Raw genomic sequence first — 278,144 nt, forward strand, 5'->3', positions numbered from 1 at the left:
GTTTTTAATGAAATCTAAGGAGATGACACAATCTTATAGTGATAACCCTCAGCTGTTACTGTAATAAGGAGATAGTTGATGAATTTGAAGCTGTGAGAAAGTAGATGCTACAATGGGCAGCAACCAGTAGGCTCTAGCTGCAGCCCCATGTGGATTGAGAGTGATGCATTCAATGTAAGCTAGAATTTTTCCCTGCATGCATTTCTAAAATGTCCTCATGTCCATTTCATTAACTAGTTGCAAGCAAAAGGCTCTCTTGAGATGCACAACTGAATGTGAATGTGTTAGTTTTAGCACCAGGGACAGCACCAGATTCAGAACATGGGGCAGAGCACCCTCTTCTCACAGTGATTGTGAGAATACAAAAAAATGTGCATAGGGTTTTTCATGTGACTGTGAAGGGTCAGCACCCACCCACCAACCCACACACACCCACCCACCCCCCACGCACACCCCTAACTACCACCACCATCACGTCCACTTGTTTTCCCTTCTGCCTGTTTAACAGGACTGAGTGAGAAACGGACGGCCCTTCTGATGCTCGGTCACGGGGAGAGAAGCTGCTGCGGATATCCGTCTCATACCTGCCTCACAACGGGCTCCTCTAGTCGCCGATTTTCCTCTTCCCCCACTGACCGTTTTTTGTGAAAGCGATATAAAAAAGATGCTGGTTTTGGTTTCGTAACAAGCTGCACCGGGAAGCAGCACGCGGAGGAAAATATATGTTTCCGAGGATGCGGATTTAACGGAAAGACGTTATGTGTGTTACCTGGGATTTGTCACCGTTAAAAACCGTTACATTCTGAATGAGCTTAGTCGCACGCATCGAGATATTGTACATGTCTGCTGAGATATCTCACACAGTGACGCGGTAGTAACAACATCGACAACAGAAGAAAAAATAAGAGGTAAGCTTTATTTTTAATTGTGTATATTTATTATCCACCACCGGGCTACCGACTAATAACAAAGCATATGACAGACTGTGATATTCAGGTGACTGCTGTTAGCTTCCCACGGCTACTAGCTGCACACACAACGCTATTGTATCTCAGCTAAAGCCATTTTTTGAAACTCTGAAAGAGATGATGGCTCAATTTAACTCATTTATAATTCTGGTTTTATCGCTGCCTGGTTGAGAAGTGTATGCTTTCTGAATGCAACGCTACGTTAGTTATTGGGAGCCATCCCTCTGAATGTGTGTCTTCTTGCCTTTGTCTAAACCGATGTCAAACGCAGCCACATTTTATCTGTAGAGCCAGCCTGTGGATCTCTGATTCAACATCTGCTGGTAAAACAAGCACGCCTTGTTGCCTGCCTGCTAGCCAGGTTATCATTGCTTTCTCACCATGGTGTGGTGTAGAGCTGGCGTTTTGTAAAGCTGCAGTTTTTGCTTTCGACATTGTGGGCTGGTTTATGTTATGATAGGACTGAGATTTATACTGCGTGCCCGGCCTATACTGTGAGTCATGGCAGGGATGCATCAGGTAAAAGTGTGTTTTAAAAAGGTTTGCTTTCAATGAAAACATCGTTGAAACTAAGGCCAGTGAACACGTTGTTTTGAGGAGTGTACTTTTGCTACATGCCCATCAAGCGTTTTAAGACTCCATCCTAATGTTGTGGGTATTGAGAGCTGACATTTGCCGGCTACCACGTGTAGAACCATGTTTCATTGCCCAGAGACCCCAGCCCATTGAAACACAAGTCATTGTGACAGAGAAGAAAACCACATGGGCGTACATACTAATGGGATTACATTTTAAGTGCCATTCTGGATGAGCTGTTTGACATATGATGTGAAGGTTTTACATACAATAGATGGCAGATATCACATGATTAATGGTAGGTGATGTTTGGTTATATTCTATGATGCTCAACTTGTTTTGGTCCTTTTCTGAAATGCATAGGAGAAATCTGAAAAAGACAGCTAAAGTTCTGTAGGACCAAACTTTACAGGTGTTATGGAGCAGTGGCATAATGTGAAAAGCCCCTTTTTACAAGGGTTGTCTGACTTTTATCAGTGAAAAATGTAAACATAGTATTCGACTACTCTTTTTGACCATACAACCTAATAGTGGGTCATGAAACGTTTAGGTGTTTAGTAGGAGGACATTTTAAAGGCTTTATCTGTTTTTTGGACCTAAACCTATTTCCTCTCCATTACAGGATGGCCCTTACTATCAGATGTCAGTGGTTCAATACGAGCATCTCATGCTTTTACCCCGCTTTATATTCAGTGACTGATTTACACTGATGAATGCAATGCATTGCTTTCATTTAGATTGTGGGATAAAACCAGGGATTCAGTCTGTCACATTTTAAAATACCTCCTCCTTCTTCCAATAACATCTCCTTTTCCTCCATGGCCAGGAAACTGCTTTATATGGAAGAGTATACTTCAAATCAAGGGAGATTGATATTGAAAATACATTAAATGGATTTACTCTGAAGACATGACTAATATAAACAGAAAACTAAATATTATTTCCAGAGTTACCTATTGCCTTTATTCATTTATATATATTCTCATTATGAGAGTACAGTAGGTCATGTAGTAGTAGATACCAATTTATATTGGACCGTTTTTTTTAAATCGGATAATACACATGTATTTAAAGTCAAATCAAAATAGTCAAATGCTCTTAAGACAAACGATAAAGGATTTTTTTAAAAAGACATTGCTAAAATATACACACAACTCCCCAAAGAGAAGCCAGGCCTGGTTTCATTGGGCTTGAATGGAGCCACCAGAGGGCGACATGATGACTTCCTCTTCCTGTTCACCTTGCTGAGAGATGCTCATGGAGCATTGTCTGCAGGCAGCATTAGGTGGGCGGTCAAAGCGGTCCACATACAGTATATTTAATAATTTATGTCCCTTAGGAGCTGTGACTGAAATCTAGCCGCCGAGGCCTGCTGGGATATAAATCGACTCCAAATAGGGAACCAAGAGGAAATAATTCAATTGTGCATCAAAACACACCGTGTTCTTGGAATAATTTATCAGACACATGTTTCTTTGTCTTTTTCATGGCTTACCCAATGTTCCTCTGACAACAAGGAGCCTTCCTCAGATTTGTATAGACAATCTAACACACACACACACACACACACACACACACACACACACACACACACACACACACACACACACACACACACACACACACACACACACACACACACACACACACACACACACACACACACACACACACACACACACACACACACACACACACACTTCATCTGCCTGTGACTGAGGAGGAGAAAACAATTTCATAGTATTTTATAAACTTGCGGTTGCCGATTTATCAAATGTATGAATTTTAGCAGCTCATGATGCCATCCATGGAACTGAGTATTGTTTTTGATGTTAATTAATTATACATGCTGGACAATAATCAAACGCATTATTTGTAAGAATATTTAGTGTTGATTTTAAAAGGTGTCTTTCATAACATTGAATGATGTGTCCAATGCAGCGTCAGAAGATGAGCACTTATTTGCAGGATGTCTGTTGTTTTGGTAGCCATTCTCTCTGTTATTGTACATAATGAGAAAACGCTTATTGATATAGTTAACGCTGCATAGTGGTCCCAGAGAAAAGCATGTACCAAAACAAACGAAATGGATGCACCCGCTTACTTTTTATTACACTATATATAGTGTGTTTGTTGTTTGTTGTTTGTTTGAGAGACAGACGGGTTGTGATGATAGATGGATGAGATATGGCTGTTAGCAGCCTGGCTACATGAGCAGCATTCAACAAAGGAATGGGGCTGTGAATGTGGGCCCCCCATAGTGCTGATTCTCAAAATCCCTCTTGAACAAGCTTTTTTTTCAGTTCCTGCCATTCACACTTTCTTTGTGCTGCAGTGAACCATATCACTAACCCAGCATACGCCTTGTGTAACTAGTGTTTCTCTCTGATGTGCCCAAATAGTACAGGATTATAACATTTATTCATTCAGTCTTTTACATGCAGTTGTGTCAAATCTAAACTCCCTGAAAACGATGTTGTTGGCATGTGCACCCTGTGTTGCGAAGCCAAGGATGGACAATGATGACTTTAAATGCGATCAAATAAACATTCAAAAGGCACTTTGCATTGGCAGGCCATTCTTAACTGTGAAGGCGTTAATGTGGTTTAACAGGAAAATATCCACAAAGCTTTAGAAGAATAGAAAAAGTCTGCTTTTGGTTAAGAGTATTTGCTATTCAAGGTGCCCAGAAAATCCTACAATCTGTGGGGTTTATCAAATATTTTTGATATGTTGGATCTATTCAGATCGGTTTGTCAAGATGAGATTTATAAAGTGTTCATTCTCAAGATACATTTGAGGTTTTCCATCACTAGACAATACAGATTTTCCAGTATTTTCCTAAGTAGGTCATCAGCATAAATATTACCGCATCTTTATGACAAACGGAGGCAGCGTGTATATCATCAAAAGTAACCCCATACAATTGGAGCTTATTTCGTGTGACATAAGATTTGTTTTATCTAAAACTAACTAACTAACTGAGGCCAAATATAAACAAAGATTGTCCTCACCAACTGTGTCATTTGCATAAAAAAATGCATGTAGTTTCTTTTGGATAGCTGTGTCATTAATATAAATGGCAAATTATCTTGCATCTATAATTAAACAGCAGCCAATTAGAAAAGTAGATCAACATTTGTTTTAGTGCTTTGAGAGTTTTTACATTTTATAGTAAAAGATAACTGGCATGTCGTTTTCTGTCCCGGCTTTAAATTATTTGTGTGCATCTTCTTTCATAATAATCATAACCGTAGTGAATTGTGTGTGAATCCACTTATTTCCACTATTATTAAGAATGTGAGAAATATAAAGCAGGAGAAGAAATAAGAGCATTACAGGGCAACATCACAGCGGCCTGTAGCTGGACATCATAAACAACCTTTGCAAACATGCTTGGTTTTCAAATTTGATGTATTAGTTAATCTATTTACTGTATGCCCCTGAGGAATTAATCTCTTCTATTTTTAAACATGAGGACATTGTAAGGCCTTTTTTGTTGTTGCATTCAGTGCCTCTTGTGTGGACAGATACAGTTTTGTGCAGAGGCAGAGATTCTGAGCAGTTGCTGCACTGCTGCTTTACAGGGTCACACAATGTTGCACACCCCCTCAGATATCTAAAAGTCGAATATATCACTGCCAATTTAATATTGAGCGATGCTAGGAAAATCTGACATTCTGATTTATTCATAAGACAGTTTTTCAATATTTTGATACCAAAAAAAGGAATCAACTATCTCCAAACGGAATAAATATCAATCATTGTTCGGCTTGTAAATCCTAGCTTTTTTGGGATTGACAGCATTACAAACTACTATTGACTACTACTACTACTACTACTACTACTACTACTACTACTACTACTACTACTACTACTACTACTACTACTACTACTACTCAATGCTGCAAGACTAACTTATTTTGTACCTGTCACAGCCAACATGTGGTCTCTATTTGGCAGGCGGCAGGTGCTAATTTACTCTCAGTCTCATCCAATATTTGCTGTTTTATTCTACTGTGAACTGGCAGCCACATTAACATATTCCTTCAAATTGTTAAAGTAGTCATTGTGTGGATTTGATAAATTGTAATACACACCATCAACACCGGCAATTTGACACTTAAGGCCATTAAAACTCTTTCATATTGCATTTTTTTTTATTTCTAAAAAAGGAATGCAGAACAAAAAAGAAAGCACCTCTGACATCAAGTAAAAAAAAACTCCCACACATAAACACTTTTAATGTTGGGTCATGATTATTTGTTGGCATCAACTGATTGTTAGGTCTATCAACAATGCATCAGCCGCATTACACAAACAGATCAGACCCGTAGGCATGCTGACAGCACTTACTCTTGCACTTCTTGTCCTGTGTGTTTTAAAATGGAAAGATCAATCCACAGTGGATTAGCCACCAGGATTTGCATGAATATTTAATTCACTAATGTTTTTTTTTATTTGGATTTCTGGCTGCCTTAGACATTGATGCAGCCACTGTTACATCCAACCCAATTTGCATCAAAGCAAAGGCTCAGAACTGTACTCATTGAGAAGGATAAGCAAGACTAGCAGCAACCTTTACTTTTCTCTTGCTATGACCCATACTGTAGCAGTTGCTAAAATTGCCACAATGGGAATAAGGTTATAAAGATGAGTCATGACTCATGTGTATTTAAAATTCCCCTGTAAAGTATTGTTACTTGTTCATGTTGTTTATTCATTCGTACCTTTCGTTGACAAAGACGTAGTGTAGCGTGAATGTAAGGTGCAAGACCAACATTGTTTACAAATCAGATGCTCCCTTATTGTCAATATCGGAGTAGCTACAGGAATACCTCTATGATATGATACAATATATATATTGAGGAGAATGGTATTGTCTTTGTGACAAAAGAGTACATTTGCCACCAATGTTGTTTTCTTGTGATTGATTTAAATATGGTGTTATTTGAGGTTCAATTTGTACCATTGTCCCAAACTGAAGTAACATGTCTATGTCCGTGCCTGGAAGGCGTGCTGACCGCTTGAGTGTTTGATGAATGTGATGCTACAGGTCAACAAAGGCCCTCTGCTGTCCTATTCAGCAGGGCATTCAGGCCGGGATCAGCAGGCTGTGTGTAGGGGCCTCTGATGCATATATGCCTCTGGCTGCCTCCTCTCTGCAAACAGGAAAGGCTCGCCGGCTGGCCTCTTCTCTCTGCTGACATTGTATGGGGCCAGTTTGGTGGAGCAAGCTTTGTGCGAAGCATTTTGGGATCTGACTCCCCCAGCATCCAGGCCCGTCTGAGTGTCACGTGCAGGCATCACAGAGGTGCCACCTCAGCTTGAACTGTTTACATTTGTTTACATAAAGCTAATAGAAATGGATATTGTTTATATTGGGATTTACATTGAACATCAATATAAAATTTGCATTAGATTGTTATTTGGACAACTGGTTATGTTCAGAGTATTGCATGTGTGAATTAGGGCTGAACGATTAATCGATTTTAAATCGAAATCGCGATTTTAAATGATGCGATTATCAAATCGCAAAGCCTGCGATTTTTTTGTTGTTGATTTTTTTCACATTTTTTTTTGTTTTGTTCTTGTGTGTCAGTCATCCACACCAATCAGAAGTGCTGTGCTCCACATGTACCAGCCATTAACTAACCAATCAGAAGTGGCCCATGATAGAAGGTGATAGACAGATTGATCCAATCACGCATCTTTTTAGAATAGCCTTTAACTAGATTTTTAAATCCCCCACATTATGCCATGCGGGCATGAATGTCACAGCTTTTAATTATGTTGTTTTAATTGTTTTTTTTATTGTTTTTACTGTTTTTGTTGTTTTGTTTCACCCTTTTTAATTTTAAATTTTGTAGCACTTTGAGTTTTGTTTACGCAAATGAAAAGTGCGCTTATAAATAAAATATATTATTATTATTATTATTAATCACCTGCCAAGTGCTTTTGAAAGTGCCTGCCCTTTCCAAATGGCTTCCAATGGAGCTTTCCTATATGCATCTGAGTCAGGTTAGTAATGCTCCTCCATCACATGTTTGACATCTATTACAGGCTGAATCTTAAACTGAAGCTTGACTTTAAAGCAACCCAACAGAAGTTTCATGTAAGTTTAGTTCTTTCACTCGTAGCTCGGGCTGCGGGGGTGCTAGAGACTGGAGCATGTTGATGCGACCTTCCTAGCCGGAGATATGGCCGCATTTTACAATAAACTTCCGTTGGGTCGCTTAAAAACAAATAACGCAAATCGCAATCGCAATATCTGTCCAAAAAAAAAATCGCAATTAGATTTTTTCCCCCAAAATCGCGCAGCCCTAATGACGTGTGTCAAAACAACAACAGCTTGTTCCTTGTACCATCTTCTGCAAAGTATTACATTTGCCACACGTTAGCCCCCAGTGCTCTTTTGCCATTAACTGGCACAATGTCTTTTTTGATTGGTTTGTGGCTTCTTAAATTGAAACATTATCTCTATTGTATGACATACAACGGTTAAAATATAAATAAGTTGATCTATGGAGAAGCCTACACAATCTATAACAATAATACTAGTTAAATGTGTTGATTGTTATGAATATTCAACACTATGGATGGCCTGACCAATCAGCATAGAAGATGTTTGCCATATCATTAAAAACTATTTTGAATACCAGTGCTGTGGCTTTTGGTAAGGCTTGGGCTGATGGCTTCTTTGTTTGGCCATACAGGGTGTGGTTGTGTGTGTTTGTGTGTCTCCCCTATTCCCCTGGTGCATGGTGGCCGTGTGGCTGGCTAATGTGCACAGGCCTAATTCCCTGCGGGCGATGGTGAGCTCTGATTCTTTTTTTCCTCTCTCCCTGATTAACGGGTGCACTGACAAACAGACCAGCTGGGTGAAGAGAAGCAGCCCTGTGAGGGGAGGAGGGGGGTGAGGCACAAAGAGTTGGCGGCTGTACCCATCATGCTGCTGGCTGCCCTGCTTTCTTCACCGGTGTCGCCCTGCTCTGAGCGATTGTCTGATGTGTGTCTGGCCAGTCAGAAGCTGGGTTTATTTGCCTTGAGGCATTCCCTTGTGTCCCATTTACTCTTCTTTTTTTGAGAAGCACCTTTCTTCCGAACAGACACACTTATTGTACATGTCCCGCTTTCCTATGTGAGTTCAAAGAAAGCGTAGTGATGTAATATTTGAAAAGGTTAGACTACATATAGGCCATGCTTTGTAACCCATCTTGAGGATATTTCATTACAATATTGCAGATTTGACTGAATCTGTGTTGCCTTTTAGTTTACTTACATTTTCTCTAGGTGTTCACACATCTCTGCAAAGTTGACCAGTTATTGCGATAATAGACTGATTGTAAAAACAGCACTCATTTTATTTGTATTAGTTTTTGATGGTTTTAATTTCAAGTAATCAGAATAATTGTTTCAAAGGCATATCTACATATGAAAGATATGTCCCATATCCAAATATTTCATTACATTAATGTGTGTCTTTGTTATTAGTGGATTAAACCACAAGGGAATTTTCTTTCATCAAAATGCCCGCCCTCTTTTGTGCCACATCTGTCTGACTGACTGTCTGTCTTTTCTCCTGATATGAGCAGTATAATGGTTGCCCTGGGGTTCATGTATGGAGGAAAATGAATGTCTGTTTAGCTTTGCAGAGCGAGGTTACAGTGGAGGGGCTCTTTTCTGTCTCTGATTTGGTTCTTCTCTACGAGGTATTTGAACGTATCTCAGGCTAATGTGATTGTAGGCGTTGAACCGACCCACTTTGTGTTCTGAATACTGATACACACATGGTGTGTGTGTGTGTGTGTGTGTGTGTGTGTGTGTGTGTGTGTGTGTGTGTGTGTGTGTGTGTGTGTGTGTGTGTGTGTGTGTGTGTGTGTGTGTGTGTGTGTGTGTGTGTGTGTGTGTGTGTGTGTGTGTGTGTGTGTGTGTGTGTGTGTGTGTGTGTGTGTGTGTGTGTGTGGCTTTTAGAAGCACTGTGGGCATGTGTGTGTGGGTGAGGTTTGGTGGTGATGGTTGGGGGTTTGATATGTCAGCTCAGTTTGCATGTGTAGTTTTATGCCTGTCGTGTGTGTGTATGGAGAACAATGACTACAGTAGGTCGTATCATAGTAGGTCACAGGATTGTTTATCTGATCCATTAAGGGGCGATTAGTGAAGACACTGAGCCGAGACCTTTTTTCCTACAGACAATAAGGGGAGGATTGCCCTCGATTTGCCACTGCCAGACTCTTGTGCCCCCACCCCGCTCTACTCCCACGGACAGATTGTCACGGACTTCTTTACTGCCAGGTCTGTCCTGGATAGTGTGTCCTCTTTGTGACTCTTGCTTGCATGCCGTGACGTTTTGGTTAGTCAAGCTGCACGTAAATCCTACCACACCACATTAGCGCATGGTGAAGGCCTGCCTGTGGGTTTTACAATTATTATTTCATGGTTTGACACGGTGATAAAAAAAAGGCTGAGAGTTGTCAAAATGTATGTCTGCCGACGTACTGTGCGATCATTTTATTTCAGAGAATATTCAACATTATAAATGAGGTTCAAACGAATGAGCATACTGACTGCACACACACACACACACACACACACACACACACACACACACACACACACACACACACACACACACACACACACACACACACACACACACACACACACACACACACACACACACACACACACACACACACACACACACACACACACACACACACACACACAGGCCAACTCCGGGGGGTCAAGACATTACCCGAGTCCTAGGGGTGCCTGTAAGTGGGGAGGAGACCGGTTGGGGGTAGTGCGGAGGCGTTGCTCTGCCTTCTCCTCTAATCCCTGCATTTAGTTTCTATTCACAGCCACTTCTTAATCTGCCTCTAATAGGATTTGCCAAGCTTTTTGTTTTATTTTTTATAGCTTGAATGTTTGTCACTTGTTTGACTTCTCTTAACAAGGTGTATCCTACTTTAGGATGTGGCTGTAGCACACATGGTCTGACGTCTATAAAAACTAAAGCCATCAGTGATGTTGGAGGAATATAATGCCACGGTTTGTAAATGTAAGTCTAGGGTAGTAGGCTGTGAATTCATTTTCACATAGCTGTATTGCAGGTTCAGCGGTGTTTGTTATCCACAAAATGTCAGCATCACTGGTTAATAAATACTGAGCACTAAACCAAATGGCCCAATGTATCTAAATTACCATGTTCTACACTATGCTCAATTACGTGATTGCCTGTCTATCTATTATGCATTTTTACGATGAAAGGCATTATACCGTATATGGGCCCAACACTGGCAGTGTACAGTACTGATGCCTATCGGTTCTGGCAGTTGTCTGTTATAGATTTCCAGGTCTGATTTAGTGGTTGCATTGACTTTCACAACATGATTGTTCCAAGAATGGTCCAAGCAGACACATTAGTAACAGTCCTACATTCAACCTGATCAATCTCTGTCCTTAGCTGTTATCGTGTCTTTCAATCACACCTTCTGGAAGAGGACAGAGAATGAATACAGAGCCTAATTAATGCGCAATGTGTTGAAGAGCTGGCCTACTTAGACCCCATTTACACGCAAACGCAAAACGAACCGAATACGATATCAAAAAAGTCTTCCGTTCACACGAGACCGCTCGAAAGCGCTGGAAACGCTGTAGTACATATGCCGGGCCTGTAAGTGGCGCTGTACTTCCGCACAAGACCGCTCGAAAGCGCTGGAGACGCTGTAGTACATATGCCGGGCCTGTAAGTGACGCCACAAAATACACCAAAAGCAGCGAAGAAGACCCCCGAGCATGGTTGCCCTTCTGTTTATGCCCCGCGGTGGATTTATCAACATGTCCACTTGTTGCTAATGGTTATGGCTTCATCGTTATCAGGACAATTATCGTATAGGGCGTACACACTGAGCCGTTCTATCCACCTTGGGACCCGTTATCGTTGGCGGGGTCCGTTTCTGCGTTTCCGTTACGGCCTCGTGTGGACGAACGGGCTATACGAAAGAGAAGAGTAGCGGATACAACCGTTTGCGTTCTCGTGTAAACGGCACCTTAGTCTCCTCTGTTTGTTGTTGTCTTCCTTTCAGGCTCTGACTGTAGTACAAGATAATCCAACCTAGACTAGACTAAAATAAGGACAATAACAATAATAATACATTTTTATTTTCAAGCGCTTTATCAGGTGCTCAAGGACACTTATCAGTGGTACAAATAAACTAGACCTGACATTCTTGATGAAGAAAGTTTATAATGAAAATGTGACAATTGTAGTTTGCCTGCATTTTTAGTTAGCAGTCCTCACAAAACACCAGATGTTTCTACCACCATCCTCTGTCTCACTCATCATCTCATACAAGTCAGCTAAAGCTACTAGACACAACAAAAGATAAACTAACAGGTATTAGCAAACAGACTATGCAACATTGTCTATTAATCTCTCTCAATGCTCTTAAACAAATGGCTCCAGTACATTTAATGGATGTCACTATTGGGGGGTTTAATCTTAATGTAGACCACCCATTGGGTGTCTTTTGAGGACATTTTATGAGGACAAAATAAGGACGGGATGCATTGTATATGTCATCAAAATACAGAGACTCAGGCCGTAAGAGAAAAGGGGTGGGACTGACCTCCATGTTTATGAAATATCGATTGTTGCCATATGAGGGTCCTGTTATTAAATCCTGATGCTGAGTAAGTACAAACAGCAGGAGAGGAGGGTCGTGCATGGCTAGCAGTGAGTGCAAGGACAGGGACTGAAGATTAAAGTGCAAGAATCTGAGAGTATTATACTCTAGTCTACACTATTTATCCAACATGTGCCGTGCACATTGATGAACATCTATGCCACAAGCAGTACATCATGTGAACCAAAGCACAGCTGGATGAAACCTTTACATAATATCGATATTATGGCAACTAAGCCATTGTCTGGGATTTTACCTTAGCTTACAGGAGCTGATATATTCAATTATTGGTTGGTTTACTGAAAAACTTCATGACAGCTGCTGAACTTATCTCAAAGACACACTGGCAGTTGCAGTGTCTAAGCTGTTATTTGCATATGACTCTCATTTGAGCACATACAAGCTGTGAGGCTTTGAGCAGAGTGTGGGTGATATATGTTCCATTGCATCATCTTGCCTTGGATGAAATAGAAACTGATTCTCAGAAACTTCTCATCTCACACAATGTCCGCTCATCTCTGTATACACTGACCTTGGATGCATTTGTGTCTCTGTGTCTGAATTGTAGGTTGAATGTGTTTTCCTCCAGCCTGGACACCATGAGCACCATCTCGCCGACGGATTTTGACAGCTTGGAGATCCAGCAGCAGTACAATGACATCAACAACCGCTGGGACCTGGCAGCAGAGACTGACTGGGATAATGAGAACAGTTCAGCACGACTCTTCGAGCGCTCACGCATCAAGGCTCTCGCAGGTATGCTACACTTCAGGCCCGACTAACGTAGACAAGGTGTCAACATGCACCTCTGTGTGTAGGTGTGTGAGGATGATTGACAAGTTCTGCTTTGGGGCATTTGTCATTTGTCAGAGTTGTGAACATTGGACGACATAAATGACAGAAGTTATCCTCATCAAATTATGTTTGAAAATTGATTTTATTTCATCATTTGAGTAATGAATAACAGTCTCTCCTGCAAAGTTACCATGAGCTGAACAATTAAAGTAGCTAATGAAATGTATTATCGAACTATGACTGAAGGACAAATTGCATTGCATGCTCTATTCAATCTTAATGAGCCAATCCGAATGATGTGAATGTTGTAATGACATTTCAAATACTGCCACCAAAAGGTACAATATCAAATGCAAAGAAACATTTAAACAAAAGTCAGTAATTATTTTTTAACAAATTAATATTACTATTAGACCATACAAATGAATCACCATAATTCTACGTTATAGGATGATGACTTGAAGGATGGACCCTTATTTTTAGAAATCTTTTAAATTGTACAATGTTTTATATTTAGGCCAGTATGCTTTTTTAAAGTTAAACTTTCAAATATGCAACAAGGGTTTGAGAAAAAATATAACATTTGCAATAATTACAAACTAACTGTTATGTGCACAGATCTAATAAAGCTTTGAAGACTGAGGACCCAACTCTATTATACTCTGTCCCAAAAGGCACAATTATGTCTTTGTAGGGCAAGACAGAAATAGTTCCAAAAGGAGGACAAATCCACGCAGCTGGATAGTCAATTCACCACAGAGGGACTAAGGTGATGAGAATAGACTTTAGGGCTATAATAGGTCTCTTTAAAATCCACAATTAAAGATAAATGCAAGATCTACAATGTTCCATATTTCAGTCTGTTATCTCATGCAGCCTATCCTATTGGAGGCTCCCACTGGTTTGATCCTGGTGAAACTCCTGATGGCTCCATGAGTGTTCATATGTGTGTATCTAACCACAGTGCACCTTCCTAGTTTCACATGTTACAGATACAATCTCTATTAATAGTCAAAACAAGTTGCAGTATCATACAGACCCCAGCAGAGGGGAGCAACAGGCAGACACACACACACACACACACACACACACACACACACACACACACACACACACACACACACACACACACACACACACACACACACACACACACACACACACACACACACCACATGCTCTGTTAGTTTTAGTCAAATATGACCTCACTCATTCCCTCATGCCAACAGGTAACACACTTGTTGCCTGGTTGTTTTGTGTACTGTATTTAATGATGTACTGTATCTTGCTACCACATAATTATGGAAAGCAACAGACGGCTCTAATACTGTGTGTGTGTGTGTGTGTGTGTGTGTGTGTGTGTGTGTGTGTGTGTGTGTGTGTGTGTGTGTGTGTGTGTGTGTGTGTGTGTGTGTGTGTGTGTGTGTGTGTGTGTGTGTGTGTGTGTGTGTGTGTGTGTGTGTGTGTGTGTGTGTGTGTGTGTGTGTGTGTGTGTGTGTGTGTGTGTGTGTGTGTGTGTGTGTGTGTGTGTGTGTGTGTGTGTGTGTGTGTGTGTGTGTGTGCGCGAATACCTGTGATACCATCTCCGTTTGACAAGTGTGGACTTGAAGTGCACATTCTCTGACATGCTGGAGCAGCTTTGTCCCCCAGGCATAACTTCTGCCTACCTTAAACAACTTCTCACAAATGTCAAGCCCTTCAGCAGTCTGTAAGCTGCTGCCTACTTGTGCTTCAATCTCTCACTGTATCTCACACATATTCCCTCTGTGAAATGACAGTCTGTTAGATTAATTTGACTCCTGGTGTGACAGCAGCGGCTGAAGCTCGCTTCACAGTAGAAAGAAAGCTTCTCCTGTGTTTAAAGATAATTGTAATTTGCATAAATAACCACCTATCTACTCTCCTATACTGTGTGTGGTAGCAGGGCAAGCGGTGAACATTTGCATTTTGTTAAGCAACGCCTAGCTTGTACTTACTTGTGAGAGCTTACACAGTAGCAGAGCAAGAGTACTTTGAAAGCATCCATGTTCCTTTTGTAACGCTACTCTTCATTACATATCCACATCATTATCATGGATAGGACAAGTCAGTTAAATCTGGAATCCAACCAGTTCTAATACACAGACTATGCTTATATACGATGCATGCAGTACATAATGGAGCAAAACCTCACAGAAGCATGAATAATAGATGTAGATAGTATTCACTGTCTCACATTGGGCCACATTTTTTATACATTTTGTAGGACTTCATCCTAAGAAATTAAGCCTTCTAGCTCCAGGGGGATCCCCCTTCAGATCAGATATTTAGTTGAGTATGGTCCAACCTTCCCCCCTCCCCTGTGTCCCTCCAGGGGTTAAGCTGTTGGATGGATAAAATGTGTACATGCTCAGCAATAGATCTCTGCCTACTCCCCTGCAGCTTCTATCTTTCCCTGTTCCTCATCTGCGTTCATTCACCACACCAGACCATCATTGATTATCATTCAATCCAGTTTGCTCAATGCATGAGCTGCTCCCACATCTCCATTTGGCAGACGTTCTCAATGTTTGTTGTCATATTTTACAAGATTAAGAAAATAACTATTAATATTAGTGTTTATTTAACAGTTTATCCACATGACTGATGAGTTGTATAGATAGGTCTGAACATAATATTTTCAGATGCTTTTGCCAGACACGCAAACCTGCCATCACATCTGCGTCTGGTGGTAATTGGGATTGTGTGTTTGAAATATTCCCAATGGGATCCTAAACGGCCATTTCCAGTTTCCCATGTCTCTGCTTCTCATTTCTCACTGCATGTGACCACTGCTTGTGATCCACAGAAGGAAGTGTGTTCGCTTTGGATCTCATTAGTCCAGTCCTCCCTCCATAAACACCCAGGCGCAGAAGGCCGGGGGCATTTGGTCCTTTAATGAGATCCATCCAGATGCTGCCGGCTCATCAGGACAAGCTCAGATAAAAAGAACCACACATTTTTACCCCTGACCAGACCAAAAGCCAACTTTTGCAAGAAAAGTGGTGACCTTAGCCCTCACAGTGTTTACAGTGTTGTGTAATTTTTTCACACACAGGCAATTATTGCATGTGTAACTTTTACTGTGGCACTTTTAAGGGCGTTAGCAGCAGCAACGAAGAGTAAACCTTCAACTAGTTATTCAACTTTCAAAATATATTTAGAAGTCTCTTTTAATGCATAGTTTCTAACATCATTTTTGGTGTGTATTGCACAGATTTTAAATGCATGCTGCTTTATTATCGGTGCTGCAGAGTGGAGCACAGCCACACACATATACAAAAGTGCATTTTCTTCCAGTGTTTGCATGCAAGACACACTTGAGTTGACAGTGGGAAATCAAATGAAATAAGAAACATTGTTTCCTTCCAAGTTAAGCCATTAATAATTGTAATAGTTATCCATAATCTAGTTTGACATCAAATGTGTTGATTAAGTGTAGTTTTATAATTGTTTTAGACAGGACTTATGACTCACTTCCACCCCCACTCCTGCCTAACCATCTGGTTGACAAACAGACACACAAGTTCATCATTTCAAATCTTGTTCAGGCAGGAAGGAGCTTGTCGTGTTGCTGAGATACTCTGAACAACTTCCTTCCTGTCTTAACGTCTTATCACAGGCAGAGCCCGCAAACAGAACAAGGCAAATGTAATCTTGTGTCAGAGAGTGATAGAAATGAGAACCACATACAGTAGCAAGACAGCAGGATAAGAGGATGTATCCTTTCGTGATGTACCTTCTTGGCAGGCCACACTCCGCTGCTCTCTGGAATTAAGGTGGCGTTACATAATCCGCTTCAAGCTACACTGGGCAAAGACTTCTAATGGTTTAGTCCACCTCCACACCGCCTCCCTCTCCACTTCAGCACTGTGTTCCTCCTCTGTGCTCCTCCCTCAAACACACCTTGTGCAAATGACACCGTTTTCAGACAGCACAGCAGGCTTTGTTTACACAGCTATCCGACCGCGGCCGGTTAGCCTGCTCTGCTCCAGCAAATGCATCTTCAGAGTTTGGAGGGAAGGGATAGCCAGCCTTGAACCACAAGGGAGTGTAACCAGACGTTTTTACTTTGCTTAGAGGCCACAAGTGTGGTGAAATTCTTCACAGGAGGAGGTGAAACAAGAGAACATTTTATTTGAAATGATTCTTTAGAAAAACCCCTCCACCGTTACACTGCTGTATTTTCATTGGACAAGGTGGGACCTACAGTAGAAGAAGAGAAGAACAGGCGGCAACATTTTCAAGCTTGAGTTGTGCTTGAGGCACAGCATTGAGGGAATCAGAAACAGGAGGACAAACCAAGGCATTTTGGATATACAAAACTTTTATTTTCTGGAAAACCCTCTTAAGGAGTTTATATTTTGTGGAGCGGGAAAGGTCGCTTTTGCTGTGCTATGCAGGCGAACTCCCATTCACTCTGTATCTGAGAGGAATACTTGGGAGAGAGATCCAGAAAAAAAGCCATGGAGTATGAACGCAGGGACAGAGAGCCCTGCTTGTCCCCAGCAGCATTTGTAAATCAGGTGCAATATTCCAACATCCTGGAAGGGAGGTTTAAACAACTGCAAGGTAAGAGTCATGCTTATCTGTCAATTTCAATTTACTATTAGGGAATGTATTTACCTTTTTATCCAATATTTGGTGTTTCTCTTATGGAAAAGTTGCTAATGTTAAGACTGTCCAAGACTGAAAGGTGTAACCCTTTAAAAACATCCTGCTGTGTGCTAACATCGGAAATATATTACATTTTGACAATTTTGCTAGTGGTAGTCCTACAGCAGGTGCTGTGGGTTGTAAATGAGTCTCCAGCAATAGCTCCACATTTTTCTCGCATAATTCATTACCTGTGAGAGGTTGACCCGACTCCTCTCTCAATTCTGCGTTACTGTAGTGAGAGAATCTAAGAGAGAGCCGTTGCAGACAAACACTAGGCTTCAGCTCAGCTCTAAAGCAGGCAGTCTGGCACCTGATCACTGGGCCACCTGTCCTTTCCTTATCTTATTACAATGAACCGCTCTGTCTCTGGCTAAAGCCTGTGAGGTCCTGCAAACAGGAATCACAGAGACCACTGGTTGTAACATAGGACTTAGGAAATGATGTGGTAACTAAAGTGCAACCCCGCGATTAATTGTAAGGGAATCTTGTAACTCACCCCTCTGTTTCTTGGCTAAAAAGCTGGTGTTCAAATTGAAAACCAATATGGAGAAAACCTTTTTTACTTGGTCAAGATTTTTGTTTGATCAACACATGTATCTGTTAGACTCTATTACCATGTGGCCTGTTCCTGTGAGCTTTAGACCCATTGGTCATTGCCCATGAGATAAGGTACTAGCAGTAGCTGAGTGTGTAGGGCAATAGTCTATTAAACTACCAGTTGGTGCTAGTCTGCATGAAGATCATAGTGTTTTGCTAGTTTCCGGTCCCTCCCTGGTTGCTGTCTGGAAAGGAGAGCTCATCTTAGGGTTTACTTGAGGGGCACATCTATTCTCTCTGCGTGTTTGACATTCTTATTTTACCTCCAATTTTAGTAATATCTTCATTGCCACGGAGGATTAGTCTGCTAAAGGACATGTATTCATATGTCTGAGTACATGTGAAGTGATGGATACAAATATGTCTACACCGCAGTGACAAGCTCTTGAGTGTAGATAATAACCATTTTGTATTACAAATAATATACAAGATTCACAACACTGTCACACTCAGCTGGGCAACCTCACACTCAAAGAAGCTGCGAGGACATACCTCCACGTCCTTTCCAACTTGTCAGGCAAGAAAACCTTTAACTCATTGTGTAATTATGGGGGTCAGAGATCAGTCACTAAATGTACGCTGACAAGAGATATTCCCACTTCCCTCAAACAAGAATATGATGAAATGAGGTTCATTCAAAAACAAAACTGTATTTATGAATACTATCTTAAAGATGGGGAATTTTCGATGAGTGATTACATACTTTGTGTTTCATCTGTGCATGGTTATGTTCTGGATGGAGTTTGCTGTAAATATACTCACGCGGACATACTCAGTCAGACACAAACACATTTTGGCAACACCCACTTGTATTTCTAGTTTGACTACACTTGAGGCTCATTCTTTGTGTCACTCCCGCTCTGCCTCACTATGTTAAACCATGATTTATGCTGATGCTACAGAAAATGCATGTTTGTTGTCCCATTCACACAGCAAAGCATTCACAAAATTGTTTTGTACACCAAACCATACATTGCTTACTTTCAGTTTAAATATGTTTCCACTTACAAGCTGTAAGTACAAGGTCAGCGGTTACCAACTTCTCAAACATACAATTGATTTCCATTCTAACATCTTAGAGGGACTTGAGGAGAAAATCTAAAAAACAATAACATATCTCATTTATGTTTCGTGCCTGGAACTTGGTACAGACTTATTTTACAGACTTCTACCATTAATGAATGCACTGAACACACTAGCATTGTCTGACTCAGTGGTGAATGATAGGTAACTAAATAACTAAGGCCAAGGGAGACAGGTTTAATGGAACACTGGTTATATTGAACTGAGAGGAGGAAAAGCCTTCATCTCTGGGAGATTCAAACAGTCTTTATTGACAGATGGAGGGACATTTGCTTTTTGTTTTTTTATAGCCTGTTTTTTTCAACCCATAATAACGTTATAGTTTAACCCTTAGAATAATATAAAGAGACGAAACATATTTTTCAAACCTTGGCTCTAGTTTCCCAAATCACACTATCCACACTATTATGTAATCTTATGGTGCCTCGTGAGTTAAAAAAACCGCCTTCCTATTGCCTAATACTTCCTAATAATTCCGTTGATCTTGGTGCCAAGATAAATACATTATCAGTTTTGTTTGATGTCCTAGTTAATAAATAAATACAGTGGGTTATGTTAGACTACAGGGTCACCATCCCCGATACACGCACCCTCTGAGTCAACTGCTTTGGACTCCATTTGTTTGCGTCACTCGGCTGGCATTAGCAGTATGCTTTATGCAAATAGAGCGCACTTTGACACATTCAGAAATGTCAAAGTCAACAGTCCTTCTTTCCTTCATGTCCATCTGAATTCTTGGTCTCTAAAGCCACAACTAAGAGGTGATGCTAGCTTTTTTTATTCTTTCTCATTGAATGCTCTGCTGTCTAGATCAGGAATGTTTTGTTGTTATTAGAGCCGGGACTTGATTAAAAAAATTAATCTAATTAATTAGAGGCTTTGTAATTAATTAATCGAATTTTTAATCAAATATACATATTTGACCTGAGAACAGTGAGAAGCAATTTTCACATGGATTTTACTCCAAGTGGTCCAAGTGCAAGTCCAAGTGCATGACATTAAGGATTTTGGGAGATGGCCCTGTGGGCCATCTAAGCTAATTTACAGATGGCCCTGAGCCCAATAGAGATTGCCCTGAAAAATGCACACGGACGAAATGGCACGAAGGGTTTGGGGGGCCTCCGTCCTCCTAGAAAATTTTGATTTTTGCAGGTCTTAGATGCTGTCTGGTGCATTCTCTAGACTGAATTATAAGATGAACCACCACAATATTATATTGTACAATTTCAATTTTATTCTTCATTTCACTTGTTTGTTTGTTCTTGTTTGCTCGCTTGCATGCCCTGCATAGCTATAAGAAATACTTAAGTTGTTGGTCAAAACACTTTCCATCTGATGAAGGCAAATGCCTTCCCAGATGGAAAAAAGTAGAAAACATTACATTCAGTTATAACTGCCAAAACAAATATTATTTACACTATTATGGCCCCTGTTAAAAATGTTTGTAATGTTAACTACTGTAAATTGGTCGAACGAATGCCTCCTCATCCGGAAGCTGACCGAGCAGACCCGAGCAGCAGTCGAGGAGCCGAGCGCATCCGCGAAGCACACGTCAGAGTTCCCGTTAGCCGGCAAATCTAAATATCTTCGGTCAAAATAATTTCCCTTTAGAGCAATACCGCTTCAGTTGCGCCATTTATGTGACAGACAAGAAGAGTATGTGACAGACAAGAATAGTCAACTCTAATGTCTAACACTTCATGTGGAGAAAGAGATGTCCTGTATGGGTTGATTGTGCGTTGATCTGTTGGTAATGCCTCGGGGTTCCGGTGGGCATGTAAACAAATGCATAATGCTGCGCTATACTTTGTGGCCTCATCCAGTTGCATAGGGACACTTATTGTGTAGTTGTCTTTTAATAAGCAGGTAGTCATATCATTAGCTAGAACTAGCTGGATCTGATCGATATGGACATAAACGCGAGTGAAGTCTAATCTGACGGGAGAGAGATCAGCTGCTGCTGACGAGTCGAGACTCGACACGCAGCTCTGCATAACCACATGCAGCGGTGAGCGGAACAAAACACACACTTCAGGTTAGAATATCACACGTAGCTATTTTAATTACCTCTCAAACTACCTAAACGAGTTATAGATATGTTTAGTTTTACTGTCGGGTCACTCATTACTGGATCCGCGAGCTGCATGATACTGGCATAATAGATTGCCAGATCGGGCAACCAGCAGGTGAGGCTTCATTGCCCGAGCTAAATACTAGATGGCCATCGGGCAGTCCTTAATGTCGAGCCCAGTGAGTTGGTTATTTTCTCAGACGTGGACTTACTTATCCTGGCCCTGAAACCAGTCATCTGGTTGAGTGTGGGTTGGGTCAGGGTGTGGTTCCTTGCACTCGGAGTCGGGCTAACGTCCACGCTAGCTGCTACATGCTTTGCATTTAGGTGATACTTTAGGCTTGATGTGCTGCGGTGATATGCAAATTATGTTTGCATAATTTGCACACAACCGTGCTCTTGTCGACGCTTCCATCCGTCCGTTTTTTAAAACAAAATTTCCCATCCACGGGGCCGACCAAAGCGGTCTCATCAGCTTGTTCGTTCATGTTTGACTATTGTTCACCGTGGTTTGTTGTTGTTTGAAGGCCCATGCTGAAGTCATGAACGTTAGTTGGTGCTCCATTATAATCGGTACGCCTGAAACTCATCAAGTGAGAAACGTTCCGCTGTGCAAAAATAAGTGCGATTAAAATGCGTTAATTTTTGTGTAATTAATTAATCTTAATTAACGCGTTAAAGTCCCGGCCCTAGTTTTTATACTAAATTAAAGAATTTGAATTGACATTGAAAGGGATCAATGTAGAATTTGGGTAAGGTTTCAAGGTCCAGTGGCCTACTATGAATTGAATGTTGTAACTTAATATTTACACTCCTAGTGAAAGCTCTGACTCTGGTGGCCCCCAGCTGTAACTCAGAGTCACATTACCCTGGTGAGGGTTCACTATACATACAAAGACACACACACACACACACACACACACACACACACACACACACACACACACACACACACACACACACACACACACACACACACACACACACACACACACACACACACACACACACACACACACAAAATGCCTTTTTTGTCTTTACAGTTTTACCAACATTGACAGTTTCCTTCTTGGAAGGGTAACTGGATAGTGCTGTTTTGGGGGCTGTAGGACATTTATTGTCCTGTTGACATTTCACACACTTTCTGTGTCCAGATGTTATGGCTGTGAGGTGAGGTGAGTGTCTCGTTTCTCATGGGATTGGCCTTGTCCCGTCCCCTCCTCCCCTATCTCTTCCATTATCAGCCACAGCTGCAGATGACACAGAGGAGCATGACCTGAAGGGTTCAGTACTTTCACTGCCAATATAGAAAAAAAAGATGACATATCTTTAAGAGAGGTCTCTATCAGATTCCTCCTGTCTGTTTTGTCATTTTAAGAACAAAGTTAGGCCAAACAGTGTCTTTCTATACTAGTGACCTCAAACTGTTAAATGTGTAAAAATAACTCATGCCACATGTGGCAAGGCGTCGGTTTTACCACAGGCCTACTTTCAAAGTCATAAGCAAAGGAAGGGCACTTCCGCTTTTCTTGAGAGAAATGTCAAAGCATGTGCATCTCTAAGTGCCATTGTTCTCACTTTGTTTTGCACACTTTGTCTAATGATATGCAGGCATGCCTGGTTAAATTCCATAGACATGTAATAGGTAGTACACTGAGGGTACATTTCCCATTTGCTGCAGAGATATGTGAAATAATATTTGTACTCAATGATTTGACATGCAGTCAGATGATATCCTGTGGCTATAGTTTTTTCTAAACTGCTTCTTACTTTATACCGTTTTTATATAACTAAGGCTGCTGTTGACTTTGAAGGAATAGTAGATATTGTAACCTTAAAGTTTAATTATATAATACACAAAGATAAACATGAGGGTTGATCATTAGGACTCTCTGAAATAGCTAAAGTTTTTTGTACATCAATCAATCAAATATACTCAAGCTTATGAATACAAGAAATCACATACAACAGGCGTAGAGCTTTTTTTCATTGTTTGATTTGCATAAGATATCCATTTTATGTCACGCTCAACAACCGTAGTTGACTCTTAACTAAACCACCTAATGGTGTCAATACAGAATAGTAACCACTTACCACAAAGCTTTTTTTCAAAGTATTTTCTCCCGACTGTACGATTGTTCATTAAAACAAATAACAGACTAAAATCCAAGATGTAAAGTTCGTTCTCTAATGAGTGCCTTGGCTTTACTCTGTAATCTCAGACAGCAAAACACTTGGTGGCTGATGGTTGGGGAATGGATTCTTGAGCTTTAGTTTCAGCTAAAACGTTAGAAATCTCATGATACTTAGTGATTGCAGAATTACACACAACGAATAGTCTTAGTAAGTACCCTGATCAAATCAAATGTATATCTCTGCATCTTATATGTATTTTCTACTGTACACCTACATATATATTCATACATACACATCTACCACAATGTGGTTATCTGATCACTGACATTATAATGAACACTTGAGTCATCCTTTAATTAGTCTTTGCTAACTGTAATTTAAAGCATGTTTTGCACTCAGTTTAGCAAACATTTAAAAGTAAATCATTTTTGACCTTGCTATTGTTGCAATTTAAATATATTGAACATGTTTTATATATTGTAAAATGTATAATACAAGTAAGAGCAGAGCTGAAAGCAAGACAAGTCAGACTCCCACTGAGTGGTGTTTTCTCTGTACCCTTTGGCATAAAACCATAATCTTGTCTGTGGGAATGTCCAAGATAAGGTCTTTTAAGCAGATTAAAGCAGACAGATTGATGGAAGCAGTTTGCTCATTCTTTCTGAGGACGGGGTGACCATAGGCACTTATTACACAAGCTCAGGCTGGCTGAGAGACCGGATGTCAAGAGTTTACGAAGTCAAGGGCATTTCGACCAGGCTAGAAAGGGAACCAGCAATGGCTAAGGAGGAAGGCATGACCTGGGCACGATATGAAATGAAATTAGAAGCAGTTAATGATTACCAGCATGTGCTCACATTTTCTATATCTTCTCTGAAAGCTTCTTACATGTTTGGTGGTCTTAAAATAATCATTAGACATTAGTCCCATGTGTTTGAGAATGAATGGTCAGGGAATTGAAAAGTGTATAAAATATGCGGTGTGCATTTGTTGCTACTTTGTGAAGTGCTTACCTTGGTAAGTTATTTATGGTCGGAGTCGCTATTTGTCCTCTGTGCTGAAATAACGCCACTGGGAGCCGAAGTGCAGTGTCATGCAAGCCTGCGAAGGGATGAAGGATTCAGTGAGCAACATAGGAGACCTCTAATAGGGTGAATCACAAGGAAGACTCTGACCCTCTGTCAGAACTTCTCCCCCACTCATGCATATGTTTGCCTCTATTATAGACAGACGGTGTCAGGGCACGGTCGTGGGTTAAGGAGCAGTGCGGACATCTTGTAGTGGGCTATTGTCTACTGTGCATAAAACAACACGGCACACTTTTCAATGAGATGTGCCTAAGCTTCATTCAAACAGTTACACTGCAGGTTAACAGTGAAACCTGGAACAATCCCTAACTAATGTTGATTAACCACCATTAGAGTTGTTATGAATTTATTAAGTGATTTAAATGTCTTTGTATTTAGTCCTACCCTCAACCCAACCGCTGGCACTTACTAATATTTGTTACCATTTTGTACATTTGAGCAGTATAGGGGCTATCAGTAAATAAGTGCTATGCATACTGGTAGCCAGAAAAACGCTGACAAATATGGGTAGGCGACAGCGTCTAGTTGCCCTCGTCTTAAACTAAATTACACTGTGCTAGCAGAACCCCTTCCTATCAAACAAGATTCTGTCTCAATGACGTTGCACACTGTCTGACATGTCAGAAATCAGTCTGTGTAGTGATTTTAAACAATATGTACAGGACAGGGTTCAAATGGGTTTGCATTTTTTCAATATGTACCAGAATGCAAACGTACACCTAATGTGGACTTGTTCTTTGTCCTTATCCATACACATGTTGTTCTGATGCATAGATATATTGTTTTCCTTTATAGATATGTGTGTTCCTCGGCTCAGCGACTCACTGTTGGTGTCTTCATTTTATCACCAGACAGGTGGCATTTTTGCTCAGATTACTTGCAGATCGGAGAGTAGCAGCGAACTAAACCTCACTACCTTCAACCCCCCCTCCCCCTCCCCTCCCCTCCCCTCCCACCCTGGCATATACTTAAAGCTTACTGCCAGAGACAAACATGTTCAAAGGGACTGGACATGCCCAAATATGCTTTTGAAACATATAATGATGCCTCTAACCACTAGTTCAGATCTGCCATTAGTAAACAATGGAGAGAAACACACACTTGTTTTTCCACCTCACACTCAAATAGGCAGAGGGAAGGTAGAGCTGAGAGAGAAGAGGTCGTTTTATTACGGTTTTGAATCCACATTAAACATAGTTTAGAAAATTCGTATAGTATTCGGAGAAGCCAATACATATTCTGAGCTGGATAAAAGGATTGTCCACATTTGTATTGTATCACAGCTTGTAGCCCTCATCTATCGCACAAATGTGTGTAAGGAAACTGTTGTGTTGAATTGTCCATGTTTCAAAGCTGGTGTAGAAAAGTCATTATTGTGGGTTTTTTGGCAAAAAAGCTAAGATTATGACAGATTTAGTAAGATTTACTGGTAATTACTAGGCTTGCTTTCCAAAGCTCATATTTTCCCACTGTTCTCTCTTGTCCTCTATTGTGTAATTGTGTAGAAATGTTGGCAGGCTCTGCAGGTATTTTGCATGGCGTTATACATCTGACATAAAGGAAGCATAGTCTCAGTTTCTTTTCTCACCTTCAGCCATGACCGTACTCTCTGTTAACAATAAACACGCTTTCTGTTGCTAAGCATTCTTACAGGTAAGTACAAACATAATGAACCATTAAGAGGCACATGTAAAAACATTACAGTTGACATATCTACAAAAAACATGATCCATAAATGTCACAGTGTTCTAGAAGACAGCTGCACCGTTTTTTTTTACCTTCTCCACTGTAGCCGCACTGATGACAAGTTTGTGTTTGCTAGCCATAATGAGCAAACAGCTCACAGACAGACGCAGTGTTTGTCTCTGCAGTGTTTGTCTCTCCAGTGTTCTCGTTCAGTTGCCTTATAATTAGCAGCGAAGCCCTAGCAGTGTTGCAGCATTTCTTCTTGAGGACCCCTGCCCCACTGCCTCCTCCTCAGTGCAGGGCTCTGTCACAACACGACCAAGTGTCAGGAGGAATGTAGGCTCCTCCACTGCCAGGGTAATCCACCTCTGCTGGCTCATTAACCAGCTTCAAATAACTTAGTGGTTCTTTTTTAATACAGAATAAAATAATGTGTTATAGTGGTGCTTTTGGAGAGCATAATCTGGAAAGTTTAAATAAAAATGTGATAAAATTGAATGATCCAAAAACAACCAGGACACCCACAGTAAGTAGAGGATCTACTGTACCAGGGCTGTTTGAGCAATACTAGAGTGTGATGCTATAACACTTTCATGTTTGTCCGATATCCTTGAGTTTAGGTGAACCATGAAAAAGCACAAATTCAATTGCCACCAGACTAAAGGGCTGATGGCAGGGATAGCAGAGAAAAAGACATGTCTCTGCCACAGTTGTAACCTTCCCGATATGCCTGTAGGCCATGATCATAGGCACACCTGCTCGACATTCATAAATCAACACTTTCCTTAAAGGTACACTGTGTTAGATTTAGATCTATTGGCTATCGGCAGAAATGGAATATAATGTAGAGGACATAACCAAATCCTTCACACAGCTCCTTCAATTGGTATAACTATATAATAAAAACGTGTGTGGAGATTTAGAAGCACACGACGACACTTTGTGGAGGGCTTTTTCATAAAGCGTGATGCAACACAACAAAAAGCCGTAACCCCAGTCCATTATGCCACGCGGAAAACATGACAAGACACCACAGAACAAAAGCAGTAGTAGCATTCCTGAAGTGCATTTTTTAAATGTGCAACTCAAGTCTGTTATTGCACCAGTTAACTGTTATCTCTCTCCATCTCATTGGGATAGTTCATGTGCTGTGTGTTCAACATGTGCTAGTATCTGCATGTGTCCTCAATTGTTACCAAGCTCTTATACAGGAAATGAGTGAGGGAGGAAAGAGTGAGGCATAATCCGAAAATGATACTTTACCTTTTGAACACAATTATCAAGCTTCCTTTGAAGTCTGGTGTAAGAAAGGGCATAATGAAAACAAGGTATTATTTCATTATTTCGATTTTAAGTTGTTGCTATACTCTGGTTCCTAAATCAAAGGTCAAATACAGAGGTCATGGCTGTATGGCATTAAGTATTTGAATAATATAAACCTGACAGTCCCAACACATTTGCTGTTTAATCATTACTAGGAGCTATCTGGATTACTTATTTCAAACTCTCGTACGGTATAGAAACAGGGGGGGTACCTTTAGCTTGCAACAGGTTCATCGTTATTTCACCCTTGAAGGCTTGCATGACATTTCAAAATCTGACAGTTGGCAGAGTGGTTATTTGCACAACATGCTTTCTTTAGGTCTTTCACATTGCTTGCACATTTTGGAGTGACTTAAATATATGAACACCGTGATAACTTTGTTATACTTCTTAAGCCACTTATGCTACTTCTTGTATGATACTGTACTCAATTTCCACAAGAGATGTGTGGGCATCCTAATGATTTTTATAGTTTTTCTAATAGAACTGTCATAATACAGCAACCTTGTAATTTAATCTCATGAATCTCTTTTTAAGATCGCAATATTAAAATGGCTGACCTTCACAATCTCCTTCTGTTACATGAACTGCCAAGATACTTGCACCTTGCCTCTGGGTTGAAAGTCTCAGCTTTGAATAGTGTGGCCTTTACACAGTAACTATTGTAGCACTAAGGTAGTTACTACATAGTTGAATAATGATGACATTTATATTAATACATCTTTTCCAGATACCTTAATGCTTCTTTCTGCAACATCAATTGCATTTGTACCTTCTGTTGTTCTTAACCACCATAGGTATTACATAAGATGGAGATGTCAGGTTTATGTTGTAACACTAAGCTGCTTTGAAGGAGACATCCTTATCATAAAGCTATATACATTGAACACTTAAAATACAGCTTTACTCAACGCTTGGCTATTTTAGGTTTGGTTTGTGAAGTAATATAAATGAAAATATGAAGGGTTTGCTATTTTGAATGTTTTGTTGTAGGCTTTGTTTGTTTGACCTAATTATTACAGAGCCGTTCCTCTGATCTATTTACTCTTTACTTCCGTTTTGTTTTTTTCTGCATGGGCTTGTGTGGACATTGCATTAATTACAATGCTAGAATAGTGTTTTCAAACGGCAGAAAGACCTTGTGTCCTAGAAAGGAGGTCACCTTGTTAGGTAGCAGAGCAGGATTAGCTTCTTACTCCCCTGGCCCATATGTCTGAGCTGCTGTTACAGCTTAATATATTGTGATTCTTTTTTTAAGTCCGGCCCAATAAAGAAACCACTCGTATAATTGCCTTTTCGGACAATTTAGAATTGTCACTTTTATCATCTAAACGCACATAATCAGGGTAATTAGCATAGCACACATGAGCGGAGCCATCAGTAAACATTGGTCTGAAGAGTGAACACCTCTCACTAAGCTGTCAATGCAGTGATCCCAGAGACGTAATGGTACAGCTTATCTGTAAAATGAACTACTCACGACACAGGCTGAAGTCCTTGTGATTTCCCGCTCAGGGCTAATCTTGGTTATTGACTGTGTTGGTGTTTGTTTAAAGCAAAATGTAATCCTTGTTAATATTTATTTCTAACAACAATGACACTCAAGCCAGTGGCGTCTCAGTTATCAGTGATGTAACTTCAGCATTTCTCCCTCTCTGTTGTGTCCTTTGCAGATGAGCGTGAAGCAGTGCAGAAGAAGACCTTCACCAAATGGGTAAACTCTCACTTGGGCCGGGTGACCAGTCGCATCGGGGACTTGTACACCGACCTCCGCGATGGCCGCATGCTCATCCGCCTTCTGGAAGTGCTCTCTGGAGAACAGCTGGTCAGTATCTCACAGACACACAGAACCCCCCCCCCCCCCCCCCCCCCCCTCTGTCCTAACCCTGACCCAAGCCCTGAGGGGCCATGACCCTCAGACAGCACCACGAGGAAGGAGAAATCATGCGCTCCAGTTCTTCTTTATTTTAGTGTGATTTACTTCTCCCCCTGTTTCTTGTTCTTCTCTTTTGAAATTGCTGATGTCCTAATGTATGTTTGGATCCCTTTTCGTCTATACATCTAACTTTTGTCTTCTTTGTTTTTCTTCTGCTCCCCACAGCCAAAGCCCACAAAGGGCCGCATGCGTATCCACTGCCTGGAGAATGTTGATAAAGCCCTGCAGTTTCTCAAGGAGCAAAAAGTCCATCTCGAAAACATGGGCTCACATGACATTGTGGATGGTAATCACCGTCTCACGCTGGGTCTCATCTGGACAATCATCCTTCGCTTCCAGGTAACACATAAAGCATATTAAGTGGAGCGCGTGCCACATTGCTTTACCTCTTTCAAAGAGAGAATTTAGCCTTTGGGACATCAGGTCTCTGCATGAAGCCCGTCCTTAGGCAAACTCACAAAATGTTTAAAAGGTTAAAACAGTATTCATGCTTTTCATGAACTCACAGTCATTGCCTGTCAATTTGTGGCCCCTGTTCTGAACGTTTTTATAATATACTAACAGAAAATAAATTACAGTTATAATATTGCGAGTTCTGCTCCGCTCACAGATCCAGGACATCAGTGTGGAGACGGGGGACAACAAGGAGAGAAAGTCAGCTAAAGAAGCCCTGCTGCTTTGGTGCCAAATGAAAACTGCTGGGTGAGAAGAGGGAGAGAGAGAGGACTCAATTACACATGTTTTACCATATTCCACCATGTATGCTTTACTTGGTTCTACTGCATTGGCCACTGACTTGTGCTGTGTTGAGTTAATGATTGATGACTTCTGCTCTGGCCTCTGCAGATACCCCAATGTCAACATCCACAACTTCACAACCAGCTGGAGAGACGGTCTGGCGTTCAGTGCCATCGTGCACAAACACAGGTCATTGACTTCTTCCTGTACTCAATGTTATCGGCTCCTACAGTAAAACTGGCCCCTGTTAGGCACACACGTATATATAATTAATAACAGGTCCTTTGTTTAAAGTGTGGATTTCAGATACTCATCCTGGAAATCAAAAAGGTGTCCGGTAACTCCCCCCCCGTCTTTTATCTCCCCTAACCTAATGCACCTGTCGCAGAAGCATCACACCTCTCAGGGGTGTTTTTATCCCCTTTTCCATTTAGGTCCCCTCATACTCCTCCCATCCTTCAATACGTCTGCAGTATGGCTTAAAGGCTGAAGATAAAATAGGGTGTAAGATGACCTAGATCACAGAAATAATAACCCACTTATTTCCAAAAATGAGCCATGTTTGATTACTCATGTGCACACCCTGCTGTTCAATACATTGAATGTCTGAGGTGATACTTGAACCATGAGTGCAAACATTGCTTTCGTTAGAGTTACTGAACCATGAGCTCTTCATGTAAATCTTGACGCTGCCATTTACATGATCAGGTTTCTTTGCAAACTTCAGAAGAGGCAACAAAGCAAACATTTACAGTATGCAAAGAGTTTTTTCCCTTACATTGTTAAAGTAACTGTAAGAAAATTCCTTAAAGGGGACATATCATGCAAAATGCACTTTTTGATGTCTTTCATACATAAAGATGTGTCCCCGGTGTGTCAGGGAACTCACGCAGCGTCAGAAAATAAAACCCTCTCTCTTTTCCTCCGTACCCACATCTCTAAAAACGGGGGTACAGCGGGGAGCTGATCCAGATTTGCGTCCAATATGACGTAATATCGGAGATGTGGACCCACGGCCATATCAGAAACGTTGCTATCAGAAACAATGCCCGACTGTTTTGGACGCAACATGGTCGGTGTTCACATTAGCATCGCTAACACTCAGAGCTAACCTGTACTGGATAGAGCATGTGTGTGAAGAAGCAGGAAATAAAAAGGAACTCACCTTGTGGTATAACCAGCAAGAGAGAAAGCCTTTGAGCTCCATACTGTTTCAGAGAGAATCCTTGATAATCCATGATATGGCGTTTCATCACCGCAGTATTTAGTTTAGACGGTAGCTGCCGGGTCCCGCATGAGCTCAGCCCCCTCTTTTTTTTTTATCCATTTTTTTTTTATAAAGCTTTATTCCCAAAATCAGCACTTTTGAAACATGAAGTGAAATATAGGGATATGAGGCATGGCTAGAATGGGTGATCTGTTTGGTATTTTGAGCAAAAACACTTCATAGACATGTTTTTTATATATTTGTATATGTATATATCTGAGACCTATGCTATTGCCTAAAAATAGCATGACAGGTGCACTTTAAGTCTATTGAATTAAGAACATGCTGGAGAACCATGATTATTGTACAATTCAAACTTTTGGATTTTGTGCTCATTCCCATTTCATTTTTCATTTCATTTTCATTTCAAACCTTTATTTAACGAGATTGGTCCCATTGAGATCATAGATCTCTTTTTCAAGGGAGACCTGCAGCATATAGGTTCCACATGAAACATAAAACAATAAAGGACATTATACATTATATTTACAGGATACATTTACATAGTTATAGACATTTACAAGTGCCCATAGTATCAACGAGCATTTCATTTAGCCTAGCTTTAAAAACATGCAGAGGAATGAGATTGCTCAGTTTCAATTGTTGCTGAAGATTGTTCCAAGCAAGTGGAGCTGCGCACATAAAAGCTGTCTTACCTAAGACAGTCCTTGCTCTTGGCACATCTAACAAGACTACATCATGCGTTCTCAGACAATAGCTGCTTGCAACTCTCTGTGTTATCAGAGAGCAGATATATAATACGGGAGTTTACCCAACAAAGCTTTATAACAAAACCCATATTTTGAGAACAACAGTTCTTGATTATTATTCAATGAAGTTTAATTATATATAAGCTCCCAAACCAATTGTTCACCCCTCTAATTCTTAAGAAGGCCCAACATAAAAACATGGCTCAGGCAACAATAAGCAATACTTGGCAGAAGCATCTCGTCTAATCCACAAATAAAAATCCTGTTTGCATGCATGTGACTATTCTTTCATCCAATGCTTTATCTAATGCACCCTGGTCTTTAAACAAACACATGCATTGGAGTTGAGTGCACAAGGTGTTTTCTCTTCATTAATAAAATGACTGTCTGTCAACCTGAGAAATATTGCAAATGGCTTGCACCCTACTTTACAATCCGTTAATATTAAAACCATAAATGTTCCCTGGTCATTGCAGACCTGACGTGATTGAGTTTGACAACCTGAAGAGGTCCAATGCTCACTACAATCTCCAGAATGCTTTCAATGTGGCTGAGAAGGATTTGGGACTCACTAAGCTGCTGGACCCAGAAGGTGAGTGGGTGAAGCCTCGACAAAAACATGAAGCATTTCTATCACAAGTCACACTGACGACACTGTCCACACAGGCACTGAACTGGGGCCTGTTGCCTGAACAGATAGATGGCTGTTCAGGATTACTGGAATTAATTCTAGTTTAGGCAACACAGCATCACATGTCAGCTACACTGACATCACAAAAAAATGGTGTTTCCATTTTAGCACCTAATCAACTTATTAAAACTTGACATTTAAAAGGTGAAGTGATGAAGTCATAATATGTCATTCAGCAATTACATTGTGATTTGCAGATTAGTTTTAAAGCAGAGCCTGCTGCGTAAAGTACCACATCATGATACACCTTATGTGTCGCTGATAAAAAAGGAACACTTTAAAAAAATCTGGTATTTGTCATTAATTTCACATTTTAAAAAAAATATCATGCAACCCTAGTTTAGGTTCTTTCACTTGCAAATGGATCATACTAGGGCTGTGCAATTAATTGTATTTTAATCTCGATTACGATTTTGGCTTGCAACGATTGCGAAAACAACGTAATCGAAATAAAACGCTTTTTTTATTTTTATATTGGTTTTTCAGTTTAATTATACTTAAAGTTCAGGGTAATCAACTGTTAAAAACATATTGTTAAAAAAAAAGTTATCAATAAATGGATGTTTTCAAAGTAAATGGATAATCGTTTTTAATAATCGTGATATCAATTATTGACCAAAATAATCGTGATTATGATTGTTGCCATAATCGCACGGCCCTAGACCATACTATCTTTTTTTAATTTCAGATGTTAATGTTGATCAGCCAGATGAAAAGTCCATCATTACCTATGTGGCGACCTACTACCATTACTTCTCCAAGATGAAAGCCCTGGCTGTGGAAGGCAAACGTGTTGGAAAGGTTTGCTTTGTTCTGTGTATCAGAATCAGAATACCTTTATTAGTCCCACGGAGGGGAAATGTGCGTAGTTACAGCAGGAAAAAGAGCCACAGACAGCTTAATGGTACATATGTTAAATATGTGACATGCATTTAAAAAAAAGTACTAAGTTATGATATAATAAAAAGTTACATAATTAAAAAAAAATACACATCCTGTAAAAGTTCTTAGGATTTAGCAGCCATGTATATAATACACAGTTATTAACGTCATCTATATGCACATCTAGCACATATTGCACGTATGTGGTTGGTATTTAACAGCAGCAAGTTACACAATTTACAAAATACACACCTTGTAACAGTTCTAAGGATTTAGCAGCAAAGTATATATGACACAGTTATTAACGGCATTTATATATTGCACATAGTTTGTTAGTATTTAGCAGCAAGGGGTGATGTAGTCTGTGTTGTGGTGTGTGTGGGAGGGGGGGGGGGTCAGCTAGGGGCTGTGCTGTTTGTATAGTCTGACCGCTACAGGAAGGAAACACCTGCGGTATCTCTCCATGAGACAGTGTATGCATGTTTAAAAACAGTGGGTACATGTACAGTTCATGGGAAGATGCCCACCAGTTGCCTTGATTCACAGATCCCTCTCTGTTGCAGGTACTGGACTATGCTATTGAGGCTGACCAGCTGATAGACAAGTATGAGTCCCTTGCCTCAGAGCTGCTGCAGTGGATTGAGCAGACCATAGGGACGCTGAACGATCGGCAGCTAGCAAACTCACTGAATGCTGTGCAGAACCAGCTCCAGGCGTTCAACTCATACCGGACTGTGGAGAAACCCCCCAAGTGAGTAACAGAAGGCTGGGTTAACATAAACACAATGAATGACAATCTGCTTGTTGTCCAATATAATCCATAGTGTGTTGTTCCAAAATGTTAAACCAAGGTGTCTGTCTCCCCAGATTTACAGAGAAAGGGAACTTGGAGGTTCTCCTTTTTACCATTCGGAGCAAGATGAGAGCCAACAATCAGAAAGTGTACATGCCAAGAGAGGGCAAACTCATCTCTGACATCAATAAGGTACGGGTTGCGGTATAACGTGCTACAAATGCTTTTCCCTCTAGAAATATGAAACTCATGTTTAATAATGTCATCAAATCAACACAAGTATGCTTCTGGGGAAATTGTTAAAGTTCCCATGTCGTGCTTTTCTGGTTATTACCCGTCCCCTTGTGTGTTATGAAGTTTTGTATGCATGTAAACGGTCTGCAGAGTCACAAACCCTCAAAGTACACCCCGTAGGGAGTAAAACTCTAACACCTGTCTATGCTGCCCCAGAACGCCTCGTTGGAGATTTCTCTTTTTCCATTGTTTACTTCTTGGGTACAGTGACATATTTAGTGATGTAACGTAACGTCCGTGGAGCCTTTACGTTTGGACCAATCCGCGGACTTCCTCACACACACACGCACGGCGGGACGTTGCGAGGCTCGCTGCTGCGAGGAGTGGGACACTGTGAGCTGGCTCACTGGTGTGGGGTCGGCAAGACACCGCGGAACTCAGCCTGAGCACACACACAAACTCCCAGCCAGGCTGCGGGTGTGTGTGTTCGGGCTGGGTCTCGCTGTCTCGTAGACAGCCACTGGGCTCACAGAGAGGGGGGGGGGCAGGAGCTCCAACAAGCCGTTAGGACAGAGAGTGAATACACATACTATACAGAGATGCTGTATGAGAAACCAATGTGAGTTTGAAAAATTGCACAGTATAAATCTATTTTAGTAGACCTCAACAATTATGTTCAGGAGAAATGGCCATGACATGGGACCTTTAATGTTCGACTGAATGTTTTCATAGCCCGCAGGATTATCATCTAAAAACTGGGTTTTACAATTCGGCCTCATCGTGTATGCAGTATATGTTTCCTAGTTGCAAGATGTAACCAACTGTTTCTCTATACATGTGGCAGGCATGGGAGCGATTGGAAAAGGCAGAACACGAACGAGAGCTGGCTCTGAGGAATGAGTTGATTCGCCAGGAGAAGCTGGAGATGCTCGCTGCACGTTTTGACCGCAAAGCAGCTATGCGGGAGACGTGGCTGAGTGAGAACCAGAGGCTGGTGTCTCAGGTAGTCAAACTAGATTTGATTCAATCAACAAAAACACAAATATATGGCTGGAGATGCTTTATTATTTCTGTCTGAATACATTGAATAGTTTTAATGTGATAAGCTCACTCATCTCTCTCACTAGGATAACTTTGGGACTGACTTGGGAGCCGTGGAAGCTGCCACCCGTAAACACGAAGCCATCGAGACAGACATCGGGGCTTATTGGGAACGCGTGGCTGCTGTGGAGTCCGTTGCCAAAGAGCTGGAAGCCGAGAGATACCATGATGTGCGGCGTGTGACTGCGAGAAGGGATAACGTGCTCCGACTCTGGGAATACCTGAAAGAGCTTCTGGCCGCACGTAGAGAGCGGCTGAACGCCCATCGTGACCTCCAGAGACTGTTTGAAGAGATGCGCTACATTATGGACTGGATGGCAGACATGAAGGTACTGACCCCCTGCTGTGCATTTCTTCTTTCTGTTGGCTTTGTTTTTAATCAACACAAAGGAATGTTCTAATCCTCTCAATGAAGTGAGTCGTTGTTCACATATGGCAGCTTTAGTGTCTGTGCTAATCAGTGCATCATTAACGGCAGTAATTAGCTTTACTGAATGTGGCTAGACTTCAACCACTAGGAGTGTTTATTTTTCTCCTTGCATGCTTAAATCTTGGTTAAAATGTGTGTTTTTATCAATAATTATTACATGTCTTAGTTGAATACTCGATTCTGATTGGTCAATTCAGAACACGTGACACGTTGTTAATCCAGTAGTACAGACCGCCGTCAAGCACGTATTGACCGTTGTTAAGGACGCTCACATCTGCACAAAGAAGTTCGGTCGATTTAACTGGATGCAGTTTTCGAACTGACAAGACAAGAGCGACAAGAAAACAGGGGAGAAGTAACGGGCAGAAACCCTCCTTTTTACGCAGCGGTCCAGACGTAGACATCAAACCGCAAAACATATTCAGTTGCCAGTTACTTTGGCATTAGGGCAGGGATATCTAGATACTTTCCAAGGTTTGACGTAATGAATTGTGCTACTTTTAAAGCAAGCAACGATGTTTTCAAATCTGTAATCAAAAAGCTCCGCCTTCCTGCCGTTGCTACGTATTTCAAACGGTAACAACGGACTATTTTTCTTAGCGGATGCATGTCAATTTAAATCAATACATACAACTATTTTGTAAATCAATAAAAACATTTTCTAAATCCATAAAAGCATTTCAATTCATATTGGGAGTCATGTCGTTACTTTGTTGAGAATGTGGCCATGTAATAAGCGGGATAATGTGCAGCGACTTGGTCATTATGGAGAAATTCTTCTTTTCCCCATAATGACCAAGTCGCTGCACATTATCCCTTACTTGTTTTCAAATTGTGAACATCCATATATAAGGCATCTGTTTAAAATACTAACATGCTTGCCTCTCAACACCTTTAACCAAATATAGCTTATATCTTATTTGGTACTCTTATCATTAATACTAACTAACAAAGAATTGTTTTAATTTAATGAGGAGAAGAAGAATTAGATGGATGGATTCATTGCTTCTGTAATTTTCAGTGGTTACTAGAATCATGTTGTTAATGTCTTGGTTTGTAATCAGCCATTACTATATAATGAGAATGCTTGTAGAGAGAATATGATGTCTTTGTTTTACTGTGGCTTTAGCACAGTGTGGTGTCGTGATATAATGGTCTTCTGCTCTAATGGCTCAGATAGAGGAATTCTCTCAGCTGTGGTTTGAGAACCAAGGCTCAGGCTCCCTGTGTGTTCAGGTTAATGGTCTGAGGATGCAGCTCGCTGAAATTCTATCCGCTGTTATAATAGTTTTTTTGGTCGGAGGATTAAAGGACCCATGTCATGCTTTTCCAGTTATTACCCGTCCCTTTGTGTGTTATGTAGCTTTTTATGCATGTAAACAGTCTGCAGAGTCACAAACCCTCGAAGTACACCCTGTAGCGAGTAAAACTCTAACACAGAAAATACCTGTCTGTGCTGCCCCAGAACGCCTCGTTGGAGATTTCTCTTTTTCCATTGTTTACTTCTTGGGTATAGTGACGTATTTGGGTATAGTGACGTAACGTAACGACTTCCTCACACACACACACACTCGGCGGGACGTTGCGAGGCTCGCTGCTGCGAGGAGCGGGACAGTGTGAGCTGGCTCACTGGTGTGGGGTCGGCGAGACACCGCAGAACTCAGCCTGAGCACACACACAAACTCCCAGCCAGGCTGCGGGTGTGTGTGTGTTTCTGGCTGGCTTTCGCTGTGTCTCGCAGACTGCCACTGGGCTGGGGGGGGGGGCAGGAGCTTCAACAAGCCGTTTAGGACAGAGAGTGAATACACATACTATACAGAGATCCTGTATGAGAAACCAATGTGAGTTTGGAAAATTGCACAGTATAAATCTATTCTAGTAGACCTCAACAATGGAATTATGATCAGTAGAAATGGCCATGACATGGGACCTTTAAATGTTTTGCTTTTAAAGATGAAATAACTAAATATTCCTTTCTTCTGTGTTCTTTTTCAGGGTCGTCTGCAGTCTCAGGACAGCGGCAAACATTTGCATGATGTTTTAGACCTCCTGCAGAAACACACTCTGGTAGAAGCGGACATATCCGCTCAGGCAGAGAGGATCAAGGTGGTCCAGGGATCTGCACAGCGCTTCACTTCCTATGAACAGGGTGAGTCCTTTAACAGGTTTTTAACATATTCCCTGTGCAGAACGTGCAGCTTAAGTCTTACCTATGTGGGCGCAATTTCATTACCTTTTTCAAATGCCAGCCTACAAACCGTGTGAGCCGGGGCTAGTTAGTGAGAAGGTCGACCAGCTGGGTCAAGCCTATGAAGAACTCGGTCAGCTTGCTGCAAACCGCAAAGTTTGCCTGGAGGAGTCGCGCCGTCTGTGGCAGTTTCTGTGGGATATTGGAGAGGAGGCAGCCTGGATCAGAGAGCAGGAGCAGATCCTGGCGAGTGGGGAGTGTGGCCGTGACCTCACCTCTGCCCTTCACCTGCTCAGCAAACATGAAGCCTTCACGGATGAGATGGCAGCCCGTTATGGTCCCCTGAGTAACAGCATCGCTGCCGGAGAAGCTTTGGTTGAGGAGGGACACTTTGGAGCCCCAGAGGTCACCGAGAGGATTCAAGACATCCATGCACAGTGGGCACATCTGGAGGAGGTGCGTGGATATCACAGTCTCTATACATAATAAAGCTATTCCAAATATTCTTTTTTTGTGTTTGTAATCTTTTCACTTTATCTACTCCCTAGACAACCAAGCTTAGAGAGCAGAGCCTCAAGGAAGCTGTGGCCCTGCAGCAGTTTCAAACAGATGCTAATGACATGGAGGTATGGATCATGGAGACACTTAGACAGGTGTCCAGTCAGGAGGTGGGCCACGATGAGTTCTCCACCACAACCATTGCCCGCAAGCAGAGGGAGATCGAGGAGGAGATCCAGAGTCACCGCCCCGGCATCGACTCCATGCATGAGCAGGTCCAAGCAATGCCAGAGGCCTATCTAACAATCCCTCAGGTATGTGTGCTTTGTTTTTCATACTTCTTCAGTGATGACATGCTGCTTGTAGTACTAAATTATTGTTTGTGGCTGATTGTAGGTGGAGGGTCGCCTTCCTGCTATTGAGCAGCGCTTTGAAGAACTGGAGTATCTGTCAGTAGCTCGCCGCCAGGCTCTGGAAGGCGCCCTGGCCCTCTACCGCATGTTCAGTGAAGCTGGTGCCTGCCAGCTGTGGGTGGAGGAGAAGGAGCAGTGGTTACACAGCATGGAGATCCCCACCAAACTAGAGGACTTAGAGGTGGTGCAGCAGAGGTCAGTCATGGGGTAAAGGAGGGGAAGAATGCTAATAGAGTGCCACAGTGACGCATCCTAAAACCCGGAAGTAAGTTAGCATTTGGCCACTTCCGATTGTCAAATCGGCAATTCGACAAAAAGCAACGCAATTTCTCCATAGGATTTTGGAAAATAGCTGGAAATCAGGTCTGTGGTTGAGACACATTTAAGAGACGGATCACGTTTTGTTCTACGACATTAAATCCATCAGCAGTGACCCCACTGGTGATTTCTGAAGAGTTTACGTGTCTGAAAAACAATGGTTTTTACCAAGTGGCTGAATAGGACTACAGAAGTTGTCGAGGCCGTTGTACGTCATTACACCGAACACGTGAACACTCCCGCTAAGTTTGTTTTCCCCCGGCAAGTACCTGCCTCCTGCAAACTGTTAAAACAAACGCTTCAACTTGTACAATTTAGAATCTGTAGTTTTGAATATGGATCTTAAGTTGGCGTGACGTTGAAGCAGCAACCCTGCTGTAGTTCGTTTATAGCATAACGTTAGCATTTTGCTTCTGGCGATTACATTTATGATTCGAAAATTATAAAAGTAGGATAGACACGTGGATATTATCCGGCTGAACAAAACGTGATCCGTCTCTTAAATGTGTGTCGACCACAACCTTATTTCCAACTATTTTCCAAAATACTATGGAGAAATTGCATTGCGTTTTTGTCGAAGGAACCGGAAGAAGTTTACTTCCGGATTTTAGGACGCTTCACTCTATAAAGAAAATATTACATTTATAAGACACAAGCTGAGTTCTTATCCCTAGGAAATGTGTGAAATAATAACTCAGAACACATAATAATAATTTCCTTTGTGAAATCAAACACATAAGTTAGTGTTATGACATTGCAAAGAAAATGTTAATTGAAAAAATGCTATAACCATTTAAACACACATTTGGTAGCTCTAATTTATTCCTAAAAGTATACAAAATGTCCCTGTTCCCTCTCACAAGAAGTTTTCATATCTGCTGAAATGTAACGTGAGAACACAGAAACTGCTCTCATTGCTGTCACTGATGAACTGCACACTGCCAAAGCAGCATCCCTCTCCTTTGTCATCATCCTGTTGGACCTGTCTGCTGCATTCAACACGGTGAACCATCAGATCCTCCTTCGCACTCTCCAAGAACTTTCCCTCCTCACCTCATACCTCAAAGACCGTACCTACAGGGTAACTTGGAGAGGGTCCGAGTCCGACCCTTGTCAATTAACTACAGGGGTCCCTCAGGGCTCTGTTCTTGGTCCCCTCCTCTTCTCCCTGTACACAAACTCGCTCGGATCTGTCATTAGCCCGCATGGTTTTTCATACCACTACTACGCTGACGACACCCAATTAATTCTGTCCTTTCCCCGCTCAGAGACCCAGGTCGTCGCACGCATCTCTGCTTGTTTAGCTGACATCTCTCAGTGGATGTCCGCTCATCATCTCAAGCTCAACCTTGACAAAACTGAACTGCTTTTCCTTCCGGGAAAAGATTGTCCCACTCTTGACCTGACTATCAACATCGGCACCTCTGCTGTCTCCCCGACCCAGACTGCAAGGAATCTGGTTGTGACCCTAGACCTGTCCTTCACTGCAAACATTGCTGCTACAACCCGCTGCTGCCGATACACGCTTTACAACATCAGGAAGATACGTCCCCAGCTGACCCAGAAAGCGACGCAGCTTCTGGTCCAGGCTTTCGTCACCTCACGCCTAGACTACTGCAACTCCCTCATGGCTGGTCTACCTGCATGTGCCATCCGACCTCTGCAGCTCATCCAGAATGCAGCGGCTCGTCTGGTCTTCAACCTTCCTAAATGTTCCCACACCACGCCGCTCCTCCGCTCCCTTCACTGGCTTCTGGTAACTGCTAGAATTCACTTCAAGACACTGGTACTTGCGTACCATGCTGCAAATGGATCTGGCCCTTCCTACATCCAGGGCATGGTTAAACTGTACACCCCAGCACGTGCTCTACGCTCTGCATCAGCCAAACGACTCGCTGCGAGGGAGACCCAAGTTCCCATCAGCAAAAACACGTGGGTTTGCTATCCTGGCTCCAAAATGGTGGAATGAGCTCCCCATTGACATCAGGACAGCAGAAAGCTTACACACCTTCCGGCGCAGACTGAAAACTCATCTCTTTCGAATCCACCTCGAGCAATAGAATTACTAACAAAGAACTGCTAACAGAGCACTTATATACTAATAAAGGACTGGCTTATCTATAGCCAGTTGAGTAGCACTTGAAATACTTGGCTCTATGAAACCTGATGTACTTATATGATTCTGTTTTCTTCAAGGTTGTGTCTTCCTGGTCGAATGTACTTATTGTATGTCGCTTTGGATAAAAGCGTCAGCTAAATGCAATGTAATGTAATGTAATGTAACGTCTAAATTAGATTATGTTTTCAGAATGATTGAATTGATGCTTGGTTTATATTTATGGCTGCAGATTTGAGACACTGGAACCTGAGATGAACAACCTAGGCACTCGTGTCACTGATGTGAACCAGGTGGCCGAGCAGCTGCTGAGCTCCGAAAACTGCAAAAAAGACCAAATCAACCAGACACGAGACCAACTGCACGACAGGTCAGAGCCAACATATTAGGCCTCATTAATCCACTCCTTTCACTTAAATATAATTGTACTGAGCAAGCTCTAGTTAGCATTTGAATCCTACATCTGGTGTCGTCCGTAGATGGAACGAGTTTGAAAAATTGGCTGGCCAGAAGAAAGTTGCCCTGGAATCGGCTCTCAACATCCAGAACTACCACTTGGAGTGTAACGAGATCCAGACATGGATGAAGGAAAAGACCAAAGTGATTGAATCCACCCAGAGCCTGGGCAACGACCTGGCTGGAGTGATGGCACTGCAACGCAAACTCACTGGCATGGAGAGGGACCTGGAGGCCATTCAGGTATGGAGAGGTTGCATGCTGTGACTTATTGGAACAGAACAGAAATGATCAGATATCAGACATTATTACAGCTTTATGACGAGGTATGTTGTCATCATAATAAAATACATTTCATTGGTATTATAGTGCTTTAAAATGTGAATTTTGACAGATTAAACAAGTGAAAAAATGGAAGTGAGGATGAGATCTGGGCGTTAGGTGGGGGGAAATCATCTTCAAATCTATGTTTAATATTTCTTTCATGTCCTATCAATCTATCTATCTCTCTATCAATCTATCTCTCTATCAATCTATCTCTCTCTCAATTTATCTCTCTCTCAATCTATCTCTATATCTATCAATCTATCTATCTCTCTCTCAATCTATCTCTCAATCAATCTATCTCTCTCAATCTATCTCTCTATATATCAATCTATCTATCGCTCTCTAAATCTATCTATCTCTCTATCTATCTATCTCTATCTATCAATCTATCTATCTATTTCAGGGCAAATTAGATGACATGAAAATTGAAGCTGAAAAGCTGGCCGAGGAACATCCAGATCAGGCCGGAGAGATCCAAGGGCACCTGGCAGGGATTCAAGAGGTGTGGGAGGAGCTGAACGCCACCATGAAGCGGCGCGAGGAGTCGCTGGGCGAAGCCAGCAAGCTGCAGGGCTTCCTCAGGGATCTGGATGACTTCCAGTCCTGGCTGTCCCGCACCCAGACAGCCGTGGCCTCAGAGGACATCCCCACCTCTGTGACGGAGGCTGAGAGTTTGCTAACCCAGCACGAGAATATCAAGAACGAGGTGGATAACTATAAGGAAGACTACGAGAAGATGAGGGATGTCGGTGAGGAGGTCACCCGAGGTCAGACGGATGCCCAGTACATGTTCCTGGCCCAGAGGCTCCAGGCTCTGGACACTGGATGGCATGAGCTGCGTCGTATGTGGGAGAACCGTCACAGCGTTTTGGCCCAAGCCTTTGACTTCCAGACGTTCTTGAGAGATGCAAAGCAGGCGGAGGCTTTCCTCAACAGCCAGGTGAGAAAATACATACAATGAAATGCTGTGCCACAAAACTTTATTGAAATAAATCATGTTTCAATTTTTTTTTAAACAACATTGTTCTCCTCTGTGTGTGTAGGAGTATGTGCTGTCCCACACAGAGATGCCTACCAGTCTTCAGGGAGCAGAGGAGGCCATTAAGAAGCATGAGGACTTCCTCACCACCACAGAGGCCAGTGAGGAGAAGATACATGGTGTGGGGGAGGCTGGACGGCGCCTCATTAATGACAGTAATGCAAACTCTGATAAGATCCAGGAAAAAGTGGATTCAATCCAGGAAAGGTTAGAGCAAAACCAAGTCTTTTTGTATTTCTTTTGAATAGAGTGCCACAGTGACGCGTCCTAAAACCCGGAAGTAAGTTAGCATTTCTACCACTTCCGGTTCCTTTGACAAAAAGCAACGCGATTTAGGAAAATAGCTGGAAATCAGGTCGGTGGTTGAGACACATTTAAGAGACGGATCACGTTTTGTTCTACGACATTAAATACATCAGCAGTGACCCCACTGGTGATTTCTGAGGAGTTTACGTGTCTGAAAAGCGATGGTTGTTAACATGTGGCTGAATAGGACTACAGAAGTTGTCGAGGCCGTTGTACGTCATTACACCGAACACTTAAACACTCCGCTAAGCTTGTTTTCCCCCTGTTCTGCTTGAAAGCAAGTCCCTGCCTCCTTCAAACTGTTGAAACAAACGCTTCAACTTGTACCATTTAGAATCTGTATTTTTTAATATGGATCTTAAGTTGGCGTGACGTTGAAGCAGCGACCCTGCTGTAGTTCGTTTATAGCATAATGTTAGCATTTTGCTTCTGGCGATTAGATTTATGATTAGAAAATTATAAAAGTAGGGTAGACATGTGGATATTATCCGACTGAACAAAACGTGATCCGTCTCTTAAATGTGTGTCGACCACAGACCTTATTTCCAAACTGCATTGGTTTTTGTCGAGGGAACCGGAAGGAGTTTACTTCCGGGTTTTAGGTCGCGTCACTGTGGCACTCTATTTCATGTTTGAAGAGTAGTTTGTTAAGCTTTCCCCTTATTTCCTCCAGGCATCTTAAGAATAAGGAGAATGCTAATGAATTGCTGACAAAGCTTAAGGATAACCGTGAACTGCAGCACTTCCTACAGGATGGACAGGAGGTAAACAAAAAAACACTGTTATGAATAAATATGGGATGTGATATGTGATGATTGTGAAAATTAGCTAGTATTGCCGAAAACTAACTATAGAGTTTGTTTCTATTGTTTGTTTTTATTTCAATTGTTATGCTATTCTCTTGTTTGTAGCTCACATTGTGGATCAATGAGAAGATGCTGACGGCACAGGATATGTCTTATGATGAGGCCAGAAATCTTCACAGCAAGTGGCAGAAACATCAGGCCTTCATGGCTGAGCTGGCCTCAAACAAAGACTGGCTGGACAAAATTGATAAGGTGTGGCCATTTTTATATTCATTGTCATCAAGTGTAATGTCATTTAACACTAGAACCGCCAGAGGTCGCTGTATACCTAAAACCGCCAACAGGTCAAATGTACCCGCTATTGATTTTCAAGGTACAATGTTCTTTTATTTATCATGTAGAACAGTGAGTTTTGATCGCACAGGGAAGAAACTTGTACCAATAGAATCTGTGGACTCTCAGATTTTCATGTGATATAGTTTGTGCAGATAGCATGAAGTATAAAATATCGCTACCAGTGCTGATTTAAACGCTTGGTGTTAGACTTGTGTTTTGTTTAGGTACAAATCTCTCTATCTCTCTCTCTATCCATCTTATAACTATCTATCGATCTATCTATAACTATCTGTCTATCTATCTATCTCTCTCTATCTGTCTACAGTATCTATCTATCTCTATCTATCTATCTATCTATCTATCTATCTATCTATCTATCTATCAATCTATCTCTCTCAATCTATCTCTCTATCTCTCTATCTACTGTACATAACACACTTTCAGTAAAAGTCACGGACTGGGAGACTTTAATATTTTATTGAAAAAAAGTGACATACAATCAAAAAACAGCTGCGGGTAAAATTGACCCGTTGGCGGTTCTAGTGTTAAAAAGCACTTGGAAATCTATTCATCTGCGCGTTGATCAGTAGGTTGATCCTCAAGGCTAGATAGCATATCAATAATATATTATATTTCAAAGCAAAACTGACGCTAATTCAAGCTTGTTCTTGTTTTGTGCCTCCAACAGGAAGGTCAGGCGCTGGTGGCAGAGAAGCCGGAGCTGAAGCCTGTTGTTCAGCAGACCCTGGAGGACCTCCAGCGGCAGTGGGAGGAGCTTGAGGGCACCACCCGCACCAAGGCCCAGTGCCTGTTCGATGCTAACCGGGCAGAGCTGTTCACACAGAGCTGCTCTTCTCTGGACGTCTGGCTGAAAAACCTTGAGGGTCAGCTGCATAGCGACGACTACGGCAAAGATTTGACTAGTGTCAACATCCTGCTCCAGAAGCACCAGGTAGACTGAACTGCTAGCAAAGCTCAATGTATGCCATCTATAACAATGTGCAATGAAACCTGGCAAAACCCTTAAATGGAGATTGCCAAATGTCATAACTTCTTGTCTAACATTGTTTTACTTTCCCCGTGTAGATGCTGGAGAACCAGATGGAGGTCAGAGAGAAGGAGGTTCAGTCCATCCAGTCTCAGGCTCTGGCTCTGTCCCAGGAGGACGCTGGCCTCACTGAGGTAGACGGACAGCAAAAGCATGTCACTGACAACTTCTCCAACCTTCAGGACCCTCTCAAACTGAGGAGACAGCGGCTGCTGGCCTCCAAAGAAGCACATCAGTTCAACAGAGATCTGGAAGATGAAATTGTGAGTCTGATTACCTGACTGAATGCATCAATTAAATATAGAAGTTTGGAGAAAATAAGTGTTTGTATTGCATCCTGTTTGGACCGATTGCTATATCAATTTGTCTGTTTTTCTCTCAGCTATGGGTGAAAGAGAGGATGCCCCTGGCAGACTCCACAGACCATGGAAAAGACCTGCCCACTGTGCAGCTGCTGATAAAGAAGAACCAGGTACACTGATACTTGCTTTTTTTTTGTATTACTTTGTCCAAAAAAAAGTAAAGGCTTAACCCTTAGATTCCCTTAGAGTGACTGGACCCTACACTCTTCCATAAGTGGGTCAAAAAGGACCCGTATTAGAATAATATGTGTTTTTATGTCATTTTTGTCATTTTGGTTAAGAAAAATTACTTGTATAATATTTAGTATTATATTTTGGTTCACACTAGAAATATTTTATATTTAATTTTTCACTATTTATAATTTTATAATTTCTTTTTTACATTTTGAAAAAAAACGTTTTGAACATATTCATGCAAAGCTCTCCGCTATTCTGAGACCCTCACAGTACCAGTCCCTTTTCAAAACTCATCTCTTCTCCTCTTGTCTACTCATAGCCCACCCCCCATCAATCCCTGCCAGTTGATCAAGCTTGTTAGTCCTATACCCCCCACCCTAACCTTCCCTTATATTGTAAGGTGATTTTTAGTCCTTGAAAAGCCCTATAAAAATATAATGTATTATTATTATTATACTGACAGGTATCAGATCTTGCTGTGTAAAATAATCTTCCTGAGAGGTGTCACTTGTGATGTAGTCTGTGTGGTCTACAGTGAATGTATTCCTGAGAGCCACAGGTGATAAGAATCAAAGGTTCCCATAGGATCCCATAGAAATACATGCGGGTCACTTTTGACCCACTTATTTAAGCTTGGGGTAGAAATACAAAAACTACAATTTCTTAAAATGTATGAAATTTAAATAAAAAATTTGAATGGCATGATATCCAAAACATGTTTTTTGAGGAATAGCTGGAATATGAAATGATAAAGAAATTTAATTACAAAGATACTTCAAGAAAACCACCTCACCAGGTCAAAAAAGACCCACTTATGCATCTAAGGGTTAAGAAAAATGACCCTTCTTCTCTGTTTCTGAATCAGACACTGCAGAAGGAGATCCAGGGTCACCAGCCGCGTATTGATGAAATCCAGAGACGAGGCCAGACTCAGAGCCAGGTGGACGGTGAGAGGCAGTCGGCCCTTGAGGAGCGCCTGGTTGAGCTGGGGGAACTCTGGGATCAGCTGAAAGCCGAGACAGACAAGCGCCATGATCGTCTAATAGAGGCCAACCGCGCCCAGCAGTTCTATGCTGATGCGGCGGAGGCAGAGGCCTGGATGGGAGAACAGGAGCTGCACATGATGTCAGAGGAAAAGGCCAAGGTAAGATGGGGGAAATAAAAGTGAACGCTCTTTCACAACCTTATGTCTGGAGAAAATGTGATCATTTCCTATTGGTTTCCCAGGATGAGCAAATAGCGCTAGTGATGGTCAAGAAGCACCAGACCCTGGAACAGGCCCTTGAGGACTACGCCCAAACCATCCACCAGCTGGCCAACAGCAGCCGCCTTATGGTCACCAGTGAACACCCAGAGAGGTGAGAGAGCGCAAATAGATATGAATGTTGGAATGACAGCGTGTCACAAAGATGTACAAACACTGATCTGTCTTGCTGTCTTTCTTCATTTACGCAGTGAGAGGATCAACCTACGGCAAGCACAAGTGGACAAACTGTATGCAGGGTTGAAAGACCTCGCTGAGGAGCGTCGCGGGCGTCTTCAGGAGAGGCTGCGGCTGACCCAGCTGAAGCGGGAGGTGGATGACCTGGAGCAGTGGATTGCTGAGAGGGAGGTGGTAGCTGGCTCCCACGAACTAGGACAGGACTATGAACATGTCACTGTGAGTGTTTTATCTCCATCTCATACTTTAGAGACACTGATGCTCAGGGACATTTAGCGGAATTAATTGCGCCCTGATTTTTCTCCTGGCAGATGCTGAGGGACAAGTTCCGGGAGTTTGCTCGTGACACCAGCACCATCGGCCAGGAGCGAGTAGATGGAGTCAACGAGCTGGCAGACGACCTGATTGAGTCGGGTCACCCTGAGAACGCCAGCGTGGCCGAGTGGAAGGACGGGTTGAATGAGGCCTGGGCCGACCTGCTGGAGCTGATCGACACACGCACACAGATGTTAGCAGCCTCTTACGAGCTGCACCGCTTCCACCAGGACGCCATGGAGGTGCTCGGACGCGTGAAGGAGAAGAAGGAGGGTCTGCCTTCAGACCTCGGCCGGGATCTGAACACCGTTCAGCATCTACACAGGCAGCACAACACATTTGAAAATGACATCCAGGCCCTCAGCGGACAGGTCAGAAGCCTGTTTATAAAGAGATCTCATGTGAGACTCCAAGAGAGACACGTTAATAGAAAGCTCAATGTCCTCTGTTCCTCTTTGAACTTGTAGGTGAACCAGGTGCAAGATGACGCTGCACGCCTCCAGAAGGCTTACGCTGGAGAGAAAGCTGATGACATTAACAGGAGTGAGAGTGCTGTGTCTATTGCCTGGGAGGCTCTGCTGAAGGCCGGTCAGGCCCGCAGGCTCCTCCTGCTGGACACTGTGGAGAAGTTCCGCTTCTTCAACATGGTGCGAGACCTCATGCTCTGGATGGACGGCGTCAACCTGCAGATAGACGCTCATGACAGCCCCAGGTGAATGTTATGTCATGCTTCATTCACAGATACTGTGATGAATGCTGTAAGAGATGCTCCAAGCTCCATTTTCTTGGCTGATTCTTTTATGACAAATAAACATTTAACTGTATTTTAATAATAAAACATTGACTATTTAAAAAACCTGGACAAAATCCAACTGAAAATGAATTGCAATATATTGCACTTCATCTGGCATATTTTACTATCATCGAAGAAACATGTGCAACCGGTCTAACAACACAGTAGTTCCAAATGTTTTGTAATGCTTTGTACGGTTGGCGTACAGTAGGGGTTAATGACGCTCGCACACAAAGTGGAGAGAAACATTGTTCATATCATCATCAACATTGCAACCATACAAAGCAGGTTGAAAATAATCAAAGTTTTCCTTTAGGTTGTTCCTTTATTGCTCACTTCATGATGGGGTTGATCAATCAGTGCATCTAAATGCTGTATTATGACAAATATGTTTAGATGTCATCTCCTTCTCCTTTCTTTTGTCGTAGGGACGTGTCCTCTGCAGGGCTGGTCATTGCCAATCATCAGGATATCAAGTCAGAGATTGAGACCAGGGCTGACAGCTTCACCGCCTGCGTTGATTTGGGAAAATCTCTCATCAACAATAATCACTATGCATCTGATGAGGTACTGTGCAGCGGGACATTCTCAATTTAATCTGCAGTCATTTCAATGCATATTCAGAATAAACTACTCTTGGGGAAATGGGAACACACTTAGTGTTTCATTTTGGGGTGATTACTTAATGTTTTCATGATTCCTTTCCTTACTGTAATTTCTTTGATTTATAGATCCGAGAGAAACTGGCTCAACTGCAAGAAAAGAGAGAAAGGATCAACAGAAACTGGCAAGACAAGATGGACCATTTACAAATTGGTATGCATCCTTAGCATGTTTTATAGTCTGTAAAAGGGCACATTCAATGTAATAGTGCCATTGCAAAAAAAAAACATGAGGGACACTTGAGATTGCTACAGGTAAAGGTCGCAGATAAAATACAAACATGTGTCTTTTTATGTTATGTTACGAATATTACCAAGATAGATTGTTGCTGCAGATGTGAAATTTCATCCGTCAAGACTTCGAGTTACACACTACGTGGTATTCTACAAGTCATGTGTGCAAGCTCCTTTTTTATTGGTACTACCGGTAATTGCACTATTGCCAAGGTAGAGCCAGGACTCTTTCTGTGTAGTTTATCCCTGAAATTATGACTTGCAGATCAATGCAAATAAGATGGATTATTGTCCCTTTTTCCTAGCAGCGTATTTTACTATAGAGAGGCGAAGTCCCTCCCTTTCCGGGGGACCTCCATGGGACCTTATTTCGGAAAAATTATGTATTGCAGTCAATGGCGAGAGAAACGTTATCTTTCGATCCCGTTTGAATTGTGCCACGAATTACACATATGATGTTTGTCCATTTAAAAGATAATTTTGCCAGTTAAAAAAAAGAAATTGCCGTAAAACTGTGAAGTAAGACTTTTTTTGTGTGAAACCGCTCAATGAACTACATCTCTGGTCTCACACAACAACACACGTCACCAAGATGGCCGTCACTACTGTCTTGCCAAACAAGGGATTGACCACCCTCACTATCACCACAATGAAACACGTCCAGAAGAATGTCATGCAAAGCTGCCTGCCTGCCTTCCTTCGATTCTCCCTGAACTGCCTGATCTTTTTAATGTGCAGATAGTAGTGATGGCGAGATGAAGCGTTGAAGCTTTCCAGCCAATTGGTTCGCAAAAGGGTTCATCTCATGAGGCTTCATCATGGGCTTCATTTGAACACAAACCCCCCTGTTGATCAAAGTGTGTAAAACAGGCAGGTTGGACATCTCAACAGTGTGCTCTATCTCATACCGAGTTCCCAATGAGTAAAGCCTTAGAATACCTCTAAACAACGAACATAAAATCATATTTTCATGTTAACAATATTGTATTTATTCCAGTTTAATGATTGTGATTGAAAAGCCTAAAGAGGCTGGTAAACATTGCAAAGAGGGATTTATATTCCTTAATAATATTCGTAAACTTAACCATGTTGGAGCCTGAGAAAGGCTAAACCATATCAAAGACTACATTTATTAACTACATTATCTCATTTAGCTGTAGCTTTTATAAACAAAAAAGACGTACTGAACAGGCGTTGAACCAGGGACCCTGCGGTCGAGAGCCATCTGCTTTCCAGCTGAGCCACAGCACACACCCTGAATTCATCTGAAAACACTTTATACAATTTATTCCTGTATTTATTTATGTTTTTATTCCTACATTTATTGATGCTTTTATTTATTTATACTTATGACATGTTCCGACCTCTATATAAGTGAGGGTCTGAGCTCTCTTAATTCCATCGTGTCACCGGGCTCGGGTACAGGAGGGGTAATATCATTCTTATTATACAATCATGGGTAATATGAGCGTTGTGGTTCAACCAATCTGAAGCACTTTCTGAAGCAGTCACGTGCAGTGGCATTTCTATATGTACAAAAGTGGTGGGGCACAACAAACTCAGATGTCTGAAGCTTCTGCAGTGAGGTTCATGGCTGGTGAGGCACTGGCACTGACTCTTCAGGTTTACAACTATTATATTTTGACCTAAATCAAAATATAATATTATTTTCAAAAGCTTTTTTAGTCTGATGCTTCAATTAATTTTAAACAGACAGTTCAACAGAAGGATACCCAAAAAATGTAATTTTATCATTTAAATATTGAATTGTTCTCTCTTAGTAAGATCCCATTTTCAATAAAATGGTGGTCTTACCTTGACTTGAAGATTAAGTCCATTTGCCTATCCTTCTGGACAAAAATCTCTATTACTTTTTTGTAAAAGTCCTCCTTATCTTCTTGTAGTTTCAAATGTCTATCATAAATCTAAATAATGGATTTATGATTCGAAAATGATAAAAGTAGGGTGGATATTATCTGGCGGAACAAAACGTGCATTTATCTAACAGCTACGTTTCCCACAGATCTTATTTTGAGCTATTTTCTAAAATCCTATGGAGAAATCTCATTGCTTTTTTGTGGAGGGAAGCCATGCGCAGCTTACTTCCTGGTTTTAGGACGCTTCTCTCTCCTCTTCTTCACACACCACACTTTTCGCAGCACACATACTTACAGCCAATCAGCTCTGAATTATGTGAGATGACGTATGGTGGGGATGGCAGCACTTTGCCCCTATGGTCATTATTTTTTGCCACACACATTAAATAGGAAAATACTCTGAGCATGCGCAGTGTAGTTTTTACAGTCACCGTTCACTTAGACAGTCAGAGGGAGGGGCAGGATCGGGTTTTGTCCCACATGGCTCTAAACAGCTCAATAGGCACACACTGTAGACACTAATTAGAAGAACACACACTAAAACAGCAATGCACAGACGAATCAGATGATTAAACATGATCTTAACATATATTTTATATATTTTTTAATTTATTTTTTGCATTTTGTTGTAATCATTATTTTAATACTTTCTGCTGACACTAGGTGGGGCTGCCCCTAATGACCAGTCGCCACTGGTCACGTGGTATCGACAGGCAGCGAGGCTTCGTTTGTCATCAATGACGTCACTGGCCCAAAATGATACAAGCCTCGATACAAGCTTCACAAAAAGCTTCGGGGATTACTCGACACACGCTCCGAAGCCTCGGCGCAATACGTAACATCACTAGCAGATAGCATGAGGTAGAAAAGATCGCCGATGCTAATGTAGCGTTAGCATGTCTCCCCCGGGGGCATCCGGGCTTAAACGGTGTATTATAGAATGATCACACTGGTTATGACATCCTTTACGTGACTGGGATTTGTAGTCTTTCTAGTTGCGTATTTTTCATTGACAAACATTATGTGGTATTCATGGCACAATTCAAATGGGATCGAAAGATAGGTTTTCTCTCCCAATTGACTTCAATACATAATTTTTCCGAAATAAGGTCCCATGGGTCGGAAGTGGAAAGGCGGTACTTCGCTTCTATATACCTCTAATATTAGAAAATGGTGTAACACTACTTTATCGTTTGAAAAGGTTTTTCATTCTCACATTTTGTGCCTGGCACCAATGCAGGGATCTTCCTGAAGTACATGAAGCATGTGTGTTGTCCCCTAAAGCTATTGTTGGTCTGAAAGGTCCCTATTGTGTACGCAACTCACTACTAATAGATGCTGGTAAACTGTATTTCTTAGCGTCTCATTATTTGTTTTTGTTTTCACTCTGTCTTTCACTCCCCTTATCCCATCTCAGTGCTGGAGGTGTTGCAGTTTGGTCGCGATGCCTATGTGGCAGAGTCATGGCTGGCAGGGCAAGAACCTCTGGTGCGAGCAGCAGAGCTGGGCTCTAACGTGGACGAGGTCGAGAGCCTCATAAAGCGCCATGAGGCCTTCGAGAAACTCGCTACAGCCTGGGAAGACCGCTTTGTGCTGCTGGAGAAACTCACCACGGTAAAAACTGTCTATTAATCTAGGCATTGATCTTACCTCACTCCTTAAATGTTAAGTTTAGATCAAATCCTGACTTCCAGGCTTATAATTAGGTATATTAGTAAACTGTTGTGAAAATAAGCATACAGTAATATGAATAACAATAACAAAAACATAAGTAATATAATATTGCCTGGTTTAAAAAATGAATAAAACTGACTGTAAATACATTTTGTTTTCCAGCTCGAGGAGCATGAGATGGAGAGGAGGCGAGAGGAAGAGGAGCGAGCGCGGCGACCCCCTACACCCCCCCCTGCAGAAGTGGCACAATCTGAGGCAGAAAGTCAAGCACATGATTCTGCAGCCAGGTAACCAGAGGACAGCTCCGGTAGAGCAGAACAGGGTTTGCTTGTACTTCTTTTAACAGAAATGTCATTATTAACATGCTCTCCCTCCTCTCAAACGCAGAACCAGTCTGGACCAGACCACACTCAATCAGACGGTGTCGGTGAATGGAGTGCACAGCGACAACGACACCTCGCAGGTTAGTGTTGGTGTCCAGATACTGTTCTGTGGTGTTACCTAATGGCGTACATTTTCTTTACCAGGTTTCTAATCTAACTGTTAGTGTTCGCCATGTGATTACATTCCTTCATATTCTACATTATTACATGTGTATAAGGATCATATTCACTGCTTCACTCAATGTGTTAGGAACATTGTGTGAAATGCTATGAGATAGATGAGAGTAACACCTACGTCATTTCTGGGCAAAAATGACGGCCCCGCCCACTTTTGGGGGAAAACAAAGCTGTTATTTGAATGACGGTCAATACAAATTCTGAAGTTTTTGCCAATCCGATCAGAAATGTAAGAAAACCGTGGATTTTTGGATCTTCAAAGAGCCCGATTACAATGGCCAGTCAGGCAAACAATTACATTAAATCATTGGAAATCAACGAGCGGGCTCGATTTATGGTTAAATATCGCAGTTGGCATCTAGGTCACTCTACGGCCCCGCCCACCTTTGGGGCATTTGAATGGTGATCGAGCCTGAAGCCACAGAGCTCTTCTTTTACTGTCCTTTTTTCTTAGAGGAAGTACAGAAACACTGAACTCTGGATTTGTTCTAGTGTTTGAGGTGCAATAAACGACACAGCAGCTTTTTGGCAAGATAAAACTATTATTTTCCGCCTCGCTCATGAGAGCAACAGCTGGCGAAATGACAGCCTCGCCTACTGATTTTAATTTAACCATATTTTGAGACCGATCGTCGATTTCAAATTATTGAATGTAATTGTTTGCCTGACTGGCCATCGTAATCGGGCTCTTTGAAGATCCAAAAATCCACGGTTTTCTTACATTTCTGATCGGATTGGCCAAAACTTCAGAATTTGTATTGACCGCCGTTCAAATGACAGCGTTGTTTTCCCCCTAAAGTGGGCGGGCTGTAATTTTCGCCCGGAAGTGACGTAGGTGTTACTCTCGTCTATGTCTACATTGATTCATATTACATTACTGACAAAAACACTGCAACATTTTGAGTCCTGTGAGTATCTCATAAATATAAATACATAGTGTAACCGTATGTCTTTGTCTGTTCTACTCTAATCAACCATGTTGTTTCCATACTTTTTCCCTGCTCATGTAATGATTTTAATTGCTTTTATCCAATTAAAAGGAACAACTTTTATTCCAGTAGCCTTTGAATGCATTTACATTGAAGCACAATACCTAGAAAGAATATATATAAACCAATATTTTATTTTTGTGACAAGCAGCTACATTTTGCTAATAGGTATTTGTTGATGTTTCTAGTGTAAAAGCATATTTTTTTTTTTAAAGAATCAGTGCCACTCAGATGAAGGAACTCACACACCACTTCAGGAGTCCTGATTCAATGTACAGGACACCTTTGAGGAGGGGGTTAGCCGGGTAGGATAACGAAGACACCTGGGCATGTTACACAAACCTATTAAAGTCTACACTGGCAGATGAAAATAAACACCTTGTGGAAAGTAAAGTCACAAGATTAATAAGGGAGCAATATCTGTATTATGACTTTCATCTATTGTATGGTTAGTCCACACAGTTGTTGACGACCTATATTAGAAGCCAATCAACATGCTGATGTTACCCACCCAGAACAAGACATCTTAACAATGTTCTCATTGCGTTTTCATCAGCAGTCATTATCGCAATCGTTGTCAGTGGGACAGAAAACTCAGCCTAAACGTGTGTGTAAGCCAAAGCAGCCGGAGCGTGTAAGTACCAAGCCGTGGTCAGCTGTGTAGCCCCCCCCCCCAGCTCCTGGTCAACTGCAGTGCCTCTTCTGTTGAGAAGTCATCGCTCTCTGTCACAGATGCAGAAAACATTGCTTTTTTATTCATGTTTATTTATTCATCAGCGAGTCCCATTGCAGTCCAACGGCATGACGCAGATCCATGAGCAGGTTGTTCTCATGGATCAGTCGGCTGCTGTTCATGTGCTCATTCTGACCAGGACAAGAGTGGCTTTAGATGTGAAGCCCGGAGTTGTAAACGTGGTGATAAATGTAGCTGATTTATATGTAGTTTGTTTAAGTCTTCCCCTATTTGTGTGCACTTCCTGTGGTGAGTGTGAAAGTCCTTTTGGTGAAGTAATGTGTAGAAAAAAATGCTATTTTAGGAAAAACAACTATAACAAAGTATCCTTAGCTGATAGCACAGTACTTATCAATTAAAATGGCATTTTAATGTCTGTGGATTTTTGTGCAGGACTTTAGGCTTTAGAGAGTTGAACTGTGGTTGAAAGTGTTCATGTAATTTGTGTCTGAGTTTGTATCTAAGTTTCATTTCCAGGTGCTTAATGGATCATTTAAATTTGACTAAAGAGAAACATTTTTATTTTAAGAATAGTTAAATGTACATTTCAGTAATGTGAGTAATTTCCTTACGTTTTTGGATATATTTTTCCTACCAACTATCCTTGTTAAGTGTAGCAGGCATGTGTGGTTATTTTAATTTGACGTCTTACCCACATGTAAGTACTGTAATTGTGCTGTTTAGCATCAGTGCAGTGTGTGATTATGTGGACCCGCTATGCTGTTATCTCAGCTAATCATACAGCGTCGTCACAGTGAGCGTCGTCATGGCTTCTTCATGTACGGCTGTGAATGGCTGCTTTGCTGCTCGCTGCTTCCATCCAGTCGTGTGCTGTTCCACCTGCTCATGTTCTGGTTTGACCCACAGGGCTCAGAGTCCGAGTCGAACGGACCCGGCAGAGACAGCGGGCTGGCGTCGTCTCACCTCGAGCCTTCGGCCACGTTACCCAGCAGGGGGGGGGCCGAGTCCGATCCAGACACCATGGAGGGCATGCTCTGTCGAAAACACGAGATGGAGTCCCACAGCAAAAAGGCAGCTACCAGGTATTTGCATTAAAACAAACAAAATTCTAAATGATGTATTGCCTGTTTGTAAAATGCACCGTAGAACTCATGTCTGTACCTTATTGTAACTGGTTTTGTATAATTGGTTGTATCTTTTAAAGTTGTGTATGCCTAGTTCCTACCTTTTTAACCCTTAGATTCCCTTAGAGTGACTGGACCCTACACTCTTCCATAAGTGGGTCAAAAAGGACCCGTATTAGAATAATATGTGTTTTTATGCCATTTTTGTCATTTTGGTTAAGAAAAATCACTTGTATAATATTTAGTATTATATTTTGGTTCACACTAGAAATAATTTATATTTAATTTAATTAATGGCATGACATCCAAAACACGTTTTTTGAGGAATAGCTGGAATATGAAATGATAAAAAAATTACAAAGATACTTCAAGAAAACCACCTCACCGGGTCAAAAAAGACCCACTTATGCATCGAAGGGTTAAGGAAGTCAAAGGCATTTTTTACTGACTTTCCTAATTCCTGTTTCTTTGCTCCTACAGATCCTGGCAGAACGTGTACTGTGTCTTAAGAAAAGGAAGCCTCGGTTTCTATAAAGATGGAAAGAGCGCTAGCAACGGCATCCCTTACCACGGAGAGGTTCCCATCAGCCTCGGGGACGCCGTGTGTGAGGTAGCCAACGGATATAAGAAGCGGAAATTTGTATTCAAGCTCAGGTGAGAATAGACTTGGCAAAGAAAAACGTCCCAACAAGGGTCCCTGATACAGTAACACTGTTGCTTAAATAAGTCAAATGAAAGGTAATGAAATGCTGAGATGTATCTGACTAATACTTGACATCTTCAACGCTGTGTCAGCAGGCTCGGGGATGGAAAAGAGTTCCTGTTCCAAGCAAAGGATGAGGTGAGATAAATTGAGTTATCTACTAAAAATGATTACTTTAGTACAATCGTGTTGTTGTGTTGTGGCTCTGTTTGATGATAGTGAAGTATAATATTGTAGCGACCCGGTATAGGGTGCTGTGTGGGTCACTCAAGCATCCCTCGTCTCTCTGCCAATCACAGAGCTGCACAGTAATGCTGGTCTGTGTGTGGTGGGCCTGTGGTTGGGGAGCAGAGGGGGAGGGCTGGAAATCCAAATTGGGATCAATAAAGTACTGTCTTGTCTTATCTTATCTTATCTCTTATAATGATGATTTGTTTTTGTTTAAAGGCGGAGATGAGCGCCTGGATCAGCTCCATCATCAGCTCCATGCCCACGGGGTCAGGTGACTCGCCGGTGGGTCCGCGGGCCCTCAGCCGCGCCATGACGATGCCCCCCATCTCCCCCGGCTCAGGGGAAGGGGGAGGAGTCACCATGCGCAACAAAGACGGGAAAGACAAGGATCGTGAAAAGAGGTTCAGCTTCTTCGGCAAGAAAAAATAGAAACACTTTTAAAAATCGATGGAAACAACATTTACAACTAAATTTCAGCAAACGGAAGCAGGCAGAAAGTAAACTGCTCTCAGATCAGCCCCGGGGGATTCTCAACGTGGCTTTCAGAGAACTTTGTTAAATTTTCCTTCTCTCTCATTCTCTCCCTCGCCAATTTTTTTTATCCGTCATTTCGTTTTTCGTTCACCAAAATCATATTTCACATTAAGCTGCACCCAACTATGAAAGCCTTCATCCAATTTCAGCCGACCCGCTGAGATTATATATCTAAGTCAGTGTCGGGGGGTTTGGCATTAACAGGTATTCAGTTTCAATCCACCAAAACGGCCTTCCTTCAGCATGAATAGTTTCTCTTCAGTGAGTCTTCACTAGCTGAGCCGTTTCCATGACGAGCCGCTAATAAAACAATGGATGGTGGCTTTCCACTCTGGTACACACCGGTTTCATTTCCTCGCTCTTAAGCGCTCAGTTTTTTTGGGAAGGATCACATCAGTCGCTTTTTCTGTTCTCGGTATTGATGTTATTAACCTCACCAATATTGTTGCTGTTATTATTATTATTTATCTTTTGCTATTGCTGGTTTGAGAAAACAAAGTAATTAAGTTTCCAGTAGATAATCTTGATTCATGTTGTGGAAAGAAACACTTTTGGTTAAACTAGTGGAGAATGTTGGGCTTGCCCTTGTATGTATTATTATTATTATTATTATTATTGATTTCCTTTAGGAATGACAGTTGATGAGGTGTTTTGAGAAAAAATAAAGCTCATTGAATTTTAGCAGTGTGCAGATCACAAGTTTCATTGGGAAAATGATATATATATATTTAATAAGTGGTTTTATTTTTTATTTTGTCTCTAATTTTGCCTGTATTTGATTTCCTTTGAGTGATCTTTTTCTGCTTGATTTTCACATTTCTTTATTTCTGTACAAAGCAGATGAGATTAGTTTTCTAGTGTGTGTGTGTGCGAGTGTGTGTGTGTGTGTGTGTGAGTTGTGGTGCCGTGGATTTTGCACGTTAATGTTATTCCTGCTCAAACGTGGCCAGATGAATGCTGCTTTTCGGCACCGCAGACAAACGTAATAATTACTGGAATTATTTCATAAAATCGGCTTTTCCTTTGCTTCTGGTTTTTAATTCTATGTAAGCTGACATTACCAATGAAGTTCCACCAGACGGTTTCATTATTTCTGTTTTTTTAAGTCTTCTAATATCTATTTCCGTTCTTAATTTACTGGTGTGAAGGCATGGGGGCAGTTTGTAGATAAAAAAAAAAAGCTGAAGCACATTTTCTGTGGCGGACGCAGCTGAGCAGGACAGATGGACAGGTCTCATTAAGTGAAGAGAGGGATGTGGAAGTGATTTTGGACTGGAAATATGCTTTATGTGCTAGCTGACAGAGAGAGGAGCCTTACTTGAACCCACAACAGAGTCACAGACCCCCTTTTTACAAACCCATCCTCCATTCGAACAGTCTTAAAGGAAGATAACGTAATACGGAGATAAGAATGTTGTCAGTGGATTTCAATGAAGGTACAGCAAAAATCACAGCAAAGAGGGGAAGAAAATCCTAAATTGTCTCTTAGATGAGATTGCATATGTGGCATGACTTCATGTAGGTTTATACGTGTATGTGTCTCATCATTGCCATCTCTTCTGTGTTGATGTACTCTTAAAAACGTGAGATCACTTCATTTCCAAGGTTGGAGATACACTAATTAAATGTAATTGGCATTTGCATTGATCCAGAACATGATAATGGCAATATAGTTAATGTAACATGTGTTTAATAGTGTCCTCAAATAGGGTACATGTTTGAAATGACAAGAGCATTTACAGTATATTGTGAGACTGTAGGCGGTAGTACAATTTTATATGAATTGGTTGTTAAGTATTATTATTGTAAGTCACTTCAATCCAAGTTCTAATTTGCCTTTTCTAACTGCCAAAAATGCAACAGGAAGTAACAGGATAACAATTCTGAATTCAGGAGTTTAATGGAATATTTGAGGTAGGTTGCTAGTTATAACCTATTTGTAATTTAGCACACCTTGAAAGCAACTCTTCAAAGCTGGTAATGGATGTACACGCCATGCCTTGGAGGCCACAGGAATGTCTCACCAAACTGTTGAGCTGAAAATAAACTGGATGCTGTTTGAACAGGTTGGCCTTATTTATCAACAGTCCCAATTGAATGTGGAACCAGTGATTTTATATTTTAAATCTAACACCCTCCAAGCCAGAAAATTACCTAAAGATGGACTTTGAGACTATTTGACAGCACTTGACTACCTTGTCTCTGTCAGTGGGATTTTGTATCTAGGGTGTGACGCAGCTCCCAGTGTAAGCAGCCTTAAACTTAAGCTGCTCTATTGGGGCTAAGTCATTGAGGTCGGTGCATACATAAGTGAGCCACCGCAGGAGTCAAGTGGATTAGCTGTTTCCAGTGTCTATAGCTACCTTGTTCTGGACATCAGATAAAGCATCCAGTTAAGGACTAAAGGTCACACAATGCATTTTCTTATCAGCTCATTTGAATGTGAATGATTCTAATTAGTTTGGCCAAATTGGTCATGTGAAGTAGAAATATTTCTCCTACTTGATATACTGTACACACACATTAAACCTGTACTGTATATTTAATGCAGAATGACCCTGGCGACCTAGTGTTTATAGGGAACGTCCTTAGCTGGCTGTGATTTCACGTTGCATACGGCATCCGTTCAAAAAAGGAGCGTTGTGCTACTGGTGAGCTTTGACCAGAACATTGGGAGTGATGTGTCGTTGTTAAAGAGAGGGGTTTTTGGTTAAGAGAGTACTTGAAACAATGGGTTACTTGATGAAGAAAAACAACCACTTTTACTTGTTTGGTATTAGATATTGGTGAAATTATGCTGGTGACAATTTGAGCTTCCTTTTTTAGAAGGCGGCAGGGTATTTGCTGTCTAGTGGGAGCTTGTATTTTTGCATCCAGTGGTCTGTCTTGCAGCATTTGATAAGCCTGTCCTCCTACCTTCATTACTTTTGACGAATGTCTGTTCCTTCCTCTGTAATTCAGAGTTGTTAATACCACAACTATTATTAATTGCTATTATTATCACTATTGCTACTGTTGTTACTATTACTACTACTGTTACTAATGCAACTTATTATTGCAAAAGTTATAACTGCTGTCCATTTTCAGGTACGTGTCTGTGATACCAGACCCTTCCACACGATGTCAGTGTGCTGTGGAGCATTTTCATTATGAATCGAAAAATAATGTATGTTGACTTGTGTATCTACATCTAATATTAGGAATAATAAAACATGGTTTAATGAAAATCATGATATTGTTTGTGGGTTTTTGATGATATAAAACATTCCAGCTTGTATTCTATTATGAGCATAAGAGAGAACAAGTGGGACATTTGGATTATGGTCAGTCGACAAACTCATTAAATGCCGATTTTCCATCCATAGCATAGTCTAATATATACAGAGCTGGATAACTGTCATCATCCTGTTTCACACAAAGAAGATTATCACAGTATTCATGTTTTTCATTTAGTCTGTTCTCGGAAAATAGTTTAATATGGTTCCAAGTAATTTAACTAAGGAACTTTATACAGTCAACCATCCAACAGCACCTTGCATAATTAAATATGCTACCAAGTAATACCATGAAGCAGCAAAAGGGAAGCCAACCGGCCACATCTGTGAGGTGAGGTGATCTACAGTATAAGGTATTATTTAAAGAGAGATATTGCAATTTGAATAGGGCTTTCATAAGGAAAGTGAGCTAAATCTGGGCCAAAAGTTTTGATTATTCGAAGAAGAAAAATGCATTTGAAAGCTCATGTTTTGATCCTGAACTTTGAAAAATACAATGTCATTTTCAAACTAAAAACACGTATTTGCAAAGTTTTTCAGGTTGAATATTATTTTGATTCAGTTATAGCAATATTTTTATACAATACAACTTTATTTATAAAGCACTTTAAACCTCCAGACCAAAGTGCTGTACAGGCAAATAGATAAAACACAGCTCAGCTCACACACCATAAAACAAGTACAAGTAAAAACAAAAAACAATTTAAATGCAAAAAAAGCAACACTCTAAAAGATGTTGAAACGCCAAATGTTAAAACGCTAAGGAGAAGAGGTGGGTTTTAAGAAGCGATTTAAAAGCAGGCAGTGTGGAGGCCTGTCTGATCTCCAGGGGCAGGGGTATTCTAAGGTGGTGTTAATTTGGAGCTTGTGATAGCATTGGTCCACCAGGACAACCTGCTGGCACCATGGCTGGCTTCGATATATAGCCTGGGGGGGGGGGGGGGGAAATAGGTGTGAATCTGAAGGCATGAAAACAAAGAATGAATCAAATATCAAAATGAAGTGTGAAAATAAAAAATTATAGTTAAAACACTTAAACATTAAAGACAATTATGTCATTTATGTGGGAGTTCTTGCAGTAGGGGTGTATGAATGTGGACACATTTCTGATGCATCTGCAGCATGAGGTCCAGGATGATGGAGTAATGACTGGTAAGTTAATGATTAATCAGTGGATGCTGGGAAGAAGGACGTCATCATCTAAAGAGCTGAGCAAACATTCAGTGAGAGGAGGTCAAATCAGACAGCATAATCCAGTGGTGGAGGGAAATTAAGTAGGCCTACATAATGTAGGCCTAATTGTACCTTATTTATGTTTTCCTACTTAATACTTCTACTTCACTACAATTCAGAGGCAACTATTGTACTTTTTACCCCAAAGGGGTGTAAAGTGGGGTTAAGGCCAATGGCCCTTCCACCCTCCTAGATAGGACCCCACAATCATTTTTGATCTCAACACAAATCAGATGTCCACCTACTGCAAATGTAAAAAGATGTAAAGAAGCCTAAATATAAACCATAACGAACAATTCAGTATGTATGTATCTTTATTTTAAAATGTATTGTAACACTGTCATTTTTTTCACTGTACGTTTTAGATGTTACAGTAATCTGATTACTTTTTTTTTTAATGTATTTTGAATCGAATACAGTTACCTTTTTTTATTTATCCAGACGTAATCTCGTTAAACCTTTACTCCCCAATCCTGAATATAACTGTCATATTTTTAAAAGGCCGCACTGATCTCTTCTACATGTGGTTCTTTAAACTACCAGTAGGTGGCGCTGTGTGTTCCTGCACACATTCCCCGCGGTCACTTCCCCGTGTATTAAAGCAAGATGGCAGCTGTTGTCGAGAATGTTGTCAAACTGTAAGTGTCGGACTTAATTACACACCTTTACACCTGGTTATTTGTCATTATGACGTGAAAGTATGTTCATATAGTTACTGAGTCGCTAGCTTAGCAACATTTACCACTGATTTAGTAAGGTTAGCCAACGTCAGAGCGTCGTGTGTGTTCATATCCTGTTAGTTAGCATACATGACGTTTCTGAAACACACGAGTCTGTCTAGTTAAAACTCATTTGATTTGACAGTTAGAGATATCAGAGTTACCTGTTGTGTGTTTCTCTGTCGTCAGTTGAGTCCAGCTAACGGTAGGTCTCGCGCTAACTGCGTTTATAGGAGTAAATACTTCAACATTAATTAAAGACTGGCCTTAAACAGTGGTGGGAGAAGTACTCAGGTCTTGTACTTAAGTAGAAGTACTCGGGTATTGTACTTAAGTAGAAGTACAAGAGTGTATAAATACTATGTTACAAGTAAAAGTACCGTATTCAAAATGTTTCTCAAGTACAAGTAGAAAAGTGTTGGCATCAAAACCAAAAATCTAAATACTCATTATGCAAATTAGCCATTTCAGAACTAATGTAAAGTATCTCAAAATTGTACTTAAGTACAGTACTTGAGTAAATGCACTTAGTTACTTTACGCCACTGATTCATCATCGATCCTCGTATGTGTAAACCTACTTTGTTATAAAACCGATTCTGATTATAAGTTATAAGTTAATACTTTTGATTGTATCTTTCTCATATTTTCATTGTAGTTGTTCATTATAAATAAATGTTTATATCTGCTATTATATTTGACATCAGCCTGTTAGTTTTTCTTGGAAGAGAAGCCGCCCTTAGCTTTCCTCAAAGGGAAAAGGCTCCAGGCACTCTTTGAGTATATTTACAGTATGTTGAGGACACTGCACCCTTGTGACTGCTGACTACCAGACTCTCTTTTGTTGATGTACCAACAAAAGAGCACCTGCTGTTGCTCTCACTAACGATTTAGCCTGAAGTACAAAGACACGGTAGTCCTGTGAGTGAGCAGCTTTTCTACAGTTGAAGGCAGCACAGCAGAACAAGACAACAGGCTTAACTAAACACACAGAGAGGTCCACAAGTTTGAAGTAAAACTGCACTGATTGTTGTGTTTTACCTATGAGTATCAAGCATCTGTCCCTGGTTTGTGGGGTTAGGATGGGGGAGCAGTACTACAGAGACGCCATGGAGCAATGTCACAACTACAACGCCAGGCTGTGCGCTGAGAGGAGCGTCCGGATGCCGTTCCTCGACTCTCAGACCGGCGTGGCGCAGAGCAACTGCTACATCTGGATGGAGAAGAGACACCGAGGACCAGGTGAGGCTAAAGGCCCTGACACACCAACCCGATTTTGGGAGTCAGAGGCCGTCAGAGGCTGTCGGGCACCGACAGTCAGGTTGGTGTGTCCCGCACCGTCGACCGTGACACGCCTTATTTGGACTGCCAGACCCGATGAATCGGCCATGCATCGGGTCTGGCAGTCGGACCAAATAATCACTCTGATTGGCTGTTCAGCTAGCAAATCAGTGCATGAGAAGCGAAGCGGAAGTGAGGGACGTAAACAAACGATTTAAGAAGGCACACACAGACTGCTATTCATTTTCATCTCATCATGGCGATCTGGAATGATGCAAACGAAGACCTGCTCATCACCTTGATCCAGGAGAGGCCAGCTCTGTATGATATTACGGAGAAAAGATACTCTTCTTCTTCTCTGTCTTCCGGTTGTTGCCTCTTTTGAATGACGAATACACACTACCGCCGCCTGCTGGTAAGGAGAGTTATTGCCACTCATGCACTGAAGTCGGTGCGGTGTGTTCCCGTGCGACACATGGCCAAAACGCAGGAGAACACGGCCAGGCAACAGCCGACTTCAGCGTCGGCTAGTCCTCTGGTGACTGCTTGGTGTGTCAGGGCCTTAACATGTAGCGCGCCACAAAATGTACCCTACGCATCCCTGCAGATTTTACATCTAGTTCATTGAGTTGGATTTCTTTAGTCCAATGTTGAGACTGAAGGATCTTTTTAGGAACATCAACAATCAAAGTATTTTTTTAGAGATTAACTGAATGGCTGAAAGTAGAGATGCATAATTTGGATTTTTATACCAGTTATTTTTCTGCTACTCGACAACCAATCATTACCAACCACAAGGGCAATGCTGCTATTGTTTTCACTTTGAAAACAATCAGCCTGATTTAATTAAACGTATGTTGTTAAAAATTGCCAAGATGGACAGTTTCATCTCAACTGAGCATAAAAATGACTTCTCTTAGCATTTTTTCATTTCACCTTCCTCCTCTTTCTTTAATATGTTTTAAATACTTTTAACAACTAGCTTAAAAACAACAGAAGGTTAAAAACCCAGACCAACCAAAAGAAGAAACGAATACTGAATAAAAGGAAAGTCAACACATTTTGATGGGAGAAAACGTTTAATATTGAACATAAAACATTGAATGTAATTAAATCAAGCTTCCTGCTCAACCCGGCTTCAAATGAGAATGCTAACCGCCGTCCACACTACAGCTTCAAAAAAAGCTTGGAGCTGGGCGTGTCTGAAGCTCGACCAACAACCAATCACATGAATCTCCCGCCCCTGACACACAAGCAGCGGTTTGATTGGCTAGAGCTTGTACTGGCATATGATTTGATTGGCTGACGCTTCCACCGAAAGCTTCAGAAGCTTCAAAAGTTGAACGTTGCTCAACTTTTGCAGCCTGAAACGCCAGGAAAGCTCCGCTCTGCTTCCCACAATGCAGTTCGGCGAAAAGTGACGTCACCCCATTCAAAGTGAATGGGCAGAAGCGTTGGAAACCGTTTTTGAAGCTGTCGAAGCTGTAGTGTGGACGGGCCCTAACTATCCAAACCAACTGTCTGTTTGCCAGAAAATGACCAGCTTCTGTACTGGAATAGGTTCAGTGTTATGAATGTGCTCTGATGTCCCTCAGGCGTGGCTCCAGGGCAGCTCTACACCTACCCGTCCAGGAGGTGGAGGAAGAAACGTCGATCTCATCCTCCAGAGGATCCCCGGCTTATCTTACCATCCGTCAAGTCAGGTACCACATCTCTCAGCTCCGCCCATCCTCACTTAATCATGTCAAACCTTAAGAAAATAATATATAAACGGCTATGTTTTCCAGGCATTTAGGAATAGCTGCAAGCTTTCACACTTTAAAAAAGGTTTAATCCTGCGATATACAGGTATTGACAATTAAAAAAACTATTGATATCATGTTATTGTTACACTTATAATATTATTGTGTAAATAATCCTGCGCCTCTTGGATAACTTCTAACTCCTCTAACAGTTATGGCTGGACACCACCTTCCTACACAAATGACTAATCTATTTGCCAAAATATATAATAAACACATTTTAAGATTTATTTGACTTCCACCAAAGCTCTAATATTGTGACTGCGTTATTGAAAGCTTTTTCTATATGAAATCACTTCCAGGTGATTAGATTATTTTTTGCTTGTGTGCTAGTGTTTTAACTCTTGTGTATTGTATTCATAGAGGTGGATGTAGGACTGAAGAAGGATGCTCTGCTGTCAGCGGACGGCAGCAGCCTGGAGGCGCTGCTGAAGGGCGAGTCCGTGGAGAAACGAGCGACCTCCGAGCTGCGAGGGTCCGAGGAGGACTCGAACCAGTCTGACTACACCGGAGGCCTGAACCCCTCGGCGCGCATCAGAAAGGTTGTTATTTTCAGCATGAAGAACATTTAGCTTGGATAAGGGTAGTTCAGTCAGACAACTCACGTGTTTCTTAATATGTTTATTAGAAGCAGCATATAGTTTGAGTTTGGCGTCTAGGCTCGGGCCTCATCACTCCTCAGATTTACAAAAAACATTGAGTGATGATTAGATAACTATCCCCCGAGCATACGGGTGGAGCTGGGGTGGAGCTGGGGTGGAGCTGGGGTGGTGGTGGGGCAGGCGAGCAGCAGCAACATGAAACACAGCAGCAGGAACATGAACACAGCAATAGCAAGTGAACACAGCAGTGGCAGCATAGCGAGGCGGAGGCAGGAAGACCTGGCAGCTAGTGTTAATTTGGTCAGCTATTTTTTTTATTTAGTTTTAGTTGTAGTCCTGTGTTAAATTTCCTATTTAGTCACCTTCATCCTGTTTTTATCAAGATTTAGTCGACTAAAAGTCTGAGCATTTTAGTCTTATTTTAGTCAAAGAAAACTAATTATTTTAGTCTACTTTTTGTGAATGAAAACTGTTGATTCTTTTTTAGTCATCAGATTATATAGAACATTTCAGTAAAGCTAGTCTAGCCAAAACCAACAATTTGTCATTTTAGTCAAACGTATTTCCCAATAAGATTATATCTTGTCCTTATTTGATGAAAAACACAGGTTGAATGATTAAGAAGCTTTGCAGAGTATCTGCTCAGGTTTGTGGTGTTTTTACCAGCTGTGTTATGGCCACATTGCTTCCCTTCTGATGAAACAATGCATTTGCTTTTTTTCTCCGCCTCATTGTAGCGAAAATGCCTGGGCCCAAATATCACATTGTTTCTTTCTCCTAAGCAGTGGTGGCGTTAGACTTTTTCGATTTCAGTCATTTTGACGGACAGGATCGTAACATTTCCGTCAAAATCCATTATTACCCGTCGAGTCTGTACACAACTCGTCACTCACTCTCGCTGACGGGGGGTATTCGGTTAACGCGACCACTGCTCCCAAGCCCTGTTGTTGCCATTTTATTTTCTGTTGAATAAGGTTAGTTAGACCATGAGTTAGACCCAAGTCTTCCTGACAGTTCAGTGTGCAGCTGCCCGGTGTAATTCAAATGTACCGCCGCGCGCAGCACAGACACACAGCTGCTGCCCAGCCGCAGCACCGGAAGTGGAACTGCTGGGAGAAAAACTGACTCAGAGATGTAACGTTATCTTTGATAATATTTCGTCTCGTCACTTTTCGTCAACGATATTGCATGTTGATTTCGTTAGTTATTGTTTACTGCCGTCGGTGCCGTCTCGTCATCGTCTCGTTTTAGTCATGGAAAAAAAAGGTCGTTGACGAACATATTTCGTCAACGAAATGAACACTACTGGCAGCTTAAATAGAGCGGCATGTTTAGGAGAATGTGTTTGGTTGGTTGTAAGAGGGACGAGGTGCGTCACGTGTGAATGTATCATTGGTGCTCGCGTTGACTGCCTGAACTAGCTTGCAGGCTTCGCCCCATTTGTGTTTAAGAATGAAAGGTGAAGCACAGACGAGAGGGATCAATCTGTTATCGGGTTTCTTTCTTATTGTTTGCTGGTTGATCCGGCAGGAAAGGGGATAACAAACACGCAGTAGTTTACACAAAAAAGTTAGGATTCAAATATTATTTTAGCCAGGGTAGTTATCTTCAAATGTAATCGGGCATAACAATGTCATTTCAACAGTATATAAACTACTTAATCTGTTGTTTAATTTTCTCATTTCCCCATTGCTTCAACATAGAAAGTCCTCGAGCCAGATGACTTCCTGGATGACCTGGAGGATGAAGACTATGAGGAAGACACGCCTAAAAGAAGAGGCAAAGGGAAGGGGAAGGTACAGAAGTGTGTGTGTGTGTGTGTGTGGGGGTGTGTGTGTGTATTTATTCCCCGACATGTTTTGCTATCTTTGGGACCTTGAATACCCTGTCAAATTAAAATAATGACCTCCAAGGTGATGATGATGATGATGATGATGATGAGGATGATGATGGGTCTTTTGCCTGTGTGTGTTCCTGACTCTAATGACGTGGTGTCCTCAGGGTCGAGGAGTGGGGGTGGGCAGGAAGAAGCTGGACACGGCGGCGCTGGAGGACCGGGACAAACCGTTCGCCTGTGACAGTGAGTCCTGACGGGGAGAGTAGAGACTGCAGATGTTTAATTTTATCAATCAAAACTTTTCTCTCGTTCTTAATCGCTCTTCTTTTAGTCCTCTGTCTTCTTGTATCTTATTCCTGCTAGCTGTTAGCCAAATCTGGTACATTGGAAACCGCTAATAATGGTTACAGTGATCGACTACTTAAAATCCTGCGACAGAATCTTTACCGTACAATAATATTGTAATATGTGTATATATAAATATTTTTATATTTGTTATTATAAGGCATTGAAAGTCTAACATTTATTTTCAGGCCTTTTATATAATGTAGTATATATTTATATAATGGCACTTACCGTTTCATCACTTTATATTTAATTTATTTTAACTAATCAATCAATAAGCCAATCAGGTCAAAATCTGCACGTGAAATAAAGGGGGGGAAATCTCTTCATAATCAACAAGTAATTTGATGTAGATTAGTAACTGAAGTTTATTTTAGAGCACATTTAAAAACAAATAAGTATATACCAAAGTGCGATACAAGAAACAGGCAGATAACAGAGTTCTTAGTAGAACGAGACGAGAGGGATTGATAGTGGTCAGATGACAGATATAGTCACTAAGAGGTGTTGCTGTGTTTAGAAAGCTAGTTTGTGCTCGGCTGTATTGTTCCGTTTGTCATTATTATATCAAACATTTCTAGTTTGATTTCTTAGCCAGGCTTTTCAAATGTCTCCACTTTCTGCGGGGAAATGTTCCTCTCAGTTGGTTGGCGTTGTCAGATGTACAGCTTGATGTGTTTTCCCCTTCCAGCTGCTGACTGTGACCCTCTGAGCGTCTGATCGTATTCCTCTGAGTCTCTGTCTGTGTCTATCCTCCTTCTCTTCTCTCTTTCAGACTCTATCAAACAAAAGCATATTTCAAAACCTTCTGAAAGAGGTATACTTCTCTCGTTCCTTTTACTCCTGTCTGCCTTGTCTTTTGTCCTCACTGCCTGTCCTTATTTGATGTCCATTTGACCAAGTCGATGTGTGGTTCAGTTCCTCGGCTAGATGTGTTGTTTTGCACAGTTAAATGAATGTGATCAAAATCATGTTGTTATGTAGCAACTGTAGTCTGGCCCTTTCACCTTACAAAAGATAAGCTGTGTCCCACAAAAAGTCATTTGTCCCTTTATTTAAATCTGGACCTGAATGCCCCACAGATTAAGATAAGAAGCTTTTGTTTTCATCTCTCTTTGTGACGTGTCTTTTGGTTTGTTCAATTTGACTGAATCTCAATCTTCTTGTTCCTTCATTCCTCTGCTCCACCTTTGCACCCGGCACAGTCTCATTCACGTTCCATGTGCTGCCTTTAGTTTTTAATCGAGTCTGTATGCACACAATAACTTGGCATGTGACTAACTATGCGTCTTGAGCAACTTCACTCAAATGCTCTGTAAAAAGAACGGAACATGAGCCTTTAAGGGAAGTGAACATTAGAGAAAGTATGGAAGTGAAAGCAGAAGTGCTTTGTCGTTGGGCGGCATCTTATGACAAGCCTCACACACACTCCCTGGGATGATGGCGGCACACGGTAGCATCTGTGTCCCTCATGATGTCAAAGACTAATCCTTAAACTATCGCACCGGCACCTCGTAGCCCACAGATTCATATCGGACTAAATTCAGATCTGAAACATTACACATACGTTCACATTAGCCCCACGTTGCTATGATTATTAATGTGAATTTCCAGATGTCATATACACTCGAATGTCCTTTTGAGAGGGCATAGAGTTGAATGAGTTTATTACACGGAGTCATTTGTTAAACGCTGCAGAGTTCTGCTCTTAAATCGAAGAAGTAAGAAACTGATTGCAGATGCGTGTTGCGTTCAGTGGCTCGGATGTTATCTCAATGATTTTATTAAGTACATGTCACAGCTCCAGACAAGAGGAGGTGGTGTCTGATGCCGTCATTGCATCAGATCATGTTCTTCAACCGCTTGACCTTTCCCTCTAATGCCGTTGCTTATTGATCCATTTATTGAACATAAAGTAGGATACAACCGAAACTCTGGGTTTTAAAGTGACCTCCCTCCTGTCCCAAACACTGTAAATAGAATTTGAAGTGTAAAATGAAACCTTTTGACGGTTATGGATATCCTACTTCTGAACAGTTGCTATTTAATCTACTACATTATCTAAAAAGGCCGCTCAAATCGTTGTATCATCGTAAAGGACGGCTACTAAAATACAACAATCTGGACAATAGAATTATACAATAGTGGAAAGTATTTATGTTACTCTCAACTGTCCTTTTAATATCTTCTGATCAGAAGTAATACCCCCTGAGTCCCCCCCGTTCACTACTGTCTTCGTACAGCATAGACTCGTGGACTTAACTCGTGTATTCTCTGTTTTCATACATGTGTTTTTTTCTGGTTTTGGTGGCAGTCTGTGGGAAGCGCTACAAGAACCGACCCGGCCTGAGCTACCACTACGCCCACTCCCACCTGGCCGAGGAGGAGGGTGAGGAGGAGATGGAGATCAGCGAGCCCATTCTGCCGCTGCCCAACGATCCCAAAAGTAAGAGATCATTCAGAGACTTCAGATTTCGTTCAAAGTAAAGCTGGACTTTTGAGGAGCTGAACGCTGATGCACTCTTTCACCCTATTTCTCAGCTGCCAAGAAGGGCCCAGATGGTATTGCATTGCCTAATAAATACTGTGATTTCTGCCTGGGAGACTCCAAAACCAACCACAAGACCGGCCAATCAGAGGAGCTGGTTTCCTGCTCCGACTGCGGACGCTCAGGTACGTTAGAGAACAAAACGTTTAATATATGCAGCTGAAAGAGTAGCAGTCTATGCATTAGAGCAATAGCTCACGACAGGCGGAGGGTTTCTGCCCCGTTACTTCTCCGCTGTGTTCTTCTCCCAGTTTAAAAAGCAAACTGCATGCAGTTAAATCGACCGGACCCCCCCCCCACCTTATCACCTGAATCTCCTCCTAGAGCACCATTGGGTTCTTTTTAACCATATATCTCCCAGAGGGTCGTGGGGAGGGGCTCCTTATTTTCATCTAAAGTAACAGACAGAGAATCAGTACTTTGGAAACAGGGCTGAAACAGAGGGGATTATGGGATGCTGCAATGATCTGTTTGGTGTTTGGAGCCAAACACTTCAGGGACATGTTTTGTATTGATCTGAGACCTGTAATATATTGATGAAAAACAGAATAATTGGGGACCTTTAATATTATGCCGCTGAAAGAGTCGCAGTCTTTGCATTAAAGTAACAAACCATCGTGTTCCCTCAGGCCACCCGTCCTGCCTGCAGTTCACCCCCGTCATGATGGCCGCTGTGAAGACGTACCGCTGGCAGTGCATCGAGTGCAAGTGCTGCAACGTGTGCGGCACCTCGGAGAACGACGTGGGTTTACTCTCATTCAGTTGGGGTGTGTGTTACACAGTGCTGAGGTCTGGTGTGTGTAATGTTCTCGTTTTGTTCCCAGGATCAGCTTCTGTTCTGTGACGACTGTGACAGAGGTTACCACATGTACTGCATCAACCCCCCCATGGCTGAGCCTCCAGAGGGTAAGTTCACCACACGGCAAAAACACAAAGTCATTACTGAGCCAGGGGCATCAATAAGATTAGATAAGATGCACCTCTATTAATCCCTGTGGGGAAATTCAGTAGTTTAACAGCAACAGGGTAAGATTTGAAAAACGGGACAGCACAGATTAATTAAAGGAAGGATAAAATCAAAGATAAAAAAATGGTAAATAACTATAAAATAAGAAATAAATACATATTTGGTCATGTGCACATATTATTTACATGTGTGTGAAAACAATGTGTATTTTATGTCCAGTATTTGTGTCACATTGTTGACTCCTTGTTGTGCAGCCTGATGGCTACAGGCACTAAGGATCCTATAAGGGTCCTTAGTGACAGGGTCCTTAGTGACAGGGATGTAGTTTGTAGTCATTTCGGTATAACACTACCTCTTTTGAAATACAATATACTGTGTTATGTCTTTAACGGTATTTAGTTAAATGTGTATGTAAATCCTCATAATGGTTCTTATTTCCTACCTGGCATTAAACCTGATTGTGTTTCTGAAGCACGTACGTCTGAGACACTCACAGATTTTCTCTGAACTGTGTGTCCCTCAGGGAGCTGGAGCTGTCATCTGTGTCTGGACCTTCTGAAAGACAAGGCGTCCATATACCAGAACGCGTGATGCCCCCCCCCCCTCGGAGCTCGGAGGGAGAGCTCAGAACAGACAATACGTTGTGAAAGGGGAAGTATCCCAAACAAACGGCCCTCCCTTAGCTTCAGATATGACTGTTACACAGTTCCAAGCTCAGATGAACCCCCACGGTTTTTATTTTCACCTCTTTGCCACATCGCCAATTTGAGCAGCACTGAATCTCACAGAAAACACATCAATCTGTTTTCTTACACATTCACCCACACACAGTTGCTAAAACAGCAAATATAGAGCTTGTTGGAATCAAGTAGCATGCCAGTGCTTGGTCATCGTAACGCAGAAGATTTTATAATATTTATATATTTCTATGGTATATAAAAATGTTAAGTATGTACTAATTGGGGAAAAAAGAATGGTTATGTAATGGTCTTTTTATTAGTGCCCATTTCATCATTATGGAAATATCCACGTTTTGTATGGCACTGCTGATATTTGGTGGTTCTCTCGATGGAGTCAAAGCGATCAGCTGTAAATGATTTTCCGTCTCCTGCCACACAGAAACAAATCAGGAAGTATAAACACAAACCCTGACATGTCAAAGTGTCTCCAAAGGCTCAGGGTCTCCAGGGACGTTAGAGGATGCATGAGGACATTTAGCATGTTTTATTCAGGCTTTGGGGCCTTTTTGACAAAACTGTAGGCTTTCCCTCTCGTCCTCTGATATTTGAATTATTACTCCGGTCAAATCAACAATCCTTCTTGCGTTATCAGCCAGATCAGGGGTTTAGAAAAAGCCTTTGTCGCTGTGTTTTAGCAGTTTGCTCGCCACGCAGCATATCTGTTGATGCTGTGACGCCACTGGATTCTTTCATTGTAATAGAAGACTTGTAGATGGCTGGAAATGTTAAAGCAATATAAAAGCTCCTGTAGGATGCTGGGATGAATGGCAGTCGGGTTATGTGATACTTCTTTCTCAGTCAAATGCTACAAATATGGAAGGCTCTATATTGTAAAAAAAAAAATAGATTATAATTTCTATAGAAGTTTAGAGAATTGGCTCTATTTGTTACTGCTTCCATAGTTTTATGATGCAATGGTCTGCTTACTTTACCTCAAACAGAAACAGTATTTAAAGGGGGGAAACACGCTGTTGAGATGGGTCAAAGGCAGAGGGATGTGTCTGCTTCTATAACTGTGTATTCTACAGGTAAACAAGGGCATGCTCAGCATCGTCTGCACTTCATATGCTGCATAGCGTTAGCTCTGCAAAGGTGTTGGTGAGCAGTGTAATATAAACTAACCACGCTATCATGTTGTTTCAATAGCCAACTAACAATACTTAAAACATTACATGCATATATCTTGGTTTATTTTTACTTATTTAGAGACAGTGGCTACTAGAATATTTGGCTGGTTGTTTTTGTATTAAAGGATTTTATTTGAGTACCTGATGGGGATATGTTGGGACTAAAGTGGAATTTGCTCTCTAGTTATTCCTGTGATCCTCAGCTCTCTTCCAAAACTCAAAACAAGAAGCGAAACCTGTAATGTGATTTAAGAGACATTGTGTTATAAAGGCTAAAATCACTTTGATCCCTCCAGACCTACAGACGGTGACTTTTTTGAACATTAAAGTTTGTAAACATGTCACAGTAGAGGAACCAAATACAAATATGCACCTGAAAATGTGCATAATAGAGCCCTTTAAGAAATGATGGACACAGTTACGCAGCGTCCACCCGACGGCGTGCGTTGAAGCTTGCCGGTGGGCGTGTCTGAAACTCGACCAACAACCAATCACATGAATCTCCCGACCCGGACACACAAGCACGCGGTTTGATTGGCTAGAGCTTGTACTGGCATATTATTTGATTGGCTGACGCTTCCGTCGAAGCTTCAAAAGTTGAACATTGCTCAACTTTTGAAGCGAGCGAAGCGACGGAACCGCAATGCAGTTCGTCACCCCATTCAAAGTGAATGGGCAGAAGCGTTGAAGCTTCAACGCACGCCGCCGTATGGACGGGCCGTTAGTATCCACCTTCTAGGCTGCACTCAGAGGAAAATCCCTAAACAAATCATATTTTAAAATATTATGGTTTCAAGTCTTGGAAGATAATTGTTTATGTTTTAACAAGGATCACAGGTTTACATGGCAGGTGCATTCTCTATTTGATGGACTTTCATTTGGATTGTTGTAGAATGTTTTATTGTACGAAATTTGTCTTCAGGAAATAAAAAAACTAGGCACTATAACCTGCTGAAATGTTGTCTTCCTCATTGAGCATTTTGAGAAAATAACGATATATTGTTATAAAGACCAATCTTACAATAACACCACAAGGACACGCTTTGTGTTCTGAATTTGAATCAACTGCATCATCACTTTTCTATTTTGTGTAAATAACACATCACTGCAGCAATTTACAGTGGGGCAAAAAAGTATTTAGTCAGCCACCAATTGTGCAAGTTCTCCCACTTGAAAAGATGAGAGGCCTGTAATTTGCATCCTAGGTACACTTCAACTATGAGAGACAAAATGAGAAAAAAATCCAGAAAATCACATTGTCTGATTTTTAAAGAATTTATTTGCAAATTATGGTGGAAAATAAGTATTTGGTCAATAACAAAAGTTCATCTCAATACTTTTTTATATACCCTTTGTTGGCAATGACAGAGGTCAAACGTTTTCTGTAAGTCTTCACAAGGTTTTCACACATTGTTGCTGGTATTTTTGGCCCATTCCTCCATGCAGATCTTCTCTAGAGCAGTGATGTCTTGGGGCTGTCGCTGGGCAACACAGACTTTCAACTCCCTCCAAAGATTTTCTATGGGGTTGAGATCTGGAGACTGGCTAGGCCACTCCAGGACCTTGAAATGCTTCTTACGAAGCCACTCCTTCGTTGCCCGGGCGGTGTGTTTGGGATCATTGTCATGCTGAAAGACCCAGCCACGTTTCATCTTCAATGCCCTTGCTGATGGAAGGAGGTTGTGACTCAAAATCTCACGATACATGGCCCCATTCATTCTTTCCTTTACACGGATCAGTCGTCCTGGTCCCTTTGCAGAAAAACAGCCCAAAGCATGATGTTTCCACCCCCATGTTTCACAGTAGGTATGGTGTTCTTTGGATGCAACTCAGCATTCTTTCTCCTCCAAACACGTCGAGTTGAGTTTTTACCAAAAAGTTCTATTTTGGTTTCATCTGACCATATGACATTCTCCCAATCCTCTTCTGGATCATCTTAATGCTCTCTAGCAAACTTCAGACGGGCCTGGACATGTACTGGCTTAAGCGTCTGGCACTGCAGGATTTGAGTCCCTGGCGGCGTAGTGTGTTACTGATGGTAGCCTTTGTTACTTTGGTCCCAGCTCTCTGCAGGTCATTGACTAGGTCCCCCCGTGTGGTTCTGGGATTTTTGCTCACCGTTCTTGTCATTTTGACCCCATGGGGTGAGATCTTGCGTGGTGCCCCAGATCGAGGGAGATTATCAGTGGTCTTGTATGTCTTCCATTTTCTAATAATTGCTCCCACAGTTGATTTCTTCACACCAAGCTGCTTACCTTGTGTTTCTGGTGTTCTTTGACAGCTCTTTGGTCTTGGCCATAGTGGAGTTTGGAGTGTGACTGTTTGAGGTTGTGGACAGGTGTCTTTTATACTGATAACGAGTTCAAACAGGTGCCATTAATACAGTTAACAAGTGGAGGACAGAGGAGGCTCTTAAAGAAGAAGTTACAGGTCTGTGAGAGCCAGAAATCTTGTTTGTTTGTAGGTGACCAAATACTTATTTTACCGAGGAATTTACCAATTAATTCATTAACAATCCTACAATGTGATTTCCTGGATTCTTTCCCCCCATTCTGTCTCTCATAGTTGAAGTGTACCTAGGATGATAATTACAGGCCTCATCTTTTTAAGTGGGAGAACTTGCACAATTGGTGGCTGACTAAATACTTGTTTGCCCCACTGTATGTGGGTGATGGGACACACCTGTTTATATTTCATTTTAGTGCCTTCTGTATTTTACGAGAATATCTGTATGAAAAAAACAGCTTTTTTAAATTGAGAAGTCTTGATTTATTTCAATAGATTCCATGTCTATGGACCCAGTGACTGCAAATAAAGCAGCATTAGACCGGGGGTCTTTGGTCACATGACATGGAAGCTAATGAAATGTCATCAATTTATTCGTATAAAATAGAAGTTCTAAAATCCAATAAAAACCGGTTTGTCCTACTTGGTTTGACAAATTAAAAGGAAATGTATGTTTTATGGAAGAGCTTATAATGGTTATAAGGGTTAGTGTAAGATACCATAAGTTAAATGGAGGCTTTCCTTAAGGTGCATTTCTTGATTAATTATAATAATATAACTGAAAAAAGATACAACACTTCATCGAAACTTGGAATGTTTATTTAAAAATATGTGCTGCTCTTCAGTCGATACAGTAATATTACTGGCCGTAAATAAAATCCATTATCCAGATGAAGCAAGAGTCCTTTGTTCAAGTTGCAGCATTCTTTCATTTCTGTGGTTGTTGAAAAATCAAACAAACGAGCGCTTCATCAGGGACGGAGTGTACCGTATCTCATTGTAAGACTCCTCCTCCTCCTCCTCCTCCTTCCTCTCCCTCCACCTCCCGTCCTGTCCGGTCTGATGGAGCCACAGAACCAGCACCATCAGCGCCAGCAGCACCAGGCTCATGGACAGGGTCAACAGCACCGCCTGCAGGATGCCCGAGGGACTGACCGGGGCTGAACACAGGGACAGAACCTCATCAAATCACTCAAATCCAAAGGTTTTATTGTCATATGCACAAAGCTACAGAGTAGAAATGGCATTCTTCTGACCTGAGCTCCTCCAACAATGCAACATATATCATAAAATACAAAATAAAAAGTAATGCAAAAAGTCTATATACATGTCAATATAATATGAGATATGCACAAGAACAGAATATGAAATTAAATAATCTAAATGAAGACTAAATTAAATATGGTTTATTGCGGTGATAACTATTTATTTAAATTAGTATATTGCAAGATGACAACAGGAAGGCTTCAGGAGAGACAGGCAGAGAGCATCATGGGGGAACAGAGAGGCTCTTACGGGTGTAGATGGACAGGTTGACGTAGCAGTTCTCTGTCCCCAGGTGGTTAGCGGCAGAGCAGCGATACAGGCCGGACGTCTGAGAGGACACGTTGATGATCTGGACGGAGCCGGACAGATCTCCTGAGAGAGGACACAGAGACACTCGCTTTAATAGTGTTGAACTTACAAGAGAAGAGGAAAGAAGGTATGTGTGTAATCAACGATGTTCTATAGGTAGGTCACACAAAATAAAAACCTTAAAAGCATTAAGATGCAGTGTAACAGAAACACAGAACACATTTTAAACAGTCATCAAAAAGCCTAGGGTATAATATATAATATAAAAGTATAATATAAAACAAGCTAAAATAGAATAAGACAGTAACACATCAGGATTCAAAGTTCCAGATGTTTGGAGCATAATAAGTGAACGCTGCTTCTCCATGTTTGGTTCAGACTCTGGGTCAGAAAGCAGACCAGAAGACCCGAGAGTTCTGGATGTAGCAGGAGATCAGAAAAGTATTTTGGCTCTGAACCATTCAGTGCTTTATAAACCAGCAGCAGCATTTTGAACTCAATTCTTTGACAGACAAGAAGACAGTATACAAACCTTAAAACTGGAGTGTTGTGATTCAGCAGAGGGTGTGCATTATTACAAATCACAAGCTCAAAGGAACTGTTCAGAAATTGAACATAAAGTTGGATTATTCTCAGCCATTTTTAACAGGTGTTCGTCTGAGGTTTCATAAAATAACCCTGATAATGTCATAGTGGGGTTATCTTGGCTTGAAAACAATGTTTTTAAATCCTGTGATAGAAATTGAAGATGTATGGTCTGAAAGGTGTTAGCCTTTAAGACACGGGAGGTCAAATTAACTACGCTATAACAGGGCTGAAGTACTGGAGTCCCATGTGGGTCTTTCTTGACTTCACTTTCTTTGGAAGACTTGTGACACACATTAGAATATATTATGGGCCAGTAATCTACTTTTTTTATTAGACATTTTCTATTTATATCTTGTATGCTATCAGACCAAACTGTAAGTGTTTGTGCAGGAGAGCAGAGGATTAGAAAATGTAGAATCAAGCTTTTCCATATATAAAAAAAAAAAAGATGAACCATTCTTCTTCTAATAAAGTCTTTTGTGAGTTCTCACGTGCAATATTAAATTGTATATATTGAATTCCCTGACCTTTTTAGCTATCTTTGGGATCTTGAATACCCTGTCAAATTAAAATAATGACCTCCAAGGTGATGATGATGATGATGATGATGATGATGATGATGATGATGATGATGATGGGTGTGTGTGTGTATCTTTGTCACTGACCGTCCATGTTGATTGGTAGTGCGATCTCCTCTGGATTCAGTTTGTCCCAGCGGATCTCTGGGGTGGGGATGCCCTCGGCCACGGAGCAGGACAGCGTGACACTTCCTCCCACATCGATGTCTCCGTCCCACTGGCACACAGGCAGCGAGGGGGGCGCTTCAAAACAAATCAGTACATGAGTTTCAAAGTATGAGATGCAGTGAAACGCTCACAGATAGATGTGAGTTCAGTGTTTCAATGCTTCACTGTGAGAATGACCTTAACACACATTTCAGGGTTTGCAGGTATTTAAATCAAAGCATTTGATTAAAGGAATATGTAAGTAGATCAAGCACACTAGAGAAGTGATAAGCAGGAGAAAAACATCCAACCCATTGCATCAACTTTTTTTATACTCTATATACAATCCATGGGTTTGATTAGAGTCAACAAATCACCAAAGTTATTAGGACTCATCCTCTGGAGACCATGAATGTGGGTATGAAATTTCATGGCAATCAATCATAATGTTAGAAGAGGAATTATATTTTTATAATACATTATATTTCAGTCCATGGCAGTGGTGGAGAAATGATCCACGCTGCAAGCACGACTAAAAACGACTTGCTTGTTGACCTGTTTAGCCCCAATGGTAATGGCAGATATGCAAATGTAAAAATACTCAATATTACATCAGAATAAAAAGGAAATACATGTGCATCCCTAGTACACAGTATAGTACATCAAAAAGTGGTGTTTTCTTCTAATATATGTGCCTTTTAACTGGACGATTTGTGACTCACTCACCCAGCACGCTGAGCTCCAGCTCTCCGATGCCGGGATCTGCCGTCTCTGGAGGGTTGTTGACCATGCAGCGGTAAATACCAGCATCTGATATCAGGGTGTCATTCAGGGAGATGTCTGCACTCCAAGGTATACCTGCAGTCGGTTGATGTGAATTATTTTTTATTTGATCATGTCTTAAATCCTTAAAACATTTCAAATGAACATGTGAAAATCCAAATAAGTATTTTGAGTATTATCCATGTGAAAACACAAACATCACAATTCAGATAAGAGAGGGTTTCAGTGGTCTTACCTGTAAAACCCACCCTGCCAATGAGTGAGGGGTCTTCGATCACCTGACCATGGTCGTACACAATCACCTGCAAGTGAGATCAGACACATTCAGTGTGAATCCGTATGTTCTGTATTTCATTCAACTAAAACTGAACATTTTCTGTTTCCTAAATATTATTAAAAACTGTAATATGTGGTCCGGTGTTTCAGTGTTGATCCACTGCCTGAGTTTGCTTAGTGAAAGGCAGGTTTCCCTAAAAGCAAAACACTGACGACACAGTTTTGATACTAAATATCTTGGTTTCTTATGTCCTAAAGGTACATTGTTCTGTTTTCTTACATAATACACGAGTATTGATATTTATTTTTCTGTATTTTCTTTATCTTTAATTATTTGCATTGCATTTGATATTAAGGTGATCCAAAAGTAACAGGAAAGTAATAATAATTACATTACTTTAATTATTTTGTACGAAGATTAGATCACCTTTTTTTGAACAGGTAACTTGATCTGAACACAGTTTTAAAGTAAGCCTCCTAACTCTTGATTTGTGCCTGTCAAAGGTGTGTGTGTGTGTGTGTGTGTGTGTGTGTGTGTGTGTGTGTGTGTGTGTGTGTGTGTGTGTGTGTGTGTGTGTGTGTGTGTGTGTGTGTGTGTGTGTGTGTGTGTGTGTGTGGCCTAGCATTACTATACTTGTGGGGACCTAAATCTGTTTACACAGTCACGTGTGGGGACTCGCCTCCCTTATGGGGACACATTGGAGGTCCCCATGAGGGGAATCATTAATTTTAGGGTGAAGACTTGGTTAGGTTTAGGATTAGGGTTAGGGTAAGGGTAAGGGTTAGGCATGTGTTGGTTATGGTTAAGGTTAGGATAAGTCTCTAGGAAATGCATGTAAGTCAATGTAATGTCCCCTGAAGTGATGTATACATGGTATGTGTGTGTGTGTGTGTGTGTGTGTGTGTGTGTGTGTGTGTGTGTGTGTGTGTGTGTGTGTGTGTGTGTGTGTGTGTGTGTGTGTGTGTGTGTGTGTGTGTGTGTGTGTGTGTGTGTGTGTGTGTTGATGTTAAGACACAGACCTGTTTGGGGGTCTCAGGACTGGAGAAGGGGGCCATAGTCCAGATGACGTTGAGTCTGGAGAGAGGGCTGGAGGTGAAGAAGGAGCAGGGCAGCAGCACTTCGTCACCCTGCACCGCCTCCAGGCTGGACTCCCTCATCGTCACCCTGAGAGCAGCTGAGGGCATCCACAGGTGTGAAGAGGACACAAAAACAACAACATACAAGTCAATTCAACTCTGGTGCACTGTATTCAGTACTTTTACTCTTATTCTACTTTACTTGAATATGTCCATTTCATACCAGAGCAAGATCGCTTACTTTTACTCCCCAATATTTATTAAATACTGACACATGATGTGCTTACATGCGGTATTGTACTCATAATCAACTGTGTATTTTATTAAGTATCTTAAATTGATAGACGTTAACATTAAAATGCTCTTACATGTATTTGTTAGTGGTAAAAAGAAGAAAATATAATAACCACAGTAATACCATAAAAGAGCCAAAACAACTTATTTCCCTTTTTGATAAGCTGATCATATCAGTACTCTATGTTTTCTGAAATATTTCACTGTGCTGCTGAACAAGTACTTTTGGTACTTCAGGTACATTTTGATGGTAATACTTTTTTACTTTTACTTAAGAATTCAGGACTATTACATGTAATGGAATATTTTAAGTCAATAGGTTTCTACTTTGACTTCAGTGATGATCTATTCTAAGTAGCCTACTGCATATCACTCAAATTGTACATTAGACATTTCATGTAAGGCGTTATTGCTTAAACTGCATTATAATTTGTTCAGCATTGAACTATCCTATCCCTGTTGACGTGCAGCCTGAGCTGCTCCTCCCCCTCACCTTCATTACTGAAATGACCCCCACCCCCTTCTCTCTGTCATCCCCAGGCCTTTTGTGTGTTTGTGTGCGTGTTAATTCAGCGTGCATATGAGGTTGTTAATTACACTTGACAGATTTGATGGAGAGCCAAACCAGTCTGAGTGGAACAACAGCCCACTTCAGCAGGTCGGTTCCTGAACGCACCGTCAGTTCAGGACATTGTCTGTTAGATCACCAGTTTACACAAACAGTACCTGTGAGCCTTTCAAACGAAAACACTCCATGTGACAAAGATCTATTTAAAAATAGAGCAATAGGGGTTTCATGGTCTAACGGTATTTCCCTGCTGGTGATTTTAAGTTAAAATTGTATTGATGGCAGAGATAAGGACTTTTTGCATGACCTCTTTTTGTGCACTTTTACACAGTTATGGTTACAAACTCTCTTCACCTCCGTTCATTTGTATTTTGTAATGTTTCGTTCACCGGAAAAGAGAAAAAATGCACAACAAACAAGGTTAAGTAAGAATTGGACTGATGGCATTATAATTATTCAGGTTTTTCTAATAGACATTGCAATCATTTTGTTATTGTGTATTCTTTCGGTAGTGCAAATCGAGTTGGGAAAATCTAATATTGTAACTTCCCTTAAGGGCAATATTAAAAATGCTCTGCTTCTCATTATTTGTTTTTTATTTGAAAATAAAGGAGTGCAATTATGTAACCATAACCATTAGATAATAAGGTTGATGGACGCATCAGTTTTAGTATGTATATCCCAAAATATCTGCAACTTCACAGTTAGGCATAGAAGTCTAAATGCTAAAAGGCTTAAACATGCTGGTCTACTTCCAACACCTTAGCCCCAGTAGCCTACTGAGGGTCTACTGTATAAAATGCACAAAATAAGAAGTACACAATTTAAAAAACTTCTTCCAAAATCCATGTGAAGAGTTACAGACTCACTCCTGTAACTTTGCACAACCCTCAAACACTTGAAGCTGCAGCAGTGTTTAGAAAATGGACCAATATATCTCATCTTGTCCTTCTGAATTAGTGTCAACACTAAAGAAAGTATGAATAAGTCAACACTCACCGTACTCCAGGGCGCTGAAACACACACACAGAGTCCAGAGCATCCATCTTCCAGAAGAGCCCATAGCTGAGAGCCAGCGCAGCGAGCCAGCCCTCTATCCCCGTGTGTGTGTGTGTGTGTGTGTGTGTGTGTGTGTGTGTGTGTGTGTGTGTGTGTGTGTGTGTGTGTGTGTGTGTGTGTGTGTGTGTGTGTGTGTGTGTGTGTGTACCAGCTGGCTGCCAAAGAACTAGGCATGCATGATGAATCTATTGAGCGCTGCAACAACCCCACCCTCCTCCGTCCCCCCACCCCCACCCACTTCATTCTCTGTCTCGTCAGTGTCTGCTTATCTAACTATTTTTATCTCAGAATTTCGCTGTTCTCTGTGTAGTGACAATAAAAGGAATCTAATCTAATCTAATTGAAGTTATTGGATAGGGACTTTTTATCACGTCCTACTGCACATTCCCAGACTGACTGCAGTGGGAGCTATAGTGGGTCAGCATGTAAGCTAATTGGTAAATGTAAATTAATTACAGCAGCTGTTTCATAGTAAATATTACCTATTAATAGGCCTAATGCCCATAATGCTGCAGGGGGACGTACAGTACGTGGTCCACATAAACGGCTTGACTGGCATTACCTTTCTGATACAATTATGATGAGGATAATCTGTGGCATGTTAACATGGTGATGACTCAAACGGCAGGAAAGGACATCGCGACAACCGGGCCGATATATTCAAATGACTGTTATTCTAAGTACATCATATTCTGTAATTTACTCTTTATACTAAGTTGCAAGTGTATGTATCTTTCTATTTTAATAATTCATTGCAATTCAGTACATTTACTTTTATTTTGATAAAAGTAATTGGCATGTTAAAATGGCGGAGTGATGACTAAAACAGCAGGAACGGGTATTGCGACAAATGGACCGATATATTCAATTAACTGTTAATATTCTATGTACATAATATTCTGGAATTCACTCTTTATACTGTTTTAAGATTGTTTTTACAAAGTTGCTAATGTATGATTTTTTATTTAAATCATTCATTGCAATTCAGTAAATGTGCCTCAATGTATTTATTTAGACGTTTTGTTTAACAAAGTAATTAAAGCAATTTTTAAGTCAAACCTAAAGTTACTTTTTACATAGCGATGAACCACAGCTCTTTATTTTTGGTAATGGATCATACCCTGTATTGCCCGACACCCAAAATCCAGATATCGATATAGGGAATGAAAAAGTGGGACCCCTAATCCATTTGATTTGCAGCCCCCATCAAAAAGGGGTGGCAGGTCAGGTGTGTTTTGGATTTTAATTTTAAGTATGTATTTATTTTAATCCAATATCTTGTTTGGAGACTGTTCACACTGTTTCTGCATTCATTTGGGCTCTTATAGTCAAATTATAAAAAAAAGAACCAAAGATCACAAGATTTACTTCTCCGAATTTATTCAAATGACATCCAGCACCAGCTTTGTGCGTTCCAGCAGTGAAATACAGAATATATCAATGGTAAGTGTTTTATTCTGAGACTAACAAATAAAACATCCCCACTGAATAAAAATTGGCAAAACCGTCAAGTTTTCTTTGAAGAGGGTCATCATTCAGGACTGTACAGATATTCACTTAGAGCTTGTTTATATATATACACAACACTGTGTTCTTTTCACAGTGAAGAATATACACTGTAGCATTAACCCACAGAAAACACACCAAACGTTTCAATTGTGTGCGTGTGTGTGTGTGTGTGTGTGTGGATCTAGACTTAGTGCATCTCAAAGTTAACCACCAAATCACAAACACACACAATCGTAATTTTTTGGGGATAAATAATCTCGCTGGTTGGACTTGTAACACTTCCCTTTGTAAAACATTTACAATGTTTTAGTGACATTGGACCAGTCTCTATTCTAGGATAAATTATACCTAATTCTGGTCTCTCGTGAGACAGGGCCTCAATAAATACATGTGAGTGAGACAGAGCGAGGGGAGAGAAAGACCGAAAGACAGACAGAGAGACAGACAGGTAAACGGAGTGAGTTCTGCTTCTTCCCCTTTAGGGTAACTGGGAGTGACCTGTTGGCCAATCACAGGAGGAAACAGACCGGTTCAGACCAATCAGATCACTTTAGTGAGAGGCTATGCATGTTGTTGCAGTTTAGCGGCAGTACAGTCCAATCACAACAGCATGGTGACCGGTTTCTCCAGGAACTTGCGGAACTCCGCGAGCCACTGCGCTCCGACGGCGCCGTCCACCACCCGGTGGTCGCAGCTCAGCGTCACCGACATCATGCTGGCCACGTCAAACCTGTGAAGACAAACGAACGCTGCATCAGGTTCAATCTAAAAGATGCAGTATGTGAAAAGCTTTTGTTGTATGGTAGTCATGATACTGACCCTTTCTCATTATCAGCAGGCATCAGCCGTTTCTCTGAGCCCCCGACGGCCAGGATACAGGACTGAGGGGGGTTGATGATGGCAGAGAAGTTCTTGACACCAAACATCCCTAAATTGGAGATCGTGAAGGTACCTCCCTGGGGGAACAAAACACACATGACGAAGACTGAAATCTGCACCAAAACTGATCTGCTAACAGAATGGGTCTAATCTTTGTACCTGGAACTCGTGTGGCTGCAGTTTTCCATCCCTGGCTTTGGCAGCGAGCGCAGACACGTCGGAGCTGATGCCAACGAGCCCTTTGGTGTGAGCGTTGAACACGATGGGCGTGATGAGACCGTTGGCTGTGCTCACTGCTACACTCACGTCCACCACATGGTTCCTGGAAACATTTGAAATAAGTCAATACTGCTGACAGCCGAGAAATGTGGTCTATGTCTAAACTGAGAGGAGAAAGGAACGTTTTGAGCGCCCCCTGTTGGTACGATAGTTCAACTACGCTTTAAGATACTAATATATAACCGGGTAGGAGTTTTATTATAATAAAAAAATACTAATGTCTCCTTTTTACTGGTGGTGTGTTTATCACTTTCTTTATATGACCTAGTGAACCATGTCAACAACGAGTTTAAAGTGCTTAAGGATATTAGAGCAAGAATTACAATTGAGATGTTGATGTTCTTATACCTGAGAACATATGAAGAAGATAGGTTGACAAGATCTGAAGACTTTAGCTGTAGGAATAGGAGTATAATGTAAGAATATTCCTTTACTCTTTTTCAAAAAGTTACTTAAATGAAAGCACAAAAGCATTAGAATCACACGTCAGTGGTAGAAAAGGTATTCATATCCTTTACTTTCGTAGAAGTACACACTGTGAAAAATACTCCACTACAAGTGAAAACCCAACTTTTCACAAAATACTCCATGTTTTTATCTTTTTGTAGATTTTCAATACAATTTCATCCTAATACAATTAGTCCTTCAATATCTCAGACACATTTACTGAACAGGAAGAGTATGAAAAGCTGTAATCTGTAAAGTAAGTTACATTGCAACAAGTACGGTTGGCAAGTTTGTGTACTATGACCATGTTCTAGCTGTAAGCCAAAGAGACATATACATACACAACATATTGTCTGTTCCCTGTATATACAGTATGTGTGTGGATACATGTGTTGTTTGTGTTTACTCACTGCCTGATGACCGTGTCCAACCAGGAGGAGTTGCACTCAGGAACCTTGAGGCAGGCCAGAGCGCTGGCTTTGATGATGAAGTCGTTCACACTGAGCTTGATATTCTGCGCTTTCACCTCCTGCAGAGAAAGCCAGGTTGTTTAAGCGACACAGGAAACATGTCATATTTATTTTAGTCTTTTTGTCAAACAGCTATCCAAACTCACAGCATTGAGTTCTTGCCGAAGCTCGATCACTTGGTCCATGTTGACGTCTACAGACAGATAATAATGGGGGATGGTTTGCTTGGACTGCATCAACCTCTGAGCGATGACCTGCAGGAGAGACAGACATATGAACTTCAGCTTTGATCCTGAACTCATGGACAGGAATAAGGTGAGTCAGTTGAACCTGTGTTTAGAAACAAACAAGTGTCTGTCTGTAGCTGTAACTAGCTCACTGACATTATATCCGTTAATCTGCAGTTCATTTTATAGAATTAATCGATTGTTTTTTCTGTTGATAAATTCGGGAAGAAGAGGAAGTCCTCATGGAACACAGGGGAGCACCAAGAGCCCCTCACCTTGCGGATGTTGCTGATGGGGACGTCTGTGAAGGTCCCAGCTGCAGCAGCAGGAGGCGCTGCAGCAGCAGGAGGCGCAGCAGGAGGCGCAGCAGCTGGAGCGGGGGCCGCAGCTACAGCCTGCCAACGGGGGGGATTTAACTTGCATTTAAAAATAAAATTACATCAAAACCTTGAGAAACATACGGTACCAACACTTTGAGAGGGTTCAAAGTACAGTCAAATATATAAATATGATTAATTAGCCAGCAATTTGAACACCAACATCTTCTAAGCTAATTATGATGTAACAATCTGTACAGAAAAAAATACATATGCCAAATGAAATTAAAACTTTTGATACGTCTGAAGTAAGCGGAAATGTCTTTTTATAAATTCCTCACGATTGTTGAATTCCTAATTTCAAACAATCTTAACACCAAATCAATTCAGCACAATGTTGCTAACATCCTTAAATTGAAATCCCTAAAAAATCCAACTATGGAAATTGAAGTTGTTACATATAATAACAAAGGATTAAATGTGCATTGCTTTTACTCACAGGTGCTGCCTTTGGTGGAACAAAGCTGTCGATATCTTTCCTGGTGATGCGCCCGTCAGGACCGGAGCCTGAACAGAAACAGTATATACAAGATTTTACCATTGCTCTCTCTAGCTTTGTATTTCAATACGTAACGCTCTACCAATACAGATCTGAGAAACTACCTGCATGTTTTCACTTACCGCTGACCTGTGCCAGATCAATCCCTTTGTCAGCGGCGAGCTTCTTGGCGAGCGGGCTGGCGAACACACGACCCTTCCTCAGGGCTGCGGGGGGGGCAGCGGCGGCTGGAGCAGGACTGGGAGCTGCAGCCTGGAACAGAAACATTACCGTTCAAACATCACAATCATACCTGTACAAGTTCTATTCATCTAAATAAAGGAACATTTCAGGATGTTGTTGAGTAAACGTTTTGCTTATATTTGAAAGTGAGAGCTGAGTCTCACCGGTGCCGGAGCTGGAGGTAGAGCGGCGACATCTGTCACTCCGGTCTCTACATAATCCTTGAAGGCAGCGATATCACTTTCTCTCTCCACAATGATGCAGAGCGGCACTCCCAGGGGAACGTCCCGGGTTCCCTCTGGCACCATGATCTTAGCCAAATACCCCTCCTCCTGCACCTCGAAGCCTACACACACACCACACACACACACACACACACACACACACACACACACACACACACACACACACACACACACACACACACACACACACACACACACACACACACACACACACACACACACACACACACACACACACACACACAAACACACACACACACACACACACACACACACACACACACACACACACACACACACACACACACACACACACACACACACACACACACACACACACACACACACACACACACACACACACACACACGTTGAGCAAGGTGAGCTCTGCCTGTCAGGCTGTACTACAGGATAACATAAATAGTGTAACAATGACGGTTCCTGATATGGGACACCCACATCACACATGGCATGGCAGAATAAAAATAACAGTTTGGTTTTACCGATGGTGGCCTTGTCAGTCTCGATCTCAGCCAGCAGATCTCCTTCACTCAGCTTCTCTCCCACTTTCTTCTCCCAGCGCTGCACTGTTCCCACCGTCATGGTGGGAGAGAGGGCAGGAAGTGTGACCTGTAACACACAGGAGTGTGAGCAACAGGAGAAATACATATAACTGCAACATCCCCAGGTCACGTGTGGATTTGGTCAATTGTTAAAAGCTGCCTCTAAATAAGTTAAAGCTGTTCTCAAGTTCCTGGTAACTCTCAGCCAAACATAGTATTGTGTTCAAGAGACAAAACGTTGCTTTTATTCTCACTAACAATGGTAGCCTTGACACTATGATGTCAACATGGGAGACCACGGGTAGACACATCAAGTGCAGCAGGAAAAAAGGTTGAACACAAAATATCTGTAAATATTTCTAACTTTTTCTCATTGTAGATGTGTCTTACTGCTGTTATCATCACTGACTCACACATTGTATAGCTACACACATTGACCAAGAAAAAACAACCTAAAACAGTTTAGTATAATATAAGTATTGGGATTCTCTGCTTGAAGGTCATGTTGTGCATCAAAAGAAAAAACCTTGAGACCATTCCTTGAGTAAGAAAAACATGTGGTCCTCCTTTATTTTCCTTAAAACTGACAAAAACTACAAGCAGGTCCATCTGGTTTCAAAAGTAAGCTACCATGTGAACATTTGCATTTGACTGTAACATATTTCATATTATTCTGATGGCATCCTTTTTCGTCTAATTTAATACGTTAAAATGGTGCCGTCTATGTTTTGCTTAAAGCCTGTTTATCTAAGGACACTAAAAATAGTGGTTATTCAATTTCAGCCCAAATAACTCCACCCTACTGCGCTGCTCCAACATGCAGCAGACACACTGACCCTGATGAACGTACAGCACACTGACTGTAAACACCCTCCACACCTGACTGAGCTGTTGAGCAGACCTACCTTCATGTGTGTGGGGTAGGAGCTGCCCAGGGCAGCAGGAGCAGCAGGAGGAGGAGGAGAGGAGGAGGCGACCGGTGAAGGGCTGGCTCCGGCTGCTTGAAGAGACTCCAGGGTAACATCCTTAAAAGCTGCGACGAGTTCAGGGCTGCAGCGGGAAATATACACACCAATATTAGACATATATTTACCCAAAGCATTACTACATCTAAACTTAAAGGCCATACATTGTTTGTGTTGTGTTAGGGTTTTTTTGTTTTTTTATTGACCTAAAAATTGCTTTCCTAACTATGTAAAACAACGTGTAACAAATAGATAAATACCTTCAGACCAGTGGCGACTGGTCATTAGGGGCAGGGCAGCAGCAAGTATTAAAATAATGATTACAATAAAATGCAAAAAATAAATAAAAATATATATAAAATATATTTTAAGATCATGTTTAATCATCTAATTCATCTGTACATTGCTGTTTTAGTCTTTGTTCTTCTAATTAGTGTCTACAGTGTGTGCCTATTGAGCTGTTTAGAGCCATGTGGGACAAAACCCGATCCTGCCCCTCCCTCTCAATGTCTAAGTGAACGGTGACTGTAAAAACGACACTGCGCATGCTCAGAGTATTTTCCTATTTAATGTGTGTTGCAAAAAATAATGCCCATAGGGGCAAAGTGCTGCCATCCCCACCATACGTCATCTCACATAATTCAGAGCTGATTGGCTGTAAGTACGTGTGCCGCGAAAAGTGTGGTGTGTGAAGAGCAGGTGAAGAGGAGGAGAGAGACGCGTCCTAAAACCAGGAAGTAAGCTGCGCATGGCTTCCCTCCACAAAAAAGCAATGAGATTTATCCATAGGATTTTAGAAAATAGCTCAAAATAAGATCTGTGGGAAACGTAGCTGTTAGATAAATGTACGTTTTGTTCAGCCGGATAATATCCACATGTCTACCCTACTTTTATCATTTTCGAATCATAAATCCATCATTTAGATTTATGATAGACTTTTGAAACTACAAGAAGATAAGGAGGACTTTTACAAAAAAGTAATAGAGATTTTTGTCCAGAAGGATAGGCAAATGGACTTCTTCTTCAAGTCAAGGTGAGAACGCAATTTTATTGAAAATGGGATCTTACTAAGAGAGAACAATTCAATATTTAAATGATAAAATTTAATTTTTTGGGTATCCTTTTGTTGAACTGTCTGTTTAAAATTAATTGAAGCATCAGAATAAAGAGGCTTTTGAAAATAATATTATATTTTGATTTAGGTCAAAATATAATGGTTGTAAACCTGAAGAGTGCCAGTGCCTCACCAGCCATGAACCTCACTGCAGAAGCTTATATATAGACATCTAAGTTTTTTGTGCCCCACCACTTTTATACATATAGAAACGCCACTGCTTCAGACTATTAGTATTAAAATAAGAAATGGTACTCCTATAACCCTTTTTAAATGCAGCAACAACTTGGTCAAAACTTCCAGTGTCTAATCATTTCAGTTTATAATGTGAATAAACCAAGAGTTAATAGAATATATCAAGCCCAGGGTCAATGATACAGCTACCATTTCGGGTCAATATAAATGATCACGAGAAATGTATCCCTATTTTGTTTGGAGCTACCAATTGATCATCGCTGCAGCCCAAGACAGTTGAGATTGCTTTAAAGAAACACTAACAAGCCAGAGCTTGTTTTCCCCTGAAGCAGAATGGAAAGGTGGAGCCAGATCTATTTTCACAGCACTGGTCCAGCCTTATGAGACTCAAGTAAAAGCAACAAAGATTAAAAAAAAAGATTTCCAGCGACTGAGAAAGAGTCGTGAATCCTATGGTTTCACATTATATATTGTGATTTTAAAAAGTGTCTATTATCATATGGCCAGGGATAACAGCTGGAAATTAGCCATGTTGGCTAAAGCTGCTCCATTTACTGTTTTTTGTGACAGTTGATTAATGGGGACTGTCCACGACACTATAAACAAAACTAAAAACATTATTGACCGCACAATTGCAGACTAATGAAGCTTAGCGCAAGTTCAGACAGGAAGACCTAACACTCCGTATTGCGCGTCATGGCAATACTTGCTCCCTGCATCTAAATGACAGGGAGCGCCTCTCCTCAGCTAAACCTATCACGCCCCTTCATTACAGGGCTAATCATCGCACCTGTTAACCCCTCTATATATGCTCTCCCCTGTTCTATCAGCTGTCTTCCAGGTGTCAACGCGCAAGCAGCAGCAGGGCTTCGTCCCAGCTCCAGGCATTATTCATCAGCTCCGCAGTCTGGCGGATTAAGCTACAGGCGGCATTCCCCAGTCGGCTAGCGGTTCCAGCCGGCCGCCCGCAAACCCGGACTTGGGAGGAAAAGACAAGGAAATCGGGCTCCACGGAAGTTCCTCCAGCTTAATGGAAACGGGCTACTTCACCCAAACAATTGACGTACGCCTTCAGTCTCTCAAGAGGGTATCACTGGTTTCATGGCCGCTCAAATGCGGCGCTTCCGGCTTCACGCGGAACGGGTCCTCATCGCATGCGAAGCTTTACCCATTCTGGCTTCAACCACAACCCCTCCTGCAGGCAGGCAGGGCTCAAGCTACATCCCATTGGAGCTACTTCCTCCTGCGCCTCACCTCTAAAGGCAGTTGCAGCAAATTCACGAGATGTTTCGTTATATTGTCATGACATTCGGGGCATGCAGAGCGAGATCACTACCCCTTTAAGAGAGGGGTGTGGCGCGTGCAGGTGTGCTGGGCATGGTATGGTAGAGCGAGCGGGATTCATGTTTTCTAGAAGTAAACAAGGCAGCAGAAAAAGGAATTTCTGTGATCTTACGAAACAGAAGAGCTAAATAAATGCAACGACCTCCCAAGAAGAGCTCGCCTCTCTCCAGTCTTTCCGAAAAAATGGGTTATTGAACCCGAAGCGTGTTGCTTCTGCCCTGGGAGACGACAGAGAGTCACCCCCCCACCCCCTTTCCTCGACTACGGTCTGGGAGCCGACAGGAAGTTCAATACGATGCATTGCTACCTTTAGTTCAGGGTAAGGTGAGTTTCCAGGCAGTGTTGGGTGTAACGTGTTACAGTATGGAGTTTCAGTAACGTATTACTTGCATTATTAATGCAGTCGGGTAATTACTACCCATTACAATGCTCAGTAACTAACGCAGTTTCAAGCTTCAACACAGCGTTACCTGAAATGAATGGCGCCAACTCATTTCTAATAAGCAAAAGACAAACAAATGCGTCTATGATGTATTTTCGATCAGACGAGATCTCTCTCCCCGGTCTGCGTGCGAGGGGGCGGGGCAGTTTACACACACGCAGCTGCTCCATGCAGCGGAGCACTCTGCGGAGGTGGCGGAGAGAACGCGCTCCGAGGTGTGGTTAAACTTTACCCGTCTCGACGTGGAGAATGCTCGTTGCCTAAGTGCAATAAGAGTTTAGCTTTTGTCTAAATATTTATCAAAAGTGCAGCACATTCAGACAAAGGAATGCACCGTTTTCGACTGTCTAGCAGCTCTGTAGCCCCATCCACGAGTAACGTTTTCACGTTAGGTGTCATGTATGCTAGCAGCAACACACAGAGTTCACTAAATTATACAACATGGGTTAATGATTAGAGGTAACTGAGTATTTTATTTTGTTGGGCTGTTTTCCGGGAATAATAGTCAAAGCCGTCAGGTGCAGCATAGGCAAGACGAGAGATTTATCATAACTTTAACGAAAACGTCTGCTACCACCCATATCGTACATTCCTCCACATCTGCAGTCCTGCAAGGACGCTCATCCAAGGTCTGTATGCCCCAGGCGCAACCGCAGCTTTGCCAGTACCTCGCGCCAGGAACCACATGGAAAATAATCTTTCAACCCCCCCCCCCCACCCGCATTAACGCCACACATTAGCAGTGGCCGTATCTACTCACTCAGACACTCAATGAGTCTTCGTTTTATTCACGGATGCTGCCCATCCGTGGGGTTTTTGGGGAGTTTCTTCAGGGAGAAAGAGAAGCTCACGTAATATGATAGAAGACAGTCTAATCACCCAATCAAGTGCATCTATGTCTCACCGTGGCGTAATTAAACTGCTAATTAAGCTAGTCCCATATCATGGGTCATGTTTCAGTATTTACCTAAGCATACATCATTTTATGCTGCGCATATTGGTCATGCTCACATGGTTTACGATAAGCCAGGATATAACATTCATGTCTCATTGTACTCAAGCTAACAGCTGCATTACATTGTCTACATCTCCCTCTTCCCCCGGACATCGACTCGTGCCGGCAATCCTAGATCTCTCAGTTTACCTATGGTAAACATGCATATAACTGGTGGTGGTGTCTTAATAGCATTCCAGGGCTTCATCCAGGATAGGTGCAGCAACCCTGCCGCAATCAAGGTAATTATTCCTCATCCCTACAACAACCAGACGGCCATCCAAGATCTCTCTTTCCTGGTATTTATACATTTAGTGGTAGTGTTCATCTGTGCATTTTAACCCTGCATCGCAGGTCATCGACCATCGTGTCGGCAAGGTTTAGTGGTAGTGTTCACGTAAGCCCAGCGCTGATTCCGGCCGTCGACTTCCGAGTCAGCATCCTATGATGTACAGTAAGCCCGGCAGTGATTCCGGCCGTTGTTTAGTGGTAGTACGTAAGCCCGGCCTGATTCCGGCCGGTGCCTCTCGGGTCAAGCATCTTATGATGTACAGTAAGCCCAGCAGAGAACAGTAAGCCTGGCAGCGATTCCGGCCGTTGTTTAGTGGTAGCGTTCTCGTAAGTCCGGCGCTGATTCCGGCCGTCGACCTTCGGGTCAGCATCTTATGATGTACAGTAAGCCCGGCAGTGATTCCGGCAGATCGTTTAATCCACATGTTAATCTCTCATTTCATCCATAGATTACCGCAGTCAGCCCACAAGACGTTCCGGAACCTCTGCCCAGGAGCCAGCACTCAACCCGTCAGGATTCCTCCCCTGCATCTCCTCTCTCTCTCTTAAATAGAAGCCCCCTAGAAAGGCACCTCGAATCAGCAGGTCTATGAGGAAGGGCTTAGCGCGTCCACCCTCAAAACATATGATTCACTTGGAGAATGTTTGCGACATTTTGCTTTTCCGTAGGCATCACACTTAAACCTGTTCTCATCTCCACCGTGTGTGCCTTCATGTGCTACTGCGCCACTGATCGCCACCTCAAACCCCAATACATCCGGGGCCTCTTAGCAGGAGTTCAGTTTAACGTTCGCGTTCCGATCTCGGCTTTCCCAGCCTGTTCGCAAACCAGTCAGTCAAACTCATCCTCAAAGGTCTCATTAAAATTTACCCCCCCGTTTCAGACCGGAGACGCCCTATTACACTCTCCACTTTACACCTCATGCTCTCCAAGCTTAGAAGCGGGGTATTCTCCCCTTACATCGATGCACTACTCGACGCTCTATTTCTCCTAGCTTTTTATGCCTTTCTTAGACCAGGCGAATTTACCACCGCTTCCCTCACTTTCAATTCCAATAGACGTCAGCTTTTCTGACTTATCCTTTCACGCCAGCCATCTTAGTTTATATCTTAAACACTCCAAATGCGGCGGCGCCTGCTCCGTCATCGCCGCCCGCATCGATTCTCAATTCTGCCCTTATAAAGCCATGATCAAGTTTCTACGGCTTAGACCTACCTCGAACCCCCTCTCGCCATTATTCCTCATCTCAGGGAATTTTCCTTTAACACAAAGACAGTTCAACATCTATTTAAAACAAGTCCTCATTAAATCCGGGTTATCACCCCTTCTACACACGGGGCACTCCTTCAGAATAGGCGCAGCTACTTCCGCTGCCAATCAAGGCGTCTCGTCCTCATCCCTGCAACAACTCGGACGGTGGTCCTCCTCCGCTTTCTCATCCTACATCCGCCCTGACCTCAATGCCGTGCTGGCTATCCAAAGGTCTCTCCAACCTTAAACAAATTGGTACGTATGCATATAACTGGTGGGGGTTCTTAGCATGTCAGCACGTATGTTGCCCTACGGCTCATGTTCAATTCTGTTATTTAAACCTGCATGTCCAGGCTGTAAAACCTTCGGGTTGTATAATGTGTCCCTGCTAAAGCAGGTTGCCCCGCAAAAAAATGTTCGGGAAGCCTCGCACGTTCCGGGCACCCGGGGCACTGGTCGGGTCGCTCGGTGCGTCCGGGTAGTCCCCGCTCACCCGGGATGCCCCGTACGTCCGGGACGCCCTGTACGGCCAGGATGCCCCCTCCGGGATGCCCCGTACGGCCAGGATGCCCCCTCCGGGATGCCCCGTACGTCCGGGAAGCCCTGTGTGGATGCCCTGTACGATCCAGGATGCCCTGTACGGCCAGGAAGCCCCGTATGTCCGGGTTGCCCTGTATGTCCAGGATGCCCCGTTCTTCCGGGAAGCCCCGTATGTCCGGGTCGTGAAACCTCCGGTCCGTATTATGTTTCCCTGCTAAAGTCAGGTTACCCCGCACATTCGGGAAGCCTCGCACGTTCCGGGCACCCGGGGCACTGGTCGGGTCGCTCGGTGCGTCCGGGTAGTCCCCGCTCACCCGGGATGCCCCGTACGTCCGGGACGCCCTGTACGGCCAGGATGCCCCCTCCGGGATGCCCCGTACTTCCGTGACGCCCTGTATGTCCAGGAAGCCCCATCCGGGTTGCCCCGTCTGTCCGGGATGCCCCGTACGGCCGGGAAGCCCTGTACGTCCAGGAAGGATGCCCGGGAGGCATCAGTCGCTTATATCCTCACATGTATTAACCTCCTTTTCATCCATAGATTTCCGCCGCATCCCGCAAGGTAAGATTCACATTCAGTACTTCATCCTGCATTCTTTTGGGGGTTCATCGGAAATGGTTCTTCCCTTCCCGATTGATATCCTACTAAAACTTGGGCCTAATCGCCAAAACAACATTCATTCATTTGTGATGAACTGTCATCATTATGTTCCATTGATATAATGTGACCGATAATAAATATGTATTCCATACATCATGTCTCTCCTGATTGAAATGAAGCTTAGCGCAAGTTCAGACAGGAAGACCTAACACTCCGTATTGCGCGTCATGGCAATACTTGCTCCCTGCATCTAAATGACAGGGAGCGCCTCTCCTCAGCTAAACCTATCACGCCCCTTCATTACAGGGCTAATCATCGCACCTGTTAACCCCTCTATATATGCTCTCCCCTGTTCTATCAGCTGTCTTCCAGGTGTCAACGCGCAACCCTCCTCCACCCCTTCGCCTCCTGCTTCCAACTCAGGGCCAAGCTTAACCTTCTCCCTTCCAACCGGACCTAACCACTTATAACCACCACCAGTGTCTAGACCCAGGGGGGTTCATCGGAAATGGTTCTTCCCTTCCCGATTGATATCCTACTAAAACTTGGGCCTAATCGCCAAAACAACATTCATTCATTTGTGATGAACTGTCATCATTATGTTCCATTGATATAATGTGACCGATAATAAATATGTATTCCATACATCATGTCTCTCCTGATTGAAATTAGAATAAGAGCTTTTTTTACACTAAGGTCACCTTGATTTTCAGCCTTTACTTTACAATGATATAAACGTACCTGTCGACTGTGATGCAGATTACAGCTCCAATAAGGACATCTCTGGTCCCTTCGGGCACCAGGATCTTTGCCAGGTAGCACTCCTCCATCATCTCAAACCCTACGGTGGCCTTGTCAGTCTCCACCTACAAAGATAGGACACATTTGATAAAGTGTATAGTGGTATATTAATTTCTTTCAATAATATAATAACAAACACACAGCTCCATACCTCAGCTATGAGTTCGCCCTCGCCAATTTTTTCTCCTTCCTTCTTCTCCCAGCGAGCGATGGTTCCTGTCTGCATGGTGGGGGACAGTGCAGGGAGCTCCACCTAGTGAACCAAAAATAAAAATATCAGGAATTTGAGCAATAAGAAATCAAGAATAAAGGAATCATGAGACATCAAAAACACAGACGGCCAGGTCCTAGGTGTTGTAACATACAGCTGCATTTCAAAGTGGTCACCTAAGATCTGATCTGATAGCAGATAGAAGTGGCAGTGGGGGGTCCTAAAGAGAATGACATTGATATTTGTTTCCAGCTGTGGGAAGTTCATTCGAATAATGTGTGCATCAACAGCAAACTCAAAAAGGTGTTTTTCATGACCAATAATGACTTTCCCAGAGTGACCACACTCCATACTTAAAACCTGCTGAAAACAAGTGTTGAGGTGTGTACATTGACAGCATACGACAAGCCACTGATAGAAATGCAGCTACATCATGACTTAAAAAGGAGACTCAGAGTAATCAAAAATACATTTAATTTAATTTATGTTCTGTTCTTTTTTTTGCTGGTGTGCAACCGGATGACAATTGAAGCCACATCTGTAATTAGGTCACATTTTCTAAAACGGATGAGTCTGGAATACATGCATGTTTTTTGTTTGTTTACATTTATTTTGGCTATCTTTTCCAATGTGTATGGACTGGGACCCCCAATGGTGGCCACACACAGCAATATTAACATTAACATCTCCACTGGCCCACAATAACGTACTTATAACAATAACAACGACTGTAAATGCTTATACCACCAAGCAAAGACACAGCCCATAGTGCTTTACAAAATTATATCAGATCCATATAAACAATAACAAGCAGAATCAATCGAACTGAGAGGAAAACAATCAGCAGTTTGATCATAATAATCTAAACTCCATTTTATCTGGCATATGGGGACACTTTGTAACTCAAGTCTGAATGTCATTTAATGAAAACATGTCAGGACTCAGATGCCTATGTTCCAACCTCCAGTGGTGTCACCTACCTACTGGCCTGCTAAATGCGTTTTGGTAAAGCTAAGAAACGCTGTTTTTGCAGATAGTGCCGTTTAAAACTCGTGCAGCTGCTGGGTGTAACCTTTACAGCAGTGACAGAGTGAGTGAGCTCTCCACAGCGCTGTCATCTCAAGCTAGCTCGGGAGGTCATGCTAACTGTAACCGTTGGTGCTATAGCAACCTGAGAGTCGTCAACGTTACCTTCTGGTGCGGCGGCAGGCAGTAGAACCGCACACTCTGACAGCTCAGCCCGGGACACCGCAGCAGAGCCGCCCTGTTGCTGAGGCCGGAGCTCCAGCACACGGTCCGGGACCCGCAGTGCAGCCGCCTCAGAGCACCGGTCCCGGGCACGGAACGGGAGCTGAGCGCAGCAGGCCCGGCCGGGAGGGCATGGGGACACCGGAGCCCGGAAGACGGCTTGAGCCGCAAGATCAGACGAAGCATTTCCCAGAGATTGAAACACTATACAGAGCTGTTGAATAATATATGTATCTTTAAACCAACATCAGATGGAGGAGTGTTGCTCTGACTGGAGGACTGGACCGGTTTTAGCTACTCCTCACTTTCTAATGACCTCCTCCAGTCCAAACACAACGCTTTACGGCTCCACTCCTTGTCCTGCCGTAGCTTGGAGATAAGTGTCGTAAACGATATCCGTTTAAAATGTAGACATAGGATTTCTTTTTTTTTTTAAATCCACCACAACATCAAAGTTGAATGAAAAACATTTGTAATCAAAAAACCTAAAACTTGAAATTAAAAATTGTAAGAGAAGGATTCGCAAGGTAGCTGCAATTATATCAATGTCCACACAATGGCAGTGAAATAATTCAATGGGTTTGGAGCCTGACATTTGCATTTGAAATGTGTTGCCAAATGAACAATGAACCACATGTATTACGATGTAAGAAAGAGAGAGATGATAAAATAACAAGATTAAAAAATAATGCTTATAATGAATATGTTAGTGAGGATAAAATGTCAATGTAACTTTACTTTTCAATGCAAGATAAACAAAAAGCAGTAATAATTGTTTTAAATGTATACTGGAAAAGTACAATGTTCAGTGAATGCAGCAGCTGGGTCATTCTACAGAAAAGATGGAAGTGCTGTCACTTACTTTTGCAGACACAAAAAAACATGACGTTGACCTAATACTCACATTCATTATATATGTTGAATAAATAGAGATTGTCTTTGCAATGGTACTAAATAAAAAATAAATAAAAAATGGTTTTATACGTAAATTGCCATTTATTTAAAATGTCAAGTTCAAGGAACTGCCTTGTCACTTTGATCATACATGGAAGTGTTTTCTCCAAATTGTCACTGGTGTTACCGTCACTGGTGTTACTCTTCTTCCTGGTAACACATAACACCAGTGACATTCCTATACAAATATTTTAAGCTCTACTTGTTGTGGATTCATCAAGTTAAGAGTTAGTTATTGCTATTTAACAGGTTTTAGATGTTTTTAGAAGGAATATATTTCAGCAGATTTGTATCACCCAGATTCCACCTTTTCTGTAGAATGACCCAGCTGTCAAACTATGCAGTTACTTTTATTCTGCATATCAATTCAACATGTAACACCGTTTTACTCTCACCTTATTCTTTAGTTCTCTCCTCTCTTTTTCTATTTATCTTTAAGGTTTTAAGCTCATATAATTCCATGACGACATAGATAAAATGACGTTTTGTTTAACATACAACATTAAGAGCTAAATTGCCAAGACCTGGTAATCTGAAGCTTTTATCAGTAAAAACCCCACCGTCTCCAGTATCAATAAAAAACGGAACATATTTATATAAACAAAACTTGGTTTATTTCAAAATATCTGTCTTTTCTAACATTCAACAAAGGTCCTTTTTATTTTCAACAGACAGTTTTCACACTTTGTGAAATATTTCCGTAAACAAATTCTGAATAACCATCTCTCCAACTAATTGTACATATTATAGTTCAGGCAGTTATGGCATTAAAACAGGTCAAAAGTAAATTGATGCATATTTCAGTTGGCTTGTTAGTAAAGGTAAACACATTGATCCCAAACGTGAAGATAAAGCAGAGTGAAGAAAAATTTGACAAAGGTCCATCCTGATCGCTTTTCTCACTCTCTCTCTCTCTCTCTCACTCACTCACTCACTCGCTCGCACGCGCACACACACACACACACACACACACACACACACACACACACACACACACACACACACACACACACACACACACACACACACACACACACACACACACACACACAGGGCAGGGTGAAGTTTGGATTACTAAAGTCATATGCTAAAGGTCTGTGTCTTAACATCAACACACACACACACACACACACACACACACACACACACACACACACACACACACACACACACACACACACACACACACACACACACACACACACACACACACACACACACACACACACACACACACACACACACACACACACACACACACACACACAATAAATAGTTGGGTGGTCCTTTGTTCTAGCAGTCTCCTTTAAATCTCTGACGTAGAATTCACATCTCACAGGAATCTCTCTTTGAACAAAAAATATTCACAAACTTAAAAAATGTAAGGACATAGACTCAATACGCAAATGTACAACATTTTTTTCATAAAGTAACAAAACTACAGTGCTGTTCGTCTGTATTTGTACATAAACACAAAAGTTCCAGCATCATTTATTTTTCACGAAATGCAGTTCAGTTTAAGCGTTTCGGTCTACATCAACCCAGATTAGAACTAAGGTCCTTTCTGCTGAAACTGATGATATCAATTCAGGAGTTTTTTCCTTTGAACTACATTTTATTCTCTGTTTGGACATCTCAAGATGACTGTCACCCTTTGTGTTATCTGCGGCCTGCCTAAAAGGGTTTTGTATTTACATATATAGACATATATGTTAATACAAAACGTATTAATAGTAGAAGAAGCTGGTTTCTGGGCAGATTATTTGTACGCATTAGGTCAGAATGTCACCAAACCTTGTGAACTACTAAAACAAAACGAAATTGTACAAAGTTTGCATGACTTTTTCGGTGCTTGTAACCTTTCTATTATAAAAGTGGTATTTTTTCCTCACCCAAAATAAGTTTTCTCTATTTTTATGCTATGGTAGATAATACTGTAATTTCACTTTACATTCACAAGTAAGATTGAAAAGTAGTCATACATATTTCTAATATGTAGTCTGGCTTGTTCCAAAGACCTTAGTAATACACAAGAATACAAAGTGATACTGAACTCTTCAACATGAGAATAAACATGTGTTTTCCTCTTAACAGTAAAAACCTCTTAACTAGAGAAGAAACAACACAACTGTGTGTTTAGAAAAAGGTCATTTAAATAAATTGTCCATCTACTTTCCAGTTTTGATACTACAGTACAGCATGGCAATAATAAGCAAATGATGGAAATAGCTTTTCTAAGGCACTGAGTTTGATGATATTCTAGTTAGATTGTTTAAGGCTATCAGTGTGACTTAGTACCAGCTTGTTGAAAATTCATACAGTATTTCACTAATAATGTTGGCTCTTAGAAGTGTCCACTGGTGCCTCCGGTGAACAGTTGTCTGGATGGGCCTCTTGGATCATCCTGACTAGGGGCAAAAACAGAGTGTCATGGCAGCTTAGCTTGCACCTACAATGGCCTAAAAAACAAAGATACTGCTTACTGCGGAGAGTCATGAAAACAGAGACAGAGATACAGAAATAATGCAGTACCTTTCTTCCCCATGGTCCTCTTCTACCCAAGCCACTATTTTCCCTTCCCAGCCTGGAATAATTGCTCCATCCAAAAATACCTGCACAAAGCAATAAATACAGCGTACACTCAAACAAATGTTAAGTGTCTATCATAAGATTGCTTCAGCCCTCATCCACTCCACTGCTTTTCTGCACACGTTCAAGTGTAAAAGGATCTTTAAAGTGCTAGATGGAAGTACTTAAATGGGACATATCATGCAAAATGCACTTTATGATGTCTTTCATACATAAAGATGTGTCCCCGGTGTGTCAGGGAACTCACGCAGCGTCAGAAAAAAAAACCCTCTCTCTTTTCCTCCGTACCCACATCTCTAAAAACAGGAGTACAACGGAGCTGATCCAGATTTGCGTCCGATATGACGCAATATCGGAAATGTGGACCCACGGCACTATCAGAAAGTTGCTATCAGAAACAATGCCCGACTGTTTTGGACATAACATGGTCGGTGTTTACATTAGCATCGCTAACACTCAGAGCTAACCTGTACTGGAGAGCATGTGTGTGAAGAAGCAGGAAATAAAAAGGAACTCACCTTGTGGCATAACCGGCAAGAGAGAAAGCCTTTGAGCTCCAGACTGTTTCAGAAATAATCCTTAATAATCCATGATATGGCGTTTCATCACGGCAGTATTTAGTTTAGACAGTAGCTGCCCCGCATGAGCTCAGCCCCCTCTTTTTTTTATTTTGGATCATCTTTTTTAAAGCTTTATCAGCACTTTTGAAACAGGAAGTGAAATAGAGAGATATGAGGCATGGCTAGAATGGGTGATCTGTTTGGTATTTTGTGCAAAACACATCATAGACATGTTTTTTATATATCTGAGACCTATGCTATTGCCTACAAATAGCATGATAGGTGACCTTTAATGTTTTAATTTGAGTTGATTCAGTTTCTATTCAGAGCAGGGTGCACCAAATGACTGTCCTGTTATCTATTTGTTTCTACGCCTTCTCTCACCTCTTCTTTCACAGTGCCAAACTCAGGGTCCAGGGCCTTGAAGTGATACCTGTAGTTTCCCTCTCGATCCACAGCTGCCTTTACGTCCTTTAAAGTCACCTCACCCAGCCTGTACAATGTGAACACAAAAACACACTCATCATGACCGCTTTATTTTATATTTGTGTACTTCTTTTCTTCCTATTGCTGACAAGTCTAAAGTCAGGTGTTATGATTGTCAGCATCGATTCTGTCTGTCAACCAAAACATTGCAACATATTTACATTTTTTTTTCTTTATACACACAAAAACTCACCTTTTCGGTATATTGATCATGGAAGGTGTTGGGGATTTTCCAGTAAAATAAAGAATTTTAGTGGAGGCAGAAGACCCACTATTGGTGTGACATACAGCTGTGATAACAGAAACATAGTCAGTAAGATTGTTAATGTTTGAGCATTTGAATTTGGGAGGTAAGATTTGGAATAACTTACTTGTGGAAGACCAGGTTTCAGAGTCAGTGAGTTGGCCTTTGCGTCTTGGAGACTTCCCCCTTCCCTGTTGTGTTTGAGAAAATGTTGAGTCCCCTCTATGATTTTAAATATCTACATTTTGCCAAAACAAACTAGAACAAATATGAATTCACAGTAGTAAGACAATTTCATATCCAAGGTTCAAGGTTCTTTATTTGTCAAACTAACAGTGTAGTTATGTCGATCGATGAAAATCTTGTGTCACAGGCTTCTCCAACAGTGCAACACAATAACACAGATAAACAGAAAAATATAGTGCAAGTAAATAGTAAAAGTAAATACAAAAAGAAAATAGTTTATGCAAGTCATTGAAATATGATATATTAGGTAAATAGATAAATAATTTGTAAGTAGCAGCCAGATGAATATAGTGGATGTAGTTTCAACAGTTCAGGTGTTTAACAGTCTTATTGCCTGTGGGATGAAACTGTCCCTGAGTCTGGTGGTTTTAGTGCGGATGCTACACTTTCATTTATGCTTACTCCATTAGGCAGTCAAATCAGATGTTAAAGTGGCAATCTATGTATAGTTTAGGAAGTCAGTGTGCTCGTACCCTGTGTGGGTGCACAACATGCAGTCTGTCAATGAGTGACACTATGCCCTGCTCCAGGGTGTCCAGAGTGTGGTGCTGCGGGTCGTGATCTCGGAAGTTGTTCCTCAAACTCCGAAGTGAATCTCTGAGCAGCTGAACCTCCTCTGCCTGCTAGCAAAACCATGTCAAAAACACAAACCCTCATTTTATCATCAGCCGCTGCGTAATTGTTTCAAGCCTTACAGTACTTGTTTATGCATGACATTTGAAATTGTTTTTTTGGAGTTCCCTGTGGTTGACTTATAGCATGTAGCCTCAAAAGAAGTCTGACTAACTTACCAGACTTTCAAAAGAAACAATACTTACATCTGACACGGAGGGAGCAGGATTTCCAGAGTAAGAATATCCATTGTGTTCTGTCTATGAAGAAAGAAGACAAAGTGTCAGTTGTGTAATGTATATCTGAATGTGTGACTGCCTGAAGCAGACCAAATATGTAACATAAAACTGGGCTGTAAAGATTTTGATGCAGAATGTTAGTTAAGAAAAGTACCTGCATGCTGCAATAAATGGACAATCAGACTTTAAAACACACTTAAACAAACCTGCCATAAAGTTTAAATATATCTATTCTAAATGACAGATTTATAGATTAAAGTGAGTATGTTTTATACTTTCCTCATGCATTTAAGTATGTTTTAGTATGCATTTGCTGAAGTAGAACAACTGCAAAGCAAGACTGTGAAGGGCACTTTCAAAAAAAGAGTAAATGAATACCTTTTGGTTCTCACACATGGCATTGAGCTGGACAGAAGCTGTTTATCCCACCATACTTCCCATTTGAGATCCCAGCACTGGCTCACATACCTGCTTTTTTTGACTTTCTTCAAGCTTGTGTTTGAGTTGCTGCAGTAGTCTGTCCTTTTGTCCTACCTCCTTCTGCAGCCAGTCAACGAAGGAGAAGAGAGGTTCATCATGTCATACAAACAAAATGTAACAGATGCTGTGTAACAGAAAGTCAGGAGAACTCATATAGGTTACAATAAAAGAGAGGCACTCCACCTTGCATTCACCCCACAGCCTGTTGCATTCCTCCATCTTCCACTGTAGCTCAGCCTATAACAGAGAGTACACAGTATGAATACACAGTAACATACATAGTTGTGTATGTTAAGTTGCTGTGTTGCTATGTGTATTTAGACAAATGGGATAGTAAATATAAGATAAGATAAGATTTACTTTATTGGTCCCATTTTGTGAAAACAATTTTGTGATCGTAGTTAAAAGTTTTACATTTTGACTTTTAAAAATGAAATAGAGTGTGTACATTCTGGTTGTTGAGTTCATCCTTGGTCATGCTGGCTCTGAGAAGTTCTTGCTTCATCTGCAGGATCGATGCCTCCTGAGTGCAGAGTCTCTGCTGCTGGGCATCCTGAACATTTACAAACCAACAGAGAGTCGACAGCTTAGCAAGCAGCCAGAGTTGTATTGAACTGAGCAATGAGATAATCAACTGCAGACCGGGATGTGTCTTACCTTGACTGCCTGCATGTTTCTCATTTCCTGCTTACAGCGCAACACTTCCCTCTGAAGCAAACAGCAAACAACACGCTCTGAATTTAATATTAATCACGGTGTGCATTACAGAAATGTGCTCACTCAGTATTCAAATGTGAGTGTCCTTTCAAGAAAAGAAAATGTTTTTTTTAAAAGACAACAAATGATGAAATAGTTTACTTTCAGCTGCTGGGCCTCGTCCATGCTCTGATCCAAACGGCTGCGAATGACTACCTGGAAAGAGGGAGAGAAGAAGTAATGTAATGTGCGAGAACCACAATGGACTGAGAAAGAAGTGACACCGATACCCGTGTCACCCTCTGACACACACACACACAAACACACACACACACACACACACACACACACACACACACACACACACACACACACACACACACACACACACACACACACACACACACACACACACACACACACACACACACACACACACACACACACACACACACACACACACACACACACACCAACCTGGCGTAAAGAAGAAGAAATATGATCTGTGCTCAACACAACGAGCTGGTGAGAGAGCCGAGAAGCACCGAGAGAAGTAAACAAAAACAAAAGGAGAAACTAGTGTATAACTACCAGTTGCTGCTCAGCAGTGCCTTGGTCCAAACTGAAGGACACATCCTGCTCGTCCTCAGGCAGCGAGCCATGCAGCAGCAGGGCCTAAAAACAACGAGAGTTCAACATGTGACTCGGTTTGTACTTTGGAGCGAGGCCGCTGTCTTCTGAAAGCTCCGACAAGTTAAGTTGAGTTGTCTGACGCATATTAAGCACAGAATTCAAATGGCCTGAAAGTATTGTAAGTATTGTGGTTGTATCCCACCAGATCCCAACCCCTCCGCAGGTGCTGCAACCAACCAATAGGATTAAAAAGAGGAGCAGCACAGACATGATCCAGTCAAGCCAGAACTATGCTTTTTCCCATTAAGTTATTTCATTTGTTTCATTTATTTATTCATTAAATCCACATCTTATTGACATTTGGATCTGTCTTTTAAAAGAAACCTGTGTATAAAACATATTTATAGATATGAATATACAGTTAAACTATGGACAGATTGACAGATAAATCACTGACATACGGTTTCAGAATTAACAAAAGCAAAACAAGTGTGATGCAAATACATTTAAAAGTATAACCTTTTGAATTAAATAAGAGAATATATCTTATTTGAACCCAGATAATGATCAAATGTCCTGTGAACCGACATTGTAAGTGCTATTGTTAAAGACCGATCTCAATTTTCTCAATCTCGATTATCAGTATATAATAATAATAATAATTAATTGCATTTATTTTAGCACTTTTTAACAAGTGCTCAAAGCGCTTTACATTACATATTACATATATCAGACATGTAATGCATCAATACTGTGGACAATACCCACAGGAGCGATTTAGGGTGAAGTGTCTTTACCAAGGACACAACGGCATCTTGACTCCTAATGTCAGTATTGGTTAGGGAACATTACCTAGGTAGGTTTAGCTTGGGAATTATGTTTTTTTGCACAACCTCAATGTAAAAATGTACATTAATAGTTACCTTATTTGGAGGAGTAAAAGCTATACTAGGTATTATGGCGTATGTTGGTTAAAAGCATGCCCATTGAATAGTGAACATGCATGTATAGAAATATGTAAGATCCCAATAATAAGGAGTTCAGGAAAATGAAAACCCTCTGAATGTGCAAACAGTGCATGCTCTCGTCACATGTGCTCCAGCACTGTCTGAGCCGAAGCATCAGATTCTTTCAAGTAATGTATAACTATATCTCTGGAGCTAATACATGTCTGTATTTTCTTTCAGTTTAAATAACATATATGATCCTGAAGCAAAGTACACAGTTTGACTTGTTTCCATGTGGGATGTGGACATTCATTTTACAGAATTTGTATTTATTGGCCAGCTTTAAATCCCAAATCTTCAAAGACAGGAGATGAGAAAATCTAAACTATGCCTTTAAAGTTACGAAACATGAAAGTCAAACAAAATATTCACGTTAAAAAACTAAAATATGTATTTATATGGACCGTAATCAAACCTCAGCATGCACGTACCTGTAGAGCAGAGACCAATTTCCGTGTCTCCTGCACCTCCTTCTCCAGAGTTTCACTGAGGGAATCCTCCAACGCCGTCTCCGTTATAACATGAGAGGAATCATCTACATGCACACACAAAACACAGTGTTTACTTAATGTTGTCCAATGATAGATGTTGATGTTTACGCATTAAACGACGTGACCCTCACCGCTGCTCTCCTGCTGCGGGCCGTCGTCCTGCTGACTGTCTGAGAGGCTGCTGGCCAGAGCTCTGGGAGAGGACAGAGGACTGAGGCTGGAGGACGACAAAATACCAGTTAGTTACTTCTATTCAAGAGAAGTGTGTGGCTGTTACATCCTACTTACACAACACGTACATATATTACACTATGTGCTACTACATACAACTTTGACATGGCTGCGTTTACATTTGTTGTAATATATCTGTGGTAATACAGTATAAATATCTGTAAGTAATAAACTCTCTAAATACATTTCCTGGTGAAGCCATGTCTAAGCTTTCAATGAAACAAAAACATTTGCCAAAATCAAAATGACATTATTCAAAACTGTTAATTAGCATATTACAAATATTGCAAACTTTTTGCAAATCAAACCACTGACAAACTGCATAGTGTATAGAGACGCTGCTATGAATTAACCTTCTGTTTCCACAATGCCTGGTTGCATTGTATAACTGTTAGATAAGCGTAAAAGAAGCATACACTCACACACACTTGCAAAGCCACACACACACACAGACACACACAGACACACACACACACACACACACACACACACACACACACACACACACACACACACACACACACACACACACACACACACACACACACACACACACACACACACACACACACACACACTCAGAGTATGTGTTCTTACCATTTAAACGGCTTCCCCCCCATAATGGGCAACGAGTGGACTCAACTGTCCATACTACTTCAGAGGAGCCTAGGTTCCTCCCTGCATCTCTACAAACTCATGACACTTTAAATTCTTGTCACCCTCACACACCCCGCCCCTCGCCCTACAGCTAGCTGTCATGGCAACCAAAGCAACAGTCACTGCTGAGCATCTCTCACTGATGTATCTGTCCTTCACTGCAAACATCGCTGCTACAACCCGCTGCTGCAGATACACGCTTTACAACATCAGGAGGATACGTCCCCAGCTGACCCAGAAAGCGACGCAGGTTCTGGTCCAGGCTCTCGTCATCTCACGCCTAGACTACTGCAACTCCCTCCTGGCTGGTCTACCTGCATGTGCCATCCGACCTCTGCAGCTCATTTGTATACTAATAAAGGACTGGCTTATCTAAAGCCAGTTGAGTAGCACTTGAAATGTTTGGCTCTATGAAACCTGATGGACTTATATGATTCTGTTTTCTTCAAGTTTGTATCTTCTTGGTCGAACGCACTTATTGGAAGTCACTTTGGATAAAAGCGTCAGCTAAATGCAATGTAATGTAATCTACATGTGTGACGGCAGCATCAGGTAGTTATTGCTCTGTCTGTCTCTCCAAACGGCATCTTCATTCTACGAACAAATCAATCAATGCATTTCTCTTTCCATCATGGAGAACACACACATGCCTACAATACAACACACATCTGATGGTTTAAAAAGAGCACAGCGGAGCATAACAGGACATGTGACTACAGAAGATAAAGACTGGTTGTTTCTTTTTTGCTATCATCTGCCTGTGGTTTGCACAAATCTTCATAAGCTAGCAGAGAAACACACACACACACACACACACACACACACACACGGGTCAGGGTGAAGTTTGGATTACTAAAGTCATATGCTCTGAGAAACACACACGCTCATGGGCACACACACACACACACACACACACACACACACACACACACACACACACACACACACACACACACACACACACACACACACACACACACACACACACCCACAAACCACTGAATAAGGCAACTGTTTCCAAAGAGTGGAAAAGCAGGTGATGAAAGATAAAGATAACAGAGAACTTTAACTAAACTGACACGGTGAACTGCACAGTGTAATTAGAAACACAGGGAAGTTTGTTTTCTACCAAACACTGAGGCTCAAAATCATAAATTGATTGTTTTAGTACAAAGAGCACATTTTATTCCACAATAAAAGCACTAACCTCCAGTAACCTCGTTAATGCATTTAGGCCAACAAATGTGAAGATGATTTTAGTAAAGTTTTAGAACTTCTTTAGTCTATCATCAAATGAAATCACTGCATTATTCAAAAGACTTAACAAGAAAACATGATGGGTGTATGAAGGATGAAACTACCTGTGTATTTCAGGAGACTTTGCGAATGCGTTTTGCCATTATTTTACCAATTATATATAATAGTGATTTCTATGTCAGGGTTGGCTAATGATATCCAAGGTTCAGCCACTTTTTTAATAATACTGCCAGAAGTGTGTCTTGTCTCAAGATTCTGGTTTTATATTAAGCACTTTTATACGATCTACTCACATCTGCCTTTAAAATGGAGACACAAAGAAAACAGAGTATATCATAGATTATGTGTGGATGTACAGGACAGGTATGTATGATGTTTGTGAAGTTCAGGTAATGTACAGTAAGCGCATTACCTGCTAGACTGAGGATTGTCAGAATCATCCGGAGCTGCTCTTTCGTACTGCTTAACCAGCGCACGAACACAAATACTCTTATCCGCATCCGACCCCCAGCTACTGACAGAAGACAAACAGAGCAGAGGTTATTTATCTATAAAAAAGTACTGGCATACAAATTGATCCCAAATATAGAGACTTAATATGTGAGCATTGGTGATCTGTTTGTCCACCAGAGGACAGCAAACACTACAGAAGTGTCTAACAAATGATTGCTGCTGTTCGAGAGAATATTTTGATATTACATAATTGGATATTAGAGAAAGACATTGAGGGTTTTGTGTCTATGTTAATTGTATTGCTGCCAGCATACCTGTGGAGACGTATGGCGCGTGCGGGCTGCGAGGCGTCATGTCGAGCTGATGCCAGAGCCGCGGCGGCCCCTTGAGCCAGCGCTACGGGGGAGAGAGGGTTGTGGCTGCTGGAGCTTCGAGTCAAACTCCTCCCGCCTCCAGAAGCAGCTCTGTGATTGGCTGAGGGTTTGAAGTGGGCCGCCAGCGCCAGAATTATCCTCATTACTGATTTGAGATTACCATCGACAATGTCTGCAGACAGAAAGGCAACATATGATCAGTAATGACCTACACATTCACAGTATTTGCAATATACGGTGTAACCTTGGAGTGCCGGGAAGCTTCATAACATAATATCATTAGGAAAATGCCTTTAAATATTGCAAAGAATATGCTGTACAAACATGCACATGATCTCTCTTCCCTGAGGCATATCTGTCACATGTAAACACATGATATACATTCGTATGTTTATAATATAGGGTCAGCAAGCAGGAAAGCATAGAAACACCTACTCTCGATAAGAGGGGAGAATGAAAACATAACAGATTGTTGTGTGATTTACCTCTTGCGGATATGTGTGGCATGCGTATGTGTCTGGAGGAAATGAACTGCAACACTTGCTCCACATTCTTCCTGCTCTCTTCTTTGTTTTGTGGAGCAACATACACTTCTTCCAGCACTTCCCCAGCTGCCAATTTGAATGAGATTTGATAGAGAAACAAAGTAGTAAATCATCACCACAAAATGAGCAAGAGTACAGTAGTTTAGCAAAATAATAAAAATGATTTCACTTGATCAGTTCAATGATTTTAAGCATCGACCAGTGGCTTTATAACTTGCTCTGTTGTTTGGTTCACAGAAATCACACCATCCTTTTTGTGGCCACAGTTTTAGTCTATATATAGGAGGCTATATGTGCTTTTGTGGTGGAAGATTTAGAAAATGTGTGCTTGTTTCTTTTTAACCAAGACTGATGGAACAACACAAAGATGTGTATTTCTCTTTTTAAAAAAAGGTGGTATGGACGGAGGATGATTGGTAGATGAATTTAAAAATATTGGGTTCACTGCAGCAATGAAGGGTTTAGGCTTTACTCAAAGGAACAGGGTTGAAATGCATAAACCAAACATATTTATCCTGCTGTAAATTGTTGTTGCTTTTTGTCTTAATAACATCTAAATTAAATGATTGTAAAAGCAGAGAGGTGACATTCTTTACGTTCACAGAATTAGATTTTTGTTTCCTCTTTCAGTTAATACAATGAAACATTACAGTGTCTTACCATCGAGTGTTATCTTCAAATAATCTGACAAACTGTGACCAGACAAGTCACAAATTGCAGTATCCTGTGTTGTGCTTCTGCAAATTCTTAGTATGTGATTATATTTAAATATGGAAAGTCATACCGGCCAGTTGTGAAAGTGCAAACTGGTGACAAATAAAAAATGTTTTAACTCATAGATAACAGAAATGATTACATTGGAGAAGTTTCATCTTCCAACTAGAGCATGTTTCACTTTTTCTTGGTGTTATGGTGCATGACATGTGTGTAATTACCAACTATCTCAATGAGTTGAGTGAGCACCACCCCATCCTGCAAATCATGTCTGAGGTTTGTGATGGGCTTCAGGCCGGGTTTCCTCTTCAGCTGACAGTTCACCCAGGAAACATAGGCTGTCAGCTGCTGCTGAAATACATCAATCAGATACACACAAATCCAATAAACCGCAACGGAACACAACACAAAACACAGCTTAGAGTAGGGGCCAAAAGAGGCTGAGACCCAGGCATGACAAATGAGTCCCTTTGTTTATTATGTTGGGACAGGAGGGGGGGGGGGGGAAGGGTCCGTCTATTGTCTCACTGCCTATTAAAATGTGCTTTTGTGTGAAGGTCAATCATAAAGTCTCGTGTTCCGTCCATGGTTACACGGTTTAGCATTCACACCCCGCGTTATTTCACATGATGACTCCACCTTTACCGGTGCTGTGCAGTCACGTGACAGCCCGTTGTCCGGGATACAATACAAAAAAACGCACCACATTTTCAACACAGAAAAAGGGACTTAATGTAAACTAAATAGGATGTTTCGTTTGTTTATGAAACTTTAAGACTTATACGAAAACTACTAAGTGTCCTACTCTTATTTCCTGATGAATGTTAAACTTGCCATTATTACTACCTTACTACCGTTAACTACAATGCTTTTTTTTCCTAAATAAGAAACAAATGACCGTTAAATACCTGATGTGAACAAACAACAGGAATAACTTATGTCTACATAAAGTTGTAGCACTTTAAGGTTAGGGTGTCTTGCTATAGGATGGTTAGCAAATTCAACTGGCTTCCGCTTGCTAAATTGTGGCTAGCCTTAAATAATTAACATCAAAATTAGTAACGTAAACGTTACCTCATTAAAGCCCCCATGAAGAACCTCATCCAGCAAACTTCCTCTAGAAAGTGAAGCTATCATCTTTCCCCTCGGAAACCCATCTACGTTAGCTAGCTTGTTAGCTCCATTGACTGAAACAACAGACCCCGTTACTAGCTGCTGCTGTACTCCAGAAAACGTCAACAAACAGACAATTGACTGACGGAGGCTGCACTCTGGCTTGGATGGAGACCGGCATCAAGTCACCAACACCCACATGCACGACTTCCGGTTGCAGGTTTAAAAATAAATGCGCTTTGATGAACACTTCCGGTAATGCAAGAGATCATGTTATCTTTGCCTAAAACATTATTTGAGCTTTAAGAAATAAGTCTATATCTACGGAAGAGGATTAGGGCCACATGAAAAACAAAAAATGTGGTATTACTGGTGCTCATAATGTGTATCACTTTTTACTTTTTTAAAGGTAGAGTGGGTAAGGTAAGAATGGAGAAACCAGCTCGAGTGCGCTAAAATTTGAAAGTACACAACCGGAAAAAATCTGCCCTTCCTTCAGACTTCCTCCCAGAGCCCCTCCTCCAACACACACGAACGCGCACATGACCAATGAGGGCACGAGATAAATGTGTGCACGAGATGGAAGGCTGACAGGCAGGACGCCATCCAGTTATTTTAGCCGGCCGGCTAAACAAAAATGATTTACAGCGCTACGGCTTCCACAGATGACATTTTTGTATGTATTTATTGTCAAAGCATTTAATATATTCATTGCTATCGGGATGTTAAGAATATAACAAAAAGTGTTTCTGAAGTGAATTACCCAGCGCCATATAGAGAGGCGAAGTCCCTCCCTTTCCGGGAGCCTCCATGGGACCCCGGAAGCGTAAAATTATACATTGAAGTCAATGGAGAGAGAAAGGTTATCTTTTGATCCCGTTTGAATGGTGCCACGAATGACACATATGATGTTTGTCAATTTAAAAGAATATTTTGCAAGTCAAAAAAATTAAAATGTGTCGTAAAACTGTGAAGTTACACATTTTTTTGTGTGAAACCGCTGAGTGAACTACAGGTCTCTTGGTCTCGCACAATACGCGTCACCATCACAAAGACGGCCGTCACGTTAGCAAATTTCACCTGTTTCTTTCAGAATGAGAATAAAAGTATAAAACGAGGTGAACATCACTACAAGTCTGGACACGTTGAGAGCTGTACATACACGAAAGGGGAGTTAGTCGGTTCTGTAAGAGCAGCGGGACCGGCTTTACAAGATGTTGGTGAGTAATATGAGTGCAATGTGTAACGTTAATGTCAGCTAGCTAACATTAGCTAACAAGGTACACTAACGTGTTTTGTTTCAGTAGCTAGTTTTCTCCTTAAGAACTTCGTGGTCTCTGTGTATGCTGTGGATAACATTAGTGTTCACAAGAACAAGGTACACTCCCGTGTTTTGTTTTAGTTGCTCTTCAGATTGAAGCGGCCAGTTTTATATCGACTATACTGTATGTGTGATCTCCTTTTACATCTCGTTGTGTCATTTGAGTTTATTTGCTGTGTGTAGATTCAAGGGTTTTGGTTATCTTGTCAATTTGTTTGGTTATCCAGGCACAGCTGTGTGTGACTCCCTCTGGTACACTGGTATGTGTTTTCCTAATGTAGAGAGCATTGATTAATTAATAAACTACACACTGAGTCTAGATCCTGACCAAATCCTTTTTTATTGTTGATCAAATGTTTTTCAAAAATGTATTCATACACATTTAGAAAAATACAATGTACAATCACAACCAGTACAACACACATTACAAAAAATACAGAAAAAACAAACAATAACAACAATCAGACAAAACTATGGAAAAAGGCTTTTGTCACCTGAGCCAGAGCCGCGGCCTCAACATCAGGCCATTGTCACCGTGCCGGAGCTGGTGAAGGGGCATGGGGGTCGGGGGCTTGAGGCAATTCTTGCCTCAATGCGACTGAGCAGAGACCAGCAAGCTGCCATCCAGACAGCCACCGGAGGACAGCGGACAAATCCTATGGCAGTTACACAGGCGGGGCAGGTTGACAGCCAGCAAGTTTGGTGCTGTGCTGCGGTCGGGACTTTCATCCACTCCATGCGCGTCCCTCATGAAGAGGGTGCTCGGGGGGTACAACTTGGACGGAGTCATGGCTGTCAACTGGGGGGTTGTAAACGAGGCCGAAGGGGTGAAGGCTTTTGTGCAGGCCTATCAGGAGACAGTGTTCGAGTCTGGTCTCTTTGTGAGTGAGTCGGTGTTTTGGGAGCATCCCCCGATGGACTTGTGCAGCCATCTTCCCTGCTGGAGGTGAAGTGTCCACCATCATTATATAGGATATATATATATATATATTTGTATACATATCTGTAAATTGTATAATTTTATTTGATTTAAAAGTCTTTTTGATCTCTCTGTCTATAAACACAAACTGAGTAAGATTGACAATAAAGTTGACTTCGAAAAATATATATATTCTTTATGAAAATAGTTGACTGTTGGAGAAATGAATCCAAATGAAACGTTGGACTGAACTACAACTACGCCTTTAAATCTCTACGGACTGTTTTTCAGTGGGATGGCAAGTTCCTATCTTTAAACATTTATTAGTTTTTTCTCAGAACAGATTTGATTTTCTGAAGTTAATTTAACTTAACCATGTAAGGTCATTATTAAAAAGGTACAATCAATTTGTTTAGGGTTGAATAAAATAATGATAAACATTTCATTTGGATAATTTACTGACAGAATAAGAAACTCAATGATGCTCTACTCACCTGTTCCTTTTTATAAAGTGAAACAGTTGAAACGATAGATTTTAGTAAACTTAAAAACAACCTTCTCCAAAAGCTATCAAGGAATATACCGAATACTTGTTTTAGAACTTTATTACATATTTTTATATAAATAGTTTGAGTGATCCATAATTGACAGAAGCTTGTGTTTACACTGACCTGTTACTCATATATTAATGTTTTTGTAACTTCTTTAAACCACTACCTCACTCATTTCTTTCATTCATCACGGTTCAGTAAACTAAGTGACACATTAACCAGTTTAATAATTATAATAACGTAGGATTGCAACTCTTTGAAACTGTAGGTGGCTCTTAAAAGAGCCGGTGTGCTGGTCTCGGGTCAGTCTAAGCCCTCTCTCCGCGGATGCAGCGGGCCAGCTGGATGTCCTTGGGCATGATGGCCACCCTCTTTGCTTGGTTCATCTTACTGGGGGGGCAGCTACATGGATGTCGGTGCAGTCCACAATCATTGTGCAGTTGAAGGCAGAATGAATGTATTATTGACTCCGAATGAAGCACAACTTCATGTCATACAATACATTGACTTTATTTGTAATTGTGTACAAAAATAAAGCATTGATTAGCAAGCAGGACCTGCAGGAACAGAGCATGGTGATGGATGGAGCTGAGAAGAGAGAAGAATAAAGAAAACAGATCAACTTTATTATCGGATATTAAAAATTCAATTTCAAAACAAGTTGCCGCTCCTACAGTTTTCTAGTGTGTAAAGATGATTTCACTTGACCTATGCACAATATCACACTCAATACATGTGTGTCTCTGGGGGGTGCATTGTGCCTTTGATGTATATAAATAATATACCATAACCAAATACTATTACGTACAGTGGAAATCAGGTTGCCAGAGCAGGTCAGTCCAGTGTGCATGTTCCTCAGGGTCTCAGCAGTTACAGGTGAGGGAAAGGAAATAAAAGAGAAAAAGGTCAGTAACAACACTTTAAAGTAACAACACTTTGAATAATTATCTCTTTTAATAATGTTCTATCAGTAATCACTCAACTACTGTCTTTCCAACAAACAGATTGACTCACTATCATCACAATGAAACACATCCAGAAGAATGGACCACAGATGGAAATTAGCTATTAGCTATAATCTGGCATATTGCATCTCTTCTCTTTGCTGAGATTAATGTTTTTGTATGCATGGTCCTTCTATAAATAAATAAATGTCATGCAAAGCTGCCTGCCTGCCTTCCTTCCTTCGACTCTCCCTGAACTGCCTGATCTTTTAATGTTCAATGTTAACCATTTGAGCAGATAGCATTAAGTAGAAAAGATCGCAGATGCTAATGTGCCGTTAGCCTACCTCCCGCCCCCTTAGCACCTGGTGGAGGGGGCGATAGGCTCCTCTTCAAATGTTTCACAACATACTTACCATCATGACTACTCTTACTGTTTAACATTTGGGGTTACTTCATGTTAAGGCTAATACAAATGACAAGGCTAAGTAATGTGATGCTAACTAATGTGCTCGCTACTAGCTATGTAGCTAACTTGACTATGTTCCATGCAAAACATGTGTATTACCTGATATGTCTGATCCAACGACTCCTGGTCCTTTCATCAGACGGGAAGCGATAGAACGAGCTATGATCTATAAGTATGATCACTTATGTGATTACAACCTGGTACAAAGCACACAGGCATCTTGTAAAAGTGAATTTATTTTTAGCAATCTCTTATTTATTGGAGGGAATAAATCAGTTATGAGATCTTCTTCTTCTTCTTCTTCGCTTTAATTACGAGTCGCAACCACTTGGAGCATTATCGCCTGTGACATCACTTACGCGAGCCAGAATGGGATTTGGGATTTGTAGTCTTTGTAGTCGCGTATTTTTCATAGTCTTATATTTCAACAGTTTTACGACAAAATGTGACTTTTTTGACATGGAACTTATTGTTTAAGATTGACAAACATCATATGTGTAGTTCGTGGCACAATTCAAACGGGATCAAAAGATACGTTTTCTCTCTCCATTGAATTCAATGTAAATGTTTCGCTTCCGGGGTCCCATGGGCCGGAAGTAGATGGGCGTGACTTCGCCTCTCTATAGAGAAAGAGTTACGACAGCGGAGGTCCAAAATGCTTGATCGTCACGTGGTCCAGAGAGACTCAGAAAGTTCCCAGAAGTTCGTGGCGGGCCATTTGAATCACGATTTGAATGCATTAATACCAGGATAGAAATGTAATTTTTGGTAATTAGTGGTCAATAAAGGTTAGTGGTCAATAAAGGTTTTGATTTGTAATATGTATACAACATATCGATATGTGTATGTAGTTACATCAATGTTTTTAGTTTTTTTTATTAAAATTTGCTAATATTTGAGGATTAAGATAAAATAAGAAGTACTTTATTGATACCAATTGGGGAAATGTTTCTATCTATATGGTGCTGGAATTACCTACTGAACCTTTAAAGCCTTTACATTTTGCAGCTTGTAGACTATAGAGCTCATGTTAAATATTTCATTATTTTTGTAAACTGCTGAGAAAATAAAGCTATAATCATAAGTTGATTTATATGTTTGTATTAATATTCAGAACTTCCAAAACTTTTAAAGTCAAATATGTGCAGTGGAGTGAAAAGTACAATATGTGTAGGAGCCATTTCCTTAGATTATAGTATTTTATCTTTTTAGAGTACATAACCTGAGATTCTGTGGTGTATATTATTTATTATTTAATTTGAGTGCGTTACTCTGCAGGTCGAGATGCTGCAGCCAGCGGCGTAGCTGTGGGTGGGCCTGGGCCCACCCACATGCACGTCTGGCCCACCCACAGCCAATCAGCGCTTCATAGCGCAGAACCGGGAAGCCCAGAAGGAAGTGCCACAAACTGCAGTTCATCTAGTGGCCGACAGGGGATGGATGCAAAAAGGAGCAATTCCCATAGACCCCCATGTTAAAATGCCCAACTTTACAGCAGAAATAAACATGTTTCTAGCCTGGATCCAATCAAACTTATTCTGGATATAGTTAGATTCCACCTTCATGACAATGGAATAGGGAGTGCATTTTTTTACCGTGAGTTTTTATAGTAAGTAAAGTAACTTTTGCCGTCAGTGAATGAAAGTATTATTTCTTCTTGAGGTCTGCAGTTTAGCGTGTACACATTTGCTGAATATGAAAACACTCAGTGTGTGCCCACTGTGCGACTGTCAAGGATAAACAACCTGTGCCCCCGATATATGTTGTATGTATTATTGCTACACAAACATTACATTGCAGTTTAAGTGTCGCCAACTCCGTTTAAGAGATCTATCCCCCGTCTGTGTGCGAGGGAGCGGGGCAGTTTACACACACGCAGCTGCTACATGCAGCAACACACACACACGGAGGAGATGGCGGAGAGAACGCGCTCCGAGGTGTGGTTAAACTATAGCCGTGTCGATGTGGACAATACTCGTTACCAAAAGTGGAATAAGAGTTTAGCATTTAAGGGCGGTAACACGAGCAATGTGTCTAACATTTAGCAAAAGTGCTCCACATCCAGACGGAGGAATGCACCGGGTTGGACTGTCTTTCTAGTAGCTCTGTAGCCCCATCCACGAGTAACGTTTCCACGTCAGGTGTTATGTATGCTAGCAGCAACACACCGAGTTAACTACATTATACAAACATGGGTTATGATTAGAGGTAACTGAGTTATTTAGTTTGTTAAAGTTTCAGCTATTCTGTTTGCAGTTCTGTCATCACATTATTTAATACGATTTGTTAAAACATTGTTGTTTCTTTTGATGTGAAATATTATGTATTTAATTTAAATAAAAAGCAATGTTAGTTTTGTTCGCAATTTGTTAAGTTAGTTTACCTTATTTTTTTCTCCAAAATAACCGATAAAAGTAATGTTAAAGGACCGGATCGATAAGACATAGACATAGACATACTTTATTGTCATTTCAACAAGACACAGAGTGTACTATTACAACGAAATTTCGTTGTACTGGCTGCAGGAACAGGACAATATAAAAACTTGCTAAAATTGTACATATAAATAAATAATAGTGACATGGTGCTGATAAAATTAAAGATAAAGTGTGCATTTAAAATATAAAGACTTACTATACATATAAATAAAATAGACATACTATAACAAATATGTGCTCTTTACATAATAATGTAATCTTTATGTTACTGGTCTACTTGCTGTTCAGCAGTCTGATGGCTTGGGGGAAAAAGCCATTGCAGAATCTGGCTGTTTTGCTCTTAATGCTGCGGAACCTCTTGCCGGAGTGCAGCAGGGAGAACAGAGCGGTGAGGATGAGTGGGGTCTTTAAAAATGTTCTGGGCTTTTGTCAGGCAGCGTTTCTGAGTCTCTGATGGAGGGAGAGAAACTCCGATGATCTTCTCTGCTGTCCTGACCACTCTCTGCAGAGACTTCCAGTCTTTGGCGTTGCAGTCTCTCGACCAGATGGAGATTCCGCTGGTCAGCACGCTCTCTATGGTTCCTCTGTAGAACGTGGCGAGGATGGGAGGGGGGAGCTGTGCAGGAAGTGTAGGCGCTGCTGTGCCTTCTTAAATAGTGATGTAGTGTGAGTGGACCAGGTCAGACTGCTTGTGATATGCAGCACCAGGAACTTGGTGCTGGCTGTAGTCTTCACTGCTGTGCCGTTGATGTGGAGTGGTGGGTGACAGTGCTTTTTGTTCCTGAAGTCGACAATGATCTCTTTTGTTTTATGGACATTCAGGATCAGTCAGATGTTTCACCTCCTCCCTGTAGGCCTGTTCCTTGTTGTCCCTGATGAGTCCCAACACTGTTGTATCGTCCGCATACTTTATGATGTGGTTGGTACTGAACCTGGAGCATAAGCATAAGCGCTATCGATAAAAGTAGTAGTACCGTTAAAGCCTTAACGATACCCATCCCTATGTGGATGTCAGTTTTACACACATTCTGAGGCCGCCGTGCCTATGTTTTTTGTTTTCACTGCTAATTTATGCTTATGTTCTATTAGTGCATTAAAAAATAATTAATGAAGTTTCAGCTCAGACCCCACGTTTAATATGTCTCCCCCTGGCCCACCTAAATTTCTCCAGGCCCACCCACACAATAATTCCTGGCTACGCCACTGGCTGCAGCATAAAAGGAGAGGTGCTGCAGCCTACTGGTGTGGCTGACTGAAGCAAACAGTTTTTAGACCTTGCTGGTTGGGAGCGTCACAGCTTGGTTCTATATTGTGCCTAGTCCCCAAGCCTGTTTTTCAGGTTTCAGGCTCGAAAATGACATTCCCAGAACAAATGACCATATCTTCCCTTCTAAAAGGGTTAAATTACACTGAACAAAAATATAAACGCAACACTTTTGTTTTTGCTCCCATTTTTCATGAGATGAACTCAAAGATCTAAAACATTTTCTATATAGAGAACCGCAGTGACGCGTCGTGGTCGTAAAACCTGGAAGTAAGTTAGCATTTTTAGCACTTCCGGTTCCTTCGTCAAAAAGCAATGCATTTTCTCCATAGGGTTTTGGAAAATAGCTCGAAATAAGGTCTGTGGTTGACACAAATTTAAGAGATAAATCACGTTTTGTTCTACGACATTAAATACATCAACAGTGACCCCACTGGTGATTTTTGAAGAGTTTACGTGTCTGAAAAACGATGGTTGTTACCGAGTGGCTGAATAGGACTACAGAAATTGTCGAGGCCGTTGTACGTCATTACGCCTAACACGTAAACACTCCCGCTAAATTTGTTTCCCCCTGTGTTCTGCTTAAAAGCAAGTACCTGCCTATATTTAGTATCTATATATCTATATCTGACCATTAGAATCTGTATTTTTGAAATTGTCGTTTTTAACACCGTAGTTTTACAAATTATAGAATAATTAATTACCAGTGTTTTCCAATTGTACTCGGTAGTTCGTTTCGTTAGCTAACGTTAGCTAAAGCTAGGGCTACTAGTTAGCTACGCAATGGTTTGTTGCTTTGCTCCGGGTTGCAGCCACAGGTCTTTGCATGAAACGTGCTCGTTCTATCGTTTCCCAGCCAATGTTTTCAAAATGAAAGTCTGGATTCGTGACATGAGGTAAGCTGACGTTACATTTTTGTCCATGTCACGGTGAAATGTAAATGATGGGTAGTGACTGTATCGCCGTTTTAGAGATGGCGCTGCTGAAAAGACCGCAACATAAGTAAAGATAATTAATACATCCTATTAAAAACCTGTGTGGCTTATATGATAAGTATAATTAGTACAAGCAGCATAACGTTTCACCATGTAACTAAAGATTGTAGTCAGGGAAATCAGTTTGACATATTGAACTAATAACAAATCACTTCTGGCTGGCAGAGAACTCTGCTCCATAGCGTAAAATCACATGTACATTTATATTCAATTTAATATTCCATCCCTCAAATACTTTTGTATATATAATAACTTATATTTTGTTTTTCTTGTTGTGCTGCTGCAACACAAACATTTCCCAAATTGGGATCAATACAGTAATATCTTATCTTAATTAATTAAGAAATATAACTATTATAATTAGTGTAGCAGCCGACACCTATTTTCAATATGGATTAATCTACCATTTATTTCTTTAGTTCAATTTTCATCTATAAAATTGTCAAAATAGTGAAAATGTTCACGAGACAAAGTGCAAGGTTATATCTTTAGATGTTTTGTTTTAGCCTATGTACTGTATGTCTTAATGCTCTTATATGTGACGGTGTGACTTCCATGAAACTAATAATTTATATCTTCCCAACAAACGAGCTGACAGAAAGCCTAACACTCGAACAACCACAACATTGCAAAGGCGAGTAAATGTAAATTAAAAACGATTCACAATATTTTAATTTCTTCTTCTTTCTTGCAGTGAGGTGAAGCTGACCTTGCACTTGGTGCCAGTAAGGATGTTCCTCACGCAGGCTGAATGTTTCTCCCTCCTTACTGACACAGAAGCCCTTGATTTGCAATGCTTCACTAATTGTCATTTCCCTGGCTCCGTAGGGACACTTTACCTCCAGCACAGCGGAAGACCCTACCAGACCATCTGGAGATGCCCCCAACACTCCTGATTGGGAGAGTCACAAACCTGACTCATGGACCTGCATCTGGGTTGCAGTGGTGAATGCCCTGACACCCTCACATTCATTCATAGTCCCCCACTGTACAGACAAAACACCATCAAGGGCCTGTTGTTGCCCTAGCACCCTGGCAATAAGGGAAGCAGTTACACGCTTTGACCTCAGGACAGCTCCAAAGTTGCTGGCAGTCAACCTTCCTTTCCTGAACAAATGCCAGTTTGGGTTGGTTCGCTGACCAGTGGTAACCACCTGAATTGCCCTCTGTTGCTCCTCAGACAATGCCATGCTTGCCACAATTGCCTCAGGTCCCTGATGCCCAACAGATTTGAGAATTTCAGGAATAGTAAGTGTTTCCAAGCTGTAGTGTTCCTCTTCTGGCTCGGGGGAGAGAAGCCATGAAATTCCTGAGAACCTGCCCCCGAGTCTGCCCCTCAGCCAGTCACGATCTTCGGAGGTGGGCTCTCTTGTCAGCGGGTTGAATGACTTATTGGTTGGAGGAAATAGCTCCTCCACTGAATGCGTACGTTTAGCTGCCTTTGGCTTCTTCCACTGATGGGGTGTCAGTGCAGCTGAAACTGTGGATGGCAAAGATGGCTAATGCAGCCGCATGACTGCATTTCCATTCTCCACATGGGCATTCACATTCTGTGGAGAGAAGTCCCTCTTCTCCTGTAGATACCTGTGATGGTGGGATTGTTTTATTATTTAAAAACATATTTACATTTGTAATGCCTTCCCAATTATCCCTTTAATTGTTTATAGCCTATGTATGTTTCTTTCATGGATATTTCTGTGTTTTCTGGTGTGTAATATTTGTAATCTTGGGGCCTCTTCTCTTTAACGTCTACATGCTACCACTGGCTCAGATAATGAAGAACAACAAAATAAGTTACCATAGCTATGCAGATGACACACATTTACGTAACCATTTCACCAGGAGACGATGCTCCAATTCAAACACTGAGTAAGTGCATTGAACAAATCAATGACTGGATGTGTCAGAACTTTCTCCAATTAAACAAAGATAAAACTGAGGTAATGGTTTTTGGAGCCAAGGCAGAACGTTTAAAAGTTAGCGCTGAGCTTCAGTCTGCAATGTTCCAAACAACAGATAAAGCCAGAAATCTAGGTGTAGTCATGGACTCTGACCTGAGTTTCAACAGTCACATTAAAACAGTTACTAAATCAGCCTACTATCACCTAAAGAACATATCTAGGATTAAAAGACTAATGTCACAGCAGGATTTGGAAAAACTTGTCCATGCCTTTATCTTCAGTAGACTCGACTACTGTAATGGTGTCTTCACAGGTCTCACTAAAAAATCTATTAGAAAGCTGCAGCTGATTCAGAACGCCGCTGCTCGAGTCCTCACTAACACTAAGTAAGTGGATCACATCACTCCTGTTCTGAAGTCTTTACACTGGCTTCCTGTGTGTCAAAGAATAGATTTCAAAATATTGCTGCTGGTTTATAAAGCACTGAATGGTTTAGGCCCAAAATACATTTCTGATCTTCTGCTAAATTATGAACCATCCAGATCTCTCAGGTCTTCAGGGACTGGTCAGCTTTCTGTCCCCAGAGTCAGAACTAAACATGGTAAAGCAGCGTTCAGTTATTATGCTCCAAATATCTGGAACAAACTCCCAGAAACCTGCAGGTCCGCTGCAACTCTTACTACTTTTAAATCCAGGCTGAAGACTTTTCTTTTTGCCACTGCTTTTAATTGAACTATTCATATCTTAGACTGCACTGTAACTTTTATCCATGTATTTTTTCTTTTAATGTTTATTTTATTAGCTTTTCTTTTTAATGACTAATTTTAAATGCCATTTTGTTAATGTCTTTCAAAACCAGCTGTTGACTTGTGGATGCAAGCAGCTAATCACAGACTCAACCAGAGAGAAAGTAGTAGGCCTACATCATCAGCTACCATGTCTGACAGAGAGGAAGACAGTGAGGAGAACAGTCAGGAGGGTAGTGATGACAGCTTGTAGGATTACTGGTCGTGCTAATGTTGTCTTGTGTTCACCTCTGCATGTGTGTTCTGTGTTCACCTCTGTGTGTTCAGTGCTGTGTGTCTGGCAAATAAAGTCAAGACCCCCTCAAAAGTTACGGTTTATTTCATTTTAAGGATGAGCAACAAGCAACATCTCCAGGTGCTCCTTTGAGAACCAGGGCAAAAAAAGTTATGTGCACCCCTGTCTATATACACAAAATAACTATTTCTCTCAAATATTGTTCACAAATCTGAAGGAAAAAAAATCCCACCTCACAGGTGTGGCATATCAAGATGCTGATTAGACAGCATGATTATTGCACAGGTGTGCCTTGGCTGGCCACAATCAAAGGCCACTCTGAAACGTGCATTTGTGCTTTATTGGGGGGGGGTCCGAAAACCAGTCAGTATCTGGTGTTAGGGTAATGTTGTGAATCGAGTGGCCCAATGTGGTGGTGGGGTTATGGTATGGGCAGGCGTATGTTATGGACGATGAACACAAGCCACTCGATTCACAACATTACCCTACCCCTCACACCAGATACTGACTGGTTTTCGGACCCCCCCAGACCCCGTCCCATATTACAGGATAAAGGAAATACAGTTTAAACTGCCGTATGCAGAGAAGACGCCGACGTGTCGCACTTATCATTCATATCAGATCATCGATCATATAATATCATAATATCATATATTTCCTTATCTGAGTCAGCTTCTCCAGACGTATCTGGCCGTGCAACACTTACCCCCTAATCCCACCAGGAGCGTCTGCGCTGCGGCTGCGGCGTTTTTAGCGATCTCTAGTCAATGGGTGCTATTCCACCAGACCCGCTGCGCCGCGGCTCGAAGCGTCCCAGAAGCTCCTCGCCGCAAGGAATTTCTAAAATATAGGATGAATCCTATTTTTGACGCGGCGCAGCGCTAGCAGGAAGTGATGAAAATCACCTTGTTGTCTGCTTTGCTGGTTGAGGGGGTGCACCGGGTGCACCCAAAACCGGCTCCTTCTCCTCCCCCCTACCACCGTCTTTCAAGTAGGAGAATACATGCCAGCGTTCTCCTCCGGTTTACAGGCACTGTAAATTATATATATATAGAATAATTATGATGATGAATGCATATTTTTTTACCACTAAAATACAGCAACACATCTTTGATTCATGTCGTTTATAACTGGAATATTACAATTATTATTAACTGTGTCTGTAGTCTACAACACAACAACATAGGAAATAACAACAATAAACACGATTTAAACAAACATAAACCATTTAACTACGTAGCCTACTACATGTAGAAGTACAAATGTCCAGGAAATATTCCAAAATCAACAACAACTGTGAGGCTGCACACACGACGCTCCGCTTCCGCAACGCTGGTGGGTTATGACGCAGGAGGAGGTCGCAGCGGCGCAGCGCTGCGCAGACGCTTCTGGTTTTCATCATGGAAGTGGAAAAACACTATTTTATATGATGTAACCAATGCTTACTACAAGGACAACATCAGAAAGGACAAGGCCTGGTTTTTAGTCGCTGCAGTTTGTGGAGTGGAAGGTAACAACTACATATTAATGTTTTAAAGTTAATTAATACTTGTAGGTACAGTACAGAGCCATTCAATAAACACAATTTAAACATACACAACAATAAAACATTTAACTACGTAGCCTACTTACTTTCTTGTAGAAGTAAAAATGTCCAGGATGCCCGAATCAATAACATTACATTACATTGCATTTAGCTGACGCTTTTATCCAAAGCGACTTACAATAAGTACATTCGACCAGGAAGACACAACCTTGAAGAAAACAGAAACATATAAGTACATCAGGTTTCATAGAGCCAAACATTTCAAGTGCTTCTCAACTGGCTATAGATAAGCCAGTCCTTTATTAGTATATAAGTGCTCTGTTAGCAGTTCTTTGTTAGTAATTCTATTGCTCGAAGTGGAGTCGAAAGAGATGAGTTTTCAGTCTGCGCCGGAAGATGTGCAGGCTTTCTGCTGTCCTGATGTCAATGGGGAGCTCATTCCACAATTTTTGAGTCAGGATAGCAAACCCACGTGTTTTTGCTGATGGGAACTTGGGTCCCCCTCGCAGCGAGGGTGCAGCGAGTCGTTTGGCTGATGCAGAGCGTAGTGCACGCGCTGGGGTGTACAGTTTAACCATGTCCTGGATGTAGGAAGGGCCAGATCCATTCGCAGCATGGTATGCAAGTACCAGTGTCTTGAAGTGGATTCTAGCAGTTACTGGAAGCCAGTGAAGTGATCGGAGGAGCGGAGTGGTGTGGGAACATTTAGGAAGGTTGAAGACCAAACGAGCCGCTGCATTCTGGATGAGCTGCAGAGGTCGGATGGCACATGCAGGTAGACCAGCCAGGAGGGAGTTGCAGTAGTATAGGCGTGAGGTGACGAGAGCCTGGACCAGAACCTGCGTGGCTTTCTGGGTCAGCTGGGGACGTATCCTCCTGTACAGAGGCGGCGCTAGGGGGTGGCTACTTGGGCTCAAGCCCCGGATGTTTTCTGAAAAGCCCCGGATATTTCACTTAAAAAAAAAAAAAAAACTTATTTTAAAAACGTCTCGGGAGTAATGTGCAGTACCGGAGTCCACCAGAGAGGCAGCCACTGTGGGACATTAGCCTGCGTACTGCGTAGCCTGCCCTGAAGAAGAAGTGATCCTTCCTAGTGCCTGACGAGTTTTAAGCTAATAGCCTATACAGTTATGGATTTAGAAAGTTATTTTCATCGAAGCAGGTGCCACAAGCTGCAGCAGCAGCAGCAGTATCAGCAGCTGACAACAATGTCATCACCAGCAGTGAAGAAATGGATGATGTTTCAGGTTTGTTAATCAAATGGTGATATCTGCCCTCTGGCTGATTGAGTAAGAAGTGAATGTTATAGCTAGTAAACATGGAGTAACCACACTAAGTATACCCTTATATGTTAGTATGTATACAGAACATGACTACAAATTATCCTAAGATGTAACGTTAACCCTTCATACCTCAGTCTACTTTTAAGACACTAAAATAACGTATTTAACTTGAGGAAGTCCATGATGTTTACAATTTTCATCATTGATTAAGTTGCTAATTTTTCTCGTGATTAAACGTTTGGCCTAACCATCTCAGGAAAGTGTGTCAAATGCCTGTGACATTTTCCCTGATCTTTAAAAACTGGAAAACAGTCTTAACCAAAAGAACATTAGAGAATCTGAAACTAATGAATCTTTGCATTATCTGGTCAAAGGACTTAATCGGTTATCAGAAATCTTTCCAAATAAAATTCTGTTAATAGACTATTCTATAAACTAACTAATTGTTTCAGCTCTACTCTTTTGTCAGAAGGTCAGCCCCGCAGTCAATTCTTGTTACATTACTCTGTTTTGCACTTTATGCAGGTCGTATTCTGGATCTTAATGCCATGCAAATACCAGACCCAGAGGCCCAGTCATCACAATCCACTTCCAGGCAGAGATCACACCACTTGTCGAGATGAAAGTCAATAGGCCTATGTAATAATATCTGTGAAAAACGGACTAATTAATAATTTTGGCAAAAATAAATAAACGTTTTTAAACAAACTATTTGTCATATAAACTAATATTTCAATGTTAAAGGTGGGGTAGGTAAGTTTGAGAAACCGGCTCGAGATCGCTAGAATTTGAAAATACACAACCGGAGAAAATCTGCCACTTCATTATAGAGCCCCTCCTCCAACACACACGAACGCGCACATGACTTAATAACCGATTAAGTCCTTTGACCAGATAATGCAAAGATTCATTAGTTTCAGATTCTCTAATGTTCTTTTGGTTAAGACTGTTTTCCAGTTTTTAAAGATCAGGGAAAATGTCACAGGCATTTGACACACTTTCCTGAGATGGTTAGGCCAAACGTTTAATCACGAGAAAAATTAGCAACTTAATCAATGATGAAAATTGTAAACATCATGGACTTCCTCAAGTTAAAGAGCCTGTGACAGCATCCCAACAACTGTTGTGCAATGAAATATTGGGCTACTAGTCATCTCGAACCGTCAGTTTAAAAAAGAAAAAGCGATACCGTTCCGTTAAATATCAATAATTTCGAACATCGCGGGAAAATTCCTTCGACTCATTTTGAAGTTTTGGGGGAAGCCGGAAGTGACGTCAATGCGGGAACGCTTCACTGTGCGGCGAGAGAGCCAAACACGGACAAAGTGTGTTGTCATGCGTAGAAATGGTGAATTACTGAGATTAGGCACGTTAATAACGTTTTAATGAAGTTGACTACAGTATATTCATATTTGTCAGTGCTTTCATTTCAATTCGGCGACATAAACATAAATGATCGTGGTGAAGATGATGATTACATTAGGATTAAAAATCGGTAGTGAGAGCTACTGAATTCCCTCCCGTAGGATGTGATATAAAAACAAATCGATTATTTTTGTAGTTGTAAACTCAAGTGGATGAAACTACATTTATTAGTGCTTTCATGTCAATGCGGCGAACATATGATACATTAAATGATCGTGAGGATGATGATTAAAAATCGTTTGTTTGTGCCGGTCTGCATTTCCTGATGAGAAAACAAACCGATGCTTTTTGTAGTTGTAGTACACCAACATGGATTAAACGTGTGGTTTTTTTACCACAATGTTGGGGAAATTAATGGATAAAATGCACGGGTTATTATTATTATTATTATTATTCCCACTCCGATCGGGACACTAGGTCCACCGTTTCCCCGCAGCGAGGCTCCCCCCGTTGACAGTTTACGTGGGCTGGGTGCAGTGGCGGACTGGTCATCGGGACGAATCCCGATGGGCCGGTACCGAAGTGGGCCGGTCGGATAAGTCACTAGCAGATCCCCCATAGGCGGCGCGTGAGGCTCAGGATTGGGAAGGCTAAATAACTTTTTTTACCTGACGCTGCCCGCCTCCGGCGTCTATAGAAAAGAGATCAACTCAGTGTGCGGAGTTTAAATCTCTCAAGTCATATTACAGGATAAAGGAAATACAGTTTAAACTGCCGTATGCAGCGAAGACGTACAACTGGCTTCGTAGTACAGGGCATAGGTGGCTAGCAGCGCTGAGGTCAAAGACACAGACATTATACATTATATTTGTATTTTACCAGGATGCAGTGACACAAATATTTACATATATACTATCTACAGCACCCGCCGCCCCTGACATCCCCCACTCCCCCCGTTGACAATTTACTAGCGGTACCGAAGTGGGCCGGTCGAGAGTCCCGGGATGATTTTTAGTCCCATTCCACCACTGGCTACATGACGGTATGATCGCCCATATTGACGCACCTCATTGCTAAACTTCTAACAGATATCATACAACATAAACCGATCCTTCAGCCTCATATGAGCTCTCAGATACGTTCAAAATTAAACTGTCATCGCTGTCTGAGCTTGCTGCTGTGTGCACCATCGTGCGTTTACATGCAGAAGCTGGGATCCTGAACCGTGCAGCTGGAGCGCTGTGCCCGCAATTACGTCACACATCATTTGGCGGGACTTGAAGAATCCCCGAGAAGATCCAGAAAATTGTCAACATTGAAGGGCAGATTAATGGTTATCAAAGTACAAATATCCAAAATCAGTTCAGTAACGGTTTTCAAGGGGACAATATTTACTCAAATTGATGGGTTTGGATGATGGGGGAAACTCGTGTCACAGGCTCTTTAAGTTTTAAAGAAGTTTTGAGACTGACAATTGTGTTGTGGCTCTATGGAGGGCAGATTCATTAGGACATTTGTATCCAGACTAAATTATCACCATCACATCTTGTACAGATACTCAAGGTACACCAGAGGATCCTGATGACTTTGGGGTTAAGTTGTCTTTTGTGGTATATATGCTGATTAGCGACCATTAACATGCTACACATTGGTGGTGTACAAGGTAAACAGCTTGCTAATGCAGCATTAGAGAGAACAAGTGGTGACTGTTTTGTCTTGAGTCCACAAAGGTGTAAAACAGTGTCATGTCCTTTATTTACCAATTTGCAATGTGGTTTGATCCAGCATGTAGAGGTAAGGGAGGTAGATGTTGCTTGGTCCAGGAGGAGGGAAGCACATTTTTCCATCATCCAACTCCACTCTCTGACCAAAAACACTTAGCTGAAGAAAATGGAGAAAAAGTGATTTTAAGCTTTTTGAATTCTGACTAGTAGAAGTATATAAATGCATGTTTGTGTATTTGTTTACCTGCTTTTTAAGTAGTTTCTGTGTCAGTTTGAGAAGTGTGATGCTCTGTACTCCTCTTAGGTCGCTGAGCAGCAGAGTGGCCCGAGCCAGAGTCAGGCTGGATCCTGGAGGCATCGATGTGTGTCCGGACAGCAGGGCCACTGCTTCCTACTCACATGCATTCAGAGAAACAACACAGGAGTACTTTAAATACTTAATATCAATACATTTGTGACACTTCATAGACACAGCAGCAGGCGACAGAAAAAGACAGCAACTTCAGAAGAAATTCTAAATATATACTAATCAATTAAAAATGCTTTCCTTTAAGTTTTATAATGGACGGCTTACTGAGCAGTGCTTGATAGAATCCTAAGTGTCAGTTGTCGCACATCACATAAAACAGGAGGCATTTGATATTCAGAGTTCCAAGAATGCTATCAAAATAACAAAATACTTAAACATGTGGTCGTGATCGTATAGTGGGTAGTACTCCAGGTTGTGGCTGCAGCAACCCCCGTTTGGAATGTGGGTCACGGCAGGGGTAAGCTGGCCCTTTGTTGTGGCTTTAACTCCCTTTGTCTCTATTAATATTTTGAAATTGATGTTGTGGCTCACAGGGCTAGTGGCGCAACGGATAACGCGTCTGACTACGGATCAGAAGATTCTAGGTTCAAATCCTGGCTAGCTCGTATGTTTTGGCAAGGAAATACGTCTCTCCAACATCGTCATGATTAGTCACCAACTGCATTAATAACTGTAGACTCTATAATGTCAAGCATTCACAGCTTTCTTGGAGTCTTGTAGGAATTGTTAGTGTTACTTGCTGCTCTTCGGTAGTTCAAAAACAAAGTTGGGCCCTGAAGGACAAAGTAAGCATTTGTTGTCACAATATTCAAAATCCCAACTCTGTTATAAGATCAATGAATGTGCAACTGAAAACTATTTAATACAGGGGGTATAGCTCAGTGGTAGAGCATTTGACTGCAGATCAAGAGGTCCCTAGTTCAAATCTGGGTGCCCCCTACATAGTTTTTACCCGTGTGTAATGTTATATGTATACAAGCAATGATGTGCAAATCAATTACAAAGCACTCAATGAACAGAGGGGCTGTTATAATAATAATAACTGATATTTCTATAGCGCCTTTCAAGGGACCCAAGGTCGCTTTACAGGAATAGGGCAAGCACAAACAAAACAAAACAAAGGTCAGACAGACAAAACAACAGATCGATTTAAGGGCCGAAAGCCTTGATAAACAGATGGGACTTGAGGACCTTTTTGAAGGCGTCCAGTGTGGGGATGTTGCGAATCTCCGCAGGGAGAGCGTTCCAGAGGGTGGGGGCTGCCACACTGAAGGCTCTGTCCCCGAAGGTTCTCAGTTTGGTGCGGGGGGTGGTGAGCAGGCCAGAGTCTGAAGACCGCAGGTTCCGGGGTGGGGCATGTGGGTGGAGGATGTCCGATAGGTACTGGGGGGCAAGGGCATGGAGGGACTTGTAGGTCAGGAGGAGGACTTTATAAGTTATGCGGAACTTGACCGGCAACCAGTGGAGGTGGATGGGGTTATCATATAGTTAACCGTACTGTCTGTGTTGCCGCAACAACACTATTTCGATGCCAGCTTTAATGTTGTTGCTTTACCGTCACTTATTTTTGCAATTTGTCAGAGTAACTTATGATATCACATAAGAAAACAATGTAGATTAAATGAGAGGAAATATAATATTCAGTCTTCCACCAATCTATCACAACACAAAACTCAGAAAAACATCTTGCCATACCGTTGACACAGAAGGCACAGGGAAATCACAGGGCTAGTGGCGCAACCTTAACGTGTCTCACTACGGATCAGAATATTCTAGATTCAAATCCTGGCTAGCTCGGATGTTTTAGCAAGGAAATCACTTCAACAATACGTCTCTCCAACATCGTCTTGATTAGTCACCAACTGCATTAATAACTCTAGACTCTATAATGTCCTATATCCTTTTGCCATTACTACACAGGAGGGTTGGAGAGCGATCCAGACGCAGACACAAAGAAATGAATTTCCGGGCCTTTGGTGCAGTTTATTACATTACATGTTACTTGTTAGACGCTTTTATCCAAAGCGACTTACATACTCAATACTGTGGACATCCCCAAAGGAGCAATTTTTATAGCAAGTTTATAATGATGTTTTATTTAGCGTTTACATACCAAGGTTTAATTACAGTCAATAGTTGTGGTGAGCATCTGCCGGGCTGGTGAAATCGGTATGCTCTCTTCCTCCTGTGTCCCGTCCTTTCCTGTCACCTATGACCCCTTTTATACACCCGGTGCAGCTAAACCCCGCCACCAAGTGTTTAAAATAGTATTGCACTATACATATAAATTAAATAAACTGACATGCCATCAACACCCATAAAATGGCTCCTACATATGTTGTCACACAATATCAAAGTTCCAACTCTGCTATAAGAATGAAGCGCTTGTGGCCGTTTCAGTATAGTGGGTAAATCTGGGTGCCCCCTACATAGTTTGAACCTGTGTTTAATGTTATATGTATACAAGCAATGATGTGCTGATCAATTACAAAGTACTCAATGAACAGAGGGGCCGTTATCATATAGTTAACCGTACTGTCTGTGTTGCCGCAACAACTCTATTTCGCTGCCAGCTTTAATGTTGTTGCTTTAAATCACTCTATCTTCACTTCTTTTTTTAATGTGTGAGTAGATAACAATGTAGATGAAATGAGCGGAAATATGATATGCAGTCTTCCACCAATCTATCACAACACAGAACTCAGAAAAGCATGTGGCCATACTGTTGACGCAGATACCAAAGGGAAATCACAGGGCTAGTGGCGCAACGGATAACGCGTCTGACTACGGATCAGAAGATTCTACGTTACAATATATAATAAGTACCCTGTATCAAGATTCATGCAAAACAAGTGATATTTGACCTTTTTAGACAGATTTAGCAACAAAAAAAAACTCTTCTGGGGCCATTTGGGTGGATTTTCCATATCTCTGGCCCCCCTTGTTCGATTTTGACATGCGACATCTCTTTCTGACCATGAGAGCCAATATAATCCAAGGGAAATCGTCCCGCACACACTCATGTTAAAAAAAATGGTGGCCTCTCTGCTCATGCTAGCTTGCAGGACAGGGGAGAAATATCGCTGCTCTGATATCAAGCAACGGAAAAGCTGTTTTATTGCTTATGGATTATCAGAACATTTCAAAGGGGACGCAGTCACATTGGATTAACCTATGGATTAACTACACCATCGTTTTTTATCGTTTTAATGTCATTGAAGATCAGTTTAGACCAGACAAAGATGAAGGTAAACCATGTTAGCGTTGTGGGCTACCTAGTGCCACTTGTTTTGATGTACGTTTTTGTTGATAACGTCACAAGATTATATCTTTCAGTGTTGAGGTGGGCATCGTTAGATTCTGTGTCTCCTTGCGATCATAAACGATGTGTTGGATGTGCACCTAGGATAAGTAATAAGGGAGCTAGGAGTGATTATCGGTGCAGTAATAGGTTAGCATTTTTCGCTCAGGGGTCATTTAGATGCTTCTTATGAGACTTGTGTTTTGTTTTGGTAAAAATGGTTTGTATCGTCAATTATCTGAGATTATTCCCTGGTATTAATCTGGTATAACACATTAATAGGTTCTTAATAATGCTGTCAAAATTATCGCGTTAAACGGCGGTAATTAAATTGCATTACAAATATTTAAAGCATTTAATGCATGTGCAGAATGGCCCGCCCCATACATCCCACCAGTGGCAGCGCCAGGGTATGGCTGGGGTAGGCTACACCCATACCAAGAAATGGCTTAGCCCCACCCTGAAAAATGATGTTAAAGTAAGCAAAATAAAGTCTGCCAACTCGCGCGGAGTAAATTGCACAGACAGCAGTTAGTAAGATTGATTTCAGCAGCCACTTGTCTAGAAATACCGAAGACCAGAAACGGTTTTAAAAACTTTTGTCACGTAGTGATCGTCTTCTCAATAGAACATCTTTGATAATGTCTTCTGGCCAATCAGAATCACGATAACGGCGTGGTGTTGTTGAAGGAAGTCCCGACGGAGAATACTTTTGTTGTAGTACAGGGGTGCACATAACTGGTACACAGGTTATGTGCGTAATCTGAAATGCGTACCGTCACTTGTGTCACAAAGCGCATTTGCGTACCGACGTACTTGTGAAGCTTTTCCAGAAGGCGGTTAGATCACTGGACGGCAGAGTCGGTCTCCGTGTGCACAGACAGGGCTGCTGTTCACGTCGGTCTGTACAACGGAATTGTGCCAAAACTACGCCAACCGGCTGCGGAGGGAGACTCCCCCCCTTCACTGGAGAACTGCGCTAAAACAGCTGATCACAAAGTTCACACTCTGTGGTCACGAAGTACTCCACCAGACCCCCTGTCGACTTTCCTGAAGTACTCCTCGTTGATAGAAATTAACACATAATGAATTAAGACCCCACGGTTTGATGATTGATAGGTCCTCTCTTTCATTTTGACACACAGCATTTTTTTATAATAAACATAGATACTGTGTTAAATGGATATATCCGCCTTCTTTCATTTATCTTTCCATTCCCACAACAATATACATAAAGAAATGGCATATTTTGGACATAGTTCGAATGGTGATTAATCATGATTAATTAATTTTTAAGCTTTGATTAATCTGATTAAAATTTGTAATCGTTTGACAGCCCTAGTTCTTAAATATTAAGATCCCCTGAGACACAGTGTCGTGAAAAAAAAAACTAAAGTATCAGCCGTCGGGGACCTTCGGGCTTAACAGGTTAACATTGAAATATCAGTTTATAAGACAAATAGTTTGTTTAAAAACGTTTATTTATTTTTGCCTTTTTTGGAATAAACTATCTTACTTTTCAATCGCATCTGGACATTTTTTTTTTTCTCTCAAACTACAAGCGTCTATTCGTCGGTCAGCCCCACGAGTGAATCAAATGATGTGTAAATCATACCATGCTATCCTTAGCTATCTCATAATCTGTCATTAACGACGAATCCACTATAATCCATAATCATTCATTCTAAAAAAGTGTAGCCCTAAAATCAAAATAAACCCGAAATTGAATTCCCAGATCTTTATAGATGGCAGCTCTTACCCAGCTAAAACCCAATACAGTTGTTTTTTTTCACCTTTTTGTTCCTTCTTTCAAGATCTATGTTCATTTTGTCTTATGGGTTGTTCTCTTTCACAGTTTAAAGTACATTTGTTGTTGTTGTGGAAAATTGTTTTTGACCCAGAGGTAAAAATATTAAAGAGGCAATGGTTTACAGACATAATGTTAAAAGGACACATTACACTTGCCTTCAAAATGGTTTATTCCCAACTCTAACAGCTCTTCTATCTATCTAATTGCATGTACTGCCAATTTACTAGTGAACATACCATAAGATTGGAGACCTAAATATAAATACACAGGATCAACATCATATTTTTTTATTCCAGACAATGACAAATTACTGTAGGTAAAATCATCCATAACAGAATAAACATTCCTTACATTTACATTGTTCAGCATTTTTAAGTGTAACCAGAGATTCCAGTTCAATTTATTATTTGCTTTTAATTACCGAGCGTACAGCCCTATATCCACGACATTATGGCTGTTAATATACTCTGGCTATCTGGCTGAGCATGGTGGGCTCGTAGGATTGGATGTGTTCAGGCTGTTTAGAGACGGGGATGTAACTGATGCAGGAGAGTCTCTCTCTATCCGGCTGGAGTGGTGTGATCTCTGCCTGGAAGTGGATTGTGATGACTGGGCCTCTGGGTCTGGTATTTGCATGGCATTAAGATCCAGAATACGACCTGCATAAAGTGCAAAACAGAGTAATGTAACAAGAATTGACTGCGGGGCTGACCTTCTGACAAAAGAGTAGAGCTGAAACAATTAGTTAGTTTATAGAATAATCTATTAACAGAATATTATTTGGAAATATTTCTGATAACCGATTAAGTCCTTTGACCAGATAATGCAAAGATTCATTAGTTTCAGATTCTCTAATGTTCTTTTGGTTAAGACTGTTTTCCAGTTTTTAAAGATCAGGGAAAATGTCACAGGCATTTGACACACTTTCCTGAGATGGTTAGGCCAAATGTCTAATCACGAGAAAAATTAGCAAATTAATCAATGATGAAAATTGTAAACATCATGGACTTCCTCAAGTTAAGTTTCAAAGAAGTTTTGAGACTGTGACAATTGTGTTGTGGCTCTATGGAGGGCAGATTCATTAGGACATTTGTATCCAGACTAAATTATCACCATCACATCTTGTACAGATACTCAAGGTACACCAGAGGATCCTGATGACTTTGGGGTTAAGTTGTCTTTTGTGGTATATATGCTGATTAGCGACCATTAACATGCTAAACATTGGTGGTGTACAAGGTAAACAGCTTGCTAATGCAGCATTAGAGAGAACAAGTGGTGACTGTTTTGTCTTGAGTCCACAAAGGTGTAAAACAGTGTCATGTCCTTTATTTACCAATTTGCAATGTGGTCTGATCCAGCATGTAGAGGTAAGGGAGGTAGATGTTGCTTGGTCCAGGAGGAGGGAAGCACATTTTTCCATCATCCAACTCCACTCTCTGACCAAAAACACTTAGCTGAAGAAAATGGAGAAAAAGTGATTTTAAGCTTTTTGAATTCTGACTAGTAGAAGTATATAAATGCATGTTTGTGTATTTGTTTACCTGCTTTTTAAGTAGTTTCTGTGTCAGTTTGAGAAGTGTGATGCTCTGTACTCCTCTTAGGTCGCTGAGCAGCAGAGTGGCCCGAGCCAGAGTCAGGCTGGATCCTGGAGGCATCGATGTGTGTCCGGACAGCAGGGCCACTGCTTCCTACTCACATGCATTCAGAGAAACAACACAGGAGTACTTTAAATACTTAATATCAATACATTTGTGACACTTCATAGACACAGCAGCAGGCGACAGAAAAAGACAGCAACTTCAGAAGAAATTCTAAATATATACTAATCAATTAAAAATGCTTTCTTTTAAGTTTTATAATGGACGGCTTACTGAGCAGTGCTTGATAGAATCCTAAGTGTCAGTTGTCGCACATCACATAAAACAGGAGGCATTTGATATTCAGAGTTCCAAGAATGCTATCAAAATAACAAAGTACTTAAACATGTGGTCGTGATCGTATAGTGGGTAGTACTCCAGGTTGTGGCTGCAGCAACCCCCGTTTGGAATGTGGGTCACGGCAGGGGTAAGCTGGCCCTTTGTTGTGGCTTTAACTCCCTTTGTCTCTATTAATATTTTGAAATGGATGTTGTGGCTCACAGGGCTAGTGGCGCAACGGATAACGCGTCTGACTACGGATCAGAAGATTCTAGGTTCAAATCCTGGCTAGCTCGTATGTTTTGGCAAGGAAATCACTTAAACAATACGTCTCTCCAACATCATGATGATTAGTCACCAACTGCATTAATAAATCTAGAGTCTATAATGTCAAGCATTCACAGCTTTCTTGGAGTCTTATAGGAATTGTTAGTGTTACTTGCTGATCTTCTGTAGTTCAAAAACAAAGTTGGGCCCTGAAGGACAAAGTAAGCATTTGTTGTCACAATATTCAAAATCCCAACTCTGTTATAAGATTAATGAATGTGCAACTGAAAACTATTTAATACAGGGGGTATAGCTCAGTGGTAGAGCATTTGACTGCAGATCAAGAGGTCCCTAGTTCAAATCTGGGTGCCCCCTACATAGTTTTTACCCGTGTGTAATGTTATATGTATACAAGCAATAATGTGCAAATCAATTACAAAGCACTCAATGAACAGAGGGGCTGTTATCATATAGTTAACCGTACTGTCTGTGTTGCCGCAACAACCCTATTTCGATGCCAGCTTTAATGTTGTTGCTTTACCTTCACTTATTTTTGCAATTTGTCAGAGTAACTTATGATCACATAAGAAAACAATGTAGATTAAATGAGAGGAAATATAATATTCAGTCTTCCACCAATCTATCACAACACAAAACTCAGAAAAACATCTTGCCATACCGTTGACACAGAAGGCACAGGGAAATCACAGGGTTAGTGGCGCAACCTTAAGGTGTCTCACTACGGATCAGAAGATTCTAGGTTCAAATCCTAGCTAGCTCGGATGTTTTAGCAAGGAAATCACAATACGTCTCTCCAACATCGTCATGATTAGTCACCAACTGCATTAATAACTCTAGACTCTATAATGTCCTATATCCCTTTGCCATTACTACACAGGAGGGTTGGAGAGTGATCCAGACGCAGACACAAAGAAATGAATTTCCGGTCCTTTGGTGCAGTTTATTACATTACATGTTACTTGTTAGACGCTTTTATCCAAAGCGACTTACATACTCAATACTGTGGACATCCCCACAGGAGCAATTTTTATTGCAAGTTTATAATGATGTTTTATTTAGCGTTTATATTAGGGCTGTCAAACGATTACAATTTGTAATCAGATTAATCACAGCTTAAAAATTAATTAATCATGATTAATCACCATTCGAACTATATCCAAAATATGCCATTTATTTATGTACATTGTTGGGAATGGAAAGATAAATGAAAGAAGGCGGATATATCCATTTAACATACAATATCTATGTTTATTATAACATTTTTCTGCGTGTCAAAATGAAAGACAACCCACACACCTATCAATCATCAAACCGTGGGGTCTTAATTCATTACGTGTTGATTTCTATCAACGGGGGAGTACTTCAGGAAAGTCGACAGGGGGGGGGCGGCGGCGGCTAGTGGAGTACTTCGTGACCACAGAGTGTGAACGTTGTGATCAGCTGTTTTAGCGCAGTTCTCCAGTGATGGGGGGAGTCTCCCTCCGCAGCCGGTCGGCGTAGTTTTGGCACAATTCCGTTGTACAGACCGACGTTAACAGCAGCCCTCTCTGTGCAAACGGAGACCGACTCTGTCGTCCGGTGATCTAACCGCCTTCTGGAAAAGCTTCACAAGTACGTCGGTATGCAAATGCACTTTGTGACACAAGTGACGTTACGCATTTCAGATTACGCACATAACCTGCGTACCAGTTATGTGCACCCCTGTACTACAGCAAAAGTATTCTCCGTCGGGACTTCCTGCAACAACACCACGCCGTTATCTTGATTCTGATTGGCCAGAAGACATTATCAAAGATGTTCTATTGAGAAGACGATCACTATGTGACAAAACATTTCAAAACCGTGGCTACTGAAATCAATCTTACTAACTGCTGTCTGTGCAATTTACTCCGCGCGTGTTGGCAGACTTTATTTTGCTTACTTTAACATAATTTTTCATGGTGGGGCTAAGCCATTTCTTGGTATGGGTGTAGCCTACCCCAGCCATACCCTGGTGCTGCCACTGTTGGCACGTATGGGGCGGGCCATTCTGCCCATGCGTTAAATGCATTAAATATTTTAACGCAATTAATTCAAAAAATTAATTACCGCCGTTAACGCGATAATTTTGACAGCACTAGTTTATATACCAAGGTTTAATTACAGTCAATAGTTGTGGTGAGCATCTGCCGGGCTGGTGAAATCGGTATGCTCTCTTCCTCCTGTGTCTCGTCCTTTCCTGTCACCTATGACCCCTTTTATACACCCGGTACAGCTAAACCCCGCCACCAAGTGTTTAAAATAGTATTGCACTATACATATAAATTAAATAAACTGACATGCCATCAACACCCATAAAATGGCTCCTACATATGTTGTCACACACTATCAAAGTTCCAACTCTGCTATAAGAATGAAGCGCTTGTGGCCGTTTCAGTATAGTGGGTAGTGCTCAGCGTTGTGGCCACACAGATAAACATGTTTTTCCCCTGCAGTAATGTCCCAGAGACTCTATAATCAACTGATAGCAGGTAACCAGAGGGGGTATAGCTCAGTGGTAGAGCATTTGACTGCAGATCAAGAGGTCCCCAGGCCAAATCTGGGTGCCCCCTACATAATTTGAACCTGATGCTAGCTTTATTGTTGTTGCTTTAAATCGCTCTATCTTCATTTCTTTTTTTAATGTGTGAGTAGATAACAATGTAGATGAAATGAGCGGAAATATGATATGCAGTCTTCCACCAATCTATCACAACACAAAACTCAAAAAAGCATGTGCCAATACTGTTGATGCAGATACCAGAGGGAAATCACAGGGCTAGTGGCGCAACGGATAACGCGTCTGACTACGGATCAGAAGATTCTAGGTTCAAATCATGGCTAGCTCGGATGTTTTAGCAAGGAAATCACTTCAACAATACGTCTCTCCAACATCGTCATGATTAGTCACCAACTGTCACACCCTATCCGTTTTTAAGAGTGCGCTTAAGACCTTCCTTTTTGATAAAGCTTATAGTTAGGGCTGATTAGATTCAGCCCCTAGTTTTACTGATATAGGCTTAGTTTGTCGGGGGACATCTTACTTCTTCCTTCTCTCTGTCTATACCCGTGTACACTCATGTTCCGATTAACCCAGCTTCCCCAAATGTCTTTCTTTTTGGTGTCTATATACGCTGGGATCCGGAGTCATGGATGATCCTGCGGTCCTGTGTCCTGGATCGCGAGCGCTGGATCTTGAGTCGTGGCTGTGGTCCTGGATCATAGGTCCTGGATGGATATCCTCGTGGATTCATCTTCCTATTATACACACATGCATTTCCAAACATTTGGACTACCTATGTTGCAAATGTATTATCTTTTCAATTTACACACGGCATCTTTTGCACGTCTGTCCGTCCTGGCGAGAGGGATCCCTCCTCTGTTGCTCTCCCTGAGGTTTCTCCCATTTTTCCCTTTAAACTGGGTTTTCTTTGGAAGTTTTTCCTTGTACGATGTGAGGGTCTAAGGACAGAGGGTGTCGTATTGTCATACTGATATTCTGTACACACTGTGAAGACCACTGAGACAAATGTAACATTTGTGATATTGGGCTATATAAATAAACATTGATTGATTGATTGATTGAAGTCACAGGGCTAGTGGCGCAAGGTTCAAATCCTGGCTAGCTCGGATGTTTTAGCAAGGAAATCACTTCAACAATACGTCTCTCCAACATTGTCATGATTAGTCACCAACTGCATGAATAACTCTGGACTCTATAATGTCCTATATCCCTTTGCCATTACTACACAGGAGGGTTGGAGAATGATCCAGACGCAGACACAAAGAAATGAATTTCCGGTCCTTTGGTGCAGTTTATTACATTACATGTTACTTGTTAGACGCTTTTATCCAAAGCGACTTACATACTCAATACTGTGGACATCCCCACAGGAGCAATTTTTATAGCAAGTTTATAATGATGTTTTATTTAGCGTTTATATACCAAGGTTTAATTACAGTCAATAGTTGTGGTGAGCATCTGCCGGGCTGGTGAAATCGGTATGCTCTCTTCCTCGTGTGTCCCTTCCTTTCCTGTCACCTATGACCCCTTTTATACACCCGGTGCAGCTAAACCCCGCCACCAAGTGTTTAAAATAGTATTGCACTATACATATAAATTAAATAAACTGACACGCCATCAACACCCATAAAATGGCTCCTACATATGTTGTCACACAATATCAAAGTTGCAACTCTGCTATAAGAATGAAGCGCTTGTGGCCGTTTCAGTATAGTGGGTAGTACTCAGCGTTGTGGCCACACAGATAAACATGTTTTTCCCCTGCAGTAATGTCCCAGAGACTCTATAATCAACTGATTGCAGCTTACCAGAGGGGGTATAGCTCAGTGGTAGAGTATTTGACTGCAGATCAAGAGGTCCCCAGTTCAAATCTGGGTGCCCCCTACATAATTTGAAACTGTGTTTAATGTTATATGTATACAAGCAATGATGTGTTGATCAATTACAAAGCACTCAATGAACAGAGGGACCGTTATCATATAGTTAACCGTACTGTCTGTGTTGCCGCAACAACTCTATTTCGATGCCAGCTTTAATGTTGTTGCTTTAAATCGCTCTATCTTCACTTCTTTTTTTAATGTGTGAGTAGATAACAATGTAGATGAAATGAGCGGAAATATGATATGCAGTCTTCCACCAATCTATCACAACACAGAACTCAGAAAAGCATGTGGCCATACTGTTGTCGCAGATACCAGAGGGAAATCACAGGGCTAGTGGCGCAACGGATAACGCGTCTGAGGAAATCACTTCAACAATACGTCTCTCCAACATCGTCATGATTAGTCACCAACTGCATGAATAAATCTAGACTCTATAATGTCAAGCATTCACCGCTTTCTTGGAGTCTTGTAGGAATTGTTAGTGTTACTTGCTGATCTTCTGTAGTTCAAAAACAAAATTGGGCCCTGAAGGACAAAGTAAGTATTTGTTGTCACAATATTCAAAATTCCAACTCTGCTATAAGATCAATGAAGTGCGCGGTGAATCAAGTGACGGTTAGGATCGTGGTTAATACAAAATATTGTCCTACAATAGTTTCACAGATACTGAATGTGCAACTGAAAACTATTCAATGCAGGGGGTATAGCTCAGTGGTAGAGCATTTGACTGCAGATCAAGAGGTCCCTAGTTCAAATCTGGGTGCCCCCTACATAGTTTGTACCCGCGTGTAATGTTATATGTATACAAGCAATGATGTGCTGATCAATTACAAAGCACTCAATGAACAAATGGGCCGTTATCATATAGTTAACCGTACTGTCTGTGTTGCCGCAACAACTCTATTTCGATGCCAGCTTTAATGTTGTTGCTTAAAATCGCTCTATGTTCACTTCTTTTTTTAATGTGTGAGTAGATAACAATGTAGATGAAATGAGCGGAAATATAATATTAAGTCTTCCACCAATCTATCACAACACAAAACTCAGAAAAACATCTAGCCATACCATTGACACAGACGGCACAGGGAATTCACAGGGCTAGTGGCGCAACGGATAACGCGTCTGACTACGGATCAGAAGATTCTAGGTTCAAATCCTGGCTAGCTCGGATCCCTTTAGACAAGAAATCACTTCAACAGTACATCTCTCCAATTTATAAATGAATAGTCATTGAACATCTGGTACTATGGGTTAATGGGCTTTCAACCAACTGCATAAATAACCCTGGCTGAACCCTATAATGTCAAGCATTCCCAGCATTCATGGAAGCTCGTAGGGCTTTTTAGAATTACTTGCTAATCATCTGTTTTTTCAAAAACAAAATTCGGCCCTGAATGACAAAATCCTTTAAAGTATGTTGTCACACAATATCAAAGTTCCAACTCTGCGATAAGAATGAAGCGCTTGTGGCCGTTTCAGTATAGTGGGTAGTACTCAGCGTTGTGGCCACACAGATAAACATGTTTTCCCCTGCAGTAATGTCCCAGAGACTCTATAATCAACTGATAAGAAAACAATGTAGATTAAATGAGAGGAAATATAATATCCAGTCTTCCACCAATATATCACAACACAGAACTCAGAAAAACATCTTGCCATACTGTTGACGCAGATACTAGCGGTAAATTACAGGGCTAGTGGCGCAACGGATAACGCGTCTGACTACGGATCAGAAGATTCTAGGTTCAAATCCTGGCTAGCTCGGATGTTTTAGCAAGGAAATCACTTCAACAATATGTCTCTCCAACATCGTCATGATTAGTCACCAACTGCATGAATAACTCTGGACTCTATAATGTCCTATATCCCTTTGCCATTACTACACAGGAGGGTTGGAGAGTGATCCAGACGCAGACACAAAGAAATGAATTTCCGGTCCTTTGGTGCAGTTTATTACATTACATGTTACTTGTTAGACGCTTTTATCCAAAGCGACTTACATACTCAATACTGTGGACATCCCCACAGGAGCAATTTTTATTGCAAGTTTATAATGATGTTTTATTTAGCGTTTATATACCAAGGTTTAATTACAGTCAATAGTTGTGGTGAGCATCTGCCGGGCTGGTGAAATCGGTATGCTCTCTTCCTCGTGTGTCCCTTCCTTTCCTGTCACCTATGACCCCTTTTATACACCCGGTGCAGCTAAACCCCGCCACCAAGTGTTTAAAATAGTATTGCACTATACATATAAATTAAATAAACTGATACGCCATCAACACCCATAAAATGGTCCTACATATGTTGTCACACAATATCAAAGTTCCAACTCTGCTATAAGAATGAAGCGCTTGTGGCCGTTTCAGTATAGTGGGTAGTACTCAGCGTTGTGGCCACACAGATAAACATGTTTTTCCCCTGCAGTAATGTCCCAGAGACTCTATAATCAACTGATTGCAGCTTACCAGAGGGGGTATAGCTCAGTGGTAGAGCATTTGACTGCAGATCAAGAGGTCCCTAGTTCAAATCTGGGTGCCCCCTACATAATTTGAACCTGTGTTTAATGTTATATGTATACAAGCAATGATGTGTTGATCAATTACAAAGCACTCAATGAACAGAGGGACTCTTATCATATAGTTAACCTGTGTTGCCGCAACAACTCTATTTCGATGCCAGCTTTAATGTTGTTGCTTAAAATCGCTCTATCTTCACTTCTTTTTTTAATGTGTGAGTAGATAACAATGTAGATGAAATGAGCGGAAATATGATATGTAGTCTTCCACCAATCTATCACAACACAGAACTCAGAAAAACACCTTGCCATACTGTTGACGCAGATACTAGTGGTAAATTACAGGGCTAGTGGCGCAACGGATAAAGCGTCTGACTACGGATCAGAAGATTCTAGGTTCAAAACCCACTAGCTCGGATGTTTTAGCAAGGAAATCACTTCAACAATACGTCTCTCCAACATCGTCATGATTGGTCACCAACTGCATGAATAAATCTAGACTCTATAATGTCAAGCATTCACAGCTTTCTTGGAGTCTTATAGGAATTGTTAGTGTTACTTGCTGATCTTCTGTAGTTCAAAAACAAAATTGGGCCCTGAAGGACAAAGTAAGTATTTGTTGTCACAATATTCAAAATCCCAACTCTGCTATAAGATCAATGAAGTGCGCGGTGAATCAAGTGACGGTTAGGATAGTGGTTAATAAAAAATATTGTCCTACAATAGTTTCACAGATACTGAATGTGCAACTGAAAACTATGTAATGCAGGGGGTATAGCTCAGTGGTAGAGCATTTGACTGCAGATCAAGAGGTCCCTAGTTCAAATCTGGGTGCCCCTACATAGTTTGTACCCGCGTGTAATGTTATATGTATACAAGCAATGATGTGCTGATCAATTACAAAGCACTCAATGAACAAATGGGCCGTTATCATATAGTTAACCGTACTGTCTGTGTTGCCGCAACAACTCTATTTCGATGCCAGCTTTAATGTTGTTGCTTAAAATCGCTCTATCTTCACTTCTTTTTTTAATGTGTGAGTAGATAACAATGTAGATGAAATGAGCGGAAATATGATATGTAGTCTTCCACCAATCTATCACAACACAGAACTCAGAAAAGCATGTGGCCATACTGTTGACGCAGATACCAGAGGGAAATCACAGGGCTAGTGGCGCAACGGATAACGCGTCTGACTACGGATCAGAAGATTCTAGGTTCAAATCCTGGCTAGCTCGGATCCCTTTAGACAAGAAATCACTTCAACAGTACATCTCTCCAATTTATAAATGAATAGTCATTGAACATCTGGTACTATGGGTTAATGGACTTTCAACCAACTGCATAAATAACCCTGGCTGAACCCTATAATGTCAAGCATTCCCAGCATTCATGGAAGCTCGTAGGGCTTTTTAGAATTACTTGCTAATCATCTGTTTTTTCAAAAACAAAAATTCGGCCCTGAATGACAAAATCCTTTAAAGTATGTTGTCACACAATATCAAAGTTCCAACTCTGCGATAAGAATGAAGCGCTTGTGGCCGTTTCAGTATAGTGGGTAGTACTCAGCGTTGTCGCCACACAGATAAACATGTTTTCCCCCTGCAGTAATGTCCCAGAGATTCTATAATCAACTGATAGCAGGTTACCAGAGGGGGTATAGCTCAGTGGTAGAGCATTTGACTGCAGATCAAGAGGTCCCCAGTTCAAATCTGGGTGCCCCCTACATAATTTGAACCTGTGTTTAATGTTATATGTATACAAGCAATGATGTGCTGATCAATTACAAAGCACTCAATGAACAGAGGGACCCTTATCATATAGTTAACCGTACTGTCTGTGTTGCCGCAACAACTCTATTTCGATGCCAGCTTTAACGTTGTTGCTTAAAATCGCTCTATCTTCACTTCTTTTTTTAATGTGTGAGTAGATAACAATGTAGATGAAATGAGCGGAAATATGATATGTAGTCTTCCACCAAGCTATCACAACACAGAACTCAGAAAAGCATGTGGCCATACTGTTGTCGCAGATACCAGAGGGAAATCACAGGGCTAGTGGCGCAACGGATAACGCGTCTGACTACGGATCAGAAGATTCTAGGTTCAAATCCTGGCTAGCTCGGATGTTTTAGCAAGGAAATCACTTCAACAATACGTCTCTCCAACATCGTCATGATTAGTCCCAGAGACTCTATAATCAACTGATAAGAAAACAATGTAGATTAAATGAGAGGAAATATAATATCCAGTCTTCCACCAATATATCACAACACAGAACTCAGAAAAACATCTTGCCATACTGTTGACGCAGATACTAGCGGTAAATTACAGGGCTAGTGGCGCAACGGATAACGCGTCTGACTACGGATCAGAAGATTCTAGGTTCAAATCCTGGCTAGCTCGGAAGTTTTAGCAAGGAAATCACTTCAACAATATGTCTCTCCAACATCGTCATGATTAGTCACCAACTGCATGAATAACTCTGGACTCTATAATATCCTATATCCCTTTGTCATTACTACACAGGAGGGTTGGAGAGTGATCCAGACGCAGACACAAAGAAATGAATTTCCGGTCCTTTGGTGCAGTTTATTACATTACATGTTACTTGTTAGACGCTTTTATCCAGAGCGACTTACATACTCAATACTGTGGACATCCCCACAGGAGCAATTTTTATTGCAAGTTTATAATGATGTTTTATTTAGCGTTATATACCAAGGTTTAATTACAGTCAATAGTTGTGGTGAGCATCTGCCGGGCTGGTGAAATCGGTATGCTCTCTTCCTCGTGTGTCCCTTCCTTTCCTGTCACCTATGACCCCTTTTATACACCCGGTGCAGCTAAACCCCGCCACCAAGTGTTTAAAATAGTATTGCACTATACATATAAATTAAATAAACTGACACGCCATCAACACCCATAAAATGGCTCCTACATATGTTGTCACACAATATCAAAGTTCCAACTCTGCGATAAGAATGAAGCGCTTGTGGCCGTTTCAGTATAGTGGGTAGTACTCAGCGTTGTGGCCACACAGATAAACATGTTTTCCCTGCAGTAATGTCCCAGAGACTCTATAATCAACTGATTGCAGCTTACCAGAGGGGGTATAGCTCAGTGGTAGAGCATTTGACTGCAGATCAAGAGGTCCCCAGTTCAAATCTGGGTGCCCCCTACATAATTTGAACCTGTGTTTAATGTTATATGTATACAAGCAATGATGTGTTGATCAATTACAAAGCACTCAATGAACAGAGGGACCCTTATCATATAGTTAACCGTACTGTCTGTGTTGCCGCAACAACTCTATTTCGATGCCAGCTTTAATGTTGTTGCTTAAAATCGCTCTATCTTCACTTCTTTTTTTAATGTGTGAGTAGATAACAATGTAGATGAAATGAGCGGAAATATGATATGCAGTCTTCCACCAATCTATCACAACACAGAATTCAGAAAAGTATGTGACCATACTGTTGTCGCAGATACCAGAGGGAAATCACAGGGCTAGTGGCGCAACGGATAACGCGTCTGACTACGGATCAGAAGATTCTAAGTTCAAATCCTGGCTAGCTCGGATGTTTTAGCAAGGAAATCACTTCAACAATACGTCTCTCCAACATCGTCATGATTAGTCCACCAACTGCATGAATACATCTAGACTCTATAATGTCAAGCATTCACAGCTTTCTTGGAGTCTTGTAGGAATTGTTAGTGTTACTTGCTGATCTTCTGTAGTTCAAAAACAAAATTGGGCCCTGAAGGACAAAGTAAGTATTTGTTGTCACAATATTCAAAATCCCAACTCTGCTATAAGATCAATGAAGTGCGCGGTGAATCAAGTGACGGTTAGGATCGTGGTTAATAAAAAATATTGTCCTACAATAGTTTCACAGATACTGAATGTGCAACTGAAAATTATTTAATGCAGGGGGTATAGCTCAGTGGTAGAGCATTTGACTGCAGATCAAGAGGTCCCTAGTTCAAATCTGGGTGCCCCTACATAGTTTGTACCCGCGTGTAATGTTATATGTATACAAGCAATGATGTGCTGATCAATTACAAAGCACTCAATGAACAATGGGGCCGTTATCATATAGTTAACCGTACTGTCTGTGTTGCCGCAACAACTCTATTTCGATGCCAGCTTTAATGTTGTTGCTTAAAATCGCTCTATCTTCACTTCTTTTTTTAATGTGTGAGTAGATAACAATGTAGATGAAATGAGCGGAAATATGATATGTAGTCTTCCACCAAGCTATCACAACACAGAACTCAGAAAAGCATGTGACCATACTGTTGTCGCAGATACCAGAGGGAAATCACAGGGCTAGTGGCGCAACGGATAACGCGTCTGACTACGGATCAGAAGATTCTAGGTTCAAATCCTGGCTAGCTCGGATGTTTTAGCAAGGAAATCACTTCAACAATACGTCTCTCCAACATCGTCATGATTAGTCACCAACTGCATGAATAACTCTGGACTCTATAATGTCCTATATCCCTTTGTCATTACTACACAGGAGGGTTGGAGAGTGATCCAGACGCAGACACAAAGAAATGAATTTCCGGTCCTTTGGTGCAGTTTATTACATTACATGTTACTTGTTAGACGCTTTTATCCAAAGCGACTTACATACTCATACTGTGGACATCCCCACAGGAGCAATTTTTATTGCAAGTTTATAATGATGTTTTATTTAGCGTTTATATACCAAGGTTTAATTACAGTCAATAGTTGTGGTGAGCATCTGCCGGGCTGGTGAAATCGGTATGCTCTCTTCCTCGTGTGTCCCTTCCTTTCCTGTCACCTATGACCCCTTTTATACACCCGGTGCAGCTAAACCCCGCCACCAAGTGTTTAAAATAGTATTGCACTATACATATAAATTAAATAAACTGACACGCCATCAACACCCATAAAATGGCTCCTACATATGTTGTCACACAATATCAAAGTTCCAACTCTGCGATAAGAATGAAGCGCTTGTGGCCGTTTCAGTATAGTGGGTAGTACTCAGCGTTGTGGCCACACAGATAAACATGTTTTTCCCCTGCAGTAATGTCCCAGAGACTCTATAATCAACTGATTGCAGCTTACCAGAGGGGGTATAGCTCAGTGGTAGAGCATTTGACTGCAGATCAAGAGGTCCCTAGTTCAAATCTGGGTGCCCCCTACATATTTACCCTGTGTAATGTTATATGTATACAAGCAATGATGTGATCAATTACAAAGCACTCAATGAACAGAGGGACCGTTATCATATAGTTAACCGTACTGTCTGTGTTGCCGCAACAACTCTATTTCGATGCCAGCTTTAATGTTGTTGCTTAAAATCGCTCTATCTTCACTTCTTTTTTTAATGTGTGAGTAGATAACAATGTAGATGAAATGAGCGGAAATATATTAAGTCTTCCACCAATCTATCACAACACAAAACTCAGAAAACATCTAGCCATACCATTGACACAGACGGCACAGAGACTTCACAGGGCTAGTGGCGCAACGGATAACGCGTCTGACTACGGATCAGAAGATTCTAGGTTCAAATCCTGGCTAGCTCGGATCCCTTTAGACAAATCACTTCAACAGTACATCTCTCCAATTTATAATGAATAGTCCATTGAACATCTGGTACTATGGGTTAAGGGCTTTCAACCAACTGCATAAATAACCCTGGCTGAACCCTATAATGTCAAGCATTCCCAGCATCAGAAGCTCGTAGGGCTTTTTAGAATTACTTGCTAATCATCTGTTTTTTCAAAACAAAATTCGGCCCTGAATGACAAAATCCTTTAAAGTATGTTGTCACACAATATCAAAGTTCCAACTCTGCGATAAGAATGAAGCGCTTGTGGCCGTTTCAGTATAGTGGGTAGTACTCAGCGTTGTGGCCACACAGATAAACATGTTTTTCCCCTGCAGTAATGTCCCAGAGACTCTATAATCAACTGATTGCAGCTTACCAGAGGGGGTATAGCTCAGTGGTAGAGCATTTGACTGCAGATCAAGAGGTCCCCAGTTCAAATCTGGGTGCCCCCTACATAATTTGAACCTGTGTTTAATGTTATATGTATACAAGCAATGATGTGTTGATCAATTACAAAGCACTCAATGAACAGAGGGACCCTTATCATATAGTTAACCGTACTGTCTGTGTTGCCGCAACAACTCTATTTCGATGCCAGCTTTAATGTTGTTGCTTAAAATCGCTCTATCTTCACTTCTTTTTTTAATGTGTGAGTAGATAACAATGTAGATGAAATGAGCGGAAATATGATATGTAGTCTTCCACCAATCTATCACAACACAGAACTCAGAAAAGCATGTGACCATACTGTTGTCGCAGATACCAGAGGGAAATCACAGGGCTAGTGGCGCAACGGATAACGCGTCTGACTACGGATCAGAAGATTCTAGGTTCAAATCCTGGCTAGCTCGGATGTTTTAGCAAGGAAATCACTTCAACAATACGTCTCTCCAACATCGTCATGATTAGTCACCAACTGCATGAATAAATCTAGACTCTATAATGTCAAGCATTCACAGCTTTCTTGGAGTCTTGTAGGAATTGTTAGTGTTACTTGCTGATCTTCTGTAGTTCAAAAAAAATTGGGCCCTGAAGGACAAAGTAAGTATTTGTTGTCACAATATTCAAAATCCCAACTCTGCTATAAGATCAATGAAGTGCGCGGTGAATCAAGTGACGGTTAGGATCGTGGTTAATAAAAAATATTGTCCTACAATAGTTTCACAGATACTGAATGTGCAACTGAAAACTATTTAATGCAGGGGGTATAGCTCAGTGGTAGAGCATTTGACTGCAGATCAAGAGGTCCCTAGTTCAAATCTGGGTGCCCCCTACATAGTTTGTACCCGCGTGTAATGTTATATGTATACAAGCAATGATGTGCTGATCAATTACAAAGCACTCAATGAACAAATGGGCCGTTATCATATAGTTAACCGTACTGTCTGTGTTGCCGCAACAACTCTATTTCGATGCCAGCTTTAATGTTGTTGCTTAAAATCGCTCTATCTTCACTTCTTTTTTAATGTGTGAGTAGATAACAATGTAGATGAAATGAGCGGAAATATATATGTAGTCTTCCACCAATCTATCACAACACAAAACTCAGAAAAACATCTAGCCATACCATTGACACAGACGGCACAGGGAATTCACAGGGCTAGTGGCGCAACGGATAACGCGTCTGACTACGGATCAGAAGATTCTAGGTTCAAATCCTGGCTAGCTCGGATCCCTTTAGACAAGAAATCACTTCAACAGTACATCTCTCCAATTTATAAATGAATAGTCATTGAACATCTGGTACTATGGGTTAATGGGCTTTCAACCAACTGCATAAATAACCCTGGCTGAACCCTATAATGTCAAGCATTCCCAGCATTCATGGAAGCTCGTAGGGCTTTTTAGAATTACTTGCTAATCATCTGTTTTTTCAAAAACAAAATTCGGCCCTGAATGACAAAATCCTTTAAAGTATGTTGTCACACAATATCAAAGTTCCAACTCTGCGATAAGAATGAAGCGCTTGTGGCCGTTTCAGTATAGTGGGTAGTACTCAGCGTTGTGGCCACACAGATAAACATGTTTTCCCCTGCAGTAATGTCCCAGAGACTCTATAATCAACTGATAAGAAAACAATGTAGATTAAATGAGAGGAAATATAATATCCAGTCTTCCACCAATATATCACAACACAGAACTCAGAAAAACATCTTGCCATACTGTTGACGCAGATACTAGCGGTAAATTACAGGGCTAGTGGCGCAACGGATAACGCGTCTGACTACGGATCAGAAGATTCTAGGTTCAAATCCTGGCTAGCTCGGATGTTTTAGCAAGGAAATCACTTCAACAATATGTCTCTCCAACATCGTCATGATTAGTCACCAACTGCATGAATAACTCTGGACTCTATAATGTCCTATATCCCTTTGCCATTACTACACAGGAGGGTTGGAGAGTGATCCAGACGCAGACGGCTGTCAAACGATTACAATTTGTAATCAGATTAATCACAGCTTAAAAATTAATTAATCATGATTAATCACCATTCGAACTATATCCAAAATATGCCATTTATTTATGTACATTGTTGGGAATGGAAAGATAAATGAAAGAAGGCGGATATATCCATTTAACATACAATATCTATGTTTATTATAACATTTTTCTGCGTGTCAAAATGAAAGACAACCCACACACCTATCAATCATCAAACCGTGGGGTCTTAATTCATTACGTGTTGATTTCTATCAACGGGGGAGTACTTCAGGAAAGTCGACAGGGGGGGGCGGCGGCGGCTAGTGGAGTACTTCGTGACCACAGAGTGTGAACGTTGTGATCAGCTGTTTTAGCGCAGTTCTCCAGTGATGGGGGGAGTCTCCCTCCGCAGCCGGTCGGCGTAGTTTTGGCACAATTCCGTTGTACAGACCGACGTTAACAGCAGCCCTCTCTGTGCAAACGGAGACCGACTCTGTCGTCCGGTGATCTAACCGCCTTCTGGAAAAGCTTCACAAGTACGTCGGTATGCAAATGCACTTTGTGACACAAGTGACGTTACGCATTTCAGATTACGCACATAACCTGCGTACCAGTTATGTGCACCCCTGTACTACAGCAAAAGTATTCTCCGTCGGGACTTCCTGCAACAACACCACGCCGTTATCTTGATTCTGATTGGCCAGAAGACATTATCAAAGATGTTCTATTGAGAAGACGATCACTATGTGACAAAACATTTCAAAACCGTGGCTACTGAAATCAATCTTACTAACTGCTGTCTGTGCAATTTACTCCGCGCGTGTTGGCAGACTTTATTTTGCTTACTTTAACATAATTTTTCATGGTGGGGCTAAGCCATTTCTTGGTATGGGTGTAGCCTACCCCAGCCATACCCTGGTGCTGCCACTGTTGGCACGTATGGGGCGGGCCATTCTGCCCATGCGTTAAATGCATTAAATATTTTAACGCAATTAATTCAAAAAATTAATTACCGCCGTTAACGCGATAATTTTGACAGCACTAGTTTATATACCAAGGTTTAATTACAGTCAATAGTTGTGGTGAGCATCTGCCGGGCTGGTGAAATCGGTATGCTCTCTTCCTCCTGTGTCTCGTCCTTTCCTGTCACCTATGACCCCTTTTATACACCCGGTACAGCTAAACCCCGCCACCAAGTGTTTAAAATAGTATTGCACTATACATATAAATTAAATAAACTGACATGCCATCAACACCCATAAAATGGCTCCTACATATGTTGTCACACACTATCAAAGTTCCAACTCTGCTATAAGAATGAAGCGCTTGTGGCCGTTTCAGTATAGTGGGTAGTGCTCAGCGTTGTGGCCACACAGATATAAACATGTTTTTTCCCCTGCAGTAATGTCCCAGAGACTCTAATAATCAACTGATAGCAGGTAACCAGAGGGGGGTATAGCTCAGTGGTAGAGCATTTGACTGCAGATCAAGAGGTCCCCAGGCCAAATCTGGGTGCCCCCCTACATAATTTGAACCTGATGCTAGCTTTATTGTTGTTGCTGCTTTAAATCGCTCTATCTTCATTTCTTTTTTTAATGTGTTGAGTAGATAACAATGTAGCATGAAATGAGCGGAAATATGATATGCAGTCTTCCACCAATCTATCACAAACACAAAACTCAAAAAAGCATGTTGCCAATACTGTTGATGCAGGATACCAGAGGTAAATCACCTATGGCTAGTGGCGCACGGATAACGCGTCTGACTACGGATAGAAGGCATTCCTAGGTTTCAAATCATGGGCTAGCTCGGATGTTTAGCAAGGAAATCACATTGCAACAATACGTCTCGTCCAACTCTCATGATTAGTCCACCAACTGTCACCACCCTATCCGTTTTTAAGAGTGCGCTTAAGACCTTCCTTTTTGATAAAGCTTATAGTTAGGGGCTGATTAGATTCAGCCCCTAGTTTTTACTGATATAGGCTTAGTTTGTCGGGGACATATTACTTTCTTCCTTCTCTCTGGTCTATACCCGTGTACACTCATGTTCCGATTAACCCAGCTTCCCCCAAATGTCTTTCTTTTGGTGTCTATATACGCTGGGATCCGGAGTCATGGATGATCCTGCGGTCCTGTGTCCTGGATCGCGAGCGCTGGATCTTGAGTCGTGGCTGTGGTCCTGGATCATAGTCCTGGATGGATATCCTCGTGGATTCATCTTCCTATTATACACACATGCATTTCCAAACATTTGGACTACCTATGTTGCAAATGTATTATCTTTTCAATTTACACACGGCATCTTTTGCACGTCTGTCCGTCCTGGCGAGAGGGATCCCTCCTCTGTTGCTCTCCCTGAGGTTTCTCCCATTTTTCCCTTAAACTGGGTTTTCTTTGGAAGTTTTTCCTTGTACGATGTGAGGGTCTAAGGACAGAGGGTGTCGTATTGTCATACTGATATTCTGTACACACTGTGAAGACCCACTGAGACAAATGTAACATTTGTGATATGGGCTATATAAATAAACATTGATTGATTGATTGATGAAGTCACAGGGCTAGTGGCGCAAGGTTCAAATCCTGGCTAGCTCGGATGTTTTAGCAAGGAAATCACTTCAACAATACGTCTCTCCAACATTGTCATGATTAGTCACCAACTGCATGAATAACTCTGGACTCTATAATGTCCTATATCCCTTTGCCATTACTACACAGGAGGGTTGGAGAATGATCCAGACGCAGACACAAAGAAAGAATTTCGGTCCTTTGGTGCAGTTTATTACATTACATGTTACTTGTTAGACGCTTTTATCCAAAGCGACTTACATACTCAATACTTGTGGACATCCCCACAGGAGCAATTTTTATAGCAAGTTTATAATGATGTTTTATTTAGCGTTATATACCAGGTTTAATACAGTCAATAGTTGTGGTGAGCATCTGCCGGGCTGGTGAAATCGGTATGCTCTCTTCCTCGTGTGTCCCTTCCTTTCCTGTCACCTATGACCCATTTTATACACCCGGTGCCAGCTAACCCCGCCACCAAGTGTTTAAAATAGTATTGGCACTATACATATAAATTAAATAAACTGACACGCCATCAACACCATAAAATGGCTCCTACATATGTGTCACACAATATCAAAGTTGCAACTCTGCTATAAGAATGAAGCGCTTGTGGCCGTTTTCAGTATAGTGGGTAGTACTCAGCGTTGTGGCCACACAGATAAACATGTTTTTCCCCTTGCAGATGTCCCAGAGACTCTATAATCAACTGATTGCAGCTTACCAGAGGGGGTATAGCTCAGTGGTAGAGTATTTGACTGCAGATCAAGAGGTCCCCAGTTCAAATCTGGGTGCCCCCTACATAATTTGAAACTGTGTTTAATGTTATATGTATACAAGCAATGATGTGTTGATCAATACAAAGCACTCAATGAACAGAGGGACCGTTATCATATAGTTAACCCGTACTGTCTGTGTTGCCGCAACAAACTCTATTTCGATGCCAGCTTTAATGTTGTTGCTTTAAATCAGCTTCTATCTTCACTTCTTTTTTTAATGTGTGAGTAGATAACAATGTAGATGAAATGAGCGGAAATATGATATGCAGGTCTTCCACCAATCTATCACAAACACAGAACTCAGAAAAGCATTTGGCCATACTGTTGTCGCAGATACCAGAGGGAAATCACAGGGCTAGTGGCGCAACGGATAACGCGTCTGAGGAAATCACTTCAAACATATACGTCCTCTCCAACATCGTCATGATTAGTCACCAACTGCATGAATAATCTAGACTCTATAATGTCAAGCATTCACCGCTTTCTTGGAGTCTTGTAGGAATTGTTAGTGTTACTTTGCTGATCTTCTGTAGTCAAAAACAAATGGGGCCCTGAAGGACAAAGTAAGTATTTGTTGTCACAATATTCAAATTCCAACTCTGCTATAAGATCAATGAAGTGCGCGGTGAATCAAGTGACGGTTAGGATCGTGTTAATACAAAATATTGTCCTACAATAGTTTCACAGATACTGAAGTGCAACTGAACAACTATTCAATGCAGGGGGTATAGCTCAGTGGTAGAGCATTTGACTGCAGATCAAGAGGTCCCTAGTTCAAATCTGGGATGCCCCCTACATAGTTTGTTACCCGCGTGTAATGTTATATGTATACAAGCAATGATGTGCTGATCATTACAAAGCACTCAATGAACAAATGGGCCGTTATCATATAGTTAACCGTACTGTCTGTGTTGGCCGCAACAACTCTATTTCGATGCCAGCTTTAATGTTGTTGCTTAAAAAAAAATCGCTCTAGTTCACTTCTTTTTTTAATGTGTGAGTAGATAACAATGTAGATGAAATGAGCGGAAATATAATATTAAGTCTTCCACCAATCTATCACAACACAAAACTCAGAAAAACATCTAGCCATACATTGACACAGACGGCACAGGGAATTCACAGGGCTAGTGGCGCAACGGATAACGCGTCTGACTACGGATCAGAAGATTCTAGGTTCAAATCCTGGCTAGCTCGGATCCCTTTAGACAAGAAATCACTTCAACAGTAACATCTCTCCAATTTATAAATGAATAGTCATTGAACATCTGGTACTATGGGTTAATGGGCTTTCAACCAACTGCATAAATAACCCTGGCTGAACCCTATAATGTCAAGCATTCCCAGCATTCATGAAGCTCGTAGGGCTTTTTAGAATTACTTGCTAATCATACTGTTTTTTCAAAAAACAAAATTCGGCCCTGAATGACAAAATCCTTTAAAGTATGTTGTCACACAATATCAAAGTTCCAACTCTGGCGATAAGAATGAAGCGCTTGTGGCCGTTTCAGTATAGTGGGTAGTACTCAGCGTTGTGGCCACACAGATAAACATGTTTTCCCCTGCAGTAATGTCCCAGAGACTCTATAATCAACTGATAAGAAAACAATGTAGATTAAATGAGAGGAAATATAATATCCAGTCTTCCACCAATATATCACAAACACAGAACTCAGAAAAAACATCTTGCCATACTGTTGACGCAGATACTAGCGGTAAATTACAGGGCTAGTGGCGCAACGGATAACGCGTCTGACTACGGATCAGAAGATTCTAGGTTCAAATCCTGGCTAGCTCGGATGTTTTAGCAAGGAAATCACTTCAACAATATGTCTCTCCAACATCGTCATGATTAGTCACCAACTGCATGAATAACTCTGGACTCTATAATGTCCTATATCCCTTTGCCATTACTACACAGGAGGGTGGAGAGTGATCCAGACGCAGGACACAAAGAAATGAATTTCCGGTCCTTTGGTGCAGTTTATTACATTACATGTTACTTGTTAGACGCTTTTATCCAAAGCGACTTACATACTCAATACTGTGGACATCCCCACAGGAGCAATTTTTATTGCAAGTTATAATGATGTTTTATTTAGCGTTTATATACCAAGGTTAATTACAGTCAATAGTTGTGGTGAGCATCTGCCGGGCTGGTGAAATCGGTATGCTCTCTTCCTCGTGTGTCCCTTCCTTTCCTGTCACCTATGACCCCTTTTATACACCCGGTGCAGCTAACCCCGCCACCAAGTGTTTAAAATAGTATTGCACTATACCATAGAAATTAAATAAACTGATACGCCATCAACACCCATAAAATGGTCCTACATATGTGTCACACAATATCAAGTTCCAACTTCTGCTATAAGAATGAAGCGCTTGTGGCCGTTTCAGTATAGTGGGTAGTACTCAGCGTTGTGGCCACACAGATAAACATGTTTTTCCCCTGCAGTAATGTCCCAGAGACTCTATAATCACTGATTGCAGCTTACCAGAGGGGGTATAGCTCAGTGGTAGAGCATTTGACTGCAGATCAAGAGGTCCCTAGTTCAAATCTGGGTGCCCCCTACATAATTTGAACCTGTGTTTAATGTTATATGTATACAAGCAATGATGTGTTGATCAATTACAAAGCACTCAATAACAGAGGGACTCTTATCATATAGTTAACCTGTGTTGCCGCAACAACTCTATTTCGATGCCAGCTTAATGTTGTTGCTTAAAATCGCTCTATCTTCACGTTCTTTTTTTAATGTGTGAGTAGATAACAATGTAGATGAAATGAGCGGAAATATGATATGTAGTCTTCCACCAATCTATCACAACACAGAACTCAGAAAAACACCTTGCCATACTGTTGACGCAGATACTAGTGTGTAAATTACAGGGCTAGTGGCGCAACGGATAAAGCGTCTGACTACGGATCAGAAGATTCTAGGTTCAAAACCCACTAGCTCGGATGTTTTAGCAAGGAATCACTTCAACAATACGTCTCTCCAACATCGTCATGATTGGTCACCAACTGCATGAATAAATCTAGACTCTATAATGTCAAGCATTCACAGCTTTCTTGGAGTCTTATAGGAATTGTTAGTGTTACTTGCTGATCTTCTGTAGTTCAAAACAAAATTGGGCCCTGAAGGACAAAGTAAGTATTTGTTGTCACAATATTCAAAATCCCAACTCTGCTATAAGATCAATGAAGTGCGCGGTGAATCAAGTGACGGTTAGGATAGTGGTTAATAAAAAATATTGTCCTACAATAGTTTCACAGATACTGAATGTGCAACTGAAAACTATGTAATGCAGGGGGTATAGCTCAGTGGTAGAGCATTTGACTGCAGATCAAGAGGTCCCTAGTTCAAATCTGGGTGCCCCTACATAGTTTGTACCCGCGTGTAATGTTATATGTATACAAGCAATGATGTGCTGATCAATTACAAAGCACTCAATGAACAAATGGGCCGTTATCATATAGTTAACCGTACTGTCTGTGTTGCCGCAACAACTCTATTTCGATGCCAGCTTTAATGTTGTTGCTTAAAATCGCTCTATCTTCACTTCTTTTTTTAATGTGTGAGTAGATAACAATGTAGATGAAATGAGCGGAAATATGATATGTAGTCTTCCACCAATCTATCACAACACAGAACTCAGAAAAGCATGTGGCCATACTGTTGACGCAGATACCAGAGGGAAATCACAGGGCTAGTGGCGCAACGGATAACGCGTCTGACTACGGATCAGAAGATTCTAGGTTCAAATCCTGGCTAGCTCGGATCCCTTTAGACAAGAAATCACTTCAACAGTACATCTCTCCAATTTATAAATGAATAGTCATTGAACATCTGGTACTATGGGTTAATGGACTTTCAACCAACTGCATAAATAACCCTGGCTGAACCCTATAATGTCAAGCATTCCCAGCATTCATGGAAGCTCGTAGGGCTTTTTAGAATTACTTGCTAATCATCTGTTTTTTCAAAAACAAAATTCGGCCCTGAATGACAAAATCCTTTAAAGTATGTTGTCACACAATATCAAAGTTCCAACTCTGCGATAAGAATGAAGCGCTTGTGGCCGTTTCAGTATAGTGGGTAGTACTCAGCGTTGTCGCCACACAGATAAACATGTTTTCCCCTGCAGTAATGTCCCAGAGATTCTATAATCAACTGATAGCAGGTTACCAGAGGGGGTATAGCTCAGTGGTAGAGCATTTGACTGCAGATCAAGAGGTCCCCAGTTCAAATCTGGGTGCCCCCTACATAATTTGAACCTGTGTTTAATGTTATATGTATACAAGCAATGATGTGCTGATCAATTACAAAGCACTCAATGAACAGAGGGACCCTTATCATATAGTTAACCGTACTGTCTGTGTTGCCGCAACAACTCTATTTCGATGCCAGCTTTAACGTTGTTGCTTAAAATCGCTCTATCTTCACTTCTTTTTTTAATGTGTGAGTAGATAACAATGTAGATGAAATGAGCGGAAATATGATATGTAGTCTTCCACCAAGCTATCACAACACAGAACTCAGAAAAGCATGTGGCCATACTGTTGTCGCAGATACCAGAGGGAAATCACAGGGCTAGTGGCGCAACGGATAACGCGTCTGACTACGGATCAGAAGATTCTAGGTTCAAATCCTGGCTAGCTCGGATGTTTTAGCAAGGAAATCACTTCAACAATACGTCTCTCCAACATCGTCATGATTAGTCCCAGAGACTCTATAATCAACTGATAAGAAAACAATGTAGATTAAATGAGAGGAAATATAATATCCAGTCTTCCACCAATATATCACAACACAGAACTCAGAAAAACATCTTGCCATACTGTTGACGCAGATACTAGCGGTAAATTACAGGGCTAGTGGCGCAACGGATAACGCGTCTGACTACGGATCAGAAGATTCTAGGTTCAAATCCTGGCTAGCTCGGAAAGTTTTAGCAAGGAAATCACTTCAACAATATGTCTCTCCAACATCGTCATGATTAGTCACCAACTGCATGAATAACTCTGGACTCTATAATATCCTATATCCCTTTGTCATTACTACACAGGAGGGTTGGAGAGTGATCCAGACGCAGACACAAAGAAATGAATTTCCGGTCCTTTGGTGCAGTTTATTACATTACATGTTACTTGTTAGACGCTTTTATCCAGAGCGACTTACATACTCAATACTGTGGACATCCCCACAGGAGCAATTTTATTGCAAGTTTATAATGATGTTTTATTTAGCGTTTATATACCAAGGTTTAATTACAGTCAATAGTTGTGGTGAGCATCTGCCGGGCTGGTGAAATCGGTATGCTCTCTTCCTCGTGTGTCCCTTCCTTTCCTGTCACCTATGACCCCTTTTATACACCCGGTGCAGCTAAACCCCGCCACCAAGTGTTTAAAATAGTATTGCACTATACATATAAATTAAATAAACTGACAACGCCATCAACACCCATAAAATGGCTCCTACATATGTTGTCACACAATATCAAAGTTCCAACTCTGCGATAAGAATGAAGCGCTTGTGGCCGTTTCAGTATAGTGGGTAGTACTCAGCGTTGTGGCCACACAGATAAACATGTTTTTCCCCTGCAGTAATGTCCCAGAGACTCTATAATCAACTGATTGCAGCTTACCAGAGGGGGTATAGCTCAGTGGTAGAGCATTTGACTGCAGATCAAGAGGTCCCCAGTTCAAATCTGGGTGCCCCCTACATAATTTGAACCTGTGTTTAATGTTATATGTATACAAGCAATGATGTGTTGATCAATTACAAAGCACTCAATGAACAGAGGGACCCTTATCATATAGTTAACCGTACTGTCTGTGTTGCCGCAACAACTCTATTTCGATGCCAGCTTTAATGTTGTTGCTTAAAATCGCTCTATCTTCACTTCTTTTTTTAATGTGTGAGTAGATAACAATGTAGATGAAATGAGCGGAAATATGATATGCAGTCTTCCACCAATCTATCACAACACAGAATTCAGAAAAGTATGTGACCATACTGTTGTCGCAGATACCAGAGGGAAATCACAGGGCTAGTGGCGCAACGGATAACGCGTCTGACTACGGATCAGAAGATTCTAAGTTCAAATCCTGGCTAGCTCGGATGTTTTAGCAAGGAAATCACTTCAACAATACGTCTCTCCAACATCGTCATGATTAGTCACCAACTGCATGAATACATCTAGACTCTATAATGTCAAGCATTCACAGCTTTCTTGGAGTCTTGTAGGAATTGTTAGTGTTACTTGCTGATCTTCTGTAGTTCAAAAACAAAATTGGGCCCTGAAGGACAAAGTAAGTATTTGTTGTCACAATATTCAAAATCCCAACTCTGCTATAAGATCAATGAAGTGCGCGGTGAATCAAGTGACGGTTAGGATCGTGGTTAATAAAAAATATTGTCCTACAATAGTTTCACAGATACTGAATGTGCAACTGAAAATTATTTAATGCAGGGGGTATAGCTCAGTGGTAGAGCATTTGACTGCAGATCAAGAGGTCCCTAGTTCAAATCTGGGTGCCCCCTACATAGTTTGTACCCGCGTGTAATGTTATATGTATACAAGCAATGATGTGCTGATCAATTACAAAGCACTCAATGAACAAATGGGCCGTTATCATATAGTTAACCGTACTGTCTGTGTTGCCGCAACAACTCTATTTCGATGCCAGCTTTAATGTTGTTTGCTTAAAATCGCTCTATCTTCACTTCTTTTTTAATGTGTGAGTAGATAACAATGTAGATGAAATGAGCGGAAATATGATATGTAGTCTTCCACCAAGCTATCACAACACAGAACTCAGAAAAGCATGTGACCATACTGTTGTCGCAGATACCAGAGGGAAATCACAGGGCTAGTGGCGCAACGGATAACGCGTCTGACTACGGATCAGAAGATTCTAGGTTCAAATCCTGGCTAGCTCGGATGTTTTAGCAAGGAAATCACTTCAACAATACGTCTCTCCAACATCGTCATGATTAGTCACCAACTGCATGAATAACTCTGGACTCTATAATGTCCTATATCCCTTTGTCATTACTACACAGGAGGGTTGGAGAGTGATCCAGACGCAGACACAAAGAAATGAATTTCCGGTCCTTTGGTGCAGTTTATTACATTACATGTTACTTGTTAGACGCTTTTATCCAAAGCGACTTACATACTCAATACTGTGGACATCCCCACAGGAGCAATTTTTATTGCAAGTTTATAATGATGTTTTATTTAGCGTTTATATACCAAGGTTTAATTACAGTCAATAGTTGTGGTGAGCATCTGCCGGGCTGGTGAAATCGGTATGCTCTCTTCCTCGTGTGTCCCTTCCTTTCCTGTCACCTATGACCCCTTTTATACACCCGGTGCAGCTAAACCCCGCCACCAAGTGTTTAAAATAGTATTGCACTATACATATAAATTAAATAAACTGACACGCCATCAACACCCATAAAATGGCTCCTACATATGTTGTCACACAATATCAAAGTTCCAACTCTGCGATAAGAATGAAGCGCTTGTGGCCGTTTCAGTATAGTGGGTAGTACTCAGCGTTGTGGCCACACAGATAAACATGTTTTTCCCCTGCAGTAATGTCCCAGAGACTCTATAATCAACTGATTGCAGCTTACCAGAGGGGGTATAGCTCAGTGGTAGAGCATTTGACTGCAGATCAAGAGGTCCCTAGTTCAAATCTGGGTGCCCCCTACATAGTTTTTACCCGTGTGTAATGTTATATGTATACAAGCAATGATGTGCTGATCAATTACAAAGCACTCAATGAACAGAGGGACCGTTATCATATAGTTAACCGTACTGTCTGTGTTGCCGCAACAACTCTATTTCGATGCCAGCTTTAATGTTGTTGCTTAAAATCGCTCTATCTTCACTTCTTTTTTTAATGTGTGAGTAGATAACAATGTAGATGAAATGAGCGGAAATATAATATTAAGTCTTCCACCAATCTATCACAACACAAAACTCAGAAAAACATCTAGCCATACCATTGACACAGACGGCACAGAGACTTCACAGGGCTAGTGGCGCAACGGGATAACGCGTCTGACTACGGATCAGAAGATTCTAGGTTCAAATCCTGGCTAGCTCGGATCCCTTTAGACAAGAAATCACTTCAACAGTACATCTCTCCAATTTATAAATGAATAGTCATTGAACATCTGGTACTATGGGTTAATGGGCTTTCAACCAACTGCATAAATAACCCTGGCTGAACCCTATAATGTCAAGCATTCCCAGCATTCATGGAAGCTCGTAGGGCTTTTTAGAATTACTTGCTAATCATCTGTTTTTTCAAAAACAAAATTCGGCCCTGAATGACAAAATCCTTTAAAGTATGTTGTCACACAATATCAAAGTTCCAACTCTGCGATAAGAATGAAGCGCTTGTGGCCGTTTCAGTATAGTGGGTAGTACTCAGCGTTGTGGCCACACAGATAAACATGTTTTTCCCCTGCAGTAATGTCCCAGAGACTCTATAATCAACTGATTGCAGCTTACCAGAGGGGGTATAGCTCAGTGGTAGAGCATTTGACTGCAGATCAAGAGGTCCCCAGTTCAAATCTGGGTGCCCCCTACATAATTTGAACCTGTGTTTAATGTTATATGTATACAAGCAATGATGTGTTGATCAATTACAAAGCACTCAATGAACAGAGGGACCCTTATCATATAGTTAACCGTACTGTCTGTGTTGCCGCAACAACTCTATTTCGATGCCAGCTTTAATGTTGTTGCTTAAAATCGCTCTATCTTCACTTCTTTTTTTAATGTGTGAGTAGATAACAATGTAGATGAAATGAGCGGAAATATGATATGCAGTCTTCCACCAATCTATCACAACACAGAACTCAGAAAAGCATGTGACCATACTGTTGTCGCAGATACCAGAGGGAAATCACAGGGCTAGTGGCGCAACGGATAACGCGTCTGACTACGGATCAGAAGATTCTAGGTTCAAATCCTGGCTAGCTCGGATGTTTTAGCAAGGAAATCACTTCAACAATACGTCTCTCCAACATCGTCATGATTAGTCACCAACTGCATGAATAAATCTAGACTCTATAATGTCAAGCATTCACAGCTTTCTTGGAGTCTTGTAGGAATTGTTAGTGTTACTTGCTGATCTTCTGTAGTTCAAAAACAAAATTGGGCCCTGAAGGACAAAGTAAGTATTTGTTGTCACAATATTCAAAATCCCAACTCTGCTATAAGATCAATGAAGTGCGCGGTGAATCAAGTGACGGTTAGGATCGTGGTTAATAAAAAATATTGTCCTACAATAGTTTCACAGATACTGAATGTGCAACTGAAAACTATTTAATGCAGGGGGTATAGCTCAGTGGTAGAGCATTTGACTGCAGATCAAGAGGTCCCTAGTTCAAATCTGGGTGCCCCCTACATAGTTTGTACCCGCGTGTAATGTTATATGTATACAAGCAATGATGTGCTGATCAATTACAAAGCACTCAATGAACAAATGGGCCGTTATCATATAGTTAACCGTACTGTCTGTGTTGCCGCAACAACTCTATTTCGATGCCAGCTTTAATGTTGTTGCTTAAAATCGCTCTATCTTCACTTCTTTTTTTAATGTGTGAGTAGATAACAATGTAGATGAAATGAGCGGAAATATGATATGTAGTCTTCCACCAATCTATCACAACACAAAACTCAGAAAAACATCTAGCCATACCATTGACACAGACGGCACAGGGAATTCACAGGGCTAGTGGCGCAACGGATAACGCGTGTGACTACGGATCAGAAGATTCTAGGTTCAAATCCTGGCTAGCTCGGATCCCTTTAGACAAGAAATCACTTCAACAGTACATCTCTCCAATTTATAAATGAATAGTCATTGAACATCTGGTACTATGGGTTAATGGGCTTTCAACCAACTGCATAAATAACCCTGGCTGAACCCTATAATGTCAAGCATTCCCAGCATTCATGGAAGCTCGTAGGGCTTTTTAGAATTACTTGCTAATCATCTGTTTTTTCAAAAACAAAATTCGGCCCTGAATGACAAAATCCTTTAAAGTATGTTGTCACACAATATCAAAGTTCCAACTCTGCGATAAGAATGAAGCGCTTGTGGCCGTTTCAGTATAGTGGGTAGTACTCAGCGTTGTGGCCACACAGATAAACATGTTTTCCCCTGCAGTAATGTCCCAGAGACTCTATAATCAACTGATAAGAAAACAATGTAGATTAAATGAGAGGAAATATAATATCCAGTCTTCCACCAATATATCACAACACAGAACTCAGAAAAACATCTTGCCATACTGTTGACGCAGATACTAGCGGTAAATTACAGGGCTAGTGGCGCAACGGATAACGCGTCTGACTACGGATCAGAAGATTCTAGGTTCAAATCCTGGCTAGCTCGGATGTTTTAGCAAGGAAATCACTTCAACAATATGTCTCTCCAACATCGTCATGATTAGTCACCAACTGCATGAATAACTCTGGACTCTATAATGTCCTATATCCCTTTGCCATTACTACACAGGAGGGTTGGAGAGTGATCCAGACGCAGACACAAAGAAATGAATTTCCGGTCCTTTGGTGCAGTTTATTACATTACATGTTACTTGTTAGACGCTTTTATCCAAAGCGACTTACATACTCAATACTGTGGACATCCCCACAGGAGCAATTTTTATTGCAAGTTTATAATGATGTTTTATTTAGCGTTTATATACCAAGGTTTAATTACAGTCAATAGTTGTGGTGAGCATCTGCCGGGCTGGTGAAATCGGTATGCTCTCTTCCTCGTGTGTCCCTTCCTTTCCTGTCACCTATGACCCCTTTTATACACCCGGTGCAGCTAAACCCCGCCACCAAGTGTTTAAAATAGTATTGCACTATACATATAAATTAAATAAACTGACACGCCATCAACACCCATAAAATGGCTCCTACATATGTTGTCACACAATATCAAAGTTCCAACTCTGCGATAAGAATGAAGCGCTTGTGGCCGTTTCAGTATAGTGGGTAGTACTCAGCGTTGTGGCCACACAGATAAACATGTTTTTCCCCTGCAGTAATGTCCCAGAGACTCTATAATCAACTGATTGCAGCTTACCAGAGGGGGTATAGCTCAGTGGTAGAGCATTTGACTGCAGATCAAGAGGTCCCCAGTTCAAATCTGGGTGCCCCCTACATAATTTGAACCTGTGTTTAATGTTATATGTATACAAGCAATGATGTGTTGATCAATTACAAAGCACTCAATGAACAGAGGGACCCTTATCATATAGTTAACCGTACTGTCTGTGTTGCCGCAACAACTCTATTTCGATGCCAGCTTTAATGTTGTTGCTTAAAATCGCTCTATCTTCACTTCTTTTTTTAATGTGTGAGTAGATAACAATGTAGATGAAATGAGCGGAAATATGATATGTAGTCTTCCACCAATCTATCACAACACAGAACTCAGAAAAGCATGTGGCCATACTGTTGTCGCAGATACCAGAGGGAAATCACAGGGCTAGTGGCGCAACGGATAACGCGTCTGACTACGGATCAGAAGATTCTAGGTTCAAATCCTGGCTAGCTCGGATGTTTTAGCAAGGAAATCACTTCAACAATACGTCTCTCCAACATCGTCATGATTAGTCACCAACTGCATGAATAAATCTAGACTCTATAATGTCAAGCATTCACAGCTTTCTTGGAGTCTTGTAGGAATTGTTAGTGTTACTTGCTGATCTTCTGTAGTTCAAAAACAAAATTGGGCCCTGAAGGACAAAGTAAGTATTTGTTGTCACAATATTCAAAATTCCAACTCTGCTATAAGATCAATGAAGTGCGCGGTGAATCAAGTGACGGTTAGGATAGTGGTTAATACAAAATATTGTCCTACAATAGTTTCACAGATACTGAATGTGCAACTGAAAACTATTCAATGCAGGGGGTATAGCTCAGTGGTAGAGCATTTGACTGCAGATCAAGAGGTCCCTAGTTCAAATCTGGGTGCCCCCTACATAGTTTTTACCCGTGTGTAATGTTATATGTATACAAGCAATGATGTGCTGATCAATTACAAAGCACTCAATGAACAGAGGGACCGTTATCATATAGTTAACCGTACTGTCTGTGTTGCCGCAACAACTCTATTTCGATGCCAGCTTTAATGTTGTTGCTTAAAATCGCTCTATCTTCACTTCTTTTTTTAATGTGTGAGTAGATAACAATGTAGATGAAATGAGCGGAAATATGATATGTAGTCTTCCACCAATCTATCACAACACAGAACTCAGAAAAGCATGTGGCCATACTGTTGTCGCAGATACCAGAGGGAAATCACAGGGCTAGTGGTGTAACGGATAACGCGTCTGACTACGGATCAGAAGATTCTAGGTTCAAATCCTGGCTAGCTCGGATGATTTAGCAAGGAAATCACTTCAACAATACGTCTCTCCAACATCGTCATGATTAGTCACCAACTGCATGAATAAATCTAGACTCTATAATGTCAAGCTTTCTTGGAGTCTTGTAGGAATTGTTAGTGTTACTTGCTGATCTTCTGTAGTTCAAAAACAAAATTGGGCCCTGAAGGACAAAGTAAGTATTTGTTGTCACAATATTCAAAATCCCAACTCTGCTATAAGATCAATGAAGTGCGCGGTGAATCAAGTGACGGTTAGGATCGTGGTTAATAAAAAATATTGTCCTACAATAGTTTCACAGATACTGAATGTGCAACTTGAAAACTATTTAATGCAGGGGGTATAGCTCAGTTGGTAGAGCATTTGACTGCAGATCAAGAGGGTCCCTAGTTCAAATCTGGGTGCCCCCCTACATAGTTTGTACCCGCGTGTAATGTTATATGTATACAAGCAATGATGTGCTGATCAATTACAAAGCACTCAATGAACAAATGGGCCGTTATCATATAGTTAACCGTACTGTCTGTGTTGCCGCAACAACTCTATTTCGATGCCAGCTTTAATGTTGTTGCTTAAAATCGCTCTATCTTCACTTCTTTTTTTAATGTGTGAGTAGATAACAATGTAGATGAAATGAGCGGAAATATGATATGTAGTCTTCCACCAATCTATCACAACACAGAACTCAGAAAAGCATGTGGCCATACTGTTGTCGCAGATACCAGAGGGAAATCACAGGGCTAGTGGCGCAACGGATAACGCGTCTGACTACGGATCAGAAGATTCTAGGTTCAAATCCTGGCTAGCTCGGATGTTTTAGCAAGGAAATCACTTCAACAATACGTCTCTCCAACATCGTCATGATTAGTCACCAACTGCATGAATAAATCTAGACTCTATAATGTCAAGCATTCACAGCTTTCTTGGAGTCTTGTAGGAATTGTTAGTGTTACTTGCTGATCTTCTGTAGTTCAAAAACAAAATTGGGCCCTGAAGGACAAAGTAAGTATTTGTTGTCACAATATTCAAAATTCCAACTCTGCTATACGATCAATGAAGTGCGCGGTGAATCAAGTGACGGTTAGGATAGTGGTTAATACAAAATATTGTCCTACAATAGTTTCACAGATACTGAATGTGCAACTGAAAACTATTCAATGCAGGGGGTATAGCTCAGTGGTAGAGCATTTGACTGCAGATCAAGAGGTCCCTAGTTCAAATCTGGGTGCCCCCTACATAGTTTTTACCCGTGTGTAATGTTATATGTATACAAGCAATGATGTGCTGATCAATTACAAAGCACTCAATGAACAGAGGGACCGTTATCATATAGTTAACCGTACTGTCTGTGTTGCCGCAACAACTCTATTTCGATGCCAGCTTTAATGTTGTTGCTTAAAATCGCTCTATCTTCACTTCTTTTTTTAATGTGTGAGTAGATAACAATGTAGATGAAATGAGCGGAAATATGATATGCAGTCTTCCACCAATCTATCACAACACAAAACTCAGAAAAACATCTAGCCATACCATTGACACAGACGGCACAGGGAAATCACAGGGCTAGTGGTGTAACGGATAACGCGTCTGACTACGGATCAGAAGATTCTAGGTTCAAATCCTGGCTAGCTCGGATGATTTAGCAAGGAAATCACTTCAACAATACGTCTCTCCAACATCGTCATGATTAGTCACCAACTGCATGAATAAATCTAGACTCTATAATGTCAAGCTTTCTTGGAGTCTTGTAGGAATTGTTAGTGTTACTTGCTGATCTTCTGTAGTTCAAAAACAAAATTGGGCCCTGAAGGACAAAGTAAGTATTTGTTGTCACAATATTCAAAATCCCAACTCTGCTATAAGATCAATGAAGTGTGCGGTGAATCAAGTGACGGTTAGGATCGTGGTTAATAAAAAATATTGTCCTACAATAGTTTCACAGATACTGAATGTGCAACTGAAAATTATTTAATACAGGGGGTATAGCTCAGTGGTAGAGCATTTGACTGCAGATCAAGAGGTCCCTAGTTCAAATCTGGGTGCCCCCTACATAGTTTGTACCCGCGTGTAATGTTATATGTATACAAGCAATGATGTGCTGATCAATTACAAAGCACTCAATGAACAAATGGGCCGTTATCATATAGTTAACCGTACTGTCTGTGTTGCCGCAACAACTCTATTTCGATGCCAGCTTTAATGTTGTTGCTTAAAATCGCTCTATCTTCACTTCTTTTTTTATGTGTGAGTAGATAACAATGTAGATGAAATGAGCGGAAATATAATATTAAGTCTTCCACCAATCTATCACAACACAAAACTCAGAAAAACATCTAGCCATACCATTGACACAGACGGCACAGGGAATTCACAGGGCTAGTGGCGCAACGGATAACGCGTCTGACTACGGATCAGAAGATTCTAGGTTCAAATCCTGGCTAGCTCGGATCCCTTTAGACAAGAAATCACTTCAACAGTACATCTCTCCAATTTATAAATGAATAGTCATTGAACATCTGGTACTATGGGTTAATGGGCTTTCAACCAACTGCATAAATAACCCTGACTGAACCCTATAATGTCAAGCATTCCCAGCATTCATGGAAGCTCGTAGGGCTTTTTAGAATTACTTGCTAATCATCTGTTTTTTCAAAAACAAAATTCGGCCCTGAATGACAAAATCCTTTAAAGTATGTTGTCACACAATATCAAGTTCCAACTCTGCGATAAGAATGAAGCGCTTGTGGCCGTTTCAGTATAGTGGGTAGTACTCAGCGTTGTGGCCACACAGATAACATGTTTTCCCCTGCAGTAATGTCCCAGAGACTCTATAATCAACTGATAAGAAAACAATGTAGATTAAATGAGAGGAAATATAATATCCAGTCTTCCACCAATATATCACAACACAGAACTCAGAAAAACATCTTGCCATACTGTTGACGCAGATACTAGCGGTAAATTACAGGGCTAGTGGCGCAACGGATAACGCGTCTGACTACGGATCAGAAGATTCTAGGTTCAAATCCTGGCTAGCTCGGATGTTTTAGCAAGGAAATCACTTCAACAATATGTCTCTCCAACATCGTCATGATTAGTCACCAACTGCATGAATAACTCTGGACTCTATAATGTCCTATATCCCTTTGTCATTACTACACAGGAGGGTTGGAGAGTGATCCAGACGCAGACACAAAGAAATGAATTTCCGGTCCTTTGGTGCAGTTTATTACATTACATGTTACTTGTTAGACGCTTTTATCCAAAGCGATCTTACATACTCAATACTGTGGACATCCCCACAGGAGCAATTTTATTGCAAGTTTAGAAGGATGTTTTATTTAGCCTTTACGTACCAAGGTTTAATTACAGTCAATAGTTGCGGTATGAGCATCTGCCGGGCTGGTGGAATCGGTATGCTCTTCCTGTGTCCTCGTCCTCTCCTGCCACCTATGACCCCTTTTATACACCCGGTGCGGTGCAGCTAAACTCCGCCACCAAGTGTTTCAAAATAATATTGCACTATACATATAAATTAAATAAACTGACACGCCATCAACACCCATAAAATGGCTCCTACATATGTTGTCACACAATATCAAAGTTCCAACTCTGCGATAAGAATGAAGCGCTTGTGGCCGTTTCAGTATAGTGGGTAGTACTCAGCGTTGTGGCCACACAGATAAACATGTTTTTCCCCTGCAGTAATGTCCCAGAGACTCTATAATCAACTGATTGCAGCTTACCAGAGGGGGTATAGCTCAGTGGTAGAGCATTTGACTGCAGATCAAGAGGTCCCAGTTCAAATCTGGGTGCCCCCTACATAATTTGAACCTGTGTTTAATGTTATATGTATACAAGCAATGATGTGTTGATCAATTACAAAGCACTCAATGAACAGAGGGACCCTTATCATATAGTTAACCGTACTGTCTGTGTTGCCGCAACAACTCTATTTCGATGCCAGCTTTAATGTTTGTTGCTTAAAATCGCTCTATCTTCACTTCTTTTTTAATGTGTGAGTAATAACAATGTAGATGAAATGAGCGGACAATATGATATGTAGTTCTTCCACCAATCTATCACAACACAGAACTCAGAAAAGCATGTGGCCATACTGTTGTCGCAGATACCAGAGGGAAATCACAGGGCTAAGTGGCGCAACGGATAACGCGTCTGACTACGGATTCAGAAGATTCTAGGTTCAAATCCCTGGCTAGCTCGGATGTTTTAGCAAGGAAATCACTTCAACAATACGTCTCTCCAACATCGTCATGATTAGTCACCAACTGCATGAATAAATCTAGACTCTATAATGTCAAGCATTCACAGCTTTCTTGGAGTCTTGTAGGAATTGTTAGTGTTACTTGCTGATCTTCTGTAGTTCAAAAACAAAATTGGGCCCTGAAGGACAAAGTAAGTATTTGTTGTCACAATATTCAAAATTCCAACTCTGCTATACGATCAATGAAGTGCGCAGTGAATCAAGTGACGGTTAGGATAGTGGTTAATACAAAATATTGTCCTACAATAGTTTCACAGATACTGAATGTGCAACTGAAAACTATTCAATGCAGGGGGTATAGCTCAGTGGTAGAGCATTTGACTGCAGGATCAAGAGGTCCCTAGTTCAAATCTGGGTGCCCCCCTACATAGTTTTACCCGTGTGTAATGTTATATGTATTACAAGCATGATGTGCTGATCAATTACAAAGCACTCAATGAACAGAGGGACCGTTATCATATAGTTAACCGTAACTGTCTGTGTTGCCGCAACAACTCTATTTCGATGCCAGCTTTAATGTTGTTGCTTAAAATCGCTCTATCTTCACTTCTTTTTTAATGTGTGAGTAGATAACAATGTAGATGAAATGAGCGGAAATATGATATGTAGTCTTCCACCAATCTATCACAACACAGAACTCAGAAAAGCATTGTGGCCATTACTGTTGTCGCAGATACCAGAGGGAAATCACAGGGCTAGTGGCGCAACGGATAACGCGTCTGACTAGGATCAGAAGATTCTAGGTTCAAATCCTGGCTAGCTCGGATGTTTTCGCAAGGAGGAAGGAATCACTTTCAACAATTAACCGTCTCTCCAACATCGTCATGATTAGTCACCAACTGCATATGAATAAATCTAGACATCTATAATTTCAAGCTTTCTTGGAGTCTTGTAGGAATTGTTTAGTGTTACTTGCTGATCTTCTGTAGTTCAAAAACACAAATTGGGCCCTGAAGGACAAAGTAAGTATTTGTTGTCACAATATTCAAAATACCCAACTCTTGCTATAGAATCAATGAAGTGCGCGAGTGAATCAAAGTAGAGTGACGGTCTAGGATCGTGGTTAATAAAAAATATTGTCCTACCAATAGTTTCACGGATACTTGAATGTGCCAACTGAAATTATTTAATGCAGGGGGTTATAGCTCAGTGGTAGAGCATTTGACTGCAGATCAAGAGGGTCCCTAGTTCAAATCTGGGTGCCCCCTACATAGTTTGTACCCGGTGGTAATGTTATATGTATACAAGCAATGATGTGTGATCAATTACAAAGCACTCAATGAACAAAGGGCCCGTTATCATATAGTTAACCGTACTGTCTGTGTTGCCGCAAACAACTCTATTTCGATGCCAGCTTTAATGTTGTTGCTCTTAAAATTCGCTTCTATCTTCACTTCTTTTTTTAATGTGTGAGTAGATAACAATGTAGATGAAATGAGCGGAAATATGATATGCAGTCTTCCACCAATCTATCACAACACAGAACTTCAGAAAAGCATGTGGCCATACTGTTGTCGCAGATACCAGAGGGAAATCAACAAGGGCTAGTGGCGCAACGGATAACGCGTCTGACTACGGATCAGAAGATTCTAAGGTTCAAATCCTGGCTAGCTCGGATGTTTTAGCAAGGAAATCACTTCAACAATACGTCTCTCCAACATCGTCATGATAGTCACCAACTGCATGAATAAATCTAGACTCTATATGAATGGTCAAGCCATTCACAGCTTTCTGGGAGTCTTGTAGGAATTGTTAGTGTTACTTGCTGATCTTCTGTAGTTCAAAAACAAAATTGGGCCCTGAAGGACAAAAGTAAGTATTTGTTGTCACAATATTCAAAATTCCCAACTCTGCTATACGATCAATGAAAGTGCGCGGTGAATCAGAGTGACGGTTAGGATAGTGGGTTAATAAAAAATATTGTCCTACAAATAGTTTCACAGATACTGAATGTGCAACTGACAAACTATTCAATGGCAGGTGGTGTATAGCTCAGTGGTATAGAGCAATTTGACTGCAGATCAAGAGGTCCCATAGTTTCAAATCTGGGTTGCCCCCTACATAGTTTTTACCCGTGTGTAATGTTATATGTATACAGCAATGATGTGCTGATCATTACAAAGCACTCAATGAACAAATGGGCCGTTATCATATAGTTAACCGTACTGTCTGTGTTGCCGCAACAACTCTATTTCGATGCCAGCTTTAATGTTGTTGCTTAAAATCGCTCTATCTTCACTTCTTTTTTTAATGTGGAGTAGATAACAATGTAGATGAAATGAGCGGAAATATAATATTCAGTCTTCCACCAATCTATCACAACACAGAACTCAGAAAAACATCTAGCCATACCATTGACACAGATGCACATGGATCACAGGGCTAGTGGCGCAACGGATAACGCGTCTGACTACGGATCAGAAGATTCTAGGTTCAAATCCTGGCTAGCTCGGATTTTTAGCAAGGAAATCACTTCAACAATATGTCTCTCCAACATCGTCATGATTAGTCACCAACTGCATGAATAACTCTGGACTCTATAATGTCCTATATCCCTTTGTCATTACTACACAGGAGGGTTGGAGAGTGATCCAGACGCAGACACAAAGAAATGAATTTCCGGTCCTCTTGGTGCAGTTTATTACATTACATTGTTACTTGTTAGACGCTTTTATCCAAAGCGACTTACATACTCAATACTGTGGACATCACCACAGGAGCAATTTTTATTGCAAGTTTATAATGATGTTTGGATTCTAGCGGTTATATTACCAATGTTTAATTACAGTCAATAGTTTGTGTGAGCATCTGCCGGGGCTGGTGAAATCGGTATGCTCTCTTCCTCGTGTGTCCCTTCCTTTCCTGTCACCTATGACCCTTTGATACACCAGGTGCAGGCTAAACCCCGCCACCAAGTGTTTATTAAAATAGTAGTGCACTATACATATAAATTAAATAAACTGACACGCCATCAACACCCATAAAATGGCTCCTACATATGTTGTCACACAATATCAAAGTTCCAACTCTGCGATAAGAATGAAGCGCTGTGGCCGTTTCAGTATAGTGGGTAGTACTCACGGTTGTGCCACACAGATAAACATGTTTTTTTCCCCTGCAGTAATGTCCCAGAAGACTCTATAATCAACTGATTGCAGCTTACCAGAGGGGTATAGCTCAGTGGTAGAGCATTTGACTGCAGATCAAGAGGTCCCCAGTTCAAATCTGGGTGCCCCCTACATAATTTGAACCTGTGTTTAATGTTATATGTATACAAGCAATGATGTGTTGATCAATTACAAAGCACTCAATGAACAGGGACCCTTATCATATAGTTAACCGTACTGTCTGTTGCCGCAACAACTCTATTTCGATGCCAGCTTTAATGTTGTTGCTTAAAATCGCTCTATCTTCACTTCTTTTTTTAATGTGAGTAGATAACAATGTAGATGAAATGAGCGGAAATATGATATGCAGTCTTCCACCAATCTATCACAACACAGAATTCAGAAAAGTATGTGACCATACTGTTGTCGCAGATACCAGAGGGAAATCACAGGGCTAGTGGCGCAACGGATAACGCGTCTGACTACGGATCAGAAGATTCTAATTCAAATCCTGGCTAGCTCGGATGTTTTAGCAGGAAATCACTTCAACAATACGTCTCTCCAACATCGTCATGATTAGTCACCAACTGCATGAATAAATCTATACTCTATAAATGTCAAGCATTCACAGCTTCTTGGAGTCTTGTAGGAATTGTTAGTGTTACTTGCTGATCTTCTGTAGTTCAAAACGAAATTGGGCCCTGAAGGACAAAGTAAGTATTTGTTGTCACAATATTCAAAATCCAACTCTGCTATAAGATCAATGAAGTGCGCGGTGAATCAAGTGACGGTTAGGATAGTGGTTAATAAAAAATATTGTCCTACAATAGTTTCACAGATACTGAATGTGCAACTGAAAACTATTCAATGCAGGGGGTATAGCTCAGTGGTAGAGCATTTGACTGCAGATCAAGAGGTCCCTAGTTCAAATCTGGGTGCCCCCTACATAGTTTTTACCCGTGTGTAATGTTATATGTATACAAGCAATGATGTGCTGATCAATTACAAAGCACTCAATGAACAAATGGCCGTTATCATATAGTTAACCGTACTGTCTGTGTTGCCGCAACAACCCTATTCGATGCCAGCTTTAATGTTGTTGCTTAAAATCGCTCTATCTTCACTTCTTTTTTTAATGTGTGAGTAGATAACAATGTAGATGAAATGAGCGGAAATATAATATGTAGTCTTCCACCAATCAATCACAACACAAACTCAGAAAAACATCTAGCCATACCATTGACACAGATGGCACAGGAATGCACAGGGCTAGTGGCGCAACGGATAACGCGTCTGACTACGGATCAGAACATTCTAGGTTCAAATCCTGGCTAGCTCGGATCCCTTTAGACAGAAATCACTTCAAGTACATCTCTCCATTTATAAATGAATAGTCATTGAACATCTGGTACTATGGGATAATGGGCTTTCAACCAACTGCATAAATAACCCTGCCTGAACCCTATAATGTCAAGCATTCCAGCATTCATGGAAGCTCGTAGGGCTTTTTAGAATTACTTGCTAATCATCTGTTTTTTTCAAAAACAAAATTCGGCCCTGAATGACAAAATCCTTTAAAGTATGTTGTCACACAATATCAAGTTCCAACTCTGTGATAAGAATGAAGCGCTTGTGGCCGTTTCAGTATGGGTAGTACTCAGCGTTGTGGCCACACAGATAAACATGTTTTCCCCTGCAGTAATGTCCCAGAGACTCATAATCAACTGATAAGAAAACAATGTAGATTAAATGAGAGGAAATATAATATCCAGTCTTCCACCAATATATCACAACACAGCAACTCAGAAAAACATCTGCCATACGTTGACGCAGATACTAGCGTAAATTACAGGCTAGTGGCGCAACGTACCCGTCTACTACGGATCAGAAGATTCTAGTTCAAATCCTGGCAGCTCGGATGTTTTAGCAGGAAATCACTTCAACAATACGTCTCTCCAACATCGTCATGATTAGTCACCAACTGCATGAATAAATCTAGACTCTATAATGTCAAGCATTCACAGCTTCTTGGAGTCTTGTAGGAATTGTTAGTGTTACTTGCTGATCTTCTGTAGTTCAAAAAAAATTGGGCCCTGAAGGACAAAGTAAGTATTTGTTTTCACAATATTCAAAATCCCAACTCTGCTATAAGATCAATGAAGTGCGCGGTGATCAATTGACGGTTAGGATAGTGGTTAATAAAAAATATTGTCCACAATAGTTTCACAGATACTGAATGTGCAACTGAAAACTATTCAATGCCCGGGGTATAGCTCAGTGGGAGAGCATTTGACTGCAGATCAAGAGGTCCCTATTCAAATCTGGGTGCCCCCTACATAGTTTGTACCCGCGTGTAATGTTATATGTATACAAGCAATGATGCTGATCAATTACAAAGCACTCAATGACAAGGGACCGTTTATCATATAGTTAACCGTACTGTCTGTGTTGCCGCAACAACCTATTTCGATGGCCAGCTTTAATGTTGTTGCTTAAATCGCTCTATCTTCACTTCTGAACATCTGGTACTATGGTTAATGGGCTTTCAACCAACTGCATAAATAACCCTGGCTGAACCCTATAATGTCAAGCATTCCCAGCATTCATGGAAGCTCGTAGGGCTTTTTAGAATTACTTGCTAATCATCTGTTTTTTCAAAAACAAAATTCGGCCCTGAATGACAAAATCCTTTAAAGTATGTTGTCACACAATATCAAAGTTCCAACTCTGCGATAAGAATGAAGCGCTTGTGGCCGTTTCAGTATAGTGGGTAGTACTCAGCGTTGTGGCCACACAGATAAACATGTTTTCCCCTGCAGTAATGTCCCAGAGACTCTATAATCAACTGATAAGAAAACAATGTAGATTAAATGAGAGGAAATATAATATCCAGTCTTCCACCAATATATCACAACACAGAACTCAGAAAAACATCTTGCCATACTGTTGACGCAGATACTAGCGGTAAATTACAGGGCTAGTGGCGCAACGGATAACGCGTCTGACTACGGATCAGAAGATTCTAGGTTCAAAATCCTGGCTAGCTCGGATGTTTTAGCAAGGAAATCACTTCAACAATATGTCTCTCCAACATCGTTCATGATTTAGTCACCAACTGCATGAATAACTCTGGACTCTATAATGTCCTATAATCCCCTTTGTCATTACTACACAGGAGGGTTGGAGAGTGATCCAGACGCAGACACAAAGAAATGAATTTCCGGTCCTTTGTGCAGTTTATTACATACATGTTACTTGTCTAGACGCTTTTATCCAAAGCGACTTACATACTCAATACTGTGGACATCCCCACAGGAGCAATTTTATTGCAAGTTTATAATGATGTTTTATTTAGCGTTTATATACCAAGGTTTAATTACAGTCAATAGTTGTGGTGAGCATCTGCCGGGCTGGTGAAATCGGTATGCTCTCTTCCTCGTGTGTCCCTTCCTTTCCTGTCACCTATGACCCCTTTTATACACCCGGTGCAGCTAAACCCCGCCACCAAGTGTTTAAAATAGTATTGCACTATACATATAAATTAAATAAACTGACACTCCATCAACACCCATAAAATGGCTCCTACATATGTTGTCACACAATATCAAAGTTCCAACTCTGCGATAAGAATGAAGCGCTTGTGGCCGTTTCAGTATAGTGGGTAGTACTCAGCGTTGTGGCCACACAGATAAACATGTTTTTTCCCCTGCAGTAATGTCCAGAGACTCTATAATCAACTGATTGCAGCTTACCAGAGGGGGTATAGCTCAGTGGTAGAGCATTGACTGCAGATCAAGAGGTCCCAGTTCAAAATCTGGGTGCCCCCTACATAATTTGAACCTGTGTTTAATGTTATATGTATACAAGCAATGATGTGTTGATCAATTACAAGCACTCAATGAACAGAGGGACCCTTATCATATAGTTAACCGTACTGTCTGTGTTGCCGCAACAACTCTATTTCGATGCCAGCTTTAATGTTGGTTGCTTAAAATCGCTCTATCTTCACTTCTTTTTTTAATGTGTGAGTAGATAAACAATGTAGATGAAATGAGCGGAAATATGATATGTAGTCTTCCACCAATCTATCACAACACAGAATCAGAAAAGCTATGTGGACCATACTGTTGTCGCAGATACCAGAGGGAAATCACAGGGCTAGTGGCGCAACGGATAACGCGTCTGACTACGGATCAGAAGATTCTAAGGTTCAAATCCTGGCTAGCTCGGATGTTTTAGCAAGGAAATCACTTCAACAATACGTCTCTCCAACATCGTCATGATTAGTCACCAACTGCATGAATAAATCTAGACTCTATAATGTCCAAGCATTCACAGCTTTCTTGGAGTCTGTAGGAATTGTTAGTGTTACTTGCTGATCTTCTGTAGTTCAAAAACCAAAATTGGGCCCTGAAAGGACAAAGTAAGTATTTGTTGTCACAAGTATTCAAAATTCCAACTCTGCTATACGATCAATGAAGTGCGCAGGTGAATCAAGTGACGGTTAGGATAGTGGTTAATACAAAATATTGTTCCTACAATAGTTTCACAGATACTGAATGTGCAACTGAAAACTATTCAATGCAGGGGGTATAGCTCAGTGGTAGAGCATTTGACTGCAGATCAAGAGGTCCCTAGTTCAAATCTGGGTGCCCCCTACATAGTTTTTACCCGTGTGTAATGTTATATGTATACAAGCAATGATGTGCTGATCAATTACAAAGCACTCAATGAACAGAGGGACCGTTATCATATAGTTAACCGTACTGTCTGTGTTGCCGCAACAACTCTATTTCGATGCCAGCTTTAATGTTGTTGCTTAAAATCGCTCTATCTTCACTTCTTTTTTTAATGTGTGAGTAGATAACAATGTAGATGAAATGAGCGGAAATATGATATGTAGTCTTCCACCAATCTATCACAACACAGAACTCAGAAAAGCATGTGGCCATACTGTTGTCGCAGATACCAGAGGGAATCACAGGGCTAGTGGTGTAACGGATAACGCGTCTGACTACGGATCAGAAGATTCTAGGTTCAAATCCTGGCTAGCTCGGATGATTTAGCAAGGAAATCACTTCAACAATACGTCTCTCCAACATCGTCATGATTAGTCACCAACTGCATGAATAAATCTAGACTCTATAATGTCAAGCTTTCTTGGAGTCTTGTAGGAATTGTTAGTGTTACTTGCTGATCTTCTGTAGTTCAAAAACAAAATTGGGCCCTGAAGGACAAAGTAAGTATTTGTTGTCACAATATTCAAAATCCCAACTCTGCTATAAGATCAATGAAGTGCGCGGTGAATCAAGTGACGGTTAGGATCGTGGTAATAAAAAATATTGTCCTACAATAGTTTCACAGATACTGAATGTGCAACTGAAAACTATTTAATGCAGGGGGTATAGCTCAGTGGTAGAGCATTTGACTGCAGATCAAGAGGTCCCTAGTTCAAATCTGGGTGCCCCCTACATAGTTTGTACCCGCGTGTAATGTTATATGTATACAAGCAATGATGTGCTGATCAATTACAAAGCACTCAATGAACAAATGGGCCGTTATCATATAGTTAACCGTACTGTCTGTGTTGCCGCAACAACTCTATTTCGATGCCAGCTTTAATGTTGTTGCTTAAAATCGCTCTATCTTCACTTCTTTTTTTAATGTGTGAGTAGATAACAATGTAGATGAAATGAGCGGAAATATGATATGTAGTCTTCCACCAATCTATCACAACACAGAACTCAGAAAAGCATGTGGCCATACTGTTGTCGCAGATACCAGAGGGAAATCACAGGGCTAGTGGCGCAACGGATAACGCGTCTGACTACGGATCAGAAGATTCTAGGTTCAAATCCTGGCTAGCTCGGATGTTTTAGCAAGGAAATCACTTCAACAATACGTCTCTCCAACATCGTCATGATTAGTCACCAACTGCATGAATAAATCTAGACTCTATAATGTCAAGCATTCACAGCTTTCTTGGAGTCTTGTAGGAATTGTTAGTGTTACTTGCTGATCTTCTGTAGTTCAAAAACAAAATTGGGCCCTGAAGGACAAAGTAAGTATTTGTTGTCACAATATTCAAAATTCCAACTCTGCTATACGATCAATGAAGTGCGCGGTGAATCAAGTGACGGTTAGGATAGTGGTTAATAAAAAATATTGTCCTACAATAGTTTCACAGATACTGAATGTGCAACTGAAAACTATTCAATGCAGGGGTATAGCTCAGTGGTAGAGCATTTGACTGCAGATCAAGAGGTCCCTAGTTCAAATCTGGGTGCCCCCTACATAGTTTTTACCCGTGTGTAATGTTATATGTATACAAGCAATGATGTGCTGATCAATTACAAAGCACTCAATGAACAAATGGGCCGTTATCATATAGTTAACCGTACTGTCTGTGTTGCCGCAACAACTCTATTTCGATGCCAGCTTTAATGTTGTTGCTTAAAATCGCTCTATCTTCACTTCTTTTTTTAATGTGTGAGTAGATAACAATGTAGATGAAATGAGCGGAAATATAATATTCAGTCTTCCACCAATCTATCACAACACAGAACTCAGAAAAACATCTAGCCATACCATTGACACAGATGGCACATGGAATTCACAGGGCTAGTGGCGCAACGGATAACGCGTCTGACTACGGATCAGAAGATTCTAGGTTCAAATCCTGGCTAGCTCGGATGTTTTAGCAAGGAAATCACTTCAACAATATGTCTCTCCAACATCGTCATGATTAGTCACCAACTGCATGAATAACTCTGGACTCTATAATGTCCTATATCCCTTTGTCATTACTACACAGGAGGGTTGGAGAGTGATCCAGACGCAGACACAAAGAAATGAATTTCCGGTCCTTTGGTGCAGTTTATTACATTACATGTTACTTGTTAGACGCTTTTATCCAAAGCGACTTACATACTCAATACTGTGGACATCCCCACAGGAGCAATTTTTTATTGCAAGTTTATAATGATGTTTTATTTAGCGTTTATATACCAAGGTTTAATTACAGTCAATAGTTGTGGTGAGCATCTGCCGGGCTGGTGAAATCGGTATGCTCTCTTCCTCGTGTGTCCCTTCCTTTCCTGTCACCTATGACCCCTTTTATACACCCGGTGCAGCCTAAACCCCGCCACCAAGTGTTTAAAATAGTATTGCACTATACATATAAATTAAATAAACTGACACGCCATCAACACCCATAAAATGGCTCCTACATATGTTGTCACACAATATCAAAGTTCCAACTCTGCGATAAGAATGAAGCGCTTGTGGCCGTTTCAGTATAGTGGGTAGTACTCAGCGTTGTGGCCACACAGATAAACATGTTTTTCCCCTGCAGTAATGTCCCAGAGACTCTATAATCAACTGATTGCAGCTTACCAGAGGGGGTATAGCTCAGTGGTAGAGCATTTGACTGCAGATCAAGAGGTCCCCAGTTCAAATCTGGGTGCCCCCTACATAATTTGAACCTGTGTTTAATGTTATATGTATACAAGCAATGATGTGTTGATCAATTACAAAGCACTCAATGAACAGAGGGACCCTTATCATATAGTTAACCGTACTGTCTGTGTTGCCGCAACAACTCTATTTCGATGCCAGCTTTAATGTTGTTGCTTAAAATCGCTCTATCTTCACTTCTTTTTTTAATGTGTGAGTAGATAACAATGTAGATGAAATGAGCGGAAATATGATATGCAGTCTTCCACCAATCTATCACAACACAGAATTCAGAAAAGTATGTGACCATACTGTTGTCGCAGATACCAGAGGGAAATCACAGGGCTAGTGGCGCAACGGATAACGCGTCTGACTACGGATCAGAAGATTCTAAGTTCAAATCCTGGCTAGCTCGGATGTTTTAGCAAGGAAATCACTTCAACAATACGTCTCTCCAACATCGTCATGATTAGTCACCAACTGCATGAATAAATCTAGACTCTATAATGTCAAGCATTCACAGCTTTCTTGGAGTCTTGTAGGAATTGTTAGTGTTACTTGCTGATCTTCTGTAGTTCAAAAACGAAATTGGGCCCTGAAGGACAAAGTAAGTATTTGTTGTCACAATATTCAAAATCCCAACTCTGCTATAAGATCAATGAAGTGCGCGGTGAATCAAGTGACGGTTAGGATAGTGGTTAATAAAAAATATTGTCCTACAATAGTTTCACAGATACTGAATGTGCAACTGAAAACTATTTTATACAGGGGGTATAGCTCAGTGGTAGAGCATTTGACTGCAGATCAAGAGGTCCCTAGTTCAAATCTGGGTGCCCCCTACATAGTTTTTACCCGTGTGTAATGTTATATGTATACAAGCAATGATGTGCTGATCAATTACAAAGCACTCAATGAACAAATGGGCCGTTATCATATAGTTAACCGTACTGTCTGTGTTGCCGCAACAACCCTATTTCGATGCCAGCTTTAATGTTGTTGCTTAAAATCGCTCTATCTTCACTTCTTTTTTTAATGTGTGAGTAGATAACAATGTAGATGAAATGAGCGGAAATATAATATGTAGTCTTCCACCAATCAATCACAACACAAAACTCAGAAAAACATCTAGCCATACCATTGACACAGATGGCACATGGAATGCACAGGGCTAGTGGCGCAACGGATAACGCGTCTGACTACGGATCAGAACATTCTAGGTTCAAATCCTGGCTAGCTCGGATCCCTTTAGACAAGAAATCACTTCAACAGTACATCTCTCCAATTTATAAATGAATAGTCATTGAACATCTGGTACTATGGGATAATGGGCTTTCAACCAACTGCATAAATAACCCTGCCTGAACTCTATAATGTCAAGCATTCCTAGCATTCATGGAAGCTCGTAGGGCTTTTTAGAATTACTTGCTAATCATCTGTTTTTTCAAAAACAAAATTCGGCCCTGAATGACAAAATCCTTTAAAGTATGTTGTCACACAATATCAAAGTTCCAACTCTGCGATAAGAATGAAGCGCTTGTGGCCGTTTCAGTATAGTGGGTAGTACTCAGCGTTGTGGCCACACAGATAAACATGTTTTCCCCTGCAGTAATGTCCCAGAGACTCTATAATCAACTGATAAGAAAACAATGTAGATTAAATGAGAGGAAATATAATATCCAGTCTTCCACCAATATATCACAACACAGAACTCAGAAAACATCTTGCCATACTGTTGACGCAGATACTAGCAGTAAATTACAGGGCTAGTGGCGCAACGGATAACGCGTCTGACTACGGATCAGAAGATTCTAGGTTCAAATCCTGGCTAGCTCGGATGTTTTAGCAAGGAAATCACTTCAACAATACGTCTCTCCAACATCGTCATGATTAGTCACCAACTGCATGAATAAATCTAGACTCTATAATGTCAAGCATTCACAGCTTTCTTGGAGTCTTGTAGGAATTGTTAGTGTTACTTGCTGATCTTCTGTAGTTCAAAAACAAAATTGGGCCCTGAAGGACAAAGTAAGTATTTGTTGTCACAATATTCAAAATCCCAACTCTGCTATAAGATCAATGAAGTGCGCGGTGAATCAAGTGACGGTTAGGATAGTGGTTAATAAAAAATATTGTCCTACAATAGTTTCACAGATACTGAATGTGCAACTGAAAACTATTTAATACAGGGGGTATAGCTCAGTGGTAGAGCATTTGACTGCAGATGAAGAGGTCCCCTGTTCAAATCTGGGTGCCCCCTACATAGTTTTTACCCGTGTGTAATGTTATATGCATACAAGCAATGATGTGCTGATCAATTACAAATCACTCAATGAACAAATGGGCCGTTATCATATAGTTAACCGTACTGTCTGTGTTGCCGCAACAACCCTATTTCGATGCCAGCTTTAATGTTGTTGCTTAAAATCGCTCTATCTTCACTTCTTTTTTTAATGTGTGAGTAGATAACAATGTAGATGAAATGAGCGGAAATATAATATGTAGTCTTCCACCAATCAATCACAACACAAAACTCAGAAAAACATCTAGCCATACCATTGACACAGATGGCACACGGAATGCACAGGGCTAGTGGCGCAACGGATAACGCGTCTGACTACGGATCAGAACATTCTAGGTTCAAATCCTGGCTAGCTCGGATCCCTTTAGACAAGAAATCACTTCAACAGTATATCTCTCCAATTTATAAATGAATAGTCATTGAACATCTGGTACTATGGGATAATGGGCTTTCAACCAACTGCATAAATAACCCTGCCTGAACCCTATAATGTCAAGCATTCCTAGCATTCATGGAAGCTCGTAGGGCTTTTTAGAATTACTTGCTAATCATCTGTTTTTTCAAAAACAAAATTCGGCCCTGAATGACAAAATCCTTTAAAGTATGTTGTCACACAATATCAAAGTTCCAACTCTGTGATAAGAATGAAGCGCTTGTGGCCGTTTCAGTATAGTGGGTAGTACTCAGCGTTGTGGCCACACAGATAAACATGTTTTCCCCTGCAGTAATGTCCCAGAGACTCTATAATCAACTGATAAGAAAACAATGTAGATTAAATGAGAGGAAATATAATATCCAGTCTTCCACCAATATATCACAACACAGAACTCAGAAAAACATCTTGCCATACTGTTGACGCAGATACTAGCGGTAAATTACAGGGCTAGTGGCGCAACGGATAACGCGTCTGACTACGGATCAGAAGATTCTAGGTTCAAATCCTGGCTAGCTCGGATGTTTTAGCAAGGAAATCACTTCAACAATACGTCTCTCCAACATCGTCATGATTAGTCACCAACTGCATGAATAAATCTAGACTCTATAATGTCAAGCATTCACAGCTTTCTTGGAGTCTTGTAGGAATTGTTAGTGTTACTTGCTGATCTTCTGTAGTTCAAAAACAAAATTGGGCCCTGAAGGACAAAGTAAGTATTTGTTGTCACAATATTCAAAATCCCAACTCTGCTATAAGATCAATGAAGTGCGCGGTGAATCAAGTGACGGTTAGGATAGTGGTTAATAAAAAATATTGTCCTACAATAGTTTCACAGATACTGAATGTGCAACTGAAAACTATTCAATGCAGGGGGTATAGCTCAGTGGTAGAGCATTTGACTGCAGATCAAGAGGTCCCTAGTTCAAATCTGGGTGCCCCCTACATAGTTTGTACCCGCGTGTAATGTTATATGTATACAAGCAATGATGTGCTGATCAATTACAAAGCACTCAATGAACAGAGGGACCGTTATCATATAGTTAACCGTACTGTCTGTGTTGCCGCAACAACTCTATTTCGATGCCAGCTTTAATGTTGTTGCTTAAAATCGCTCTATCTTCACTTCTTTTTTTAATGTGTGAGTAGATAACAATGTAGATGAAATGAGCGGAAATATAATATTAAGTCTTCCACCAATCTATCACAACACAAAACTCAGAAAAACATCTAGCCATACCATTGACACAGACGGCACAGGGACTTCACAGGGCTAGTGGCAAAACGGATAACGCGTCTGACTACGGATCAGAAGATTCTAGGTTCAAATCCTGGCTAGCTCGGATCCCTTTAGACAAGAAATCACTTCAACAGTACATCTCTCCAATTTATAAATGAATAGTCATTGAACATCTGGTACTATGGGTTAATGGGCTTTCAACCAACTGCATAAATAACCCTGCCTGAACCCTATAATGTCAAGCAATCCCAGCATTCATGGAAGCTCGTAGGGCTTTTTAGAATTACTTGCTAATCATCTGTTTTTTCAAAAACAAAATTCGGACCTGAATGACAAAATCCTTTAAAGTATGTTGTCACACAATATCAAAGTTCCAACTCTGCGATAAGAATGAAGCGCTTGTGGCCGTTTCAGTATAGTAGGTAGTACTCAGCGTTGTGGCCACACAGATAAACATGTTTTCCCCTGCAGTAATGTCCCAGAGACTCTATAATCAACTGATAAGAAAACAATGTAGATTAAATGAGAGGAAATATAATATCCAGTCTTCCACCAATATATCACAACACAGAACTCAGAAAAACATCTTGCCATACTGTTGACGCAGATACTAGCGGTAAATTACAGGGCTAGTGGCGCAACGGATAACGCGTCTGACTACGGATCAGAAGATTCTAGGTTCAAATCCTGGCTAGCTCGGATGTTTTAGCAAGGAAATCACTTCAACAATACGTCTCTCCAACATCGTCATGATTGGTCACCAACTGCATTAATAAATCTAGACTCTATAATGTCAAGCATTCACAGCTTTCTTGGAGTCTTGTAGGAATTGTTAGTGTTACTTGCTGATCTTCTGTAGTTCAAAAACAAAATTGGGCCCTGAAGGACAAAGTAAGTATTTGTTGTCACAATATTCAAAATCCCAACTCTGCTATAAGATCAATGAAGTGCGCGGTGAATCAAGTGGCCGTTTAGTATAGTGGTTAATAAAAAATATTGTCCTACAATAGTTTCACAGATACTGAATGTGCAACTGAAAACTATTTAATACAGGGGGTATAGCTCAGTGGTAGAGCATTTGACTGCAGATGAAGAGGTCCCCTGTTCACATCTGGGTGCCCCTACATAGTTTTTACCCGTGTGTAATGTTATATGCATACAAGCAATGATGTGCTGATCAATTACAAATCACTCAATGAACAAATGGGCCGTTATCATATAGTTAACCGTACTGTCTGTGTTGCCGCAACAACCCTATTTCGATGCCAGCTTTAATGTTGTTGCTTAAAATCGCTCTATCTTCACTTCTTTTTTTAATGTGTGAGTAGATAACAATGTAGATGAAATGAGCGGAAATATAATATGTAGTCTTCCACCAATCAATCACAACACAAAACTCAGAAAAACATCTAGCCATACCATTGACACAGATGGCACATGGAATTCACAGGGCTAGTGGCGCAACGGGTAACGCGTCTGACTACGGATCAGAACATTCTAGGTTCAAATCCTGGCTAGCTCGGATCCCTTTAGACAAGAAATCACTTCAACAGTACATCTCTCCAATTTATAAATGAATAGTCATTGAACATCTGGTACTATGGGATAATGGGCTTTCAACCAACTGCATAAATAACCCTGCCTGAACCCTATAATGTCAAGCATTCCTAGCATTCATGGAAGCTCGTAGGGCTTTTTAGAATTACTTGCTAATCATCTGTTTTTTCAAAAACAAAATTCGGCCCTGAATGACAAAATCCTTTAAAGTATGTTGTCACACAATATCAAAGTTCCAACTCTGCGATAAGAATGAAGCGCTTGTGGCCGTTTCAGTATAGTGGTTAGTACTCAGCGTTGTGGCCACACAGATAAACATGTTTTCCCCTGCAGTAATGTCCCAGAGACTCTATAATCAACTGATAGCATGATACCAGAGGGGGTATAGCTCAGTGGTAGAGCATTTGACTGCAGATCAAGAGGTCCCCAGTTCAAATCTGGGTGCCCCCTATTTAACTTTACTTGTTTTCAAATGATGTGTTATGTTTTCAGGTCAGGCTATGAGATCCAATAACAAAGATGTCAAGTGGCTTTTATTGTAGTGTCTTTAGTACTTGGAACCCCTGTTCAAATCCAGATCACAGCAGCAGTTATAGGTGTTTAACCCACTTGTTACATTACATGCTTCATAATTTTATATTTTTCTCTTTTTTTTTTTGAAAATAGAAAATGCCAAAAAGTGTGTGTGTTTGTACCTGCAACATAGCCATGCTGTCATCGGTCTTGCCTCTCTTTGCGTTCAGTTCTGCACCTTCCACCATCAAAAGGGCTTGAATATCAATGTTTCCCCACAGTGCACATTCATCAAGACCCTCCTGTAACAGCCGAGACGCCTCCTCATTGATGTTTTTACCTTGAAAAAAACAATACCGACAACATGTTAATATGCATAACCACACAGATTCCTCTTACTAACTCCAGCTATTGAAGTACAGTTTTATACACATAAGTTACCCAAATTGAAGTAGTTGATAATACTATGCATTTCAATTTTTGAATGGTCAAATCTTCATATACCAATACCCTACCAAAAGTGAAACTGTTAGAAGTGAGGTAAAAATGTCCCCCAATGATTTTTTTTATCCAGTTTTCATACAAGTACTATATTACATAAAAGGGAAGATCACTTTTCAGTTTGACATAAGTCATCTATGCCATGTTAACCCAAGCCTGCAATACACGACTCATCAAAAGAAAGTACAGAGCAACACATGAACAGACCTGGCAACGGGGCAGCAGTGCCAGGGATGTGTGACGTGAGGCTGCGGACCAGAGCCAGGCGGCAGCGCAGCCACAGAGGGGGTCCAACTCTCTCACTGGCCCCCACTGCTGTAGGGGAGTCTGCATGCTGTGTGTGTGAAACACTGCAATCCTGAGTAACCTGAAGACGGACATATATTACACACATACAGTATGAGCACATATACAGACACCAAGTAAAATCAATCACCATTGAAGTGAGCCAGTTTGGCTGTGTGCATACTTTACATGCAAATAAGGAAACATTACATTATCACTTTGTAGCTGCTAACAAATTCTAGAGGTAGCATTCATTCACATTCATGGTGTTCATGGTTTCATTGCTTCTTTTGGTTGTAATGTTGTCATTCTTTGTAATGTTTACGGGACGCACCTATATAAGGATTTCATATGTTGCGTTTTGTGAAATGATTTGATTCTGCAACTCATTTTTATAAAGACAATACCCGTTCACTCCCAGTCCTGGTGTGCAGTCTGTCAGATGCAGGTTTCTGAGAGCCAGGTTCGATTCCTTTCAGGATTACAGGAGACGTCAGCAGCAGCATAAAGGAGGAAATTGCCACCTCAGAACTGGAAGAGTACATTCAAATGGTGAGGATAGTCAGGAAATACTGCTCCTTTGTTGTGGCTTCCACTTACTTTAGTTTTACCTACTTTTACTTCTGAAGCAGATTCTTTAATACATTTTACAAGGCTAGTTGAGCAACGGATGATGCGTCTGACTACGGACCAGAAGATTCTAGATTCAAATCTTCCTTAAGCCAGGAAATACACACATAAGCATGTGAGCACACACAACACACAACATACCTATCTGCAGCATTGCCTTGCTGCAGGTACAGGCTGGCCTTCAGAAGTTTGGACTCTATCGTCAGCTCCAGGATCTCCATTTCGCTACAGGACAGAGAGCTCAGTTGCTGTGAGATGGAGTGCAACCAGGAAGATGCTACTTCTAGCAAAAGGAACTACAACAGAGAAGAATACAAATATGAGTGAGTTCACACAAAAAAGCTAAAAAAAATAGCTCCATATTTAGGGTAAGGTGCCAAGAATAAAACAACTCAAAGTTGAAATAACATTAGGTGACAAAAACCTGAAATCTTACCTTCATCGTTTCTGGAGTTAGCTTTTCCTTTTTGGAATGAAAGGTCAACACTTTTGGCTCTTCTGTCTTCAGACTGGAGTCCTCAGTGTCCACTGTGGGATATAACAAAAAGTGATTCTGAAGTGAATTACCTACCCCACCTTTAAGTTGAAATGAAACTAACTGATTTCAATGCAATCCAGTGTGACATTTGACATGATACCAATAATAATTTCAAAATAGATAACAGACAGGAGAAAGTAGCCGTGCTCGCAGACCTGGAGCAGGAGGACAATGCAAGGTGTCACTGAGTGCCAGGACTAGTTGAGTGCGAGCAAGTTTGAATCTGAGGCACAATGTGGATCCATACAGCGTGCTGATCTCTGGAGTAAATTCACAGTTTATGAATTCCTCCAAAGCCTAACCCAAAAACAAAAAGCAAACAAATTTGGTAATTTCTTGAATATATTTTTGAGAAAGGAACAGAGTGACAGATAACAGGTTGATATACATATGCTTACAACTGCTAGAAGGGTATGTAACATTGTATGTGTCTATACGAGTGTGTGGCGCAGTGGATAGAGCCTTGGAGTTGGGATCAGGGGGTCACAGGTTCCCACTGCAGTCAACATGTCGTTGTGTCCCTGGGCAAGACACTTCACCCCAAATTGCTCCTGTGGGGATTGCCCACAGTATTGCGTATGTAAGTCGCTTTGGATAAAAGCGTCTAACAAGTGACATGTAATGTGTTTGGCTTATTTGGACCGCTGTTTTCTAATATGTCAGGAAGACCAAAGGTTGCGATGTTATATTATATAAAGAGAGGAATTTGCACCTGGACCATGCAAACTGTGACAATGGTTATTCATTTAAATCATGATTTATGATACCATTCTTCCACCCTTAAGTAAGTCTTATTTTAAATTCTAAATACTTCCAAAAACGTAAAAAGTACCTCAGAATTGTCCAGGAGAGACTTGTTGCTGTAGAATGTCTTCACAAGCTGCAAAATGAGCACAATTTCAAATTTCTATAAAACAACGGCACATATAAAATACATAACGATGCTTACAATAATTAGACATATTTTTGGAAGATTGGAACATTGTAAGTAAAAGTATACATAACATATGATACAGAGATGCTACACTAACAAAAATAAAACAGAGAAAAGGCACAGAGGCAGAGTGTATGTTTTCACTTGGAGATTGTCTTTGGTTATAAAGTGTACATGAGGCAGAAGGATCCCGGTGCCTTGTGTGATCTGAGCTGCCTCCTTTACAGCTTCAGTGAACAGACACAGTTGAGTTAGGGCACGCATCTGCAGAAACACAAACCCAGACTGAGAACTCTATCACAACCATTACAAGAATACATTATAAATAAACATCAATATGTAAGTAGAGAGGACAACAATAATGCTGACCTTTAGTATTTTGCCCTCAATAGTGCGCTGGACATCTCTGCACACAGACCCAACAAAATGAAGGTAAAGGGCTAGTATGGGCAGAAGCTGAAATTATAAACCAAATTGAAGTCACTGTTTTGAGAACAGCAGTTCTAAATGAGGATAGACAGTCAGTGTTTGTTTGTGTACCGTGATGTAGTGGCCTGTGATGTAGAGCCAATGGCAGAGGAAGTTGAGGCTGGTTACAGTGGAGCCGAGGGGAACCCTGTGAGGCTCAGAGAAAAGGTCCGCTCCAGGGAGCAGTTCCTCTCCGATGCTGTGAAAGGCGTACTGGAGGTCGGCCTGGGGCTGAGCCAGGGAGCAACACAGCACACACTAGGGAGGTAGGTCACACATGTACACACATCCTTTACTCAAGTACAAGTACAGATACTCGTGTTTAAAAATACTCTACTAAAGTAGAAGTACTGACTAAACTTCTTTACTCAGGTAGAAGTATTGGCTTCGAAATGTACTTAAGTAAAAAGTATCCATAACTACCAGCTGTTTTAAAGTACCTGACCTCACTTTATATTAATAGAACATTAAGGATCTTCTATTCGAATATTTCTAAGAATGTCCACTTTTTAGAATTTTTCTTAGAATTTCAACTTTTTCGACTTTCTCTCAGAATTTTTAAAAAGTCCAATTTTTCAATTTTTTTGTCAGAATTTTTACCTTTTTCAATTTTTCTTAGAATTTTTACCTTTTTTGAATATTTCTTAGAATTTTGACTTTTTTCGAATTTTTCTTAGAAATTTGACTTTTTCAATTTTTTATCAGAATTTCCACTTTTTCGAATTTTTCTTAGAATTTCAACTTTTTCTCAGAATTTTTAAAAAGTCCAATTTTTAAATTTTTTGTCAGAATTTCAAACTTTTTTAATTTTTCTTAGAATTTTGACGTTTTTCGAATATTTCTTAGAATTTTGACTTTTTTCGAATTTTTCTTAGAATTTCAACTTTTTCAGGATTTAAAAAAAGTCGACTTTTTAGAGAGATAATCAACCTTAGAAATAAGATACAACTTTATTTATCCCTAATTCCTGTGCCAGGGTTACAAAAGTTTCACAACAACAATTATTATAATAACAAAAATAATACAAATGTACAGTTATAGAGCAAATTAAACAAGAAACAAAGATGGACAAATAATGACTGTAAGAAACTGAACAGAGAGTACATCCTCTGGAATTATTACCTTAAAGAGGTGTGCAGACATGAGACAGCAATTCGTACGCTGGCTGATATCAGTAGCACTTAAGATGTACCTGTAGATTAAAACACATCGCTCAGAAGATGGAATATGTTACAGATATATTCTTGCAACACACAAACACATTTAACCAATGATGACACTTATGAGACATACTGTGCAATCTTAGCAGTTAGCACAGCAGCCTGTAGACATCCCCAAATGCCAGCCTGGTTCAGGGTTTGCTGCAGGGAGCCACCCTGAACTGACACGCCATCCCATTTCTCTACAGCACCAGAGCTCTGTAAGGCACAGTCTACAGCTTTAATCCAGTATGCGTGTGCTGCCCTGGAGATAAAACACAGGCAGGGGGGAAATTATCACGAGAATGAAAGGACTATCATGAAACGTACGTACTTTGGTAAAAGCATACAATACACAACCCAGCTGACAGATTGTTACCGTGTGTTTCCATTGTAGAACTGTAGGTTTCCCATGTCATGCAGCACCAGAACTCTGAGGGATTCATGATTGTTGGCCTGGAGATACTCTGGAGAGAAGTTGGATCGAGATGGGGATGAAGGTTAGACTTTTAGGACCCTGACACACTGAAAAAATTAAACATTGACTTTAATTAAATGTATTGTATCAACAGGTTCCACATAATTGTATTAGGTTAGTTTAAAGCAATTATATTAAGTTGAACCTAATACATTTAATTAAAGTCAATGCTTTCGTTCTTTTAGTGCATACTTCATATAGATAATACACAATATAATGATGTCATGCACTCTGCTATTACTCTATTTAAGACATCTAACTCACTATCACTATCCACCTTGTCAATACATGCCCTCTGTCTTGTAAGGTTTGCTTTATTTATTTTGCGCTCTTACTAATGGAGGCGGAGTATGCAGCACAGACTGTGGGCATGTGGTCAGGGCTGATGGGGAGGCTGTAGAGAGCATTTGGGGAACTGTAGTCCTCCTCGGTCAGGTCGCAAGGTTGTATGTCTGGAGACGGCTTAGGAATGAAATCAACCAGGCTTGTAGAATGGCTGAGAGTTCTGCTCTGACACTGCTGCAACTGTGCCGTAAAGCCTGGAGAGACACGAACAAAACAGTGAGGGGTTTCAAACAGTTGTTGCGTGACTATGTATTGTATGTCCAATCATTCAGCAATTAACTCACAGGGCTTTGTGTATGCAAGGAGCTGCAGCAGTAAGGAGCGACTATGCTGGAAGACCTGAAGACAGTGTGGTCTTTTCTCGAGGGCTTGACGGAAACAGCTCAGTGTGTCCTCTACATCCAGAGGGACGCACACAAGGGACATGGAGTGCTGTATCTCTGCACCTTAGACACAGAACGTATATGCATTCATCATTTCCTGCTCTGTGTAAAATGTTGGTAATTTTAAATCACTCAAATGTCAAGGTTTATTAATACAATTTCAATTGTTGAAATGTTGACTTTAATTAAATGAAGTATGTCATCAAATTTCAAATAACTATATAAGTTAAGTTGAAAGCAATAATATTAAAGGTAGGGTAGGTAAGAATGGAGAAACCAGCTCGAGTGCGCAAGAATTTGAAAGTACGCAGCCGAAAAAAATCTGCCCCTTCCTTACAGAGCCCCTCCTCCAACACACACAAACGTGCACATGACCAATGAGGGCACGAGATACGTTTGTGCACGAGATGGAAGGCTGACAGGAAGGTAGGCCATCCAGTTATTTATTTTTATTTTTTGCTTTTTACAGCACCACGGCTTCCACAGATGACATTTTTTATGTATTTATTGTCAAAGCATTAAATATATTCATTGCTATCGGGATGTTAAGAGCATTCCATGGAATATAATAAAAAGTGTTTCTGAAGTGAATGACCTACCCCACCTTTAAGTTGAACCTAATATTTGAACAGGCAATATTATAACATACTACAAACAATTGTTTATATTGTTAAAGTATCTTGACATGACCTAACATGAGGCTGGCTTTAAACCTTTAAGGTCGGCTGTGTCTTGAGGACTTGAGTTAGTGAGGTTTTTTTGCATTGGTGTTTGCTGAGCAGGGTGAGGGCTCCACCCTATGAGCAGCTGGGAGTCTGCGTAGCTTCTGTATGTTACCTGAAATATAGAAAAGTTAGCAACACAAATACATATGTACAGTAGACACACAAGTGTGTGAAATGATGTGAAAACACATGATGTGAAAATGTTTCTAGTGGTGCTGAATGATAACGGTATCATTAGATTTCACGTATAGCAAACAAAAAAAGGAAATGCTATAAAATAATTAGGGGATTAACATTATTATGCAAGGGAATACAAAAGCCTGCAATGTTGGAACATATGTATGTGTGTGGGCTGGGCTACCTCCTTGCCAGTGGCCTTCTGGGTCTTGACATGGTGTGGTTGAGGGACTGCGGGTCCTTTTAAGGAACTTATCCTTTCCAGTAGCTTTCTCTGAGCAAGGACTATTAGAGGAGTTACGATCAAGGCATAACGTTCCCTGGGAAAGACAGATTTACAGAAATATAGCCGTCTTTAAGAAAAAAATACGTTTTTGTGTGAAAATCCTCAAATTGCCTAATGATAATAACCTTTCGCTATATTTTACTATTTACCCCTCTGTTGATTTTACTATAGAGTGGCGAAGTCCCTCCCTTTCCGGGGGACCTCCATGGGACCTTATTTCGGAAAAAGTATGTATTGAAGTCAATGGCGAGAGAAAGATTATCTTTCGATTCTGTTTGAATTGTGCCATGAATTACCCATATGATGTTTGTCAATTTAAAAGACAATTTTGCAGATCAAAAAAATACAAATGTGTCATCAAACTGTGAAGTAATACTTTTTTTGTGTGAAACCGCTCAATGAATTACATCTCCCGTCTCGCACCACACAACGAGATGGCCATCACGTTGGCACATTTCACTTCTTTCTTTCAGAATGAGGCGAAAAGTATTAAAAGAGGTGAAAATCACTACAAGTCTGGGCATGTTGAGAGCTGTACATACACAAAAGGGGGGGTTAGTCGGTTCCATAAGAGCCAGCATGCGGGACCGGGATTCTGGGATTTGTAGTCTTTCTAGTTGCATATTTTTCTAGTCTTATATTTCAACAGTTTTACGACAAACTGTGACTTTTTTTACATGGAAATGATTTGACAAACATCATATGTGTAATTCATGGCACAATTCAAATGGGATCGAAAGATACGTTTTCTCTCCCCATTGATTTCAATACATAATTTTTCCGAAATGAGGTCCCATGGGTCGGAAGTAGATGGGCGGGACTTCGCCTCTATACAAAATACTTATTGAATCTTAGCTTCACTTTTAGATTCATCACTGTAATATGGACTTTTCTTTGGAGGAAAGAATTGTCTTACTCACCGCGTGTAATTGTTAAAAACTAAGGCAAAGTGGGCCAGGCTTTCCCATTGGCCACTGTCATGGAGACGCTCCAGAGTGTGCAGCACCAGGGTGCGAACCCAACGCAGGTCCGCCTGAGTTCTGTTATCCAGCGGGGCTGAGAAGTGGAGACTGGACTCCAGTTCATCCTCAGTCAAGTCCCTGTCATACGCACTCCACAGCTAGTAGGGATGAAGATCAAGATGAAAGACGTGTTCACTTTGTAGCTGTTTTTGTGCTTTTGCTCAGATAAGAAGATGCACACTGTAGTGATAATAGGGACCATCAGTACCATATTTCCAACATGTTCCTAAACATTACATTCAAAGATGTTTTTTTTTATATACAAAGCCATGTTAGGGAAACTTCCATCTTATATCTGCTCCCTGATCTCTCGGAGAATTGTAAGTGGCTACTGCCTGAGATCGAATGCAGTGGTTTTATTAAATGTGCCAACTGCTAGGACTGTCTTAGGGAAGACAGCTTTTAGATGCGCAGCTCCTCTGTCTTGGAATAGTCTGCAAATTAAATGGAAACTGAACAATCTGGTGCCACTAAATGTTTTTAAAGCTCGGTTGGATGCTAGTCAATCGGAAGCTATTGGTACCTGTTTATGTGGATAATTATGTAAATGATGCTGTATGATGTCCTTTTGTTGTTCTGTTTATGTTTTTATGTTTCATGTGGAACTACTTGAGCAGGTCTCCCTTGAAAAAGAGATCAATGATCTCAATGGGATTTATCTGTATAAATAAAGGTTTGAAATCAAATGAAATGAAAAAGAAATTCCAAGCCCAAAATTCCAAGCCTTGTTCCATGCCCATAAATGAACATGGGATATATAGCTGTTTGTAACCCTTACCCCAAGTCTATTCAGCATGTCCATGATAAGGTCAGTAGCCAGCAGCAGCAGTGGGGTGAAGGTGGTGTTCAGCTGGTCCTGGAGGGGGGAAGGTAGGTCAAGCTGAGCAGCACTATGCACTAGGAAAGTGATACGGCAGCTTTGATCCCACAGAGTCTGACACACACACTGCAGAGTAGTCCAGTGGCTGCCACGATGGGCCAACACCTGGAAATATTAAAGATAGACACATTAAACATAATACCTGGATTATATACATGTGTTTGAGAGAATTTCCATGTATGTATGTGCAGTACCATGGCCCTTCGTAGATGTAAAGCAGCTTTGTTAAGTGAATCCAGCACCAAGGCAGCGGTGCGTCTCTGTGTCTCCATCAGCTTTTCCACAGTTTGAGAGGAGTCCTCTCCCTCCTTACAACTCTCCTCTGAAACAGAGTCAGCACCTCTGACTGCTAGAGAGAAAACATTAGGATACGTGCTGAAACACAAACCAGTTGATAGCTTTCCTTCTTATTTTTCAAAGAGTGTTACTCACCCTCCTTTTTATTTCTCTCTTTGTGTGCAGCCACATATTCCTTGTGAGAGGAGTGAGAGGATTCTCTCTCTTTGAGACTCTCATGATGAGAAGACTGTTGTCGCTGCGAGTTTCTCCACACCAGGAAACCAGAGTAAGCGAGAGAGAAACACAAGGGATCAAACTGCCCGTAGCTGGAACAAGAGGCATGCAGAACATAATCTTAACGGGATTAAAGGCAATTAGGTTTGCAAACATTAAACATGGCAATAGGATAGAAAAGGTTATGTAGCTGAAATCAGGTGAGTGGACCTGTTCTGCAGGGCTCCTCCATGCAGCGTGTCCAGGCCCTGGTAAAGCAGAGCTAAATGTGCCTGAGCCATGATGTGGTTGAGGTGAGACTTCCACACTCTCTCCTCACAGCACATGTTCCTCAGCTGAAACTGCTTCTTCTGGCGTTGCACTGCAGACGACATCATGGCTAGCAGGTTCTCCACAGCCTGCATATCCCTACAAACACATGGATAGACTTCCAATTCAAGCGGTTATGTGAAACCATACCTGTTATAAAATCAAACAAACACAGGCAGATGTTACCTGTTAGTTTTCACTCTCTGAAGCATGCTCTGTGGCATTGTCTGCTTCAGTTTCTTCCGTGCATCATTGTGTGAAGGTGTGTTCTTGTTCTGCTACAGCAATTGGGGTTAAGGTTAAGATACATACATTTAAGACTAAGATTTTTGAATTATGGCACAAAACGTTCTGCAGTCGTGCCAACTATTTTCCAATGAAAGTAGCTCTATTTAAATCCGAAAGTCACTTGGAATATAACGTGGCATTAGTCTTTTTATTGCAAAGATGTTCAGAATATTGTATGTCCTTGTGTATCTACTTGTGTGTGTTGGATATTTGTGTGCACATCATTTTCACCTGTGATGGTTCATTTGCTTTCGGAACCTGAGCACTATTTCCTCTTCGGCTCGGACTGTTTCCCTCCAAACATTTTGAGGACAGTCCCATCACCCCCTCACGCCTGACAAAGAGAGAAACAATCATTAGGCTTTAACAGAAAAGGAAAAAACAGCTACCAGTAAAATAGTGCAGGGTGGTCCATACAGAAATTGACAGAAATGCATTGTTTGGTGTTTTTAATATAACCGTGTTAATTTGGTTATGAAATGAAACGATGATAATGAATTTAGGGATGCTCCGACCGGCAGTTTTGGGGCCGATCGCCGATTGCCGGAATCAGTATCGGCCGATCGCCGATCCGATCGAGTGGGCGGGGCCTATGGGGATCTTACATTTAAAGCAGTGTTTCTCAAACGTTTTCATACCAAGGACCACTTAACCAATAAAGAAACACTCGCGGACCACCTAACTCAACAAATATTCAAAATCACATCGTTTTTCTAGAACAGATTACAAATCGCCTGAAAATGGTACAAACAAGTGGCAACATGTGTGATGAAGGTGTTGCGCTGGGCTATATCATGCAATCAAGCTTGCTCCATTGCAGAGATATTCCTGCAAGAGTGCGGAAAACTTAAATGTATTTATTTATTTCAAATGTGAAATGTTACCAATATACTCACGGTCCACTAGGGGGCGCTCACGGACCACCAGTGGTCCGCGGACCACACCTTGAGAAACACTGATTTAAAGTGATGTTTAAAACTCAGTTAATGGGGCTCATTCACTGGCGCTTCCACAAACAACAACCAACATAATTATTACATTCAAATGAAGTACATTATTCAAGTTTACATTAACTTTGGATAATAACACGGGAGAAATGAGCGGAAGCGCTCTCTTTTCCTCTCTCCCTCTCCTGACAGCCGATCGATCGGAGCATCCCTAAATGAACTTAAAGCTAAAATCTTTACCCTTTTGTCACAACAGAGAGGTAAATCGTAAAAGCACACCTGTTAAGAAATTGAAACATGGTTTGACCCCACTTCAGAACAAGGTCTGGTTGGCCTTCTTCCATGGTCCTCTGGAGAAGAAGTGCCGCAAACTCAATAAAATACACCTTGCGTCTGAGCTTCATCACTATAGACACACACACACACACACACACACACACACACACACACACACACACACACACACACACACACACACACACACACACACACACACACACACACACACACACACACACACACACACACACACACACACACACACACACACACACACACACACACACACACACACACACACACACACACACACACGTCAATGAACAAGACTAAATATTCATTACAAAATGATCTGAGTATGTGCAACTTACCGTCCAGATAAGCTTCCTTTAAGGGGCTGTTAGAGATCAGATCATACAATATGGTGGGATCCTCACAGCCAGTCAGTGGGCGTGCAATGTCTGCAGAAAATGTACAATGTATAGCTTAAGAAAAACTGTAATATCTTCTATTATGCTTCACACAGTAATGTAATTGGTAGCAGAACTATTAGAAAATGGACAAATTGCCAACGTTAGCTTTTTTAAATAGGGTTAGAAAACGTCTATTTTCCTAACTGTATCAAAGCTGTTATTACTTATTGAATAGCAGGCCCTGGCAACATACCACATTTTTTTCACAATACACGCTTTTTAAAAAAAATGAATGATATTTGTATCTGTGTGTGTGTTACCATTGTGTTCTGTGAGAGCTGCTTCAGATGGGCATTCTTTCTTGTTTTTCTGATACAGAGCCTTCAGTTGAATACCTATCTTCATTTCAGCATGATCTGCCTTTTTCTACACACACAAACCACTTCATTTATGAAAAGGTATAACCGTTTATCAGCAAAAAAAAATATTTTTTTAAGAATATGTACATATATAGGGTAATCATTTTAAGTATTTGAATGATGTTAAGTCATTTTAAGAGTTAGGCTTGATTATGTGTCAGTCACAATTTGTTTATATCTTTACACCCACAGCTTTATTGGTAAGTCCACTGATCTGCAGCTGGGCTTCGTAGACCTCTTGGAGCAGCCTGCGACCACAGTCCATCACCACAGAAGCCATGTGATGCTCTCTGAGCACACGTAATGCCTGGCCAGGGAGGAATAGACATTACTTTGTGCAAGGCGCCTGGTTAGTTAACATTTGGGATATCAAGGTGTCAAGGTGGATGAGTGTGACTACTAAAATAAAAATAGTGAAGTATCTTTACACTACAATCATGGCAAAAAATGCCTCAACACATCTTGAACAGGTTAACTTTAAGTGTGTAGGTATATTTATGTTAAAGGTTCAGCATGCAGAACATTTTATTGTTAAGAGATAATGTTAAAACTTGCAGACACACCTTGGACAGGTAGTAGGTGATGCACGCTATCATGTGCATAAATGACTCTGATGTGTTTCCAGTCCCGTTTTGTTTAAAGAGTCCTGAATTCTCCTCCAGAACTATCAAGCATTTGTTCAAAACCTGAACATCAAAGCACAGACACATGCTTTTACACACATTCTTATTAACTTTTTACAGTTTGTATTATGTTACAGATTATAGACTTCTATGGACGAGGTATTGCAGACCTGAACTACTTGGTCGCAAGTGATCTGATGAAAGATCATTGGTGCTAACAGGCCGTAACAGCTGACTGCAGCTTGCACGGCAAAGCAGCCGTCGTTCAACCACATGGCCAGGTCCATGGCCACCAGCATTCGCTCACACTCTGCCAGTCGGACTTCCTGCATACACACACATCATTTATTTATATCCATGTTCATTCAGAACCTGTCACATCAATACAAGCGAAAAAACAACATATACTTTCACATTGCGATATTGCTAACAATGATTACTTTCATACTAATTGTTGTCTCCTTGTGTAATTCAATTTGGAAAATAAATACACACTATATTGTACTTGCATACATCTCTTTCCAGATTAATTTATTTGACCTGTTCCCAGATAAACGCTCCACCGTCACTAAATGAGTCACAATTTAGCGATCCCTGCTGAATGTTTATCTCCGTCTCAATGAAGATGGAAGTGAGGAACAGCTGACACAGGTGAGGAGAGGACAGTAGCAGGGTCTGGACACGCAGCCTTCAATATGGTGAATGGAGAAAGAGCGAAAGGAGATTAACAAATGTAACAGTGTATTTTGGCTTGAGCTGTGGGGACATGTGTCCTTTCTCACCCTGTCATGGCAAGTCTTTCCTGTGTGCTGTGGGCTCCAGAGTCGGGGTCTGTATAGTGGATCCACAGTTCTCTGCAGGCTCTCTTTGCAACATCATACTGATTCGTTTGAAATGCAACCTGAGGAAGGAGTACAAAAATCCATAATCCTGCTTGTTCTCTGGCTCTGTGGGAAACAGTGTTAGGGTATCCATCAGTTTGGCATGGGCTGAAATCCTAACAATGATCAGCAACTGTGTGATTACATTACATTACATTGCATTTAGCTGACGCTTTTATCCAAAGCGACTTACAATAAGTGCATTCGACCAAGAAGATACAAACTTGAAGAAAACAGAATCATATAAGTACATCAGGTTTCATAGAGCCAAAACATTTCAAGTGCTACTCAACTAGCTTTAGATAAGCCAGTCCGTTGTTAGTATACAAGTGCTTTGTTAGCAATTTTATTCCACCATTTTGGAGCCAGGATAGCAAACCCACGTGTTTTTGCTGATGGGAACTTGGGTCCCCCTCGCAGTGCGGGTGCAGCGAGCCTTTTGGCTGATGCAGAGTGCACGTGCTGGTGTGTATGATTCAGGGTTAATCATAAAAACACCTACTGGCTCTCAAACCGACACCCAAATAAAGCAGCATGTAAAGAAGAGTTTCCATTCCAATGGATTGGTGCTGAACAACTTGTCCGTCAAAATGTGAAATTCCCTGAGAAACGTCAAATAAAATTCCGTTTTTTTTAACTTAACAAAATGTATAGGAAGGTTATATGAAGAATGACATCATCAATGCCTTTAGATGTAATGTTTTGTTAGCTTTTTCCTGTTAAAAAAAGGGATTGGAGATCCCTAGTTTGTGTTAAGGTGAACGTTTTGGACAAGGGCTCTGCTATTCTTCACTAGGAGTTTTTGTAGCACAAGAAAAAGCACCTGGAAAAAGCAAGTAATGAGGAATGTAAATTGATAAATTGGGAATCTAGCATACCTGTGCCAAGTAAGCCAAAGTAGAGAGCAATGGTACCGGCAAGGACGCCAGCAGTGGAAATGTTGAATCTCCTATGCTGTTACCCAGGAGCTTTCCCTGGCTGTCGTAGGCTGCTACTGCAAACACATACTTCTGATTTTGCTGCAGCCCCTCAACCCTCAGCACGCTCTCCCCAGATACCGATGGTACCTGAAATAACAGACTTAATATTATGGGCACATACTAGATCCTAGAAGTTGAAAACATGTGTTGTGAAAGAGATCAATTGTACCCAATTTCCAGTTCCTGGCAGGCTGCAGTCCCCAAGGCGGACTTTCCAATTAGTGCCCTCAGCCGGACGTCCGCAGAGCTGATACCAGTAAACCTTGAGAGACACAAGAAGAAATGACACAGAGAAAATTATTAAAAAAGTAAAGAGGAGGGGTTTGGGTACTGTTAAACTAACTAAATTCAATCTCACCTGTTCCTCTAAGTTATAAGGTGCTGGGGCAAAGGTAAAGGAGAGGTTGGTGCGTGAGAGCAGGATGGGGGCAGGTGGAGGGTTTTCTTTCTTCTCCTTCGTTCTTTTATCTTTATTTTCAGCTGGAGTCTTACAGGTCGAGATATACAGTTTCCTTTCTTCCACCCCTGCTTTCTCTATCAAGGTGGAGGCCTCCTGTTAAGAACACGGAGAAGCTTGTTGAAATGTCATTACACTTGAAGAAAGCTCACCTCAATCACCAGTCATCAGTAAAAGTGGCTTGTATTGTAGTGGCTTTAACACTAGAACCACCAACGGGTCAATTTTACCCGCAGCTGTTTTTTGATTGTAGGTCTATGTAACTTGCTTTTCAATAAAATATTAAAGTCTCCCAGTCCGTGAATTTTCCTGAAAGTGTTTTATGTAGCACCCTCAGTTGTTAAAAATGGCCATTTATACCTATATCCGCCAGCGGGTAATATTTACCTCATAGAAAATGCAGCGTAAACATGACGTGTTGCTATAGCAACGCCTTTTGTCTACTGTGGCTCCTTATAGATAGAGAGATAGATTGAGAGATAGACAGATAGATTGTTATAGATAGATCAATAGATAGTTATAGATAGATAGAGAGAGAGATAGAGAAATTTGTACCTAAACAAAACACAAGTCTAATACCAAGCGTTTAAATCAGCACTGGTAGAGATATGTTATACTTCATGCTATCTGCACAAACGATATTACATGAACAGCTGAGAGTCCACACACCACAGATTCTATTGGTATAAGTTTCATCCCTGTGCGATCAAAACTCACTGTTCTACATGATAAATAAAAGAACAGTGTACCTTGAAAATCAATAGCGGGTACATTTGACCCGTTGCCGGTTTTAGGTATACAGCGACCTCTGGCGGTTCTAGTGTTTTAATACACATTACTGTGTAGCATGTTGAACGTTCTGACTGTGTCTATGAAAGTGCGAACGAGGTTTGTAACCTCCAGCAGACTCTGGGTTTTCTGGCTGTCATTTGGCTCCATGTCGTTGTGCGCCAGCAAGGCTTTCTGGATCAGGAAAAGAGCTTTGGACCCCTTGTTCTTCTTGATCCGATTCAACAGTTCAGACTCTTCAACTAGACACAAGCAACAAAGGACCAAGACAAACCATAAGCCATATTAAAAAGCCCATTGTTTGTGTCTACAAGTAGCCTAGGCATGTTTTATTGGAAAGGCTAATTATTTCTCAAAAAAAAAAAACAAGTAAAGTGAAACTGACCTGCATTCAGCAGCAGTAACTTCAGAAAAGCCCTGTGGTGAATGATGTTCAGCTCTAGATGAAGGTCTGAGGCCAGCAGGAACACACGTTTGGACTGAGTCTGTTGAGAGCTTTCAATATCTGATTTTGCCTCGGTTTCCACTTCTTCTTTTTCCTTCCCACTTATTTCACCTCCTTTATTTTCCTCTTGCAATGATGTCAAAGAAGATATAGGAGTTGATGGAATGAGGGGACGACATTTCTATCAGAAAAAAACAGTTTTTAAAGTTCAAAGGTTTTATTGTCATATGCACAAAGCTACAGTGTAGAAATGGCAATGACATTCTTCTGACCTGAGCTCCTCCAACAATCCAACATATATAATAAAATACAAAAATACAAAATAAAAAGTAGTGCAAAAAATCTATATACATGTAAATAGAATATGATATGTACAAGAACAGAATATGAAATAAAATAATGTAAATTAAGACAAAATTAAATACGGTTTATTGCATTGATAACTATTTATATAAATAAGTAGATTGCAAGATGACAACAGGAATGTTTATTGGGGCACTTAGCAGAGCTCAGGTGTTTAGCAGTCTTATGGCCTGTGGGATGAAACTGTCCCTTTAGTAACACTCATCCAGTGTATTATCTCATTCATGGATTTCTGAGTCTACTCAAATCTTGTATTCTGTTAATTCTTGTTATGTTCTCATCTTACAATACAGTTTAATACAGGCAAAACCTGGCTTACAATGGTCTTAAATGAATAAATGTGAGACTGAGTGGAGGACAGGTAGCATACCTGCATGAAGGCAGCGTCAGTGATCGCTGAGCAATCTTGAGGCGGCGATATATCTACACCCTTTACCAGGGCATCAAGACCCTGCTCCACCAACACACACACTTTCTGAAGCAGCCCTGTACTTGAACTCTACAAGCACACAGAAAGACACACATTGACCCAATATGTCATTGGTTATTTTTAAACGTTCACATACAAACACACGTTATATCATAACTATTCATAAATCGTTTGATGCTCATTATCCACAGTTAATCCTATCACATACCTCAAGAATAGAGAGTGGCTTCCCACTGTCACAGTTCACTTCACGAGATCCTAGACATTAGTCATAAAACAAAACAAATTCAGCTCTGTATGTGTGTCCATGTCAGTTTACCAGAGTAATATTCTCAAAAGGAATACACGATACTGTACAAGAGATGCATGATTTTAGCCGTACTACACACTAAAACAGGGAAACATTAGAATGTAAATCCTCACCAGGACATGGTTTGCTGCGTTCAGCTGCACTCTCTAGCAGTGTGGCCAATGTGAGAACCATCTCTGCTGTTATTATGTAGTCCACAGTTGCAAAATCACAGGCAAAAGCCACATCACACAGCATAGACAGACACCACAGCCACTGCAATGTTTTACACACACACACACACACACACACACACACACACACACACACACACACACACACACACACACACACACACACACACACACACACACACACACACACACACACACACACACACACACACACACACACACACACACACACACACACACACACACACACACACACACGTAAAGAAATCAAATAGATGTCTATATTAAACATACTGTCATTTATTTCTAATATAAGCTTATGTATGATTTCTGACCATTCAAAATAAACGTTACAGTTAAGACTATAGAAAATAAAATGTGCTCCTCAGTAATGTGTTGTGTCTCGTCAAATGTGTTAGTTATGTTTATGTGTTATGTCTGTCTTTTCATGTTATTTCACGTCATGTCATGTCTGTCTATTTATGTCATTTCATCTCTAGTCAAGTCCCTGTGTTTCATGTCATGTCTCGTTTTTCATTTCCTGTTTTATTTTGTATTTACCTCTTGTCTCTCATTTCAGGCCCTGTTACTTCCTCCCTTTGTGTGTTTTCCGGTCCTCGTCAGCGTCTGCCCCGCCCCTGATTGTTTCCACCTGTTCCCACTCACCTGATGTTTAAATAGTCCTGTCTTCCCCTGTCCTGTGTCAGTTCGTCTCGTTTGTTTCCATGGATGGTCGTGCCAGGCTTCAGCCAAGAGAGGATCGTTTTCACTCATGTCAGGTTTTGTTTGTTTTTGCAGACTTAAGTTCATCTTAAATTCTCTTTCTGTTACGCTTGTTTTTTCCTCCTTGTGAGCGCTTTTTCTTTAATCCAGTACCTACTCTGTTAAGAGGGATTTTCTTTTTTATTGAAATTAAAAATAAATGTTTTGCTACATTTAAGACTGTCTCTGGGTCGTGTATTTGGGTTCTCCAGTTTGTGTTAAGATTGTGACATAATGCATACTTTTAGAATACATACCTTATCGTAATGATCCAACTTTTCAAGGTAATGTAGAAACTCTAAGTTTGGCATCTGCTCCCTTTGGATCACCAGCCTCACTTGACCCCAGAGAAATAATAAAACATCAACAACCAGGTCTTCATCCGGCTGCACCTCCTACACAAACACACACAACAGTACATAGAGATTATAAATGAACTCTTCCTCTACCTGTATCCCAGTCCTTGGCAGATCAACCCAAACACAAACAGAACTTACAGGAGCAGAGGCACACACAGACTTGTGCAGGGTGTCTACCAGGCCGATGAACTCATCACTCATTGAGAATGAAGATTTGTGATTGCCTGTTGGAAACAACATGACAAAATAAATTCTGAGATCATAGAAATCAGTGTTCAGTCAGCCGAGGCGCGGGACGGTATTTTGAGTGTGGGTGCTGAAGTGCTGTCCGATGTGCTAATTACGCACGGGGGGGGGGGGGGGGGGTGACGTTGACATACACCGAGCAAAACCACACACACAGTGCATGCTATTACGGGCACTATAGAGCACGCACTATAGAGCACGCACAAAAGCGCGAGCACACACACACTGTTAAGATGTAAAATATTATTTTACCAACAATGTGGAAATTACATTAATTGAAGTAGGCTATCAAGGCATTGCTAATTCCTGGCTACATATTACACAGATTCTGCGTAATAATGCCCTACCCCTGCATCTTCTATTTCAATCTTTTTAGCAGATTTAGCGTTTTTTATGAGAGAGAATTCCGAGATACGTTTTTGCGCCATGTCAATTACTTGTCACTTGTGTCATGTTAAAAGTAGCCGACTAAAAACGAACAAAAGACTTTCTTTCCACATCTTTTTTATTTTTCTTCCCTGAAGCTAAATAATTTATTATATAGTTTAAAATTATCATTTGAATAATAATATATAATATAAAATATATCTCAGGCACAATGTAATGTAATGCAATTAAAACAAATATATAAAAAAATAAAATGTGCAGACAGAGGAGCTCCGCCTGCCTGGTGCTGCAGCGCCCTCAGCACCCCCCTTCCCGCTTCCCTGTCAGTCAGTGATGAAGCAAGACAAATGTTGGGCACATAATCAATGCTAGAATATGAACAGTCTGTCAGTTCACATTTAACGGGAAGTAACTTGGTTAGGATATAGATTTGACAGCAGTTTGGCAACCCAGAAGGTTGAAGAAAAATCAATGAAGTCTAGGATGCAACAATACATTTCTTATGATTATCCTTTATAGACCATTTATTTTAAACCATTATCTAAATAAATGTTTGAAATATCTGGCACATCGTCATTTTTGCTACCATCACTCGTGTTGTCCTCTTTCGGATGGCCCCTCTGGGAAGACAACAGAGTGTTGAAACTGTCAAATAAAGCAAGCTCCAGCTCTGCCCTCCTGTGTGACTGACCTTCCACACCCTGGCACAGAGAAACAGTAAAGACACTTAAGATTATCCAGAAACACAACACATTAAATTGGAAACATAAGAATATAGAGACTGATAGAAAGTAATATATTCCCATTCTTTGAATAAGGAGATGATTGTGTGCTACTCACAGACAAAACCTGCAGCATCTCTCTGGCAAGTTCAGTGAAAGCATCTGTCTGCTTGTACTGAAACAACATCTTGATAAACTTCATCGCAGAAATGAAGGGTATTTTGTTTCCTCCTAACAACACAAGACATCACATTACTTCATGATAAAGTGAAGGACATGTTGATAGAGTGCCACAGTGACGCGGAAGTAAACTCCTTCCGGTTCCTTCGACAAAAATGCAATGCAATTTCTCCATAGGATTTTGGAAAATAGCTGGAAATAAGGTCTGTGGTCGACACACATTTAAGAGACGGGTCACGTTTTGTTCAGCCGGATAATATCCACATGTCTACCCTACTTTTATAATTTTCTAATCATAAATCTAGTCGCCAGAAGCAAAATGCTAACGTTATGCTATAAACGAACTACAGCAGGGTCGCTGCTTCAACGTCACGCCAACTTAAGATCCATATTCAAAAATACAGATTCTAAATTGTACAAGTTGAAGCGTTTTGTTTTAACACTTTGAAGGAGGCAGGTACTTGCTTTCAAGCAGAACACGGGGGAAAACATTTGCGGGAGTGTTCACGTGTTCGGTGTAATGACGTACACGTAAACCCTTCAGAAATCACCAGTGGGGTCACTGCTGATGTATTTAATGTCGTAGAACAAAACGTGATCGGTCTCTTCAATGTGTCTCAACCACAGACCTGATTTCCAGCTATTTTCCAAAATCCTATGGAGAAATTGCGTTGCTTTTTTGCGAAGGAACCGGAAGTGGTAAAATGCTAACTTACTTCCAGGTTTTAGGACGAGTCACTAAGAAACATTTTGAGAAAAGTGACGAACCTGCAACGGCTAAATCCAATAAAGTGGAAGTTGGTGTCAGTGCACTGAGACATCCAAGAGACTCGCTAGAAGTTGCTGCTCCTTTACATCAGGAACATACAAGAAAATAACTCAATACACAAATCCCTCACCTTAAACATCCAATATTTTTTGTTGTGTTTGTTTAACCTACCAGATAATATACTGATGCCAGCAGACAGGAGTTCCAGGATCACCTCCTGCAGCTCTGGTTCATCTGGCATCCTCGTATGCAGGGGGCGTCTGGTGCTGTCCCAAAGGGCTTCCAAAATGCCCAGGAACTGCGCTGCACTGCTGTCGAACAGGCTCATTAGCATGCGCTCTGTTGTAGTACGAGGCCATGGCCCCTACAGTAGATACAGGCAGGCATAAAAGGACAATTAAGATGAGATTTAACACTGAGTATTTTGATATTGATAAGAGAATCTTTTTACATTGGGTATGTCCTTCAAGGTGCTTTTGATTTTATGCCTGAACGAAGATTTGGTTCTTCGTCTGGCCTCAAACGGTGAACGTTTAAACAGCATAGCAGCAAGCTGAAAAAACAACAACAAACTGATCACTTTGGGATAGAAAGTCAGAAGAAAGTTGTGCCTCTTCAGAGGGCAATGTTCTGCATGTGTCTTTGTAAATTATCGTCCTATTTAAAAAATAATTAAGAGTATGAACTGTATTTTTTGTGTGGAGGAGTCTCTTGCCTTGATGGAGGCTTCTTTGTAAGCTCTCTGAGTCTCTCTGGTGACAGGAACATCACTCTGCTGTTCCAGCTTTGCTAACTCATTGATTTTTCCAAGGGCTCTCCTTGCAAATTTCTAAAAGCATTTGAAGATACACAAACAACCCCACAAATGGTGAATCAGACTTTCACATACATTCAGATTAGTAAGGTTTTCTATGTGGCTTCAATATGTTGATTATATCATACAAGGCCATTTATTTTGAACAGTGCATTCTTGATACAGCAGATTAGTATTATAAATCAGTATTATAAGGTCCTAGGTAATAAGACTGTTAGAAGACTGGCTAACAGAAAACGGCAAGTAGATAAACGACAGCTGATAGTTGGCATTTATAACTTATTATTTCAGCCTTTGAATACCCTTTAAACATGGCAATGATTTTGTGCTTTTAAGTGTCTTATTACAAATTACATGTTTCACCTCCGCTTGAACAGCAGCCTTGTTGTCATAGTAACAGTGGCAGACAGCACAGTAGAGTGTGACAATCCACGGCAGATACTGAGCAGTCATCAGAGGAAGGGACAGCTCTAAACTGATGCTTGCCCATAGAAGGTACTCCAGCGCCTGGACAGGATCATAAATGGTGGAATAAAGGTTCATGTCACAGACAATTATATCTACATTATAAATCACATTATTCATTAGGTAAATGTAACATTCATTCTTAGGAGTTGTTTGTTGTCTTTCATATAGAGGCGGAGTTTAAGAACACCAACAATGTGCAGAAGAGTGTGAATCCCTGAAAACTCAGACCATTAGGGAACACCAATTCACACAGTCTCCCTGTGCTTGATTATTAAAGACTTGCAACATGTCACACCCCATTTCACACCCTGTCCTATCCATATAGACTAGAGTCTAAATGTCTATCAGACACTTCAAAAACATCTTTTGGAAAAGCTCTTAAAGAGTATCAACAGATACAGCAGTAAAGCTCTCATTTATCATCTACAGTATCTCCAAGTACCTGTGCACTACAACTCTTGGTCATCAGGTAACGGCAGATGGTGTAGATGTGTAAAGAACCTGGAAAACAACAGAAAAAAAGGTACATTGTACAGTTAAATACCAAAGCTTGCAGTATCTTGTAATGAATCATTTCAATTTTTTTTAACGTTATTTTCACTCAATCTTGCACTTCAAGACAAAACCAACATATTTCTGGGAATCGTAGGATAGTGTTAGGAGGTTACCACTTTGACTATACAAAATCACATAAGATATGTTTACAAAGTAAGCTTAGTAGTAACCCATGCATCTAGAACCTCAAGCAAACACCCTTTTGGACATATACTTAAAATCTCCTCTTCTGTCTCACATTGATAACTTGCTTTGTTCTTCCAAAAGTTTCTCTCAAAATAAAACGTGAAAACTGGACAAAACTATTTAAGTTGTACCATTATATAGTTGCCAGCAGAGATGTTCGTGTTGCTGAACAGCCTGCATCATGATCCTGAGGAAGTTCAGTACATCCAGCATTTTACAGAGTCCCTTTTGGCTGAGGACACTGTGCCTTTTCTCCAGTTCAAATATACACAGGGCACAGCCGTGCATTGCACGGATCTACAGAAACAAACAGGCACATGGACATAGCAAATATATCAGGGTTCAGGAAAAGACAAGTTCAAATATCAATGGCCTTCACATTACAAACATTTGAGTAATATAAAACAACAAAGTACAAAAAAGCATGGTATGCAGTGTACCTTCATGGCAAATGTATCTTGGTCTGTATCAAACCCTTCAGGGAAGAAGTAGGCCATGAAATGCTTTACATCTGTGATGTCAGTTATTCTCACTGCAGCAGAGTTGAACTGCAGCAGGTTGAGACTGTATCCCTGCCAAAGAGCTGACTGGTACAACTACAAATAAAGAAGAAAGGGAAGGAAGGTATATAGAAAATGTCAATTAGTGTTAAGTTATGCAGTCCCAACAACCAATGGAAAACTGTCTCCAATACTCAAATGTATCACATCAACACACAACTTACCATGTATTATGAAGCTAAAGCATTTGTCACAACCTTGAGTGGTAAATATCTAAATAAGCATACGATGCATCACATCCATTATCACATCCAACACTGACCAGGGTTCCTTTCACCAGTCTGCATATTTAGACTGATACAATTATGAAGCTAGGATGTAATCTGTTTATGATCAAATGCAGCAGGTAAAGTAATTTAACTACAGAGTGAAAATCATATTGGCAGGTATTGAGTAGTAAGCTACTGAGACTTACCTTTATCCCAAAGAGAAAATCTGCAATCTGCAACATGCGCTCCTGGTACAACTTCCAAGGCAGTCGATGTTTGTACTTTTTCCATATGTCCATTTGGATTTTCATCCTTTCAAATTAAAAGAATCACATTAAAAACAAAAGGGTAAAGATAAATGTCATTTGTAACCGAGCTGACAAGGCAACACTGAAATATCTGACTTGATATGTATGTTGTAGCATCTGTTTCATAGGATGTTAAGTCAGTCACATTTAAAAACTCAGACCAGGATTAATTTTATTAAAAAATAATTTAAAAAGAATAAATTGTCCAAAACAAATGGTGCTCTTAACAGAAGAGGAATTAAAAGTGTAACTGATGCCTTCATTTCTTTTTAAATATTTACTAAAGAGCCTTTGCCTAGACACTTTTATCACCCTTTTATTTATTTTTTATTTTTGTATTGCTTTTTTTTATTAATTCTACCGTGTTGTGTAATGTTTATTTATAGGCTACTGTTCATGCTCACTACTTGTAGCACTTCGGGATTTGAATTCAAATATGAAGTGCTTTATAAATGGAACCCATTATTATTATTATTATTATTATTACTAAAGGCCCACAACAATGTTGTTTAATTTTACTGGTGGTGGCCCAGCCTAATGTTGGGTTGGCCACGCACCTGCTGTTACACGTGAAGCACGTCCTGCGTGTTTGCTAGCTTATGAGTTATGAAGAAACGTCATAACCCAAACAACTGGCTTTGGCCATATTAGTAGCTGAAAACGACTAAAAACAACTTTGCTGAAACTTTTTTCTTCTGGTAAAGCAGCCAATGATGTAGCAATGCCAACGGTTACGATAATAGACAGCAATAATCTAGCCGGCTAACTAGCACTTTAATTAGCCAGCTAACACTATGTTATCTCACCCTTTAGCATGACAGTCGTTGTTTCGGCTGGTAGAGGAAGTGGATCGTCTCATCAGCGTTATAAACGAGTTGATGTCTCGTTCAAAAGTTAAAACAACGGGGTTTCTATTATTAACTTTCCCGTAATATGAAGCCGGTAAGTCCATTTCTGCGGCCACAGCCGTACCAAAGTAACCGACTTCTTTTCAGCCAAAACCAACTGAACTGCTCCAAGCCACAGGGACTACCACATCACCATGGTAACGACGCTAAACAGTAGACAACCGCAGGTGGAAGGAAGAAGAACTCAGATCTTGTTCATGAGTAAAAGTAGAAGTACCAGAGTGGAGGAATACTCTGTTAAGTAAACACTGTAGTATCTATGATTCAATATAAATGTAATATAACATCTTCTGAAAGTTGTAGCAAAAAAAATGTAGTAGGCCTACAAAACAATCGCTGTTTCAAGAGGTGGAAATACTACTGAGATACAGAGTAGGCTATAGGAATAATCCGTTACAAGTAAAAGTCCTTCAATCAAAAAATGACTCAAGTACAAAATTGTGAGCATCAAAATATACTTAAAGTACTAAAAGTTAAAATACTCATGATGCCAATTGCTCCATTTCAGAATAATATATATAATATATTTTGATTATAATTATTGATGCATTAAAGTGTTATCAAAGCTGGTAAAAGGTGGAGCATGTTTTAATTAGTTAGTTTGTGAATTCACTCCATGTGAAATTAAAGTCTTGTTCATGGGTTGATTATAAATCACCTCATTAATCCAAATCTCCACAGTAACTAAAGGTATTAGATCAAAGTAAAAGTACAATATTCACCCCTGAATTGTAGTGGAGTAGAAGCACAAGGTAACACAAATGTAGTCCCTCAAAAGTGTACTTGTCTACAGTACTTGAGTATATCTACTTAGTTACATTACACCACTGCTCACAACATTAACGTTAATTGTCTAGGGGAAAGTACCTACGTAAGTCATTAAATAATTGTTTACATACATTTGTTTCACTAACTGTAGTTTTACATAGTCATAGGAGACGCTGTAAAAATAAGTTTAATATTATTATTGTAAGGGAAACTTCTGCAGCAATGGAGAGTCAGGACTCAGAGAGACACGAGGAGAGTTGGAGCTTTGATGTCAAACACTGATATTTATTTACAAGTATCGGTCGGAGAAATTCACATCACAAGTCACACAGCCAGAGATTCTGACTGCCCTGATGGTTTGCCATGTCAAATCTGCCGCGCCTCTCTCTCGATAGACCTTTTAACTAGTTCAGAGAGAGTAAACAACATATTTGGGGAGATAGACTAAACAGCTGGGCACCCTGAATCACTTGCGTCTGACCCTTAATGGCCTCGAAGCCAGTGTTCCCACAGCCGTAAACCATTTCGTGACCGAGAGTTGAACTGGTTTATCAAGATAGCTGGAGCCTCCCATTCCTTAAGAGAGATAACAGAGCCAGGGTTGGTCGTAAACGTCAACACACAGAAAAGGTTAAATATCTAGGAGTAAAGACAGAAATATTCCCTCACAATTCTGTAACTTTACTTTTAATATACCGTTAATTACTGTTTAGACCTCTATATTCATCATTAACGTTATGCAGTGAGGCCTAAATGTTGCCTATTACATTCCCTTTAACATTACATTTACTCATTTGCATTTACTGTATAATTTATTTAAATAGCTTTATTATGTGCTTTATTCATGTAGTATATAACTCTTATTTTAACTTGCATATTTATTTAGTAATTCTCATTTTGTTTCTACTTGCATGACCTTTTTCCTTTTTATACATATTAAATTACTATTGTTGGTGGAATCCATGTCACTTAATAAATAAGCAGTCTAAATTTGAACTTCACCCACTGTAGTTTCTGTGTTTAAGCTGCATTTTTGGGTTTGAAACTCAGTGGGAGATTCTCCAAAAACTCGAAACTACAGCTTAAAAAGGAAATATGACATAACAAATGAAAAAGGCATGGAAGTCACGAAAACAGTGGTTATGCAATGATTTGAAAATAAATCTGTCTATAGAAAGTGCTTGTGGATACCACAGATTTTATCTGACAGGAAGGATGGAGCAGGGACTGAAATGAATTTGGTAGGCACGGCTGTTGGACAGTTGGAAATGACTTCATATTTTACATCTGAGCTCATAGCAAAATGATAGAGTCTCACCTAATGCTGTCCCATACAAACTCATCAATTCCCATTCAACCTCACATCCATTCTGCACACAACCCTAAAGCTTCTGGCACTCAGAGCAGGGCAGGCTAATGCTCTGGCAGCTATTCCTCAAACAAACACAAACACACGATCACACGGACACACACATCCAGACAGGGGCATTTCCTGGGGTATGAGTATGGGGGCATCAGCAGTACTCCGAGCCAGTGTCCACTCATGACTGTGAGAAAGGAAGAGAGAGAGAGAGAGAGAGAGAGAAAAAAAACTGCCACAGTGCTACAGATTAAACAATGAATGAGATAAACAGTTGACATCATTGTTCCAGAAAGATCAGCCTGTTGGCAGAGTCCCTATGCAAGTATCCATGGGAGGTTATAGAGGGGAGGGGGGGGGGACAGAGGGGGGGACGTGAATAGTGACAGAGCCACGGTGGGATGGGAGAAAAAGGCCTATAAATGTGGTGCAAGGGAGCACAACAGCACCCATCTCGGACCAAGTCAAACCAAGAGTCTGCCTATCCAACGTTTACTTTTCTCTGGAAACGCATCATGGATATCCCCATCCAGTATCCCTGGTACCGTAGGGCCTTCCAACATCGACACTCTGATCACTCCATGGCAGAACCTCTCACTGATTGGCCATTTCTCTGGCCCTTCCCCTGGTCCTTCAACTTGATGCGCCCTTCATCAATGCGCTGGTTCAACTGGCCCGAAAATGGATACAGTGAGGTAAAGTGAAATTATCCTGTGTACGAATTTACATTTTCTGATGTGAATTACCCACAGTTTGGATGCTAACCTTAAAAATATGACGAATATATCTCGTAAAACATCTTATATGTCAATAAGTAATGTTCTGCAGTTTAAAATGATGTGACGGGCCAGTAGATGTATTACATGCACATACATCTTTAGAATATGAGATTTGTTATGATTTCACATTATATAGTCAAATATGACACTGAAGAAAATCCTCTTTAGTTCCCTGTATAATTGTGTATGTTTATGAGGCTTGCACTGCTTGAATACAAGCTAACTGCTGTTGTGTCTTTATAGATGCGCATTGAAAAGGATCGCTATGTCATTTTACTGGATGTGAAGCATTTCTCACCTGAAGAGCTGTCTGTCATTGTCAGTGACGGATCCATCACTATACACGGCAAACATGAGGGCAGACAGGTCAGAAGGACTTTTAGATAGAGATCTACAGAAATAGTCAAACAAAAATCTATTTGTTGACAATTTACTGTTATTTTGTTTTCCAGGATGACCATGGCTTTGTGTTAAGAGAGTTTCGGAGGAAGTACAGACTTCCTGCTGGCGTGTCAGGTGCCGACGTCACCTCCAGTCTGTCCTTTGATGGTATTCTCACCATCACTGCACCTCGGTCATCTTCCGGCCCCGATCACCCTATTCCTGTTTCCTGTGAAGATGGAGCACCTAAACAGAATATGTAGAGCGGAGTGACGCTACTCATTACTATTAACCCCAAGTGCAGCCTGTTTTTATAACTAACTTGTTTCAGTAGTTTCATAGTGCACTTATGCAGTAGGCAGGGGATTCAGGGTTAGATGGCAAGTGCCTTATATTTATTTTGAATCTTATTTTAATTCTAAGTCACTGCTACTCTAATGTCTCTGCCAGACAACGGTTCCTTTAAAACAAAAGCTAATTGACTATATTTGACAAAGTGTTGTATAGATGTACATACACCTCTGTGTATGTACAAGACACATTATTTCCTTTAGCATTTCCAAATATTATATCATCTCTGTGCTGCTTAGTGATACACAAATAGTTTGTATGGGATGTAACCCTGCAGCTCCCTTTTAGTGGAAATTGCAAAAGTACATTTTAGGGAGTAAAATTCCAATACTTTTTCTAAATTGTCCTGAAGATGATAAAAGACAAAAATTGTCAAACGTATTACATTTACAGTAAACAGTACTGTCTGAGTAGGTATGCGTAAGATGCAAACGGTGCTTTGTTTATTATTTTAGAATAGTGTTGGTTTCTGTATGTTTCAGGGAGGAGGGAGTTCTCTGGAAGCATATGCAGTCATTTTTAGTTTGTTCAATAAACACTTGGGACCAGGTGTGTGCACGTTGAGAGGATGACATGTGTGAATGAGCAGGAGGGAAAAAAGGGGACTATGTTTGGAGGGGGACAGATTTTATCACTGGGCTCCTTTTCTGCTGAGGAGCATTGCCTCTGAGCTGCTAAGGAAAGTGTGTGTGTGGATGTATGTGAGAGTGAGTGCATATGTAGATGCAAGAGTTACAGATAATTCCTTCATTTCGGCTCCAACCCTCTGGCATATTAACACAGAAAACAACAAATAGAATAAATATTGAAACTCAAAATCACATCTCTGCTTTGTGTTCTTTTTTTAATGTCTGTTTTTGAAAGGCAACACATGCATATAATACATTTGGAGAGAAGCGGAATCATGATTCATTTATTTGCAGTGCAATGCATTTGTCCTCTACTGCAATATAGTCCCCTTTAATAATACAAATACTATATACACTGAACAAAAATATAAATGCAACACTTTTGTTTTTGCTCCCATTTTTCATGAGATGAACTCAAAGATCTAAAACATTTTCTATATACACAAAATAACCATTTATCTCAAATATTGTTCACAAATCTGAACAAATCTGTGATAGTGAGCACTTCTCCTTTGCCGAGATAATCCATCACACCTCACAGGTGTGGCATATCAAGATGCTGATTAGACAGCATGATTATTGCACAGGTGTGCCTTAGGCTGGCCACAATAAAAGGCCACTCTGAAACGTGCATTTTTGCTTTATTGGGGGGGTCTGGGAAGGTCCGAAAACCAGTCAGTATCTGGTGTGAGGGGTAGGGGTAGGGGTAGGGTTAGGGTTAGGGTAATGTTGTGAATCGAGTGGCCTGTGTTCGTCGTCCATAACATACGCCTGCCCATACCATAACCCCACCACCACCATGGGCCACTCGATTCACAACATTACCCTAACCCTAAACCTACCCCTACCCCTACCCCTACCCCTACCCCTACCCCTCACACCAGATACTGACTGGTTTTCGGACCACCCAGACCCCCCCAATAAAGCAAAACTGCACGTTTCAGAGTGGCCTTTTATTGTGGCCAGCCTAAGGCACACCTGTGCAATAATCATGCTGTCTAATCAGCATCTTGATATGCCACACCTGTGAGGTGGGATCGATTATCTCGGCAAAGGAGAAGTGCTCACTATCACAGATTTTTTCAGATTTGTGAACAATATTTGAGAGAAATGGTTATTTTGTGTATATAGAAAATGTTTTAGATCTTTGAGTTCATCTCATGAAAAATGGGAGCAAAAACAAAAGTGTTTCGTTTATATTTTTGTTCAGTGTAGAAAGCATCGTATATTTTGTAGACATTTTCTAGACAGTTGTCACATTGGTATATTTTGTGATGCGAAAACATCAAAAACAATGGAGCACAAATTACGAGAATCAGAAAAATGCGAAACAGATACAATCAGAACGATGGAGTATTACAGAGAGTAAAACAGACACAAGTCAAATATAGAGCGTTAAGCAGCAATAGCCCTTCATAGCGCTTTGACATTTTTATTATGATCACAATCTAGAATCATATTTTGTTGTGCCGAGCTGTTCATATCTTCTAAGGTGCAGGATATCAACAGTTTGGATAAGCAAAACTACATCTCAACAATCTGTGTAAGATCAAAAAATATGTTTGTCTTGGACATACAAAGTTTATTACCATGTTGTTCTCTTTGTTGGTAAATGCAACATTAGTTACAGTGGAAGTCCCAGTTCTGAAAATAAAAAGAGAGGCAGAATTAAAAGAAAGCATCACTTATTCTTTACTTGTGTGTATAAACTGTATGAGTGTGTGTTAACCTACTGTAGTCTCGACTTCGGTGCTGGCTGGCATGAGGGGATGGGTCTCCTCCACTACGCTGCTTGGGAAGTGACCAATGCGAGCCTCCTGCTGTCCGTAATAGGAGTCTTGTACCTGAAAATAGATCAACTCGATTTAAACTTGACATGGAGAGGGACACAGCATGACTTTAACAAAGACACAACAAGTGTTTTGGTTTAGAGCTGTGTCAAAGCAAAAGCATTTTTTTAACTTACACTGCCAGCCCAGAAGAGGTTCCCTCTGTCTCTTAGCATCGCATAAACATAGATGAGCTGGCCCTGTCTGATGGGGATGAATCTGCAGTCTCCAGGGTAATAGTCCTGCACTGCACGAGCTATTAGGATAGGATCTGTACAGGAATAGATATACAAATATATATAATGTCATATTGTAATGCACATTAAGAAAGCTTAGCATGTGTATTACTATTCTACATACTGTACTGTTGTGTGACTGTCAATATAAGCAAAAATAATTAGTGTGCTACTTACGGCTGCATTCGGAGTCCGCGCAGAGTTTCTTTTCAGAGAGTTTAGGCATCTGCCTTCCAGCTTCAGAGGTGGGCAGCAAAAGCCACACTGAAAAAACAAGCCAGAGTTTGCAATCCATGTCTGTATTTGAACTCACCTAATGATCCAATGGTCTTGTTTTAAGCTTAATAAAAGCTTGTGGGCTTTCTGTTCTGTTTGCTGTCTCTGAGAAAGAAGAAGGTTACATGGATGGCAGTCCCTTTTTCTACTCTCCCTACCCCCTTACCTCTTACACAAACACACACAGAGCTCCTTTCAAACCCTACAAGCAGGTAAACAGGATGAGGGTGAGGAGGAGGGCTGGATTAGACAGACCCCTGCTTGTGTCCTGACCTTCCCCTCTCTCCACCCCTCACCCGGTGTCACCCTTGCTCAAACAGCAGAGTGTAAAACTTTGTAGAAACACATTCCTCAGAGTTAATCTGTGTTTTCCATTCGTTGTTCCGCCACTAGATGTCAGAACATTTTTGCAACAAACATATTACTTTGTCCCTCAGAGTATTCCTCTCCCTGGTTCCCTTCCTTTACCTTTCTAATAGGAGGAGGAGCCAATGGCTGTATTTACATACTGTATGCTTCCACTGCCAAGGAAACCAGCTGAGCCTCTCTTGTGCAAACACTCCCAAACACAGTCACACAAACACTCATGCATACACTCACCAAACAGGAAGACTATACCTGTTGGGTGTGAGTCGGCCGGGAACTGTCAGGTAAGACAGACTTACATTTTTTTTCCTCCAGAGTTGAACAGGGTAATAGAGATCTCTTGATGAAAAAGGTTAATGTTTAGAGGATAAGTATGATTAGTATTCTTTTGTAATTATGTATAACAGGAATACAGCATGGTTTCTAGGTAGTTCTTTAGGTGAGATGCCAGATTGTGAGGTCAAATTTAAAGATGAATCACGTGAGGGGCTAAAACTTCAGAGTGCAGCTACAGTGTGACCAAAATGTAGTTTACATTGATAAAATGATGTCATCATGTTGTGGTAGCAATGTATTTTCAAGTGTTCATTTGGGTAAAACATCAACAACGCAACACTAGGACTTTAGAGACCTGAGACTTACTTCAGAGACATATTTTTAGGACATGGAGCACATTACCTTTGGAATTTAGGGAGGGGAGTGAAACAAATATTACAGGGGAGCTGGTATTTCGGTCAGAGTAACAAAAGCACCTGTTAGACAAAAGACCTCCTTCAAGGCAATGTGAGATTGTATTACTAGATAACAACTAAAACTGTCATGCATGTCCTGATTTTCACAGTTGACGTCAATACATCTGTTTGTTAAGGTTTTCTGTGCTATTAATGGACTTTTTTTCCGATAGTTTTATCAACAAAGAAGACAAGATTTGAACATCATTAGGACTCTTGGAAGCAGACATATCTGGATTACAAAAGTGAAAAATCAAACTTCTCAATACTCTCTGGACCCGATCATCAAGTTACAGAAAAAGGATTCCTGTTTTTTCAGAAAGAAAAATATCATGGCGGTCCACCTGCCACCTGTGTGATAACAAGTCCAATATCTGGGACGATGATTTCTATCTAGACCCACAACACAAGACTGCAGCTATCAACAATGTTCACCCCTAGAAAAAGCAGCCTCCCGTCCCCCAGCCTGGAGGACTCCTTCTTCCCTCTCTCCTCATCGTCCTCAGTCTCACTTTCCTTTGCTCTCCCCTCATCCATATCCTGTCTTGGCAGCAGTGACAACGGAGGAGGGATAGAGACGGATCTGATACTAGCTGCAGAGCTGGGGCAGGCTTTACTGGAGAAGAATGAGGAGCTGGCAGCCTCCCTGGAGCAGAGGGAGAGAGAGATGGAGGTAAGGATAAAGCTGCTGTAAGCAATGTTTCCTGTGACTGTGCAAACACTATATAGTTATTGTGAGATGGGAAGTAAAGGAGCACAAACATGTTTTAACATAGAGAAGCATGCATGACATTTAAGTAAGTCTAGATGTAAGAGCAATCATACATGTGGACGGCCTTGTAAGTCTGTAGATAATTAAGATAAAAGTTTAATTTATGCTTCCTCAGATAATGGAAATGACAGTTCTCACATCCTATTCAACCAGTGCTGAAAACAAAAATGTAGTTTTTTGAAACGCAGATATTAACAACATCCTAATGTATTTTCTTGAGCAGTAAAACAAGAGAGGGCATGTCACAAAGAGAGGATGGGGCCATAATTCGAGGTCACATTTTTTGCATTCTTTTGTCTTTACATACCACATAGACACAAAACTATTAGACAGAGGACAGCAAAAAGAGTAGAAGAGCAGAGAAAAAGTTTGTGGATGGATAATTATATTTAGTTATTCGTATAAAATGGTAGTAGCGATGGTAGTATTATTTATTTGTTGTTTTGCACACTGCTTGTATTCTGTAAGTTTCTTGGCTGTTACTAAAGATACATCCTGCAGGTACACACTACATCAATATAGAGGTATAAATCTAGCTGTCAGCTTCAGGGACAGATTTACACTACAGGTACAAATCTGTCTCTGATATAAAGCAAAAAGAACAGGCTTTTCCACCCAATATATTTTTGAAACTTCACAGCAAGAAAAGATCAGGTTTAAATTAAACAGTACATGTGTTTAGTTACATAAGTTCTGTTTTTCAAGAACCAGCATCTAATCATGTTGTCTCTACACAGTTATACTGCCTGGAAACTCACACAATTGCAGAGATCACATGAAATGACCCAGGTATATTATTATTATTTATCTTGCTTGATCCCAGTTAATGTTTTCTCTATTGTCTCAGGCTTTACAGCAGGAGAAGCATGTTCTGCACAGGAAGCTGGAGATGAATGAGCTGGTGTCTGGACAGAGAGAGGCAGAGCTGACTTCAGATGTAGCTGCTTTGAGGGCAAATCTGGAGCAACATCACAGCCAGGGGCGCGACCGGCGAAGGGACGAGAGTGAGCAGCTGACTCAGTTAGCCAATCATAACCAACGCCTGGTGGAGCAGCTAGCAGATGTGGGTTTATATCAGTAAACAGGAAGCCTTTACCCTGCCTTAATGAGCTGCTAACCCACAAAATAAGTCATGACAATTATGTTTTAATGCTGTGACATTTAAAAGAATGTAAGTGTGTGTATGTGTGGGAATTGTCTGCATATGTCATCACAGTCACGCAGACAGAACAAAATGCAGACCAGCAGGTTCTTTGTCTCTTATAAAAACATTACAAAAACATTACAAAAACATTTCTCAACTTTTTTAATCTACCACCCACTTAGGCGGTTACACTGGAGCACTCCTTAAGGACTGAGCTTCGTTCCATCAGAGAAGAGATGGATGAATCATCGTTCAGCCGAAATATCAACTTCACACAAATAGAGAACATTCAAGCAGAGGTAAACCTACCAGTCACTTCTGAATGTACATTGCACAAGAAAATCAATGATGACAGTCATAAACACATTGTGCTGTCTTCAATCGATAGTTGGCCGTTCCAAAAAGTATTATTTCAAATGTCCAAATAGTCTGAAATGATAATACAACATGAAAGTAATGAGAGCTGTTTTTAAGTATTGGCATTTGAAGGCCAAACATGTAGCTGTTTCAAATGTTATTGTTTTGGTATTTTATCATGTCGAAAAGTTCTGTTTTGAATTCTAATCATAGGTCATTCTTTAAGGAGACCAGTCTTTCAAAAGTCAAGTGGAAATCAGATCTCAAGATCTCTCTCTCTCTCTCTCTTAGACTCAAATATAACATCCTTGAGGACTTTAATGTTACATATTTAATAGCGTCAAAATGTCACTAGTGTTAATAATAACCACTTTCTTTTACCTCTGTCATCGCACCATTAATTCAGTAATTTTTTATTTTGTTAATCTTTTTCTTCTTCCCAAAGAACAAAGTTTTGCTGGAGCGGCTTTCGCACATGGATGCTCAATTAAGAGCTTCACAGGAGGACAGCGATAGACTCCGCATGGAGAGAGAGAGACTGAGAGACAGACTGTCAGAAACACAAACAAACCTGAAAGAGAAAGAGGCAGAGGTGAGGATGGACGACTGACTGTTATTTAAGATGACATTTTGCGTTAAAAGATGAAGGCTGAAGGAGCCGGAGGTGAAATCATGTGCTGCAAGGAGATACTTACTTGTCAGAATTCATAAGGGACACCTAGTTTGAAGTTCTTGACCTTTAAGTGTGTGCGTGCACCAGTCTCTTACTGTATCTGTGTGTCTGTGTGTGTGTAGTTAGAGCAGGAGCAGGGAGTGGTGTTTGAGTTACGAAGCGTGAATCGCTCCCTGCTGCAAAACAGTCTGAATCTGGGAGAAGACAGCTTTCTGGACAGTAGACAAACAGAACCTTTATCTCTGCATAGTGAAATTCAGCAATCACAGGTACACACACACACACAAAAAAAAACCTTCTTATGATAGTTAGAGACTGATCCCTACTGGTTTTTCAAAAACCGAACCTCTTCAAACCCAATTTTGCATCTAATGCCTTACACCAATAATAAGTGTTCTAATCTTACTGAGCTTTCTATCTGTTGTTTTTATCTCTCCTTCCAGGCCAAAGAGGCTCTTCTCGCTCACTCCACAGTCCTACAAGCAAGAGATGAAGAGATACACGCGCTCAAAGAGGAGGTCAGTTGATCAACCACACATACACCTTTCATAACCCAATTTCACATGGCGATTGACCTGAGAAGATACAATACAGACGTCTTAATGGGTTGGTTTAGAAATACATACATACGTGCTACTATGTATAGCAATATATTTGTCTAGAATGTACAGCTAATCGAGCGACATAACAGTCAGACAAGTGTGACTGATATTTAAGTTAGAATGAATGCACATCCATCATGCTACAGTCCACTCAAAAATAAAAGATGTAAAATGTAAGACTATTTCTGTGATCAGTTGTGGCCAAATATATATAATATATGCAAATGATATGTAAGTGTGATTCAGCAACTGATACTTCTTTATCACATCACTTTTATGAATAATCATAGATTTTGGATTTTTAATAAAGAGAAAGATTAGGTTTAAAATTACATTTAAGAATTGTTAACTTGTTTATTGATATTTTTGTGGAAAAACTATATCAGACAATAATTATATTTCAATGCAGAGGCCTACAACGTTCCTTAAGGGGATCTTTAAAATGTATAGAAATGATGGAAATCTGAGTATTTAAATGATGATGAATAACATATGTATGCAATTTCAATGTCACAATTTGCAGCTGCAATCTCAAAGAGATGAGTTGGAGTCTTTGAGCCAGGAAATGGAGCCATTCAGAAGCAGCTCTGAAAAGCCAAGCTACAGGTAATGCTTCACAACGACGTATTTGTCAATTTGATTCCCTCTTATTCCAAGAAAGCACACAGTGGTTATGTTATGCTTTTTATTATTATCAATGTGCAGTTGCCTGGAAAGTGAATTGGATATGGTGCGTCAGGAAAAGGAATCGCTAACGCAGCAGCTTCTCAACACCATTAAACACAAGGTGGCGCTGTCTCAAGAGCTGGAGGCCTGGCAGGTGAGTCTGTGTGCACAGATACACATACATCTAAATGATGTGTCTTTGCAACAAGTTACAATAGTTTCGTTTATAAGCAGAATTTTAAATCTAAACCTCTCATCCTGTTGCAGGAGGACATGCGGCTGGTGATCAATCAACAGGTGCAGCAAAGGGAGGAAGAGAGACAGAGGGAAAGAGTGCGAGAGAAAGATAATGGAGTGGGATTACAAAGAAGCAAATCTTTGAGATTGAAGGGAGAAGGAGGGAAAGGATTCTTCTCCTTTTTTAAAGAAAAATAACAAAGATAGCTGCCATCAATTTAGACGGACAAGTGTCAGCCTTTATCTTCCCCACTGAAGCTGGATGTGTTATCACCACCAACCAGTGATATGTTTACAGACCTCTTATTTGAATATATATTTGTATATATGAATGTTTACAGTAAGTCATTTCAGAGTTTAGGATTTCATATTAAATTTTAAAGCCAATAACAAGTCTCTGTAAAGTTTGTCACCGTTAGGCCTTCTTTAAACCTTGGTCTCTGACTTTGTGTTCAGACAGAACATACAGAATAGGCTATTATACAGATCATGTCTTTCCATCGAAAACACACTCAATGGAAAGACCTGATTAGACATAAACAATGTTGTAACTACCTGGGATTTGTATGCTTCATAAACATTAAGAGGGAAGAGGAAACAGCAGAGAGACTAGAGAAATAAATACAAAAAAGTTTCTGGAGAGCTCAGTCAGAGTGAATACAAACACACAGTTGGTGAATCCATTGCTAGCTAGCTTAAAGCTAATGTCTGTACAGTCTGCTTGGTTGCAGAAACACAAACTGTCCACTGATCAAATTACAATATTTGCTTAGATTTCTGTCTGAAAAACACCTTGCGGCAAAACAATCGGACCAGCCAGACATGTAAAGGTTAAAAAAGCCAGTTTTGGTGAACATCTTGCAGACATAGACCAATATTGAGATTCCTTTTGAGTTTCTTTTGCTTCTTGACACCCAATTTTTTTTCCAATATTAACTCTATATTTAGCTTTGTTTTTGTGTTAAAAAAATCCTGACAACATTATCTGGCACATTATCTTGCTATATGCTAAACTCTGTACATCGAATCAAACCGTTGCGCTAAATGAGGCTAAAAGGCACGTGAGTTGATGCTGATGGTAATTTTTGTCAGGTATTCATTTTACGTTGGTTTGTCACTATGAATGACTGCTTTCCTATTACATGTAGACATTACATCCATAGTTAACACAAATAAACATTAATTTGTGGAGCTTTAAACCACAATGTTGCTGGACAGAACTGAAACGATTACATATTAGGGCAATGAAGAAACACAGATATTCTGATAGAAATAACATTTTTAATAAATTAAGTCAAAATGACAGTCTCTCCCTTCCACATCTCTCTATGCTTATATTACACAATGTATAAATAATATAATTTCTGATAGCTTAAAAAGGACTGGAAATATCCCCAAAGCAGTGCGAGTAGTGCAGTTTGTATACAGGCCAGTGTTTCCACATGCCTTCATCAATACATACAGTACAGTCCTGGCTCCACAGAGTCAGTGCAGCGCCGCTCTCACATCCCTCCACTAGAGGTTAGTGTATGGAGCAGAAACTCTTATCCTACAGTAAACAGGCTGTTTGTTTATGTGTGGTACCTCACACAGTTTTATATGCTGCAAACACACAATATTTTACCCATACACACAGTTTTAAAGAACGCACTGGTGTTTTAGCACAATTGTATCCATTTTACATTTCAGCTGACCACTTTGGTTTAAGATGAATAAGGGTTAGGGTTAAACAACAGAAAAAAAATTAAGACATGGAGATTGTGAAATTATATTAAGTACCCTAGATATGATTCCTGTAGGACTGGATTCTTTAGAAAATGGTCAGCTAAAATGTAAGGTATACAAAAATAATGGTGAGTGGGCTAAAACGTAAAATCACATTTATCTTTCAATATAATCTATATACGTACATTACGTTTCTTGAAGACTACTTCCAATATAAAACTTTAGTAATTTTCAGTTTGCAGTACAGTATGCCTCTCATCCTTTCTGCTTCCATGTCCAGAAGGTGTCCAGTTTGGTTTCATTGGGAGGGTTACACATCCAAGTCACAATTGTTGACGCCCTCAAATGACCTTTTTCAGAAACATCACCTCCATTTTTAGAGGTAGCTTGCAAGTTTAAACACCTAGACAATCCACCATACTCAGGGTAGTTCAAGTGTTTTAACAAGCCTCTGAAGCAGGTCTCTGGATGGATATCCTGACAGCGAGCTATAACTCCAGCAGGCGCTAGGAGAGGATTATCCCACGTTGATGCCCAGGCCCACTTGTAACTTGTCTCCTCTGTGATTTACAAAGGCACCCATAATCAGGGTGGCAGGTAGCGGGGTCAGGCGCTTCTCCAATATGCCTCCAATTATGCACCGACTGTTTATCATACCTAGACACACACATGAAAATTGTCTCATTTTATAATGTATGCTTGTTAATAGTTTTCACTCAGCATGAGATTTAAGAGAAAGTTGGAGAAAGGAATTTACCTCGAAACACCATGTTGGCCTCTGGGAGCTCCATCTGGTATCCAAATGAGGTCGTGGTCTCCTGCGTCCTGGTACTGGCTTCAAACTCCACCCCGACTTGGATCTGGTCAACACGAACACATGCACATTTGCACCATGCACCAAGGGAAAATGGAGCGTTTATACATTAGAGTTTGCGTCTGCTGTACCTGTTTGTTGGCTCTGTGATAGTAACTAGCATGGGCACCTCCTTTCCCAGCATTTAGCGTTGCCACCCAGTTTGGTCCTACATCAAGATTTGAGAAAAAAGGTGAAACACTGCTGCCAAATCAAGGAAAAAAGATACGAATGGTAATGGCTGTATTAAACGATTTGCATGAGGCAGATTCACAATGAAACGCAAAATCTTACTTGAGTACTGTCCAGCTAAAGTAAGAATTCCTCCTTCCTCTGCTCGACCCCGATGGTAAACCAGCTCCCCTCCTAAAACCAGCCCAGAAGTCACACTCTGCAGGAAGTGTGCCACAAGGATAACTGTCCAAGAGAAACACACAGATATATAATAGTTAGATAAACAAAGATTAACCAGGTAATGTATTTACTAGGGCTGCAACCAACAATTGTTTAGATTATCGATTGATCAGCACATTATTTTCTAGATTCATTTGATTCATTGTTTCGTCGATCAAATGTCAGATTATACAAAAAACAGGAAATGTCCATATTTGAAAGACTTTAACAATCAATTTCTCATCAAAATAGTTGGCCTATTTATTTTCGTAGTTCAGCTTATCAATTAGTTGACTAATAATGCAGCTCTATTATTTTGATGCTTAATTGAGAAAAAAACGGAACAATTGACTGAATTTACTGTTTTCTGTAAACTCATATCAAAAGATATTCCTATCTTTCCACCTGTCTGTTCTCACCTGACTCTCTGAGGACGTCCGGATTGGCTACTGTCACAGCAGCAGTGAAGTCGTTCCCTCTGTACTCAGTTTCAAACTGCCACGTCACAAACTGGGACTGCTGGGTCTTTAACACAATCAACAATTCAAATAAAAATGTTGTTCAAAGTGACGAGTGCACTGACAGCGTAAACATAATGGATGGAGAGACATTATGATCCCACCTGGAACACTGTTCTGGCTCGTACTCGCTCCGTGAGGTTCAGCAGAGCGTGAGCGTTCAGACTGCCAGAAGAGTCCATCTCCCCGATCAAGGCTGGGGCATCCTAAAGATGTGAGGAAGGATCCAAATGCAACCAGTCAACAAAACAGCAGCTTCTTCTGTTTTTATATACCAACAAGCACATTAAGCATTGAGTAATGGATAAATATTGTATATGTGATGACTCATGTTTGACCTTGTCCTTGCTGTAATCATCAGACTGAAGATGCTCAACGTGAAATCGATAGTAGGAAGGACTAACAGCACTGAGGTGAAGAGCATGACTAATCTGGAAGCAAACACATACAGTCAATTGATAATACGGCATAATAACATTTTCAGATGTAAGAATTACACCGTTATCTTTATTAATTGTATGAGTTTAACTGAATGTGTCACCTTGAAGAAGCTGCTCAGAGTTTTATTGACGATCATCTTGACTCCCTCAATCTGTTGAGGGAATACATCTAGGGAGAAAAACAGTCAGATTCAATACATTACTATTTTGCTGCTTTTCTTAGTTTTTGTACCACGTGGTTGGTTTAGTCTGTTATCTATGGTGTGCACTCTACAGATGGTTCATTTTAGTTTGACATACCTTTGCAGCTTCTATGGAGAGAATGAAAGCTGCCCGGGTTGGGTAGGCGTCCATCTCTCCTCTCCCAGCGTGGAGGACTGTCCCAGTGAGCAGGATGTGCGTCCCAGCGAGAAGGAGGGCGGTCCGTGGAGAAAGGCCAGTTCTGATGGCCCGGACCGGAAGACAAAGCCAGCACACTGCCCATGTGGGTGCAACACTTCCTACATGATGCAAAGAGACAAATAAGAGATATATATACTACGCTTCATTTATTGTCTGATTTCTTCCATACATATTTTTTCAATGAAACAAACTCATCTTGTTATTAAATACAAACTTAAGACAAAGAACATGCAGTAATATAAGTGTCAGTATTTTAAAAAGATTAATGATGATGCAATGTCACATGTATCTCCAGCCAGTGACTATATGAACAGAGGCAAAATATTAACCATACACAATTTAAATACAATTTTTCTGGACAAAATAGAGCATAGAAACATCCCAAGGTATCCCATTGTACTAACACCTACACTAAGAGAGACCAGAACAAGTTAATGACACAGTCATCAAGATTAAGTAAAAACATATATATTTAATAATAAGCATTTAATGTATTGTGCTATATCTTTAAAAATTGGACTGACTTGCATGCAAAGCATTAGTTGTGAAAATGATCATTACTATGTGCATCATGCAAGGATGTTATTATTATGAGCAGGTGCAGCAATCCCGTTAGCTAGCATGACCTTAGCATCAGCAACAACACTCAAATCTGTGCACTAGTGAGTAATGTGACCTACTTCCGTTTATATCGAGAGACGTTAAAATCCAACACCGATTTGAGAAGTGCACATCGGTTTGAATTATATATTATAAAATATCATTCTTAGTGGGATCATCTGATGCAGCAAGTAGCTCCCTCCTCCAGATGTGATGTGCCAACCTGCAAACCAGTCCCTCTGAAAACACGATGTTTGCTCTGAAAATAAATTACGCGTTCACATTTATATGTTAAGACTGGAAACTCTATTACAATTGTATAAACAACAACTATACCCATCTATTCATATTTAAATACGTACGTTTTGTTGTTATGAAGTTTGGAGGTTTTAGGCAAACGTTCCCTAAATGTTGTTTCTGGTCGGACCACTGTATCTGGGACACCGCTTTCAACGCGAGCTGCTCCAGGTGAGATATTTCATGTGCTGCATCGCCGTGGAGTAGGAGAAGGTCAACTGTTTTCAATTACCTTACAATCAATTTAATTCAAGTTATTTAGCCGATACTACCTAAGACGCGTGATAGGAACGTCACTTACTAAAATATGTAGTTTTAACGATTATAATAATCGGTGAAGAAGAGACTACAGCTGGTCATCTGTTGCTCCTCTCTCTCTCTCCTTTCCCCTCGGCCATATCCTTCAGGGAATAGTTTTAGTACGTTACTTTTTGGGTGTCCTACCTATTCAGTTTTTACTAGCCATGTGTTCTTCACGGAACATATTGTTGGTTGGAGAAGGAAACTTCTCGTTTTCTGCCTCTGTGAGCCAGTTATACTCTGAGACCAACATCACGGCCACTTGCCTGCAGCATCAGGACGAGGCACTGCGACATGAAGGCGCTGCCACCAACATCCAGACCGTCCAGGACTCAGGTACATCATGAGAGTATTGTTTGTAGTGGTGGGCAGTTACTACACACATACCTCACACACTTAAGTACTTGTACTGTACTTGAGTATTTTTGACATGTACTGCTACTTTTAACTACACTTTACTGTGTGCAGTCAGAGGACGGTTAGCTCTCATCCGAGTCCTCGCTCTTAACAACAGGTTACATATTGAAATTATCTTATATTTAACTTCAAACATTGGTTTTGTCATTCAATCTATAATTTGTTAATGATCCATAAGGGAAATCCTCTGACTAATTCATCAATAGTAACAATTATTTTAAGAGGGACCTTTATTGATGCCTGTAGGGAAATTCGGTTGTCATAGCAGCAACAGAATTAGACAGAAACATAGATAGTAAACATGGGATAATAAGAATACAAATAAAATAATATAAGCTAAAATAAGAATAAACATGTAGTTATAATATGAATAGAAAATAACAAAAATGAAATATGATTAAACATATAATACATACATGGCGTACTTAGTTGCATTTTTTTAAAGTATATTTGTTACCAAACATTTTAAATGCAGGACTATTATAGCGTATTTCTACTCTGTATTACTACTTTTACTTGAGTAAAAGATCTGATTACATGACCCACCACTGATTTTGTTGATTTGTATATACACATTTTGTTGATTAGGTGGAGAGTTGATTTTCGGGGTGGACTGCACGAAGCTTGCAGAATGTGCCTCTCTTCAAGGCCGTGAATTTGATCGTGTAGTGTTCAATTTCCCTCACTGCGGTAGAAAGAGTGGGGTGAAAAAGAACAGAGAGCTTCTCAAAAACTTCTTCCTCAGGTATGACTGCACTCTTTTATGAATTAAAGAAGTTTACAATGGCTGTTTTCCATGATGACATACCGAATACTTGTTTTCCTGTGCCTCCAGTTGTGTTCAGCTGTTGTCTGAAGACGGGGAGGTTCATGTTTCCTTATGCAACGGACAGGGCGGGACACCAGCCGACCACCCGAAGAGAGAGTGGCACAACAGCTGGCAGGTGGTTGCCATGGCAGCAGAGGCACATCTAATCCTCAGTCATGTCCACTCTTTTGAAAGTGACAAATACCAGAGCTACAAGTGCACCGGATACAGGTAAGGAGTAAAGGTGAGTGTTGCGGTGTATAAATAGAAATGGCCCTTATTGTATTTGCATACCATCTCTCTAATGCTGGTGTTTTGTTGTACAGGAGCCAGGATAAGGGCTTTCATGTGGAGAAAGGTTTGCTCCACGTGTTCACTCGAAGCCTCCCTTTCAGCCCTGCTCAGACACTTCAGGTTGAAGAGGCAGTTAAAAGACACAGAGTGGAGTACAACATAACAGCCGAGCTCAGCGATTACATATTCAGGTACATTGACGCAGAGACTCTCATGCTCCATCAGTAAGAAGCCACCATGGCAACCAAAAGAAAAATGATATAACCACATGCTTACTACTGTCTCTTCTCGTTCATCAGGGGTTTGCTTTGCACAGGTTCTGTTCACCCTGTCAGGATGGTGCAAGATTTTCTTCTCAAAGGACTGGCAGATAAGTGGTCCATCTCTATGACGACAGAAACCGTTCCCTTCCTCCTCACAGCAGAACAGCTGCAGGCGTCTTGCCCAGACATCAAAAGCACAGACTGCTGCTGGATCCATCTGCTTCAGAAACACCAGAACTGTGATGCTCATACCTCTAAAAACATAGAGAAAGATCCGGTTTTGGATAGTCAAGGACACACGGACACTCTGCCGGCCACGTGTGCTACCTCAGATAAAGTGAGGATCAAAGAAGCTGAGAGCTTAATGTCTGCATGCTCTCTGGTTGATCCTGATAGCGAGAGTTGTCTTTATGTGCTGCGTCCATCACTGCTTCCTCACATGGAAGAGCTTCTCACTAAAAAGTTGATTAACAATGCAGGGAGGCATGGGGAGAATGAGGGGAATAATACAAGTGTTGAAGGACATAAGAAGGAGGGGCCATTTGGGGTCAGTAATGGTGTCACCAGCTTGTTATTTGGCCTTAGCGGCCTGGTTTTCAAGAACGTGCCTGTCAACCTTTGGGCCCCGCCAGCCTTTCACGAGCTTCTCCTCAGAGGGATTTTCCCTTCAGAACGTGTGCCAATGAAATTGCTTGGACAGAGGCTGGAAGAGCTGCTCGCACCCTACGGTGTTTCCCTAGTCACAGAACAGGGAGGCCTGCGTCTAATAGCACAGCCTATGGGTTTGGTTGGCAGGGTATTTGCAAGCGATGAAGGTGACAACATAAGTGATGTGTGCGTCACTGTTTCCCTAAATTTGGACCTCCTTGCCGTGCTCCTATTTTCACTCCCTGACTGGCGGCTTCTGTGGTCACATGACCCCCGCTTTATACAACACTTTGAACTCTGTCCTTCGCCAGGGAAACCTTTTCAACCATTCTCCCTGTACCCCGAAACGTTCAGCTTTGACATCAGCTTCTGGACAGGGCCGACGTGGAATGAGAGGAAGTTCCACGCTGTGATACGAGAAGCCAGTCATGGGACGGTGGAGCAAGTTAAGCTCATCGACACGTTCTCACATCCTGACCTGAGTCAGACCAGTTACTGCTACAGACTCATCTACCACTCATACACACATGCTCTGTCACACACACAAGCCCTCCACTTTCATAAAGACCTGGAAACCTTTCTTACCTCTCGGTTGCAAGTCACCATCAGGTAGCAACATTTGATATCTAGAGAGATGGTGTATTAACCTCCCGTTTTTTACTTGCAGATGTTATCATTACATGTCTGCTTTGAATTATCTGCAAAACTGTAGTTAAGTGTTTACAGTAGTTGAGGCATTTCATGCTATAGTCTATATGCAATGTGATGTGGAAGTGTGTGTGTCTTTGTGCTTAACATGTTTGGTCTATTGTTGAGAATAAATGGTATAGTGGTTGAAATAACCCAGCCTGAAACACCACAGTGTTAAAGAACTCAAATTTAACAAATTAAAGTTCTGTATTTAAAATAATAATGAATTTTACATTAGCAGTATTACCAGCAAAATGTACAAAAGGTTTCAAAAGCAAATATCCTCACTGAAAAAATCTCCCCTTTCACTATGGTATATTATAAAGCCTTAAATGTACTTTTTATTGTATGCACAAGATGATGGCCAGCTGACACTGTATTTTACTACATTAGTAGTACTTTCCAAGTAACTACCCAGGGATTGTAAAGTCAAATAGGACCAAGTGACTTATTGTTACTTGTGTTAGTTCATTCAAAGTACTTATACATGAAATGTAATAAGAACAATGGTAGTAAATTATTGGACGTTTCGTCTAGTTTTCTAAGCGGAAGAACAAAATAAATGATTTAATTTCTCTCTATTGACCGATATATTTCCCATCATGGAAATGGAAAACCTTCTCAAATAAGATGGAAACAACCAACACTGGTGGGCAGGCCCGCCCCTCCCTACACGCAGATCACGCAGACTGCATGGGGCCTCATCAGGGCCGGACTGGGACAATAAGTCAGGCCGGGAATTATACACCCAGCCAGGCCACTACCAGTTTTCTTTTGTGCCATTTTCCTGGATTTATTTGTCAATATTTACAGCGTTGCTGCCCATAGTGATAGCCCTACACTTTAAATCTACTACCCCAGAATAAACATATGGACATGGGTTTATTTAAAAAAAAATGTGCCAAGCTATTTAGGAACCTATCCATGTGAACATATTTTAAGTGGGGGTGGACTTCAAATCTTCTAGGGGGGGTCGGGGGGCATGCTCCCCCGGTAAGATTAGTTTTTTAAATGTTGGACTTAAATGCATCAATCTGGTGCATTTTGAGGGGGAAATAAAGAGACCACACCCATATGAAACAGAACTGTATACATTTAAATAATCATAAAAACATGGCTATAACCAATAACATACCATATCCAATATGAAAAAACATTGAAACTTGTTTATTTATTTGTTTTTTGTTCATTCATAGTTGTGAGTGTGTCTGGGCTCCTGAACCAGCCTCTCCTGTCTCCCTCCTCTCCCCCTGCTCCTCTTTGAGGCAGCAGCAAAGACTAGTTTTAGCTCTCAACAAGTTTTTAAAGTTTATCTTACCTTTTGTAGTGGCAATTTCTTATATTATTTTATATGGTAAAACCAAATGATGATATTATGCTTAGAAACTGTTTGGTCAACTCGACCTGTTGTACCACACGGTAGCTTCCTGCCAAGGTCGTACCTGGAAAATGCGGCTCTGCCTATGAGAGCATTGTAAGATAACAGTCAGGAGAATGTCTTATCTCTTTTCCTTTCTGCACAGCAACAGTCCTCTATAAAACACACACACACACACACACACATTATACCCTGTGCACACTCCTGCAGACTATCCTATACTCTGTGAGACCTGTGCCTTTGAAGCTTCAAATAAATAACCAACGAATAAGTAAATAAATAAGACAACGCTGTTTGCTTTCACCAGTTTATTATTGATTACTCTCATTGTACATCTTTGCAGTATTGACGAGTCTAAAATATCCACAACGCTTTTTTCACCTAGTTAACATTTTTTTGTTATTATTCATGCATATTTTACTAATCACTACCCCCTCAAATGGAAATATGTGTTTACATAAATGGTGACCAAACCGTTTGAGACCCACAGAGAACTTAGACTAAGTTAACTATCTAAACACTCAGTCCTTTACCTCACCTGATCTGTAGTTATCAGTCTCTCAGTCTGACAGCAGAGGACTCTCCTCCACCTTGTTGACAGCTCATTATATATCCGTTAGCGCAGCTAGCTAGCACCAGATGCTAACAACAATACACGTAACCGGTGCGCGCGCTTTCTCTCGCTCGCGCCACACACACACACACACACACACACACACACACACACACCCTCCCGAGCTTGAATGACACACAGAGACCAATCGAGCGCATTAGTGTGTGATCTGTATGAAAGTGGCCATGTGGGCAGGCCACATCATGTAGACAGCCAGTCACCCTCTGTGAGGCAGAGTCAGACCCACATTTGCGCAGCGATGCGTTCACAATACATAAAAAAAAAAAAAAATCCTCAGGCCAGCAGGCCACTTAGCAGGTCAGGCCATCGGGAAACCTCCCGGTGCTCCCGATGGCCAGTCCGGGCCTGGGCCTCATCTCCTGGAGGGGGCCTCATTTTATGCGCAAATGCGGCGCAATTATGCACTCCGCAGTGGGGATGCGAGGCTCCGGCGCTAACAGTCCACGAGCGTGCACCACTAGCACTTTTGTGTGCACAAACTAGAGGGGGACAGCAAACACCAGTGTGATTTTGGTGGCAGTACGACTATCTTGGACAAAGTTATAGTGGAGGTGCCAAATCCAGCAGCACCAACACCTGGTCTTCCAACAAATGGAAGCCCCTCTTTAGCTTTTCACCTGCTGAGCCCAGAGTAAAATGCGTTTGTGTGCACAAACTAGAGAAAAGGTGGAATCTGGGTGATACAAATCTGCTGAAATATATTCCTTCTAAAAACATCTAAAACCTGTTAAATAGCAATAACTAACTCTTAACTTGACGAATCCACAACAAGTAGAGCTTAAAATATTTGTATTATTTGTATACTTTATACAAAGCTTATTTGTATAGGAATGTCACTGGTGTTACGTGTTACCAGGAAGAAGAGTAACACCAGTGACTGTAACACCAGTGACAATTTGGAGAAAACACTACAATTTTAACAAAATGGCTGCAATGTGTCAGACCAAATATGGCTTCAGTCAATATCAAAATCGTTTAACTCTTCAATACAATACATTTCCCATTCAAATGTTCACCCCTAGAGCTATGCAATGAGTAACACTAATGACAGACTTGAAACACGCATGTAAAATTTGAAGATAAAATGACACCTTTAACAAACGAATTAAGAAGTATCTGACTTTCCTTATGTCTTTGTCCACTGCTCTGCCTCAAATGATCTCTTCTCTTGTTGCAGGAGGCACTTCAGAGACAGTACATTATTTCAAAATAAAAGCGTTTTGTGTAGCAGTAACACCAATGACGTAATGTTGGGTGACTAACATTTATTTGATATTATTAATAATAATTTGCGTTTTTTGTTACCATTTCAGTGTTATATTTAATGCTTGTAATGTTATGTAAATATAAATTAGATTTATTTATTGAAAAAAAATCTTTTAAATTAAAACTATAGGCTCCACTTCCATGTATGATCAAAGTGACAAGGCAGTTCCTTGAACTTGGCATTTTAAATAAATTGCAATTTACGTATAAAACCATTTTTTATTTATTTTTTATTTAGTACCATTGCAAAGACAATCTCTATTTATTCAACATATATAATGAATGTGAGTATTAGGCCAACGTCATGTATTTTGTTGTCTGCAAAAGTAAGTGACAGCACTTCCACCTTTTCTGTAGAATGGCCCACTCCGCAGTGGGGATGCGAGGCTCCGGCGCTAACAGTCCACGAGCGTGCCCCACTAGCACTTGTGTGTGCACAAACTAGAGGGGGACAGCAAACACCAGTGTTATTTCGGTGACAGTACGACTATCTTGGACAAAGTTATAGTGGGGGTGCCAAATCCGGCAGCACCAACACCTGGTCTTCCAACAAATGGAAGCCCCTCTTTAGCTTTTCACCTGCTGAGCCCAGAGTAAAATGCGTTTGTGTGCACAAACTAGAGTTGAACAGCAAACACCAGTGTAATTTTGGTGACAGTACGATTATCTTCGACAAAGTTGGGGTGCCAAATCCGGCAGCACCAACACCTGGCCTTCCAACAAATGGAAGCCCCCCAGTTTCACCTGCTGAGCCCAGAATAAAATGTTTTTGTATTTTGTATTTTGTATTTCTTTACTTATTCCCGTACTTATTCCTGTAGGCCTATTTTATTTTAGTCATGTCATGTTCTGTCCTCCATACCTGTGTGCTCGTTGTGTGCTTAAATGTACAAATGCACACCAAATCACATCACAGCAAGACCTATACGTGTAGGGTGTTCAATGTTTTAAAAACAATTTGGTGGTCCAGAGGTATATGCATTGGTTATTCATGCCGGTGCTAGAGGTTCAACACCCAGGGGAGGGAGATGTTTTGTCTTCTATGCTGATGTTAAACCTGATTATTACATGTGCTAAAGAGCTGAGTGCTTTAACCGAATGGACTTTTTTGTGTGCATCTTTAATGACAATGCTTTTTGCTACTAACAATACAGATCGGCTGGACAATCCTCAATTCAGTTTGAATTTTTTTTGAAAGATCAATCAATTACATTCTTTGGGGACCTTATCCAACTACAATGAAGATATGTGTCATTAACCGATCAGCGCCGAAAATGAACGAAGCGCTGCTCGGAAGCATCATCGGAAACATGGCGGCCAAGGCGCTCCGGCAGCGCACCAGGCGAGGCAGCAGACAAGATGCAAACAACGTGAACGTCCCCGCAGAAGCTCGGACACCGAAAGAGGAGAAAGGTGGCGATGACAGTAAAACTGCAGAAGCTCGGCAAGAGTGAGTATGAGCCGGGAGCAGAGAGGTTAGACTGGCCGGTGCTGGGAGCTCCATCCCCGGTCTGACTGACAGCCTGAGCAGGAGGAGCTAACGTTAGCTAGCTACTTTCATAAGCAAGTTTGAATAACAACACGATATCAACCACTTATAACATCCACCCAACAACCTACATGACTATTTCGTTAGAGCACTTATAAATACGATGGTTGTCAAATTGTATTTCCACCTCTATAAGTAATGTGTTAGTGTTTTGATAGAGCAACGTAAAGCATTTTGGTTCGGGTCAGCTTCATTCATTACCCCTGCTGTCACTCTGCCACCTTTGATACCTGGACACAGATACACTGTCCGAAGAGGGTCAACTGGTGCTCAGCACGTCCATACCTGTTCATTTGAAATCATTTATTGTTTTTGTTGTAGTCCTCTTAAAGCATTTATGTAGTTTGTAAGATGACGTGTCATAACAAACAGTAACGTGACGTGAGGATCAATGCTAAACTGCACCTGAGCCCACTAATCTGATGCTGGGTGTGAACAGGACATGAGGAGGGCTGAGGGTCAACACTGATGCTATGAACACTAATGAAATGCATCCACTGTCTTTACCTATTATTATGATTGCTCTGACAAGCACACAGCTGTCCACATCTGGGAGGAAATTAAAATAGACATAGGTTATGAAAGTAAATAAAGTTGGGTGTAAATATAAGGAATATTTTCATTATGTTTTAATCTGCAGATTGTTTTCTATGTGTATGTCCATAAAATATAAAAGGTGATGTCTTCCAATGCCTTGTTTTGTCTGTCAAAAACCTCTGTGTGTATGTATGAAATGTATTCAGTTAAATAGGATACAAAACTGAGGAAAGTCTGAAGAAAAGTAGGCAATCAAAAGACATAGAAAAGCATTTAAGGCCAATATACAGATATATACAGTATATGAATGCATCAGATCATGTCTTATCAGACTGTTTAAAAACAATTTCATTTTTTATTAACTATTCAGAAAGCATACATGATGTACTTTTAAAGTACACTGCTTTTTTTAATTCATTTTGATGCTGAAAAAGATCTAAAAACATATGTATGGATATTAAGCAATTGTGCATCTTATTTGGTTGTTGTTGTTGTTGTTGTTTGTATAGGTCAGTAAGTCGTGCAGGGCAGGTATGGGCTCCAGAAGGTTCAACTGCATTTAAATGCCTGCTCTCCGCACGATTCTGTGCAGCCTTGCTCAGCAACATCTCAGACTGCGATGAGACCTTCAACTACTGGGAGCCTGTGAGTGCTGCTTACTATCAGAAATCCTAAAATACAGTATGTTTTCATTTCTGACTCTTCCAGGAACCTTCTTATATTCATGTCAGTATATATTTATCGCTCCAGCAAGATACTGCTTCTCTTTCTTTAAATGTTCATCTGTAACTGTTGCGATGCCTGTTTTAACAGATGCACTACCTGCTGTACGGTACAGGGATGCAAACATGGGAATATTCTCCGCTCTACGCCATCAGGTCGTACGCTTACCTATGGTTACATGCTCTTCCTGCATGTTTGCACGCCCATGTTCTACAGACAAACAAGGTAACTAATATAAACTTGTTGTCAATTCAACCTTTGTTGTTATTGTTGATACTATAAATGACTATCACCTGATCTTCAGTATAATCAGCTCTCTTTTGTATTTCAAATGGTCTTTTGTGTTATGAGAGGACTGTGTTTATCTTAAACTTTATTTAGTATATGGGGAAATTAATTACGAATTCTAGTCCTTTTTAAAAATATGTATCTTTCAGAAATATCTGATTTAGTTAATGTCCCTACATGTGGCGTCCCAAAAGTATTTATTTTATTTACACAATCACACACATTGATGTATATACACACACACACACACACACACACACACACACACACACACACACACACACACACACACACACACACACACACACACACACACACACACACACACACACACGGGATAGAATATTTGCAGAACTGTAATGTTTGTGTTATGATTGTGTTGCAGGTGTTGGTCTTCTACTTTGTACGATGTGTCTTAGCATTCTCCTGCTGTGTCTGTGAACTCTACTTCTACAAGTGCGTCTACACTCCTCCTTTCAAATATTACAATGGTTACATAGATATCTATATATTCATCTTTAAACAGATGACATGGAGGTGAACAGTTTTGTGTGTGTTTGTGTGTGTGACACAGGGCGGTTTGTAAGAAGTTTGGTCTGCATGTGGGCCGTCTCATGTTAGCATTCCTGGTCCTGAGCACAGGGATGTTCTGCTCGTCTGCAGGTTGGTCACATGTATTTACTTTGTTTATCCATTTGTATCTGTATTTCCCCACAACTATTCTCAATGAGCTATGAATCAGTTTTGCACAGTAGTCCTGGCCAAGGCATTGAAGAATCAACTGACTTTAAACAAACCGCAAATTCAATCAAACAAAGAATAAGCGTAGTTCAGTAACATTTCATTTCCGTGGTCGAATTGTCATTTATCCTGTTTCCTTTTTTTCTTTTATCTCTATTGATGTATATTTGGTGTTAAAATACAACTATTATATTTATTACAGAGCAGTATTTTTCTCTTCCTTAATTGCCAAGTCAGCACACTAATCAAAAATATGGAGCAGAACTGCCGTTTGCACACTGTGGAATAAGCATTGTTTTTAGGCACATTTCTGGCCAGCATGGTGATTTTGTTCTCCTGTAAAGGCCAGATGAACAAGGCCTTGCAGTGGTAACATACAGCTCTGGAAAGAAACAAGAGACCACTGCAGCATTATCAGATGCTCTGGTTTTAAAAAGTAAAAGTATGTGTTTGAGTAAAATGAAAAAAAGAAATGTATTCTATAAACGACTGACAACACTAGAATGAAATGGCTGCCATACGTGTAGAGATTGAGATTTAAGAAACATTTTGAGTGTTCTCTTAATTTTTTTCAGATCTGTATTATATATCTGTATCAGGTTCTTAATTTGTGGCTCATTTTTTGTCACCCTTCTCTTCTCCTCAGCATTCCTGCCTTCCTCTTTCTGCATGTACACGACGCTGGTTGCGATGACGGGTTGGTTTCAGGACTCGACACCGTTGGCTATTATGGGAGTCGCTGCTGGTGCCATCGTCGGATGGCCGTTCTCTGCTCTGATTGGGTAAGGTGGTAAACCAAAAGGCCTTTTTGTACACAAAACTAACTCCCAGAACGCCTCAAAATTATTTAAATTCCTACTCTTCATAAACGCTTTGATTTATTTCCCCCCTAGGATTCCCATCGCCTTCGACCTGCTGGTGTTAAAGAGGCAGTGGAAAAGTTTTATCATCTGGTCGGTTGTTGCTCTGCTTGTTCTGCTGGTGAGAATATATGTTTTCATTTATGAATTGACCTCTACATTTGGATATTTGCAGATTATTTTATTCAAAGTATCACAGCTGTATTGTGTGCAAATGTGAAAGGTCCTCTTTTGTGCTGTGTCTTCCTCAGGTTCCCCTGGTGGCAGTAGACTCTTTCTTTTATGGCAAACTGGTCATAGCTCCACTCAATATCCTACTTTATAACGTCTTCACACCACATGGACCTGATCTGTATGGTAATATACATCAGCACACACCATTTATGTATCATGTTGGGTACATTTGGTTGGCAAAACTCATGGTCCTTCACTTAGTTTTTAGTGTTTTTGAAAGAAAAAAAAATGATTTTTACAAACCATCTTGAGTAAGGCTTATTACTTGATTGGAATATGGTCTCTAAAACTCTAAAATAGCAAGTCCCCTTTTCGAACTTTCATAATCAGTTTTTTGCCAGACCGTTTCCTATGATCTAATTCAGCCATGTTACGCAGAGCACTTTTTTTTAATTTTTTTTAATAACAATTCAAAGCTGCACTATTGATAGTTAGCTCTAGAGGGCATACCATCATCAACATAATCACATTAAAACCTGCCAATAGGTTGTAATTAGATGTGGGCTTCTATTCACAGACACAAGTGTATAGGAACTCTGCTTCAGCTTGTGTCTCCGCCAACAGTATTGAATGTTTTTCCTGATATATAAATTATCTGACTATCGCCTCTGGATCTTTGACTTAAGAAACTATTCCAATACCTTTTATAGCATGTATTGTTTACACACTCTGTAATAAGTGTCGTGTTGGTTTGTTTTTTAGGTACAGAGCCGTGGCATTTCTATTTTACAAATGGGATCCTGAACTTCAACCTGGTGTTTGCTCTGGCTCTGTTCTCTCTGCCCCTCACCGCTCTGATGGAGACTCTGTTACACAGGTTCAATGGTGAGGACACTAATGGAAAACATACTGAATGTTGGTGAGCTGCAAAAATTCAATCAGTCGATCAAAACTAAACCGCACATTATTAATATATTAATATAATATTAATATAATGGAGATTTTGACTGACAAAGCATGACATTTAAGAGACTTCCTTGGACGTTGACATAACTGGGTTGGACACTTTATACCTTTTTTATTTTTTATTTTATAGAATAATTGATAATCCTAGAAAATAATCTGCAAATTGAGTGATGATTAAAAAATAAATTGGTAGTAGCCTGATATGTTGTCCATGCTTGCACATTTTTGGGGATGGAAAAGGTGTTTGACGCATGCCTCAACAACACTTTTCACGTCATTATCTCCTGTTTACATTTATTTGACAAGTTATTTTGGGAAGATGCTTATATGATTGAATTCAAATCCCTATTTCCTGTTGCAGCAGAGATGAGAAATAAATCTAATCTTGTGCGCACATGTGTTTCCTGCAGTGCAGAACCTGGGCCGTCCATACTGGCTGACTCTGTCTCCCATGTATCTGTGGATGTTGGTTTTCTTCACCAGAGCTCATAAAGAAGAACGTTTCCTGTTTCCCATCTACCCTCTCATCTGCCTCTGTGGGGCAGTGGCTCTCTCCTCTCTACAGGTGTGTTAGCATAACATACAAGATGTATCAGGCCCCTTTTTAGAATCTGTTTTTACAGATTAATTTCATATTTTGCAGAAATGCTACCACTTCCTGTTCCAGCGGTACCGGCTGGAGCACTACACGGTCTCCTCCAACTGGTTGGCTTTAAGTGCAGTCGTGGTCTTCTCAGTGCTGTCCCTGTCTCGCTCTGTCGCCCTCTTCAAAGGTGGGTGTTACTTTAGTTTCACTTTTTTAGAAAGTTTCAAACTTCAACAGTAGTTTTAGTTTGTTTTTGTAACTGCCAGCTGTAATACCTTAAGGTAGCTACATATACACACAGAATAGATGGTGAATGTTTAGAGTTGGCTATAATGTTTTATGTCTAAAGTTCACACCACCTAAATGTCCAATGTAAAGCAATTGGGGCATACAGTAGCTCCAGCTCCTAAAGGAGGGTCAAGTCAGTTCAATTTCTGTGGCTCAATGTTATGCGAGTTGATAGAAATTCATGCTGTCTATTTCTATCTAAATGTTCTCTCCAAAAACCTAAAACATGAATTAAATTACATTTTATTAGTTTTTTCGTATTGATTTTAGTTTTGGTCAAATAACAATATTTTTTTTACTGCCTACTTTCCTTTTAGTTTCAGTTTTATAATAAACCAGGTGTGTACACATAGTCACCTTCAGACATGCAATAGTTCCAGCCGGATGAAATTAAATGTATCTCCTCTGTCTCCAGGCTACCACGCCCCTCTAGACCTGTTCCCAGAGTTTCATCGCATCGCTAAGGACCCGGCTCTTCACGCAGTCCCTGAAGGCCGACCTGTTAGTGTGTGTGTGGGGAAAGAGTGGCACCGATTCCCAAGCAGCTTCCTGCTGCCGAACAAGTCAGTGGCCATTACTTCAACGTGTAATAAAGTATGGAAAGTGTGTTCTGCTTTTGTCAGGTGATGATAGTTTCTCTTTCTAATCCCCAGCTGGCGACTGCACTTCATTCAGTCTGAGTTCAAAGGGCAGCTGCCTCAGCCGTACGCCTCCGATCCGCTGGCCACACAGATCATCCCGGCTCATATGAACGACCAGAATCTGGAGGAGCCTTCCAGATACGTGAGTCACTCGGACTGTGTTGACACAAAGAGACTGTACTGGAATAGTAGTTCTTAAATGTGTATTTATTCTCTGTGCAGATGGATCTACGGCAGTGCCACTACGTAGTAGATCTGGACACAGAGGAAGAGACGCCACTGGAGCCGCGTTATGCTCTTAACAAAGAGGAGTGGAACATCATCGCCTTCAAGCCTTTCCTTCAAGCATCAAGGTATTTTCCCAAACTCGTAATTCACACTGAAATCTTGTTTAAAAAAAAAACTTTCAAGCACATTGACAACAAATAATATATATTGTAGCTTTAAAATATTTTTACGAGGAAAAAATATGGACAAAAAAAAATGTAAAATGGAGATTCTCTACCCTGACTTACTAAAATAACACGATAAATATGAATATAAAATACACTTTACACTAACAAAGACTTATGAGAGACCGATAGAATTTCTAAAATAATACTTTTGTTCTCTCAGGTCACATCCCCTCTTCAGAGCGTTCTACATCCCGTTTGTATCTGAACATCACACCACCTACAGGCGCTACGTCATCTTGAAACCACGGCGGCAAAAGCAGTCTCGTAAGCGGACCCATGGCTGACCTCTGTACCTTAACCTGGCCCCAAGAACAAAATCTTACATGGAAAATCAATAACTTTCCCTCAAAACAACCGGTATTTGTTTGTGTGTGTGCGTGAGTGTGGACATGTAAGCATGTATGTGTTTTGAAGTATTTTGTCTCTCGACTCATTTGAAGATATCAGACCCTTTAAGGACATTATGACTGTGTTATGTGTGTGAGGCGAAAATGTTTTGTTTTTTTATCTCAGTTTGTGTGTCTGTCAGTGTGTGTTTCTCAGTGTGTAAATGTATGTCTTACAGTGGAAGAACACTACAAGATTTTACTGTATTTAGCGCAGGACAGGCACACAAACATATTTCCTTTTCATACTTTATTTTAAAATGTGGCCTGAATGGAATCTTTTTTGCTGAATTGTGAGCCTGATCTTGTCGTGTTTGCTCCTCTGCACCTGAACGGTATCTTAATGTGTGAGTGTTGGAGATGAATGAAAGGGACTGTGCGTTATTAATTTAACTTTGGAATGTGAATAAAAACATGATTGACTGCCATCACAATCCTCCTGTTATCGTTTCTACTGGGACAGAAGAATCACTTCACCACAAGCAGATTGATTCAATCTCATTTTATTTGAAGATGTAACATACAAACCACTCTCACTTACAAGAGAGACATCAAGGCATAAACATTCAGGATAAATCATGTTACTGATGCTATATGTTGTCATTCTCTTCAATATCATGCCCTTACTGTGATGCTAGCATTGTCTTTGATTGAAGCCAGAGCGGCATTTGTACATAAGGGAAGTTCTCGACATCTCAACATTTAAGGCCATGTCAAAACACACTTGCAGTCTCTGTTTGAGGTAGCAGTATTAGGTAGACTTTGGTGTGATCAAAACAGTATTTGCAGGCAAAGTGTTCCTACCAAGCAAAGGCGGCATGACAAGGCCATGCAAACCACACACGAAGTACCACACTGGCTTCATGTTAGTGGCAGTTATAAAATATGATTGAAGCATGTCGTCATCAGATTTGAAGCCCCTAAATGGCTTCAGAAATATACAGCACAAACAATCGCAACCATATACGTGCACAGTTTTCCCCTATCCACAATCACACATCACTGCTTCACACACAATAAAGGAGCTCTTCAGAAGATCAGTAGTTCTCTCTGTTGATCCATTCTTCTTCATTGAAGTATCTCCTTCCGCCATCGAAGTTCAGGCCATTTCTGTAGTAATCCAGGGTTGCTTGGTAGGATTTTCGGTTTCCATAGGTTCCCAGGCTTGTTTGGTAAGTGTCTCCTTTGCCGCTGGTGGTATATGTCTGAAAGAGGTCAGCTTTCACTGTGTGACTTCCAGGCCTCAGTTTGGGATCAAAGAGGTCACTGCCTCCTCTGATACTGCCATCATACAACACATGGTCTCCGTACACACTGCTGCCGTAATGCTCACTCTTTGTAGTACGGCGACCGAGACTCCTGTCATAAAACTCTCGGTGCCCAGTGCCGCCGCTCACACTGCTGTCCTGTAAATCTCTCTTTGCTGGGCGACCCAAGCTGCTGTCGTAGAAGTCGCGGGTGGCACGTCGCCCAAGGCTGAGGTCATTGAGGTCAAAGTTGAGGAAGCCACTCTCTGTGCTGGCAAGCGTCACGAACCCGCTCTCTGTGTCCCGACCACCCAGGTTGTCGTAGTCACCTGTCAGGGTGTCTGGGGAGGAGCATAGGAAGGAGGTGTTTTTGGTGTTCGGGCGAGTGGAAACCAGGTCGTCCTCCTTCTGGGACTGAATGACGTTGTAGACATCGATTGGGACCGGGCTGGAGCAGAGGCCGGGATCTGTCTGGCAGACTTCTGATTTCTGCTGTTTCCTCCTTCTGTCATACAAACAGAAGAGAAGCACAACATAACATCACAAATATTTATTATAAAACCTGAGCGAGACTTTAATATTTACAGCAGGGTTCCTGTAGCACATGATTTTCATCCCCTACCTACCGCATACACCGAATTTTTTTTGGCCTTGGCAGAGATCTGTATTCTCTAAGTGCAATTGTAGTTTTATATCTTTTTTTAATGTGGTGTGGATTGAACTTGGCTTGAAGCTTGGTGCCACAGACTGAAGACGAAATGATTGTTGGTCATAGTCTTTTTTAATTGCATTTGTCAGCATAGTATATGTCAAACTGATCATATAAATGGATCAATTAAGGACACATTATGTTATTGTTTGTTTCTCTATGAAAAGATTATAATTACAGCATTTTACCAATGTTAGAAAAAACGATGTGATGAAGCTCAGATTCTCCCATTAAATGGTAAAACTGGGCTTTTATACCTATGTGTTACTACTGATACGAACAAAGGTCAATGAAGTAAATATTTCTAAATGAAAAATAAGGTTAAGAAGTATTTAATAGTTGCATGTTATTAGGATGCTCACCGTCCGACAATCATTTTGAAGCAGCAGACTCCCATCACTGTGAGTAACAGCACTATCAGGGGAATGGTGGGAATGATGATGTAAATCAAATTGAGGGCTGAAAGAGAGGCAAACAACAGAGGGAACCAGATGTAGTCACTGATATGACATGAGTGTATAGTCTTTTTCGCAGAAATTAAACATGTTTTTCCACCTGTGATTCTGCCCTGGTTAGAGCCACTTGGATTCCACGGCAGCACAGATGAAGGGAAGACATCTGTAAAGAGTAGCATCATAAAAATATCACTGTATTGAACTTATAAAGTCTCCAAAATGTCTGCTAAATAGTGCTGAGCCTTTTTACTTGTTTGAGTAGCGTTGGGAGATGGAGAAGGTTCCAGTGGCTTCTCTGTGGAGAAAATTAATCACGGTCAGTAGGCTAGTGTTAGAGTAGTATTTTCCAATTAAAATAAAATGTAAATACTGCATCAGCGGTACCTGCAGTGTATTTGCAGATGAAGTTGTTCTTAGTTTCACAATTATCATCGTTCCACTGGAACATGTAGAGCCCCCCCAGACCGGGAGGAGCGGACGGCTGGTGGTACATCACCACACACACCTCATAGCCGCAGGAGGGCTCGTCCCAGTGCCAGTTCCTGCAACACACAGACACAGACACACACACACACACACACACACACACACACACACACACACACACACACACACACACACACACACACACACACACACACACACACACACACACAAAATCACCTGTAATCAAATAGTTTATGGAAAATCTTGACAAAACTTCCATTCACATAGAAAACACTATCCAACCGCAGCACTTTTTCAGTTAAAGGGTGTAGCTTGGCCCATAAAACTATTAAAGATTGGAGCGAGCCAAATCATGCAGCTTATGAACAAAAATATGTTTCACTTTTGTTACCTTGTGACCTCTTGTTTAGGTAATTTCATTATTTGATATGTTTTATGATCAGTTTTTTAAACCTCCAAAATCAATATAGGCCTAAATAATTCTGTATTAATCATGCAATGGAAATACCTATCACTTATCAAACTTGGGCTTTTGTCTAAACTAAATACATCCAATTTGCATAGGGTATTTATCCAGGAGGTTCGTTGTGTCCCAGACACAATGTGTGTCCCTGTAATCCCCTTGTGACCCGATGCTAAGAAAGAGTTTAATCCATTTGTAATATTGTTGCAGCAAAGACCCTCTGAACCCCTCCCCCTTACCTGAAGGGGAACCTGCTGCCGTCCAGCCAGTAGTACTGAGGGGAGCAGTCAGCGCTGCTCTCCTCTTCGCCATGGTTTCGGCGTAGACCGATCCAGAAGTCTCCGTCGGTGGGTCGCAACTCCGTGATGAGCTGCTCCACGATCTTCTGCTCAGACTCTGACTCCACGCTCAGCAGCTGACCCCCGTCCCGCCTGCAGGCCAGCTCGGCCTCCACAAAGTTCAGCCTCCGCCGGAGCTCGGAGAAATAGGCCAGCTTGTAACACGGCTTCCCTTTTCCTGCTTTGCACACACGTTGACCTGCAAACACACACAGACACACACAGACACCCACACAGACAAACACACACTTATACCTGATTACACGTGACAGACTGAGGTTTTCCACTAAAACTACTGTAAGTGAAACAAACAATGTTACCAAAACAAAATACCAATAAATATTAAGAAATAAAATACAAAACATTTTTATATTATAAATAAATCATTAAAAAAAAGTATCTCTGAGCACAATAAATATCTTGGTTTCTTCTATTATAAGGTTACATGGTTCCGTTGTCTTATATCAAACACTTAAGTAAAGGCCATTTAATTGATTTTTTTTTCTTCTTTGTATTTGATACTGAGGTTATCCTCACTGAAGGCTGTAAGGTGGAGTGGTCGTCTATCAATCTGAAGGTTGGGGGTTTGATCCCAGCCCCTGCAGTCAACATGTCAATGGGCAAGATACATGTACTTAACATCAAGTTGCTCCCGCATTCCCAAAAGTCTGTGAATATTAGTTTCCTTCCTTAAGCAGGTGGTACATTGCATGTTCTCAGTATAAATATGTATGGAATGCTGACTGAAAAAGTGCTTTGTAAAGTCCATCTGAAAGGACGTTTCTTTAGGAGTTGTATTATATAGAGATGGATCAAGGTGTAGAAGCTTTTCATAATTTAAAACTGTAGTTGTAAGAGAAGTTTGCCTACCTCTTGCTTCAAATATATCCGCTTCAACATCCAGCATGAGGTCAGTCAGGCAGAGGAAAAGATAGATCCACAAGTGAGTCAAGAGTTTATGTCTTTGAGCTTTGTTGTGTTTTCAGTGTGCATGCATTCTTACCTGTAATGAGGCTTGAGGCTGCAGATGGTTCGAAACATAAAAGCAGAAGGTAACAGAAGATTGTCAGCAGGTCCATTTTTGTCAGCTGTTCACCAGCACCTCTTGTATTTTAGTTTAGTTTTCATGCCGCTGTCTGCTCAGCTCAACTGAACCTCAAGAGGTGAGCTGCTACTACGAGTGTTAAAAAAAAAACTTTAAAAAGTGGGATTTCAAAGAGCTAAAGAAGTGCAAAAGAAGCAAGTCTCTTGTTCTTTCTGCAGAAAAAGAGAGTATGTGAGACAGAAGGAGGAGCAGGAAGGAGGAGAAAAGACTGTGTGCTTGGGAGGGGGCTGTAATCTGTTAAGAGCAGTTTTAATGATTGGGAGAAGAGGCTGCATCGATTGCAAGACATCTAATCATGCAAGTGCTTCTCATCGTAAACGCTGACAAGAGGCAGATTTCGCTCCTTCCTTTATACTTAAGCTCTAGGTATTATCATTACAAAAGTGTTACATGAAAATGATCTGCTCTAACTCGATCAGGGATATTTTTAATATATTTCTCTCAGGTTCGTATTCACTTTACTCTGCAGTGTTCTTCGCTTATTGTGTTTCAGCACAAAGAAGAACAGATGGCCAACACAGCGGACATCTCCAAGAGGGGGGATATTCATTTTCCTGTACTTTTATTTAGGTCTGCAATCTCTTTTAGTTTAAGTTAATTATTATTCAGGGTATCACCACATTTAGATTGAAATGTTTTTAAATCCATATTGGTGCACATGTGATATATGACCTCACTTTTTTCAAATCGAGCCCTGCCCACTTCGAAACACTGGGAAAAAAGGCACAGATGAAACCACAAATTAGGGCAATCTGTCGTTGTGTCTTTGTCAAAATATGCTATCCATCATTTAGTAGAATCGATCATTAAGTAGAAACAGAAATAAATGGTTTTGAGGGACTGTAATATCTATAAGGTCTGAAATGAAGTTGTGAAAATGCTTAGTCGAATGAGATGTTAACAATGAGTCAATATGTTTTTAATAATAATAAGTTCAATTCAATGAATATTGTAACCAGCTGCCTTTGGTAGCAAAATATTAGACCTATTCCGTGAAAACAGTGGAAAAAATCAGGAAAAAAGGAAATAAGTATATTTTCATACACTTTTCCTTTAAGATTGTGGAATAAGAAGAAACACAGAATAAAATGTGTGACAAATTTCATTTAATCTCTAATCTGGGATAGATGCCAGGTTATTGAGAAGCATATTTGACACGTGTTACTATAAAGTGAGATTTTCCATCAATATAATATGTGAGCTCAAGTCCAGATCAGCAGAAGCCATGGATGTGAGCGTGATCCGTATTTCCAGGCACAAATGGGGTATGTATGCAGTACTTAATGGTAGTAATTTAAAAAATGGGCCATAAAGTTGATTTAGGGCTGGCAGAGAGGCAGATCAGCCAGAGTTTAAACAGCAGAATGCTTCATCAGGAATATGCTGTGTGGGCTAGCGTTGAAAAAGAATAGGGAGTGGGGAGTAAGGGGGATGGGGTGGGGCTTCTCTGAATATACTGTCTGCATGCTGCTCTATCCTAACATTGATAATCAGTTTAGGTGTAACAGATTGATTTCAGTCGAAGGTTTTTTTTTTTTTTTTTAAATAGATGGCTGGATAGTGGATGTTGGCATTAGCCCTGAAAAATAAAAGTGGAGAGGTAACCGAGTCCTCCGGTGGGATTCAATAAGGAATGGACCTCCTTAAATTTCCTCCATGTTTACAGCCTCTGGGACTAAGAGAGGCTTTCATTAGATTACGCCTCGCCCATTCGCTGCTTCTCTCACACAGTCTGTCTTCCTCCCTCCTCCTCATCTCATCCCACTGGCTTCCTCCGTCTTTCCCAATTAGTTAAAGGCAAACCAGATGAATGTTCCCCTGGGAAGTCAATATCACTGACCCAACACACATACATATACAAAAGGTAGGCGTTTCACCATGTCAGAGAAACCAAACATTGATGTTGAATATTCACCACTGTTCTTTGGTTGTTTGGACATTTAGCCAATATGCAATTGGCTTGTAAATAAAATTGCTAAATGTACATTTCCACTAAGGCAAGGCCTGACAGCGTAATGGTCAACAGATCATCGTTACACATTAAAATAAGATTTGATTTGAAGCTATAAACTTGTTTTGACCACAACAAATCATTGGTAATGCAGTGGCCTCGTTTGTTTGTGGGCTGTAAAGACAGGGCAATGAATGACAATCTCAGTTCATTTCCATCTCAAGCCAGTAAGTGAAAGAGAAAAACTTAATTACTCACCAAAAAAAGAACGTAACTTTCCACTAAATTCAATTTGAACAATCTGAGTTGGCATGTGGCCAGACTGAGGGTCCGCATTGCGTTCGGCCTGCACAGAGAACTGGAAATGAGCCCTGAGTCACTGACCTGCAGGAGAGTGGCTCTATCAGCAGAGTTCATCCATAAAATAGTTTTGATGAAAGCTTTAAGTGCTGTACTAATTCTTGAAATGATGTCTTTACCATGCAGTTTAGAAAAAAGGCTTTCGAGAAGAATATATTTAAAGGGGCCCTATTATGCTTTTTGCGGTTTTCCCTTTCCTGCAGTATATTATACAGGTTTTTGAAATGTAATGTAAATGGTTTCAGAGATTCACGACAATAGTGGTTTTCAAGTTATTTCATTAGTTTTTTTAAATAACTATTGATACACTATCTGTGGGTAAAATAGAGAGCCAGGATTGATGTTGTTTGTATTTAATTTACAGTATCTGACAAATGAAGGTCACGTTTATCACAGTGACAAAAAAAATTATATTGGGCATGATGGCCTAACAGTTAGCATATTTAATGGGTAGCTATCATGTTATAAACGTTATGGCACAGATAGACATATTTAAGTTGTTTCACTGTAAAGACTATAATCCCAGATCCAGGGTCTCTCTTAAAAAAAAATCAAGACAGGTTTATAGTGATTTATTAACTGATTTACATCCTGGTTGACCATGACAATATTGAATAAGGATGACAGGCTACAGATCAGCATAACTAATCACTAATTGAGTGATTGTAATTGTGCAATTTGAGAATAAGCGAGTGCGTGTATGTATTTGTATTTGTAGCTTTTGATAAGAAAAGGTTAACTGAATATTACATATTTTAAATTTTGAAGGCACACTCTGAAAAACAAGATTAAATCACATAAACCAGTGTGTTTGAACAAACAAAACATATTACTGAAATGGCAAAACTGATTACAGTATGCAAATACATTTTAGTCTTTCAAAAACTCAAGTGTTGAGTATACATTCTGTGTGTCATCTCCAAGGATTTCTTTGAGGAAATCGACAACTCTGAAAAGATTAATGTGGAAATCTCTGGAGGTCTGATCCGACTCGACGTTAACGCTCCTCGACTGGCACAGATTCTTCGTTCCCCAGCTGACCAGCGCAACCTGTGAGAGAAATTCACTTTAGACAGTTAACATGAACTCAAATTATGTTACCTCAGTGTTTAACATGGAGTTTCATTTTCAATTTGCCATAACTTTTGGTGCTTTTTGTTAAAGTGTTGGATACACACACAACAAAGACGTGACTGTACCTGTATCGTACGCTGCTCATAGTCCTTGAACACAGCACCTCCTGAGTCACCTGTCACAACAATAATGTGAATTGATTAGTTGCTTAACTACTGTGTGTGGGTACAATTCAAAGTTACTGTGCGTTGGTGAGAAGAGCTTGAAGAGGCCCTATTACGGTTTTTGGGATAACTAGCAGCTCCCATCAAAGCAGGGATATAAATTGTAATAGAAGAAACACACCTTTACATGCCAGATGATCCCTGAAAGGATTCAGACCTCCAGTGCACAGGAAATTATCCGTCACAACAACCTTTGGATCAGTCGCTGTTATGTTAGGTGCCGTCAGTGCATGCTTGATGCAATTATCTCTCTGCATTGGTTATTAAGAGTAGAGTAAAACCACAGGTCAAAGTGACTTGAAAGTTTAGAGTAAGTAATGAAAAAAAAGCTCACAATTACACACACAAAAAGCACAACCGAGCTCAGTAAACTCACAAGTCCACCAAGCTTAACGTGGGCATCTTTTTCAACAACCAAGCTTTCAGTCTTCTTGGTCAGGAAACTGACTCTTTCAATATCATTTTTTAGCAGCAGCTCCTCTGTATTAAGAAAACACAAAAACAGTACAGGACATTAAAGTGAAGCTGAGACTGTGGATATTTTTTATTTCAAATGCAAGGCAACTCAATTGACAGGGGATGACTGTATGACATATTTTATGAGCGGGGGGAAACATGTAGTGCAATTTATCCATCTAAAGTGTTTTAAGTTGTCAAGATGGCTGCCTTCACTGAATATAAGGGAACTAGATGGCACTCTGCTTTTGGTGCTCAAAGCTAAAAAATAAACTTGAAAACTAAACAACGATGTCCATATAAAGGAATCATAGCCTGCTCACTTAAACTAATCCACATATTTTGTTGTGAGTGGTTCCATTTAGGATCTGTTTTCTTTCTACCACCCACAAATAGTTCACTCAGCAGAAGGAATCATTAAACTGCTCATGGACCAGAGTCTGATACCTAAAACACTCTGCAACCGACGCACACACAAAACAATCCAAATTGAGCAATTGCACTTCTGGTAAGAGTACCAATATTTACTTTTGATTTTGTGGTGAGCTGGAAACATTCAAAAGGTCATCTAAGGACTGCATGTTGGTGTTATTAGCTTAATTAGCTAGTTAGCTACAGTAAAGCTAACTGCTAACGAGTGTTGGTATTTTTAACAGTATTGACGGCTGCTTGATATAAATAGAAAGCCTACATTTGTTTCTGACATAGCCCAATGTTTCAAACATGATTTTTGGGCAGAAATTCTGCTACCGTTTTCTTCACATTGCAACAATAACTAAGGGGTGAGAGGCCTAGCGAACGGTACATTTTGGTACATAGTAAAAGTTGAATGAATTTACTCAGGAAATTATGCCATTATCTTGTTACAGTATGTTGGTTACTTCACCTTGCTGCTTGCAGGTAGATACTCCAACCAGTTGCAGAGCATCACTGGTCTCCTGGGTGCAAGGTATGCAAATAGGTCTGAACGACAACAAAAACAGTGCACCATGGAGAGGATGTTTTTACAAACTTCTGATACAGAATATATATTTCTAAAAATGCAGTAAGCCTATTCCAAATGTACCAATTTTACCAATTTATTTTAAAGGTCTCATCATATGCTTTTCTGGTTATTACCCATCCCCTTGTGTGTTATGTAGGTTGTTCTGCATGTAAATGGTCTGCAAAGTCACAAACCCTCAAAGTACACCCTGTAGCGAGTAAAACTCTAACACAGAAAAGACCTGTCTGTGCTGCCCCAGAACGCCTCGTTGGAGATTTCTCTTTTTCCATTTTTTTCTTCCGGGGCATATTGACGTCACTACATCCAGATGTGGACCAATCCACAGAGCTCCGCGCGCGCACACACACACACACACACACACACACACACACACACACACACACACACACACACACACACACACACACACACACACACACACACACACACACACACACACACACACACACACACACACACACACCCCACGCAGCAACCAGGAAACGACACCAGTAATCCAGCTCACACTGTCCACTCCTCGAGCCCCACAGGGCGGACGAGCGAGCCCTGCAACGTCCCGCCAACACGTCACCCACACCCCACGCAGCATTCTCATCTGTTTGTCATTACTGGTGTCATTTTCTGGTTGCTAACAAACGCCATTGTAACACATAAACACTGATGTTCAGCTGTAACGGTGGTTGACTAATCAGAACAGAGTGGGCGAGCTGGCCAATCAGAGCACAGTGGGCTTATAGGGGGGGCAGGAGCTCCAACAAGGCGTGTTAGACAGAGTGAATACACATACTACAGAGATGCTTTATGAGAAAACTAATGTGATTTTGGAACATTGCACAATGTAAATCTATTCTAGTAGACCTCAACAATGGAATTATGATCAGTAGAAATGGCATGGGATCTTTAAAAAAACCCGGGCAGGACAGTGAATGCAACATGAAATCCAAGTGTACGGTGAAAGATGGTATTTAGGGTCTCACCTCACAGAACTGGAGATTTGAACATACTCCTCCAGTTGGATGAGAGCCACATCATAGTCATAAAACTCCAGCACACCTTTGTCCTTTTTAGCGGTAATGTTGTACTTTGGGTGTAGTCTGAAGTTGATCACTTTCTTCTCTGTAAAAGACACACAGTCAAGTATGAGTAGTAGATACAAGATACATTTAGTTAGAGAGTCAAAAACTGAAGACTTTGACACTTATTTTTGTAAACTGCTAAAGCATCATTAAATCAGATAAGTGAGTGTGATAATAAAAGAGACCATGAGTAACCATACAGACATTAAATAAACGATTATCATTACCTCTGCCCTGTCCATCATCAATTTGAACTTTGACATGCTTCTGTTCATCTCCAAATTTGAAACAGTGAGCGGCGGTCAAGACAAAGTAAGGGTTCACCAGAGAGCCGAGGCATTTCCTTGAAACACCTTCATTCTTAAGATTGAAAAGGACAATTAATGTTTATTATAGTCTAGTGTAAAAAACAACAAAAACATGGACAACGTGGTGGCTGCACAAATGTTTTTCAATTTAATCGACTGATATCTTTCGATATGGGTTGTTTTTTATGTAATTCTACATCTGTAGGTCAAGCTTTATTGGGATTGACTAAGCCGAGTACCTTAATATTAATTAAAAATAACCTAATTTGTATAAATACAACATATATAATATATATATACATCAGATATACGGGGGGCAAGGGGGGGAAGCTGCCCCCCCACTGTAGATTATTTCCCCCCCAGCTGCCCCCCTAACTTTTGTTTCCCTAAAACTGTACTAAAACAAACCTACACTATTTCCACAAGATTCTCAAGCAACGAAACAAGCATTACATTAGTCAAAAGTGAATCATTTTAAATATCATTTTAGGCCCGTTAAAAACGCAGCTACGGCCCTGCATTATACTGCCTAGCGGCGTTCACACAGACCGCGGCTTACACAGCTGCAGAGAGGGAACGAGCTGTCTCAGCACCTATGGATCAGCTTCCCCTGGGAGCATTTCCCCTTTCACTAGTTTTGTTTTTACTAAAGACGAGAGCTTGATACTAAATATTTATAAAACACAGCCGTTTGATTGAATCGATAGCGTTTAACAGAAGGGCGCTGTTTGGGGCGTTACGTTACAAAATGCTACGCAGACAGCGCTAGCTGGGAGATCGATCACTTTGCTAAACTATGCGGTAGTAGGCCTACTATTAAATCCACGTAAACTACACATCGCAGCAATGAGGCAGATCAATCAAACCAGGATACATCCTTTACCGTAAAAACTGGATCTAAACACAGCTGCCTGTGTGCGTTTGATAATACTTTCTGATGTTATATTTATGATATTGTGGTGACACGTCATTGGACATAATTCACCTCTCTTATTGTGTTGCCACACGGACCTTTTAGTGGGAACACCTGTAGAGTTAGCCCTAATTCCTGCTAGCTCGTTAAGCAGAGCAGACGTTGTGTTGACCTCTCTATAACTAAATGGATAATAAAGATTGGAACTCCGTTCTGAATACACCGCCTCCGACTCCCTTTTCCTGGCGCTACAATATGCTACTTATTAGCTAGGCTACATGGCCCTAACGTGTAAATTTATACAAGCATTTGTACCAGTGTTTTTCACAAGTAGACTCTTGCAGGCCAGAGTATAGGAGTGATTCAACAACAACAAAAAGACATATCTGAGAAGTAATCAGGACGAACTGAAAAAGGAAAAGAGAGTTCACTGAAGAGACCAGGAGGGTCAGAGCAGGAGGAAGAGGAAGAGACCAGGAGTGTCAGAGCAGGAGGAAGAGGAGGAGATGAAGACATTAGTGAAGAAGAAGAAATGTATGTGAGGAATAAAGATGAAGTATCAGAAAGAGGGACAGAGGCAGGGATCAGGAGGCAGATGAGACTCCAGCTGGACCACATGGTGTGTTCTTATTTTCCTTACATATTCCATCACAGCAGCTCAATCTAGCAGCTCTTAGTATTGACACATATTGAAATGTGTTGCTGCACAGGTCACCTTTAGCTCTCTTAAGAGATGGGTGATGTCATTTGTGTACTTAATTATAACTAAGTACTTTTACTGTACTTACAGTAAGCAGAATTCTGAGTATTCTCTGAATCGGGTGCCTTTTGGGTCTTTATATCTTTGAAAAATGAAACCAAAATGTTTGGTCATAACATCTGGTAGTGGACTACTTATTTCCCACATCAGGCACAACATATAAATAATTAGTCCTACTAGAAATGTCCTTGAAAAAAATGTAACAGGGTTGAAGTTTTTGACAAAAAGTAGGCCTGAGACCTTGTTTAGCTAAGATATGGCACCACATGAAAGTCAAGGACATTACAACATTGTAATATTTTGCAAAACCATTGTTTATTTTGTAATAAACAATTATTTACTATTATTAATTCATATAACAGAGTTGAAATGTTGAGCATGTCAATCTTAATCTGAAAATACAAAAACTGAAATAAGAGAAGAAACTGACATTGCTTTTCTTTGCCATCTTTTCTTCAGAAGACTTTTGTGATGTAATTCCCTCAATGCAGATGCAGATCACACATGGACTGATCCATTATTTTAATAGGAGGGTAAATGGTATGGCTTGACGGGGTTGAAACAAACTGAGGGACAATATTGCAATTTCATAGATAATTCAAGTATTTTTTCAGAATTTCTTTTTGATCAGTTAAAGTTGACAAGCATATGATTATATTAGCAGCAACATTTTGGGATAATTGCCAATTTTGATTTGTTTAACATTAAATTAATATGTAATAATGCTTAGTAAGGACATGCAAATATGTCTGTCTACTACTAAGACAACCAATTTTTTAAAAACAAAATATATATTTAATTTTACATTGTAATGCAAAACAACCTGTTCCATTAATTCATTGCTTTAAAATACATTTTGTAGTTTCCTTTCATTTAAAATTATTGAAGTAAGCTTGGGGGACTCAAAGGGCACCCGATTGTTTGTCTGAACACCTTGTTTCTCTTGTGCATTAAGAACACTTGTGTTAGGGCATGAATTAACAATAAATAGGTTATATACAGTAAATACCACGTACTGTCCGCCCTCCCATGCCACCCTTGCATGACCTCTTGCCACCCCATGTAAAATGTTCTAGAACCGCCACTGATATACATGTATATTTACACTTGGAATGTATTATGTCCATATATATTTTAAACAAAAACAGAATAAATATTTTTTACAACAAAACGCTATACTTATTTGAACATGAACGATATCATTCAACAAAAATCCCCCCCACCCACCGTTCCCTTTTTATTTAATTTTTACTTAGTGGGAGGAAAAGGCTAATGCCCTAATGTTATTGTTTGCTATGGTAACATACAGTAAAAATTCACCTGGATAATAATGGACGCCCACCATGGATACTTGTACCTTGCTTCTCGTGAAGTTGTAACTTTTGCATACTCCTTGTGAAGACCACACATACCCTTAACCTCTTCTTCATCTGGAAGATAAAAATACATTTATGGTAAATATACAGAGGTGGAACAAGTACTCAGATGTTATATTTGAGTAAAACTAATAAAACAGTGATCTAGAAATACTGTCGGGTATCTCCGTCCATTATAATACATAATAATTAATCAGTTGATATCATTTTGTATCAAAAATATGCACCTAAAACGTCACAACTGCTGTAAAATAACCAATCAGAGCAGACTGGGCTCTGGTTTCAGACAGAGGGTGAAAATAGGTGCTGCAGCACAGGCAGTATGAGAAAATGAAAGAGCTTTTTGAACATTAAGCATACACTGTAGACATGTCACAGTAGAGGCACAAATTACAAATATGACCCTGAAAATGAGCATAATAGTAAGTACAGTACTTTGTGAGTTTCCACCACTGTAAATATGTAATGGGTGAAGCAAAATCAATGAGCAACATCAGCTGTGTAGAGCTACGTATCATATATAGGCACAGATCAAGAGTGATGGTTCTTCTGCCTGCTCTTAAGTACTTAAGGAAACAAGAGAACAATGTTGATAAAAAAATATATATATATTTTGATATATCTCTTTTATGTCAAATGAGAGGGTAGAGATACATAGATGTTGAACAAATATAAATTAAATTAATGTTTTACGATATTCCTTCAACCTTCTTCAAAGATAACTTACCAATTATTTGATCAAAGGTCTCTTGTAAGTCGTCAAATGCCTTAATTCGGAAGTAGTGCTTTGGACCAAGCCCTGTTACGAGGGGCTGCAGGTCTTCATCAAATATGTTATTTCCAGTCGCAAAAATATAAATGTCTGTAACAGAAAAAATAAAAGAACAATGTAAATGAAAACCTTTGTGTTAGGTGTCATCAGTGATGGAATAAATACTCAGATCCTTTAAAGGAGACATGTCATGGCCATTTCCACTGATCATAATTCCATTGTTGAGGTCTACTAGAATAGATTTATATTGTGCAATTTTCCAAACTCACATTGGTTTCTCATACAGCATCTCTGTAAACTACGTATATTCACTGAATTTCACTCTCTGCCTTTAACGGCTCGGTGGGTTTTGACTCTGCAGACCGTTTACATGCATAAAAACCTTCATAACACACAAGGGGACAGGTAATAACCGGAAAAGCATGACATGTTAAGTAAAAAGTACTAATACCACGGTCTATACTCACGTTAAAATGTCTTCGTTGAAGTAAAACTAAAGTATTATCAACAATATGTACTTAAAGTATCAAAAGTAAAAGTACTAATAGTGTAGAATGGCTCTTTTAAAAGTGTTTCATTATAATAATACCGGGTCGATAAGTAGTGTCTAAATCATATTAACACATCATGTTATTGTGCAAAACGTACTACAAGTGTCAAATAAATGTAGTGGAGTAAAAAGCACAATATGTCCCTCTGAGATGTAATGGAGTAAAAGCAAACCTTAAAAAGTGCTGTACTTTAGTTCATGTACTCCTCAGCACTGGGTTATCATATATCAATAAATGTTACAGACAATATAGCATGTGTGTGTGGCTAGATGTTTTAAAATGAAACTCACCCAGATATGCCTCCCTTGATTGAGTCTCCTGTTCACCAGTCTGGTTCATGTATACCATATTTTTTATTCTGGCCACTGTGGGTACAGGAGATCCGCCCATATTATACGCACCTGCAATGAAAGAAACCAGAGGAAGTACAGCGCTTAATACTTTTTTTTACTCGATTTAGCTTCATGATCTTATATAGGAATGCATAAAATATTTTATTTTAAATTAGTGCTGATTTGATTGCCTATCAATTCTTGTTTTGGAGTAGTAGGAACAAAGTTTAAGAGGTCTTATTATGCTTTTTGGGGTTTTCTTATTCCTGTAGTGTGTTATATAGGTTTTAATGCATGTAAATGGTCTTCAAAGGCTCCCATCTCAAAGTGTTTATCCCCCACACACTCCCCCACAGAGCCAGCTAAACAATCAAAGCAGACTGAGGCACAAAATAAAAATATGAAACTGAAAATTAGCATTATATGTCCTTTTTAAGTGTTGAATTGATGAACATTAAAGGTATTAGTCGAGAAGATTGCATTAGATATTAGAGGAGAATCAATCTTCTTATCCAACTCTTAGCAAGGTAGCAAATGTTCATCTCTAACACAATTAAATATACCAAGTAGCTGGAAATACCGTCTGTAAATAAGATGATGACGTGGTGATGTTCTTTAAATTTCTCTGTTCCCACTCGTTGCTTTATAAAAGCCATTTTATCCAGGAAATTCTTGAATACGAGGTTCAGATTTGTTCCTGTGTTCTTTTCTTTGAGTCAAAAGACAAACACACACAAACAAGAAAACATACATGTCAAGCTGTGTATCATAATAGTATTTTGATATATGTTAATATTTACAATCACTTTACTCACGGCCGATTTTGAAATTGTCCACTATATTAATGATGGTGCTTCGTTCAACTTGTTGTTCATTAAAAAAATCAAGAATGTTGACAACTTCATAAAATTCAGAGGAGAAAAAGGCAATTTCATAGTTTGGATTCACGGTAAAGGAGGAAATCTGTGGAGACAAAAAGCAAATCAGGTCAAAACTATCTTCAGTGTTGTATACATTTTGTACACAACTTTATAAACAACTTTTCAACGAGCTGTGAAATATGTTACATCTGTTACTGTGCACGTCTTTATGTATGAAAGTGCTTATGGTTGGTATTTTGTTGAGTAATTGATTCATTTATCAGCAGTGAGAATCCCGTAGTGTGCACTGACAGCAAGCCAAGGGACTCGCGCCAAGGAGCATCAGTCAAGATTATGATGTGTAATTCATAATGAAATGTACTGCTAATGGGCTGTTGTGATGGAAGCCAAATGGGGAGGCATAATGTTTGTACATGTGTTGTGGGCACTGTGCCAAATGTGCTTCTAAGTGTGTGTCAGAAAATGTAAGAGGCTTCATATATCTCACACCAGAAATATGATTCAGGTTATGATTTTAAATTAAATTAAATCCACTATCCCACATAGTATTAAAGAAGTAACATTACATTTCTTTACTCTGGCACAATTACAACACTGTCCCTGCTAATTAAACCAATAAATAAATGCACAACATTTAAAAAGCCAATGCAGCTCAAGAAAATAATATAATTTTAAGAAGGAGAAAATCTGTGTTAAAAAAAATCCCTGTTGCAGGAGACCCAGAGAGTAATACATTAAATAAGGTAATGATGCATTGTAAAATAAATAATAGTATAAAAAAGATATATCCTATACATGTATATTGTAACCAGAAGAGACAATCCAGTTCATATATTAAACACTCATTGTGCATTATTATGAATCGTAGGTCACTCTGCTTCTTTTAAAAATAGTATTTACTTTTTCAAAATGAAATCGAATAGTTTTTCAAAAGCGCAATTTTTCCCTAATTATGGTTTTAATCTAAAATGCAATTCATCATCCCAAAGTCCTTGTATCTTAATCTATTCAAATAGGGCACAACAAGTGTGGTGTATTGCTGTTGATTTGATCCGAATAAGCTAGCACTTCCTGGTTTACAGGAAGAGCATTGTGGAACATAATACTATACCGCTTCATAGTATCTGCATGACATTTACGACCCATCAATAATACAGTAATACTCTGCCATGATCAGTAAAAACTCTGACATTTCATTTCATTTGAGTCCAAGTGATTGATCAAATGTCCAGAGTAGTCACACTAACTGCCATATTTACAGCACGTTTTTAACATCTCAGTAAATCCATTGCCAGCATCCATCAACAGCAATCTGTACGTTCACTGCATGCGCTTCCTTTAGACTGAGTCCACAATCAGCGAAAATATTCTCACATCTCAGCACAATGTTGCTGTCTGCATGCAAATTCAGCATATTGTAGAGTTAGTGAGGCGATTCTGTGAAAACTTTTGACACATACTGTCACAATATCATTATGAATAAAACATATTTGTTTTAAATCAAGTGGATGGATGTTTGTTTCTTACCTTTCTGATCAGTGTTATGATGGCTTTTTTCGCCTTTTCGACATCCTCCTCCTCGATGCTCTCAGAAATATCGACTGCTATATAAATATTCAGCGTCCCATTTTTGGAGATCCTGATCATTTTCCCCGACTGTGTATCATCTAAACCACAAGAAAGGTTATTGTGCCATACAAACAATCTACCACCATCATATTTATTCATTTCTACATCTATAGTTAAATGGAAGACAGTGTTAGATTGTTAAAACAAAGGTATTAGATTTACGTTTTGATGGAGCTTATATACCTTATTAACAAAATAATGCTAAAATGGCCGAAAAACTCATCTAGCATAGCTTTTAAATAATGTTAATTATCAGACATAGCTCATACTTACTGAGAGACTCTGAAGTGGTGAGTCTATCCCTGATAGAGCTGCCAAATTCCTGTGAAACCTCCAATGAAGTGTCATAGGTGTGTTTGTCTGCAAGAAGCAAATTAAACAGATGATTGTAATAATTGTTACAAAGTGAAGTGATGTTTTGAACAAAGCAGGTAAAAGTGCTCGCCTATCACCATAGACACTGGGGTTCAGTCTTCAGTAGTTTAAAAGGGTCCCTATTATACGTTCTGGGGTTTTCCATTTCCTGTAGTATGTTATAGGTTTTTGTGCAAATGGTCTGCAAAGGCTAAAATCCCAAAGTTCCCTGCAGAGGGAGTTTCTCTCCCACATGCCTTAAATGCATCCATTGGATTCCTTTGTTTACTTACGTAACATAGTGACATCACTACAGTATGTAACTCTCACGCTTCTATTGTTATAGTCTAAGGGACGGGCCAAAAAGAGAAAAAAACATATACACCCAGAACTAGCTGAATATTTGCGTTGAGGCTGTTATGTCGTATTTTTGTGCTTCACATGTTGATAATCTCAGCCAGGTGCAGGTTTGAACATCTTCGTGTGGACATGAGGTGACTTTCAATATTTCATGTAAGCATACAGATAACTTATTGTTTACCTCAGAGACTGACTCATCAGTTGTATATATACCGAGAGATTGGTAAATCAAAATTGCACATTAATCCTGACTTTTGAGTTTTAAGGGCATACACCTGTGTAAATGGATTTGAAGTTAAGTCATGGCTTCATGAATGTTGCAACATATACGATGCAGTATTTATAAAGTACAGTTTCTGTTAGATGCAGTTAATCAAGATATCAGTTTGTAGGTTTCTGTCTTACAGTAGCACGCTGGCTCTTTGTTACTCCACTGGCAGTTCTCCAAACAAACTCGCTCACGGGACCCGACCAAAAACAGGTCGCTGTTGCAGCTGTATTTCACCGTGTCGTCAATTTCAAATATGTTCCCTGCTCTTGAAGCGCCAGCTGGGATACCAGGATCAGCACACTTGTGTCCTGCTGTGGTAACAAAAAACACAGAAGATAAGTCATAAAACATTCAACCCGTGAAGAAACAACCCAATGAGCAGTAGATGTCTGTTCAGGACTTACATTCCTGGCCACAGATGGGAGTGGAGCCGCTCCACTTCGCATTTGGTAAGCACACACGTCTGGCTGAGCCTCGCATTGTGTATCCAGAGTAGCACTCATACGTGGTCTCATTGTTCACAAAGTACTTCTCTTGGGGTGGGGAGACTTCTCCATACTCCATCACAGTTGGGTCGGGGCATTCAACAACTGCAAAACAAAACGAAATAATCTGAGTTATCATGTACTGTAGAGTCTGAGCAGGAGTGAGAAACAGCAGCATCACATTACTGACCCCTGCATCTCTGAGGATTGAATTTCTTGGGCGCCATCACCCAGCTGCTATCATGCTGGCACAGGCGGGTCATAGCGGGGTACGGGTAGTAGCCCTCGGGACAGTGGTAGATCAACAAGCTCCCTTTCTGCAGCTGATTGGTCAGTGTGTAATGACCTCCTTCTATTTCCATGTTCTCCTCTGAGCAATTACAACAAACCTGGCCTCCTGAAAAAAAGAGAAAAATACTGATATATATATATAATATTGATAACTGTTTATGGCAGTAGTTTCAAATTACATTTCAAATTACCATATTCATTATTGTTATTTTGAACCTTTAGCTGTCAAATACATGGAATTGTTTTTTAACTCAGTTGTGAATAATTGCCTCAATGTTTTTAAAAAAACTCTAAGCTCAGCTGGATTTGAAAGTTATTTCAAATATTTATTTTTCATTTGAAAACACAGTATAACATGTAAAATATGTATCTTTTGAAATAAAAGCAGCTCACCGAAAAAGTGGAGACATAAAAGTGCAGCAAGCCAACTGCAGTGGACTGCAAATCCCATGACGAACCTTGAACCAGAACAATCCGATACAATGAAAGGATTTTACAGGAACTGTTGATTTATTTTTAAAATATCAGGGTAGTTTCAAAAGGAGGGACTTGCTTAGAAAAGATCATGATGGTACTTATTAACTTCATGACAAATAAAAGGAAATCAATAGCGTGTGTCGCAGTAAACTTGTGAATTCCCAGAAATGTGACTTTATCAGGAAAGATTAAAACACTTCAGTTACAATTGAAATAAAAATAAGCCTGGTTAATAATGCATTATCTTTGTTTGTTACTTGAGACTTTTCCTGAAAGATTTAAGTACAATTCATGCAGTATAGGTTATCTGTTCATGCTGAGCGTTGTAGTCTAAATCCCTCTGTTTTCAACAACCTAAAGGTAAAATATGTGACTTTTGATCCTTGGTCTTTCCACTATGTGTACACACACAATCAGATGTTGCACAAAATAACAAAATAGTTGTGAAATCAACCGAACTTTCATCATTTCCCAAAATCCACAGGCACTGTTGAGCTTTATTCATTGACACATTGATTCAGGTATTGATTGAGCAGCCAGTTATACCTGAGTGGTTTAACTCGCCATGACTCCGTCATTTGAATTACTTGATTTTACTTAATCTGTTCATCAGAGTTAGGATTTTCAAACACTGTGAGGAGTCAGTCAGTGAAAAATAAATATATTTCAAACTTAAAGGTCTGCAGTGGATAGCATTTACAAAGTTATTTGTGGTACCATTTATGGTAATTTTTCATCACATTGTGGTATTTTGTCAATGAGTACTAGTTCAGAACTAGAATGGGTTAAATGCAGAGGTACAATTTTGCTGTGTGACACAAATAACGAGGGTTTCATCCTCCAATTCTTCTATTCTTCTTTTATAAAATGTTATGCATCTCAGGTCATAAACCCTGTGACATAATTGCCTCATCTCTAGCGCCACCCTCTGGATAAACTACACAGCCAGTAGACCCTTTTATACTCGTCTGTATTTCTTCCAACTAACATTTGGTGACATGTTATCAGAGGTGGGAGAAGTACTTAGATCTTGTACTTGAGTAAAAATAGAAGTACCAGAGAGTAGGAATACTCTGTTACAAGTAAAAGTCCTGCAGTCAAAATTTGACTCAAGCAAAAGTGCAAAAGTATTGGCATCAAAATATACTTAAAGTACCAAAAGTAAAAGTACTCATTATGCAGATTGGCCCATTTCAGAAAAATATACTATGTTTTTCTTATACTTATTGATGCATTAAAGTGTTTATCAAAGCTGGTCAATGTGTAGCTAGTTTTAATGACTGTGTATACTGCAGAGTAGATGGGGATTGTACTCCAGGTAAAGTCGGTATTGATTCTATTTTACATCATTAATCCAAAGCAAGTTTAAAAGTATACAATTAACCTATTAATTGTAGTGTAGAAGTACAAAGTAGCAAAACCTGACAAGTACAATTATTTCAAAATTGTATATAAGTACAGTACTTGTAAATGTAGCCTACTTAGTTACTTGACACCACTGTGCATTGTAGGGAGACCAGGGACAGTTGTAACACGGGACAGTTGTAACGCCTTCAATATCTCCAATCACAAACAAGCTAGAGGGATGAAACTCACTCTGCACATGCTCAATTAGATGGAAAGATTGCTGTAAAAAAAAGGAGCCACGTTTAAATCTGTCGTGAAAGATATCAGCAAAAGTGTGTTTCTGAGGTAAAACATTAACAAAAAGATTATGATGTATTTTTTGAATACTGTCTTGAGGTCAAATGTCTAGGAATCCAAACTAGTATTATTATAATCATTGTTTTGTAAGGTACACATATAACTAGCTAAATATGGGTCAAGCTAGCAATCCGGCAGGTTCACAGGGGTGAAAACATGACTGGTGGTCCTGGGACGGTTGTAACACGGGCCACCTGGGAGGGTTGTAACATGGCACATTTACAATGATGGCTCATATGCTCGAATGATCAATATTGTTGATTGGTGTGCATTGTCCCTGTAAAAATAAACAGATTAAAATACTGTACGTAAAGTGTGTGTGTGTGTGTTTACAGTATGCTAAATATCAGAAAGAGGAAGACAGACAGGAGAGTGCAGAGGCCAAATCAGTCAGGGCAGTGGCAAAGTCCCATGATATATGCCATGTCACCCTGTACCGGTTCCATAAAAAGAGGCTGAGGTTGGAGAATCAGGGATCACCCCAAATAGTAGGCTACTGGACACCCAAGAAGGTGTTCTCAACAGAGCAAGAGATGCTTTTGAGAGACTACCTGATGGAGGCAGCTGATTTATACTATGGTCTCAGCTCAAAGGAGGTAGGTCTACATAATTAAGGTAGAATAGGCTATACAGATGGAAGTGACTTTTACACCTGCCACAACTGTGAATCAGATTAATTCCATCTGGTGTTCTGCTTTAAGTTATGTTCATTGTTTGTTGGAGGATGTGTGAAACCCATAGGTGAAACCCCATTAAAATATTGTTGCCTTAGAATTTGACAGCTTTCCCTCTTTTTTGTCATGTAGTGTGATAAAAGGTAACCGTTATTAACATGTTACAACCGTCCCTGGCATGTGTTACAGTTGATTTTTCAAAAAAAACATGTTCCAACCTCTACTTATTTCATAGAAACATCTTAAATACATTGTTTCAGTAGTTGACACATTGAACATGTATAATATAGCAAAATGGCTATCCTAGTGTAAATGTTTTTTTACTTATTGGGGAAAACCTAAAAAGTGTTACAACTGTCTCTGGTCTCCCTATGTATTAGGTAGCCTAGTGGTTATGAGTATTTATTACGTTTCACATTATGCTCACTTATAAGTCACAGTTGCATGATGAATAATGCCGTGATAACAAGTGTTGATTATAATCTGATGAGGCACAGTAGAAAAATGAAAAAATAAGAATATTGGCCTTTTTTAAGAGTTTATTGAGTGTGTGTTGTTGTTGCGGAACAGTACAGCAAGAGGCGGTAATGCAGCTGAGTGGCTCAGACGAAGAAGAAGGAGTACCGGATGTGACGTAGTTATCGCAAGTAAAATAACAAGGCGCCAAATTTGGGGTGAATCCACTGTTGTCACTGCCTCAGACATATGGAGAAGTCCGTCTAATCTTTGCAAATACATTTTGGAAACGCTACAGGCTGTGCAGGTAAAAGGTTATATAACTGAGAGTGGCATCATCTTGTTTTTAGTCTTGTTTACTCGTTTCGTTTTGCTTAGTGCAACAGTTTGACGTATTCAATGGCAAATGTTCGGTTTGCAGACAATGCGTAAGAAGTCACAATATCTGTTAGTAAAATGAGAGATATGTGTGGATAATATCATGTAAAATATGTGTGTATCAGTGTGTTTTCTATGGCAAGTGACTGTTTCTGTTTTTAAGCATGGCTGTGCCGTTTGTGCAAGGCTGGGACCTTGTTCGGACTCTGGGGGAAGGAGCCTATGGAGAGTAAGTCTCCTCTTTTATCTTTATTTTCATTCACAGCATGTCTTACTTTATCCTTTTTCTAGCAGTGCATCTCCAGTCACACACAGACACAACATGTTTCACACGAAAATGACATGGACTTTTTTCTATGCCACGGGAACCAAAATTGACATGTCCGAAATGACAGAGATCATCAGACAGGCATATGTCTGCAGCTTCTCCCTAATGTGTTGCAGTTGGCAAACCACAAAGCAATCTTTCTATTTCTGACAGCTATTCTTCCAATTCAATTTTAACAAAACCTATTTTAATTATTAACGTCCCTGTCTTGTCTATTAATTAAATATTGTCAGGTTTTTACACATATTCAGACTTTTTACACACTGTTGAATCAGGAAACTTTGGGAAACGTATTACAACAATGACAACGTTTAGCTTGTCAATGCAGAGCCTGCTTGTGCTGGAAATGTCATCTTACTTTGTGATGTACATGTAACTCATCTGCAGGGGACACCGTTTCTGTTTTCATAACACTTACGCTTTCACTACTTCTTTTGACTTAAATAATATATGTCAACACTTTTAATACAATATCAGGTTAAAATCTAATATGAAGCACATATAGGGTGCCTTTTCTGTGTTTGCCATCACATTTGTTGTGCTCTGATCCATCTTGTCTCTGTGTTGCAGAGTAAGGCTGCTGGTGAACAGACAGACAGAGGAGGCAGTAGCAGTGAAGGTGATCGACACCTCTCAGGCCAAAGAGTGTGCTGAAAATGTCAAGAAGGAGGTCTGCATCCATAAGGTAGGTGATAGACTTTAAGAACAGTTAATGGAATGCCGTTAGGTTTTGAAGGATAATAAAAAGTATTAAAGGTCTCCTAAACAGATTATGCATTGTAGCATCCCACACACCCCTCTGTTTCAGCCCCGTTTCAAAAGTGCTGATTCTCTGTCTGTTACTTTAGATGAAAATAAGGAGCCACTCCCCACGCCCCTCTGAGAGATATTTGGTTAAAAATAACACAATAAGCGCGTTCACGCCGCAGGGACTTTCGTGGGAGAAAAAGGTTCCTATGTCTGATTGGCTGGGCGGATTGCAAACCACGCCCCGTAAAACTCCAAAAATGTTTTGTGAAGCTGCCATTTTATTATCCTCGCATTAGCATCATTAGCATTAGCCCAGCGCACAAACGCAGAGAGACTAACTTATGGCAACACAAAAGAAAACATAGGAGCGGTGGAGATGAGGAGGTGTCGGCGTTCTGGCGATTTACTCAGAAGGCTTCAGTAGAAGCTGCTGGGAGTCCCAGCAGCTTGGTTGGTGATTGGCTAATGGTTACAAAAGCCAAAAAATCTATCACATCATAAAGTGGCCACAATCTGATCAGCTCATTTTCAGACAGGTTTTTATATAAATGGATCAGGACAAAAAGAGAGAGAATCTTTTTTCCTGAAACTTTCAGAATCTCTTTACACAGAGGGGACACTTGTTGATGTAGAAGAGACATGAACAAGTGTATTTTGCATAATAGGTGACCTGTAATATTGGTAATAGTAATTCGCACTTTTTTGTCATCCCTGCAGCACCATATGGACCCTTTCACCGTTGTTAACATAAACTAAATGTGTCCCAGTTGATTTCATGTTGCAAGTACTCGAATGACTTCAGCTGACAGGAAGTAGACATGAACCCAAGTGGTTGTCTAGCCAGGCAATTCTGTGGAAACGGAAAAAAGCTACAACCTTATAAACTGTTAAAAAAAATAAAAAGAAAGTAAGTTGCATTTGTTGATGTTTTGGTAGATGCTCGACCATGCCAACATCGTACGTTTTTTTGGCCATCGGAAGGAAGGCCCGACCATGTATCTCTTCCTGGAGTACTGCACCGGAGGAGAGCTGTTCGACCGCATCGGTGAGACTGAAATGGTTTTAACACGCTGCTACACAGTTACAGTTAATAGTCACGTTATGTTTAATCATCTCTCTTTTAAACGTGACAATTGTCATGCCAAGAGTTGAAAGTATTCAGTATTAGACCCAAAATGTAACATTTCAAACCTTTACTGGGTTTAATTCACATGTATAAATCCTCCTGGGACCCAGCCCATTGAAAATGTCCTGTAGTGGACATTTTGTTAACATGCATCTCTTTTTACTCTTTTGAGCTACTCTATCAATCCCTGATGTACTGTACAGAGGACATCCTGGTCTTTTCAGTGATATGTCATTGGTTAAAATAGCATGCTGGGAAGTTCCTCTTTCTTTTCATCCAAAATGGCTGGCATACCAAAAACAAAATGCTATAGAAGCAGGAGAAGTCAAATATTGTTGAATAATTGTCATTTTTACCATGAAAATCATATATGTTCTTGTTTATTAACATGTGAGGAACTGTATACTTAGTTCTGAAAGCAATTAAATAATTCAAGTTTTCAAATAACAGCTCTTTTATAAATGTCCATTCTAGTGGACGTCAGGACCGTCTTCATGGACTTTATGACTCAATTTTGTTGCAGGAGACGGAACTGAAGCAGACATTTTCTGCACCAGATAGTTCAGGGAGATTCAGATTTTGAGCTCTCAGATGATGAGAGAGATGAGGCTTTCACACCTGGGATAGAAGAGTAGGGTTGGGTATCGTTTGAATTTCCACGATTCCGATTCCGATTCTACTTTTCGATTCCGGTTCTCAATTCCGATTCTTTGAGGGGCAGGGTAAAAAAAATGATTCAATCAATGTTTATTTATATAGCCCAATATCACAAATGTTACATTTGTCTCAGTGGTCTTCACAGTGTGTACAGAATATCAGTATGACAATACGACACCCTCTGTCCTTAGACCCTCACATCGTACAAGGAAAAACTTCCGAAGAAAACCCAGTTTAAAGGGAAAAATGGGAGAAACCTCAGGGAGAGCAACAGAGGAGGGATCCCTCTCCCAGGACGGACAGACGTGCAATAGATGCCGTGTGTAAATTGAAAAGATAATACATTTGCAACATAGGTAGTCCAAATGTTTGGAAATGCATGCGTGTATAATAGGAAGATGAATCCACGAGGATATCCATCCAGGACCGATGATCCAGGACCACAGCCACGACTCAAGATCCAGCGCTCGCGATCCAGGACACAGGACCGCAGGATCATCCATGACTCCGGATCCCGGCGTATATAGACACCAAAAAGAAAGACATTTGGGGAAGCTGGGTTAATCGGAACATGAGAGTACACAGGTATAGACAGAGAGAAGGAAGAAGTAAGATGTCCCCCTCCAAACTAAGCCTATATCAGCAAAACTAGGGGCTGAATCCAATCAGCCCTAACTATAAGCTTTATCAAAAAGGAAGGTCTTAAGCGCACTCTTAAAAACGGATATGGTGTCTGCCGCCCGAACACAAACTGGAAGCTGATTCCACAAATGTGGAGCTTGATAAGAAAAGGCTCTGGCTCCCATTGTACTTTTTAGAGACTCTAGGAGCAACCAACAACCCTGCATTCTTGGAACGCAATGCCCTAGTAGGACAGTAGGGTATAATGAGTTCTTTAAGGTAAGATGGCGCCTGCCCATTAAGGGCTTTGTAGGCGAGAAGAAGAATTTTAAATTCTATCCTGTGTTCTATAGGGAGCCAGTGTAAGGCAGCCAGAACAGGAGTAATGTGGTCCCTTTTCCTAACTCTGGTTAGTACACGAGCTGCAGCATTTTGAATCAGCTGAAGCGACTTGATTGACTTCTTGGTACTCCCTGATAATAAAGAGTTACAATAATCCAGCCTAGAAGTAACAAATGCATGGACTAGTTTCTCTGCATCGTTTTGAGGCAAGATATTCCTGATTTTTGCAATGTTACGTAGATGGAAGTAGGCGGTCCTTGAAATTGATTTTATGTGGGCGTTAAAGGATAAATCCTGATCAAATATAACACCAAGATTCCTTACATTGATTAAGTTCTTGTTGAGAAAAACAAGCATATCTGCCTTCTCAGGCATACCAGGAAGAAATGTTTGAACATTTTAAAGCAAAATGCTTCAATCTGGTGCACTTTAAGCAGAATTACTAGAGACTATATCTAGGGGGTACATAAACACCCATATGAAAAAGATCGGTTCACATTTGAATAATTAAATAAGTATGTGAGCATAACCAATAACAAATACATGTAACGTATTTTATGTTTGTTGTTCATTCATATCTTATTTTACTATTTTATTTATGCATAGTTTTGTATCTCCAGTTTAAAACGATATGTCTGGTTTACTGTCCTATAGTATACATTGAAATGATTTCAAACCTGTTTTATCCCAATAATTATAAAGGAGTGCCTTGGAAATATGTGTTTACATAAATTGTGATCAAAACGTTTGAGACCCACTGAGATAACTTAGACTAAAGTGAACTATCTAAACACTCAAGAGTCCTTTACCTCACTGAGATGTATCAGCCTCAGTCTGACTGGAGAGGACTCTCCCTCCACATCATTGTAGACACATATTATTCTTCCGTTAGAGCAGCTAGCACCAGATGCTAATAACAACAGCGCCGGTTCCAGTGCACCCTCCCTTTCTCCCTCGTTCACTCGCACTTTGGCTGTGAGCTGCGGGTGCCAGATAAGCCAACATCCCCCATTTTCATCACTTGCAGCGCCCATCGTACAGGGCGAATGAAACGTGTAACCGGGGTGAAAAGGGTGTTACATTTACTTAATTATGAATGTTGTTACATCAAGCCCGAAAATGTAGTATGAGCACCAACGGTCAAAACATTTGTTTTCCCTCCCAGAGCTGTCAGCGCCTCTACAGATCTGGCGCCCTAGGCGAACATCTATAATGCCAGTGCAACGGGCCGGCCCTGGTCTCAGGTTACACTGTAGGAAGAGTAGGTACAACGCTACATTTCCCGCCTCACCGTAGTCATACAGTAGGCTACGGAGAGCGGCGAGAAACATTTCCTCAGGCATCGAAAAGTGGAACCAAAATTCACATTTCTAAATGATGCCGTTGGAATCGAAATGTCGGAACCGGTTCTCGGTACCCAACCCTATAGAAGAGGGTCAAGAAGAAGGGGGGGAAAGATGCAGGAGGCTCCATGAGCGCACAGATACAGATGGGGACGAGCTGGAAAGACGTGGGCCAAGAGTAGCACGTATGTCTTATTGTTGTTTTT

The 278,144-nt window shown here is 40.7% G+C and overlaps 16 protein-coding genes and 88 non-coding genes across 123 annotated transcripts in view; 95 read left to right on the forward strand and 9 right to left on the reverse strand.

Annotated features, from left to right (window-relative positions):
* Positions 1 to 507: 507 nt before the first annotated feature.
* On the forward strand, positions 508 to 61,924 carry sptbn2 (spectrin, beta, non-erythrocytic 2). 8 transcript variants are annotated; one of them, XM_034099247.2, is made up of 40 exons: positions 508 to 908; positions 12,804 to 12,991; positions 29,365 to 29,516; positions 29,793 to 29,966; positions 30,238 to 30,329; positions 30,474 to 30,554; positions 32,819 to 32,934; positions 33,722 to 33,834; positions 34,479 to 34,666; positions 34,783 to 34,900; positions 35,787 to 35,945; positions 36,070 to 36,372; positions 38,469 to 38,622; positions 38,723 to 39,117; positions 39,210 to 39,473; positions 39,556 to 39,767; positions 42,239 to 42,376; positions 42,486 to 42,705; positions 43,193 to 43,729; positions 43,833 to 44,035; positions 44,808 to 44,898; positions 45,046 to 45,192; positions 45,965 to 46,228; positions 46,363 to 46,587; positions 46,707 to 46,796; positions 47,729 to 48,007; positions 48,091 to 48,221; positions 48,319 to 48,523; positions 48,616 to 48,990; positions 49,087 to 49,331; positions 49,841 to 49,979; positions 50,144 to 50,228; positions 53,603 to 53,799; positions 54,022 to 54,146; positions 54,247 to 54,322; positions 55,965 to 56,042; positions 57,009 to 57,184; positions 57,707 to 57,880; positions 58,022 to 58,067; positions 58,377 to 61,924. In XM_034099247.2, the coding sequence occupies exons 2-40, from the start codon at positions 12,835 to 12,837 to the stop codon at positions 58,587 to 58,589; spliced, it is 7,137 nt and encodes a 2,378-aa protein (XP_033955138.1). In that variant the 5' UTR covers positions 508 to 908; positions 12,804 to 12,834; the 3' UTR covers positions 58,590 to 61,924. The 8 variants fall into 8 exon arrangements, with proteins under 8 accessions (XP_033955138.1, XP_033955140.1, XP_033955139.1 ...); XM_034099249.2 differs by having other exon boundaries at positions 58,025 to 58,067; XM_034099248.2 differs by having other exon boundaries at positions 12,825 to 12,991.
* Positions 61,925 to 63,776: 1,852 nt separating this feature from the next.
* dpf2 (double PHD fingers 2) lies at positions 63,777 to 76,116 on the forward strand. Of its 2 annotated transcripts, XM_034099162.2 has the most exons (12): positions 63,777 to 63,840; positions 65,002 to 65,162; positions 66,797 to 66,904; positions 67,367 to 67,545; positions 69,309 to 69,401; positions 69,607 to 69,685; positions 70,563 to 70,604; positions 72,102 to 72,233; positions 72,329 to 72,460; positions 72,965 to 73,077; positions 73,160 to 73,241; positions 73,826 to 76,116. In XM_034099162.2, exons 1-12 carry the CDS (start codon positions 63,809 to 63,811, stop codon positions 73,891 to 73,893), a joined length of 1,221 nt encoding a protein of 406 aa, XP_033955053.1. In that variant the 5' UTR covers positions 63,777 to 63,808; the 3' UTR covers positions 73,894 to 76,116. The 2 variants fall into 2 exon arrangements, with proteins under 2 accessions (XP_033955053.1, XP_033955054.1); XM_034099163.2 differs by lacking the exon at positions 70,563 to 70,604.
* Positions 76,117 to 78,294: 2,178 nt separating this feature from the next.
* LOC117459092 (immunoglobulin superfamily member 11) lies at positions 78,295 to 84,424 on the reverse strand. Its single transcript, XM_034099946.2, has 7 exons — positions 84,341 to 84,424; positions 82,423 to 82,577; positions 81,362 to 81,428; positions 81,070 to 81,201; positions 80,284 to 80,439; positions 78,971 to 79,093; positions 78,295 to 78,615 (listed from the first exon to the last, which is right to left on the reverse strand). The coding sequence occupies exons 1-7, from the start codon at positions 84,402 to 84,404 to the stop codon at positions 78,407 to 78,409; spliced, it is 906 nt and encodes a 301-aa protein (XP_033955837.1). The 5' UTR covers positions 84,405 to 84,424; the 3' UTR covers positions 78,295 to 78,406.
* Positions 84,425 to 85,763: 1,339 nt separating this feature from the next.
* dlat (dihydrolipoamide S-acetyltransferase (E2 component of pyruvate dehydrogenase complex)) lies at positions 85,764 to 100,472 on the reverse strand. Its single transcript, XM_034099287.2, has 14 exons — positions 100,056 to 100,472; positions 98,805 to 98,906; positions 98,594 to 98,718; positions 91,023 to 91,167; positions 90,058 to 90,184; positions 89,474 to 89,655; positions 89,210 to 89,339; positions 89,028 to 89,095; positions 88,487 to 88,606; positions 88,131 to 88,238; positions 87,925 to 88,043; positions 86,948 to 87,110; positions 86,729 to 86,865; positions 85,764 to 86,639 (listed from the first exon to the last, which is right to left on the reverse strand). Exons 1-14 carry the CDS (start codon positions 100,296 to 100,298, stop codon positions 86,510 to 86,512), a joined length of 1,899 nt encoding a protein of 632 aa, XP_033955178.1. The 5' UTR covers positions 100,299 to 100,472; the 3' UTR covers positions 85,764 to 86,509.
* A 1,826-nt stretch (positions 100,473 to 102,298) lies between these two features.
* Positions 102,299 to 134,966, reverse strand: dixdc1b (DIX domain containing 1b). 9 transcript variants are annotated; one of them, XM_034098948.2, is made up of 22 exons: positions 134,878 to 134,966; positions 132,699 to 132,845; positions 132,491 to 132,611; positions 113,802 to 113,931; positions 112,807 to 112,932; positions 112,262 to 112,493; positions 111,907 to 112,005; positions 109,481 to 109,566; positions 109,290 to 109,393; positions 107,810 to 107,893; positions 107,381 to 107,434; positions 107,180 to 107,230; positions 106,971 to 107,075; positions 106,706 to 106,759; positions 106,511 to 106,582; positions 106,010 to 106,063; positions 105,665 to 105,814; positions 105,073 to 105,136; positions 104,895 to 104,991; positions 104,600 to 104,708; positions 103,599 to 103,678; positions 102,299 to 103,470 (listed from the first exon to the last, which is right to left on the reverse strand). In XM_034098948.2, the coding sequence occupies exons 3-22, from the start codon at positions 132,578 to 132,580 to the stop codon at positions 103,395 to 103,397; spliced, it is 1,917 nt and encodes a 638-aa protein (XP_033954839.1). In that variant the 5' UTR covers positions 132,581 to 132,611; positions 132,699 to 132,845; positions 134,878 to 134,966; the 3' UTR covers positions 102,299 to 103,394. The 9 variants fall into 9 exon arrangements, with proteins under 9 accessions (XP_033954839.1, XP_033954840.1, XP_033954838.1 ...); XM_034098949.2 differs by having other exon boundaries at positions 105,665 to 105,811; positions 111,907 to 112,008; XM_034098947.2 differs by having other exon boundaries at positions 111,907 to 112,008.
* trnar-acg (transfer RNA arginine (anticodon ACG)) lies at positions 133,297 to 133,369 on the forward strand. Its single transcript has one exon. It is a non-coding gene; the product is annotated as a tRNA-Arg (tRNA).
* Positions 133,632 to 133,703, forward strand: trnac-gca (transfer RNA cysteine (anticodon GCA)). The gene has a single exon. It is a non-coding gene; the product is annotated as a tRNA-Cys (tRNA).
* Positions 134,967 to 138,146: 3,180 nt separating the features above from the next.
* Positions 138,147 to 216,692, reverse strand: cfap54 (cilia and flagella associated protein 54). The gene is made up of 57 exons (XM_034098946.1): positions 216,510 to 216,692; positions 215,602 to 215,707; positions 215,067 to 215,222; positions 214,758 to 214,923; positions 214,328 to 214,386; positions 213,781 to 213,924; positions 213,319 to 213,432; positions 213,055 to 213,156; positions 212,775 to 212,967; positions 212,603 to 212,683; positions 211,773 to 211,885; positions 211,519 to 211,633; positions 210,438 to 210,523; positions 210,198 to 210,335; positions 209,119 to 209,260; positions 208,904 to 208,953; positions 208,636 to 208,764; positions 207,843 to 208,083; positions 207,566 to 207,699; positions 206,570 to 206,764; positions 206,381 to 206,473; positions 206,110 to 206,298; positions 205,133 to 205,251; positions 204,891 to 205,038; positions 204,521 to 204,676; positions 204,291 to 204,413; positions 203,918 to 204,034; positions 203,629 to 203,734; positions 203,267 to 203,356; positions 202,896 to 203,022; positions 201,901 to 202,003; positions 201,568 to 201,659; positions 201,283 to 201,480; positions 200,992 to 201,164; positions 200,754 to 200,908; positions 200,458 to 200,664; positions 199,578 to 199,777; positions 198,556 to 198,691; positions 198,183 to 198,306; positions 197,371 to 197,532; positions 197,077 to 197,280; positions 196,643 to 196,730; positions 196,358 to 196,528; positions 196,187 to 196,256; positions 195,137 to 195,322; positions 194,966 to 195,052; positions 194,741 to 194,860; positions 194,495 to 194,542; positions 193,818 to 193,959; positions 193,561 to 193,652; positions 193,266 to 193,420; positions 192,902 to 193,025; positions 192,417 to 192,576; positions 191,891 to 192,048; positions 139,420 to 139,566; positions 139,212 to 139,332; positions 138,147 to 138,534 (listed from the first exon to the last, which is right to left on the reverse strand). Exons 1-57 carry the CDS (start codon positions 216,653 to 216,655, stop codon positions 138,347 to 138,349), a joined length of 7,689 nt encoding a protein of 2,562 aa, XP_033954837.1. The 5' UTR covers positions 216,656 to 216,692; the 3' UTR covers positions 138,147 to 138,346.
* Positions 140,018 to 140,090, forward strand: trnar-acg (transfer RNA arginine (anticodon ACG)). The gene has a single exon. It is a non-coding gene; the product is annotated as a tRNA-Arg (tRNA).
* trnac-gca (transfer RNA cysteine (anticodon GCA)) lies at positions 140,365 to 140,436 on the forward strand. The gene has a single exon. It is a non-coding gene; the product is annotated as a tRNA-Cys (tRNA).
* On the forward strand, positions 142,602 to 142,673 carry trnac-gca (transfer RNA cysteine (anticodon GCA)). Its single transcript has one exon. It is a non-coding gene; the product is annotated as a tRNA-Cys (tRNA).
* Positions 142,877 to 142,949, forward strand: trnar-acg (transfer RNA arginine (anticodon ACG)). The gene has a single exon. It is a non-coding gene; the product is annotated as a tRNA-Arg (tRNA).
* On the forward strand, positions 144,437 to 144,508 carry trnac-gca (transfer RNA cysteine (anticodon GCA)). Its single transcript has one exon. It is a non-coding gene; the product is annotated as a tRNA-Cys (tRNA).
* On the forward strand, positions 145,205 to 145,276 carry trnac-gca (transfer RNA cysteine (anticodon GCA)). The gene has a single exon. It is a non-coding gene; the product is annotated as a tRNA-Cys (tRNA).
* trnar-acg (transfer RNA arginine (anticodon ACG)) lies at positions 145,603 to 145,675 on the forward strand. The gene has a single exon. It is a non-coding gene; the product is annotated as a tRNA-Arg (tRNA).
* trnar-acg (transfer RNA arginine (anticodon ACG)) lies at positions 146,199 to 146,271 on the forward strand. Its single transcript has one exon. It is a non-coding gene; the product is annotated as a tRNA-Arg (tRNA).
* On the forward strand, positions 146,977 to 147,048 carry trnac-gca (transfer RNA cysteine (anticodon GCA)). Its single transcript has one exon. It is a non-coding gene; the product is annotated as a tRNA-Cys (tRNA).
* trnac-gca (transfer RNA cysteine (anticodon GCA)) lies at positions 147,791 to 147,862 on the forward strand. The gene has a single exon. It is a non-coding gene; the product is annotated as a tRNA-Cys (tRNA).
* trnar-acg (transfer RNA arginine (anticodon ACG)) lies at positions 148,188 to 148,260 on the forward strand. The gene has a single exon. It is a non-coding gene; the product is annotated as a tRNA-Arg (tRNA).
* On the forward strand, positions 148,676 to 148,747 carry trnac-gca (transfer RNA cysteine (anticodon GCA)). Its single transcript has one exon. It is a non-coding gene; the product is annotated as a tRNA-Cys (tRNA).
* On the forward strand, positions 149,074 to 149,146 carry trnar-acg (transfer RNA arginine (anticodon ACG)). Its single transcript has one exon. It is a non-coding gene; the product is annotated as a tRNA-Arg (tRNA).
* trnar-acg (transfer RNA arginine (anticodon ACG)) lies at positions 149,355 to 149,427 on the forward strand. The gene has a single exon. It is a non-coding gene; the product is annotated as a tRNA-Arg (tRNA).
* On the forward strand, positions 150,131 to 150,202 carry trnac-gca (transfer RNA cysteine (anticodon GCA)). Its single transcript has one exon. It is a non-coding gene; the product is annotated as a tRNA-Cys (tRNA).
* trnar-acg (transfer RNA arginine (anticodon ACG)) lies at positions 150,529 to 150,601 on the forward strand. Its single transcript has one exon. It is a non-coding gene; the product is annotated as a tRNA-Arg (tRNA).
* Positions 150,955 to 151,026, forward strand: trnac-gca (transfer RNA cysteine (anticodon GCA)). The gene has a single exon. It is a non-coding gene; the product is annotated as a tRNA-Cys (tRNA).
* Positions 151,352 to 151,424, forward strand: trnar-acg (transfer RNA arginine (anticodon ACG)). Its single transcript has one exon. It is a non-coding gene; the product is annotated as a tRNA-Arg (tRNA).
* Positions 152,130 to 152,201, forward strand: trnac-gca (transfer RNA cysteine (anticodon GCA)). The gene has a single exon. It is a non-coding gene; the product is annotated as a tRNA-Cys (tRNA).
* Positions 152,517 to 152,589, forward strand: trnar-acg (transfer RNA arginine (anticodon ACG)). The gene has a single exon. It is a non-coding gene; the product is annotated as a tRNA-Arg (tRNA).
* On the forward strand, positions 152,996 to 153,067 carry trnac-gca (transfer RNA cysteine (anticodon GCA)). The gene has a single exon. It is a non-coding gene; the product is annotated as a tRNA-Cys (tRNA).
* Positions 153,394 to 153,466, forward strand: trnar-acg (transfer RNA arginine (anticodon ACG)). Its single transcript has one exon. It is a non-coding gene; the product is annotated as a tRNA-Arg (tRNA).
* Positions 153,817 to 153,888, forward strand: trnac-gca (transfer RNA cysteine (anticodon GCA)). Its single transcript has one exon. It is a non-coding gene; the product is annotated as a tRNA-Cys (tRNA).
* trnar-acg (transfer RNA arginine (anticodon ACG)) lies at positions 154,213 to 154,285 on the forward strand. The gene has a single exon. It is a non-coding gene; the product is annotated as a tRNA-Arg (tRNA).
* On the forward strand, positions 154,809 to 154,881 carry trnar-acg (transfer RNA arginine (anticodon ACG)). The gene has a single exon. It is a non-coding gene; the product is annotated as a tRNA-Arg (tRNA).
* On the forward strand, positions 156,486 to 156,557 carry trnac-gca (transfer RNA cysteine (anticodon GCA)). Its single transcript has one exon. It is a non-coding gene; the product is annotated as a tRNA-Cys (tRNA).
* Positions 158,332 to 158,403, forward strand: trnac-gca (transfer RNA cysteine (anticodon GCA)). Its single transcript has one exon. It is a non-coding gene; the product is annotated as a tRNA-Cys (tRNA).
* On the forward strand, positions 159,104 to 159,176 carry trnac-gca (transfer RNA cysteine (anticodon GCA)). The gene has a single exon. It is a non-coding gene; the product is annotated as a tRNA-Cys (tRNA).
* Positions 159,507 to 159,579, forward strand: trnar-acg (transfer RNA arginine (anticodon ACG)). The gene has a single exon. It is a non-coding gene; the product is annotated as a tRNA-Arg (tRNA).
* Positions 160,108 to 160,180, forward strand: trnar-acg (transfer RNA arginine (anticodon ACG)). The gene has a single exon. It is a non-coding gene; the product is annotated as a tRNA-Arg (tRNA).
* Positions 160,882 to 160,953, forward strand: trnac-gca (transfer RNA cysteine (anticodon GCA)). The gene has a single exon. It is a non-coding gene; the product is annotated as a tRNA-Cys (tRNA).
* trnac-gca (transfer RNA cysteine (anticodon GCA)) lies at positions 161,694 to 161,765 on the forward strand. Its single transcript has one exon. It is a non-coding gene; the product is annotated as a tRNA-Cys (tRNA).
* Positions 162,091 to 162,163, forward strand: trnar-acg (transfer RNA arginine (anticodon ACG)). Its single transcript has one exon. It is a non-coding gene; the product is annotated as a tRNA-Arg (tRNA).
* Positions 162,577 to 162,648, forward strand: trnac-gca (transfer RNA cysteine (anticodon GCA)). The gene has a single exon. It is a non-coding gene; the product is annotated as a tRNA-Cys (tRNA).
* Positions 162,975 to 163,047, forward strand: trnar-acg (transfer RNA arginine (anticodon ACG)). The gene has a single exon. It is a non-coding gene; the product is annotated as a tRNA-Arg (tRNA).
* Positions 163,256 to 163,328, forward strand: trnar-acg (transfer RNA arginine (anticodon ACG)). The gene has a single exon. It is a non-coding gene; the product is annotated as a tRNA-Arg (tRNA).
* trnac-gca (transfer RNA cysteine (anticodon GCA)) lies at positions 164,036 to 164,107 on the forward strand. Its single transcript has one exon. It is a non-coding gene; the product is annotated as a tRNA-Cys (tRNA).
* trnar-acg (transfer RNA arginine (anticodon ACG)) lies at positions 164,434 to 164,506 on the forward strand. The gene has a single exon. It is a non-coding gene; the product is annotated as a tRNA-Arg (tRNA).
* trnac-gca (transfer RNA cysteine (anticodon GCA)) lies at positions 164,859 to 164,930 on the forward strand. Its single transcript has one exon. It is a non-coding gene; the product is annotated as a tRNA-Cys (tRNA).
* Positions 165,257 to 165,329, forward strand: trnar-acg (transfer RNA arginine (anticodon ACG)). Its single transcript has one exon. It is a non-coding gene; the product is annotated as a tRNA-Arg (tRNA).
* On the forward strand, positions 166,036 to 166,107 carry trnac-gca (transfer RNA cysteine (anticodon GCA)). Its single transcript has one exon. It is a non-coding gene; the product is annotated as a tRNA-Cys (tRNA).
* On the forward strand, positions 166,434 to 166,507 carry trnar-acg (transfer RNA arginine (anticodon ACG)). Its single transcript has one exon. It is a non-coding gene; the product is annotated as a tRNA-Arg (tRNA).
* Positions 166,922 to 166,993, forward strand: trnac-gca (transfer RNA cysteine (anticodon GCA)). Its single transcript has one exon. It is a non-coding gene; the product is annotated as a tRNA-Cys (tRNA).
* trnar-acg (transfer RNA arginine (anticodon ACG)) lies at positions 167,320 to 167,392 on the forward strand. Its single transcript has one exon. It is a non-coding gene; the product is annotated as a tRNA-Arg (tRNA).
* On the forward strand, positions 167,745 to 167,816 carry trnac-gca (transfer RNA cysteine (anticodon GCA)). Its single transcript has one exon. It is a non-coding gene; the product is annotated as a tRNA-Cys (tRNA).
* Positions 168,739 to 168,811, forward strand: trnar-acg (transfer RNA arginine (anticodon ACG)). The gene has a single exon. It is a non-coding gene; the product is annotated as a tRNA-Arg (tRNA).
* On the forward strand, positions 169,518 to 169,589 carry trnac-gca (transfer RNA cysteine (anticodon GCA)). The gene has a single exon. It is a non-coding gene; the product is annotated as a tRNA-Cys (tRNA).
* On the forward strand, positions 169,916 to 169,988 carry trnar-acg (transfer RNA arginine (anticodon ACG)). The gene has a single exon. It is a non-coding gene; the product is annotated as a tRNA-Arg (tRNA).
* Positions 170,341 to 170,412, forward strand: trnac-gca (transfer RNA cysteine (anticodon GCA)). The gene has a single exon. It is a non-coding gene; the product is annotated as a tRNA-Cys (tRNA).
* trnar-acg (transfer RNA arginine (anticodon ACG)) lies at positions 170,739 to 170,811 on the forward strand. The gene has a single exon. It is a non-coding gene; the product is annotated as a tRNA-Arg (tRNA).
* Positions 171,156 to 171,229, forward strand: trnac-gca (transfer RNA cysteine (anticodon GCA)). The gene has a single exon. It is a non-coding gene; the product is annotated as a tRNA-Cys (tRNA).
* trnar-acg (transfer RNA arginine (anticodon ACG)) lies at positions 171,557 to 171,629 on the forward strand. The gene has a single exon. It is a non-coding gene; the product is annotated as a tRNA-Arg (tRNA).
* On the forward strand, positions 171,982 to 172,053 carry trnac-gca (transfer RNA cysteine (anticodon GCA)). The gene has a single exon. It is a non-coding gene; the product is annotated as a tRNA-Cys (tRNA).
* On the forward strand, positions 172,380 to 172,452 carry trnar-acg (transfer RNA arginine (anticodon ACG)). Its single transcript has one exon. It is a non-coding gene; the product is annotated as a tRNA-Arg (tRNA).
* Positions 172,796 to 172,867, forward strand: trnac-gca (transfer RNA cysteine (anticodon GCA)). The gene has a single exon. It is a non-coding gene; the product is annotated as a tRNA-Cys (tRNA).
* trnar-acg (transfer RNA arginine (anticodon ACG)) lies at positions 173,193 to 173,265 on the forward strand. The gene has a single exon. It is a non-coding gene; the product is annotated as a tRNA-Arg (tRNA).
* trnar-acg (transfer RNA arginine (anticodon ACG)) lies at positions 173,787 to 173,859 on the forward strand. Its single transcript has one exon. It is a non-coding gene; the product is annotated as a tRNA-Arg (tRNA).
* Positions 174,570 to 174,640, forward strand: trnac-gca (transfer RNA cysteine (anticodon GCA)). The gene has a single exon. It is a non-coding gene; the product is annotated as a tRNA-Cys (tRNA).
* Positions 175,396 to 175,468, forward strand: trnac-gca (transfer RNA cysteine (anticodon GCA)). Its single transcript has one exon. It is a non-coding gene; the product is annotated as a tRNA-Cys (tRNA).
* trnac-gca (transfer RNA cysteine (anticodon GCA)) lies at positions 176,239 to 176,312 on the forward strand. Its single transcript has one exon. It is a non-coding gene; the product is annotated as a tRNA-Cys (tRNA).
* trnar-acg (transfer RNA arginine (anticodon ACG)) lies at positions 176,646 to 176,719 on the forward strand. Its single transcript has one exon. It is a non-coding gene; the product is annotated as a tRNA-Arg (tRNA).
* Positions 177,484 to 177,556, forward strand: trnar-acg (transfer RNA arginine (anticodon ACG)). Its single transcript has one exon. It is a non-coding gene; the product is annotated as a tRNA-Arg (tRNA).
* Positions 178,271 to 178,342, forward strand: trnac-gca (transfer RNA cysteine (anticodon GCA)). Its single transcript has one exon. It is a non-coding gene; the product is annotated as a tRNA-Cys (tRNA).
* Positions 179,084 to 179,155, forward strand: trnac-gca (transfer RNA cysteine (anticodon GCA)). The gene has a single exon. It is a non-coding gene; the product is annotated as a tRNA-Cys (tRNA).
* On the forward strand, positions 179,478 to 179,550 carry trnar-acg (transfer RNA arginine (anticodon ACG)). Its single transcript has one exon. It is a non-coding gene; the product is annotated as a tRNA-Arg (tRNA).
* trnar-acg (transfer RNA arginine (anticodon ACG)) lies at positions 181,186 to 181,259 on the forward strand. Its single transcript has one exon. It is a non-coding gene; the product is annotated as a tRNA-Arg (tRNA).
* On the forward strand, positions 182,367 to 182,440 carry trnar-acg (transfer RNA arginine (anticodon ACG)). The gene has a single exon. It is a non-coding gene; the product is annotated as a tRNA-Arg (tRNA).
* On the forward strand, positions 182,798 to 182,869 carry trnac-gca (transfer RNA cysteine (anticodon GCA)). Its single transcript has one exon. It is a non-coding gene; the product is annotated as a tRNA-Cys (tRNA).
* Positions 183,195 to 183,267, forward strand: trnar-acg (transfer RNA arginine (anticodon ACG)). Its single transcript has one exon. It is a non-coding gene; the product is annotated as a tRNA-Arg (tRNA).
* Positions 183,610 to 183,681, forward strand: trnac-gca (transfer RNA cysteine (anticodon GCA)). The gene has a single exon. It is a non-coding gene; the product is annotated as a tRNA-Cys (tRNA).
* Positions 184,008 to 184,080, forward strand: trnar-acg (transfer RNA arginine (anticodon ACG)). The gene has a single exon. It is a non-coding gene; the product is annotated as a tRNA-Arg (tRNA).
* Positions 184,432 to 184,503, forward strand: trnac-gca (transfer RNA cysteine (anticodon GCA)). Its single transcript has one exon. It is a non-coding gene; the product is annotated as a tRNA-Cys (tRNA).
* Positions 184,830 to 184,902, forward strand: trnar-acg (transfer RNA arginine (anticodon ACG)). The gene has a single exon. It is a non-coding gene; the product is annotated as a tRNA-Arg (tRNA).
* On the forward strand, positions 185,611 to 185,682 carry trnac-gca (transfer RNA cysteine (anticodon GCA)). The gene has a single exon. It is a non-coding gene; the product is annotated as a tRNA-Cys (tRNA).
* trnar-acg (transfer RNA arginine (anticodon ACG)) lies at positions 186,009 to 186,081 on the forward strand. The gene has a single exon. It is a non-coding gene; the product is annotated as a tRNA-Arg (tRNA).
* trnac-gca (transfer RNA cysteine (anticodon GCA)) lies at positions 186,434 to 186,505 on the forward strand. Its single transcript has one exon. It is a non-coding gene; the product is annotated as a tRNA-Cys (tRNA).
* On the forward strand, positions 186,832 to 186,904 carry trnar-acg (transfer RNA arginine (anticodon ACG)). The gene has a single exon. It is a non-coding gene; the product is annotated as a tRNA-Arg (tRNA).
* Positions 187,427 to 187,499, forward strand: trnar-acg (transfer RNA arginine (anticodon ACG)). Its single transcript has one exon. It is a non-coding gene; the product is annotated as a tRNA-Arg (tRNA).
* trnac-gca (transfer RNA cysteine (anticodon GCA)) lies at positions 187,852 to 187,923 on the forward strand. The gene has a single exon. It is a non-coding gene; the product is annotated as a tRNA-Cys (tRNA).
* Positions 188,250 to 188,322, forward strand: trnar-acg (transfer RNA arginine (anticodon ACG)). The gene has a single exon. It is a non-coding gene; the product is annotated as a tRNA-Arg (tRNA).
* trnar-acg (transfer RNA arginine (anticodon ACG)) lies at positions 188,846 to 188,918 on the forward strand. Its single transcript has one exon. It is a non-coding gene; the product is annotated as a tRNA-Arg (tRNA).
* On the forward strand, positions 189,271 to 189,342 carry trnac-gca (transfer RNA cysteine (anticodon GCA)). Its single transcript has one exon. It is a non-coding gene; the product is annotated as a tRNA-Cys (tRNA).
* trnar-acg (transfer RNA arginine (anticodon ACG)) lies at positions 189,669 to 189,741 on the forward strand. Its single transcript has one exon. It is a non-coding gene; the product is annotated as a tRNA-Arg (tRNA).
* On the forward strand, positions 190,265 to 190,337 carry trnar-acg (transfer RNA arginine (anticodon ACG)). The gene has a single exon. It is a non-coding gene; the product is annotated as a tRNA-Arg (tRNA).
* On the forward strand, positions 191,088 to 191,160 carry trnar-acg (transfer RNA arginine (anticodon ACG)). The gene has a single exon. It is a non-coding gene; the product is annotated as a tRNA-Arg (tRNA).
* On the forward strand, positions 191,574 to 191,645 carry trnac-gca (transfer RNA cysteine (anticodon GCA)). The gene has a single exon. It is a non-coding gene; the product is annotated as a tRNA-Cys (tRNA).
* Positions 216,693 to 219,136: 2,444 nt separating the features above from the next.
* LOC117458463 (alpha-crystallin B chain-like) lies at positions 219,137 to 221,055 on the forward strand. Its single transcript, XM_034098954.1, has 3 exons — positions 219,137 to 219,434; positions 219,762 to 219,884; positions 219,971 to 221,055. Exons 1-3 carry the CDS (start codon positions 219,162 to 219,164, stop codon positions 220,160 to 220,162), a joined length of 588 nt encoding a protein of 195 aa, XP_033954845.1. The 5' UTR covers positions 219,137 to 219,161; the 3' UTR covers positions 220,163 to 221,055.
* A 1,032-nt stretch (positions 221,056 to 222,087) lies between these two features.
* mia (MIA SH3 domain containing) lies at positions 222,088 to 223,434 on the reverse strand. Its single transcript, XM_034099877.2, has 4 exons — positions 223,122 to 223,434; positions 222,846 to 222,979; positions 222,613 to 222,723; positions 222,088 to 222,523 (listed from the first exon to the last, which is right to left on the reverse strand). Exons 1-4 carry the CDS (start codon positions 223,237 to 223,239, stop codon positions 222,500 to 222,502), a joined length of 387 nt encoding a protein of 128 aa, XP_033955768.1. The 5' UTR covers positions 223,240 to 223,434; the 3' UTR covers positions 222,088 to 222,499.
* A 338-nt stretch (positions 223,435 to 223,772) lies between these two features.
* bicdl2 (BICD family like cargo adaptor 2) lies at positions 223,773 to 229,693 on the forward strand. 2 transcript variants are annotated; one of them, XM_034099323.2, is made up of 10 exons: positions 223,773 to 223,870; positions 224,491 to 224,990; positions 225,937 to 226,152; positions 226,416 to 226,532; positions 227,036 to 227,182; positions 227,386 to 227,532; positions 227,707 to 227,781; positions 228,389 to 228,471; positions 228,571 to 228,685; positions 228,799 to 229,693. In XM_034099323.2, the coding sequence occupies exons 2-10, from the start codon at positions 224,745 to 224,747 to the stop codon at positions 228,964 to 228,966; spliced, it is 1,314 nt and encodes a 437-aa protein (XP_033955214.1). In that variant the 5' UTR covers positions 223,773 to 223,870; positions 224,491 to 224,744; the 3' UTR covers positions 228,967 to 229,693. The 2 variants fall into 2 exon arrangements, with proteins under 2 accessions (XP_033955214.1, XP_033955216.1); XM_034099325.2 differs by lacking the exon at positions 227,386 to 227,532 and having other exon boundaries at positions 228,799 to 229,691.
* Positions 229,694 to 230,060: 367 nt separating this feature from the next.
* LOC117458703 (mitochondrial import receptor subunit TOM40B) lies at positions 230,061 to 234,146 on the reverse strand. Its single transcript, XM_034099326.2, has 11 exons — positions 234,062 to 234,146; positions 233,780 to 233,958; positions 232,998 to 233,197; positions 232,799 to 232,866; positions 232,596 to 232,688; positions 232,362 to 232,463; positions 232,159 to 232,264; positions 231,641 to 231,763; positions 231,439 to 231,515; positions 231,251 to 231,353; positions 230,061 to 231,150 (listed from the first exon to the last, which is right to left on the reverse strand). The coding sequence occupies exons 3-11, from the start codon at positions 233,179 to 233,181 to the stop codon at positions 231,011 to 231,013; spliced, it is 996 nt and encodes a 331-aa protein (XP_033955217.1). The 5' UTR covers positions 233,182 to 233,197; positions 233,780 to 233,958; positions 234,062 to 234,146; the 3' UTR covers positions 230,061 to 231,010.
* Positions 234,078 to 237,992, forward strand: fdxacb1 (ferredoxin-fold anticodon binding domain containing 1). 2 transcript variants are annotated; one of them, XM_071205551.1, is made up of 6 exons: positions 234,078 to 234,167; positions 234,530 to 234,632; positions 235,302 to 235,458; positions 235,549 to 235,752; positions 235,848 to 236,006; positions 236,115 to 237,992. In XM_071205551.1, the coding sequence occupies exons 1-6, from the start codon at positions 234,108 to 234,110 to the stop codon at positions 237,337 to 237,339; spliced, it is 1,908 nt and encodes a 635-aa protein (XP_071061652.1). In that variant the 5' UTR covers positions 234,078 to 234,107; the 3' UTR covers positions 237,340 to 237,992. The 2 variants fall into 2 exon arrangements, with proteins under 2 accessions (XP_071061652.1, XP_033955213.1); XM_034099322.2 differs by lacking the exon at positions 234,078 to 234,167 and having other exon boundaries at positions 234,423 to 234,632.
* A 3,962-nt stretch (positions 237,993 to 241,954) lies between these two features.
* On the forward strand, positions 241,955 to 249,316 carry alg9 (ALG9 alpha-1,2-mannosyltransferase). The gene is made up of 15 exons (XM_034098931.2): positions 241,955 to 242,144; positions 243,290 to 243,425; positions 243,594 to 243,728; positions 244,177 to 244,247; positions 244,366 to 244,454; positions 245,179 to 245,314; positions 245,426 to 245,513; positions 245,644 to 245,749; positions 246,329 to 246,451; positions 246,943 to 247,097; positions 247,176 to 247,305; positions 247,822 to 247,969; positions 248,060 to 248,189; positions 248,270 to 248,400; positions 248,663 to 249,316. Exons 1-15 carry the CDS (start codon positions 241,969 to 241,971, stop codon positions 248,784 to 248,786), a joined length of 1,878 nt encoding a protein of 625 aa, XP_033954822.1. The 5' UTR covers positions 241,955 to 241,968; the 3' UTR covers positions 248,787 to 249,316.
* Positions 249,317 to 249,375: 59 nt separating this feature from the next.
* LOC117458023 (layilin-like) lies at positions 249,376 to 252,533 on the reverse strand. Its single transcript, XM_034098260.2, has 6 exons — positions 252,449 to 252,533; positions 251,684 to 251,841; positions 251,550 to 251,594; positions 251,400 to 251,462; positions 251,207 to 251,303; positions 249,376 to 250,640 (listed from the first exon to the last, which is right to left on the reverse strand). Exons 2-6 carry the CDS (start codon positions 251,790 to 251,792, stop codon positions 249,926 to 249,928), a joined length of 1,029 nt encoding a protein of 342 aa, XP_033954151.2. The 5' UTR covers positions 251,793 to 251,841; positions 252,449 to 252,533; the 3' UTR covers positions 249,376 to 249,925.
* On the reverse strand, positions 252,445 to 253,626 carry LOC139435050 (layilin-like). Its single transcript, XM_071205356.1, has 2 exons — positions 253,551 to 253,626; positions 252,445 to 252,746 (listed from the first exon to the last, which is right to left on the reverse strand). The coding sequence occupies exons 1-2, from the start codon at positions 253,624 to 253,626 to the stop codon at positions 252,445 to 252,447; spliced, it is 378 nt and encodes a 125-aa protein (XP_071061457.1).
* Positions 253,627 to 256,520: 2,894 nt separating this feature from the next.
* Positions 256,521 to 269,589, reverse strand: LOC117458722 (complement factor B-like). 2 transcript variants are annotated; one of them, XM_034099354.1, is made up of 18 exons: positions 269,476 to 269,589; positions 268,982 to 269,185; positions 268,711 to 268,896; positions 268,441 to 268,617; positions 267,595 to 267,681; positions 267,220 to 267,359; positions 265,627 to 265,774; positions 265,392 to 265,520; positions 264,770 to 264,880; positions 263,884 to 264,018; positions 263,101 to 263,210; positions 260,027 to 260,159; positions 259,701 to 259,839; positions 258,604 to 258,680; positions 257,638 to 257,741; positions 257,383 to 257,512; positions 257,163 to 257,212; positions 256,521 to 257,013 (listed from the first exon to the last, which is right to left on the reverse strand). In XM_034099354.1, exons 1-18 carry the CDS (start codon positions 269,531 to 269,533, stop codon positions 256,834 to 256,836), a joined length of 2,298 nt encoding a protein of 765 aa, XP_033955245.1. In that variant the 5' UTR covers positions 269,534 to 269,589; the 3' UTR covers positions 256,521 to 256,833. The 2 variants fall into 2 exon arrangements, with proteins under 2 accessions (XP_033955245.1, XP_033955244.1); XM_034099353.2 differs by having other exon boundaries at positions 268,982 to 269,188.
* A 2,179-nt stretch (positions 269,590 to 271,768) lies between these two features.
* Positions 271,769 to 278,144, forward strand: part of chek1 (checkpoint kinase 1) — a 15,141-nt gene continuing 8,765 nt past the window's right edge. The window contains exons 1-5 of the mRNA XM_034099330.2: positions 271,769 to 271,859; positions 272,508 to 272,700; positions 272,935 to 273,000; positions 273,670 to 273,784; positions 274,786 to 274,894. Coding sequence (XP_033955221.1) covers positions 272,936 to 273,000; positions 273,670 to 273,784; positions 274,786 to 274,894 — 289 coding nt within the window. The 5' untranslated portion in view covers positions 271,769 to 271,859; positions 272,508 to 272,700; position 272,935. The remainder of the gene's footprint in view (positions 271,860 to 272,507; positions 272,701 to 272,934; positions 273,001 to 273,669; positions 273,785 to 274,785; positions 274,895 to 278,144) is intronic.

The sequence above is a fragment of the Pseudochaenichthys georgianus genome, chromosome 14, assembly GCF_902827115.2.
Source record: "Pseudochaenichthys georgianus chromosome 14, fPseGeo1.2, whole genome shotgun sequence".
Lineage (NCBI taxonomy): Eukaryota > Metazoa > Chordata > Actinopteri > Perciformes > Channichthyidae > Pseudochaenichthys > Pseudochaenichthys georgianus.

What these genes read in the sequence shown, in the direction of transcription:
- LOC117458463 (XM_034098954.1), top strand. Translation starts at nt 219,162, where the DNA reads ATGTGGTGCAAGGGAGCACAACAGCACCCATCTCGGACCAAGTCAAAC. An exon ending in CCGAAAATGGATACAGTGAG is followed by an intron (nt 219,435 to 219,761) that starts GTAAAGTGAAAT and finishes GTGTCTTTATAG; the next exon opens with ATGCGCATTGAAAAGGATCG. An exon ending in GCAAACATGAGGGCAGACAG is followed by an intron (nt 219,885 to 219,970) that starts GTCAGAAGGACT and finishes TTTGTTTTCCAG; the next exon opens with GATGACCATGGCTTTGTGTT.
- alg9 (XM_034098931.2), top strand. Translation starts at nt 241,969, where the DNA reads ATGAACGAAGCGCTGCTCGGAAGCATCATCGGAAACATGGCGGCCAAG. An exon ending in ACTGCAGAAGCTCGGCAAGA is followed by an intron (nt 242,145 to 243,289) that starts GTGAGTATGAGC and finishes TTGTTTGTATAG; the next exon opens with GTCAGTAAGTCGTGCAGGGC. An exon ending in TGTGAACTCTACTTCTACAA is followed by an intron (nt 244,248 to 244,365) that starts GTGCGTCTACAC and finishes TGTGTGACACAG; the next exon opens with GGCGGTTTGTAAGAAGTTTG.
- mia (XM_034099877.2), bottom strand. Translation starts at nt 223,239, where the DNA reads ATGGATTGCAAACTCTGGCTTGTTTTTTCAGTGTGGCTTTTGCTGCCC. An exon ending in CGCGGACTCCGAATGCAGCC is followed by an intron (nt 222,980 to 223,121) that starts GTAAGTAGCACA and finishes ATTCCTGTACAG; the next exon opens with ATCCTATCCTAATAGCTCGT. An exon ending in ACCTCTTCTGGGCTGGCAGT is followed by an intron (nt 222,724 to 222,845) that starts GTAAGTTAAAAA and finishes ATCTATTTTCAG; the next exon opens with GTACAAGACTCCTATTACGG.
- LOC117458703 (XM_034099326.2), bottom strand. Translation starts at nt 233,181, where the DNA reads ATGGGCAGTGTGCTGGCTTTGTCTTCCGGTCCGGGCCATCAGAACTGG. An exon ending in ATGATTACAGCAAGGACAAG is followed by an intron (nt 232,464 to 232,595) that starts GTCAAACATGAG and finishes TCACATCTTTAG; the next exon opens with GATGCCCCAGCCTTGATCGG. An exon ending in GAGCCAGAACAGTGTTCCAG is followed by an intron (nt 232,265 to 232,361) that starts GTGGGATCATAA and finishes ATTGTGTTAAAG; the next exon opens with ACCCAGCAGTCCCAGTTTGT.
- LOC117458023 (XM_034098260.2), bottom strand. Translation starts at nt 251,792, where the DNA reads ATGTACCACCAGCCGTCCGCTCCTCCCGGTCTGGGGGGGCTCTACATG. An exon ending in CATCTGCAAATACACTGCAG is followed by an intron (nt 251,595 to 251,683) that starts GTACCGCTGATG and finishes TTTTCTCCACAG; the next exon opens with AGAAGCCACTGGAACCTTCT. An exon ending in TAACCAGGGCAGAATCACAG is followed by an intron (nt 251,304 to 251,399) that starts GTGGAAAAACAT and finishes CCTCTCTTTCAG; the next exon opens with CCCTCAATTTGATTTACATC.
- bicdl2 (XM_034099323.2), top strand. Translation starts at nt 224,745, where the DNA reads ATGTTCACCCCTAGAAAAAGCAGCCTCCCGTCCCCCAGCCTGGAGGAC. An exon ending in TGAAAGAGAAAGAGGCAGAG is followed by an intron (nt 227,183 to 227,385) that starts GTGAGGATGGAC and finishes GTGTGTGTGTAG; the next exon opens with TTAGAGCAGGAGCAGGGAGT. An exon ending in TACACGCGCTCAAAGAGGAG is followed by an intron (nt 227,782 to 228,388) that starts GTCAGTTGATCA and finishes CACAATTTGCAG; the next exon opens with CTGCAATCTCAAAGAGATGA.
- sptbn2 (XM_034099247.2), top strand. Translation starts at nt 12,835, where the DNA reads ATGAGCACCATCTCGCCGACGGATTTTGACAGCTTGGAGATCCAGCAG. An exon ending in AGGACTATGAACATGTCACT is followed by an intron (nt 48,524 to 48,615) that starts GTGAGTGTTTTA and finishes TTCTCCTGGCAG; the next exon opens with ATGCTGAGGGACAAGTTCCG. An exon ending in GCACATGATTCTGCAGCCAG is followed by an intron (nt 54,147 to 54,246) that starts GTAACCAGAGGA and finishes TCTCAAACGCAG; the next exon opens with AACCAGTCTGGACCAGACCA.
- LOC117458722 (XM_034099353.2), bottom strand. Translation starts at nt 269,533, where the DNA reads ATGGGATTTGCAGTCCACTGCAGTTGGCTTGCTGCACTTTTATGTCTC. An exon ending in GACCTTTGATCAAATAATTG is followed by an intron (nt 263,211 to 263,883) that starts GTAAGTTATCTT and finishes TTTATCTTCCAG; the next exon opens with ATGAAGAAGAGGTTAAGGGT. An exon ending in TGATGATGGACAGGGCAGAG is followed by an intron (nt 259,840 to 260,026) that starts GTAATGATAATC and finishes TGTCTTTTACAG; the next exon opens with AGAAGAAAGTGATCAACTTC.
- dpf2 (XM_034099162.2), top strand. Translation starts at nt 63,809, where the DNA reads ATGGCAGCTGTTGTCGAGAATGTTGTCAAACT. An exon ending in GTCGAGAATGTTGTCAAACT is followed by an intron (nt 63,841 to 65,001) that starts GTAAGTGTCGGA and finishes TTGTGGGGTTAG; the next exon opens with GATGGGGGAGCAGTACTACA. An exon ending in GCGGCACCTCGGAGAACGAC is followed by an intron (nt 73,078 to 73,159) that starts GTGGGTTTACTC and finishes TTTTGTTCCCAG; the next exon opens with GATCAGCTTCTGTTCTGTGA.
- dlat (XM_034099287.2), bottom strand. Translation starts at nt 100,298, where the DNA reads ATGCTTCGTCTGATCTTGCGGCTCAAGCCGTCTTCCGGGCTCCGGTGT. An exon ending in TGATCTGGCACAGGTCAGCG is followed by an intron (nt 89,096 to 89,209) that starts GTAAGTGAAAAC and finishes GTTTCTGTTCAG; the next exon opens with GCTCCGGTCCTGACGGGCGC. An exon ending in CCATCAGCAACATCCGCAAG is followed by an intron (nt 88,239 to 88,486) that starts GTGAGGGGCTCT and finishes TCTCTCCTGCAG; the next exon opens with GTCATCGCTCAGAGGTTGAT.
- dixdc1b (XM_034098947.2), bottom strand. Translation starts at nt 132,580, where the DNA reads ATGATGGAAAAATGTGCTTCCCTCCTCCTGGACCAAGCAACATCTACC. An exon ending in AATTGGTCTCTGCTCTACAG is followed by an intron (nt 107,894 to 109,289) that starts GTACGTGCATGC and finishes CGTTGTTTTTAG; the next exon opens with GCCCTGCTGCTGCATGGCTC. An exon ending in AAGAAAGTCAAAAAAAGCAG is followed by an intron (nt 106,064 to 106,510) that starts GTATGTGAGCCA and finishes CTTTCTTCATAG; the next exon opens with ACAGAACACAATGGATATTC.
- LOC139435050 (XM_071205356.1), bottom strand. Translation starts at nt 253,626, where the DNA reads ATGGACCTGCTGACAATCTTCTGTTACCTTCTGCTTTTATGTTTCGAA. An exon ending in AGCCTCAAGCCTCATTACAG is followed by an intron (nt 252,747 to 253,550) that starts GTAAGAATGCAT and finishes GTGTGTTTGCAG; the next exon opens with GTCAACGTGTGTGCAAAGCA.
- cfap54 (XM_034098946.1), bottom strand. Translation starts at nt 216,655, where the DNA reads ATGGACTTACCGGCTTCATATTACGGGAAAGTTAATAATAGAAACCCC. An exon ending in AAGCAAATGAACCATCACAG is followed by an intron (nt 201,660 to 201,900) that starts GTGAAAATGATG and finishes CAATTGCTGTAG; the next exon opens with CAGAACAAGAACACACCTTC. An exon ending in CCTTGCATACACAAAGCCCT is followed by an intron (nt 197,281 to 197,370) that starts GTGAGTTAATTG and finishes GTGTCTCTCCAG; the next exon opens with GCTTTACGGCACAGTTGCAG.
- fdxacb1 (XM_034099322.2), top strand. Translation starts at nt 234,461, where the DNA reads ATGTGTTCTTCACGGAACATATTGTTGGTTGGAGAAGGAAACTTCTCG. An exon ending in CTCAAAAACTTCTTCCTCAG is followed by an intron (nt 235,459 to 235,548) that starts GTATGACTGCAC and finishes CTGTGCCTCCAG; the next exon opens with TTGTGTTCAGCTGTTGTCTG. An exon ending in CTCAGCGATTACATATTCAG is followed by an intron (nt 236,007 to 236,114) that starts GTACATTGACGC and finishes CTCGTTCATCAG; the next exon opens with GGGTTTGCTTTGCACAGGTT.
- LOC117459092 (XM_034099946.2), bottom strand. Translation starts at nt 84,404, where the DNA reads ATGGGCTCTTCTGGAAGATGGATGCTCTGGACTCTGTGTGTGTGTTTC. An exon ending in ACTACCAATCAACATGGACG is followed by an intron (nt 79,094 to 80,283) that starts GTCAGTGACAAA and finishes GTCCTCTCTCAG; the next exon opens with GAGATCTGTCCGGCTCCGTC. An exon ending in CAACCTGTCCATCTACACCC is followed by an intron (nt 78,616 to 78,970) that starts GTAAGAGCCTCT and finishes CCCTGTGTTCAG; the next exon opens with CCCCGGTCAGTCCCTCGGGC.